At 43.8% G+C, this 287,774-nt stretch overlaps 7 protein-coding genes, 1 long non-coding RNA gene and 1 pseudogene across 24 annotated transcripts; 8 read left to right on the forward strand and 1 right to left on the reverse strand.

Annotated features, from left to right (window-relative positions):
- Positions 1-35,367: 35,367 nt before the first annotated feature.
- On the forward strand, positions 35,368-145,725 carry GCNT2 (glucosaminyl (N-acetyl) transferase 2 (I blood group)). Of its 9 annotated transcripts, XM_055391299.2 has the most exons (5): positions 35,402-35,535; positions 42,815-43,025; positions 43,280-44,020; positions 137,708-137,800; positions 142,772-145,725. In XM_055391299.2, the coding sequence occupies exons 3-5, from the start codon at positions 43,327-43,329 to the stop codon at positions 142,960-142,962; spliced, it is 978 nt and encodes a 325-aa protein (XP_055247274.1). In that variant the 5' UTR covers positions 35,402-35,535; positions 42,815-43,025; positions 43,280-43,326; the 3' UTR covers positions 142,963-145,725. The 9 variants fall into 9 exon arrangements, with proteins under 9 accessions (XP_055247271.1, XP_055247274.1, XP_055247270.1 ...); XM_055391295.2 differs by having other exon boundaries at positions 42,815-44,020; XM_055391296.2 differs by lacking the exons at positions 137,708-137,800; positions 142,772-145,725 and adding an exon at positions 69,434-71,610 and having other exon boundaries at positions 35,368-35,535; positions 42,815-44,020.
- A 3,513-nt stretch (positions 145,726-149,238) lies between these two features.
- Positions 149,239-150,934, forward strand: LOC109027295 (beta-1,3-galactosyl-O-glycosyl-glycoprotein beta-1,6-N-acetylglucosaminyltransferase 6). The gene has a single exon (XM_055391302.1). It carries the CDS (start codon positions 150,228-150,230, stop codon positions 150,864-150,866), a length of 639 nt encoding a protein of 212 aa, XP_055247277.1. The 5' UTR covers positions 149,239-150,227; the 3' UTR covers positions 150,867-150,934.
- A 26,519-nt stretch (positions 150,935-177,453) lies between these two features.
- On the forward strand, positions 177,454-202,769 carry LOC129534405 (uncharacterized). Of its 3 annotated transcripts, XR_010134179.1 has the most exons (5): positions 177,454-177,664; positions 189,177-189,286; positions 200,599-201,142; positions 202,366-202,431; positions 202,527-202,769. It is a non-coding gene; the product is annotated as an uncharacterized lncRNA (long non-coding RNA). The 3 variants fall into 3 exon arrangements; XR_010134178.1 differs by having other exon boundaries at positions 177,454-177,917; positions 200,599-202,431; XR_008681002.1 differs by having other exon boundaries at positions 200,599-202,431.
- Positions 187,877-211,047, reverse strand: C5H6orf52 (chromosome 5 C6orf52 homolog). 2 transcript variants are annotated; one of them, XM_055391308.2, is made up of 6 exons: positions 210,925-211,047; positions 203,929-204,010; positions 203,416-203,614; positions 199,639-199,684; positions 189,002-189,094; positions 187,877-188,053 (listed from the first exon to the last, which is right to left on the reverse strand). In XM_055391308.2, the coding sequence occupies exons 2-6, from the start codon at positions 203,997-203,999 to the stop codon at positions 187,911-187,913; spliced, it is 552 nt and encodes a 183-aa protein (XP_055247283.1). In that variant the 5' UTR covers positions 204,000-204,010; positions 210,925-211,047; the 3' UTR covers positions 187,877-187,910. The 2 variants fall into 2 exon arrangements, with proteins under 2 accessions (XP_055247283.1, XP_063563391.1); XM_063707321.1 differs by lacking the exon at positions 210,925-211,047 and having other exon boundaries at positions 187,894-188,053; positions 203,416-203,596; positions 203,929-203,999.
- A 16-nt stretch (positions 211,048-211,063) lies between these two features.
- PAK1IP1 (PAK1 interacting protein 1) lies at positions 211,064-227,007 on the forward strand. Of its 2 annotated transcripts, none has more exons than XM_019030193.4 (10): positions 211,064-211,495; positions 213,752-213,914; positions 219,613-219,733; positions 219,809-219,883; positions 220,650-220,702; positions 221,767-221,912; positions 222,007-222,104; positions 224,666-224,765; positions 226,201-226,324; positions 226,501-227,007. In XM_019030193.4, exons 1-10 carry the CDS (start codon positions 211,412-211,414, stop codon positions 226,713-226,715), a joined length of 1,179 nt encoding a protein of 392 aa, XP_018885738.1. In that variant the 5' UTR covers positions 211,064-211,411; the 3' UTR covers positions 226,716-227,007. The 2 variants fall into 2 exon arrangements, with proteins under 2 accessions (XP_018885738.1, XP_018885737.1); XM_019030192.4 differs by having other exon boundaries at positions 211,108-211,495; positions 213,749-213,914.
- Positions 227,008-239,102: 12,095 nt separating this feature from the next.
- LOC101134115 (transmembrane protein 14C) lies at positions 239,103-248,544 on the forward strand. Of its 5 annotated transcripts, none has more exons than XM_055391303.2 (6): positions 239,103-239,528; positions 241,986-242,049; positions 242,377-242,453; positions 243,324-243,425; positions 246,053-246,140; positions 248,032-248,544. In XM_055391303.2, the coding sequence occupies exons 2-6, from the start codon at positions 242,030-242,032 to the stop codon at positions 248,081-248,083; spliced, it is 339 nt and encodes a 112-aa protein (XP_055247278.1). In that variant the 5' UTR covers positions 239,103-239,528; positions 241,986-242,029; the 3' UTR covers positions 248,084-248,544. The 5 variants fall into 5 exon arrangements, with proteins under 5 accessions (XP_055247278.1, XP_055247279.1, XP_030868346.1 ...); XM_055391304.2 differs by having other exon boundaries at positions 239,106-241,528; XM_031012486.3 differs by lacking the exon at positions 239,103-239,528 and adding an exon at positions 240,353-240,662.
- A 7,700-nt stretch (positions 248,545-256,244) lies between these two features.
- On the forward strand, positions 256,245-256,836 carry LOC115935008 (prothymosin alpha-like). The gene has a single exon (XM_031012488.3). The coding sequence runs from the start codon at positions 256,283-256,285 to the stop codon at positions 256,613-256,615; it is 333 nt and encodes a 110-aa protein (XP_030868348.2). The 5' UTR covers positions 256,245-256,282; the 3' UTR covers positions 256,616-256,836.
- A 5,446-nt stretch (positions 256,837-262,282) lies between these two features.
- Positions 262,283-265,576, forward strand: LOC101145467 (proline-rich nuclear receptor coactivator 2-like; annotated as a pseudogene).
- A 9,783-nt stretch (positions 265,577-275,359) lies between these two features.
- Positions 275,360-285,884, forward strand: LOC115935007 (NUT family member 2F-like). The gene is made up of 7 exons (XM_055391291.2): positions 275,360-275,476; positions 278,149-278,845; positions 281,744-281,872; positions 282,841-282,980; positions 283,480-283,865; positions 284,344-284,460; positions 284,823-285,884. Exons 1-7 carry the CDS (start codon positions 275,461-275,463, stop codon positions 285,606-285,608), a joined length of 2,271 nt encoding a protein of 756 aa, XP_055247266.1. The 5' UTR covers positions 275,360-275,460; the 3' UTR covers positions 285,609-285,884.
- Positions 285,885-287,774: the final 1,890 nt, after the last annotated feature.

Raw genomic sequence — 287,774 nt, forward strand, 5'->3', positions numbered from 1 at the left:
CCAAAATGCTGGGATTATAGGCATGAGCCACTGTGCCTGGCACCTTAACTTTCTTATTGGGCGTAAAGGGTAATTTTACATGTCAACGGCTCGGCGGACCATGGAGTGCCCAGATATTTGGTCAAACATTATCCTGGGAGTTCTGTGGGGGTGTTTCTGGGTGAGATTCACCTTCGCATTGGTAAACTGAGTAAAGCAGATTATCTTCCTAATGTGGATGGATCTCATCCAATCAACTGAAGACCTGAACAGGTGAAAAAGAGGCTAAGAGAGAATTTTGCCCCTCCTGGCTACTGATCTTGGACATCAACTGTCTGAGTTGCCCTGTTGCCCAGACTGGAATGCAGCAGTGTAATCAGAGCTCACCTGGGATCAAGTGATCCTCCCACCTCAGTCTCCTGAATAGCTGCATCACAGGCATGCCACCATGCCTGGATAGTTTAAAACTTTGTAGGCCAGCTGCAGTGGCTCATGCCTGCAACCCCAGCACTTTAGAAGGCTGAGGCAGGCGGATCATTTGAGGTCAGGAGTTCGAGACCAGCCTCACCAACATGGTGAAACCCTATCTCTACTAAAAATAGAAAATTTACGCATGGTGGCTCCTGCCTGTAATCCCAGCTGCTAGCAGAGCCTGAGGCAGGAGAATCACTTGAACCCAGCAAGCAGAGGTTGCAGTGAGCTGAGATCATACGCAGTCCAACCTGGGAACCAAGACCAAAAACTCCAAAAAAAAAACAAAAAAAAAACCACACACGCACACAGAAAAGACACACTCCAGGGACAGGGGCTCAGACTTTCCAAACAGTCCTTGCAAACTTATGCTTTTCTAGCGCTGCTGGTGTGTCCAGAATTGGTCAGTGCCTGGTTTCACCAACTTCAAAAATGAAGCCATGGGCCCCATGGGCCCTTAACAGTGAGTTACATTTCTTATAGGCGGCACGTCTGGAGCTTGCTCCTTCTAATGTTCTAATGTGTTCAATTTCTTCCTTCTGGTGGGTTATGTAGCCTTCCTTGCTCAGAAGTGAGGCTGCAAACTTTTACAGTGAATGTTATAGCTGGTAAAACTAGCACGTCTGGAGTTGTGTATGTCTCACAGTGAATTTGTGGGCTCACTGGCTTCAGGAGTGAAGCCACAGACCTTCATAGTGAGTGCTACAACTCACAAAAGCAGTACAGACCCAAAAAAAACAAGCAGAAGCAAGACTCATCACAAAGAACAAACCTTCCACACAGTGAAAGTAGACTACAGCTGATTGCTACTATTAGCTCAAGGCAGCCTACTTTTAGTCCCTCATCTGGCCCCCCCCCCCCACATCCTGCTGATTGGTCCATTTTACAGAGAGCTGATTGGTCTGTTTTGACAGGGTGCTGATTGGTGTGTTTACAATCCCTGAGCTAGACACAAAAATTCTCCATGTCCCTGCTAGATTACCTAGACACAGAGTGTTGACTGACGTATTTACAAATCGTGAGCTAGTCACAGAGTGCCGATTGGTGTATTCACAATCCGTTAGGTAGACATAAAGATTCTCCAAGTCACCACCAGATTAACTAGATACAGAGTGCCGATTGGTGCATTCACAAACCCTGAGCTAGACACAGGGTGCTGATTGGTGTGTTTACAAACCTTGAGCTAGAGACAGTGCTGATTGGTGTATTTACAATCCCTTAGCTAGACATAAAGGTACTCCAAGTCCCACACCAGACTCAGGAGCTAAGGGGCTTCACCCAGTGGATCCTGCACCAGGGTTGCAAGTGGAGCTGCCTGCTGGTCCCGCGCTGTGCGCCTGCACTCCTGCACTGCTCAGCCTTTAGGCAGTTGATGGGACTGGGCGCCCTGCAGCACGGAGTGGCGCTCGTCGGGGAGGCTTGGGCTGTTGGAGAGGCTCAGGCTTGGCGGGTTGCAGGTCCTGGAGCCCTGCCTCGCGGGGAGGCAGCTAAGGCCCGGCGAGAAATCGAGCACAGCAGCTCCTAGGCCCAGGTGCTAAGCCCCTTACTGCCCCGGACTTGCGAGCTGACGGCCGCTCTGAGTGCGGGGCCCGCTGAGCCCACAACCCGCCCGGAACTCGCGCTGGCCTGCTAAGCGCCGTACGCAGCCCCGGTTCCCACCCGGCTTGTCTCCCCACGCCTCCGGACAAGTTAAAAGAGCCGGTTCCGGCCTTGGCCAGCCCAGTAAGGGGCTCCCACAGTGCAGCGGCGGGCTGAAGTGCTCCTCAAGCGCTGCCAGAGTGGGCGCCCGGGCCGAGGAGGCGCTGAGAGCGAGCCAGGGCTGAGGGCTGTCAGCATGCTGTCACCTCTCACTAGTACAGCTCCCTCATCTCCAGGCTTTTTCCCTTCTCACCAGTTTCGTGTGCCTTTTAAGATGCGGGATCTTTCTTCTACCTGACTTCAGACTTGGTGACCTCTTTGTTAATCCAAGTCCTTGATCTCAGGAAACCCCCAAGATCTCCATTCACTCTACTCATCCCAGGCTTAGGTACCTGATCCCTCAGTGCCAGCTGTGTGACTGTTTCCTGAATCCTACTTCCAGTCTGTGGTCTCATGTTGCCTCTACCGTGCTTTAAAGGACTGCCAACGTGTGAAGTTTTTTCTATTTGACATGTTAATGAGGTTGAGTTTTTTTCTTTGCTCAGCCAAATGAATTTGTAAAGAGAATTATATATATATTAGAGAATTTGTAAAGAGGATTATGCACATATATATATGAAATCCACATATATATAATCCATGTATATATACATACAATCCATAAATAATCCATATATACATATAAGTTTAATGAGTAACAACTATCTATTGATGAAAATGGTGGAAGTTATGTAAGATGACTTGTAAGGAGCATCCCTTCCCTGGGAGAAATCAGCACTGAATGTCTCCTGGGAGGTAGCACATTTTGATGCTGCTGCTGCTGCTAATGATGATGGAGAAGACGAAGATAAGCATCTCCATTGCTTTCTATGTGCTAGGTACATGGTCTCATTTGCTCTCACGTCAATCCAGGAAACTAGGCACTGTTTTGGTCCCTGTATTAGCTAGCTTGGGCTGCCATAACAAAATACCACAGACCGCATGGCTTAAACAACAGAAATTTATTTTCTCATAGTCTGGAGCTGGAAGTCCAAGATCAAGTTGCCAGCAGGGTTAGTTCCTGGTGAAGGCTCTCTTCCTAGCCTGCAGACGGCCATCTTCTCACTGTGTCCCCACATGACCTTTTTCCTCTGTGCCATGCTTCTGGTGTCTCTTCCTCTTCTTATAAAAACACCAGTCCTATTGGATTAGGGCCATGCCCTTATAACCTCATTTTACCTTAATTACCTCTTTACAGACCCTATCTCCAAGTACAGTAACAGTCTGAGTTACTGGGAGTTGGGACTTCAACAGATGAAATTTGGGAGGACACAGTTCAGTCCGTAACAGTCCATCTCTTAGGAATGATGAAACTAGACTGAGATGAGATATACACCTTGCCTAAGATGATAGTAAAGACCAAAGAACAGGAATTTGAAGCCAAATTTGCTCTCATGGCCTCTTAGCCACCAGACCACCCTGCCACGGGCATCAGAACAGAGCAGCTCCACAAAGTGGGCAGGAATAGCACACACTACCTGCCACTGCCATTCTGACTGGGAAAGAAGGAGTGCTTCCTGGCTTCTCTGGACCTGAGCTCTCACAGCCCAGCCTTACACTCTTGAGATAGGAGCTCTGAGCTTTTGAAATAGTCCTTGCAAACCCATGCTTTGCTAGTGCAGGAAAGATGCTGTTTGCTGATGTCTTAATGAAACTCAATCTAAGCATTGATTACTGTTTACCTGCGGACATGTGTCAGGAAGAAAAGGCATTAAAACTCTTGTGGGGGAAGCCTGTCCAAGGTGGAAATGAGCCCAAGATTCCCAGTATTAATCTGATCCCCCAGGTGTTTGTCAACTTTAGTTTATCAGGAGAGTGGAACATTTGTGTTGGTGTTTCTATCCAAATGTTTCCAGGCCCAAAGGCTCAACCTTTTTTTTTGTGGAGACTTCCCCAACCTCTGGGGTTCTCAACTGCTCTTGAGTTCTTTTAAAGGAGGGGTCCCCAATCCCTGGGCCACAGGCAGGTACCAGTATGTGGCTTGTTAGGAACCAGGTACACAGCGGGAGGTGAGTGGCAGGTTTGCGAGCATTACCACCTAAGCTCCACCGCCTGTCAGATCAGTGGTGGTATTAGATTCTCACAGGACCATTAACCCTATTTTGAACTGCACATGCAAGGGGTCTAGGTTGCACATGCCTTATGAAAACATAATGCCTGATGATCTGAGGTGGAACAGTTTTATCCCAAAACCATCCCTGCCCTCATCCATCCTCATCTGTGGAAGTCCCAACTCCCAGTAACTCATCCATGGAATGTCTTCCACGAAAACCAGTCCCTGGTGCCAAAAAGGCTGCAGACCACTACTTTTAAGACCCTCTGTGTCCAGGCCCCACCTTCAGATGCTGACCACCCAATGCCTTAGACTTCATTTGTTCATCTGTGTTAAATTGAAGGCTTTTTTTTTTTAAACGAGGGGCTCTGGGCTTGCAATGTGTTCTTGTGAAATGAATGAATGAACAAATGGCTTTAGAAATCAGACAATTATATTTCCCTAAAGTTTTTGAAAGATTCCATAAAATAAAAAGACTATTTGGAAGCACAAAACCAGGGAAAATTGCCTTGGTTTCTCATTACCTACTGGCAGGTGTTGCTCAGAGCTGAGCGGTATAGAACAGACAGACCTGGATTTACTATGCTTTATCTTACCTGATATTCAAAACTATCTCACAAGTGGAATACTAGTAACATCTCCCCACCCCCCAACCCTTTTTTTTTTTTTGGAGACAGAGTGTAGCTCTGTTACCTAGGCTGGAGTGCAGTGGCGCAATCTCGGCTCACTGCAACCTCTGCCCCCTGGGTTCAAGAGATTCTCCTGCCTCAGCCTCCCAAGTAGCTGGGACCAGAGGCACGTGCCACCACACCCGGCCAATTTTTGTATTTTTAGTAGAGACGGGGTTTTACCATGTTGGCCACGCTAGTTTCAAACTCCTGACCTCAGGTGAACCACCCGCCTCAGCCTCTCAAAGTGTTGGGATTACAGGCGTGAGCCACCGCACCCAGCCAACATCTCCCTTCAATGGATAAGGAAATCACGGCTTCCGGAAGTTAAGTGAGGTTTGCGGACACTTTGTTGGGCACAAACTCAACAAGTCTGACTCCACCGTAACTGGTAACTCCCATGCCAACATGGAATTCAGAGCCTCTAGTGGTGGGATTTCTTGCAGGCCGTGTCATCCCTGGGCTGAGGTTCCTGTGGAAGGTCAAGGTGGCTGGGTGGAACTTGGCAGTGTGGTCAATCAACAGCACATGGGCATTGAAATTAGGATACTTGGATTCAAAACAGATCTCTCACTTTCTGACTTAGGGCAAGTTACTTAACTTCACCTGCCTCCATTTTCTTATTTGTAACGTGGAAACTGAGAGGTGACAATGTGCCAGCAGCCCTCCCTCGCTCTCGGCGCCTACTCTGGCCGTGCTTGAGGAGCCCTTCAGCCTACCGCTGCGCTGTGGGAACCGCTCTCTGGGGCTGGCCCAGGCCGGAGCCAGCTCCTTTGCTCGCAGGGAATGTGGAGGGAGAGCCGCGGGCGAGAGCCAGGGCTGCGCGCGGCGCTCGTGGCCGGCGCGGTCTCGGCGGTCGCCGCACTTCACTGTCAACTGACGTCTGCTGGGCTTGACTAGGGAAGGAGCTCCTTCTGGGCTGCCGGAGTGCCCGAATTGGGTGCTGTAGAGTGCCCCAGCGCCTGCCGGTAAGAGATGAAGCCGGCTGGGTTTCTGGGAGGGGTGCGGACTTGGAGAACTTTTGTGTCTAGCTAAAGGATTGTAAACGCACCAATCAGCACTCTCTGTGTCTAGCTAAAGGTTTGTAAATGCACCAGTCAACACTCTGTGTCTCGCTAATCTAGTGGGGACTTGGAGAACTTTTGTGTCTAGCTAAAGGATTGTAAACGCACCAGTGAGCACTCTGTGTCTAGCTAAAGGTTTGTAAACACACCAATCAGCACCCTGTCAAAAATGGACCAATCAGCATTCTGTAAAATGGACCAATCAGTTCTCTGTAAAATGGACCAATCAGCAGGATGTGGGTGGGGTCAGATAAGGGAATAAAAGCAGGCTGCCCTGACCCAATAAGGGCAGTTGGTTCATGTTTTTTTTTTTTTTGTATTGTTATGGAGTTGTTTGTTGTTTTGTGATGATTTTTTTTTTTTTTTGCTGTTTGGGTTTGTGCAATCTTTTTGAACTGTAGAATTGGTGGTAGAGATCTGTAGCTTCAGTTATAGGCAAGACTATTGCTCTGCTAGAAATAGTGAATAAAGCATCAACTGAGTGGGATAAATAACTGCAGGTGTTCTGTCTTTAAGAACTGAGGATCACCATCTACGTCTGTAGCTACGTCTGTAGCTTTGCTCCTGAAATCAGCAGGATCCTGAATAAAAGTTGTAGCACTCAGTGGGAAGGTAGGTAGCTTTGCTGTTTTAAGTTAGTGAGATTAGGAAGGCCTGTAATGCTCCCAGTCCACTCAATGTGAAGATCTGTGGTGTCACTCCTGAAGTTACCAAGAGCGCGAACCCACTATAGAGAAGAAGCAAAACAGACAAACCCACCAGAGGGAAGAAACTTCGAGCACATCTGAACAGAAAAAATAAAGTGGGCACACATGATGTTTAACAATTGTAATTCTGTGAGGGTCCAGTTTCATGCTTGTAGTCAGACTGAGAACCCACTAATTCCACACGCAGTTGTGAAAACTACAGAGAATTTTTTTTTTTTCTTTTGATAGTTTCATTCCTGTTGCCCAGGCTGGAGTGCAGTGGCACTATCTTGACACACTGTGGTCTGTCTCGGGTTCAGGCGGTTCTGCTGTCTCAGCCTCCCAAGTAGGGATTACAGGTATGTGCTACTAGGCCCAGCCAATTTATTTACTGATCATTTTTGGTTTTGTTGCCCACGCTGGAGTGCAGTGGTGTGATCTGTATACTGCAATCTTTACTTCCCAGGGTCAAGTGGTTCGCCTGTCTTGGCCTCCTGAGTAGCTGGGACTATAGGCACCCACTACCACGCTTGGCTAATTTTTTTGTATTTTTAGTAGAGATGGGGTTTCTCAATATTGGCCAAGATTCTCTTGATCTCCTGACCTTGTGATCTGCCCACCTCAGCCTCCCAGAGTGCTGGGATTACAGGAGTGAGACACTGTGTCTGGCCTATTTTTCTATTTTTAATAAAGGTTGTTTCACCATGTTGGCCAGGCTGGTCTCGATCTGACATCAGGTGATCCGCCTGCCTTGGCCTCCGAAAGTGCTGGGGTTACAAGTATGAGCCATTGTGCCTGGTAAATAAGTTTATGTACCAGTGCTGCATGCATGTCATGTGAGCCGGTGTCTTCACCTCCATATAAATATGTTTACATACTTTTGGAAAGAATGAAAATCTGGATGACAAGACTAAAAATGAGGAACGGGGGAAAAAAAAGAGTCCTAAAGTTTAAATGGACCATTTTCTCTAGTGGTGCTTGAAACGAACTGGTTACGGGGGTCAAAAACATGATTCATCGCACTAGGGGACAGGGTGGTCTTTGGTAGCTCTGAGTGGCCACCGTGAGTTCAGTCTTAGTCTTGAATGCAATAGATAATCCTGATCGATTCCAATGAGCCAGTTAAACGGATTTCATGGAACTCTGCAATGGATTACTAAAATGTTCACGGCGGGGCGCCGTGGCTGAAGCGTGTAATCCCAGCGTTTTGGGAGGCTGAGGCAGGCAGATAACCTGAGGTCAGGAGTTTGAGACCAGCCTGGGCAACATGGTGAAACTGTTGGTACTAAAAATGCAGACATTAGCCAGGCATGGTGATGCACACCTATAATCCAAGTTACTTGGGTGGCTGAGGCAGGAGAATTGCTTGAACCCAGGAGGCGGGGAGGCGGAGGTTGCAGTCAGCTGAGATCATGCCATTGCACTCCAGCCTGGGAGACAGAGCGAGACTCCATTTCACACACACGCGCGCGCAAACACACACACACACACACACACAAAAGTTCACATTGATCCTGGAGCATTAGGACCTTGGTTTCCTACCGCTGTGTGGATGGATGAGACCTCAGCTGGCATCTGAGAACCCTGGGGAGGGGAAAGAATCAAAACCAGATACACCTGCACCCAACTCCCAGGGCCTCACCTTCCCAAAACATCAACCACTGTCGCCTTATAGTGCAAAAAGCATTGCTGAGTGAAGTGCATGCACAAGTTTGATCATGCCCCAAGTGAAAACTTGCCTTGAGAAAAATGTCATTTCCACGTCCCCCTCTTAAAAATTAAGAGAGCGTCTCCTACCTCTTAGGTCTGAGCAGCCTACCCCAGAATCTTGGCTCTCCCTCTCTGCCCGAATCGAAATCAGAGATTTGAAAAAGTCTGGCAAAAGGTTTTTGAAAGGTCACCAGGCCATTTCTTTGCTACCTTTAGTGGTGGTAGCATTTATCTTACCATAGACGTCAAGTCAAAAAAAAAGTCCCGCAGACATTTGCGTCAGTAAAGCAAAGAGACTGGGCCTGGCTCCGCGGGACTCAGTGGTGCTCGCTGGCCCTGCCAGCTCTGCTGAGTCTGTGAGGACTGGAAGGCTTTGGAGCTGCTGCGCCGACTCCGACGTGGAAAAAGCATGTCGTCAGGGGGCAGCGCCTGTTTCCACAAGGAGCGCAAAAAGGTGGCGTCAAGGATTACGGTCCCCCTTGCAGTCAAGTAACGGCTGGAAGGCAACAAAGGTACTGCGGCTCCAGACCACAGTGGGTAACAAGAGAAACCTGCTCAGACCTGTGTGTGTGCTTCGCCAATGTCGGATTTTGGTTTTGTTTTGTTTTTTTACTTTTAAAAAGATATAAAGTCTTTGGTTCTTTGCATGGAAACATTAGTAGTGGGATGGGAAATTTACTTGGATGAAGTTCAGTAGTGACTCAAGTGATAGTCGCTCCTCCTGGGAGGATCTTAGTGATCATTAAGGTCCGGGCCACCCTTAATAAGTGCCTGTTAACAGCAGCAGTCATTGATTTTTGAAAGTGTGTGGTCGGCAGCAGAAAGCCTGGTACAGCCTTGCTTCTACCATTTTCTCGGTTGTTTTGGAATCGCCTTTGCAAAAGCCATGCACGGCTATAGTTCTGTGATAGCACCCAGGGCTCATGGTCTCTCTCTGCTTTGTACCAAATGCGTCGAACTAGTGCTGAGGACTTCTTGCAGGGGATGTCTGTTTAACAGCGGTCATTTCTACTTCCCTGGCGGTGAAAGCAGGAAACACCTGGAATCCTTAGATTCTGAAAACTTCATGTTACTCTCTGGAATATGTGTGTGTGTGTGTGCATGCGTGTGCATGTGTATGCGTATGATCTGCTCTAGTGCATTCTCTCAAGTGATTTTTTTAAACTGTATGATTTATTGCCTACTTTGTAAATGCAACAGGCTTACACAGCAGTTGGTCCATAACCTGCCCCCAAGCACACAGCCCTCATGACCCTACACTGGCCAAATTCACCATTTTTTTTTTTTTTTTTTTTTTTTTTTTTTTTTTTTTTTTTGAGACAGAGTCTCGCTCTTGTCACCCAGGCTGGAGTGCAGTGGTGTGATTTCGGCTCACTGCAACCTCCGCCTCCCAGGTTCAAGCAATTCTCGTGCCTCAGCCTCCCAAATAGCTGGGATTACAGGTGCCTGCCACCACGCCTGGCTAATTTTTGTATTTTTAGTTGAGACGAGGTTTCACCATGTTGGCCAGGCTGCTCTCGAACTCCTGATCTCAAGTGATCTGCCCACCTTGGCCTTCCGAAGTGCTGGGATTACAGGGTGAGCCACTGCACCCAGCCCCAAAATTGCTCTTATTTGGATCGGGAAAGTCTGTCTACTGTTCTCTGAGGGTCAGCTATTAATATTCATTACCATACAGTAATGTTGTTTGTGAAACAAAACCAAATTTTTAAAAAGCCAAATAAAAGCTCTGTGAAGTTATAATGTGAGGCTGGTAGGATTTTACGGGAAAGGTGTAGTATTCTGGAAAATTCTGAGATTGCACCACTAATGCCTGGCTAGGGAAGGAGTTTGCTGAGAGAAAACTCTTTAAGTTGTGTCGGTCTGTCAATTCATCCATTCATCTATCTAGCTATCACCTCAGCTCCTCTGAGTTCAGAATCTTGCTGAAGTTCATACAGTTAACACTCAGGAACCAGGACTCTGCTTTTCTCACCAGTGGGGCAATCCAATTAGCAGACTTTTGGCCCTGTATCCCAAATTTTTCTGGAGTGTTATTGAATCAGATTGTGAAGAGATGCCACAATTAAAGAACATTGACCCTTATTTTCTGTGTAAGGTCAATTTTCTACTTGGAGGGAGGTTAATGCTTAAGCTTCTCTAACAAAGTATTAAACATAACCCAGCTGGTGCTCTGTGGACTCAGGGCTTGTGCTGGAGACCTGGCTGCAGGGCCACAGGCTCCATAGCGATACAAGGGTGGTCTGAAAGGCAGGCTGTGTCCACCACGCCCGTAAATATCTCTTCCTAAGCAAAAATGGACCACGCTCTGCTTTTGCCTGAGTAAGGGCTGCTGATTAGATTTTTTTTTTTTTAAATTTATTTTGGAATTTTTTTAAATGTACAAGAAATTTGCAGAGGTAGTACAGAATCCCTATATACCCATTGTCCAATTTTAGTTTCTGCTAATATTATCAACTCATATTACATTTGTGGTACATTTGTCAAAACTAAGAAATTAGCACTGATGCATTATACTAACTCAACCCCAGACTTTATTCTGATTTCACTAGTTTTTCCATTCAGGTTGCTTTTTGTTCCAGGATCCAGCCCATATTACACGTTGTGTTTGGTTGTTGTACCTCCTTAGTCTTTTCCGCTCTATGACAGTTTCTGTCTTACCTTGTTTTTCGTGACCTTGACAGTTTGGAGGAATACTAGCCAGGTATTTTTTCAAGTGGTCCTCAATTTGGGTTTGTTTGATGCGTTTTTCTGATGCTTAGACTGCAGTTGTGAGTTCTTGGGGGGAAAGAATACCACAGAGTATGTAAAACGCCCTTCTCATGCCATATCGGGGGTACAGTAGACACAGGATGTCGCTGAGGTGTTATCTTTGATCCCTCGGTCAAGATAATGTTTTCCAGGCTTCTCCACAGTAAAGTGACCCCTTTTCTCTTTCCATACCCCGTTCTTTGGATGTGAGTTATGAAATCAGTGTACCCTCAGGGGTGGGGGGATTAAACTCTACCGCCTGGGGTAAAAGTGTTAGATTGTTTTTTGAGAACTGGGGATCACCTGGCTCCATCCTCCCGTTTATAATTTGCCATTTCATTGTATTGCGAGGGAGAATGTGTCCATCCTTTCATAGCTAACTTAGCAGTTAAATTTTGTCCTGGGCACTGTGGATGTAGGACATAGAGATGAACAGGAAATAGACCAGTGGAAAAGACGTGGAGGGCAAGGCCGATGTAATAACATTTAAATACAGCTCATGCATAAAATCACAGTGGGACCTGGTTTGGATTTAAGCTGTTTCATCTAAAAACTTGGGATAATAATAGCTTCCTCTTGAGTAATTGTGAGAATTAAGTTGGACAGTGAATGCAGAAGGACTAAACATAGTGTTTGATATGTAGTAGCTGCTCAATAAATGTTAGTTGCCTTCCTTCAAGAAGAAAATGATGGACCCGGGCCGGGCACAGTGGCTGACGCCTGTAATCCTAGCACTCTGGGAGGCCGAGACGGGCAGATCACGAGGTCAGGAGTTCGAGACTAGCCTGGCCAACATGGTGAAACCTCGTCTCTACTAAAAATAAATAAGTTGGACGTGGTGGTGGGCACCTGTAATCCCAGCACTCAGGAGGCTGAGGCAGGAGAATCATTTGAACCCGGTGGCAGAGGTTGCAATAAGCCGAGATTGCACCATTGTACTCCAGCCTGGGTGACAGTGAGAGACTACATCTTGAAAAAAAAAAAAAAAAGAAAAGAAAAAATAACATGATGGACGTTTGCTGCTAACAGCATGGATTCTGGCACCAAACTGCCTGCTTTTGAGACCTGGTTCTCTGGCTTCAAGCCTGTGTGACCTTGGGAGAGTTAATCAACTTCTCAGTGCCTCATATTTTTCTTGGGTAAAAGGAGGATAATAATAGTATCCCTCTCATAGGGTTGCTGTGAGTATGATTTATTGTGTGTAAAGAGCACAGAACAGCGCATGGCACATTGTGTGTTACAAGTGTTTGCAAATATTCCATATCATTCCATTCATTCGTATCTTAGGCAGTACAATATGCATTAATTTGATATTTAACCATTCTATTGAATTCAATAGATTAGAATTCAGTTACTCAATAGATTAGATTTTTATTTATTTATTTTTCATTTTTTATTTTTTATTTTTTGAGATGGAGTCTCACCCTGTCGCCCAGGCTGGAGTGCAGTGGCTCGATCTCGGCTCACTGCAAGCTCCACCTCCCGGGTTCACACCATTCTCCTGCTTCAGCCTCCCAAGTAGCTGGGACGACAGGTGCCCGCCACCATGCCCGGCTACTTTTTTGTGTTTTTAGTAGAGATGGGGTTTCACTGTGTTAGCCAGGATGGTCTCGATCTCCTGATCTCATGATCCACCTGCCTTGGCCTCCCAAAGTGCTGGGATTATAGGTGTGAGCCACTGCGCCCAGCTAGATTTTAATTTACTAATGTAATAACCATTCTATAGAATTTTATTTATTTATTGAGACATAGTCTTGCTCTGTTGCCCAGGCTGGAGTGCAGTGGCACAATCTCGACTCACTGCAACCTCCACCTCCTGGGTTCAAGCAATTCCCCTGCCTTGGCCTCCCCAGTAGCTGGGTTTACGGGTGTGCACCACCATGTCTGGCTAATTTTTTTTGCATTTTTAGTAGATACAGGGTTTCACCATGTTGGCCAGGCTGGTCTCCAATTGCTGACCTCAGGTGATCCGCCTGCCTCGACCCCCTCAAAGTGCTGAGATTACAGGCATGAGCCACGGCACCCAGCCCCATTCTATAGAATTTAATGGATATAGATTACTATACCAATTTAATTTTTTCTTTCTCCCACATTCCACCCAACCTAGCAACACTGAGATATAATTGAGATAAAATAAACTTCACATACATGTACAATTGATGAGTTTTAACTTATTAAAATATCTGTGAAATCATCACTTCAATAAAACACAGAACATATTCATCAGCCCAGAAGGTTTCCCCGGGTCCCTTTGAGATGTCTCCCTTCCAGATAACTGCTGATTGACTTTCTGTCGCTATAGAAAGTTTGCACTTTTAGTTTGCATTTTCTAGATTTCTATATTAATGAAATCTTATAGCAGGAACTTTGTTTTCTGGTATGGTTTCTTTCAGCATAAATATTTTGAGGTTTGTCCATGTTGTTGCACGTATTAATAGTTTACTCCTTTTATTACTGGGAAGTATTCCCTTGTATGACTATACCATACTTTTTTTAATCCATTCACCTGCTGATAGACATTAGTATTACTTCCACTTTTTTTTAATTTGTTTGTTTGAGATGGAGTGTTGCTCTGTCACCCAGGCTGGAGTGCAGTGGCGCGATCTCAGCTCACTACAGCCTCTGCCTCCGAGTAGTTGGGATTAAAGGCGCACGCCACCATGCCTGGCTAATATTTGTATTTTTAGTAGAGATGAGGTTTCACCATGTTGACAGGCTGGTCTCGAACTCCTGATCTTGTGATCTGCTGCCCTGGGATTACAGGTGTGAGCCACTGTGCCAGGCTTTTTTTTTTTTTTTTTTAAATAAAGATGTCATGAACAGCTATATACAAGAGTATATACGAACATATGATTTGAATTCCCTGGAATAAATATAGTTGATCCTTATTTGCGGGTTATGTGTTTTAAATTCACCTACTCATTAACATGTTTGTGTAACCCCAAAAGTATTAACCTTACAAGTAGTATTCATGGTCACTTGCCCATATGTGCAGAGCTGCCAAAAGTCTAAGTTTCCAGGCTTGCACATTCGCAGCTAAGGTTGAACAAGGTGACTCTACTTTCTTGTTTCAGCTCATACACAGAGGTGACTAGAAAATAGAGACGGGGCCAGGCATGGTGGCTCATGCCTGTAATCCCAGCACTTTGGGAGGCGGAGGCAGGTGGATCACGTGAGGTCAGGAGTTCGAGACCAGCCTGGCCAACATGGTGAAACCCCATCTCTACTAAAATACAAGAAATTAGCCAGGCGTGGTGGAGGCGCCTGTAATCCCAGCAACCCAGGGGGCTGAGGCAGGAGAATCGCTTTTACCTGAAAAGTGGAGGTTGCAGTGAGCTGAGATTGATCATGCCACTGCACTCCAGCCTGGGCGACAGAGCAAGACTCTATCTCAAAAAAAAAAAAAAAAAAAAAAGAAACGGGAGGGAACATTATACATTATAGGGCAAAAAGTTGTAGCTGTGGGGCCAGCTGGACAGATCTGAATCTCACCTCTGGCGCCTGTAGATCCCGGAGCATTAGGACCTTGGATGTTTTTAAAAGAATGTTCTCTGATCACAGGGAATTAAGTTGGAAATCAGTAGCAGAAAACGCCCCTTGGTGGGGTATCTCAGGCAAGACTCTTAACACTTTGGAACATAGTTTTCTCTTTTATAAAATAAAGAAAAGAAAATCAGGATGAGTTGTCTTGGAGATTTAAGATTATAATCCATGTTAGATATATATCCTCTAGCGACAATATTTCAGAGTTAGCTAATTCAGTTTGTGGCAACTTTATAGAAATAACTACCTTGAATAATGAGAAGCAATTGTACCTAGAGAGGGGATGGATAGGTCTTACGACGGGTATATTTAACAGTTTAGGAAACTACTGAACTGTTGTCCAAAGTGTTTGTGTGATTTTACATTTCCAGCAGGATAGGAAATTTCCAGTTGATTCACATCTCACCAACACACGGTATGGCCAATCTCTTTAATTTTCGCTATTTTAGTGGGATTATAACAATATTTCCTTGTGGTTTTAATTAGCACTAAACTTGCAATGAATAATGATTTTGAATATCTTCTCAGGTATTTATTTACCTTCTGTGTGTCTTCTTTAATAATTTGTTCAAATCTTTTCCTCGTTATTTAAAAAATCAACTTTATTGGTCTTTATTTTTAAGAGCATGCTTCTCACATATTTACCTATGTAACAAACCTGCACGTCCTGCACATGTACCCCAGAACTTAAAAGTTGAAGAAAAAAAATTTTAATCTTAAAAAAAACAACATGCTTCTGTCTTCATTGATTTTTTTCCCATTTTTTTCCTGTTTTTCAGTTTATTGATTTTTGTTCCTATCTTTAGTGTTTCTTTGATTCTGCATGGTTTGGGTTTAATATAGCCTCTTGCTTTATTTTGTTAGAGAGGAAACTGAAGTCGTTGATGAGAGACCTTTCTTCTTTTTTAATGTATGTATTTTATGCTGTAAATTTTTCTCTGCATTGCATTAGCTGAATCCCACAAATTTTGATACATCATGTTTTCATTTTCATTAAGCACAAAGTCCTTTCTAATTTCCTTTTTAATGTCTCTTTTGGACTACGAATTATTTAGAAGTATGGTCTGAAATTCCAAATATTTGGGCATTTTCCAGATATCTTCCTGTTACCGATTTCCAACTTAATTCCACGTGATCAGAGAACATTCTTTAAAAAAAAAAAAAAGAAAGAAAAGGTACTTATCTGGCTCAGGGTTCTGCAGGCTGTACAAGAAGTATGGCACTGGCTTCTGCTTGGCTGCTGGTAAGGGCTCTTGTGCTGTGTCAAAACATGGCAGAGAAGGTCAAAGGGGAAGTGGGCACATGAGAAGCAACGTTCCTTATAGGACCTGAACCCTGGTGTATTTATCAAGACTTGCTTTATGGCCCAGAAGATGATCTATTTGGTAAGTGTGTACATGAAAATAATGTGTATTCTTTGTTGTTGTTGTTGTTTTGAGACGGACTCTTGTTCTGTCACTCAGGCTGGAGTACAGTGGTGTGATCGCAGCTCACTGCAACCTCTGCCTCCTGGGTTCCAGCAATTCTTCTGCCTCAGCCTCCCAAGTAGCTGGGACTACAGGCATGAGCCACCACGCCTGGCTAATTGTTGTATTTTTAGTAGAAACAGGGCTTCACCTTGTTGGCCAGGCTGGTCTTGAACTCCTGACCTCAAGTGATCCACCCGCCTCGGCCTCCCAAAGTGCTGGGATTACAGGCATGAGCCACCACGTCCGGCCAAGAATGTATATTCTCATATTGTTGGGTGAAGGGCTCTCTCTATGTCAAATAGGTCGACCTTCTATATCCTTCGTGGTTTTGTGGCAGCTGTTCATCTAGTTTGACTACTGAGGCAATCCCCTTCTAAGTATACTACCTAATGACTTAGAATTACAAGGTTTTTCTACTCCAGCTGGGAGGAAGACAAACAATTGCTAGCCCCGTGTAAGCTTTGCTGTTTCTTTTCTCTAATCCTTGGGTCATTCTTTCCTTGGCATTGGGTCATTTCTTTGCATATTTCCTGATCGGTCCTTAGCTAAAGACTTGAGGGAGACCCTCTTGCATGTGTCTGGAGTTCTCTCTCTGGACTATCTCCTTCACAGTAACTCCGCCCTAGGAACCTCAGCAGTCTTGACCTCCTCAAACTCTCAAATCTGTCTGCTCCATTCAAGGAGATGGCCAGGCTCCCCCTGGACTCCTCTGCCTGCCCTGTGGCAGAATAACTCTGTACTCAGTAAGCTGGGGCAATCACGGGGCTCACATCATTAGTTTCCCCTCTTTCGGAGTTCACCGTCCCATGCTGTGTGATGTCCTGTGTTTGCAAACTGTTGGCTATAGTAACGATGAAATATGCGTCCTGATTACTGAATTGCTATCTAATTAAGCTTTCATTTTGGTTTAACAACTTATTTGAATTATTCCCGATAATGTATACGCTAGAATGTTCCTTGATTCTGAACTTAAACATCAGTGGCATGAAAGAAGAAGGCTACTGAGAATTGTAAACCTTCATCCTTGGCCCTGCTCTTGCTGATTCAGTATCCTGCAGAGCTGAGCTTCCTTCGGCTTTTTCATTCCTGTGTCAGGCTCTCCTACCGTGCTCTCTTCTGAGGTTCACATTCACCATTATTGGATTCTTCTTGTTGCTGTTATTGTATCTTTATTTTCTAATTGTTATAAAAATTTGTCCCTGAACCCCAATTTGGTGCAACTTATTGTTCCCAGGTTTGTTTGTTTTTCTCCCTGGCCTGAACCTCATCCACTTCTTTGCATTTCTTTTAGCATATGTGTCTTTTTAATGGCATTTTAATCTCTTTTTAAAACCTCAATATTTCAAAGGCATTTGCTTATTAGAACAAATTCAAATGCTATAGGGATGTATAAATTTACAAATTAAACTTTTCTCCAAGTCAAAGTGGGAACTCTGGGTCTGGTCAGAACACCTGATTTTTTTAAACATGGCTTCATTCTATTAACTCAATTATCAAGTTAGCTTCCTCATTATAAATGATATGCAGGGCCAGACACGGTGGCTCACGCCTGTAAATCCCAGCACTTTGGGAGGCCAAAGCAGGTGGATCACTTGGGCTCAGGAGTTCAAGACCAGCCTGGACAACATGGCAAAACCCCATCTCTACAAAAAATACAAAAAATTAGCCAGGCATGGTGGTATGTGCCTGTAGTCCCAGCTACTTAAGGGGCTGAAGCAGGAGTATCTCTTGAGCCCAGGAGGTCAAGGCTGCAGTGAGCTGTGTTCACACCACTGTATTCCAGCCTAGGTAGCAAAGCAAGACCCTGTCTCAAAAGAAACAAAAAAGATATACATATATTTTCAGATATTATATAATTCAATTAGACATTACCCTACCAAAGAGGACTGTATTGTCAAACAAGCTCACATAGGGCCACTCGTGGTGGCTCACACCTGTCATCCCAGCACTTCAACTTTGGGAGGCTGAGGCAGGAGGATTGCTTGAGCCCGGAAGGTTGAGGCTTCACTGAGCCATATTCATGCCACTGCACTCCAGCTTGGCTGACAAAGCAAGACCCCGTCTCAAAATAAAAAAGAAACTTAGCTAAAAAAATGAGTTTGGGCAACACTGGAAGAAATAAAGCCAAGCAAGTTTCTTTACCGCTTCTCAGATCATCTTCTGAGCTAGTTTAAATTGTCAACTTTCAAGGTGGGGGAGGGATTAGCCCTTTTCAAATAGCCTTTTTGTATGAGTAAATCCATAATAAAAGTTGATCAATAACCAGTAGACATTTAAACTTCAAATATAAGGCAATAAAACAAAACAAACACTGATTTTAGACACTGTTTGAATTAATCAAGCCCGGGCTCCACTTTACAAACATCTGTCTCTGAAGGTTATTAAATGTGGCGTTGGCCTGTGCACTTCAGTGGCCAGGAGGTCAGAAGGCAAGGGAAGGCCAGAAATGACTGCTTCCCCCCACCGAACCCTCTCCTGGATCTGGAAAGAATATGTAGAAAAAAGGGTAGTGTTTTAATTTATTCTTGATTAATCTCTTAATTTCATTAAAGTGAATTAAGTTTTTCAGAACACAGAAAAGAACTTCATAAAAATGCCAGATATATTTTTTTCTTTTCATGAACATAAACTGCCCAGAAGTCTCTGGGTATTTCTTTCAGGAATTTCAGATCTCCTGCCATAGTTTGAAACATGGTACTGTCTCAGGAGGTGGTATTTGGTCCACTGTGATACTCCTAGAGCAGATGCAGTTTCCGCTTTGACATTTCTGGATTTCAGAAATTAGCTCTACAAATTGAGACTGAACAAAATCTTTTCCCTGCTTATAAAAGCAGTGCAAGCTCTGGAATAGAGTAAAAGTAATAAAAATAATCCATAATGCTACAACTCAGTGAGAACCACTGTTAACATTCTGGTGTATATATCCCAGTCTTTTTATTCTGTGTATATGCGAATGTATGTGTGTGCATCTGTGTAGCAAGAAATGTGTCTGGGCTGGGCGTGGTGGCTCACACCTGTAATCCCAACACGTTGGGAGGCCTAGGTGGTCAGATCACCTGAGGTCAGGAGTTCAAGACCACCCTGGCCAACATGGTGAAACCCCATCTCTACTAAAAATACAAAAGTTAGCTGGGCGCAGTGGCAGGCACCTGTAGTCCCAGCTACTAGGGAGGCTGAGGCAGGAGAATGGCTTGAACCCGGGAGGCGGAGATTGCAGTGAGCTGAGATCATGCCACTGCACTCCATCCTTAGTGACAGAGTGAGACCCTGTTTCAAAAAAAAAAAAAAAGTATCTGTTTCTCACCCCTGTATTCCAAGTACTTAGCACATATCTACCTCAGTCCTTGGTATAGGAAAGACATTTCTTAAGTAGAGCATGAATAAATATTAAAAATTAGGGGCCAGGCATGGTGGCCCACACCTATAATCCCAGCACTTTGGGAGGCCAAAGTGAAAGGATTGCTTGAGCCCAGGAGTTCAAAACCAGCCTGAAAAAGATGGTGAGACTCTCCCCCCGCCAAAAAAAGGATCACAATGGGTCCGTTCTTAACCACTTTCAAGTATTCCATTGGAGCTGCCTGATCTCCACCTAGCGATGGTCTGGTACAGTGAGAACTCCCAGATGTGCCCCTTCTGGTGAGAGGCAAGCTTCCTGACAACGCCACGCTGAGTGTTTGATTGGCCAGACCTGTTCATAAAGCATTTCACAAACCGTCCTTTCTTACGCAAACTAGCTGGGAATACACAGGCCCCCTATGGGTCTTAGAACTAAAGCAAATATGAACATCAAAGAACAAAGGAAAATCATTACTGGTGGCAGGAATATGAGAGTGCTTCCGCAATACTATTTCACAAGTCTTTTCTACGTGGGCTTCAGTCACAAAGGTGGTTTGACATTCACTGAGCAGCATGGCAATAATTCTAGAACACTTATTCTATCCCTGAGCTATTTCTGTGATAAAAATATTGTTAAAATACGGCTGGGCACCGTGGCTTATGCCTGTAATCCCAGCACTTTGAGAGGCTGAGGCAGGCAGATCACCTGAGGTCAGGAGCTTGAGACCAGCCTGGCCAACATGGCCAGTAGAAACCCCATCTCTACTAAAAATACAAAAGTTAGCCAGGTGTGGTGGTGTGCGTCTGTAAACCCAGCTACTTGGGAGGCTGAGGCAGGAGAATCACTTGAACCCTGAAGGTGGAGGTTGCAGTGGGCTGAGATCGTGCCATTGCACTCCAGCCTGGGTGACAGAGCAAGACTCTGTCTCAAAAAAAAAAAAAAATTATATATATATATATATATATATATATATATATAAACTATATATGTATTTTTATATGCATATATAATATTCTTGACAAAAAACACTATTGTTTATTCTAATAAAACAAACACACCTCTTCTCTTCCAAAAAGAATGTGAGACAGCTTAGACTGTTACAGTACTGTGAAGGGAACTATTAAAATTTATACCATATTCTAGTTGTCAAATGTTCAGAATAGGAAAGACTTTAGAATCAGAAGGTAGATTAGCAGCTCTCAGGGACCCAGGGAGTTGGGGCAGGGATGTAGTGGTTGAATGGTTTCTTTTGGGATAATACAAATATTGTGGAATTAGATAGAGATGATGGTTGCACAACCTTGTGTGAATATACTGAAAACCACTGAACTGTACATTTCAAAAGGGAGAATTGTATGGTGTATGAATTAAGTTTCAATAAAGTCATTACAGAAAATTTGCATCATAACAATGGCTTGCGTGTGTAACAAGTTCCTACTTTCAGAGTATCTTCCTTTTATTATATAACTTTTAATATCATTATAACCTTATAAAATACACAGGGCAAGTTTATGTAATCTCCCTTAACAGTTGGTAGAACTGAGACCCAAAGAGACTCAGTGATTTTGCCAACATCACACATCTAATTAGAGGTAGAGCCAGATTTCGAATAAAAATATTCCAGTTCCTATCCAGTGAACCTCTATTGTTCAATGTCCCATTAATGGGTTATACTCAATATCCAGCTACTCAATTTCATATATTTTATATGATGTTATTAAATAATAACAACTCTTATTTATTAAGTGCCTGTTATGTGCCAGGTAGCATCATACACTGTTTTTTGTTTGTTTTGCTTTTTAGAGAGCAGATCTTGCTATGTTGCCCAGGCTGGAGTACAGTGGCTATTCACAGGCTGGGTCACAATGCACTGCAGCCTTGAACTCCTGGGCTCCAGTAATCCTCTCACCTCAGCCTCCCCAGTAGCTGGTACTACAAGTGCATGTCATCATGCCCTGCTATTACAAGTCATTATACAAACCTCATAAAGTTTTGTTAGCTGCATTTTACTTCTTTGGAAGGTAGCTTATTGGTCCAAGGTTCCCCACAGGGGACATTTAGCAACGCGTGGAGACGTTTTTGGTTGTCACAGTGGGAGGGGAAGGATGCTACTAGCATCTAGTGGGTAGATGCCACGTATGCTGCTAAACGTCCAACAATGAACAGGACAGCCCCCACCACAGACAATTATCTGGTCTAAAATATTGATAGTGCCAAGGGTGAGCAACCCTGCTTTAAATGATGATGACATAGTATGTGTGAAAACCCTCTACAAATCCATACTGCTATTTTTACCATTTTACAAGTAGATTTTTCTAGTATGACAGCTATTCCTGGCAATGTTAGCCAGCACTAGGCCCTCAGCTCATGTTTGTTGGGTAGACCAGTGCATGTCAAAGATGATTAGCAAACATTATGCTAAGTGAAATTAGCCAGTCACAAAAAGAAAAATATTGCATGATTTCACGAACATGGGGTATTTAAAGTAATCAAACTCATGAAAACAAAAAGCAGAATGTGGTTGCCAGAAGTTGGGGGGAGAGGAAATGGAGAGTTGTTCTTTGATGGGTATGAAGTTTCAATTATGCAAAGGTGAGAAAGTTCTAGACATCTGTCATACAACAATATGCAATACAGTTAACGCTATATTGCACACTGAAAGGTGGTTCAGATGGTAAATTTTATGGTAGGTGTTATTTACACAATTTTTAAAACTGTTTAGGTGGGTGCGGTGGCTCATGCCTGTAATCCCAGCGCTTTGGGAGGCCGAGGCAGGAGGATCACTTGAGGTCAGGAGTTTGAGACCAGCCTGGCCAACATGACGAAACCCCATCTCTACTAAAAATACAAGCAATTAGCTGGGCATCGTGGCACATGTCTGTAATCCCAACTACTCGGGAGGCTGAGGCAGGAGAATTGTTTGAACCTAGGAGGCAGAGGTTGCAGTGAGCTGATAATTGCACCACAGCACTCCAGCCTGGGCAACAGAGCTAGACTCTGTCTCAAAAAGCAAAACAAACAAACAAACAAAAAACTGTTTTAGCAAGTCTTCAACATTAGTGATTAGGGGTAGAATTTGAAGTTTCCAGGTTACTGTGGCAGTGTGTACACCTGATTAAACACTACTCTTCCAGCTAACTTGACACAAATGCAACAATATATTAAATCTGGAAGGAGAGGGGCAGGTGATGGGAGAGAGAAGTTGTGAAAAGCCCCACAATGTGTCCTCATCCTGGAGACACTGAGTATGTGCTTGAAAATAGGCTGGTTCCATCGTGTAATGGCTAGCACTCTGGACTCTGAAAATAGGCTGATGTATTAGACTAACCTGTAATTGTGAGAAATAATTTGTTTGCAGAAGATAAAAGATTTAGAGGACATTTATAAATATAAATGTTATTAGAATTAGGTGACCTTCAAAGGAGTACTGAATACGCCTGTTGGTTTTGGTCACAAAGTTTCCCAAATCATTTTTGTTTTGCTTTGATTATATTTACCTAATCCTGATAAGTTTCACCCGAATGAATAAATGTTATCGCTCTGAGCTCCAAAGTGCAAATATTTTACCAGCCTCATTGAAAAGCACAAATATTATCTTTAGCATAGATTGGTTTCTCGGGGTAGAAACTGCATATAAGAACAAATCTCATGAAGTTAAGGTTATCTCATTCCCTATTTAATTTGTCCTTTAGTTGAATAGTGAGTTAGAGCTAGAGACATGCTTATAAAATTTTGTTTTCTGACGTCTTCACTGTAGGACAAATGGAAGGAAAGATTTTTGGAAGCAGCTTCTTGTGTCTGACCCGCTGTGATCAGCTGCTACTCCCAGGTCTGGGGTTAGATGGCTTTGTGACTTTCCTTCTCTGAATGGCATTTTGCTTTCCTCTGTAAAATGGTGTGATGAATGAGATGACCTCTAAGCCTCTTTCCATGTCTGTCACTGGACTGTCTTCTTATGTAGCCATTTAAGTTTTCTAATAAAAAAAAAAGAAATTTAAAATTTGATGTTCAGTTAAGTTACATCAAAATAATTAAAATGAAACTACAGGTTGAGTATCCTATATCCAAAACACTTGGGACCAGAAGTGTTCTGAATTTCAAATTTTTTCTAGGTTGGAATATTTGCATATACATAATGAGATGTCTTGGGGATGGGACCCAAGTCTGAACATGAAATTCATTTATATTTCATATACACCTTATGCACATAGCCTGGAGATGATTTTATACACTATTTTAAATAATTGTGTCCAAGAAGCAAAGTTTTGGCTGCTGTTCGACTGAGACCCATCACATGAAGTCAGGTGTGGAATTTTCCACTGATGGTGCCACATTAACTCTCAAAAAGTTTTGGATTTTGGAGCATTTCAGATCTCAGATTTTCAGACTAGGGATGCCGAACCTCTATGTAATTCTGCTTTGAATGTGTCTGGGACCCACTGGGGAAATTTTGATTTTTAAGATTCATCTCTAATTCTGAAAATAACCTGGTTGGGTGCAGTGGCTCACGCCTGTAATCCCAGCATTTTGGGAGGCTGAGTTGGGCAGATCTCCTGAGGTCAGAAGTTCGAGACCAGCCTGGCCAACATGGTGAAACCCTGTCTCTACTAAAAGTGCAAAAATTAGCTATGCATGGTGGCGCACACCTGTAGTCCCAGCTACTTGGGAGGCTGAGGCAAGAAAATCGCTTGAGCCTGGGAGGCAGAAGTTGCAGTGAGCCAAGATTGCGCCACTGCACTCCAGCCTGGGCGACAGAGGGAGACTTTGTCTCTAAATAAATAAATCTAAGTGATGGCACGTCACCCCGGGGCATCTTTCCACTTCCACGTTCTCTCCTGGCTGCTTTACCCGCCCTGCCAGCACAGTCCAGAGGGCCCCCACTAGCATTCCACATGCCAGGCCTTGCTTAGATGGAAGGCCTTTTCTTCCATCTAATCTAACCTGTCTCTTGTCCCATTTTTCCAGAACCTCTATTGGATGGCATTTTCTAGAACCTCTATTGGTTACTTACGGCGTAATGAGATATATAGAGGTTATTGCTAGGTCATCCTTCTTGACTCAAATCTCATTTAAGCAACTAGCTTCCTTATGAAACTTCTTAAGGGTCATTGTGGATCCCTTGGCTGGCTGATGGGGCTGAGACCTTGGGATAGGCAGGTTTTTCCTTGCGCCTCGAATGCCACGTTGAATACTCCTCATGTCTTTGGAGACATGTCCTTCCCTTCGAGCTGCTCCCAGTCAGGTGAGGAATAAAATGCTATGATGGTGTGAAAATTCTCCCTTGGTCTCATCCATAGATTTGCAATCACCTAAAAAAAGAAGAGTGTGCCAAGCCACCCCATATAGGGCCACTGTGTGGCAGCACTGCCTCTCGCCAAAGCTTGGGCCACCCGGTGTCAGGCAAAGTGCAGTGGGGTGAGTTTCCAGTTCACTGGCGGTACAGGTAGCCCCTAGAAGTGATCGTGTGCAGTGAGAATAGCTAGCATTTCAGAGTGTTCACTATGCGTGAATACTGCTCAGAGTGCATTCTACTTACTAACACATCAACTCACAAAACAGCCCTACTGGTATTATCTTTATTTTACTGACAAAGAAATTAAGACAGACAGGAAAAGTGATTTGCCCAATGTCACACAACTAGGAACTAGCAAAGCCAGGATCTAGACCCACGCAAACCTCTCTTTGAAGCTCATGCTTTGCTACCAAATATCGTGTCATTCTGGCATTCACGAGGAAATCTTGAAAATAAAGCAAAAAGTTGTAAAATGGTATCAAGTCCACAATCGCTGTCTTGATGTAGTGCAAACACAATGGTATACAAGGGACATCCGTAGATACAGAGGAGAGGGTCAGCAAACCTTCTCTGGTAAAGGCCAGATGGAAAAGATTTTAAGCTTCGGTGGCCAGATGTGGCAACAACTCAGCCCTGCCATTGTGACGTGAAAGCAGCCATAGGCCCTGTGTAAACAAATGAGGACGGCTGTGTTCCAATAAAATTGTATTTATGGACACCGAAATTTGAATTTCATATAATTTTCATGTGTCACAAAACATTTTTCTTCTTTGGGTTTTCTCCCAACCATTTTAAAATATAAAACCATTCTAGCTGAGAGATTGTCTAAAAACATGCAGTTAGCCAGACTGGACCCCCCCAGCTGTGGTTTTGCTGATCTCTGGTATAGAGGAAAGAAGGGTAGCTAAACTTAATTCGGTGAGTGCCTACCATAAACAAGGTGTTGAAAGTGCAGTGACCAGCAGACTGAAATAGTTCTCCATGGGACATTATGTTGAGTGAAATAAGCCAGGCACAGAGAGACAAATACTGCATGATCTCACTCACGTGGAATCCACATAGAAGTAGAGAATAGAACAGTGGTTACCAGAGAATGGGAAGGGAAAGGAGCCAAGGGGGTGATGAGAGATGGATCAACAGGTGCCAAGCTATATATAGAGAGGAAGAATAAGCTCTGGAGTTCCACTGCATAGGAGGAGGATTACAGTTAATGATAATGCATTGTATATTTCAAAATACCTGGAAGAGCGGTTTTTGAATGTTCTGGTAACAAAGAAACAATAAATGTCTAAGGTGATGGATATGCTAATTACCATGATTTGATCATTACACAATGTATATATGTATTGGAACATCATGCTGCACCCCATAAATATGTATAATTACCTGTAAATCATACATTTAAAAATAAAATATTAACTTTTTGTTTTAAAAATAAATAGTCCTCCACGGACTAGTGGTAGAGCAAACAAACAAGCAATTGTAGGAGTACAAGGTTTTATTAGGGCAGGTGAAGGGCTTCTAACCCAGACTTGGAAGAGCAAGGAAGGGTCACCAGGGAAGCAGTGTCACATAGGGACCTGAAAGATGAGTAGGAACTCAAGACAAGGCAGGGGGAGAGAATATTCCAGGTAGATGGCCTATGCAGTCAGAAGAGATAAGCTTGAGGCTAGGCACAGTGGCTCATGCCTATAATCCCTTTGGGGGGTCAAGGAAGGAGGGTCCCTTGAGCCCAGGGGTTCAAGATCAGTCTGGGCAACATAGTGATACCCCGTCTCTACAAAAAAACGATTTATTTTATTTTATTTTTTCTTATTTTTTTTGAGACGGAGTTTCACTCTTGTTGCCCAGGCTGGAGTGCAATGGTGTGATCTTGGCTCACCGCAACTTCCACCTCCCGAGTTCAAGCGATTCTCCTGCCTCAGCCTCCCTAGTAGCTGGGATTATAGGCATGCGCCATCATGCCCAGCTAATTTTGTATTTTTAGTAGAGATGGTGTTTCTCCATGTTGGTCAGGCTGGTATCGAACTCCCAATCTCAGGTGATCTGCCTGCCTCGGCCTCCCAAAATGCTGGGATTACAGGCATGAGCCACCTCGCCCAGCCCCCAAAAAAAATTTTTTTAAGGCTGGGTGAGGTGGCTCATTCCTGTAATCCCAGCACTTTGGGAGGCCCAGGCGGGTGGATCACATGAGGTCAGGAGTTCAAGACCAGCCTGGCCAACATGGTGAAACCACTTCTCTACTAAAAATACAAAAATTATCTGGGCGTGGTGGTGGGTGCATGTAATCCCAGCTACTTGGGAGGCTGAGGCAGGAGAATTGCTTGAACCTGGGAAGCAGAGGTTGCAGTGAGCTGAGATCGCACCATTGCACTCCAGCCTGAGCAACAAGAGTGAAACTGTCTCAAAAAAAAAAAAAAAAAAAAAAAATCTTATTTTAATTAGCCAAGCAATGTGGCTGGCACCTGTAGTCCCAGCTACTCAGGAGACTGAGGCAGGAGGATGGGTTGAGTCCAGGAAGTTGATGTGGCAGTGATTGCACTCCAGCCTGGGCACAGACCGAGACCCCAACTCTAAGATAAGAAGAAGAAGAGAGGTTTGAAAACCCCAGGCTGCCATGAACTCATTACTGGATATCAGGCAAGCTAGCATATCTTTGGGCTTAATTTCTTCATGTGCAAAGTGGATATAATGTCAATGCTTACCTCTCAGGCCATCAGTGAGAAAATGGAGACAAAGTGTGATAGAATAGTTGTTATGGGTCATTGTCAGTGTTCTCTACTTGTAACTGAATCAATTGGTGAGAATAATCTGCAAGATTCCTTCCAATCCTGAAATACTATGAATTCTTGATCTTTATTTTTAGGTAAAGAGACCCCACTATCGAGGACTTCTGGGTGCTCTCCACGTAAATGGTGACCTACTTCAGGACAGCTGTGATTGCCTGAAGTTGAAGAAATATAGTGTCCCTTGCATTCAAAGGTGACATCAGTGATGGTGATGGTGGCTCTGTGTGGGAAAAAGAGGTGCCAAATGAACACACATTCCACCTGTACTCCACATGGGAAAAACACCCTGAGCTGGCAGCTGTGGCTGATTTGCTAGGGTCTTAATTTGTGGTTGACCTAGACAGAGGTGCCCAACTGTGCCTGGCTTTTGTGAAGTGGTCAGCTGGCCCCACTGGCTCATGTTCAAAGAGTCACCTGATTTTTTAAATAGAAGAGTTACCGACTTGTGGTTGATCCTCCTTCTTTTAAGTAAATGGTCATATTGCCCTTCTTGCTGAAAATAAGTTGCTAGAGCACATTTCTTAAGTCTGGGCAGGGACCTGCAGACTGACTTCAGCAATGGCATAAAATCAGGTGAGTGATGAATCGAGAAAAGACCATAGGAAAAATAAAGGTAGAGGCATTTGGGTTGATCCTAGGGCTTATGGCCACGTCCATAACTCTTTTATTCCTGTATAGTAACTATTAGGTCCCGCAAAAATATCTTCCATGGGGGAAGATCTCAAACTCTTCAGTCCTTGCAGAAGTGTGTGGCATGATTGTGACAGGCAAGAAAATGTTCTTGGATGAAAATATACCAGTGACGCCATTGAGAAATAATAACCTGCCAGCGATACTTGATCCGAAATCACTGCATGATGGAACCTGTGTCCAAAGACGAAGCCGAGTTCCCTTTGGCCTATGTCATGGTCATCCGCAAAGACTGATACATTTGAAAGACTCTTGAGGGCCATCTACACTCCCCAAAACATCTGCTGTGTTCATGTGGATCAGAAGGCCCCAGTCACTTTCAAAGACGCTGTAAGAAAGCTACTGAGCTGCTTCACAAACGTCTCTGTGGCTTCTGAGAGGGAGTCTGTGTTCTACACAGGGATCTCCAGGCTCCAGGCTGTCCTGCACTGCCTGAAAGACCTTGTGGCCTCTGAGGTTCCCTGGAAGTACGTCATCAACACCTGCGGGCAAGAATTCCCCTGAAAACCAACAGGGAAATAGTTCAGTATCTGAGGTTACTGAAAAGGAAAAATATCACCCCCCGGGTGCTGCCTCCTCCTCATATTATCAGAAGGACCAAATACATGCACTTGGAGCAGAGATAGCTTGTTTTCCTTCATGCTGTGGACTTGCATGAGAAAAATGCCTCCTCCCCACCATCTGACAATTTACTTTGGCTCTGCCTATGTGGCCCTTACAAGGGAATTTGCTAATTTTGTTCTTCAAAACCTGAGGGCCATTGATTTACTTGAGTGGTCAAAAGATACCTACTCTCCTGATGAGCATTTCTGGGTGACACTGAGTAGGATTCCAGGTATGTGGAACTTGATTTCCAATCTACATAAAGTCTAAACTGTGTGAGTGCACACACATGTGTGTTACACATTGAAAATGGTCTTGATGAAGTTATGTATACCCACCTGTGTTTCTAGACTTAATGAATATCCTGTTGACTGCTTTCCATATCTGTTTCAATGAATTAATATAAAATATACTTCTGGCCAGGCGCGGTGGCTCATGCCTGTAATCCCAGCACTTTGGGAGGCCGAGGTAGGCAGATCACTTGAGGTCAGGAGTTTGAGACCAGCCTGGCCAACATGGTGAAACCCTGTCTCTACTAAAAATACAAAAATCAGCCAGGTGTGGTGGCACTGGCCTGTAATCCCAGCTACTCAGGAGGCCAAGACAGGAGAATCACTTGAACTTGGGAGGTGGAGGCTGCAGGGAGCCAAGATTGCAGCACTGCACTCCAGCCTGGGTGGCACAGCAAGACTCCATCTCAATGAATGAATGAATGAATGAATGAATGAATAAATAAATAAAATAAATTATGCTTCTATGTGTCACTAAATAGACTGTTAGCTTATAGAACATCCTTATTAAATTTCTGCTGTCATTGTATGTTATCTTTTTTGAAATTTTTTGTTGGTACACAGTAGGTATACATATTTATGGGTTACATGAGATGTTTTGAATCAGTCATGAAATGTGAAATAATCACTTCAGGGTAAACAGGGTCTCCATGACCTCAAGCATTTATCCTTTGTGTTACAAACCATCCAATTACACTTTTAGTTCTTTTAAAATGTACGATTAAATTATTTTTGACTTATGCTAGCAAATACTAGGTCTTATTCATTCTTTCTGTTTTTGTACCCATTAACCCTCCCCGTTTCCCTCCATACCCCTACTCCCTTTCCCAGCCTCTGCTCATCATCCTTCTACTCTCTAACTCCATGAGTTCAATTATTTTAACTTTTAGCTCCCACAAACGTGAGAATATGTGAAGTTTGTCTTTCTGAGATCTTTGAATCTCTGATATGACACCCAAAACTTTTTTTTTTTTTTTTTTTTTTGAGATGGAGTTTCGCTCTTGTTGCCCAGGCTAGAGTGTAATGGCACAATCTCAGCTCACCACAACCTCCGCCTCCTGGGTTCAAGCGATTCTCCTGCCTCAGCCTCCCGAGTAGCTGGAATTACAGGCATGTGCTACCACGCCCGGCTAATTTTGTATTTGTAGTAGAGACGAGGTTTCTCTATGTTGGTCAGGCTGGTCTCGAACTCCTGTCCTCAGGTGATTCGCCCACCTCAGCCTCCCAAAGTGCTGGGATTACAGGCTTAAGCCACTGCGCCCAGCCCCCAAAACTCTTTTTTAAGCAATGATAATATGTTGTCTAGAAATTCAGTATCTTCAATATGGATTGGATTATTCATTATAATCTCTTTTTCTGTGAATCTATATTATACGCATTTGAAAAGTTTGAGATCTGAGAATGTCAATAAAATTTCTATAAGAACAATATGAAATAATGCAAATTTCTCCAAATGAAAAAAGTTTTAAAAATCCATCAAGAATTTCAAGAATTTGGCCAGGCACGGTGGCTCATGCCTGTAATCCCAGCACTCTGGGAGGCCAAGGCGGGCGGATCACAAGGTCAGGAGATTGAGACCATCCTGGCTAACATGGTGAAACCCCGTCTCTACTAAAAATACAAAAAAAATTAGCCGGGGGTGGTGGCGGGCGCCTGTAGTCCCAGCTACTCGGAAGGCTGAGGCAGGAGAATGGCGTGAACCCAGGAGGCGGAGCTTGCAGTGAGCCGAGATTTCGCCACTGCACTTCAGCCTGGGCGAGAGTGCGAGACTCCATCTCTGAAAAAAAAAAAAAAAAGAATTTCAAGAATTCAGAACCATCTTCCAGGTAAACTGTCTGTCAACTGGTCAGCTGTGTTTGGGCCATGGCCACATGCTGGCCTCATTTGGATTGATGGGTAGAAACCCTCTGCGGGCCAGGCTTCATGAGTCTTCAGGAAGTCATCCTTCGTATAAAATTTTAAAATCCTCTACTAGTTATCGGTGGGCAGAACATTTTAAAACATTCTTTTCTTATTATAAAATTCAATCTTACTGCGGAAACTCTGGGAAAAACAGAAAAGCATAAACAACAAAGTAAAATCTACGCATTATACAAAACTGAGAAGTAATTTCTGTTAGCATTTTAGCATTATTTACCTCTTTCTCTGTGTATTGCTTCATGTAGTTAGGTCATACTGATGATGTAATTTTTTATCTGCTACTTTCATTTAACACGATATCATAATAGTTTCCCTATGTGATTAAAAATATGACATATTGTATTTTTTTCATAGTATGGATGTACCATAGTTTGCTTACCAATTCCTCAATAGTTCGTTTTTTCCTTTCTTCCTTTTTTTTTTTTTTTTTTTTTTTTTTTTTGAGACAGGTTCTTGCTCTATCACCCAGGCTGGAGTGCAGTGGCACAATTTCGGCTCACTGCAACCTCTGCCTCCCGGGTTCAAGCGATTCTCCTGCCTCAGCTTCCTGAGTAGCTGGGATTACAGGCTTGAGCCACTGCGTCCCACCCTAATTTTTAAATGTTTTGTAGAGGTGGGGTCTCGCTAGGTTGCCCAGGATGGTCTCACACTCCTGGGCTCAAACTATCCTACTGGCTCCGCCTCCTTTTTTTTTTTTTCTGAGACGGAGTCTTGCTCTGTCGCCCAGGCTGGAGTGCAGTGGCGTGATCTCGGCTCACTGCAAGCTCCGCCTCCCGGGTTCACGCCATTCTCCTGCCTCAGCCTCCGGAGTAGCTGGGACTACAGGCGCCCGCCACCACGCCTGTCAGATTTTTTTGTATTTTTAGTGGAGACGGGGTTTCACTGTGTTAGCCAGGATGGTCTCGATTTCCTGACCTTGTGATCCGCCTGCCTTAGCCTTCCAAAGTGCTGGGATTACAGGCATGAGCCGCTGGCCCGGCTGGCTCCGCCTCCTGAAGTGAGGGGATTACAGCCTCGTTCCTAGTTTTTTACTGTGTAAAATGTTATTTTAGTCAATACTGAATAACATCAAAAGTAAGTAACATCTTTTCACATAAGCTTTGCCACATTTTAGTATTATTGTCTTTGGAATTAAAATTCACTGGATTGAAAGATAGCCACATTTAAAATTCTTGATACATATTGCAAAATTGCTTTCCAAAATATATTCTAATTTTCCATCAGTCCACCAGTGTATGATCACACGTCTGCTAACAGTGGTATTCTAATGTATTTATTTTATTTATTTTATTTTATTTTTGAGACAGTCTCTCTGTCTCCCTGGCTGGAGTGCAGTGGTGCGATCTCAGCTCACTGCAACCTCTGCCTCTCAGGTTCAAGAGATCCTTCTGCCTCAGCCTCCCAAGTAGCTGGGACTACAGGCATGTGCCATCACACCGGGCTAATTTTTTTTGTATTTTTAGTAGAGAGGGGGTTTCACCATGTTGGCCAGGCTAGTCTCGAACTCCTGGCCTCAAGTGATCTGCCCGCCTCGGCCTCCCAAAGCGCTGGGATTAGAGGCGTGAGCCACCGCACCTGGCCTAATGTATTTCTTTTAAAAAATTACTTGAATTAAACAGAAAAAGAACTGTGCTACTCTTGTTATTTATAATTTGTTAAAGATGAATATATTTTAAAGGTATGTTAGCCATTTTTCTTGTTCTTTGTGGGTTGCCAGTTTTCTGGGTGGCAGGCACAGAATTTCAATGCTCTGTTGTTTGTGATGGAGAAGAACAGGTTGGATGGCCAGGAGGTGAAAGGATAAGGGTATTTCCAGCAAAGAATGGAGGCTGTAAGGAGCTGGCAAGGACTGAGATCATTTGAATAGGCATAATGAAATAGTGAAATAATTAGGTAATTTGCCAAGGAAAAAAATCACCCGCTGCTGCGATGATTTGACTTAACTGGCTCTTTCCCAATAAGTAGACCCCGTCTTGAATCTCCAGGACAGTCATCCTTTTTTCCCTACCTTCATCACTAAAGTCTGGGTTTGTAAAATACTGATGTATACTTGGATATTTGATGATTTTATTCTTTGGTTGGTAAAAGGTATAGAATTGTGGGGAGCATTTTATTTACCTCTCCAGCAAAATTCCCATGGGCTGGTCTCTATTTTTCATACTTTTGCAAACAGTACAGAATGACAGGCCATGAAGAAATGATGAGTCATGCGCTCATGAGGAAGTTGAATTGTAGATCTGGGCCCAACACACACAATGCAGCGTAAGACGAGGGAGAAGATAACCAGTCACGACCATTAAAATTGTTCCTTTCCAATTAGAAAAAAATAATTCATGACCATTTTATAAAATGTGGAAAATAGGAAAAAAATATATAGAAGAAAGTAAAATTTACCATAATCCTAAAACTCTAAAAAAAATGCTGTTAAAACAGTTGGGCTTCTTTTAGTCTTTTCAAAATAGGTCATTTTAAGAATTGTTGATTTGGCCAGGCGGGGTGGCTCACATCTGTAATCCCAGCACTTTGGGAGGCCAAGGTGGGCAGATTACTTGAGGTCAGGAGTTCGAGACCAGCCTGGCCAACATGGTGAAACCCCGTCTCTACTAAAAATACAAAAGATTAGCCGGGCGTGGTGGCAGGCATCTGTAATCCAGCTACTTGGGAGGCTGAGACAGAGAATTGCTTCAACCCAGGAGGCGGAGGTAGCAGTGAGCCTGCATTCCAGCCTGGGTGACAGAGCAAGGCTCCATCGCAAAAAAAAAAAAAAAAAAAAGGAAAAGAAGAAAAAGACGACAGGTGCAGTGACTCACACCTGTAATCCCAGCACTTTGGGAGGCCAAGGTGGGTGGATCACCTGAGGTCGGGAGTTCGAGACCATCCTGACCAACATGGAGAAACCCCGTCTCTAATAAAAATATAAAAAATTAGCAGGGCATTGTGGTGCATGCCTGTAATCCCAGCTACTCGGAGGCTGAGGCAGGAGAATTGCTTGAACCCAGGAGGCAGAGACTGCGGTTAGCCAAGATCGTGCCATTGCCCTCCAGCCTGGGCAACAAGAGCAAAACTCGGTCTCAAAAAAAAAAAAAAAAAAAACGAAAAAGAAAAGAAAAATAATCTTTGATTTGGGCCGGGTGTGGTGGCTCACGCCTGTAATCCTAGCACTTTGGGAGGCCAAGAGGGGTGGATCTCTTGAGTCCAGGAGTTCAAGATCATCCTGGTCAACATGGTGAAACCCTTTCTGTACTAAAAATACAAAAATTACCCGGGCGTAGTGGTGGATGCCTGTAGTCCCAGCTACTCAGGAGGCTGAGGCAGGAGAATTGCTTGAACCTGGGAGGCAGAGGGTGCAGTGAGCTGAGATTGTGACACTGCACTGGGTGACAGAGCAAGGCTCTGTCACAAAAAAAAAAAAAAAAGTTGATTTGCTATTTCTTCAGTTTATCCTGGCTTTATGACTGGAAAAAAAATTTTTTTAACTCAGTTGGATTTTTTCTTTTTTTTTCTTAAGTTGATGTCTCACTATGTTGCCCAGGCTGGTCTCAGAATTCCTGGGCTCAAACAACCCTCCCGCCTCAGCCTCCCTAGTAGCTGAAACTGCAGGTGCACACCACCATGCCCTGCTTTATCCCCACTGAATTTTATAAGCTGCTTCTGACTGCAAAGTGTTTGGCAGAAGAGAGGGACATGGCTAAATGCACGGTATGACTAGCTTGTTTCCTGGGACAGGAATCAGTTCATTCCTGAAAGGGTATGTAAAGAGCCCATTTGCCTGGCCTAGGAAAAGCCAGAGGTTCAGAGAGAGGAAGTGACTTGCTCAAGATATACAGCTTGCATTAGAGAGGAGAGAACTTGCCTTCTGAAAATGCCCAGGGCATTTTCTACTAAATTCTGCTGCCACCTTAGGATTTCCCTTCCCCAGTGTGGGTAGCATTTGAGCAGAACACATATCTAAATCTGTTAGGGGTTACCCTGGGGCAGAGACTATAAGATTTCCTACCAATAACTAAACGTAAGGGTGGAACCTTAAACACGAGGGGTCTGTGAGGGAATCCAAAACTTCCCCTCTTGAAAAAGCAGCCTCTAAGGGGGCAAAATGGAGGGTAGTCTTAGGAAAACACCCAAATACTTATCCTGAGGTCTATCTTAGAGTGTCCTCGTGAAAAACCCAGTTACACCCAGGGCAGTTACCTTTCTGAGCGGTTTCTTCTTATAACATTCCCGGAGTGGAAAGTGATCAACTCAAAGCCCTCCAGGACTCTGGAGGCAGGGGATGAGCTGGTGTCAGGTAGCACCTGGTATCCAGCAGCTTAAGAAATCCAGACTCTAGGCAGGCTCTCTGTAGACGTGTGTTCTCCTGTCTCAGACTCTTAGGGCGGGCCTTGGGGGTGGGACTGAAAGCAAACAGACCTTCCCACTTTCACATTCCAGCCTCTGTTATTCCACTTAAAACGCTAGGGTTAAACTGCGTTTACCTTAAACAGGCTTACTGTGTTCACTGCTGGATGCCTCTGGGCAATCTTACCCTCCTGGGAACTGAGAGAGGTAGGTGGAGGTCAGCGTGCTGGGAAACTGGTGGAGGGAGGAAACTGCGGGGAGCTGGTCTTCTCGTGTTACCTCTGTTAAATCGCTGACAGCAGTTTAAGGTCCAATAGGCTGGTACTCACATGGGCTGCGTGGATGTTTTATATTTCCAGAACCTAGCACAGTGCTGGGCATAAAGTAAGTATACCAAAAAATGTTGAATGAGTCATTTGGTCATGAGATTTCTGTTTCCAAAGGTTTTTTTTTTTTTTTTTTCCAAAGAATAGCATGTTTGTATGTTGTTTCATTACATGATGGGCCTACTGGGCACTAGGATTTTCCATCTGTCTCTAAATCATTAGTATCCTTCTGTATCTCAGTTACAACTTTTAACTTTGTAGGAAAGGACAACATTCACTTCAGACTTAATGGTTTATGTTTCTCAGTTCCCTTCAGGCAAGGGAAAATGTTTCCAGAATTTGATAAGGTACTTGGTACTGTCTGGCATTTAAATTTTTTTTTTTTTTCAGACATAGTCTCACTCTGTCACCCAGGCGAGAGTACGGTGGTGCAATCTCAGCTTACTGCAACCCCCACCTCCTGGGTCCTGCCTCAGCCTCCTGAGTAGCTGGGACTACAGGCATGCACCACCAAGCCCGGCTAATTTTTGTATCTTTAGTAGAGATGGGGTTTCATCATGTTGGCCAGGCTGGTCTCAAACTCCTGACTCCATGTGATCCACCTGCCTGAGCCTCCTGAAGTGCTGGGATCACAGGCGTGAGCCACCGTCCACAGCCTGAAATGTATTTTATTTAATTAGTTGCTGTGAGGTATGAACATTCCTGTGAGGTATGAACCTCATTTGATAATAGGTAAAATTGAAAATGAAGCTCTGGGCCATGTAGGAAAGTAGTAGATCCATATTGCCATTCTATGAAAACCCATCTTCTGATATTAAAGACAGGTCTACTAAGTAAATTCAGGTTTTGCCAAACTCAAAGCTACTTTTCTGTTTTCCTTATTTTTAAATGTAGGCCTTTGAGAGTCGTCACTTGTAAATAGAGTCTTTCTGCACCTGGTAGTAGATTGGCCAAATAGAGGGTAGTTACCTGTAGCCTGTGGTTTTCCAGAAGAAATAGGGAGACTGTAATCCCAGGCCCTGGGGACCCTACAGCATAAAGGATCTGTTTCTTTGCACTCTGTTCTGATTGAACAGCATATTGCAATTATCGGAAGAAGGGAGGCTACATTCTTTCATGTAATTATTCTTAGTGATCAGAAGCTTGAGGTCTCCCTTGTGGAAGTATTCTACCTATGGCAGTAATTTTTGGTTCCTGTAACTTCAAAATCCTATCAAGGACTTTCTGAGCGATAGAGGTCGGGAGGGTAAGAGCAAAACTCCATCCAGAAAGGTGAAAACAACAAACAAAGCCTGGGGCACTGAGATTGGGCTGCTGTTCTAGCTTCTCATAATATCCAATTTATAGAATACACTCAATCCTCAACTCCAGGGTAACTTTCTGCAACAGTAAAATTAGACTTAAAACGAATGAGGTTCTCCAGCTCAGGCTTCTCCCCTAGACCCTGGCTTGGAAAGCCTGGAGTTGTCAGGTATCTTTTCATGTGCAAACGCAGGCGGAAAGTGCCTTTAAGGCCTCGACTCTGCCTAGTAACTGAGCTGCTATTTAACTTTCCTCAGTCTTGCATTGCCTCAAAGTTATTTGACTGAGCTTGAAAAGACCAGCTTTCAGCCAGGCGCGGTGTGGCTCATGACTGTAATCCCAGCACTTTGGGAGGCCGAGTCAGGCGGATCACCTGAGATCAGGAGTTCGAGACCAGCCTACCAGCATGGTGAAACCCCATCTCTACTAAAAAGAAAATACAAAAATTAGCCGGGTGTGGTGGCACATGCCTGTAACCCCAGCTGCTCGGGAGGCTGAGGCTGGAGAATTGCTTAAGCCCGGGAGGCAGAGGCTTCAGTGAGCCAGGATGGCGTCATTACACTCCAGACGGGGCAACAAGAGCGAAACTCCGTCTCAAAAGAAAAAAAAAAAAAGACTAGCTTTCTCTTATAGTTTCCTATTACTTTTTTTCCCAGCTATTTTTTGTTAAACGATCACAACCCAGTTCATTTCCCCCTCGTAGCCTCTTCTTCCCCACAGCTTTCCATCCAGGTCTGGAATTAGCTCTGACTTCTCTACAAGCCCTGAGCTGAGCACGTTAGGTGCCCTACCTCCAGAATCCTCCCAGCATGGCCTGGAGTTTGCTGTTGTCTTGACTCTAGACTTGAAAAACCAAGGCCGGGCGCGGTGGCTCACGCCTGTAATCCCAGCACTTTTGGGAGGCCGAGGTGGGCGGATCACGAGGTCAGGAGATCGAGACCATCCTGGCTAACACGGTGAAACCCCGTCTCTATTAAAAATACAAAAAAATTAGCCAGGCTTGGTGGTGGGCGCCTGTAGTCCCAGCTACTCGGGAGGCTGAGGCAAGAGAATGGCCTGAACCCGGGAGGCGGAGCTTGCAGTGAGCCGAGATGGCGCCACTGCACTCCAGCCTGGGCGAAAGGGCGAGACTCTGTCTCAAAAAAAAAGAAAAACCAAGACTAAGAGGTGTGGTGATCTGGCTAGGAAGGAAGCCACAGTTGGGAGCTGGAGGCTCTAAGTAGCAGCAGAGCCCCTTACAGCCTGCGAGATCCATGCTGGATCTTGGTTTGTTTTTCAACAAACGGGTGTTGTTTTCTCAAATTCACTCCAAGAGGAAGCTGTGATTATAAATCAAATGACTTATTCAAGGGCTCCAAGCCTGTTAAGAGTGGCCTTGGTCCACGGAGACTTTCTGACACATAATCCAGGGCTTTTTTTTTTTTTTTTAGACGGAGTTTCGCTCTTGTTGCCTGGGCTGGAGTGCAATGGCACGATCTCGGCTCACCGCAACCTTCGCCTCCCGGGGTTCAAGCGATTCTCCTGCCTCAGCCTCCCGAGTAGCTGGAATTAACAGGCATGCGCCACCACGCCCGGCTAATTTTGTATTTTCAGTAGAGACAGGGTTTCTCCATGTTGGTCAGGCTGGTCTCTAACTCAATCCGGGGCTCTTTTTAACCATACTATTTAAGCCCTGTTGCTGGAAGCCTGTGGTTATAACCTATGCTTAAAAAGAAATAGTGATGAGGATAAAACAGGGTACTGAACTTGTCAATAGAAAACACATAAATAAGAAAGAGGAGGCAGAGAGGAGGACAGGAAAAGGTTGTCTTTTTGAAAAAGGACAAAATGATACAAAAATTAGCCAGGCATGGTGGTGCATACCTGTAAGCCCAGCTACTTGGGAGGCTGAGGCAGGAGAATCACTTGAACCTGGGAGGCCGAGGTTGCAGTGAGCTGAGATTGTGCCATTGCACTCCAGCCTGAGTCACAAAAGCAAAACTCTGTCCCCCACCCCCCCCCAAAAAAAAGGAAAGAAAGAAAAGAAAAAGGACAAAATGTGTTGCCCTTCAGATTAGAAACCAGTTTAATCCAAGCTGTTCTTCCTCTGAGACCGCATCAGGCTTTCACAGACACTGAGAAAGTTTCCATCGCCCCCTCCCCCCTCCCCGGTTTCTAATTTGGGCACACAGGTGATGTCATGGTAAAATGAATATGTGAAAAGTGCTTTGGGCATCATATGGTCCATGAATAATTAAGGTGAGGATGATGGGATTCTTGTCTGTAGAAAGGAACGCCTGTTTTTCTGCTTCTCTTTCTACAGTCAGTTATTGAGATTAAACTCTAAGTGCAGTGTCTTAGTGAAATGAAAATTAGTTTACATCCTGGAGAGTGAGAATTTATAAGAGTATGTGTTACGGAGAAATAAGCAATTAGTGATTGAACATAATATACACCCTGCCAGTTATTGAGCAACCAAACTATAAGTCTTTGCTGGTTCCCAATTTGCTCAGAACTCTTTATTTATCCCACCTGATCAGTGCCTCCGACTTAGAATTCGGGGGTATTAATTTTGATCTGAAATTCAACCTGGGATGAACAATCTCGCGTCCTTTTGGTCACTCCCTGATTACCATCTCCTCCCATTATATCACACAAACGCAAGAGCCTAGAGCCCGGAATTGAGGAGAGTGATTACTGATAGATTGTGCAAGGGCATCGGGAAAGCTGGAGGGTCTGGAAGACCAGCGTGTCCCATGTGCCTACCAAAATAAAATGCACCAGCTAGCACTGGGTTGATGGAAATAGGTTCATATTAATTCTTTTTTTAAATGTCTAGCATTGTCAAAGATACTATTTTACAGAATCATATATGCTCCAGAGCTCGAAATCAAGGGACCGTCATAGCATTTCAGGTAAGGTACAAGTAAAGACGTATGAACTTTGCTTGTACTTGCAGCAGAGCACAAAATACAAGTGTTCGTTACCCTGCAACTAAATCCAGTGAGTTGTAAATTCGAAGAGCAGGCAAATGATTCAAGATGCTTCTATGCCTGCAATGTCTGGAGGGATAGAACTAGGCCAAGAATGAGGTGAGAGTCAAACAAAGACCTGATGTAATTGTCTGGATAAATTGGAGAAAATATGGTAAAAATTACTTGACTAGTTTAGATAAGCATAATTCAGCATTGACATTTTCATTTAATCATTCCTATAGTCAATTTCATTTGATATGGACAGGGTCTAAAGAGACGTTAAAAGTCAACTAAAAATTAGAGAAATTTTAGTCATTTCAGAAAAGATTGATTTTGTATGCGTACTGTATTGAAGAAGTGATTTGTTCAAAAGAATTCTGGATAGACGCATGAAAGATAGTTAAGAAAATAGATATTTGGGTTGATTAAATTCTATTTTGGGGGCCCTATAGGCACAACTGGGTGTACCTGAGTCACGCTGTAGAATCTGATTCCAGAAGCAACTGAGAACTGACTCACTGAGTTCTAGAGAATTTTCCCTGTGTCCTTTCTTGTCATCATTTCTTGTGTTCCTGACACTGTGAAATGGGGTTGGCTGCCGTCTCAACGTGTTCGCTTTTAGCTGGGTTAGCGGAAAAATCAACAGGAATAACTCCAGGTTCTAAAGTAGTGATTGTGAAGATAATACCCGAGGCACACCAAGAAGCACTATGGAAAATGTTATTGTATAATAGTAAGTGCAGAATGCAGGATTTAAGCTTGCATCTTCCTGCGTTCTTTTTTTTTTATTAGAGATGGGGCCTGGCTGTGTTGCCTAGGCAGGTCTCAAACTCCTGGCCTCAAGAGCTCCTCCCGCCTTGGCCTCCCAAAAGTGCTGAGATTACAGGCGTGAGCCACTGCACCCAGCCTCCCCTGTGTTCTTGATAAAATAAGAATGTGTATTTCCTATAGGCAAGAGGTAAATGAAAGTACACGACGTGGAAACATTGTGTTTAGAAACTATCTACGATATCATGTCGTCTTTGTGATTAAGAAAATGAGCCAGGTGCAGTGGCTCACAGCTGTCATCCTAAAGCTTTGGGACACTGAGGTAGGAGGATAGCTTGAGGAGTTCAAGACCAGCCTGGGCAACACAGTAAGACCCCCATCTCTACAAAAGAGTAAATTAATTAATTAATTACATTTAATAAAAATTAGAAGATATATTGGAAAAATTAGGTTTATTGACTGTACCACATTCACAGATACAAATATATGTCTCCTACAAATCAGTATTACCTGGAATTTCTCACTAATGTGATCAGGGAAGCAGGGAAATGAAAACTTGAGCATTCAATCAATAAATAGTTGATTGATGGCTGGGTGCAGTGGCTCACGCCTGTAATCCCAGCACTTTGGGAGGCCGAGGCGGGTGGATCACCTGAGGTCAGGCGTTTGAAACCAGCCTGCTCAAAAGTGGTGAAACCCCGTCTCTACTAAAAATACAAAAATTAGCCAGGCATGGTGGCAGGTGTCTGTAATCCCAGCTACTTGGGAGGCTGAGGCAGGAGAATCGCTTGAACCTGGGAGGCGGAGGTTTCAGTGAGCTGAGATCGTGCCATTGCACTCCAGCCTGGGCAACGAGAGCGAAACTCCGTTTCAATAAATAAATAAAATAAAATAAAATAAGTTGATTGCCTACTACATACAGACAATGCTAGGAGCTAGAAACATGAGGAATACATGAGCTCGGTGCCAATGGAACATGCTTTCACACCGGGTGCAGCTGACTACCACATCATACAAAACTCGTCGCTGACGTTTTAGGTGTATAATCTGATTGGCATGGGCTCACAGAGGAGGGAGTAAGGGAAGAGTAAGAAGATTTCAAAGGAGAGGTGGTAATTGTGTCATTTATTAGAAGTATGAGTGTGGGGTAAGAGATACGTGTGTATGCATGTATGTGTGCATATGCATGTGTGTGTGTGCATATGTATGTGTGTGTGCGTGTGCGTGTGTGTGAACGGACTTCTTGTTTAGTACCATTTTGCTGCTGCTTTACCACCCCAATCTGTTCCTGGACACGGCGATGGACTCTGTATATGTTATCTCATTTTATTCTCACAATTGACCTCTGGTGGTAAAATTATTCTCATTTTTTACAGATTAAAAAAAAAGCCTCCTTTAAAGCATCTGTAAATCTGGACATAAGAGCCTCTCTCCTAAAATTCAAGACTGAGATGCTCTTCTCTCCTTCCTCTAAGCATCAGGGTTCTCTGTCTGCCTCCTATGCGGACCAGGGCAAAATAAACTTGAAATATTCACTATGTTAGCCTGTATGCAATTTTGGGTGATGATGGGCTATTGGTCGTTTTATTGTTTTAAAAAAAGAAGTTAGCCTTTATTCATCAGAGTGCCACAGTCACTTTGTGCAGTAAGTTAGGTGGTGAGGTAAGCTTGCTAATTAATGGGCATTTTAAAGGACTTTACCCAGCAGCAGACAAAATTAAGCCCTGGAAAGAATTTAGCCCAGTAGCCAGTCATATGCCATGTCGTATAGCATACGCAGCCAATGGGGAGAGCGAGGTGTGGCTGTGGAAGAAGACAGGGTTAAGCAATTTTTTTAAAGCACTACATATTTATTGATAGAATATCTCTCCAGGCAGTATTCACATGCTTTGAACTGAAGCTCGTAGCTTGGCAGTGCAGTTTAAGCAAATAAACTCAGGCTGTTGAACACAATGATTAACAGGAAGCAGGGGAGGGGACATAGTTACTAGACTCTGGCCGGGAGAAGAGGCTGAGGTTAAGGTCTTAGAGCCAATGACTTGCAGAATGGTCACCTCACCCACTTGAAATTTCATGGTGGGAACAGGTGGACCCCCTGGAATCAGAACCTCTCTGAGGACATTTGTTTTTGTGTAGACACAGGTTGCAGGTTAGCAGGAGAACAGGCAAGCCAAATGCAAAGGAGCCACTTCAGAAATGTGTCACAGAAAAGTGAAAATGCAACCTAGTGGTAAGTGAAGAGGGGAAGAAGAAAGAAAAAGGACCAGAACCGTGAACTGAAGGGACGGGGAACAGCCAGACGAGAGCTTCAGCCATCACGAGGATGATTTCGGAACCTGGAGAAAATGTAAGTTAAATATATCTACACTCTGATCCTATCTCAAGAGAGAGATATTTTACTCATTTCCTGGTTGTGAATGATGGGCTCTTGGAAGCACTGTCTTTTTAGCGTGTCTCTTATCTCTGCCCTGATTTTTGTATTTGTTTACAATACTGAGTTATGGGAGAATAAACGTTTTCTGAGGGCAGCTCTGTCCAATGCTTCACTGTTAGCAGAAGCCTGTCATCAGATTTTTGAGGGGAAAGTTTTTTACTCAACAGAAAATGCATTGAAAACTACCCTTGATGAAGCTACCTGCTATGAGTACATGGTTCGAAGCCACTATGTAACAGAAACACTCTCTGAAGAAGAGGCTGGGTTCCCTTTAGCTTACACGGTGACTATCCACAAAGACTTCGGCACTTTTGAGAGGCTCTTCAGGGCGATTTATATGCCCCAAAATGTCTACTGTGTGCACCTGGATCAGAAGGCGACGGATGCCTTTAAAGGTGCAGTGAAACAGTTACTCAGCTGCTTCCCAAATGCTTTTCTGGCTTCCAAGAAGGAGTCCGTCGTCTATGGGGGGATCTCCAGGCTCCAGGCTGACCTGAACTGCCTGGAAGACCTTGTGGCCTCTGAAGTTCCCTGGAAGTATGTCATCAACACCTGTGGGCAAGACTTCCCCCTGAAAACCAACAGGGAAATAGTTCAGTATCTGAAGGGATTTAAAGGGAAAAATATCACCCCTGGAGTGCTGCCTCCTGACCACGCTGTTGGACGGACTAAATACGTCCACCAAGAACTGTTAGACCACAAAAATTCCTACGTGATTAAAACAACAAAATTAAAAACTCCTCCTCCTCATGACATGGTGATTTACTTTGGCACGGCCTACGTGGCTCTCACAAGGGACTTTGCTAACTTCGTCCTCCAAGACCAGCTTGCACTTGACTTACTCTCCTGGTCCAAGGACACCTACAGCCCCGACGAACATTTCTGGGTGACACTCAACAGGATTCCCGGTATGTACGTCTCTTAACTTTTATTTTTACGAATAAACACTGCATGGTCAATACTAAATAAGTTGCTTTGAAAAGAGTGGAAAAAATGGGACAAACTTCTTTACGGTTTTAAATGTCAAATTAAAAAAAAAATCTTTCATCTGTAAAATGGTTAAATGGAGATGTGTTATATCACCCACTCTTGTGAACCGCTCTGTTCACAGGACAAAAGACCGAAGGAACACTGGCCATATAAATAAAAACGTGGCCAAGCACAGTGGCTCAAGCCTGTAATCACAGCACTTTGGGAGGTGGAGGCAGGTGGATCACTTGAGGTCAGGAGTTTGAGAGCAGCCTGACCAACATGGTGAAAACCTGTATCTACTAAAAATACTAAAAAAATTAGCCAGGCGTGGTGGTGCATGCCTGTAATCCCAGCTACTGGAGAGGCTGAGGCAGGAGAATCGCTTGAACCCAAGGGGCGGAGGTTGCAATGAGCCAAGATTGTGCCACTGCACTCCAGCCTGGGTGACAGATCGAGACTCCATGTCTAAATAAATAAATAAATAAAATGTAAACCTTATTCTTTAAGCGCAACGCATTTAAAATCAGGAATATGTATTATAAATAAAATTTGAATGACAATTTGAACATTTCAATAATATTTTTGTCTCTGTTGAAGCTCCCATCCTTTTGAAATGGGAGCAAGATACAACTTTCAAATTTTTTATTTGCAAGCTCTTTTCTGGTCTTGAATCAAAAATCTAAAGCATGGCCAGGCATGGTGGCTCACGCCTGTAATCCCAGCGCTTTGGAAGGCTGAGGCAGGAGGATGTCTTGAAGCCAGGAGTTTGAGACCAGCCTGGGCAACATAGTGAGACACTGTCTCTATTTTTTTTCAAGAAGTTAAAACAAACAAACAAAAAAAACCTATTGCACCTTAAAGATTTCTAGGCTGAGCACAGTGGCTCACACCTGTAATCCCAGCACTTTGGGAGGCTGAAGCGGGCGGATCACAAGGTCAGGAGTTCGAGACCAGCCTGGCCAACATGGTGAAACCCTGTCTCTACTAAAAATACCAAAAATTAGCCAGGCATGGTGGCGTATGCCTGTAATCCCAGCTTCTCAGAAGGCTGAGGCAGTAGAATCGCTTGAACCCAGGAGGCGGAGGTTGCAGTGAGCCAAGATCACATCATCGCACTCCAGCGGAGACTCTGTCTCAAAAAAAAAAAAAAAAAAAAAGATTTCTAGACTAGTACCTCCATTTTATAGACGAAGAAACTTCAGTGTGATTACATGATATGCTCAAATCCCACAGCTAGTAAGCAAATGCACCAATTATAAACCAGGTCTCCTAAGCCTGATGTTCTTTTTAGGTTGAATTTCAATAAGGTCTCAATTGTTGCTAAATCAATTCCATCTCTCCTTTGGTCTAAGTTCCAAATGATTTTTGAATAATCTCAAGTTGTTTATAGTGAACCAATTTAGTCCTGCTAGTTCAATTCAAAATAAGAATTCATATTTGCAGTTCAAAGGAGAAAGTAACTGGAACCTGTATGAAGATCACAGTCCTGGTTTCTTTGGATTGCTGGTTCAACCCTGGATGCACATTACGATCATCTGGGGCTTCTAAAAATACCTAAGCCAGGGCCTGTTTCCCTCCTTGGGGCAAGACCTAACTATTGATATTTGTACAGCTTCCAAGTGATTCTCATGTACAGCCAGGGGTGTAAACCATTGCAGGTGCTTGTTTTAGATATTGGCATACAAAGCTTCATAGGCTTAGAATTCTCTTTAAGTCTGTGATTTTCTCAGAGCCAGAAGGGGAAGTATAGTGATCAAAAGAAATTAGGGCTCAGGAAAGTCTGGTGGGGAAAGCACAGAGCTGTTTAAATAGAATTGTAGTGTCCAGAGTAAGGGAAGTGAAAGCCTCACTTCTCTCCCATGTGCTTGGAGTAGGATGTAGACTCTTCAGGTCTGGCCACCCTACTGTACGGGGAGACATTGACACAGCAGTTCCAAAGAGAGCAGCCAGGGAGGTAAAAAGGCCAATCCCCACTTTTTTTTTTTTTTTTAGAGAAGACCAAGACAAAGAAAAAGGATAATTGATTTGGAAAAGACTTGAAGAGGGATCGGTGTCTTTACCTAATTAAAAGATTTGCTCAGGAAAGAGAAATTAGACCAACTCTGTGGTTTTGGAAGTAGAATCTAGGGCCAGCGGGTGGGAGATGAGAACACATGGAGCTGGGAATAGAACGGGCAGCTTCCTCAATGGTGAGCAAAGCCAAGGGAAGCAGGGCTGGGGAAGTGCTGCCGAGGAAACCTCAAGGATTGGACCGGATGGCCTCCGAGTCCCTTCCCACTCTGAGTCTGTGATCCTAATCAGGGGACTCAACAGAAACTTAAGGGAAACCCCCTGACTTCTCAACTTGATGTATCTATTGGAGCTGGATTTTTACACCCCGTGTTAGCAGTAACAGATTGGCAAAGCAATAGAAAACAAATGCACCAATTCATGTTTTTCAGAAACTTACAAAAGTTAGCCCCTGAAGTCATTTCTGTGTTATGTGTGTGGAGGAACACTGCCGGAGGACCCTGACCAGCCCTGACAACTCTTTTTTTTTCTTTTTTTTTGATCTCACTCTGTCATTCAGGCTGGAGTGCAGTGGCACAATCATGGCTCACGGCCTCAACCTCCCAAAGTGCTGGGATTACAGGTGTGAGCCACACAGCACCCAGCCCATGCTGGTCTTGACCTCCCAGGCTCAAGCCTTCCAAGAAGCTGGGACTACAGGCACGTGCCCCCATGCCTGGCTAATTTTAACTTTTGTAGAGACGAGGTCCTGCTGTGTTGCCAGTGCTGGTCTCGAACTCCTGGGCCCAAGCGATCCTCCTGCCTCAGCCTCGTGAGCCACCACATCGGGCAAGCCCTGCCAACTCTTTCTTGACCTGAGGCAGGGCTGAATGTAGGAGGTTAGGGAATTAGAAACCTAAGGGTTGTCTTGTTTAATTATTACTCCTGCTATGTGGAGATCTGAGCCATTTTCCGTTGTAAGGGTCCTTCTGGTTGATGTGTATATGTTGTGGTTTTTGCTTTTTTTTTTTTTTTTTTTTTTTTTTTTGGCAGGGGTGCGAGGGACATTTTGAGATTGTTCCAATTCATTGTCATGATTGAGGGATTATGATTAGGATTCTGTAAAGTAACTACTCCAGGCCAGGTGTGGTGGCTCACGCCTGTAATCCCAGCACTTTGGGAGGCTGAGCTGGGTGGATCGCCTGAAGTCAGGAGTTCAAGACCAGCCTGGCCAACATGGTGAAACCTATCTCTACTAAAAATACAAAAATTAGCCGGGTGTGGTGGCACGTGCCTGTAATCCCAGCTACTCGGGAGGCTGAAGCAGGAGAATCACTTCAGCCCGGGAGGCGGAGGTTGCAGTGAGCCAAGATCCTGCCACTGCACTCGCGTCTGGGTGACAGAGTGAGACTCCATCTCAGAAATAAAAATTTAAAAAAAAATTAGTCCAGAAAAACATCTTACAGCTGAAGTGGTCTCATGGGAAGGGAGAACAGCACTGCCCAATAGGAATGCTACAATGGGAGCCATAGATCTAAAATCAAATTTTAGATTTTCCAGGAGCCACATTAAAAGAAGTAAAAAGAAGCAGATGATATGAATTTAAAGAATGTATTTTATGCCAGGTGTGGTGGCTCACGCCTGTAATCCCAGCACTTTGGGGAGCCGAGGCGGGCGGATCACTTGAGGTCAGGAGTTTGAGACCAGCCTGGCCAACATGGTGAAACCCCAACTCTACTAAAAATACAAAAAACTAGCCAGGCGTGGTAGCTTGTGCCTGTAACCCCAGCTACTCGGGAGGCTGAAGCAGGAGAATCGCTTCAGCGATTTAGGAGAACCGAGAGGCAGAGGTTGTGGTGAGTTGAGATCATGCCACTGTACTCCAGCCTGGGTGACAGAGCAAGACTCTGTCTCAAAAAAAAAAAAGAATGTATTTTATTTAACTCAGTTTGAAATATCACTTTTACTTGTGGCCTGTGGCTGCGACCACAGGCAGGGGAGGTGGACCACGCATCCTCATTGCTGGTGCAGTGGTCAGGCTCTGCCGCCCTAGCAGCACCGAGACGTTGGCCGTCCTCATGTCGCAGAGTCTCCACCTCTGCTGGTTTTGCTTTGCCTGCTTCTACTTTATTTGAAATTCTTGCCTGTGCTTCAGCACTTCCCCTGGTTTATGGGCTCCTCCACCCTGTGGGTTCTACTTCCTATGTCTTCCCCTGGTATCTGCCAGATTCCATGCTGCTCTTTTTTTTTTTTTTTTTTAAGATGGAGTCTCGCTCTGTCACCCAGGCTGGAGTGCAGTGGTATCATCTTGGCTCACTGCAACCTCCTCCTCCTGGGTTCAAGCAATTCTCCTGTCTCAGCCTCTGAAGTACCAGGGATTACAGGTGCATGACACCACGCTTGGCTAATTTTTGCATTTTTAGTAGAGACGGGGTTTCACCATGTTGGCCAGGCTAGTCTTCTGACCTCAGGTGATCCACCTGCCTTGGCCTCCCAAAATGCTGGGATTACAGGCGTGAGCCACTGTGCCTGGCCCATGCTGCTCTCTTGACAGCAAGTGCTCTCTGTGTCCCATTCAGATGTCCCCAGAGAGTCCTGCCTTGGGTCATGCAGCCATTGTATTAAACAATGAGGATCCCCATTCTCATTCCACACCACCTCTCAGGCTGCGGCTGACCTCTTTGTGGGCAGCTGCCCTTTATGTAGCCCCAAGTTGTCCAATCAGCTGTGCCCAGGGTGGCAGGGTCATGTGGTTTAAAAAAGCAAAGCTTGGGTAACACAGATACCTTGTCTCTACAAAAAAAAAAAAAAAAAAATAGTCAGGCTTGGTGGCATGCACTGTAGTCTCAGCTGCTGGAGAAGTCGAGGCAGGAGGATCGCTTGAGCCCAGGAGGTCAAGGGCACAGTGAGCTGCAATAGCACCACTACCCTCAGACTGGGCAACAGAGTGAGACTCTGTCTCAAAAAATGGATAAATAAATAAGCAAGCAAAACAAAACATGGGTCCGGGCACAGTGGCTCACGCCTGTAATCCCAGCTCTTTGGGAAGCTGAGGTGGGCAGATCACCTGAGGTCAGAAGTTTGAGGCTAGCCTGGCCAACATTGATGAAACCCCGTCTCTACTAAAAATGCAAAAATTAACCGGGTGCGGTGGTGCATGCCTGTAATCCCAGCTACTCAGGAGGCTGAGGCAGGAGAATCGCTTGAACCTGGGAGGCGGAGGTTGCAATGAGCCGAGATCGCGCCACTGCACTTCAGCCTGGGTGACAGAGCGAGACTCCATCTCAGAAACAAAAACAGACAAAAACATGGTCCATCCAGCAGGTCCTCTGGAGGCCTCTCAGAGGATAAGACTCTCTGCATGGCCTGCTCAGGTGAAGGTGCCCATGAGGAGAACAGTGTTACAGAAACGGGGTTCACATATGGCTTTAAAGATGTCCAAGAAGCCTCACTAGCTGTTCTGAAATTAGGGCTTCCTGCCGTCCCTTTTTCCTCTCCCCACTTCCGTCTTTTACCCTTAATCTGGTCCACAACAAGATGGCATGCCTTTTAGTTTTTGTCTGATTCAGCTGTGGATGATTTCCATTTATAAGCCCAAGATGCAAGTTCATCCACCTCCCACTTTCCTCCTGAGTTATTATTGATCCTCTGGGTTGGATGGCTCTGCCTGTGATAGGGACATTCAGTGAGTTTATTCCATTGGTCATGTGTGCCTTGAATTTTACACATTTCAAAACTGACCAGTGATTTCTGTTTCACTTGCTGCAAAGGAGTATTTTGAATATAAGTCCATGGGAGTTTGTTTCAAACTCACATTAAAATAGGAATGAATGCAAAAACAGCCTTTCCTGGGAGCAGGCTTTGTGGGCGGTGGGAGGAAGGAGTGCCAAGGTGTCCAAAGGGGAAGGAATAGAGAAAGGAAGATACCTGGTGGGTGATTGAGGGCCCGAAAGACAGACCCTCCCTGCTTCCAATTTGTTTTTCCCCTGGAGCCAGCCTGCGGACCAGCCCTATTGATATTCCATGGCAGGCATCTTCCCCTGAACCCTAAATGTGGGTGGCTCATTGTATTTCTATTTGCTGTAGAGTCCATACTGGCCTTACTCTTTGTCACTGTTTGAGGCTGGTATATCCTGTTAGTCCCTCTATATGTAAAAATGCAATGCTGAGGTTCCAGGTGCCGAGACCTTGAGAGATGCAACTTTGGGAGCAGAGAAGGGCAGATCCGAATCAAGGTGGTCTTGGGAACTCATCCTTGAGCCCCAGGGATGTGGCTGGGATCTTACTGCGTGCAGAGGGAATTGATATTCCCCAAACCAATCGAGCACACAGAGCTTCTGAGATGCTGGGCGAATGGACAGACTTGAAGGGGAGGAAAATTTGGGGATTTTTACTATTAGCTCCGCTTAAGCAATCTCTGTTTTTTTATATCTGCCAGAAATATCGGTTTTTGTCAACTTCTTCTTTTTGGTTTTTTTTTGAGACAGAGTCTTGCTCTGTCGCCCAGGCTGGAGTGCAGTGGCGCGATCTCAGCTCACTGCAAGTTCTGCCTCCCGGGTTCACACCATTCTCCTGCCTCAGCCTCCCGAGTAGCTGGGACTACAGGCGCCCACCACCGCACCCGGCTAATTTTTTGTATATTTAGTAGAGACGGGGTTTCACCATGTTGGCCAGGATGGTGTTGATCTCTTGACCTCGTGATCCATCCACCTCGGCCTCCAAAAGTGTTGGGATTACAGGCGTGAGCCACCGTGCCTGGTCTCTTGTCAACTTCTAGAAAAGGAAATCAGAGAGTTGGGACACCTGTGAGTTCCTTTTTTTTTTTTTTTTTTTTTTTTTTTGAGATGGAGTCTCACTCTGTCACCCAGGCTGGAGTACAGTGGCGCAATCTCGGCTCACTGCAACCTCCGCTTCCTGGGTTCAAGTAATTCTCCTGCCTCAGCCTCCCGAGTACCTGGGACTACAACCTCTGCTTCCCAGGTTCAGGCGATTCTACTACCTCAGCCTCCTGAGTAGCTGCGACTACAGGCGCCCGCCACCACGCCTGGCTAATTTTTGCCTCTTTAGTAGAGATGGGGTTTCACCATGTTGGCCAGGCTGGTCTCGAACTCCTGACCTGGTGGTCCGCCCACCTCAGCTTCCCAAAGTGCTGGGATTACAGGTGTGAGCCACCACTCTCGGCCACCTGTGAGTTCTTCTCAGGGAAACACAGTTTCTTAGGAAGGTGGTAAATGGCCTGAGAGACTTCATTTTTAAAATAGGAAGATTATCAAGAAAACAATGGCATTAATCACTTCCCTAGAGGAAGAAAGGAAGAGTTTAATCTGCAAGTGATCTTATCTTTGCTAACCATTGTCTTCCCTCTTCACTGATCACTGAGTTTGTTCTTCGGGCATTCTGTGGCTCACACACTATCCTTACTTTCTTCTTCCTCCTTCCCAGCTAAGTTAGACTACAGATGCTCTTTGACTTACAGTGGGGTTACATCCCAAGAAACTCATCGCAAGTGGAAAATACCATAAATCAAAAATGCATTTAATGGCCACGTGGGGTGGCTAACGCCTGTAATCCCAGCACTTTGGGAGGCTGAGGCAGGTGGATCACTAGAGGTCAGGAGTTTGAGACCATCCTGGCCAACATGGTGAAACCCCGTCTCTACTAAAAATACAAAGATTAGCCGGGCGTGGTGGCGGGCGCCTGTAATCCCAGCTATTTGGGAGGCTGAGGCAGGGGAATCGCTTAAACCCGGGAGGCGGAGGTTGCAGTGAGCCGAGATTGTGCCACTGCACTCCAACCTGGGCAAGAGGGAGATTCTGCCACAAAAAAAAAAAAAAAAAAAAACCAAAACAAAACAAAGAAAACGAAAGAAAAGAAAATGCATTTAATGTACCTAATCTACCAAATATCCTAGCTTAGCCTAGCCTCCCTTAAACATGCTCAGAACACTTACATTGTTAGCCTACCGATGGGCAAAATCATCTTACACAAAGCCTATTTTATAATAAAGTGGTGTCTATGTCATGTGATTTCTTGAATACAGTACACTATAGAGTACAGTATCAGTTGTTTACCCTCGTGATCTCATAGCTGACCGGGAGCTGGGGTGGCCTGCCGCTGCCAGCATCATGAGAGAGTATCCTACCACACCTCGTTAGCCTGGGAAAAGACCAACATTCAAAAGTCAAAATATGGTTTCTACTTAAATGCTCATAGCTTTCACACATCATAAGGTAAAAAAAATTATAAGTTGAGGCCAGGCGCGGTGGCTCACGCATGTAATCCTAGCACTTTGGGCAGCTGGGGTGGGCAGATCACCTGAGGTCAGCAGTTCGAGACCAGCCTGGCCAACATGATGAAACCCCGTCTCTACTAAAAAGGCAAAAATTAGCCAGGCATGGTGGTGCACGCCTGTAATCCCAGCTACTCGGGAGGCTGAGGCAGGAGAATCGCTTGAACCTGGGATGCAGAGGTTGCAGTGAGCTGAGATCGCACCATTGCACTCCGGCCTGGGCGACAAGAGCGAAACTCCATCTCAAAAAAAAAAAAAAAAATATATATATATATATATATATATATATATGTATGTATGTGTAAGTTAAACTCTCATAAGTCAGGGACCGTCTGTATTCTTTCCTGAATTTATACCCATGACACCTTAAATATAAACCCTGATAGATCTCATGGCATCTATGTTTTGTTATGGAATAACAGGCTTAGTTGCTGAAAGTCATAAAGTGACACAGCACAACTGAGGACTGCTAATGATTTTGACTTTTTTTTGAGTTTATAAAAAGATTGTAATTTCCCCAGATCAGAAATTGCCCCAATATGTAGTTTAATTGATTTGTATGCATTTTATGTATCCATATATATTACCATCAAAAATGGCTTGCATAATAATGATAATGTATATAAATAGTTTTGCTTTGCCAATTATACCATCTTCTGGGATCTCAGAGGAATAACCAGAGACATGACCCTGTTTTAATATTCTGTTGCTCCTTTAGGTAGCAATTTCCTTTTTAAAACCAAAAAATAATGTTTCTTCCTATGGGGACCTATCTTAATTTTATACTGAGGAAGCTAAAAGTAGTTTGATGAGAAAGAAAAAAATAAGGGTTGGGCCCAGCTGGAGTATAGTCAGATGACATCAATTAGAATGCATTTAAAATTTAAGTGGACTGGTGAATGGGTTGGAAAAATAGTCTAAAGATTTGTTTACTCTCTATTAGAGTTAGAGAGTAGCTCACACTCACTGGTGGGGTTTAGAAACAAACAGGCCTGAGTTTAAAGCCTATCTCTACGGCTCACCGTCTCTCTTTTTTTTTTTTTTTGAGACAGAGTTTCACCCTTGTTGCCCAGGCTGGAGTGCAATGGTGCGATCTTGGCCCACTGCAACCCCCGCCTCCTGGGTTCAAGCGATTCTCCTGCCTCAGCCTCCCGAGTTGCTGGGATTACAGGTATGCACTACCACGCCTGGCTAATTTTGTATTTTTAGTAGAGACGGGGTTTCTCCATGTTGGTCAGGCTGGTCTCGAACTCCTGACCTCAGGCGATCTGCCCACCTCAGCCTCCCAAAGTGCTGGAATTACAGACGTGAGCCACTGCGCCCGGCCCCGCCATCTCTTTAACTTTGGGCAAATGCCTCATTTCACTGAGCCTGATTCTTCATCTATATCCTGGGGATAAAATATCTCTTTGTAGGACTGTTGAAGGATTAGAGAGTACACAAACTATACCTGGCACATCATAGAAACTCATTAAATGGAGAGAGAGAGAAAACAGATGAACTTCTCAGGTGTTGATTTTTGAGGTTTTAATGTTACGATTCTAAAAATTCTATGTGCAACTAAAACAAAAAACCCCTCTAACATTTGGTTTTGAAAGCATAAGGTCTAATTTTTTGTTAGAAATCAGGTATGTGAGGCCGGGCGTGATGGCTCATGCCTGTAATCCCAACACTGGGAGGCCAAGGCAGGAGGATCAGAGGATTGCTTGAGACCAGCCTAGGCAGCATAGTGAAATTCCATCTCTACAAAAAATACAAAAGTTAACCGGGCTTGGAGGCGCGTGCCAGTAGTCCCAGCTACTTGGGAGGCTGAAGCAGGAGGATCGCTTGAGCACGGGAGGTCGAGGCTACAGTGAGGGGTGGTTGTGACATTGCACTCCAGTCTTGGTGACAGAGTGAGACCCCATCTCAAAAAAAAAAAAGAAGAAGGAAGGAAGGAAGGAAAAGGAAGAAAGTAAAGGATGGAAGGAAGGAAGGAAGGAAGAGAGGGAGAGAGGAAGGGAGGAATAAATTAGGTATGTGGCTGAAGAGGTTCCCTCGGGTATAGTTCTTCTTAGCAATGTCAACTGTCTACAGTCTTGTACCAGGAAGCAGCATTCTGTGACTAAAGCCTCCTACCTCTCCAGGCTTCTCACTTTAGACTTGTCTGAAGCCAAATGGCCTCCACAACCTGTTCATGCTGTCTTCTTGTTCTGGAATACTCTTTATCTTTGCTGCTCATTCTCATCTGTTCTCTTCAAGATCCAGTTGAAAAGTCACGGCCTCAGCTGCTTTACACTCCTGCAGAAGCAGCTCCCCTGCCCCACCTTATCCACACTTCTCTTGCAGCGCCTCTTCCATTGCATCTTAACAATTTGTGTAGATCTCAGTCCTCTCTATGCCCGGGCCCTGCCCACCCCCAACCACCAACACACCAAATGTGAGCAGGCAACCGAATGATTGGCCCAGGACCTAGACTTTTATCCAGCTTCATCACTGAGTGGGCTTCCAATATCACTTTGCATGAGGAATGGAGAAATGAAAGAGAAATCGTCTGCATGTCTAATAAAATGTTCTCTACAAGTGGAGAAAATTCCCCTTCAGCATTACAGGAAGTTTATTTTCTGATTTTTCAATTCTAGCTCAGCTTTTAAGCAGTCCACAGGGTGGGATTCCTAAATCTAAACCCCAACTCCCCCATCACTTCCACCAACTTTTTCAAAGGACAAACATCCTTTGCTGCCACCTATGCTAAATCCATTAGAAAACACTCTTGGGAGTGTGGTCTGCCTTTGGGAGTTCTTAGTCATCTGATTGCTAGGGTCAGTATCAATTACCCTCCATCCATTTTGAGGACTGAATTTGTATATTGTTTTTGTTTTCTTTCAATTTTTATTTTAAGTTCAGGGGTACGTGTGCAGGATGTGCAGGTTTGTTACATGGGTAAACGTGTGTCACAGTGGTTTACCGCACAGATCATCCCATCACCTACGTATTAAGCCCAGCGTCTCTATTAGCTCTTCTTCCTGATGCTTTCCCTCCGCCACCGGCCCCAGTATGTGTTGTTCCCCTGCATGTGTCCATAAGTTCTCATCAATCAGCTCCCACGTATGAGAATATGCGGTGTTTGGGTATTCTGTTTCTGCGTTAGTTTGCTGAGAATAATGTCTTCCAACTCTATCCATGTCCCTGCAAAGGACATGATCTCATTCCTTTTTATGGCTGCATAATATTCTATGGCGTATATATACGACATTTTCTTTATCCAGTCTATCATTGATGGGCATTTAGGTTGATTTCATGCCTTTGCTATTGTGAATAGTGCTGCAGTGAACATACGCGTGCATGTATCTTTATGACAGAATGATTTATATCCCTTTGGATCTATGGGATTGCTGAGTCAAATTCCTATATGTTTTAGTTCAGGTCTAGAAAAGTAAAATCATTAATTAAGGGAATTTAGCAGAGTTATTTTGGCCCTGAGAGGCTGTGATTTAAAATATTCAGAAAATGTAGTTGAAGTCGTTGATTTGGCTCCAACTTGAATTCCCTATGTAATTGCAGGGAATTCAAGGGACTCTGAATTCAATTCAGGGAATTCAAACAGACCTCTTTGCCTTCGAGCCAGTTTTCCCCCTAGGCTTTTCTTAGCCTGCAAAAATCCTGGTTATCTTTGAGGACCCAGTTGAGTTGGTCTTGCTCCTAAATCATTGACAAGCCCCTACCCTCAGGCAGAGCAGTTTGTCCTTTGTGCAACAAATACTTTTTGTTGTCACTGTAGTTAGGGTTTGCGGTTTAATCATCTATTGCTGCTGCCAGAAAGCAGAATCTTGGAGGGTAGGGAGCTTTATATCTTTGCGAGCCTCAACCAACACAAAGCTTGGCGTCAGATTGAATTCAAATTCACCTTATGTTGCTAGTATGAAACCAATTGTGTTGTTGCTTTCATACAAATCCAGCAGTTTTCTGCTAATGAGACCTGCAATGTAAAATTTAAAAAGAAAAAAGAAAAAATATCCAACAGGTTTCTACCGTCCAAGTCACTGATAGAATCTACAACAGATTGACAGAGTTACAGCTGTTTCCTGCCCCAGTTTTAGGCACCATAAAGACTTTCTAGAAGGCTCGCCAATCATCATCATCCTGTAAGTTCTTACAATGCTAGGCACTAAACTAATTGCCTTTTCCCCTCTTAAAGGTAACAGGTTTATTGAGGTATAATTTACATAGTGTGAAATTTATGACACATAATTTACATACCATAAAACTCACCCACTTTAAGTGTACAATGTAATGATTTTTAGTGCCTTTACAGTTATGCAACCATGATCCCCGGCTAATGTAGAATCATTTTATTACTACACAAAGAAACCTCATGACCACTTCCCATTTCCACACCCAACCCCTACTTTTCTGGCTCTATGGATTTGCCTTTTCTGGACATTTCATATTAACCAAATCATACTATATGTGTTCTTTCATGCGTAGCTCCTTTTACTTATTGCCAGGTTTTTGAGGTTCATCCGTGTTATCGCGTGAATCAGTACTTCACTTTTTATAGGAATGGACGCTGTTCCATTATATGGATACACCAAGTTTATTTTTTCATCCATTGATGGACATTTGGGTTGCTTCTACTTTTGGCTTGTGTGAAGAATGTTGCTATGAACATTCCTGAACAAGTCACTATGGGGACACATGTTTTCATTTCTCCTGGGTAGATACCAAGAGTGAAACTGCTGGTCCCTATGTTAATTCTTTTTTTTTTTTTTTTTTTTTTTTAATTTTGAGACGGAGTTTCACTCTCGTTGCCCAGGCTGGAGTGCAATGCCATGATCTTGGCTCACTGCAACCTCCACCTCCCGGGTTCAAGCGATTCTTCTACCTCAGCCTCCCAAGTAGCTGGGATTACAGGCATGGGCCACCACACCCGGCTAATTTTTGTATTTTTAGTAGAGACGGGGTTTCACCATGTTGGCTAGGCTGGTCTCAAACGCCTGACCTCAAGTAATACACCAGCCTCAGCCTCCCAAAGTGCTGGGATTACAGGAGTGAGCCACCACACCCGGCCCTTTTTTTTTAAAATTGAGACAGAGTCTCTCTCTGTTGCCCAGGTTGAAGTGCGGTGGCTCCATCTCGGCTCACTGCAACCTCTGCAATTCTCGTGCCTCAGCCTCCCAAGTAGCTGGGACTACAGGAGCACACCACCACACCCAGCTAACTTGTTTGTATTTTTAGTAGAGACAGGGTTTCACCATGTTGTTCAGGTTGGTCTCAAACTCCTTACCTCAAATGATCCACCCGCCTTGGCCTCTCAAAGTTCTGGGATTACAGGCGTGAACCACTGTACCCAGCCCCCAATGTTAATTCTATGTTTAACATTTTGAGGACCTGCCAAACTGGTTTCCAATGGGTTGCAACATCTTGCATGCCCACCATCAGTGTATGAGGGTTCCAATTTTTTCATATCCTTGCCAATACTTGTTATTGTCTATCTTTTTTAGTTTAGCCCTTCTAGTGAGTGTGAAGTGGTATCCTCTTATAGTTCTGATTAGCATGTCCCTAATTAACAATGATGTTGGACATCATGTACTTGTTGGCCTTTGATATATCTTCTTAGAAGAGGACTAAGTGCCCTTTGGACGTTATTTCTTTGAATTAAGATTGTTGCAATCACTGAGGACACTGGGATATGGAGTTTGTATTACTTGCCCAAGGACACCCAGCTAGTAAGTGTCGGTGTCAAGATGATTACATTTGAATTTAAAATGGGGTTGATTAGGAGATGAAATTGTCTGACATTGAATTAAGGACACACTATATGGACAAAATGTTAGTTTAGGTCTGTAACTCCTAAATCCTGTGACCAAGAAAATAGCTAAGACTCATTTAAAAAATAAATAAATGGGCCAGGCCTGGTGGCTCACGCCTGTAATCCCAGAACTTTGGGAGGCCGAGATGGGCGGATCACCTGAGATCAGGAGTTAGAGACCAGCCTGGCCAATATGGCGAAACCCCGTCTCTAGTAAAAATACAAAAATTAGCCGGGCGTGGTGGTGTGCGCCTGTAATCCCAGCTACTTGGGAGGCTGAGACAGGAGAATTGCATGAACCCAGGAGGCGGAGGTTGCAGTGAGCCAAGATCACATCACTGCATTCCAGCCTGGGCGACAGCAAGACTCTATCTCAAAAAGTAAAATAGGCAACATGGTGGCTCACGCCTGTAATCCCAGCACTTTGGGAGGCTGAGGCGGGTGGATCACGAGGTCAGGAGTTCAAGACCAGTCTGGCCAACTTGGTGAAACCCCATCTCTACTAAAAACGCAAAAAAATTAGCAGGGCGTGGTGGCAGGTGCCTATAATCCCAGCTACTCGGGAGGCTGAGGCAGAGAATTGCTTGAACCTGGGAGGCGGAGGTTGCAATGAGCCGAGATCACCACACTGCACTCCAGCCTGGGTGACAGAGCAAGACTCCATCTCAAAAATAAATACATAAAATAAAATAAAATATTAAATAAATAAATAAATAAATAAATAAATAAATGGGGCCGGGCATGATGGCTCATGCCTGTAATAGCAGCATTTTGGGATGTGGAGGTGGGCAGATACCTGAGATCAGGAGTTCGAGACCAGCCTGGCCAACATGGTGAAACCCCATCTCCACTAAAAATACAAAAAATTAGCTGGGCATGGTGGCAGGCACCTGTAATCTGAGCTACTCGGGAGGCTGAAGCAGGAGAATCACTGGAAACCAGGAGGCAGAGGTTGCAGTGAGCTGAGATTGTGCCACAGCACCCCAGCCTTGGCAACAGAGCAAAAACTCCATCTCAAATAAATAAATAAATAAATGAGGTGGCCAGAGAGCTGCTGGGAAAATAAAGCAATTTAATTTAATCCTAATATGTAGTTACTATGATTAGATTCCTTTTCTGCGATTTTATGTAAACCATCATTCCTCTTTTTAAGAATCAAGTGGGTATAGCCCCCCAGCCCCCTCCTTTCTAATAAAACTGTATCTTCTCTTTCTAGTCTATATCCTTTTCCTCCCAGCTCTTGCATGGTCAGCTGAAGGGCTCGTGCTGAAGTCCTAGTTGGTGCTTTTTGCTTTTACTTTTTTGGCTTTTTCCATTTTGCAAGAGCTGTCCCTTGGCTGTGATCTCCATTTTTGTGGGTGCTCATTGGTCTGCGCTATTGATATTTGACCACCTAGAAACTTAGGAGTTTTGTTTAAATCCACATCAAGCCAGCTCAAACTTCCTTAGTGATTTTTGCTGCTTTAAATACTACCTTTTGTGTTCCTGAGCTTGACAAATTTAGGACAGTGTCTGACAGGGTTTCATGTTCTTTTGTTTTTACCTTGAAGGATTCATAACTGTGTCTCTTTCTAGTTTTCTCCTTATTAGGAATAAAGCGAACTTCAAATTCCTATGATCGTTGCAATCCTAACCTCCTTCGTGCCTTGGTGAAAAATCATAACAGTTTTCATGAAGGGTAAATCAGTCACCCTTGTAGAATTTTCCATTCGAATCCTGAGCCATGTGAAGCTGTTTTTAGCTGCTTTCCCGAGTTTAGTCCTGGTCTGGGAGACTCAAGTGTCTTCAGCTTTGTGAATCAGGCAAAAGCCAGCAGTGGAGTAGGGTGTAAGACTTCCTTGCTTTTGAGCTCCCAGGCAATACAAGGGATGGTTAAGATGGCAGGGTAAATGAAATTAAAGAAAAGACAAGGTTAACAAATAAAATCAGTTACAATGGATAGGTCACTGTTGACAAGATGTGGGGCCTGAAAGTAGAAACCTGGAGTTGTTCCAAAGGTTGCAGGGTCTAGTTCCAAGGGCAGCTAGAAACGACTTGATCTTTTCCCCAAGTGTAATCTTTTCCCGATGTGTGTTTTTAGCTTCTTAAACTGATTCCTGTAACAGCAGCCTCTTTTGCTGTTCTTCATGCCTCACTGCTGAGCTTCCCTGCCATGTCTGTGCATGCTGACTTGCTGGGAATGGGTTACAGATGGGCTACACGTTGATCTCAGCAGCATATACGGCAGGCAAAACCCAGGACAGTTGAAGCCTTTTGGCCAGATAGCTCTGGCTGAGAGCAGCTATGTCCATTTTATCTACAGGTGTCAGACAAATGCAGTTGACCAGTGCCAACAGTGTGGCAGTTAGGCCCACTGAACCCCCATGTAGCCAAAAACCTATGTATAGCTTTTGACTCCCCTAAAACTCAACTACTAAAAACCTACTGTTGTCCAGGCACGGTGGCTGATGCCTGTAATCCCAGCACTTTGGGAAGCCGAGGCGGGCGGATCATGAGGTCAGGAGTTCGAGACCAGCCTGTCCAATATGGTGAAACCCCATCTCTACTATAATATACAAAAATTTGCCGGGCGTGGTGGCGGGCATCTGTAGTCCCAGCTACTCGGGAGGCTGAGGCAGGAGATTTGCTTGAACCCGGGAGGTAGAAGTTGCAGTGAGTCGAGATCATGCCACTGCACTCCAGCCTGGGCAATAGAGCGAGACTCCATCTCAAAAAAAAAAACAAAAAAAAAAACCCTACTGTTGACCAGAAGCTTTACCAGTAACAATTATATACTGTGTTATTACAATAAAGTAAGCAATTGTAAATAAATGTTTGCCATTGGTCAACTTTAATTGTTTTCAATATGTGTCATGGTGTGAAAATCATTGAAAAACACTTCCTTAATGAATAACGCATCCCACATTAAACACTAGATTTCCAAATATCAGAAAGGCAGTTTCCATTTGGTCATAAAAGTCAGGGAAGAGGGGAAGAGCCATATCTGTTAATAGAGCATCAATCTTTAGGTGGAACCACATTTTAATAAATATCTATGTTAATTTTATCGAGTCAGACAATTTCTATCAATCAGACAACCTAGGCAGCTCTAACACTAGCACTGTTTCGTTGATGGGAATGTAAGTGTTTTCTAAAGAGGAAATTCTATAGAACCAGTGTTATCTCAAAGTGAGAGCAGAGGGACTAACATTGATGCTTTATTTGGTTAACTCATCTGAACTTCACAGAAAACCTCTGAGGAACGTGGTTATATCTCTCATTTGCAGATGAGGAAGCTGAGACTCCAAAAGGTAAAATTACCTCATCTAAGAGTGTTTAACCCCTAATTCATGATCATTCTAATCTACATACTGCTTCTCTTAAGTTCCTGTAAGTTATACAACTTATTTAATGAAAATATTGGCCGGGCGCAGTGGCTCATGCCTGTAATCCCAGCACTTTGGAAGACCAAGGTGGGCAGATCACCTGAGGTCAGGAGTTTGAGACCAGCCTGGCCAATATGGTGAAACCCTGTCTCTACTAAAAATACAAAAAAATTAGCCAGGCATGGTGGCAGGTGCTTGTAATCCCAGCTACTCAGGAGGCTGAGGCAGAAGAATCATTTGAACCCAGGGGGCGGAGGTTGCAGTGAGCCAAGATCTTGCCATTGTACTCTATCCTGGGTGACAGGGTGAGACTCCGTTTAAAAAAAAAGAAAAGAAAATATTACTCTTTGAAGATCTATAAAATGTTTAAAGATCTCAGTGAGTTTTCAACCTTTTATTTTATTTATTATTTATATTTTAAAGCTGATTTTTATGAAAGCAGTATATCCTTATTTTAAAAATGTAAACAGTACACAAAAGATTAAGAAAAATAAAACATGTCCATACTTCTTCATCCTTCTCTGTATTACATCTTTTTCCAGAGATAATCAACATTAATAATATGTTGGTAATCTATGGCACACCCATCTGTATATAAAAATATACTTTATGGAATCATTACACTTTTTTTCTTTTATGGTTCATGATTTTATGTCCTACCTTAAGAAATTATTGCCATCCTGAGATCACAAAGATTTCCTTCGACCTTTTATTTTAAACTAGTTCAAACTTACTATACTTAACAAGAATAGTATAAAGAGCTCCCGTATACCTTTTATCCATATTTCCCAACCCATAATATTTTGTACACTTGCCTAATCATATCTGCTCTCTCTCTTATTCATATATTTTTCTTAAACTATTTGCAAGTTATCCCTTAATATTTCAAAGCATATTTCCTAGCAACAAAGACACCCACCCCCATGTAATCACAGTACAACTATCAAGTGATAAGTAGCATTACTATTTAATCCACGGACCCTATTCCAGTGTGCATGGTTATACTCATTATGTCCTTCATGAATCTGGGATCTGATCAAGAATCTTGAGCTAAACTTGGCCATCATATCTCTTTAGTCCCTTCCAGTTTGGAACAATTTCTCAGTCTGTCTTTGTCTTCCAAGATCTCATTTTTGAAGAGTGCAGCTCTGATGATTTCTCATGATTAAATTTAGGTTATACCTTTTGGGCAAAGATATGGTGGAAATAATGCTGTAGAGCCTTATAATGATGATGACTTTTTATCACTTGGCTAAGATAGTGCCTGCCACATTTCTCCAGTGAAAAGCTAGGAAGTGTTTTTATTTATTACTAAGTAGATATCCTGTTTATCAAACAATCACTCTCCAGTTTTGCCATTCATTGGATCTTGCCTGACTCAGTTTTTACTGTGATCGTTACCAAATCATGAATTTTAAATAAAATTCATCCTTCTTCTGTGTTTATTAGTTGACATTCAACTATTAGGTACAGCCATCCCTTCTCCTGTGTGTTGGCTTATTTATTTATATCTCTGTGGACTTAGATTTATATTTATTCAATGGGTTATAATCCATTATTCTTTTTACTTACTTTACTGCTCAAATTGTCCCAGACTTGGCCAGTGAAAGCCTTTTCAAGCTGGCTTGTGTGTTCTTTCAACAAGTCCCAGTGATTCTTTTTGGCACAGGAGATGTTCCAAGCTAATCCTGCACTTAACCTGCCCCAGTCTTGCAATCAGCCATTCTTTCCAAGAAGGAAGCCCTGGTTCTATTGAATAGAGAATGGTATTTAAAGATCAAAATCTGGGAGGCTGAAACAGGAGGATCACTTGAGCCCAGGAGTTTGAGGCTGCAATTAGCTAAGATCTTGCCACTGCACTCCATGCACTCCAGCCTGGGCAACAGAATGAGACCCTATCTCTAAAAAAAATTAAAAATAAATAAATGAAAGTGAACACCACAGTTCTCCTTATGTCTCAGGATTTTTCCGTGAAGCAGATCTGGGCACTGACACCAAGATATTCCTGGGCCTCCCAGAAAGGGCACCACAAAAGGCTGCTACAACAAGAGCAAGAGCTTGGGAACAAAGCCATTCACATTCAGGTCTCGGGTCAGCCATTGCTATCTGAGTGATTAGGGGCAAACACCAGTGACCTTCTGAGTGTAGCACCTAATGCTAGCTATCAGCGTCGTCACTCATACTTTCCTGGTACCCTCTTATTACCATCCACTCCACTTGCCAGGGCAGCCCCCTCCCACTCCTGGTATAATCTAGATATATAAAATCTTGTTTTTGTACTTCATATAAGTGGAAATATACAGCATATGTTATTTTTTCTATCTGGCTTGCTTTTGTTCAACATTATGTTTGTGAGATTCACCTTTTTGTTGCAGGCAGTTGTATTTCATTCATTCTCATTGCTGCATAGAGAGAAGAACCCATATTTGAAGCCTTTTTTTTTTTTTTTTGAGACGAAGTCTCGCTCTGTCACCCAGACTGGAGTGCAATGGCGTGATCTCAGTTCACTGCAACCTCCACCTCCTGGGTTCAAGCAATTCTCTGCCTCAGCCTCCCAAGTAGCTCGGATTACAGGAGCATGCCACCACGCCCAGCTAATTTTTGTATTTTTAGGAGAGACGGGGTTTCACCATGTTGGACAGGCTGGTCTTGAACTCCTGACCTCGTGATCCACACACCTTGGCCTTCTAAAGTGCTGGGATTGCAGGAGTGTGCCACCGCGCCCAGCGTGAAGACATTTTTGGTTGTCAGAGGTTGAGGGAGGGAAGCAAAAGGTGCTACTGGCATTAGTGGGTAGAGGCCAGGGGTGCCCCTCAGCATCCTACAATGCACAGGGCAGCACATCCTACAACACACAGCCCTCACAACACGGCATTTTTCAGCCCAAAATGCCAATAGTGCCCAGGCTGAGAAACCCTGCTCTATACTAACTGTTGGTGGGCATTTGAGTAGTCCCCAGTTTGGCTCTATTATGAATATGGGTGCAGCGAATCTTGACTTAGATATCTTTTGATGAATATATTTCATTTCTGTTGAGTAAATACTGGAGAATGGAATTTTGGGTCATAGGATATAGGTATGCTAAACTTTAGTAGACATTGTATTGTTGGTTTTTCAAAGTTGTCATACCAATTCACACTTCTCCATCAGGGCATGAGGGTTGCTTTTGCTCCATATCTTCATGAATTAAATTGGTATTTTCTGCCTTACTTCCTTTCTCTCTCAATCTCGCTCTCTTTTTTTTTTTTTTTTTTTTTTGAGACAGGGTCTCACTCTGTCACCCAGGTTGGAGTGTAGTGGCACAATCTGGGCTCACTGCAACATCCGCCTCTCAGGCTCAAGCAGTTCTCCTGCCTCAGTCTCCCCATAGCTCTCTGTCTCTTTTTTAATCCGTTTCCTACACCATCTTCGAATTCAGCTTATGACCACTACTCAATGCAGCAGTGTTTATTGTTAAATAATTCTGTTCTGTATTTTGTAAAATATGGATTGTGCCCAGATGTGGTTGCTGTGTATCGTAATTAGAGATGGTGTTTGGGAGATGACTTGTAACCAGGGTTTCTCTCATTTAAATATAAGCACCAGGTGTTTGTATATTCATTTTCTCCCACTACTACCACCAATTAGTTTTCCATAGTAAATTTTGCTCTAGTGGTTAGATTATACATCATTTGAGTTCATGTTTACTACGTATTTCCAAATTATACAGTAGTTTACCCCAATTTTTTCTGTTTGTTTGAGACGGAGTTTTGCTCTTGTTGCCTAGGCTGGGGTGCAGTGGCACAATCTGGGCTCACTGAAACCTCTGCTTCCCGGGTTCAAGTAATTCTTCTGCCTCAGCCTCCCGAGTATCTGGGATTACAGGTGCCCACCACCGTGCCTGGCTAATTTTTGTATTTTTAGTAGAGGTGGGGTTTCGCCATGTTAGCCAGGCTGGTCTTGAACCCCTTGCCTTGGCCTACCAAAGTGCTGGGATTATAGGCATGAGCCACCGAGTCCGGCCTAACATTTTTTTTTTTTTCTTACAATATATTAATTATAGGGAAAGTAGAGATAGGGTCATTGAGAAAAAAAAATCGAGTAATTTTGCTCTAGTCCCTTGACTCCCAAACTTTGGTTCTAGGATGAGTGGTTTCAGCTTTATCTGGGACCAAAATGCAAATTATTATTATTATTATTGAGACAGGGTCTTGCTTTGTCACCCAGGCTAGAGTGCAGTGGCACCATCATGGCTTACCGCAGCCTTAACCTGCCAAATTAAAGTGATCTTCCCACCTCAGCCACCCAAGTAGATGGCATGCACCACTGTGCCTGGCTAACTTTTTAATTTTTTTGTAATGACAAGGTCTCACTATGTTGCTCAAGCTGGTCCAAAACTCCTGGGCTCAAGTAATCCTCTCCCTTGGCCTCTCAAAAGTGCTGGGATTGTAGGTGTGAGCCACCACACTTGTCAGAAATGTAAATTATTAAACTCACCTGGAACCTACTGAACTCTTAGGGCAGGGGCCCTGTAACCTGTATTTCTACAGCTCCTCCAGGTGATGAGATGTAAAAGTAAAGTTTGCAAACCACTAATCAGTACTATCCTTATCCTCAAGCTACAGACACACCCAGTTTGGCTGATAGTTGTGGAAACCAATGTTTTGGTAATACAATTAATGAGTCAGTCACCCTCCCAGTGTTAAACAATTTCCACAAGTAAATTCAGTGGTAAGTCTCATCTTGAGATGTTCATTGGCCGTGACCTATTTTTGGCAACTTAGTTTTCATTTTCCAAGGCCCCAAATGTCAGGATTTTCATATTTCCAATTGTTAGATGTATGCTAATAGAAGACTGCCCCTAGCCACATGTGCCTTAACATTTGCCTATTTAAATACTTTGTATACTGTCTTTTGCAAGTATTTGCTTGGCATCATTCAGCATCCAGGAAGTGTTTCCATCATAACTTTGCTGCATCAAAATCAGGTGCAGATTACACCAGCTCACACAGAGATGGCAAGACCACCTCTGGACTTGCCGCCTGGGTCTTTAAAATTCTGCATGTTAAACTTCTTTCCCCGCCTCTGAGATGATAATTTATTTTTTAATTTTTAATTTTTATTATTTATTATTATTATTAATTTATTATTTTTTTTTTGAGATGGAGTCTCGCTCTGTCGCCCAGGCTGGAGTGCAATGGCACGATTTCGGCTCACAGCAACGTTCGCCTCCCCGATTCAAGCAATTCTCTGCCTCAGCCTCCTGAGTAGCTGGTACTACCAGCGCCCACCACCATGCCTGACTAACTTTTGTATTTTTAGTAGAGACAGGGTTTCACCATCTTGGCCAGGCTGATCTTGAACTCCTGACCTCGTGATCCACCCGCCTTGGCCTCCCAAAGTGCTGGGATTACGGGCATGAGCCACTGCGCCTGGCTATTTTTTTTTTATTTTTTATTTATTCATCTTTTGAGACGCAGTTTCGCTCTTGTCACCCAGGCTGGAGTGCAGTGGCGCCACCTCGGCTCACTGCAACCTCTGTCTCCCAGGTTCAAGCGATTCTCCTGCCTCAGCCTCCCAAGTAGCTGAGATTACAGGTGCCCGCCACCATGCCCAGCTAATTTTTGTATTTTTAGTAGAGATGGGGGTTCCACCATGTTGGCCAGGCTGGTCTCAAACTCCTGACCTCAGGTGATCCACCCATCTTGGCCTCCCAAAGTGCTGGGATTACAGGTGTGAGCTACTGCACCTGGCCTGAGATGAGAATTTAAAATAATGCTTTGGGTTCTGTGATCTAGACAACAATTTCTTTCGTTGCTAATTAGATGAAAGGTATAGAAAGTAAAATGATTGGGCCCCCGGAGAAGCAGGATTTTCCCCAGGGAATCCAACAAATCCAGAGAATGTCTTTGTTACGGGAGGATTGTTGTTTTAGTTAAAGATGTGCTTTGGAAATGTCTTCTTTCTTCATGTTAGTATCATGATCACTATCGTGTTAAAAAAAAAAAAACATTTACAAACCACCTGGCCACCCAGAGCAGAATTACAGTCAGCACTCTGTTTCCCCAGGTCCTGAATCCTTGGATTCAACCAGCCTCAGCACTCTGTTTCCCCAGATCCTGAATCCTTGGATTCGACCTTGGGCGGGGAAAAAGAATGGTTGCTTCTGTACTGAATATGTACAGGCTTTTTTTTTTTTTTCTTGGCATTATTCCCTAAGGAATACAGCATAACAACTGTTTACATAGCATTTACATTGTATTCGGTATTATAAGTAATTTAGAGATGATTTAAAGTACAAGAAAGGCTGTGCATAGGTTATATGCAAATACTACATCATGTTATATCAGGGACTTATGCATTTGTGGACTTTGTATCCTCAGAGGTCCTGGAACTCATCCCTGGAACAGGGACGACTGTACTTAATAGGCTGTCCAAAATGAATTCGACTGCCAGCATTCTCTACTTTTTCATGTATTACTCTTAGGTCAGGGGAAAAAACAAATCTCTGTATTTTATAATTAAGAATGAATCCCTGAGTCATTTGACTTCTTCAATGACAGAGCAAGCCACGTAAAAATACCCTTCCAAGGAAAGCCATCAGGGAGCCTCAGAATGGGTACAATTTCACCCCATTTACCTAACCTTTTCTGCCAGTACAGCTGAGCCTCTCAACGCGACTTTAACAAACTCTCTCTGAGCCAGTCTTCTCAGTGCCATCTTTGCTTTCATTTAACTTTACATGTCTAGTGTTGCTGCTCAAACCTGTGTCCCCTCAAGTCCTTTCCCAACTAAAGGATGGTGGTTAATTGACAATAGACAAACAAGTCTCAGAACAATTATGAGGGTGTAATGAAGTGTGCATTCGTACATGCAATTAAATAGAGGAAAGATGCAGGAGGGAATGTGTACACAATCCTCCTCCAGCTGGCACGCCCTGCCTGGAGGTGCTCCTCCACTGGAAGCCCGTTGTGTGCTCCTCTGGCAAGGAGATGAAGTCCCAGATTTTTAGTGCCTTATGCAAGGTCTTTTCCACCTCCCTCACTGGTTGACTTAGCCTGGCATGTAGCAAACTCTCTGTGTCATCTGCCTCCAACACAGTTTTCCCCAGGTCTTTCGTACCTTGGCCTTCAGATGGGAAGCCAAGAGATCCTGAGCACATGGAGGAGGGCAATCTTTTCCCCCTTTGATTATTATTTTTTTAATTCATTGAGATTCTAAGTCCTCTGTCATTTCAAAGAAAGGATACTCTCTTTCCTTTGGAGCTATGTTCTACATATCATCCTAAGTGGAAAAAAATCATTAAATAGGCCGGGCGTGGTGGCTCACGCCTGTAATCCCAGTACTTTGGGAGGCCAAGGTGTGCGGATCGCTTGAGCCCAAGAGTTCAAGACCAGCTTGGCCAACATGGCGAAATCCCGTCTCTTCTAAAAATACAAAAATTAGCTGGGCGTGGTGGCACATGCCTGTAATCCCAGCTACTTGTGAGGCTGAGGCAGGAAGATTGCTTGAGCCCAGGAGGTCAAGGCTGCAGTGAGACATGATGGCGCCACTGCACTCCAGCCTGGGTGACAGAGTCAGACACTGCCTCAAAGGAAAAAAAACCAAACATACCTCAAATAATGTCTGCAAAATAAAAGACTATGAACGGAATATGGAGAAAGCCTCTAAGATGGCCCCAGGGGAGTGTTAACATGTCTAGCCTGATTAATTGGCTAGGTTGGGAATAATTCTATCCAAAGTGAGTGACAAGGCATGACTGGCTAGTGTCAACTTTGTCCTCAGCTATAGTTAAAGGCAGGCCTGGAGGGCTGACTTGTTCAGTCTCAGTAGCAAAAAAGTGCATGGTGTCTGGATAAACAGGTTGTACAGCCTATTAGAAAAGAAAGGTAACAAGTAACAGTCTTCCTCTAATGCAATAAGTGATTTTTTTTAGAGTTCTCCTGTCAAGATTTTTTAATACCAGAATCTGAGAGTGGAGAAAATTGGCCCAAGGACAGACAAAAGAGCTGGGAGGAAAATCGACTATATTTTTCAACACACAAACAATGCCATTTGAAGTATTGGATTGAGTACGGAAGTATTATGAACATTCCTAATTTGGTTAGTGTCTATATTTCTTAATATAGTAATGCTATTAATGTCTGTCTCCTAAGTTTGTATAAATCCAAACCCCCATGTTATTGGCCAGTTGAAAACAATAATGTAAACAGACTCTGTTGCCCAAATTAAGTTATGTGCACCGAATGCTTTGTCAAACTGTAACTATTTTAATATTCATTCTAAGCCACAAGTCTTTGCCAAACAAGATACTGAATTACTCTCTTTTGTTTAGGAGTAGAATACACAATAACCTAATATTTAAAAGTATTATTCAGAAGAAGAAAAGCTTAGGATTGAATTTTTCTTTATCATAAATTTTAGATCATTCTCTTTGCTCGATTCCATAGAAGACACTAAGAATTAGATTGAACTGCTTTCTCATTGTATTGTTTTCTACTTGACCTAAAAATCCAGGGGTGGGTTATATAGAGAGTTTATTTAGGAGACTTTGGTAAGGGAGAGAGAAAAATAATGTACAAGCTGGAAATGCATGAAAAATGTAAACAATGAAAGTTAGAAGAATGGAAGCGACAGTGTGCTCAGGAAATGATGTGTCATTTGGTCGGAGTTCAGGGTGCCCCTGAATCCCAGGAGGGTGGCACTTGCTTTCCTGCCCATTTTGAAGGCAAGGAATCCGCGTGTTGTCCTATCAATTCCATTCATGGCAGGGTAGAGACTTTTCAAATGGAAGAAAATGTGCATTAAAGGACATTCTTTCTGCATGGGGTGGGGTAGTGAACGTGTTGGGGTTGAGGCATGGAGTTGTTTAGGTCAGGTGAATAGTGAGGGGAAATGGGCAGGCAGTCAATGGTTAAGTTGGTGTTTTGCAAGCCATTTTAAGAGGATACCAAATAAAATGCATTAATCTACATTTCATTAAAAATTAGTTGGTGGGAAAGTGGAAAGTTGAAGACGAGAACTTTCCAAGTAAAACAGCTTGATACTCCTTGGCCAGAACACCACTATATTTACAAATAGGGGATAAAAACACCCACTTCCTAGGTGGTCCATAAGCTTAACTGGGCAGGCATATGACACTTCTGAGCATTTGATGCCGTTCTCTGGGGGGGTTAAAGCCTGAATGCCTACCAGATCCCCTGTCTGAGCATCATTTGTGACCAAGATTCAAATTATTTCCCATGAAGCTCTAAGGTCTCATATAACTCAGTGGATGTAGCTCACGACTTCTTCTTTTGACCCCAGTATTCTAAGACAAACACTACAGCCGAAGCTGGAAGTGAGAGGAGAGGGGTTCGTTTCAGAGTCAGGAGCCCAAGGCGCCCCAGCAATTTCAGACCCCCTGGGACAGGAACTCCTCCTCCAGTAAGCTCTTGTTTTGAAAAACAGTGGGGTGGGGCCAAAAAAGCATTACAATGGAGCTGGGATGGATGAGGCTTTCTTTCATTTGAGATGTCACTTGTGTCAGGTTTCCTGAAACAGCACGTTGGAAAACAGAAGCTATTTTCTATCCCGTGGGTTGCGCTGGAAGAGCTGAGAGGCCAGGCTGTGGATCCTTGCCACGAACAACAAGAGAGGGCAAGTCCAGCCGCCTGCTAGGGGACTAGCAGGAAGCGGCACGCCTGCCAGAGCTCATCACTTCAACTCTGGCTTTCACTGCGCTCATTCCCTGAATGGCAGTAACCAGGGGGCGGGGGTGGCATGGGAAATGAAAGAAAGAGATATGGGAAACTAAATCTGCCGGGGGAAAGAGAGTTACCGGAGTTTTAGCAAAACAGCTAGCAGATGCAAACGGGGAGGCAGAGGGAGGAGGGAAGGCTGGGCTTCAGCAACCTGCCACGGGGATTTAAACAAAGGAGGTTTGAGAGAGGCGGGATCTGGCTGTAATATCGGCACAGGGACAGAGACAGCAGCTGGACTCTCGAGATGAAACGGAATCGATTCCCAGCGTCTCCAACAGGGCAGGAGTGAGTGGAGTATGTTGCAAAATAAGAACTCAGAGAAACGAGTGAGTTTGGAAAAAAGACTTACAGATTTTGACGGTCTCTGACATTTCACCCTTCTTTGAGGCATGCCTTTATCAATGCGTTACCTCTTCATAATTTCTGTCTCTAGTGTAATTATTTTTATCGTCTTCTCTGTGTTCAATTTTGGGGGAGATCCAAGCTTCCAAAGGCTAAATATCTCAGACCCTTTGATGCTGACTCAAGTTTGCACATCTTTTATCAATGGAAAAACACGTTTCCTGTGGAAAAACAAATTAATGATCCATGAGAAGTCTTCTTGCAAGGAATACTTGACCCAGAGCCACTACATCACAGCCCCTTTATCTAAGGAAGAAGCTGACTTTCCCTTGGCATATATAATGGTCATCCATCATCACTTTGACACCTTTGCAAGGCTCTTCAGGGCTATTTACATGCCCCAAAATATCTACTGTGTTCATGTGGATGAAAAAGCAACAACTGAATTTAAAGATGCGGTAGAGCAACTATTAAGCTGCTTCCCAAACGCTTTTCTGGCTTCCAAGATGGAACCCGTTGTCTATGGAGGGATCTCCAGGCTCCAGGCTGACCTGAACTGCATCAGAGATCTTTCTGCCTTCGAGGTCTCATGGAAGTACGTTATCAACACCTGTGGGCAAGACTTCCCCCTGAAAACCAACAAGGAAATAGTTCAGTATCTGAAAGGATTTAAAGGTAAAAATATCACCCCAGGGGTGCTGCCCCCAGCTCATGCAATTGGAAGGACTAAATATGTCCACCAAGAGCACCTGGGCAAAGAGCTTTCCTATGTGATAAGAACAACAGCGTTGAAACCGCCTCCCCCCCATAATCTCACGATTTACTTTGGCTCTGCCTATGTGGCTCTATCAAGAGAGTTTGCCAACTTTGTTCTGCATGACCCACGGGCTGTTGATTTGCTCCAGTGGTCCAAGGACACTTTCAGTCCTGATGAGCATTTCTGGGTGACACTCAATAGGATTCCAGGTACGTACAATTCCATATTTCATGCAAAAGAAATGTGTTGTATTTGAAAGGGCTTTAGAATAACCAGCCACTTTTTATTAGGAAGTAGGAGATGAAAACTGGAACATATATAGTTCTCACCCTAGTCCTTTCTAAATGCAGAAAGATGTTCTTTTTTTTTTTTTTTTTTTTTTTTTTTTTTTGAGACTGGATCTCACTCTGTGGCCCAGGCTGGAGTGCAGGGGCAACATCATGGCTCACTGAACCCTGGACCTCCTGGGCTCCAGCAGTCCTCCCACTTCAGTCTCCTGAGTAGCTGGGACTACAGGTGCACACCACCATACTGGGCTAATTTTTTAAAAAAATTTTGTGCAGACAGGGTCTCGCTATGTTGCCCAGGCTGGTCTCCAACTCCACAGCTCAAGCTATCCTCCCCACCTTGGCCTCCCAAAGTGCTGGGATTATAGCCATGAGCCACCATGCCTAGCCCAGAATGATGTTCTTTATGTGATAATTCACATGTTCTAGCACTACTAAGTAATGCCTTTCCATGGTATCACTTGGTGGTCCATCAAGTTCTTTTTCACACATCATCTTATTACATCTTTACCACAATAGCTGTTAGTCCACACTGGTGTTCTTTCTTTCCTCTAAATTTGTCAGGCTTGCTCTTACCCCAGGATCTTTGCCTTGGCCACCCTCCTGCCTACTCCAGGCCTCCACAGGCTCCTTCTCCTTAGCCAGATCTCAGCTCTCAGGTGTCAGCAGCTCTGATACTCCCCCTCATTGGCCAGCACACCACTCTGTTTTTCTTTTAAAGAGTTTATTGCCCTGTGGAATTAGGATATTTACCTATTTGCATGGGTTTGTTCTTGGTCTCCTCTGCATTTGTTCCATGAAGCCAGGGTTATTTTCTATCTCATTAACTGCTCCTCAGTGCTTAGAACAGAGAGTAAATGCTCAATAAGTATATATTAGATGAATAAATCAGTGAGTGAGTGAATGAATGGTAAAGCATGAAGCTTTACTATGGCATCAGAGCTGTCTCCCTAAGACATTGTTGAGCTGAGAAATATTTGGACTCATGCATGTACCATATTATTTGTGTAGGATTTTAAAAAATACATTTTATTTCAAATAAAATAATGAGATTCTAGGAGAAACTCCTTGCTTTCTCCTCCGAATTTTCCTATCTTTACTAATTTACCAGACCGATTGTTTTTTAAAGTGTATAAAACATGATGGGATTTCTTCTGAAGAAAACAGCGTGCTTTGGACTCAATGAAAAATACAAAATGGATCTCTGATGAACTAGACAGCATTATTATAGCAAGAGAAAAGCAATCATTGTTCTGGCTGTTGGGGGATTGCCAAGTTGGAAAGGCTGGTAGGTGCTCTCAGGCTGCAGGGCAGGGCCTGCTGGGCAATAAACACGCCGGCATTCTCTGGAAAATACCATGCCTGGTGTCTGAATCCCAGAGTGACTTTCCTGGTGAATGCGGCTCACTCGTATGCTGCACACACTGTTTCCGCACCTGCCTCTGCCTGGGTTCATCCTCTCTTCACCTTTGATCTGTTGTTTCTACCATTTGCATATCATTGAGGAGCATTAGGTACTTAGGAGCTGATTTTCATATTTAAATATTTATTCCATTTCTATTTTCATTCTTTCCTTAAAATTCATAAAAGTTGGGTCCCAGTCAAGTGGTTCCTTAAGTATTGTGCTGAGATGAGGGCATTTCATAAGTTAACAAAAGTCTAAATTGTTGCTTTTTTTTTAAAGAAAAACATGGGTTTTGGTTTCTATTAAATGTAAATAAATATCTGTGGTTATTTTGCCAGAAGCCTGGTCAGTTTTATCAATGTCAAATAATATAAGAAAATCAAGGGAAAAAGAATTCCCCTTTTTTCCTTACCCCTTTCTGATCTCTTGGGAGACCAAAAGAATGATATCTGGATAGGTGTAGGAGAGAATGCTATCTAGATGGGTATAGGAGAGAACGACATCTACATAGGTAGAGGAGAGAATGCTACCTTTCCTTCTCTTTTTTAGGAGAGAGAACACGTTTTTTGCTGTAGGTTTATGCCATGGCATGCTGGCTTCTGCCTTCTCACTGCAACAGTGTGGCCCCATGTAAATCATAGAACCTCATGGGACCTCAAATCTCTCCAGCTACAAAATGGGGAACCCAGGTAGAAAGACCCCTTTCATTCCTACACATACCTTTCTTTGCAGAAGACACAATGCCTAGAACAATGTAAAGACCTCCCAAGCTGCTAGTGGGAATCTATAGAGAGAAAGGCAGAAGGGCTGGTGAGCCTGGATCATGTACTGCCCATCAACTTTGGCAAGCGCATCCCATTTCCCTTGCAGGAATTAGAGGCGAGAGCTCCTCCAGAGAGCAACTGCCTGGAGAGGAAGGCCATTGCGGCCCATGTCAGTGGTCTGTCCTGTCTCATTCTGCAAGGGATGCCTTTCAGGATAACGTGCCATGTCCTGGGGCTTTGTTTCTTTCCTTTCTTAGGCTCTGGGCAACATCCTGGTTCAGGGAGAAAGGATATCCTGCTTCTAGGTAGTGCCTTCACATATTACAAGTGAATTACAGCAAACAAATCTTCAAATGCTCTAGCCCTAGTAGTGCCTCTCTCTACCTTCAAAGGCAATGGAAAATCTAATCCCACGCTCGAGTAACTCCCATGGCTTTACACTTGAGCATTCTTTGTGATTTAAGATTTGGCATGTGAATCTGGTTCTTATATAACCACATAGCCGTTAATCAATATCAGCTCTTCTATTTTCTTTTTTTTGAGACAGAGTCTCACTCTGTAGCCCAGGCTGGAGTGCAGTGGTGCGATCTCGGCTTACTGCAACCTCTGCCTCCCGGGCTCAAGTGATTCTTGTACCTCAGCCTCCTGAGTACCTAGGATTATAGGCCCCCACCATCACGCCCGGTTAATTTTTTTGTATTTTAGTAGAGACGGGGTTTCACCATGTTGCCCAGGGTAGTCTCGAATTCCTGAGCTCAGGCGATCCGCCCACCTCGGCCTCCCAAAGTGCTGGGATTACAGGCATGAGCCACTGCGCCGGGCTGAGCTCTTCTATTTTCAATGTCATGTTTTAAGAGGAAAAATTCTTCTGTCCGTACAGGGTAAACATCTTTTTGCAAACGTGCAAGTGCAGGTGGTGCTGTTCATTTCTTCCCTCAAAGCGACCGCCTCCCTTTCTCCTAAATACCTTAAATTAAAATGTGTTAGCAAGACCCTGTGCAGGCATTTCAGGTTTCCCAAAACACCCCCAAGAGCAATGTGACCGAGAAAATGAGTAGTACCTTAGAATTAGATGGTTTCAGAAAACAAAGTGAAAATCGGTTCGAATTGGCGAGACTGAATAGAAGGGATATTCATAGAAGTAGCAGTAAATCACAGAGCTTCACACTGCCTTTTTTTTTTTCTTGGTGCCTTTCTACTGAGAGTGACTTCTCTTTTGGTTTTCAACCACTAGGCTCTCTCTACACTGTTAGAGATGGTGATACAACAGGCCAGAAAGAGGTCCTTAGGGGCCCCAGTCTCACACTCCTCTTCAGGGGAACCAGGTAAAGTGGTTGTCCTTCTCTTCTGTGTGGCTCGTGGACAGATGGGGTGTCTAGCCCCCTCCCTTCTGCTTACATTCTCAAAGGAAATTCTCCAGGACCACAGATTGCTCTGACCCACATTACAGAGCATCAGGCTGTGACAGCAGTAACTTCTGACTTCCGGTACACCCTTATATTTTCTAACATCTCTGAGCTTTGTAATGATTGCTCTAAGTCACTTTAAGAAAAGCCCATGTGCTCTAGCTCTCCCGGCTCTTCTTTCAGAATTTTCTTTTCTTTTTATTTTTTTTTTGAGACAGAGTTTCACTCTTGTTGCCCAGGCTAGAGTGCAATGGCACGATCTTGGCTCACCGCAACCTCCGCCTCCTGGGTTCAAGTGATTCTCCTGCCTCAGCCTCCCAAGTAGCTGGGATTACAGGCATGTGCCACCATGCCTGGCTAATTTTGTATTTTTAGTAGAGACGGGGTTTCTCCATGTTGGTCAGGCTGGTCTCGAACTCCCGACCTCAGGCGATATGCACACCTTGGCCTCCCAAAGTGCTGGGATTACAGGTATGAACCACTGTGCCTGGCTCTTGCAGCATTTTCATCTGCCTATCTTCCCCAAGGCAGAGCACCTGAAGCCATTTAATTTTTGCTTTACGCTTTGTGAAATTGTTCAGCATCTACCCAAGTGGCCGCTGGTTGATCTTCTTCCCAGTCCATTCCCATGGCTAGAATATCTTCTTACACTTCAGGGTGGTTTCGTCTCTAAGGAACAGAGCTACCCCACTCTTTGGCTTCAGCTCCTTTTTTTCCCTCGCTGCACTAAGTGTGCTTTTGGAGTCTTTGCTCGTTCATTACTCTGACCTTTCTCATGCCATGATATTTTTCTTCCGTAAGAATGTTTTCATTTATCTCGTTTCCTTTTTCCATTTTGTATACGTTTTCCTTTTTTTTTTTCAGGGCCCTTTTGTCAAATTCTCTCAACCTCAGAAGGGATCACATGATCCCATTTCCTCATTTTTTAATTCTAAAAATATCGTGTTTCCTACTTTGATTTATTTTGCTTTTTAAACTGTGACTTTTATTTATATGTGCACATTCTTTGGGAGGGTGTTAGGACTCTTTCGGTTGCAAGTGTCAGAAACTCAACTCAAAGGAGCTTAAACAAGCACCAGAAGTTACCGGGTCACATATCTGAGATGCCCAAGGGAGCTCCCAATCAAGCTGGATCAGCGAGTCAAACCGTGTGCTCAGGACCCTTTCTTGCTAGGTCATCTCCCTGTGGGGAGACCAACTGTCCCAGTTTGCCCAGGTCTGAGGGGCAGTCCTGGGCATGGGACCTTGATGGGTACAACCAGGTCGCGATGGTCCCCCTGTCTCTCTGCATCTCTGTGCTGGCTTCCATCAGGCAAATTCTCCCCAGAAAGCCAGTAGTAGCTCCAAGTGTACTTGCTTTTCACAGTGGTTACTCCTGGGGGACAAGAAATACTTTTTCCTGAGAGTTCCAGCGGCAGCTTAAGGGAGACCTCAGATTGGCCCTGCTTGGTCCAAATTCCCATCCCTGGTTGGGCACGGTGGCTCACACCGGTACTCCCAGCACTTTTTGAGGCCCAGGCGGGAGGATCCCTTGAGCCCAAGAGTTTGAGACCAGCCTGGGCAACAAAGCAAGACCCTGTCTCTACAAAAAATAAATTATTCACCAGGCATGGTGGTGTGCGCCTGTACTTCCAGCCACTCAGGAGACCAAGGCAGAAGGATCGCTTGACAGAGTCAGACCTTCTCTGAAAAAAAAAAAAAAAAAAAAAAAACCCACAAAAACAAATTCCTATCCATAAACAAATCACAGGGGTGAAGAACGCTCACCAACATTTCTTGGGTCCCTTTTCTACCCTGAAGCCAAGGGCTGGGGCTTTGGTGGAGGAGGCTGCTCAGGGTGACGCTGGGCAGGGCAAAGCACAGGCCCACTGCAGGACACCCCTTGTCCTACACTGGGTGGCAGGGTGGGTTAAGGGTTGTTAACAAGCAGCACTTTGGGAGACTGAGGCGGGTGGATCACCAGAGGTCGGGAGTTCGAGATCAGCCTGGCTAACATGGTGAAACCCTACCTCTACTAAATATACAGAATTAGCTGGGTGTGGTGCACGCCTGTAATCCCAGCTACTCCAGAGGCTGAGGCAGGAATCACTTGAACCTGGGAGGCAGAGGTTGCAGTGAATCGAGATCATGCCACTGAACTCCAGCCTGGGCAACAGAGTGAGACTCGGTCTCCAAGAAAACAAACAAACAAACAAATAAGCACATCCCTCCTGTGATATTAGAGGGGCAAGATTTAGTTTTATACATATGGGTGTGTGAGTGGATACAACATTAACCATTTGTACAATTTTAACTGACCTAACCGTACCCTTTTCTCTCATAAAAACATGTTCAATAATAATGTCATTCTATTATATTTGGACAGTACTTAATTTGCAAGGAAAATTTCTTACACATTATCTCCTTTAATTCTTATACAACCCCATAAGAAAGGGACTGTTCCCATTTTACAGATGAGAAAGTTTAAGATGAAAATATGTGACTTAGCTGGGCGTGGTGGCTCACGCCTATAATCCCAGTAGTTTGGGAGGCTGAGGCCTGTGGGTCACCTGAGGTCAAGAGTTCGAGACCACCCTGGCCAACATGGTGAAATGCCTTCTCTAGTAAAAATATAAAAATTAGCCAGGCGTAGTGGCGGGACCCTGTAATCCCAGCTACTCGGGAGGCTGAGGCAGGAGAATCGCTTGAACCCAGGAGGCGGAGCTTGCAGTGAGCCGAGATTGTACCACTGCATTCCAGCCTGGGTGACAGAGTGAGACTGCATCTCAAAAAAAAAAAAAAAAAAAAAAAAAAAAAAAAAATATATATATATATATATATGTATATGACTTGTCCAAAGACAAATATTGCATATGCTTAACAAGAAATCAAAATAAAAAGAAACATCGAAGGGAAGGAGGTAGCACATGTTATCCGCTTATTTTAAATTGAACCCAGTTTAATGAATTCTTCATTGAATGATTGCAATTACTGCGAGTGTTCCGAAGATGAAACTTAGCTAATTCTAAGTCTTATTCAGCTTGCGGAATGGTTATATAATTAGACCCACTCAAAAACTTTCTCTTTCATCCTGATATTCAGCCCATTTTCCTGGAGATTTTGGCTTTTTCATGTGAGCAGAGGTGCAGGAAGGGTGAAGGCAATTAATGTTTACTGAACATGTGCGTATGGGTTTAGAGTATCTCAGTTGAATCTCCACAAGAATCCCGTCCAGTGGGTACGTAAATCCACATTTTGCAAATATGAAGACGGGACCAGAGGGGCTGAGTAATGTGCCCTGTTCCAAAAGCAGGAAGCAGAGTAGAGAATGTGTGTGGCGGGCCCCTCGAATTCTACATGCTCTGAACTAAACTCAGACTCTCCCCTTTGCAAGTCTCTGAATTTGACACCATTCTCTGTTAGCTCAGACCTGTGGGCTGGATTCTCTGTCTGTCTCTCTTAGCTCTCCCTACCCTCATCCCTGCTGATCTGGCTCTTCCTGGAGTGTAGAAGTTAAGGGCTCAGGCTCCAGAGTCAGAACCAGTTTGGACTCCTGGCTCCTCCATCACCAGCCATGTATCCCCCGACATCTGTCAACCTTGGTCTTAGCATTGCAATATGGCACAGATGGCAGAAGCCTGGACCCTGCAGCCAGACGGCCTGAATGTGAATCCCGGCTCTGTCACTTAGAAGTTGTGTGACCTCGGACAAAGTACCTGACTTTTGTGTCTCAGTGACTTCATCTGTAAAATGGGACAATAATAATAGATATCAAATATGTAAGGTCTAAATGAGTTAGTTATTGTATTTTCATCTATAAGATGGATATTCATTTAATAAATATTTATGGAGCAACCAGACACTTTGCTGGGTACTGAGAAATAGTAGTGAGTGAGACACATAAGGCCCCTACCTCATGGAGGATACATTTTAGAAGGAAGAGACAGCCAATAAATAGTAGAGAGAGAGAAGCCAGATCATTAGAGTTGATGAGAAATGCTATGAGGGAAATACATAGGGAGCAACCTACTGTAGATGAAATGGGACAGGAAGGCTTCTTGGCAATAGTAGCACATGAACTGCCTCCCAAAATGAGAGTGAGCCAGCCACGCACTTGTGAAAGAGGTCCCAGGCAGAGGGAATAGGGATCGCAAAGGTCGTGGGTGAGCCTGGTGTCTGCAGAGCCAGGAAAGCAGCCCGTGTGGCCATAGCCGAGCGAACGAGGATGAGAGCTGGACTGGGCATGAGGCAGGCAGTGCATGAACCACACAGGCCCTTGCAGGAGGCCAGAGAAAAACAGATCTGACAGTGCCCTGCTTGTGGGCAAGTGCTGGGCACAGAATAAACACTCAGCAAAATGGATCTTGCCACAGGCCTGTTTTCTGTGGAGTCCTAATTAGGGAAAAGGAGTCAAGCTGGTGGGATCAAGGGAAAGCAGAGGGAAAGCAGATAAGCTTCAAGTCCGCCTTTCTTCATGGTCCAGGACACAACCTCCTGAGCCAATAATTCACGATTTTCCCACGACCAGCTATCACCAGACACCTGCAAATTAGCTCCCGCAACCTTGGCATTGTCAGTACTGCACAAAGCTCTCTTCAGCATGAACACTACCCTATAAAATCTCCAGCAAGCCTTTGTTTCTTTGCAGTCAGCTTCTGCTGGCCTGCCCGTTGCCTTTTCGCAATGTGTCTTCCTACCTCCTTGAATAAATCTACCTTTCTCTACCTACATTTCTCTAAAGTCTTGGTAAATTCTTCTTGGTAAATTCTTTTCCCCCCACACCACCGGCCAAGATAGTATCACTCCCCCGTGACACTTTCCACTTCTGGCGCCGTCGTCTACCCTTCTTCTTTCTCTTAAAGTTGTATAATTTCTTCCTAACTAGTTTCCCTGTCCCGTGCTTTAATCCGTCCTCCACAGTGACAGGATGGCCTTTGTAACATGCACCCATGATCATGCGATCACATCCCTCTCCTCAGAAGCTGTGTATGGATTCCCTTCCCCTACGGTGTATGGATAGCATCCCAGCACCTCCACCAAACACAGAGAGCTCCTCGAGATCTGGCCCCCTTGGCCTTTCCAGTGACTTCTCTAGCTGCGCCCTTCCCCAGACAACTTGCGGATCCCTGTTCTGCCACTCCCAGCCTTCCTGCCCTGACGCACACAGTCCCTCTCCCGGGAGGCTCCCGGATGCTCTTCCTCCCTATCCTGCATCTGATTGATGTGTGCCTTTTTTTTTTTTTTTAATTCAGCTTAGAGTCACACTCTGTAAAATTCTTTTCCTGATTCTCACTCCTCTGGACTCCTGTACAACGTTGTACTATTATTGGTCTTTTTATTTTTATCTTTAAAAAAATTTTTAGGAGACAAGGCCTGGCTCTGTGGCCCAGGCCGGAGTGCAGTGATACCATCATGGCTCACTGAAGCCTTGACCTCCTAGGCTCAGGCAGTTCTCCTGCCTCTGCCTCCTGAGTAGTTGGGACTTTAGGTGCCACCATGCCTAGCTAATTTTTAAAATCTTTATAGAGATAGAATTTCACTGTGTTGCCTAAGCTGATCTTGAACTCCTGGCCTCAAGTGATCCTCCTGCCTTGGCCTCCCAAAGCGTTGGGATTATAGGCATGAGCCACTGCGCCCAACCATATGAGTTTTGCAGTGTTGTATATTCCTAGTGACCTTTTAGAATAGGCTTCAAGGGCAGCAGCTGCACAGGCCTATTTCTGTTTACACCTAGCATACCTCGGGCACATGAGCAGTACTCAAGATGATGGAGTCCCAACTTATATTTGTTTAACCTACACAGACTTAATTAAATGCATGCACACATGTATGCTTGTGCACGCACACGTTTTATATGGGTTTAAATGGTGTTGGCCATGCTACTCTGCCCTTCATTTCACCCAATGAGTGGGGTCCAGAGTAAGCCAAGGATTCTGCTCATTCTCTTGATGGAGTTTGCTTCCCAAGGCTCACTAATGTTAAAGAACTGTATGTGTCTATCTCATAGCATAGCTCGTCTGCTCAAATGAACTTCTTCATCTAGTGCTCATTAGAAGAAACAACCATCTGGACCAAGATTAAAGAGAAGGCTACACTTATGCCTATAATCCCAGCACTTTGAGAGGCCAAGGCAGGAGGATCACTTGAGCCCAAGAGTTCAAGATAAGCCTGGGCAACATGGTGAGACCACATCTCAACAAAAAAATAATAAAATGAAATTGGCCAAGTCTGGTGACACACACCTGTATTCCCAGCTACTCAGGAGGCTAAGGTGGGAAGATCACTTGGCCCCAGGAGTTGGAGACCAGCCTGGGCAACACAGTGGCTCATCTCTACAAAATATACAAAAATCAGCTGGGCATGGTGGCACATGTCTGTGGTACCAGCTACTTGGGAGGCTGAGGTGGGAGGGTCACTTGAGCCCCAGAGGTGAAGGCTGCAATGAGCTAGGATGGCGCCACTGCATTCCAGCCCTGGCAACAGAGCAAGATGCTATCTCAAAGAAAAAGAAAAAAGATGAAAGGGAAGACTGACCATGTTGGAATGTGGTGCATTCCTAAGGGATATCTCTAGAGGAATATTAACTTTTAGGCTTTTTTCCCTTTACTCATTGACTCTGCAACCTCACCTCTGTGTAAGATGTATAGCTACTGTACATATTTCTTGGATGTATTGAACAGCTAATAATTGCCAGAGCCAGGGCACAAATTGATCTCTTCTTACTTCTAATCCAGTGCTCTGTCTCCTGTCCACAATGCAATGTATAGAATTGATCTTTTCTGGAAGTTGTTGCTGAGAAAGACAGATAGGGTTAAAAGTGCTAGCAAGAGAATTATCAAAGACGGAAGCCAGCAAAATTTATCATGGAATTTTGACTTTGCCCTCGAACTCTCAGCCGAAACCTCAAGATAATGAAAAGGTGATCACGTTGCCAATGATAAATGGATTTTATAATCCCTCGCGAAGAAAGTTGAATGTAAATGAAGAGCTCTGTTCTTTTCATCTTCTTGCTTACTGACTATTGAAATGAGACTTAGCTATCGGTGGAATTTTGGAGCTACTATACTCAGTGAAATTCAGAATTCGAGAAATGTTTTCAGGAAACATCCTCGTCAGTTCTTGCCTCAGTTTACTTCGTGGCTCTTGCAGTTCTTTCCCCCTTGGTGATCTCATTTACATCTGCAGTTTCTCACCACCACCTCAGTACTGACCATTCACTTCCCTATGGTGAGCTCCCAGGCCTTCTGCCACATCTCCTTGTCTTTTGGATATCTCATCTCGAAGCTTCCACGAGTGCATGCTGACATCTCCCTACTCCCCACACACCCAGCTTTCCACTCACAGTCTCTGTGGTATGGCCATCCTTCAAGTCAGCCAACTTACCCACTTCTGGTACCCCAGGATCCAGCCAGCACATTCCGTACGTTTTGTCTGTGAGAGTTTTCTAGCAAGTTCTACCCTTCCTGTTTTCACCATTACTGTTCTTAACTCTGGCCCATCACACCTGTCAAGCAGATTATTGTCAGACCCATTCCAAGTGGTCTCTCTGGCCCGAGTCTCCCTCTTCAAACCATTCTAACACCCTTAACATATTTTGCTTCTTAAGACATAGCTCTAAGAAAAACGTTTTCTCAATTCCAAAAGCTTCAGTGAGTGTCAACAACTTATTGGATTATTCAGTATAGACATCTCAACATGGCAGGTTGGATGTCAAAATCTCACTGTTGGAGATCCCCTCAGTATTACCTGTGTTACCCCGCCGTCAACTCCCGTTGCTGCCTTCCCTGAAAGGAACCCTTCGGAAAAGCCACCATGCCTGTAATCCTGCCATAGGTCCTTTTCTTCATGTCACCCTCTCTGTTTGTGCCATTGCCTTCCATCTCTCCATTTAAATAATGGCCTTATTTAATGGTGTGTCATTCAATGGTAACACATCATGTCATTGGTGTGTCATTGAATGACACACAATGGTGTGTCATTTAGGAAGCTTTTTCTGATCTTATTTTTTTCCCAATTTTATACCTTTATAAACCTCTGTTATAATGCTTTTATGTCATTCTAGAATCTCTGCATTATCATTATTAATGTGAATATCATATTACCCCGACTAGACTATAATGTCTTTGAGGTCTTTTGTATTTTTGGCAGCCCAGCATAGTGAGCATTCAGTGGGCTGACAGGAAACATTTATTGAGTTGAGTCAAATGGAAATAATTTGAGGATGTTGGTGCCCCTCAGCACTGCTGCCTAGTCAACTTCAAATCATCACCACCTGCATCACCCCCTGCCACCCGCTCCCCCCGCCACACACACACACACACACACACCCTAGGTAATTTTGCCAAATCCTGAAGGGTCAACTTCAAACAGTATCTTTCAGCCATGTTTTCTGAGACAGGGTCTCACTCCATCTCCCAGGCTGGATTGCAGTGTGTGATCTTGGCTCACCGCAACCTCAGACTCCTGGGCTCAAGCGGTTCTCCCACCTCAGCCTCCCAAGTAGCTGGGATTATAAGCATGAGCCACTGCACCTGGCCCATGTTCAATTTTTCTTTGACGTTTCCTAAATGCTCCTCTGCTCTTGGGCAACAGCAATGAGACAGTTCTCTTCCATTCAGTTTTTCCAAAGCATCCTGGTTATTTTGGGAATGCTTCTCATGCTGAGCCCAGCCTGGGGGCAGCATCTGCTCCAAACAGGCTGTTCTTCAACCGAAGGTCCAACCACCATCATAGTGGACCATTTGCAGTCTCAGCTATGCCCTAAGCAAAAATATGTTAACTGCTTTTCTAACTAACCATTTCTCAATGTAGTTTTTCCATGCTAGGACTACTCATAAACCTGTCTTTCTCTCACCCTCTGAGCTCATGTGGATTTCTTTCTTCCTTCCTTCCTTCCTTTCTTTCTCTTTCCTTCCTTCCTTCCTTCCTTTCTTTCTTTTTCTTTCTTTCCTTCCTTCCTTTTTCCTTCCTTCCTTTCTCTCTCTCTCTTCCTTCCTTCCTTCTTCCTTCCTTCCTTTCTTCCTTTCTTTCTTTCTCTCTTTCTTTCTTTCTTCCTGACAGGGTTGCACTCTGTCACCCAGGCTGGAGTGCATGGTGTGATCACAGCTCACAGCAGCCTCAACCTACCAGGCTTATGCGTTCCTCCCATGCACCACCATGCCCAGCTAATTTTTGTAATTTTTGTAGATATGGGGTTTTGCCATGTTACTCAGGCTGGTCTTGAACTCCTGGACTCAAGTGATCCACCTGTCTCAGCCTCCCAAAGTGTCGGGATTACAAGCATTAGCCACGGCACCCAGCATGTGGCATTCTTTCTTAAGTGCTTCTAGACAAAGCCATAAGTGGCAGAAGGCTCTCCTCGAATCCATTTACCTTGTGTCTCCTTTTGACACCACATTTCTGGAGAATGGATGGATGGGAGTTGGGCTTTCGAAACTTTGCCCTTCAGCTCTGTACTTTTGTGAAATGTATTCTCCCATAATCTTCCTCCTCAGCCAGGTTTAAAAGATCAGAACTTAACTGTGAAAATATCAGAGGATACAACTTCAGTCTTTCCTGAGTAAGCTGGAGATACTCATGTCATACTGATAAATTTAGCTTCGTGCTACCATCAGCCCTCTCTTCTGGACATTTCCTGGTTCATTTTCTTTCTAGCCATCTCCTTCCTTAGACCCAATCTTCACTTAATTCTTCCTTCACTGAAAATCTAATTCTGCACTTGGTCCAAGTCTGAGCTCCTTCAAGCTCTTTGGGGGGCCTACTGAAAAAGGCCCTCCTGCCTTAGAGTCCAAATCCCCTCTTGTGTCCTATGTGAAAACTACTGTCCCCAAGACCCTGAAGTCCTTGCTAGGTTTTGGGCCATGTCCTAGAGAGGCTGAACTTGTCTCTGTCTGGTTTCTTCTCTCCCAGGATTTTGGTCTGTTGGAGTTAACCGGCTTCCTCCCCACTTCTAAGACTTCTAGATTTATCTCTGGTCCATTACCCTACCACTTTATGGACTTTCTTTGTCAGGTACTCAATCTAAACCAAGCCTCTCAGGTACAGTTTTCCCATAAAAACAGCCTCCTCTTTATTCTTTGCTGAATCTAAAATGATGACAGCATTTAGAACCACAAGCAGCCTTAGAGAACATCCTCTAATCCTAGTTATACAAATTTGGAGATTGTGAGCCAGAGAGATCAAGTGGCTGGCTGATTGTCCTGCCCCTTAAAATGAGTTTACATTTTCTAGCCTCACTGCCTATTTCTTATAAAGCTTAGAATGAGCATTCCATCCCTACAATCCCATATGTTTCTATTAATCCCACCCCATACGGAAAGAAGATCTCTCAAGTTACACGTGGTATAGAGGGAGGGGAGTTTAGAAACTGTAATGCTATAGTAGAAATTATGATGATGATGATGATGATGATGATGATAATTATTATTATTTTTTGAGACAGAGTCCCGCTCTTGTTACCCAGCCTGGAGTGCAATGGTGCAATCTCAGCTCACTGCGACCTCCGCCTCCCAGGTTCAAGCAGTTCTCCCTGCCTCAGCCTCCCGAGTAACTAGGATTACAGGCGCCTACCACTATACCCGGCTAATTTTTGTATTTTTAGTAGAGACGGGGTTTCACCATGTTGGCTGGACTGGTCTTGAACTCCTGACCTCAGGTGACCCACCCACCTCGGCCTCCCAAAGTGCTGGGATTACAGGTGTGTGCCACCACACCAAGCCCTATAGTAGAAATTATTATCTCTTCATGTTCTCCCATTATTGTTTGTTACTAAAACCATCCTATATCCACTGGAAAACATCTGTGTAGTTGGTATAATTTAAATGCATTCTTCTGGGTTCACTGTGAAGCCATCCCATGAATATTAATCACTTGTCCCCATGCCTCAGTGGTTCACGGAAATGTGAAGAAGGATCACGCAGAGATTTTCCGCACTATAGACTTAGTGATGATTTGCACGCCTCCCCCCTCCACACCCCCTGAGATAATGATTTGAATGTTTCTTTTCCTTTCACACTGATAGTTATTGTATGTCCCTAATCAGTAATACTTTCAGTAGTAATTGTCTATCTGGGAGTGGTTAGGACTGATGCTATCTAGAGTGAACAATTCTCCCTGGTCTGCCAAAGCTTCTCTAGCTCTAGTACTGAAATCCCGTGTTCTGGGAAACCCCTCAGCTCTGGGCAAGCCGGGACAGTTGGTCACCCTGAGCACCTCCCACCCCATTCCTGCTCACCTTTCCATGTCAGGATGAAGAATTCAGTGCCCAAAATATTTATGTTCCACAGAACTGCACTGATCAATAACCTGGAAAAAAAATGATCCTTGAAACCACTCATTTATGTAGGTTACAATACATTGAAGGGTAAAAATCAAAGCTACAATATTAGCCGTGAAGACCCCAACCAAAGTGAACCCGGACTGGACCTATTCCATTTATAACGCTTTTCCCATTGTTTTTGAGGAGAGAGTATAGAGTTTAAGGATGTCATCTAAAAGGATAGATGGCAGGCCGGGCGCGGTGGCTCACGCCTGTAATCCCAGCACTTTGGGAGGCCAAGGAGGCCAAGGCAGGCGGATCACGAGGTCACGAGATCGAGACCATCCTGGCCAACACGGTGAAATCCCATCTCTACTAAAAATACAAAAAAAATTAGCCGGACGTAGTGGCGGACGCCTGTAGTCCCAGCTACTCAGTAGGCTGAGTCAGGAGAATGGCGTGAACCCGGGAGGCGGAGCTTGCAGTGAGCTGAGATTGTGCCACTGCGCTCCAGCCTGGACGACAGAGTGAGACTCCGTCTCAAAAAAAATAAAAATAAAAAATAAAAGGATAGATGGCTAAATATAAAATGTGAACTTAAAACTACGTTACCCAGTGAGAGCATCAAATGCAAAAATTGTCTCCAGTTAGGTACAAACACAGGACGTATCTTGGAGGCAAATTTATTCCTGATTTAATTTCTAGGAAAGCAGAAGAAACGTCTGCTTTTTGGGATCTATCCAAGCCCTCTGCCCTAACAAACTGTCTAAACTCAGGCAAATGGCTGGCTCTGTGGGAGAGGAGCTAGTATAAGAGTGGATTGAATAAACTGAAAATGAGTCCAGAATTTAATAAGGCTATTAAAATTAGAAGTTGCAAGAAATCACTGCCTATCTCTATTTTAAGACTTTGTTTCCATTTATTTGAAAGTGTTCGGAAGATATAAAGGATGGGATGTTCTAGATATGGATCTCTGGCAGCAGCTGGATTGTCAAATAGTGTCTCTTGGAATTTCTCAACTTATTTTTCCTTGGATGAGACATTCGGAATCAGAGAAAAGTTGTTGTGCAGAAAGACAAATAGTTACCTATGCTGTTCCTTGAAATTTAACAGAATATAGTCAAAGATAAAGTTTTCATTTGTGGGTTTTATTGTTGTTGTTGTTGTTATCTTTGCTTGGGCATTTAGTGTTAACAGCTGGGCAGTTAACACCAGAAGGGAAAGAAATTTTGTCTCCCAGTGGGGTTGCTAGGGAAGTAGAGAAAAGCAGTGTGTCCCTGGAAGATCAAGGTAAGTTGGGGTGGGGGCAGGTAGTGTCACAGACAGAGAAGCCGTAGAAAGCTTCTTCAATTTACTTTCCACCACTTGGATAGGCTTTCTACTACTGCCTTTTAAAAATTGGAAAGCTAAGGCACAGTAATTTTTAGAAGCTTTCTCAGGGACCCTTAGCAAACAGCAGGGCCAGGTTTAAACGTGGTCTTCAACTGAAAAGCAGTGGTCTTCACCACCATGCCGCATATTGACCCCATCGTTAGCTTTTTGCAGGTGCACCAGCAGGCCAGCTCACTGGAGTAACCAAGTCAGATGCAGTGTCAAAGCCCAGGCTGCAATTGGGAATGAAAGGCAGTTCCCCCACACTGGGCTGAGACTGCCCATGACAATGGTGGCCTTGAGGGCTTCTGCCTGTGCTTAGGGATATTTCAGGTGGCAGAACCACCCCTGCACACACAGCCATGCTGCTTCACTAAACCTACCCTGTAAGGTGGTCAGGGTGCTCAGGGGCCTAGATGAGCCAGGTTTGGCAACAGAGAGAAATGTCTTGAGATTTGTCACGTGCTAATTACATGCAAGGCATTGTTCTAAACTCTTTTTATATACTAGCCTATTTCAATCTCTTAAGAACCCTATGGGGTCAGCGTTCTTAATGTCTCCATTCTGTAGAAGAAGAAAGGAAACGGGGGCATGCAGAGTGGCTCTGCAGCCTGCCATAAATGGTGGCATCTGACTGCCCTGGCATATCTAGGACTGGCCAAGAGAAGCTTGTCCACTCATGGGTTCCTTGTTACCTCCACCAGAAACCAGTTTCGGTGGGCACCAGGACAACATATATGCATGTGCTTGTATACCTACCATCCCCTTTAACTCTCACCGCCTTGTGAGGTAGTTTCTATTACCTTCATTTTACAGAAAAGAAAACTGAGGCTATGAGTGTAAATTACTTGCCTACATTCTCTACAAATCCACCCCTTTGCACTGCAACCCAGATGGCACACATAAAAGGGGTGTGGGTAGAAGGATGCTCAACATTATTATTTTCCCTCATTTCACACTTGCTCATCTGGAAAAACACAGAAATTATAGGTGGTTGTAAAGATCCCAAAATTGCAAATTTAGGATGGGGGGAGCATGATTATAATCTAGAGCAGAGATCAGTGAACTATAGACCATGGGCTAAATCTGCCTATTTTGGTACTGCCCTTGAGCCAAGAATGTTTTTTGTTTGTTTGTTTGTTTTACAGTCCAGAGGTCTTTTATTTTTTTTTTAACACCTATGATGCCATGAACTCGTAGGGAAGAGGTTCCAGCAGCTCAGGCTGCTTCCCACTGGCTCTCATAAAGTGTGCTTCTCTGGGTGGAGCAGGCTGGTGCTTCAGTTGAACCCAGGCACTTTCTCTTTGTCTTCTTTCTTTTTCTGATCATTTTCCTTCAAGCGTTTCAGGAAGCTATTTCGGCTCTTAGAGTGCTTAATGTGCTCAATACACACATTAATTCTCTTGGCAAGAATCTTGCCCTTAACTTGTTTGTTTACAACAATGCCAACGGCATGCTGGGGAACATTGTAGCTCTTCCAGTTTAGCCATGGTAACACTTGGGGGCGTTCCTTTTTGAACAGTACCCATTCCCTTGATGCCTGCAATGTCACCTTTCTTATAGATTCACATATACGTGGCCAAAGGAACAACTCCATGTTTTCTAAAAGGCTTAGAGAACATACATTGGGTGCCTCTCCTCTTTCCCTTTGTGTTCGTCATCTTGGCAAATTAATTTTTATGTGATGAATTAAATCCTCTTTCTTGTCAACTAAATTTTCCGCGATAGTGTATCTCATACAGTGTCTATTTAACTGGAAGATGGTAGTTCTGGCCAAAAGGCTGGGTTGACATTTTTTTTTTTTTTTTTTTTGGAGATGGAATTTCACTCTTGTCCTCCAGGCTGGAGTGCAATGGCGCGTTCTCAGCTCACTGCATCCTCCGACTCTCGGGTTCAAGAGATTCTCCGGCCTCAGCCTCCCAAGTAGCTAGGATCACAGGCGCCTGCCACCACGCCCAGCTAATTTTTTTGTATTTTTAGTGGAGATGGGTGTCAGGCCTCTGAGCCCAAGCCAGGCCATCGCATCCCCTGTGACTTGCACGTATATGCCCAGATGGCCTGAAGTAACTGAAGAATCACAAAAGAAGTGAATATGCCTTGCCCCACCTTAACTGATGACATTCCACCACAAAAGAAGTGTAAATGGCCAGTCCTTGCCTTAACTGATGACATTCCACCACAAAAGAAGTGAAAATGGCCGGTCCTTGCCTTGAGTGATGACATTACCTTGTGAAAGTCCTTTTCGTGGCTCATCCTGGCTGAAAAAGCTCCCCCACTGAGCACCTTGCGACCCCCACTCCTGCCCGCCAGAGAAAAAACCCCCTTTGACTGTAATTTTCCTTTACCTACCCAAATCTTATAAAACGGCCCCACCCCTATCTCCCTTTGCTGACTCTCTTTTCGGACTCAGCCCGCCTGCACCCAGGTGAAATAAACAGCCATGTTGCTCACACAAAGCCTGTTTGGTGGTCTTTTCACATGGACGCGCATGAAAACGGGGTTTCACCATGTTGTCCAGGCTGGTCTTGAACTCCTGACCTCAGGTGATCTGCCTGCCTTGGCCTCCCAAAGTGCTGGAATTACAGGCGTGAGCCACCACGCCCGGCCACATTTTCAAATGATTGAAAAAATATCAAAAGAAACAACTTCGTGACATGAAGAGTTGTTGGAAATTCAGATTTCAGGATCCATAAAGAAAGTTTTATTAGGACACAGCCATGCATTGTTATGGCTATTTTCACACCTCAACAGCAGGGTTGAGTTGTTGCAACAGAGACCTAGTGAATGGCCCACAGCTTTAAATACCTACTACACAGCCCTGTGCAGAAGAAACACTGATGCCTGAAGTAGAATCACATGGCAAACATATTTGCCTCACGTTATCTGAGGAAACAGTTTGGTCGTAATTGTGAGTTTCCTAGATAATTGAAGCCTACCTTTTTGTGCACAGAATAGTTAATTAAAAAAACAAAAATCTATTCAAGGAGGCTGGAATTCAGGATCCAGAGGAAGAAGCATTTGAGAGTGGAATGGAAAGACTTAGGGGGAGGTAGGAGGAATGGGTTGGGGAGCTCCAAGATGAGAGAGGGCCTTTGAATAGGACAGAGACAGAAAGAGATTTGGGGAGAGAGAGACACACACACATAGAAAGAAGAACTGGGATTCAGAGATCATTGCAATCAGAAAAGAGGAAAAAGTGTTGTAAGCAAGAGCTCAGAAGCACTCAGGAAGCCGGATACAGTGGCTCAAGCCTGTAATCCCATCACTTTGGGAGGCCGAGGTTGGAGGATCACTTGAGGCCAAGAGTTCAAGACCAGCCTGGGCAAAATAGCTAGACTCCATGTCTAAAAATAATAATAATATAATAATAATAATAATAATAAAATTAGCCAAGTGCCTGTAGTCTCAGCTACAGGAGGCTGAAGTGGAAGAATCTCTTGAGCTCAGGAGTTCAAGGCTGCAGTGAGCTATGCTCTTACCGTTGCACTCCAGCCTGGGTGATAGAGCGAGATCTCATCTTAAAAAAATTAAATGAAAATGAAAAATAGAAAAGAAGCACTCAGGAGGCTGGTGAGAATTGGGCGTGTGTGACTTTGGCCTAGCAACTTTACCTCCCTGAGGCTTTCTTGCACATCAAATGGAGAGAAATCACACCTCGCCCAAGGGGGCTGCTGTGCAGTGTGAGGGGGGAGGTGACAGCCATGTAGGTCAGGGGGTGGGCTCTGCACTCAGACGCCTCCCCGCGGCTCCTGGAGTTGCCTCCTCTCATCCCAGGCAAGTGACTCCATTCCCTACCTTCGGGAGCTCAGCCACAAAGTGAGCAGAGTGGGATCTGTCGCCCTGGGAAATTGGCAAGATGCTACCTCCTTCCTGACAGGTCACCGAGCAGTCTGCCCAGAGCCCCAGGAGCAGAAGTGCTCATGGGCCAAGTTAAGGGGCTCGAATTCCATGGTTCCATGGTTTGTTGAATGTGTTTATTTTTCATTTTATTTTATTTTTTTGAGATGGAATTTCACTCTTTTTGCCCAGGCTGGAGTGCAATGGCATGATCTCGGCTCCCTGCAACCTTCGCCTCCTGGGTTCAAGTGATTCTTCTACCACAGCCTCCCGAGTAGCTGGGATTACAGGCGTCTGCCACCATGCCCAGTTAATTTTTGCATTTTTAGTAGAGACGGAGTTTCACCATGTTGGCCAGGCTGGTCTTGAACTCCTGTCCTCTGGTGATGCACCTGCCTCAGCCTCCCAAAGTGCTGGAATTACAGGCGTGAGCTGCTGCACCCGGCCTATTGAATCCATTTAAAGCAAACGCCAGGTCATTGTTTTTGAACGTCGTGGTGGTAGGAGGTGCACCTTAAAATTAGCGCTTTGCAAACACTTATTCCTTGATTTAACCCACCACCACTATGACCACCCCTCACTGATTCACCCAAAAGTGGGTTTATTTGTTGTCTTTTTTCTAACTTCTGTAGTTGATTGACCTCATTCAAGAAATATCTGTTGGGTACCTCTGCTCTGCACTGCCATTTTCAGTGGTAAAGAGTAGATGAAACTGGCCAGGCGCATTGGCTCACGCCTGTAATCCCAGCACTTTGGGAGGCCAAGGTAGGTGGATCACTTGAGGTCAGGAGTTCGAGACCAGCCTGGCCAACGTAGTGAAACCCCGTGTCTAATAAAAACACAAAAATTAGCTGGACACATCTATAATCCCAGCTACTCTGGAGTCTGAGGCAGGAGAATCGCTTGAACCCAGGAGGCGAAGGTTGCAGTGAGCCGAGATTGAGCCACTGCACTCCAGCCCCTGGGCAACAGAGTGAGTGAGACTCTGTCTAAAAGTAAAAAAAAAAAAAAAAAAAAAAAAAAAGAGTAGATGAAGTCCCTGTCTTCATGGAGCTTACATTTTTTTTTTTTTTCTTTTTTGAGACGGAGTCTCGCTGTCGCCCAGGCTGGAGTGCAGTGGCATGATCTCGGCTCACTGCAAGCTCCGCCTCCTGGGTTCACACCATTCTCCTGCCTCAGCCTCCCGAGTAGCTGGGACTACAGGCGCCCGCCACCTCGCCCGGCTAATTTTTTGTATTTTTAGTAGAGACGGGGTTTCATCGTGTTAGCCAGGATGGTCTCGATCTCCTGACCTCGTGATCCACCTGCCTTGGCCTCCCAAAGTGCTGGGATAACAGGCGTGAGCCACCACGCCCGGCCCGGAGCTTATATTCTTGTGCAGGAGAGAACATTGAAAAGCATAAGCATACAAAAATGAAGTTAACTTAGATCCATTTTTTTGTTGTTGTTGTTGTTGTTAAGATCATCACTTTTGAGCACTTGTTTAAGGCAGATATCTGGATTAACCACATTGAGGAACTGGGAGGAGGCGGAGAACTGGAAACTGTGTTAAGTAGGGGTTGACTAAACCCTGCTTCTGGTATGAGAAAGTTAAGCTTATCTTCAGAATGGATGCTGAGGCAACATCAAACTATAGGAATTCACCACACTGCATAATTTTGTTTTAATATGAATTTCTCTGATCTCTAGTGTGAAAAGAGTGTGTTTCTATATGTTCATTGGCCATTAGTTTTTTCTGCTTTGTGATTGTCATGTACTCTGCCTGCTTTTCTCTGGTTATTTACCTTTTCTTATTAATTTATAGGCTACCTCTTCACAAGAGGAATATTAACCTCTAGTCTTACAAAACTGTTGTCCCAATCTATTATTTCTGTATTCTGTGCTATTAAAAACAATGACTCAATGAAAAAACCCACTATATTAAATAAATATATTTCAGAAATGCATTTTTAAATAGAATGTGCAGAATATATGTATAACATGTCTATTAATCCATTTCTATTTGTTTCACTAAATGTTTGTATTCCGCTTATATTCAAAGAAAGCTAGGTTGGCCTGTTTTCTTCACAGTTTTCAAGTCCTTTCATAGACATTAACTTGTTTGATCTCTATAAGTACTAGAGATATTGATCTAGTAAAGTAATAAAATGGGGCCAGGCATGGTAGCTCATGCCTATAATCCCAGCACTTTGTGAGGCTGAGGCGGGTGGATCACTTGAGGTCAGGAGCTTGAGACCAGCCTGGCCTACAGAGTGAAATCCCGTCTCTACTAAAAATACAAAAATCAGCTGGCTGTGGTGGCTGGCACCCGTAATCCCAGCTACTCGGGAGGTTGAGGCAAGAGAATCGCTTGAACCCGGGAGGCGGAGGTTGCAGTGAGCTGAGATCGTGCCACTGCACTCCAGCCTGGGCCACAGAGCGAGACTCCATCTCAAAAAACAAACAAACAAACAAAAAAACCAAAAAAAACAAGTAATAAAATGGGCATCGAGCTGTATAAATGCCGTTATCCTTACACCAAATGATCTCACACAGCTCTGCGTTTGTAGTTGAACTTACTTCACCTACTGCTGTCGGCAGGGGACCTGAGCCTGCCAGTTTTGTTTCCCTGTTCTAATTTGTGACTTTGCATCTGCTTAGCTATAAGAACATTTTATGATCATGTCTAAACTAAGAGTTAATAGGCTAAGCCTCAGAGGGATTTAAAGGATGTAAGCTTTGATGCTTAAACCAAAGAAGACAAAACTGGCATCCTGAGGGCCAAATGCCATCCTTAGGGGTAAGTTTGAGAGTTTTTCTGATAAAATTCAGGTTTCTCACTTCTCTGAAAACACTGGAAGAGCTGGCAGCCCTGGGCTCATGATCCCCTGTGGCATTAATTGCCAGGGGTCGGGGGGGTGGGGAGGGATGCAAGCTCTCTCATTCCCAGCAGCCCCCACCCAATCCTCCTCAATGTCTGCTGCCCTCTGTGAACTCACCGGCCCTGCTCGTCTGACCCTTCACCAGCTTCCTGCACTGTGCCTTACCTGCCTGTAGGCATTTGAGTGCCTGAATCCGTCCTACAATGTGTGATGATTATTTTGGTTGCTTGGAGATCTGTTTTTGCTTAATTCCTGCATCTCGCTTGTGGCCAAAGAGTTTGAGGTTGCCAGCCAGGCACAACTAAAGCCTTAGACACAGATGAAGATGGAGTGGTCTTGGTGGAGACGAGAGGACTCATCAAAAAGCATTGCCTTAAAAAAAAAAAAAGATTCAATAGCCACTCATTCTGCAGAGGGTGATGAAGAACGGCAAGGATTTGAGAGTAGGTCAGACTCGGGTTCCAGTCCTGCCCCTCCCCTGACCGGCATCTGCCTCAGCCTTTGTAAACTCACCTGCAGTGGAAGCAGAGCTCATGGAAGATTAATGAGAACTAACTCACTGTGAGGGAAGAGAAATCCCAGCACTGCTCAGAGGGCCCCCCAGGCAGCCCAGCCCTTGGTTTTCATGTTGAGTTGAGATGATGATGTGTTGTTAGCCATAGTCCTTGTGCTGTCTTCTTGTTTGTGACCGTAAAAGTTATCCTGGGGCAGAGAGAGGTGGGACTGATACAGAATGACCACTTAACCGTTTTCAGTCTGTTGAGCCAACTAGAGTGGGCAGAGCAGAAATAATGCCCTGGTTGGAAGTTAATAGCTTTGCCTGCCCAATTATTTACTGGAAGGAAATGCCTGTTCAATATACCATTTGGTATATTCAAAGATACCAAACAAAACAAACCTACTGCTAGGGTCAGCCACTCAGAAGGCATCACATGCTAGTCTCAGTCTGTTCATCTAAACCACTGTAAATAAGTCAGGACAAATGATGTACATGGTTTTGGGGTTCTGTTTTATGTATGTATTTATTTTTTATTTTTTGAGACAGAGTTTTGCTCTTGTTGCCCAGGCTGGAGTGCGATGGCGTGATCTGGGCTCACTGCAACCTCTGCCTCCTAGGTTCAAGCGATTCTCCTGCTTCATCCTCCCTTGTAGCTGGGATTACAGGCATGCGTCACCCCACCTGGCTAATTTTGTATTTTTAGTAGAGACATGGTTTCTCCATGATGGTCAGGCTGGTCTCGAACTCCCAACCTCAGGTGATCTGCCCTCCTTGGCCTCCCAAAGTGCTGGGATTACCGGCATGAACCACTGCACCTGGCCTCATTTATTTATTTTTGGATACTGCTGTTTTGAACTATAAATCACACTGCCACTCCCATCTGCAGACTGCTTTGGCTAAATCATGTTGAAAGATTTCTTGAGTTAGTTTTGCATTGGCATTTATCAGAGCTCCTTATTGTAGGATCAGGGCTTGAGGCAAAGAGAAGGGAAAAAACCGGACTGAACCTGCAATAAAAGCCCTTCGCCTCTTTTCTCACTCCAACTTTCCCCTTCTGTTCTCCACAAGACCTGCCAAGGACAAATTTTACAGAAAAGGGTGCGGTCCTAGTAAGAATGAAGAGACATGAAGGCATCAAAATGGGTTATTGGATTGTTCCCTTCATATGGTCACATTTCTAGAGTGTGTGTGTGAATATACATAATAAAATAATATATATATACACATTTATATGTATATATAAATATATTTATGTGTATATATGTATATATCATATGTATTATATGTATATATATTTAAAAATATTTAAAAATACATGTGTAATATATATTTTAAATATGCATACAAAATATCTCTCTTAAAGTACATATATAAAACATATTTATAAATGCATGTATGATATATGCATATATGTATGTGTATAAAATATTTTATATAAAAACATTTGTATATTTATATATTATATATAAAAATATATTTTATATAATATATAAAATTTATTATATTATATATAAAATTATACATATTTAAATATATAAAATATATTTTATATAATATATACTATATATTTAAATATATAAAATATATATAATATATACTATATATTTAATATATGGTAATATTAAATATAATATATACTATATATTTAATATATGGTAATATTAAATATAATATATACTATATATTTAATATATGGTAATATTAAATATAATATATACTATATATTTAATATATGGTAATATTAAATATAATATATAGTAATATTAAATATAATATATACTTAATATTAAATATAATATATACTTAATATTAAATATATAATATATAATACATAAAATATATGTTATATAAATATATATAATTTATATCATATATATCATATAATATATATTATATATGTTATATATTATATCATTATATCATGTATGTCATATATTATATATATGATATATGATATATATATGATATATGATATATATGATATATATGATATATGATATATATGATATATATGATATATATGATATATATGATATCATATATATGATATATATGATATCATATATATGATATATATGATATCATATATATGATATATATGATATCATATATATGATATATATGATATCATATATATGATATATATGATATCATATATATGATGTATGATATGATATCATATATATGATATATGATATGATATCATATATATGATATATGATATGATATCATATATATGATATATGATATGATATCATATATATGATATATGATATGATATCATATATATGATATATGATATGATATCATATATATGATATATGATATGATATCATATATATGATATATGATATGATATCATATATATGATATATGATATGATATCATATATATGATATATGATATGATATCATATATATGATATATGATATGATATCATATATATGATATATGATATGATATCATATATATGATATATGATATGATATCATATATATGATATATGATATGATATCATATATATGATATATGATATGATATCATATATATGATATATGATATGATATCATATATATGATATATGATATGATATCATATATATGATATATGATATGATATCATATATATGATATATGATATGATATCATATATATGATATATGATATGATATCATATATATGATATATGATATGATATCATATATATGATATATGATATGATATCATATATATGATATGATATGATATCATATATATGATATATGGTATATAGAATATATATGATATATGATATATAGGATATATATGATATATGATATATATTTAAATATATATAAACTATATATAAAATATATATTTATATAAATATATATGTATTTTTTCCCATGGGCTAAAGGGGAGGCAGTGATGGGGAAAAAAAGAGTGGAATTTAACCTCCAGGAATAAAGCATTTGAAAACCTTAAGGTAAATGCTTTTTTTTTCCATTACTAAGAACATAAATCAAAATATCAGTTCATTAGCAGGGTCAGAAGTGTTGGATATTTTCCAAAAGAGAAACAACAACAACAATCATAGCTAATGCTTATGGAACATGTACCAGGTGCCCGGATTCTTGCCAAACCCTCAACAAGAGGTATCTCATTTAGTCTTCTTGACAACCATTTGAAATAAGAGCCACTGTTCTTTATCTTTTCACAGTGGGAGGACCTGGTTGTGTAAAGAGGTGAAGTAACTTTACCCAGGCATTGTGAGCAGCTGGGATTTAGCCAAACAGACTGGCTTCAGCACCTGGAACAAGGAGCTGTGGAATTAAGGCTCTGGTTTCTATCCAGCTGAATGACATTGGGGAGAATATTTTTAAAGGCCCCAATGTGCTCATCTGTAAAAATAACGGGGTTGTGATGGGTGATCTCAAAGATCCCCGCCAACTCTCTAGCAGCTCACCAAATTAATATCCAAATCAATATCCATCGCATCCATGGCACTGTCGCCATTCATTCCTACAGTTCACTGTAGGAAGTTAAGGGGTGAGAGGGGGCAGGGAAATGGCTGCATTGTGAATCAAATGTTTTCCTAACAGGAGCAGCTGTTCCAACTGGCACAAGCCCCGGCAGGTAGGATTGCTAGGTGACTACAGGAGTGAGATGGGAGCAGGGCCCACTCTTAACATGCCTCGTGTAGCTGCCACAGTTGATCCTTTAGTTGACCAGTTAATTTCTCCCTTGGAAGTGTCCTTACCGTCCGCATCAATCCCCAGTGCACTTCACATTGGCTGCGAGATCGCTTGCAGCACTGCAAGCAGGTGAACTCTGAGAACCCTGTGTAATGCGACAAGACCTGTGCTTTTCCTGGTTCCCCTGAATTACACTGGCTGATACTTCCAGGAATTCAGCAGCCCTGGTGGTTTTGTTCTTTCTTCAGAAAAGGAAGTTGGAGAGGGGGTTGGGTGGGAAGGAGAATGAGAATCCTTTAAGTTCTTTGAAATGACCTCAAATCTGAGGTTGTCAGGCTTTTAAAGAGAGCCAGTAGGTAGTCACTCCACATACTGTAGATAATACTGTCAACAGCTCAAGTTATCTGAAGCTCTCTTTGTGAAATGGGACCCAACTTTTGCTCTCTGGGAACACTATCACATTTCTCTCTGGCATGAAAACTTAGGTGTGTTTGATGAAGGGAGCCTGCCTCTCCACTCCTGTGGGTATTTCTTGCAAGGTGGAGATGAGAGACTGAGAAAAGAAATAAGACACAGAGACAAAGTATAGAGGAAGAAAAGTGGGCCCGGGGAACCGGCGCTTAGTAAGTGAGGACCAACACCGGCGCTGGTCTCTGAATTCTCTCAGTATTTATTGATCACTATTTTTCCTATCTTGGCGAGGGGAATGTGGTGGGGCTATAGGGTGAAGGTGGGGAGAGGGTCAGCAGAAAAACATGTGAGTAAACGAATCTGTGTCATAAATAAGTTTAAGGAAAAGTGCTGGGCCTAAATGTACACGTAGGCTAGATTTATGTTTAACTTTACATAAACATCTCAGTGCAGTAAAGAGTAGTATTGCTGCCATGATGTCTCGCCTGTATCCATAAGGCGATTTTCTCTTAGAGTAGAACGTATGGTTGGTTTTACATTGAGTCATTCCATTCCCAGAGACGTGCGGGAGACAGATGCCTTCCTCTTATCTCAACCGCATTGAGGCCTTCTTCTTTCACTAATCCTCCTCAGCACAGACCCTTTACGGATGTCGGGCTCCGGGGCTGTAAGGTCTTTCCCTTCCCACGAGGCCGTATCTCAGGCTGTCTCAGTGGGGGGAAACCTGGACAATACCCAGGCTTTCTTGGGCAGGGGTTCCTGCGGCCTTCCGCAGTGCATTTGTGTCTCTAGTTAATAGAGAATGGAGAATGGTGATGACTTTTACAAAGCATACTGCCTGCAAACACATTTTTACCAAGGCACATCCTGCACAGCCCTAGATCCATTAAACCTTGATTCAATACAGCACATGTTTTTGTGAGCACAAGGTTGGGACAAAAGTTACAGATTAACAGCATCTCAAAGCAGAACAAAATGGAGTTTCTTATGTCTTCTGTTTTCTACATAGACACAGTAACGATCTGATCTCTCTTTCTTTTCCCCACGTTTACTTCATTATATGATATCAACACTGACTCTTTCATGTAAAATGTCACTCCTAGGTTCCTTCCGCCCTCATGTCCTGCCTGTGCCCCCAAGGGTGTAATTCTTTGTTCCCTCTTCCCATAGTCAGTGTGTGTGTGTGTGTGTGTGTACTATATTCTGACACATCATTAGAATCTAAATTAATCTACCTTGTTATATTTTTCTGCCACTGATAATCTTCTACTTAGACATGTTAGAAATGTATTTTTTAAAGTAAGTTTTTGAAGAGACAGGGTCTCACTGTCGCCCAGGCTGGAGTGCAGTGCTGCCATCATAGCTCACTGCAGCCTTGATCTCCTTGGCTCAAGCAATCCTCCCGCCTCAACCTCCTGAGTAGCTGAGACTACACGTGTGTGCCACCATGCCTGGCACACATTCATTTTTCATTATCTGTGTCTGTATGTGCCCAGTGGTACAGATAACACTAAAATGAAAAGAGGTGGCAGAGAACAGGAAGAGAAAGAAACCAGAGGAGCTGATATCCTTAAATGCTGTGGCTCCTAAGGACTGCCAGCAGGTTGTGGGGCTAGCCAGAAAAAATAGAGCCTCTGATTCTAGAAGGCTTGGAGAAAGCGTGAGAAGGGAGATCAGATCGGAATAGATTGATGGAAGGGGAAGGCGGTGAGGGTGAAGCAAGAGAAACTCAGTACAGTGAAAAGGACCCATCATTGCATTCCAGAACGTAATTTGCATTTCATATGTAAATGAGGAGGCTTCCTAGAGGCTGGACTGGGCTGGGCTTAGCTGAGCCTTTGCAAACAGCAGGGATTCAGCCCTGGGGAACTGCAGACCAAAGTGCGAGAGGGACGCACCGCATCTCCAGGCACATCCAGAAAGGATGGACGACACACCGAAGCAGAGGATACAGGAGGATTAAAGGATTCAGGAAAGCAAGCAGCCCTCTAGAGAAGCTGTCAAAATTCAAGACTGGCAAGAGAAGTAAATTCAACCTCTCACACCGATCATTTCTCATTCCCTGAAAAGAAGAGATTGTTTCCCCAGGGAAGTGAAAATAATGAACTTTTGGAGGTACTGCTTTTTTGCTTTCACTCTGCTCAGTGTGGTCATTTTTGTGAGATTTTACAGTAGCCAATTGAGCCCGCCAAAAAGTTATGAGAAGCTGAACAGTTCCAGTGAAAGGTATTTTAGGAAAACTGCCTGTAATCACGTCTTAGAGAAAACGCCAGTCTTTTTGTGGGAAAATATATTACCATCACCTTTGCGAAGTGTCCCTTGCAAGGATTACCTGACCCAGAATCACTACATCACAAGTCCCCTGTCGGAAGAAGAGGCTGCATTCCCTTTGGCCTATGTCATGGTCATCCATAAGGACTTTGATACCTTTGAAAGGCTCTTTAGGGCTATCTATATGCCCCAAAATGTCTACTGTGTTCACGTGGATGAGAAAGCCCCAGCTGAGTATAAGGAATCTGTGAGGCAGTTACTGAGTTGCTTCCAAAATGCTTTCATTGCTTCAAAGACAGAGTCTGTGGTTTATGCAGGCATTTCCAGACTCCAGGCTGACCTGAACTGTCTGAAAGACCTTGTCGCCTCTGAGGTTCCCTGGAAGTACGTCATCAACACCTGTGGACAAGACTTCCCCCTGAAAACCAACCGGGAGATAGTTCAGCATCTGAAAGGATTTAAAGGGAAAAATATCACCCCAGGGGTGCTGCCTCCTGACCATGCAATTAAGCGAACTAAATATGTCCACCAAGAGCATACAGATAAAGGTGGCTTTTTTGTGAAAAATACTAATATTTTGAAAACTTCACCTCCACATCAGCTGACCATCTACTTTGGCACTGCCTATGTGGCGCTTACCAGAGAGTTTGTCGACTTTGTTCTACGTGACCAAAGGGCCATTGATCTACTACAATGGTCAAAAGATACCTATAGTCCTGATGAGCATTTCTGGGTGACACTTAATAGGGTTTCAGGTAGGTACTAATTTCCATTCTGATTGATAGATTGAGTTTGCTAACATTCTGCTCGCCTAGAGAACTGACTCATTTGAAATTATTATGAAATAAATTTAAATACTTAGAAAACTATTAGTTTGGTTGCTTGTAGCAACAGTTTATTGTTGACTGTTGTCTTATCAATATGTGTGATATAGTGATCTAAGAAATGCTGGCTGCAGTCGCCCCACCAAAACTAACTTTGATTACATAGTTGCCGAATTTTAACTGTTGTTTGAATTAATACTTTTCGTAGTCCTTGATAAACACAGCTGTAACATAACAAAATTGACTTTTAAAATAAGCATTCTAGAATTTAGGAGTTGAAATAGGTGATGTTTCTTTCGGACGGATGTTAGACATCGCTTTCATTGATGCAGTCTCATTGCTCAAAGTTCATGGAGCTGTTACAGGGGTACTTACTGGTTTTAGAATCTTGGAAGCTGCTTCGGATATTCACAAATCACCATTCTGGCTGAAATATCTCTGGTTTAAGATCTGAACAAGTAGCCAGGTCTCAGCTCTTCTCGTTTCTACAAATCTAACCTGATATTTTAGCCTGGAGGAGTGGGTAACAAAGAGTTGGAACATACGGAGAGAGAATCTAGCTACAGATGATCCAAAGAGAATTCTCAATTTTTAAGTCATAGGTTTTTATTGGACATTCCAATTTGCAGCTTCTTGTTTTTATATACTGTGCAGTCTTTGGTTGTTTATGATAATTTGGGAAAGCGTCCAAGGTATGCCAGGCAGCTGAGGCAGAAGATAGCACCAACCTCCCTCGTTGGTTCAGGACTGGGTTTCTTTTCTAAACTCTGTTTCCCATAGGTGGTCTGTGACCTGCGTTACGTCTTTCCTGTGTGTCCCCATGTGCTTGTTTTCAACAATGACCCAGCATGGTTCTGGGTGACTGGTGGTTCTCATGAGCACAGTGACCCTGACAAGCCTCACATACTTCCTGTCTACACACACACACACTACACAACCACACCACACATACACACACACCTGCCTGCCATTCTTGAAATAACTCCCAGCTCTTATGTCTAGTGTCATTATCATTGGCATACTTTCAAGTGCTGTTTGAAGCCACCTCTTGCCTGAAAGTAGACTCAATGCAGAAAGGTCCCCAATAACACGGCATTCCTAAGAGCTAAACTAGAGTGGTGGTCACAAAAATCTACTTAGAGAGGGACAGAAAGAGGATGGGCAAGGTGGCTGGAGACGAGAGAATTATGCTGTCTCATGCGCAATTTATTTTCAGAGACGCTAAACTGTCAGGTCACAAAGACTTGTAGGAGGGGCGGTGAACCAACATTTATCACAGTGGTGAGAGGGTTAACCCTTTCTTTACAATCACCTATTTTAAACGCATGTAAATACTGCATGCGTGGCATTTAATCTTATTTTTGTTGGTATAGTTGGTGATAGCCTACATCGTTCCTTTTAATGATAGGAAGTCATCGTGTTAGCCTCACGTACAGATGAAAAACATGAGGCTTAGAGAGACTGAAGCAATAGTATGTTCACGTTGTTCACATAGCTTTTCATAGGCAAAGCTGGAATCTGACCCTGCATTTGTGTGGCCTGAAGTGTGAGCCGTTTCTCTTGTACTAGGAAAAGAAGGAATGAGCATTTCTTTTTTCCTGTATATCTAAAGCAAATTTCCTGCAGAATCCCAAAAAAGGGAAAGGATTGAGGGTGTTTGGAAAAAATGAGGAGGGCTGTGGAAGGAAGTTTCACCTGATCACTTAGAGCTGGAGATGAGATTAGCAGGGATATGGTGTGTGTGTGTGTGTGGTGTCCCAATATGCTTGTGTGGTGTGTGTGTGGTGTGTTTGTAGTGTGTGTGTGTGGTGTGTGTGTGTGCGTGTGGTGTATGTGTGTTTGCAGTGTATGTGTCTGGTGTGTGTGTGGTGTGTATGTGTATGTGTGTGGGGTATGTGTGTTTGTAGTGTGTGTGATGTGGTTGTGTGGTGTGTGTGTAATGTGTGGTGTGTTTGTAGTGCGGTGTGTGTGTTTGTAGTGTGTGTGTGGTGTGTGTGTATGTATGGTGTGGTTGTATGGTGTGGGTGTGGGTGTGTGTGTGGTGTGTATATGTGGTGTATGTGCATGGTATGTGTGTGATGTGTGTGTGTGGTGTGTGTGTGGTGTGTGTGTAGTGTGTGGCGTGTTTGTAGTGTGGTGTGTGTGTTTGTAGTGTGTGTGGTGTGTGTGTATGTGTGGTGTGGTTATGTGGTGTGGGTGTGTGTGTGTGCATGTGGTGTGTGTGGTGTATGTGCGTGATGTGTGTATGGTGTGTGTATGTGTGTGGTGTGTGTGTTTGCAGTGTATGTGTCGTGTGTGTGTGGTGTGTATGTGTACATGTGTGGGGTGTGTGTGTTTCTAGTGTGTGTGGTGTGTAGTGTGTGGTGTGTTTGTAGTGTGGTGTGTTTGTAGTGTGTGTGTAGTGTGTGGTGTGTGTTTGTAGTGTGGTGTGTGTTTGTAGTGTGGTGTGTGTTTGTAGTGTGTGTGTGGTGTGTGTGTATGTGTGGTGTGGGTGTGTGCGTGTCTGTGTAGACAGCAACTATGTGAGGCTTGTCAGGGTCACTGTGCTCATGAGAGTCACCAGGTGTCCTTTCTGGAAAGGATCCACCATCCCTCAAAGGCTTCTGTGCTGTGTCCAGGGTCCATCTGGAGGAGGCTTTGGTCTGGGCCAGTGGCAATGGGAAGTGGCCCTTGGTTCATGTTCTCAGAGAAGCTGGGGAGTAAGAAGCAACCAGGCAGATTTGAAAGGTCCCAAATTTTTAAAGTTTTCACTCCATCAGCTACCAATGTTAATACTTCCTTGTACATCTTTCCAGAGGTACTTTATTATGTGTATAGGTAATAAAACTGATTAAGCATGTGGAGAACATTACATATGGACTTTAAGTTCACTACAGATATACTCAGAAAAGGAAAAATGGTCCTTATTTTAGGTGCCATATTGTCTGTGAGAAACAAAATACAGCAAAATGTGTATTTTATTTAAATACATCATATGCAGACATTTAAGAAGCTCTTTTTTCATTACTTTGTAGTATTTTTAAAGCTAGGTACAAGGAACTTTCTGGACCAAAGTTACCAGGGACCTTTGCCCCACAGCATCCAACCGCGATGAAGTGCAGAACTCTTGCTGATAGAACACCTGCTATTCCCTTGCTCCAGGCTTTATAATGGCTTCTCCTGATCTTAAGGGACCCTTAAGGCTTGGCCGGACAAGGTGGCTCACACCCATAATTCCAATACTTTGGGAGGCCAAGGCAGGAGGATTGCTTGAGGTCAGGAGTTTCAGTCCAGCCTGGGCAACATAGTGAGATCCCTGTCTCTACAAAAAATTTAAAAATTAGCTGGGCATAGTGGTACATGCTTGTAGTCCCAGCTACTCAGGAGGCTGAGGAAGGAGGATTGCTTAAGCCTGAAAAGTCAAGGCTGCAGTGAGCACGACTGCACCACTGCACTCCAGCCTGGGTGACAGAGTGAGACTCTGTCTCAAAAAAAAAAAAAAAAAAAAAAAAAAAGGCTAGGCTTAAGCTGTTCATGTGGCATGACTTCCAGGACCTGGCCCCCCACACCCTCTGTCTCTACCCTCATTTCTTTTTATTTGATGCCTCATACTTTATGTTCCAGCAACTACTTGGCCCCACACTTCTGCAATTTTCACCTATTTTTTTTTTTTTTTTGAGATGGAGTCTTGCTCTGTCGCCAGGCTGAAGTGCAGTGGCGCGATCTCAGCTCACTGAAACCTCCGCCTCTCAGGTTCAAGCGATTCTCCTGCCTCAGCCTCCCGAGTACATGGGATTACAGGTGCCCACCACCAAGCCCGGCTAATTTTTGTATTTTTAGTAGAGACGTGGTTTCACCATGTTGACCAAGATGGTCCCGATCTCCTGACCTCATGATCTGCCCGCCTCGGCCTCCCAAAGTGCTGGGATTACAGGCATGAGCCACCGCACCCGGCCTAATTTTGACCTATGTTTTTATGGCTTTTTAATGACATCCTCTCATAAAGAATGCCCTTCGTGTTTAATGCCCTTCCTGTCTAACTCTTCATCCTTTATGTCTAACTCTGTCTAACTCTTCATCCTATATGGCCCACCTTGGAAGTCACTTCCTCTGGATGCCATGTCTGATCACCTCCCTCCCAGATCGTTGTGTTTCAACTCTGGGTTCTCCTGGACCTAATGCCACTGCTGCCAGCATTGAATTGTAGTCACCTGTTAACTGAATAGCTCTTCTACCAGACCTCCTCAGTATTTGAGCTCCTTAAGCATAAGAAAAGTGACATCTGTCTTTATGTTCTCCACCACTACTCCTACGCTGCATGCATCACTATGCACCTGCCTGATCTGATGATATGCAGGGTGCTAGATGGGTGTGGAAGGGTCGGGAGGGGCAGGAATGTGCTGGAGAGTTCTGAGAAGATGGGCAGAACCTATGAAAGTGTACCCTGTACCTAGGATGGGGGATAATTTTTGGTAGTAGGGATTGGAGAAACAGTAGGTAAAAGTCCACAATGGCCAGGCCAACAAATGATATCAGTAAATATGAGAGAGTCCTGAAAGAATTAGCAAGCCCCACTTTATTCCAGATAAAATGTTAATGGAATAGAGTCTTTCCTTAGAAAATGTGGCTCCCACACAGCAAACCTGGGCCCATGATGCAGTCGGATTCTGATGCCAAGAGTAAGGCGTATGCAGACGCCTCCACTTAGTTTCTGCCTTCCTTGCACCTGGTGTGAGTTTCTTCCACACCTGCCACCCACTCCCTCCTCCTGCTATACCACTCCCGGGCTACTCACATTCATGCACTGGGCTTCTTCTCACTTAATTTAATGTAGACTTCTCCTGAATTGTTGGCTTAGGAAAAAAACCGAGACTATAAGAATATGAGAGGCTAAGAAGAGACAACAATAGAAAGAAACTCAAAACATCTCTCCAGCTCTCAACAACTGTAAACACTGAGCTATTTAGAAGGTATATGTTCTCTGCAGGAAGGTCACTGGGACCTTACGTCTGGGTGTGGCTGGATCAGTCCCAGTCTTTTTCAAAGTATGCATTGTGTTCTCTCTACATCAGCCCAGACTTTGAATTCAGTTTCTAGGACCACAAAGGATTCATTCACTCATGCTGATTGGACCCGTGACTGAGAATTAATTACAAACGTTGAATGATGGGGTAGAATCATGTCTTAACAAACGTCACCAGGACGTTCGAGTCTAAAATAACGCTATTTGGCGGGGCTGGAGGACAATCCACACTGGCATTTGTCTTGTCAATATGGAGATAAATTCTGGCTGAAGGAGAAATTCCACAAAACAGATACTTCCATAGGTTCGTATCCATTGAACAGACTCTTAAAATAATATTTTTGGATAGCCAGATGATATTAAGTATGCATAATAAATGAGAACATGATTTTCAAAATATTGCGTTAGTGATGTGGGCCAGTCTGGCTTATTTAACCTCTTCAGTAAAGGGCTCTAGGCTCTTCCTAGGTCAGTAATTCAGGTAGGATCACAGGGGAAGATTTTAATTTACAATGTATCCCAGCTCTTGTGAGCACCTAGATTGACAGGTCTACATCATAAGATGCTGGGCTCCTGGTAGAGAAACCTTAGGCAGGTTATAAAGTATTTACACAGTAAATTATGCTGACGCTGTAGCCATTTGTAGAATCATTTGTGATGCTTCCAGCCACTGGCTCCGCTGTACTATTTGGGAAGGATCATCTCCTTCATTGGAGAATCTGTACCCTAACATTTCTGCTCGCCACCTCTAAAAAGGAAATAATTGGGAAACACTACTCTTAATGAGCTCTTTTATTTTTATTTGTTTATATTTATTTATTTGAGACAGAGTCTCACTCTGTCGCCAGGATGGAGTGCAGTGGTGTGGTCTCGGCTCACACAACCTCTGCCTCCCAGGTTCAAGCAATTCTCCTGCCTCAGCCTCCCAAGTAGCTGGGACTACAGGTGTGTGCCACCATGCCCAGCTAATTTTTTCATATTTTTAGTAGAGACGGGGTTTCACCATGTTGGCCAAGGTGGTCTCGATCTCTTGACCTCGTGATCCACCCACCTCAGGGTCCCAAAGTGTTGGGATTACAGGCATGAGCCACCACGCCCAGCCTTAATTAGCTCTTAATTCCTAATCTCTAGAACAACATTTTATAAAACAAGACAAATTGGATTAAAATATATATTAGTATAAAGTATATATAAAGTGAATGTTGAATTAAGTATAAGTACAATCATGATTGGTAAACATCTACTAAGCTGAACTGAACATGAATTTAATTCTAGCGGAAAGGATGAACATCCTTTCTACTGCTTTAGAACCGGCAAGATCATTTCTCCAACTCATTCATCCTCCTGTCATTCCTTATCGATTGTATAAGACAGTTTTTTCTAGAAGCAGGAGTTGTTTTTGTCTTTGTTTTGTTTTGAGATAGGGTCTCCCTCTGTCACCTAGGCTGGAGTGCAGTGGCATTAATTTGGCTCACTGCAGCCTCAGCCTTCTGGGCTCAAGTAATCCTCCTGCCTCAGGCTGCCAAGTAGCAAGGACTACAGGTATGCACCACTACACCTGGCTCATTTTTAAATTTTGTGTAGAGATGGGATCTCGACATGTTGCCCAGGCTGGTCTCAAACTCCAGGGCTCAATTGATTCTCTCCTCAGCCTCCCACAAGTGCTGAGATTACAGGTGTGAGCCATCGCACCTAGATAGTTGTCTTTGTTTTAAATGAAGTATTGCATTTCGATGGCTTTTAAAAACAATAAAATATTAGTGGTATATCAAAGGTACATATAATTGATATATGTATATATCAATGTACGTAGTACAATGATCAATATATACTCGACGTCTAAATTATCTCTTGAAAATACATATCTCTTCCCTATTTCTCTTTACACAATACAAAAGCATCTCCTTCCATCCTTCTTTGTTTGAGCCCACATGCTATTAGGTAAACGACTTTGGAGACAGACGTAGTGTAAGTCTGTCCTCCCAATACTTGCCAACTGTGTGACACTGGTGTTAGTTTACACTGAGCCTTAGTTTACTCATCTGTGATGATGGAGATAATAAATAGTACTTAGTTCCCAGAGAAGTTATGAGTATTAAATAAGCTAATGCATATAGTACAGGGGTTCCTAGACTTGGCCATGCCTCAGAATCTTCTGCAGGTCCTGTTAAAGCACAGATTTCTGGGCCCTACCCCGAAGTTTCTGATTCAGCAGGTCTGGAGCAGTCCCCAGAATTTGCATTTCTAACAGTTTCCTGGGTTATCCTGCGGCTTCTCATCTGGGGGCCACACTTTGAGAACTGCTGACACGGACCATCTTTTACAGAGACTGGCACATGTATAGATTTGCAGCAAATGCCGATTCTGTTCATTTCCAACCACCAGTAAAAATAAAAACTAGTTGATATAAGGAAAAGCTTTATGGTGTTGATTGCATATGGCAGACTTCATGAAAGTGGTATGCAAATAACTGATATTTGGGATGTACTCATATTAAGGATATATTATGGGCTCTGGAGTGAGACAAATGCAATATTGAATTTTAGCTTTTTCTCCGTTAGTTTGATGACCTTGTGTACTCTGACCTAAAACTCTTCATTTTGTAGTCACAATAATGATGGCTACTTAGTAAGGCTGTTTTGAGAATTAAATTTTAAAAATGGGGTAAAATGACAGGTTAGGTGTTTATCCACTTATTAATGTGAACATTTATTAAGAAAAACCTACATGTGGTCTTGTGTTCCTACACTAATGAGATCCTCAAGGTGTTGAATAAAAGCAATTTAAATCTCACTATAGAAGGATGTCCATGCCATGGCTCACCAACCAAGTAAAACTAGATGTAGATGGACCCAAAGATGGATAGGAGGAAATGTGTGAAGTAAATTGACACGTTCAGGTGGATATCAGTTCCTTTTTTTTTTTTTTTTTTTTGAGATAAGGTCCCTGCTCTGTTCCCCAGGCTGGAGTGCAGTAGTGTGATCACGGCTCACTGTAGCCTCGACTTCCCAGGCTCAAGCAATTCTCCCACCTCAGCCTCCCCAGTAGCTAGAACTATAAGCCTGCCTCACCATGCCCTGCTAATTTTTAATTCTTGTAGAGTTGGGGTTTTACTATGTTGCCCAGACTGGGATATCTGTTCTTGATCATTTTGATTTCCATTAGTGTTATTGATGTACTTTTTATGACCACCAAAAAGCTTCACTTACCCCTTACATAACACTATGAAATGTGTATTATCCATTAGAAGAGTGTTTCCTTAAAAACATGAAGGATGTCAATGCTATCTATTTTTGAAATCAATCATATCACAGGAAAGGAGCAGGAATTGGGTTGCTTTATTTTCTTTCTTTTTTTTTATTTTTTTGAGACAGAGTCTTGCTCTGTCCCCAGGCTGGAGTGCAGTGGCGCGATCTTGGCTCACTGCAAGCTCTACCTCCTGGGTTCACGCCATTCTCCTGCCTCAGCCTCCCAAGTAGCTGGGACTATAGGTGCCCGCCACCACACCCGGCTAATTTTTTATATTTTTAGTAGAGATGGGGTTTCATCGTGTTGGCCAGGATGGTCTCGATCTCCTGACCTCGTGATCTGCCCATCTCGGCTTCCCAAAGTGCTGGGATTACAGGCGTGAGCCACTGTGCCCGGCCGGTTGGTTGGGTTGCTTTCTTTTCTTAAGCCGTACCATGTTCCAGAAAGGACTTAAGATGTCATAATATAATTTCTTGGGAAAGGAAATCAACATAGCCAAGATCTGAAAAAAAATGAGAGCCTTTTCACAATTATTCTATGTAGGTTTTGACTGGCTTGGCCACATCTTCCCATTTTGAGTGTTCAGCTTCCTCAGTGTTAAAACAAATTTTGCCCATCCTCTTTGCACAGGAGTAATTTTTAAACTCTAATAGAAAAACTTATAAACACACACAATTGTGCAGAGAACAGTACTGTAATCCTCATGTGCCCATCAGCCAGTTTCGACAATCATCAACTTGTTATGCAAACTCAAAGCAAAAAAACCGAAAATGTATGACAAATCTTTGAGTTGAAGCTATAATTCTCATAAATGAGCAGCTTCCTCTTTTCAAAGAAAATGCAAAATTCTGATATTCCAGACTAAGGCTTTCTCCTTATCCCATAATAACAGTTCACTGAAAAGTAAAAACATTTTTATCCAACTTCACCTTTTAGGATATACTACATGAACTGGACTGAGTTTTCTTTTTCTTTGTTTTTCAGCAACAAAGCTGAATCTACAAGCACAAGCTCTTTAGGCATTCAAAGTAGGAGGCAGAATGCGGTTTGTTAAGATTTCCATTCAGCCGGGTGCAGTGACTCACACCTGTAATCCCAGCACTTTGGGAGGCCTAGGCGGGTGGATCACGAGGTCAGGCATTCGAGACCAGCCTGGCCAACGTGGTGAAACCCCGTCTCTACTAAAATACAAAAAGTAGCCGGGCGTGGTGGCACACGCCTGTAATCCCAGCCACTCAGGAGGCTGAGGCAGGAGAATCACTTGAACCCAGGGGGCGGAGGTTGCAGTGAGCTGAGATTGCGCCACTGCACTCCAGGCTGGGCAAGAGAGTGAGACTCCATCTCAAAAAAAAAAAAAGATTTCCATTCTCTTGGCCTCCGTTTTTCTGGAGGAAAAATGGGAAGGAGTATGGTACTAAGAGTAGAAAATTGGTTAGTGGGGTACACTGGTATCCCACTGTATGGTTAGTGGGGTACACTGTTTCCTGTGTATCCCTCTAACCATTAAAGTTCCCTTGTTTTCATCTCTTCTCCAGACTGAATATTCTGTTTCCTCTATTAAAAAAAAAAAGACAATGAGTCCAAAGTATGTTTGAATATAGAATTGACACGATGATATTTTGCCTTCAGCCAAATCTGAATGTATTTTCCATTACTGTGTATTCTCACAGAGGCTTCTCTATGAGATTCATTGTTGTTAATTTTTCACATCTGTAATTTAATTTGAGATGCCTCATTTATTAAGTTATTAAGCCTTGTTATTTTGCATGAGGTCTTTGATCTTGCAGCGTGACGTGGATGAAAGAATACAAACTTTGGAATGGGACAGATCTTTTGAATCCCAGGCCTCACTACTTAACAGCTTGTCAGTCACTGAACAAGTTATTTAACCAAACTGAGCCTCAGTTAATTTTGGTTTTAGGACATTAAAGAAAGTTTTTAAAGTGTTTGAGAATTTATTAGAAAGTAGGAATTGCCTTTTTTTTTTTTTTTTTTTTTTGAGACACGGTCTTACTCTATCACCCAGGCTGGAGTGCAGTGGCATGATCTCGGCTCACTGCAACCTCTGCCTCCTGAGCTCAAGCAATTCTCGTGCCTCAGCCTTCCGAGTAGCTGGGACTACAGGTGTGCCCTACCATGCCAGGCTAATTTTTTGTATTTTTAGTAGAGACGGTTTTGCCATGTTGCCCAGGCTGGTCTCAAACTCCCGAGCTCAAGCAATCTGCTTGCCTCAGCCCCCCAGAGTGCTGGGATTATAGGTACTAGCCACCACGCCCGGCCAGGAATTGTCTTAATTCAACTTCCACCCCATAAAATATATCTGGAATTGGTCTGGAGACAGTCTTATAGCAGTGACTACGACTTGCTAACATTTCTTTTCAAAGATATTTGTAAAAGGGCTAGAAGAATCTCTGGGTGTCTCCAAGGCTATGAGGGTTTTTGTTGTTGTTGTTGTTTTGCTTTTTTTGTTAGAGATGGGGTCTCACTCTGTTGCCCAGGCTGGTCTTGAACTCCTGGGCTCAAGCGATCCTCTCACCTTGGCCTCCCAAAGTGCTGGGATTATAGGCGTGAGCCACCACGCCTGGCCAGGATGTGAGTGTTGATGACCCCAGAAGACACTAAGGATTGGAACAGTAGCTCATGAACTTTGACTTTTTAAACACTTCACACTGCACAGTTAAAAACAGTAGAATACTAAGCAAATGGAAAGTAAGGATTATGAGCCATGCGTGAATGTTTAATTTTCTTTTTTTAAAAAAGTGCTTTCAAGTACTGTGTAAGAGAGGCTAGTGACTTAGATACCCACACTACACAATTCTGTTCTAAATTTTAACCTTTGTCTGTAGATAACTGTTTGGCCTTGGGCATGTCACTTAACCTCTCTGGGCCTCAGTTTCCTCATCTGTAAAATGAGGAAATTGGGCTAGGTCATCTCCGAAGAGATTCCTGTATTATTTTGCTTTAACTCTGGAGCATGCAGTGAAAAAAGCAGAAGTATTTGAGGCAGGCAGACTTAGGTTTTGTTTCCCTGCTGTCAGATCTTGAGCAATTAACCTATCTTAACATGGGCTTCCGGTGACTTATTTGTAAATTGAGGACAATACCGATTTCATGAGATTGTTGTGAGAGTTACAGACCATGGGGGTATATCTCCCCTCTCAGCCATTGTTAATTCAGTTGTCACCTCCATCTCTCCCCCTTCTCCCTCTGCACAGTATATTAATGTCATGACATTCCTATTTATATTACACCGTGGACAGTAGGATTAATGAAACAATGGCCTCTGGGCATTGAATTTCTCTCTTTGTCACGGTCACTGTGTCCACATCTGGATGCCAACCACCACTACTGCCACAATGTAGAATTCAGGCCAGCCACCGTAGGCAGTGCGTGGGGGTGATTTTTGTGCTGTAAAATTCTGACCAAAGGAGGAAACTGAGTACGAAGTACTTACACAATATCTTCACCTCTCTGATTGTTCTTAATGTAGCACATTTCTCCTTGTTTCCAAGAGTATTTTCTCGATGTGCCCAGGGACGCTGAGCTGGACAAGGCTAGTGTAGTGTATTCAGTGTTGGGGAGGGAAGGGGCCCTCTGGAGCCGGATCATTTGGCTTCCAATCCAGCTTTGCAGATTCCTAGTGTGTGTGACGTGAGGTTAATTATGTTCTCTCTCTGATTCTCAGTTTCTGTATATGTAAAATGGAGATACTAACATTACCTACCACTGTGCAAATGAAATGTATGAATACATATCAAGTGCCTGGAATGGCGCATGGTGCCTAGTAAGTGTAAATAACTGTTGTATTTATTCCACCCAATTGCCCGTGTTAAGGGGAAAATTAGCAATGAACAATTTCCCCTTAAGGGGCTAGAAGAAATGCAGTCCCCCAAAGTGCCATTACAAAGGATCTGGAAGATTTTCTGAAACTCAGACAAAAGCAGCTTGAATTCCCTCCGTCCCTCAGCTTCCCATAGTACCAGAGCTCATCCTGCACAAGGAATGAGAGGAGCAGAGTAACTAAGAATCTGGCATTGGTGAGTGGGATCGATTGTACCAGGTGCGCTGTTCACAGGCGCGTCAGTTCATGTACTGCAACGCTAGGAAACACAGGGAGCCAACAACAATCCCAGGCCAGTGTTAACTGACTCTTGAAAAGAGAACACCTACAATTCCCAAATAACCTGAATCTTCTCTGTTTCTGCCTCAGTAAAATATGTGGTGTTGTTTCCACCAGAATGAGGGAGCACCTGAACCAGACTGAAACCGGGTGTTTCAGTGAGAGGCATCTTGCCCATCTCCCTATCAGCTTCCATCCATTGTATCCCAGCGGAGGTAAGAGCAGGAGACAGTGTGCCGTATGAATTAGACATGAGGCCATGTACCTTCAGAGTCCGCCAGTGGTCCCCAGAGAATTGAGAGCTATGGTAGAATGAAGACGGTAGCTTCCCCTCTCTCCAAGAGTAGGGGGCTCACATCATGGCTTCTTGTAGCTTACGATCTTGGACAGATCTTTTCAATTCTCCACACTGGGTTTTCTCAGCCAAGGAATGATAATAACTGCTAATCTCATGGTGGCAAAGGAGGAGAAGGCACATGCTGTGAGCCATGAATTATGAACTCTTTAATAACTTATAACTCATTAATTCTAAAGCCAAGAGCATCACTCCTGGCACATAGAAAGAGGAAGGTTGTGGTGATGAAGTGTTTTTGAGTGGAAGATATGAAAGAAGCAGAAACTCAGGCTCCTTCAGGAATAACAGAATGATTTTGTGAAGTGGAAAAGTGGAATGTGTAATCCTGTGCTAGGGTTGGAAGGGATACTCTCATCGTTTAAAATGGAGAAACCAAGCACAGGGAGACAGAAATGATTTGTTTGTGTTGCATGATTTAGCAGCTGAACCTGGCCACAAAGATAAGACTTTTAAGTCCTTCAAGACAATAATCTTTCTATATTTAGTGCTTCTTATAATTTCTTTCTGAAATGTCATAGATATCTGAGCAAAGGGGCAGTATGAATATTTTGGTGTCTATACTAATACTGAAATTTGGGTTTCAATGACAGGATTCTTAAAAAGTGTTCAGAATTTATGGGAAAAGAGTGCATATCAATATTACATCAAAGTCTTATAGGTATACTATATAATACACTTTTTAAAATGTATACATTTACCATAAAGGAGATCCATTCTGTTTTACATTGTTGTTGATTTTGAAGCAGCTTCTTTGTATTCTTTAATTTATATACATACAGTTCACTCTCTTTAGTGTGCAGTTCCGTGTGTTTTGATAGTGGCATAGAGTCACGCATCCACTACCGCCATCAAGAACAATTCCGCCAGTTCCCAAAATTCCCTCATGCTGCCCCTGGGAGCCAACCCCTACCTCCAGTGTCCCCTTGCCAAATCCTGGCCTGTTCTCCATCCCTGCTGTTTGCCTTTTCCAGAAAGTCATATTTTTATCATAGCGTATGTAGCCATTGGGGGCTGAAAAAGCGCTGCTGCTTCTTCTTTCTTTTCTATTAATGAATGCCTTTTGTATGTTACAAGGTGATCGTGAGGGTCTCTCTTAGATCCTCAGGCAGTTTTATTTTTATTTATTTATTTATTTATTTATGAGACAGCATTTCATTCTGTTGTCCAGGCTGGAGTGCAGTGATGTGATCTTGGCTTATTTCAGTGGTGCAATCTCGGCTTATTGCATCCTCCACCTCCCAGGCTTAAGCAATCCTCCCACCTCAGCCTCTTGAGTAGGTGGGACTGCAGGCGCTTGCCACCACACCCAGCAAATTTTTTGTATTTTTTGTAGAGATGGGGTTTCGCCATTTTGCCCAGGCTGGTCTTGAACTCCTGGACCCAAGCAATTCACCTGCCTTGGCCTCACTAATTGCTGGGATTACAGGCATGAACCACCGCACCCAGCCCTCTGGTAGTTTTAATATCTATTGAGTATTGGTTCCTTTTGCCCAGCTTTTCTTTTTCCATGTTATTTATTTTGCCCATAAATAACAGAAGCAGCTGGGCCCGTTATTTTTTTGAAAAAGTAGGGCTATTCTTAGTAATATTATTCATTTGGGGCAATAAACTAAAAGTAAGTACAGCATTTAATTATGTAATTAAACTTGTACTTTTATTACCTTTGATTTTTCAATATCAGTGATTCAGAATAAATAGTAGAAACACCGTGAACTTAATTGGAAGAACAAGAACAACCAAAAGTGTGTCCCACTTTTATTCTGAAAATACATGTGACAGACTCATAAAACTTGCCATCAATCAATCAGATCATACAAGAGCGTCATGGTGAGCATGCCACAATGCCCCAGTATGGTTTCTTATCAGAATTCATACCGGAAAAACTCTGCTTAGGTTTGCAGATGGTTCAATGGTTTATTTTTTCCTATAAATTGAATATATTAGTCATTGGTCTTGATCTGAAGATGTCCATAATTCTGTTCCTAAAATATTCAAGTATTTAAAAGTAAAGCCCTTGGCCAGGCGCAGTGGCTCACGCCTGTAATCTCAGCACTTTGGAAGGCTGAGGCAGGTGGATCACAAGGTCAGGAGTTCAAGACCAGCCTGGCCAAGATGATGAAACCCCGTCTCTACTAAAAATACAAAAATTAGCTGGGTGTGGTGCCAGGCGCCTGTAGTCCCAGCTACTCAGGAGGCTGAGGCAGGAGAATGGCGTGAACCTGGGAGGCGGAGCTTGCAGTGAGCCGAGATCATGCCACTGCACTCCAGCCTGGGCAACAGAGCGAGACTCCATCTCAAAAAAAAAAAAACAAAAAAAAACTAAAGCCCTTGATGCCGGAAAACTGGATACTGGAAACTGCTACTGCAGTCCCTAAATCAGCCCTAGGCAGAGGAGAGGGTACGAGGGCAAACCACTGAAGAGGCCAACATTTCTTTGCAGTCTCATTGCTTTATTTTACAAAGTTATTTAAATATTACATTTCTGTCTACTCTATAACTTTTGTAAACTTTTTATTGAAATATAATCCTATATACAGAAAATTGCACATACCAGAATTGAACAGATCACTGAATTTTTACATTGCTCTTACCTGTATACACAGCTCAAGAAACCATGTTCCTGGTACTCCTAGGACCCCCCTACCCCCCAAGGGCTCCTTCCCAGACACGTCCAAGATTAACAGTGGTCCTGACTGCATTAATTATGTGTGTGTTTTTGTGTCGCTGTGTAACTTCTAACGGAAGCCCAGGGCTTTTCATCCAAATGTCCAGGTTAAATGGGTATTTCAGGAAGAAGTGCCAGGCCTAGGTTATTTGTAGAATAAGACTGTAAACAGAACTGCCCTGCTGTTCTTTATAAAACATTAGGCTTGCAATAGATAGGGACTTAGTTCCCAGACTTAGCAATCTATATATACCCTAGTACATGCAGCAACAAATGGAATTTACCATTGACCTTAAACAACTTTTGACCTGTCTCGGTTTGTAAATAGGGGTTAAAATTAAACAAGAGTCGTAAGTGAGCATAATTTCTTACTTGGCTGCTCGTACATGGAATTGGAGGGAAGGTTTTACAAGTTGTGAATGAATTCCGCATTTATATCTAGCTGGGTGCAGCCTGGTGCCTTGTTTTGAAGGTGAAGAAGGCACCGTGTGTAGGGCAAGATGAAAATTTTTCTGGTGGAGTCATTAAGAACTTTTCCCCCGGTTACAAACAAAACAGTTCAGGGCAAACTGTGTTCTATTGATTTCAGACAGAGAGACGACCCTGCTGTGAGAGGTAAATCAATGCTGTACTTTTATTTGAAAGAGTCAGTAAAACCTAGGAAATGCCACCTGAAATGCAAAATACCTAGGTCAAGCTGTGAACAAACACATCTGAATAAATAGATGGCAGAAAAAGCTTACTACTTGATGTTCAAGTGCTACAAACAACAGAATCTCTCATTTCTGGAATCCAATAAAACTTAAGTCCTAAGGAGGCAGTTTTTGAACTCAAAAACCCATCAAAGTGATAAACGTGTACATGAGTGACGCCTCACCTCATTTAATGTAAGGAAACCTCATACATCTCAATGGTACAGGTCCCTTGTAAAAGGTTGTTTTCGATCTATGTTCAATGTAGGTTAGTCAGCTATTTAATAGTTACGTTATTGTCATAAGCTCACATGGAAGTATTTATTTGTCCGGAAGATGTTTTATGAAATGGTATTTTCTTCCCTTTTTTTTCTGCCATTGGAAGAAAACTTTAATGTTATTCACAGTTGCCCTAGAAACAAGAGGCACCGCGCACCACACAGCGCCACAGCGGGAAGCACCCGTGTCAGTCCAGATGCAGACAGGGGAGAGAAAGGCATAAGCCACAGTCTTTTTTTATTTTTTTGAGACAGTCTCTCTCTGTTGCCCAGGCTGGAGTGCAGTGGTGCAATCTCAGCTCGCTGCAACCTCCGCCTCCTGGGTTCAAGTGATCGTTGTGCCTCAGCCTCCTGAGTAGCTGGGACTGCAGGCGCCTGCCACCACACCTAGCTAATTTTTGTATTTTTAGTAGAGACGGGGTTTCACCATGTTGGCCAGGCTGGTCTTGAACTCCTGGTGTCAAGTGATCCACCTGCCTCAGCTTCCCAAAGTGCTGGGATTACAGGTGTGAGCCACTGTGCCTAACAGTCTTTTTTTTTTTTTTTTAATAATGCTATCTTAAGGTTTTTGTTTGCTTGTTTGTTTTTTGGTTTGTTTGTTTGTTTGTTTTGAGATGGAGTCTCGCTCTGTCACCAGGCTGGAGTGCAGTGGTGCAATCTCGGCTCACTGCAACCTCCGCCACCCCGGTTCAAGCGATTCTCCTGCCTCAGCCTCCCATGTAGCTGGGATTACAGGCACACGCCACCACGCCCGGCTAATTTTTTTGTATTTTAGTAGAGATGAGGTTTCACAATGTTGGCCAGCATGGTCTCGATCTCCTGACCTCATGTGATCCGCCCGCTTCGGCCTCCCAAAGTGCTGGGATTACAGACATGAGCCACCGCGCCCAGCCTATGCTTTCTTAATGATTGTTACTTGTAGGTATTAGATTTCATAATGTGTTTTTTTATTTGATCTTTGTTTTTTGTACTTTTATGTATTATTTGAAATTATTCTAATAACCACTGTCCTATTTGGCAGAAGTTACAGAATAATAGTTTTAAGAGAAAATAAGTAAAGACTCACAAGGTAAATATGCCAAAATGCTAACACTAGCTAATTTGAGGGAGTTGGAAAATAAACAATTGGCTACTTCTTTGAACTTTTCTGTACTTTGAAAATCTCCAAGACTTAAAGAAAGTTGCTGTATTTGGTGAAAAATAAACTCTCTCCTTACTGAGACATATTACTTGGTGCTTTAGTGCTATAGATAATACTATGAAGTATTATCTCTGGGCCAGGTGTGCTGGCTCACGCTTGTAATTCCAGCACTTTGAGAGGCCAAGGCAGGTGGGTGTCTCAAACCCAGGAGTTTGAGACCAGCCTGGGCAACATGGTGAAACCCCATTTCTACGAAAAATACAAAAATTAGCCAGGCACGGTGGCACATCCAGCTAGTCCCAGCTACTTGGGAGGCTGAGGTGGGATCACTTGAGTCTGGGGAGGTCGAGGCTGTGGTGACCTGTGATTGCACCACTGCAGTTCAGCCTGGGTGACAGAGTGAGACCTTGTCTCAAAAAAAAAGAAAAAAAAAAGAAAAAAAGAAAGAAAGAAAAATGTATTATTTTTATAAAAAGATGTTCAATAAAAGACTTCTATGAAGAACAGGTATTCCTAGCCCAGGCAACATAGCAAGACCCTGTCTCTATAAAAAAAATTTAAAAATTAGCTGGGCATGGTGGTGTATACCTGTGGTCCCAGCTACTTGGGATGCTGAGGTGGGAGGATCACTTGAGCTTAACAGGTGAAGGCTGCAGTGATTCATGATTGTGCCATGTGCTCCAGCCTGGGAGACAGAGTGAGATCCTATCTCTTTAAAACAAAAAACAAAAAAACAAAAAACAGGTGTTCTCAACCTTAACCACATATTGCTTTCATGTAGGATTTTTTTTTTTTTTTTTTTTTTTTTTTGAGACAGAGTCTCACTCTGCCACCCAGGCTGGAGTGCAGTGGCAAAATCTTGGCTCACTGCAACCTCTGCCTCCCAGGCTCAAGCCATCCCCCTACCTCAGCCTCTCAAGTAGCTGGGACGCACAGTACCACGCCTGGCTTTTTTTTTTTTTTCCTTGTAGAGACAGAATTTCATCATGTTGCCCAGGCTGGTCTTGAACTCCTGGGCTCAGGCGATTGATCTGCCTTGGCCTCCCAAAGTGCTGGGATTACAAGCGTGAGCCACTGTACCTGACCATCTAGGACATTTTTAAAAAATACCAATGTCTGGGCCCCACCTCCACCCAGGTATTCAGAATGCCTGGGAGATGGGGCCCTGTCATTGGTACTTTTAAAAAGTTCCATAGATGATTCTAAAATGGCAGCCACAGTGAGGAAACACTGGTACACACGAAAGCTAGCGTCAGGGATAAAAACCGAAGAATGGAATTTATTAATTTGTTGACTTGGCCCTCATTTATTCACTACCATTTGCACCTGCTATCTACTTTCTAAAAGAAAAAAAAATCGGTTAAGATTTTCCTGGGAGAAAAAGAACTTCCTAAACTTGGTGGCTTGAAAAAAAGTTTTTTTGTGATTCTTTGAGTTCTGATCAAGGCCAGCTCCACTAGGGCTAGATGGTCTCAGATGGTATCACTCACCTGACTTGGCCTTCTCCCCAATGATCTCTCCTTCTCTGATGGGCTTGCCTCAGCTGCTTCACTTGATGGCCTCAAGGAGAGGACAAGCCCTGGTCAACAAATGTTTTTTAAGTCTTTGGCCAGGCGCGGTGGCTCACGCCTGTAATCCTAGCACTTTGGGAGGCCAAGGCAAGCAGATCACCTGAGGTCAGGAGTTTGAGACCAGCCTGGCCAACTTGGCGAAACCCTGTCTCTACTAAAAATACAAAAATTAGCCAGGTGTGGTGGTGCATGCCTGTAATCCCGACTACTCGGGAGGCTGAGGCAGGAGAATCGCTTGAACCCAGGAGGCGGAGGTTGCAGTGAGCCAAGATCACGCTATTGCACTCCAGCCTGGGTGACAGAGTGAGGCTCCTTCTCGTCAGGTTTGCTAATGTCCCATTGGCCAAAAGCAAGTCACATGGCCAAAACTAGATCCAAGAGGTAGAGAAACATTTTCCCTCTCTTAATGGAAAAGCTGCAAAGTCATACTGAACAATGACTGCATATAGCAGTGAGACAGACACATTTGTGACCATCTTTTGCAGCCTGCCACAACAAATCAAAATATATCCTTGTTTAGCAGAAACATGTGATAAAGCAAGATATTTATTGGGATCTCTTTTAAAAATAAGTTTTTTCTAGTTAATTTTGAGAATGTACCTTTAACTTCCATTAAAGAAATTTAATGGAAATTTCCATTAAAGAAATTTAATGGAAATTTCCATTAAAGAAATTTAATGGAAATTTCCATTAAAGAAATTTAATGGAAATTTCCATTAAAGAAATTTAATGGAAATTTCCATTAAAGAAATTTAATGGAAATTTCCATTAAAGAAATTTAATAGTGGTTGAGAAATTTTTAAAATCGCCACCTGCCCAGCAATGGTCATAAAAGTGACATTTTAAAAATAAAGAAAATGCAGAAAACTATAAAGACTAAAATAAAAATCATCACTAAACTCAATACTCAGAGATAATAGTTCAGTATATGTTTTTTATATAAAAGCATAGTTTTACATGTCTTTACTGGTTTTTATAACCAGCTCTCCTCATGTATTAGTCCATTCCCATTGCAATAAAGAAATACCTGAGACTAGGTAATTTATTTATTATTTATTTTTATTATTTATTTTTTTGAGACGGAGTCTCACTCTGTCACCCAGGCTGGAGTGCCATGGCGTGACCTCGGCTCATTGCAACCTCCGCCTTCCGGGTTCAAGCGATTCTCCTGCCTCAGCCTCCCAAGTAGCTGGGATTACAGGGGTGCACCACCACACCCAGCTAATTTTTTGTATTTTTAGTAGAGACGGGGTTTTGCCACATTGGCCAGGCTGGTTTTGAACTCTTGACCTCAGGTGATCTGCCGAGACTGAGTATTTTATAAAGAGAAGAGGCTTAATTGCCTCACAGTTCCACAGGCTGTACAGCAAGCAAAATGCTGGCATCTGCTCAGCGTCTGGGGAATCCTCAGGAAACTTTCAAACATTGTGGAAGGCAAAGAGGGAGCAAGCATCTCACATGGCTGGAGCAGGAGGAAGAGCAGAACGGGGAGATGCCACACACTTTTAAACAGCCAGATCTCACGAGAATTCTATCACAAGACAGCACTAGGGGGATGGTGCTAAACCACTGGAAAATGCCCCCACGATCCAATCACCTCCCACCCAGACCCCAACTCCAACGCTGAGGATTACAATTCAACATGAGATTTGTGCAGGGACACAGATCCAAACCATTTCACCTCACCTAACGGTATGTCATGGCTTTCCATGTCATGAAGAATTTGTCACCATAATTTTTAATAGCTCTGTAGAGTGCTATCATTTGAATGCAATATAATTTATTTAGAAAAGCCCTAACTTAACAGACATTTGGGGGGTCTTATTGGTAATCAGTTGTTTTGTTAATAAAATTGATAATTAGTGATGATAGATACTTTAACAGCACTATGTACCAAGCGCCATTCAGAGGGTTTTAAGTATATTATGTACTTCACAATAAGTTCACATGGTAAACATGCTGTTTTTACTCTAATTTTCAGATAGGGAAACTGAGGAACAGAGAGATTAGATAACCTGTCAATGGTCTCACAGTAATTGACAGAGCAGGCACTTGAATCCTGCTTAGGTTCGAGAACTTGCTTAGGTTTCAGAATCTCTCCTCTGCCTCAAATAATAATTTATAAATAACTTCCTTGAGACAGATTCCAATAGATTGAAATGCTGAGTCAAATGGTATGCACTTTTTTTTTTTTTTTTTTTTTGAGATGGAGTGTCACTCTTGTTGCCCAGGTTGGAGTGCAGTGTCACGATCTCGGCTCACTGCAACCTCTGCCTCCCGGGTTCAAGTGATTCTCCTGCCTCAGTCTCCTGAGTAGCTGGGATTACAGGCATGCGCCACTACGCCTGGCTAATTTTGTATTTTTAGTAGAGACAGGGTTTCTCCATGTTGGTCAGGCTGGTCTCGAACTCCCGACCTCAAGTGATCCACCTTGCCTCAGCCTCACAAAGCGCTGGGATTACAGGCGTGAGCCACCACGCATGGCGATATGCACATTTTTAAGGCTTTTACTCCAGAATGTCATATTGCTCTTCCAAAAATTGTACCGATTTATACTCCCACTTGTGGGTTTGAGAGCTCCATTTCACTCTACCTTTTCCACTATGGGGCATTATTATTTTCTAAATCTTTGCCAGCTTGATAAGTATAAAAAGTGGAATTACCAGGTGCAGTGGTACATGTCTGTAATCCTAGCCACTCAGGAGGGTGACATGGGATGATCCCTTGAACCCAGGAGTTCAAATCCAGCCTGCACAATAGAGCAGAGACATTGTCTCTAATAAACAAACACAAAAAGAGAGGCTACCTTAGGGTTTTAACTTTAGTAACTTAGTTCCTAACAAGGTTGAGCATGTTTTCTTATGTTAGACATTTGCATAAGCCAAGGTGCAAAGAGCTATGTGAAAATGGAAGACCAATTCAGGAATTCCCAGATGTGTGGCAGGACATTTGGGTGTGTGTGGACAGTGTTGAAAGATGAGGCCTGGAACCCAGTGTTGCAAACTACATGTCAACAGGGCCAGACAATGTAGGTGAATGAAACACGTTGGGGCCAGGGTAGCCAGAGAGCTCCTGGATGCCTAAAGCCCTGGTGAATTGTTGTCAAGGGACAATAGGAATTCAGACTTCCATAGAAAATCTGGTTTTTCCATGTTGGCTCAATTCCACCCTACTGCAGGGGTCAAACCAAACAGGCCTACCAATCAAATGTGGTTTATGGGCTCCCAGTCTGCTGTTTGTAGTCTGGAGGTGTCTTAGTTTATTTTCTGCTGTGTAACAGAATCCCTGAGACTGGGTAATTTATAAGAAAAGAAATGTATTTGGCTCCTGATTCTGGAGGCTGGGAAGCTCAAGAGCACAGCAGTGGCATCTGGTGAAGGCGTTTGTGCTGCATCATCCCATGGCATAAAGTGGAAGGGCAAGAGAGCACATAAGAGTGAGAACCAAGAGAGGGTCAAGCTTGCTTTTACAATAAATCCACTCCTGTGATAATGAGCCCAATCCTGCAATTATGAACCCATACTCAAAATAATGACATTAGTCCATTCATGATGTCAGAGCCCTCATGACCTGGTCAGTTCTTAAGGTCCCACCTCTCAAAACTGTTGCACTGGGGATCAAGTTTCCAACACATGAATTTTGGGGGACACATTCAAACCATAGCAGAGGGCAAGATTGTAAAAGCTCTTATGTGTTGTGGTCAGCATTTTGGGATCTTCCTGGCCAGAATGTGATCTACAGAACTGAAGTGATGGGTCTGGCCAGGGTTCTAATTCTGAGGAGCTGGCTGGGGCAGCCTGCTTGGTTAGTGACAGTATGAAGCAAAGGAAAGAAATGACAGTTCAGAATCTAGCTCTTGAGGGAGGAGATAAGCATGAAGCTGGGTCCAGGGGGAACAAATGTAGAAATGTAAAATGAGAAATGAAGTGAGGAGTTGGAATTCTGGTAAGGGTGGTAAGAGGCGGCAGAAGAGGTCTAGGATGAGAGCAAGTCTGAGTTTGCTTGTTTGTTGGAGGGTGAGTGGTGGTGGGGCATCTCAAGCTGGCTTGAAAAATCAGACACAGGGTCAACCATTCAAATAGAAGAGTGACAGGATCAGTGCTGATTATAGGAAGAGCCATCTGGTGGTATTGACTGCATCTGGTGGAAATACTGCAGCCAGAGAGACCCACTGGCAGGCAATTACAATCGTCCTGATGAGAGATGTAGAGCACCTGAGTGAGGACTGTGGCATCAAAGGAAAGCAAAAGGTATGTGTTTGAGCAACGCTATTATCAACCAGCTTGGAGAACTGCTGGTAGATTGGAAATCCATTGGCGACTCCTGTACTGTGCAAAATTTCAACAGTCGTAGCTGGAAGGGAATAACTAGTGCATTAGGTTAATCGTGAAGGTGAAAGATTTTGAAGTATGACAGGGTTTAGTGGAGCAAAGAAGGGAACGTTCTCAGGCTACATGTCTGGGAATATGGAAGCTGAAGGCCTTCACCACCTCAGGAAAATCTGCTATAATTAGAAGAGTGTTTGACAAGAGCTAAAAATTATAAACAGCAGAGATGCGTAGGCAGGCGGCCAATGGACCATGTCAGCATTGTAATGAAATCTGAACTGCTCTGAGCCAAGGATTGCCTATGTTTCTCAACTTTCTACTGACATTGCCTAGTCTTCACCAGAAGACTGTCCAAGAATGACTCTGGCTTGAAGGCATTTAGGCTGCTACTGAAGATATTAATAAATATAAATTCTCTAGATACATTAAGCTGAAAACCCCAAGAATATCCCATTCATGGCTTTACCTCCACCATCTACTCTGGAATGTTGGAGGCATGCAAGAAAGTATTTGAATAAGTGAGTAAATTATCTGGAAACAAAATCAACAAGTTCTTTAGCGCATCTGCACTCCTAAATTAGAGCCTAGAAAATTCACTTAAATTTTCTAGGCTCTAGTTCACATAGCTTGGTAACGAGGGGGAGGCATTAGGAGATTTTTGAAATCCATTCGGTTCTAAAATTCAGGGGTTTTCCTCCTTTCTTCATTTCATCTTTTCCTTTTAAACTAAGGAGTGAATTTGTTGGCAGTTATGAGAGACGAGTGCAGAGATGTCATATTAAGAATGCTATACCACTGTCTCAGGGACTACAAAACTAGAAACATCCACATCAAACAAAACAGGGTCTCTTTTAGTAAGTTTCTTGTGTTAAAAATCCTAAATAGGCCAAATGTGATGGCTCATGCCTGTAATCCCAGCACTTTGGGATGCCAAGGTGGGAGGATTGCTTGAGTCCAGGAGTTTGACAGCCTGGGCAACATGGTGAGAGGAGAGCCATGTCTATTTGGAAAAAAAAAAAAAAAAAAAATCCTAAGTGATCAATTGATCAATGAACCAGTACTGGGTGGAAACAAATACATACTTTTAATTTCTTTCTTTTTTTTTTCTTTGAGACGGAGTCTCGCTCTATTGGCAGGCTGGAGTGCAGTGGCGCGATCTCGGCTCACTGAAACCTCCGCCTCCCGGATTCAAGCAATTCTCCTGCCTCAGGCTCCCAAGTAGCTGGGACTACAGGTGTGCGCCACCACGCCCTGCTAATTTTTGTATTTTTAGTAGAGACGGGGTTTCACCATGTTGGCCAGGATGGTCTCGATCTCTTGATCTCGTGGTCTGCCCGCCTCGGCCTCCCAAAGTGCTGGGATTACAGGCGTGAGCCACCATGCCCGGCCTATGTACTTTGAATTTCCAAAAATGACCCAAATTAGCAATCAGAATAAGAGGCTACAAGTTATTTAACACTACAATTCCCTGCCATTGGGTAATTTTCCATTTTTTTTGTTGTTAAAGTTAATTGAATTATTAGAATTAGTCACAAGCACAATTACTAAATTAATGAAGCAAATAAAGCTTAGATGTATATCAATAAACTTTTGTAAAAAATATAAAAGCAATACAACATTAAAGAAAGTTTTATAAGTAAGGAAAACACTGGTATTTCCTCCACTCACATTTCACATGCAAATATATTTGTGCATGGTTTATTAATAGTATACAATTTCATATTCTGGTGTTTTTGTGGGTTTTTTTTTTGTTTGCTTGTTTTTTTGATTCAGAGCCTCACTCTGTTGCCCAGGCTGAAGTGCAGTGGTGCAATCTCGGCTCACTGCAACCTCTGCCTCCTGGGTTGGAGCAGTTCTCCTGCCTCAGCCTCCCAAGGAGCTGGGATTACAGGTGTGTGCCACCACGCCCGGCTAAGTTTTGTATTTTTAGTAGAGACAGGCTTTCACCATGTTGGCCAGGCTGGTCTTGAACTCCTGACCTCAGGTAATCCACTCCTCTCAGCCTCCCAGAGTGCTGAGATTACAGGCGTGAGCCACCGCGCCCGGCCTTTATTTTTGTTTTAACTTTAGATCAATCATTCTTAACCAGGGGTGATTTTGCACCTGAGGGGACATTTGGCAATGTCTGGAGAGATTTTGGTCTGTCACATCTGTGGTTGGGGACCTGCTACTGGCCTCTAGTGGGAAGAGACTGGGAACACTGCTAAACATCCTAAACGACATAGGTCAGCCCCCACGACAAAGAATTACCTGGCCCAAATGTCGATAATGCTGAGGTTGAGAAAACTGCTTTAGATTATAGTTAAAAAAAAGCGGTCTTTTCCACAGATACATTATCCCCATGATTTTATTAAAGGGATTATATTTTCAACCATGTATTTAGTGGTTATGTATGCCAGGCATTGCAGCACTGTACACAGATTTTTCTCATTTAGCCCTCCCAAAACCCTGTGAGGTTTTAAAGACGAGTACACCATGTCTTAAAGAGATTCAGTAGTTGTTCAGAGTCATACAGTTAGTGGTAGCAATGCTTGTCTCTCCGACTTCAAAGCTGGTGCTGTCAGTTATCATGTGTAATGTCATAATGAACATCTTCATATACGGATTTCTGCATTTTAAAAGTTCCTTCCATACCTTATTTTGAAGATATTAAAGGGTCAGAGGGAGTTGGCAGTTATGGTGGCTTTTCCTACATGTTTCTAAATTGATTTTCTACAGCTGAACCAATTTCAGCACTACCATTGAATTGTGAGAAAGCCCTTTCAATATATTCTCATCAGCATTGACTATTTAACATTTAAAAACAAAATTCCTTGTTTTCTTAAGAAATTAAAAAGTATATATGTGAGCTTAAATAATAAGCAATTTCTGGAACTTGTTACCACAGATAGATCTCCCAAATGAAGACCAAACTGTGTAAGAATAATGAGAACGTCAAGTCAATATAAATAAAGCTTGCATTTCAAAGAATCATATTTAAGAAACGCAGTTATTTGACTAAGAAAGGCTGAGCCCCAAGAAAAACATTCCTGGTTACTCTGTAAACTTTGCCTCAAATGCTCTGTTTATATAAGCCTATGAAGAGCAAATGAGAGAATTGGATTTTATAGTTTAAAATGTTTTCTCAGATAACATTGGCTTTTTTTTTTTTGCCCCATCCTAGAAATAATGAAAAATAGGCCTTTGCTAGGATTCTTGTGAATGAAGGGTACGCTCCTACCCATACTCCCCATAACTACCTTCCCAGAGTCCTGACAAAGAATAGTGATAGTGATCCTAACAGCAAATATAATAATAATAGAATTGAGTCCAGTATTTTTCCAACACTAGTTGTATCCCATTAGAGGATACAGAAATCACTTCAGTAGTTTTTGATCAGAATTTTTAAGATGAAACTAGACCAGAAAACAACATAAAATTAACAAGTGCATCGCATGTAATAAGCACAAGTATTGTTTTATGAAACTTGTTTGCTTTATATACGTGTGTGTGTGTGTGATGGTATACAGTGTTTTTTCTGTGGGTTGCAGTCTAAAAGGTTGAAAAGCCACTGATCAGATGTACCTACTTCATTTGAGAGGTGAGGTTTGGAGACGTTAGATGATGTCCAGGGATACCCAGCTGGTTAGTGGCAAAGCTGGAATGAGAACGGAATTTCCCTAATCCCTAGGCCAGTGTCTACTCCATCAGGGTGCTCAGCCTGGGATCAGTCTCTGGCGGCAGGCAGGAAACAGGCTTAATAGAGAGGCTTTTGGGGAGTAGAGAAGGAGCAACTGGACATTGGCAAGAGTGATGGGACTGGTAGCTTTGGGATCTCCATGTATCTTTCAGCCCAAGCCAAATTAAATTACTTACTGAACGGTGAGCACATTGTACATTCAGGGTCTTGAATCTTAAGCTTGCCATTATCTTCTCAAAGTAATAACCAAGTGATGCTTGCTAGGTATTCAAATTGAGCTGTCACCAGAAGTCTTGTTGAATATTTTCTCACTTCCCTAAGCAAGTTGAACCAAGCAGGACAGATATGGAGAATGGATGATTGCTGATCACCCAGGTCATTATAGAAGGGCAAATTGAAACGGGTTGGTGCTCGCTAAGAAGGTAGAAGAGACCGGGCACAGTGGCTCACAGCTGTAATCCCAGCATTTTGGGAGGCCAAGGTGAGTGGAGCACTTGAGGTCAGTTCAAGACTAGCATGGCCAACATGGTGAAACCCCATCTCTACTAAAAATACAAAAAATTAGCTGGACATTAGTGGCACGCCCCTCTAGTCCCAGCTACTTGGAAGGCTGAAGCAAGAGAATCACTTGAGGCTGGGAAGCAGAGGTTGCAGTGAGCTGAGATTATGCCACTGGACTCCAGCCTGGGCAACAGAGCAAGACTCTGTCTCCAAAAAAAAAAAAAAAGAAAAAGAAAAAGAAAAAAGGTAGAAGAAATGCTCTTTGGTACTGAGAAGTAGAGATTATTACACCTTAAGTTGCCATGTCCTATTGGGAAATCAAGACAGCATCTAGGCCTGTCTGATCCTCACACAACTTAACGGTCCTCCCCATCAGCACTAAAGACTGACTGAGTCAATGGGGCCACCCTTGCATTGGGAATGGACACTCGTTCATTCCTTTAACATTGGTTGAGAGTCTCCTGGTGGCCCAAGTGCTATGAAGTCAAAGGCACTGTGAGAACTGGTTCTCTGCTCAGTGCAGCTTTCTCCTATAACAGGTGGGCTGATGCCTTCAAGGAGGTGATGTGAGAGGTCTGTTAAAATGCATATATTCCTAGCAGTGGGAACAAGTTAGTTACAATTAACCCAAGGATACAGGGACCAGATTCACTCACAAGAGTAGATTTTGAGTGAGAATAGAGTTAGTAAGAGACTAACCTAGAAACCTGGTGAAGACTGAGGGAGAGAGGTCAAGGAGGGGAGGAAAAAAGGACAGTGCTGTTGCTCCCCAGGACAAGCTGCATCCTCCTCCCAGTGTTGCTTACAGCTCAGAGCTACTCACACTTGATCACAGACAAGAATCTTCTGGGGATCTTGTGAAGATGCTGACATTGGATGTTGATACAAGAGGCCTGGCGTGGGTCTCAATTTCTTTTTTGAGACAGGATCTCGCTATGTTACCCAGGCTGAAGTGCAGTGGCCTGATTTTGGCTCACTGCAGCCTTGATCTCTCACGCTCGGATGATCCTTCCACCTCAGTCTCCCGAACACCTGGGGCCCCAGGCGCACATCACAACGCCCAGCTAATTATTGTATTTTTCATAGAGATGGGATTTCTGTATGTTGCCCAGGCTGGTCTCAAACTCCTGGATTCAAGAGATGTACCTGCCTGTTACAGGAAAGGGATCCCGATCCAGACCCCAAGAGAGGGTTCTTGGATCTTGCGAAAGAATGAATTCAGGGTGAGTCTGCAGTGCAAAGGGAAAGCAAGTTTATTAAGAAAGTAAAGGAATAAAAGAATGGCTACTCCATAGAGCAACCCCGAGGGCTGCTGGTTGCCCATTTTTATGGCTATTTTTTGAAGATACACTAAAGAACGAGTGGATTATTACCCGTTTAGACCATAGAGGGCAACTTCCTGATATTGCCATGGCAATGGTGGGAGTGTAGCACGATGACCGGAGATCGCTCTCATCGCCACTTTGGTTTTGGTGGGTTTTGGGCGGCTCCTTTACTGTAAACTGTTTAAATCAGCAAGGTCTTTATGACCTGTATTTTGTGCTGACCTCCTGTCTCATCCTGCTGTGTCTGGAATTGGTGGGTTCTTGGTCTCACTGACTTCAAGAATGAAGCCGCAAACCCACGCATTGAGTGTTACAGTTCTTAAAAGCAGCGGGTCTGGAGTTTGTTCCTTCTAACGTTTGGATGTGTTCAGAGTTTTTTCCTTCTGGTGGGTTCCTGGTCTCGCTAGCTCAGGAGTGAAGCTGCAGACCTTTGCAGTGAGCATTACAGCTTTTAATGCGGAGCGTCTGGAATTGTTTGTTTCTCCCAGTGGATTCGTGGTCTTGTTGGTTTCAGAAGTAAAGTTGTAGACCTTCGTGGTGAATGTTATCACTCATATAAGCTGTATGGACCCAAACAGTAAGCAGCAGCAAGATTTATTGCAAAGAACAACACTTCCAGAGTGTGGAAGGCAACCCAAACAGGTTGCCACTGCTAGTTTGGGCAGCCTGCTTTTATTCTCTTATCTGGCCCCACCCACATCCTGCTGATTGGTCTGTTTTACAGAGAGCTGATTGGTCCATTTTGACAGGGTGCTGATTGGTGCATTTACAATCCCTGAGCTAGACACAAAAGTTCTCCACCTCCCCACTAAATTAGCTAGACACAGAGTGCTGACTGGTGCATTTGCAAACCTTGAGCGGGATACAGAGTGCCGATTGGTGCATTCACAATCCCTTAGTTAGACATAAAGGTTCTTCAAGTCCTCACCAGAGTAACTAGATACAGAGTGCCGATTGGTATATTCACAAACCCTGAGCTAGACACAGGGTGCTGACTGGTGTGTTTACAAACCTTGAGGTAGATACAGAGTGCTGATTGCTGTATTTACAATCCCTTAGCTAGACATAAAGTTTGTCCAAGTCCCAACCAGAGTAACTAGACACAGAGTGCCAATTGGTGCATTCACAAAACCTGAGCTAGACACAGGGTGCTGATTGGTGTGTTTACAAACCTTGAGCTAGAGACAGAGTGCTGATTGGTGTATTTACAATCCCTTAGCTAGACATAAAGGTTCTCCACATCCCCACCAGACTCAGGAGCCCAGCTGGCTTTACCTAGTGGACCCTGCACGGAGCCGCAGGTGGAGCTGCCTGCCAGTCCTGCTCCGTGCGCCTGCACTCCTTAGCCTTTGGGCGGTCGATGGGACTGGGCACCATGGAGCAAGGAGGGGTGCTCGTTGGGGAGGCTCTGGCTGCGCAGGAGCCCATGGCGGTTGGGGGGAGGCTCAGACATGGCCGGCTGCAGGTCCTGAGCCCTGCCCCGCTGGGAGGCAGCTAAGGCCCAGCGAGAAATCCAGCACAGCAGCTGCTGGCGCAGGTGCTAAGCCCCTCACTGCCCCGGGTGGCGGGGCCGGCCGGCTTCTCCGAGTGCTGGGCCCCCCCCAGCCCACGCCCACCCGGAACTCACGCTGGCTGGCAAGCGCTGTGCGCAGCCGGGGTTCCCGCCGGCGCCTCTCCCTCCACACCTCCTAGCAAGCTGAGGGAGCTGGCTCTGGCCTTGGCCAGCCCAGAAAGGGGCTCCCACAGTGCAGCCGCAGGCTGAAGGGCTCCTCAAGTGGGGCCAGAGTGGGTGCCAAGGCCGAGGAGGTGCCGAGAGCGAGCGAGGGCTGCTAGCATGCTGTCATCTCTCACCGTGACTTAGAATGCGTAACCATCTGGGAATGCGGTCCAGTAGGTTTCAGCCTTATTTTACCCAGCTCCTATTTAAGATGGAGTTGCTCTGGTTCACACGCCTCTGACACCTCAGCCTCCCAAAGTGCTGGGACCACAGGCATGGGCCACTGCACCTGGCCAGATTCTGCATTTCTTTTTTTTTTTTTTTTTTGAGACAGGGTCTCACTCTGTTGCCCAGGCTGGAGTGCAGTGCTGCAACCTCGGCTCACTGCAACCTCCACCTCCCAGGTTCAAACAATTCTCCTGCCTCAGCCTACTGTGTAGCAGAGACTACAGGCGCGTGCCATCACACCCGGCTAATTTTTGTATCTTTAGTAGAGACGGGGTTTCACCACGTTGGAAAGGCTGGTCTTGAACTCCTGACCTCAGGTGATCCGCCCGCCTCGGCTTCCGAAAGTGCTGGGATTACAGGTGTGAGCCACCACGCCTGGCCAGATTCTGCATTTCTAACAAGCTTCCAGGTGCTGCTGATGCCCCTCCTCTTAAGAGCCACACTCAAAAAGCAAGGCCTTGTGCCCACTCCTGCCAGATATTTCTTCGCCTCAGGATTCTTTGCAAAAAGAGTAGAATTCAACTTGTTCTGTTTGCCCTTCTTTCCCCTTCTGCTTTTAAAAATGTAATGTTTTAATTCACAAACATGCATAATATCTAAGCACATACGTGTTTGACACCTGTCATCAAACAGAAAGTATTGAAGTTGAGGTTTGGAATTTCAGTAACACGAGGTTAGTAGGTGTTATGTGTTCATTTTATAAAGACAGCAGGTAATTAATTATAAATGTCACGATCTTATCTCTGCAATAATGGAATCTGTTTCTGAGTAAGAGTCAATTTGGGATTATCAGTATTAAAGAGAATGAAAAAGGAAGAAAAATGTCTTGTGCTTTCAAAAATAGTCATTTCAACATTAAATGACTTTTTGTCATGGGAATGTACTCTTCATACTTTTATGATGTAGTTATTTAATAGACATTGGCTCATAATAACACGTCAGCTAAGCACACAAATGTAGGTAAATAAGCCAGATTCTCTCTTTGCTTTCCAGACTCTCCTTCCCCATCCCACAGCTTCACCAGACAAGTTTTACTCCAAATTCTTTTAAAATGTGTGTTAAGAACAAAACAAGGTAGCTTCCTTTTAGATAGGCAAGCATCAAAATAATTGTAAAGTATTAAAATGCAAGTTAAAGAAATAGAAATATTGCTTAATAGTGTTTTTCTTGAATACTTGAATACTTTTATTAAATAAATTCAAGTTTAGGTAGCAAGAAGAAAAGACTCTTGCCTTATAGAGAGCCCTTAGGATTTAAGACTTATGCTGTTTACAGGAAAAGCTGTAACAAAATTTAATTTTAGTTAGGAAACCTGGTTACAAATCAGATCATCATATAATTATCATATGACATCAGGGCAAAAAAACAGACCTTTTTTCTTCTGAAAACGCACATTTTTATTAATATTTTTAAAAGCCTAATTCAATTATATTTCTTCAAAATATTGGTCTTGTCCAATTTTTTCTTTATTAAAAACTATTAAAAATATTCATTGTCTTAAGTAGCTTTTTTCTTCTTTTATTTTAGGAATGATCCCTCTCTTGTCACCCAGGCTGGAATACAGTAGTACTCAAACTCACTGCAGCCTTTAGCTCCTAGGCTCAAGCAATCCTCCCACTTCAGCCTCCCCAGTAGCTGGGACTACAAGAGTGCACCACCATGCTTGGCTAATTTAAAAAAAAAAAAATTGTGGAGATGGTGTCTTTCTGTGTTGCCTAGGCTGGAGTGCAGATGTGCAATCATTGTTCACTGCAGTCTCAAACTCCTGGGCTCAAGTGATCCTCCTGCCTCAGCCTCCTGAGTAGCTGGGACCACAGGTGGGAGCCACAACGCCTGCCTAATTTTTTAAAAAATTTTTAGTAGAGATAGGGTCTCACTATGTTGCCCAGGCTGGTCTCGGACTCCAGACCTCAAGCAATCCTCCCACCTCGGCCTCCCAAAGCACTAGGATTACAGGTATGAGCCACTGTACACAGCCCTTGAGTCGTTCTTTTTCTCATTAGCATGTGTATTAGCTTTTTACCTGGTACTGCAACAAATTACCACAAATGCAGCAGCTTCAACAACATAAATATATTGTCTTACAATTCTGTAGGACAAAAGCCTGACCAGGCTGAAATCCAGGCATTGGCTGGGTCAGGTTCCTGTCTGTAGGCTCCGAATACAATCCATTTCCTTGCCTTTTCTAGCTTCTAGAGGCCACTCAACATTCCTGGCTGGTGGCTTCTTCCCCCATCTTCAAACAGCAAAGGCAGAGTCAGAGTGGAGCCTTCTCACATCGCGTCACTCTGTCCAGCTCTTCTGTTTCCCTCTTCCAATGTTGAGGACCCTTGTGATTACATTTGGCTCACCCAGATAATTCAGGATAACCTCCCTATTTTAAGGTCAGCTGATCAGCAACTTTAATCTCCCTTTGCTGTGTAAAATAACATATTCTCAGGTTCCAGGGATTAGGATGTAGGCATGTTTGTCTGTTCTGCATGTGTGTGTTTGAGGGGGTGGGTGGAGGCCATTATTCTGCCTACCACAATATATCTTATCAATAATTAAAAAGAATCTTCTAAGAGAGGACTATTGAAATTTGGGTACACATAGCATTTGCACAGTGCCATTGCATCAAAATTCAGATTGCATTACTCACTGGTGGAAAATGCTGTAACTCTAAAGCAAAGTATTTCTCTTTTAGTTGCATTTATGTTGACTCCCATGTTTTCCTTTTCTTTTTTTAATTTTTTTTTTTTTTTATTTTGAGACAGGGGCCTGCTCTGTGACCCAGGCTGGAGTACAGTGGCACAATCATGGCTCATTGCAGCCTTGACCTTCCTAGGCTCACATGATCCTCCCACCTCAGCCTCCTACGTAGATGGGACTACAAGCACGTGCCACTGCACTCAGCTAATTTTTTATTTTTTGTAGAGACAGGGTTTCATTAGGTTGCCCAGGGATCTTCTTGCCTCGGCCTCCTAAAGTGCTGGGATTACTGGCATGAACCACTATGTCTGGCAACTTCTCTAGTAATGATTTATATATTATAATCTTGGAGTCTAACTATGATTAAATAGACCCTTCAATCTCTATGACCTATCCAAAATTTATTTCATAGACAGGGTTATTGAAAAACACTTAGCACAGTGTTTCTCAAATGGGGTGATTTTGCTCACCCACAGGACATTTGGCAATATCTGCGGACATTTTTGGTTGTCACAATTGAGGAGAGGGTGCTATTGGCATCTATTGGGTAGAGGCCAAGGATGCTGCTAAACATCTTACAAAACATAGGACAGCCCCCACAACAAAGAATCATCCAGCCCAAAGTGTCAATCGCGCTGAAGTGGAGAAACCCTGGCTTAGCAAGATGCCAACCTACAGCACCCCACCCCTCAACCGAATTAGGTATTAGTAAATGGATCAGAATTGTATTAGTATATTGATTTGTATATTGATTGAATTAGATGTTATACTAATTAGATGATGAGTCAACAACTAAAATTCTGGTCAAAAGATCAACTGGAGGAAACAGAAGATGGGTGGATCAGTACATACCAATCTGTGTGAAATGTGAAAGGTAATAAACTGAAAGAAAGTAAGCCTGACTTAGAGGCTTAATTGATGAAATTGATGCCCTTCTCTCATGATTCTCATCTCTACGCTTCTTCTTTATCAACATTGCAGGTGTTCCTGGCTCTATGCCAAATGCATCCTGGACTGGAAACCTCAGAGCTATAAAGTGGAGTGACATGGAAGACAGACACGGAGGCTGCCACGGTGAGGCTCTCGTTCCATGCTTCTAGGCCACTGCCTGTTGGTGTTAGCAGGAAGGTAGCTGTGGAATCCAGGGTTCTCATGGAGAGAGAATTGCTGCTATATTTAGACCAATCTGTTAGTTATTGGAGAAGCCAGAGGCTTCAAGACACAGTCCTTCAAAAATAAGTTTAAACATCTCATTGATGTTCTCCAACTTATAATTACCTAGGGAGATGGAAAAAGGGGTTCAAATCAGGGCGGCATGTTTTTCTCCCTGCTAGTTTTCAGCTTTCTTTCTTTCTTTAGAGGCAGGGTTTCACTCTGTCATTCAAGCTGGAGTGCAGTGGCATGAATGCAGCTCACTGCAGCCTCAACATCCTGGGTTCAGGCCTCACACCTCAGCCTCCCAAGAAGCTGGGACCACAGGTGTGCACCACCACACCTGGCTAATTTTTTTTTTTCTTGTAGAGTCAGCTTTCTTCTTGTTTATTCCTCTTGCTGTGCCTTCTGGGAGTCCAGCTGTTCAGAGGCGAAAGCCATCAGGAGGAGAAGTGATGTCATGTTGGCACCACAGAGAAAGCTGGGCCCCCAACCTCAGGCCAGTCCCTGCTCCCCCTACAGGCAGCCTTCCCAGTGGCTTGGAGAGCTGTCGGGGGTTGCACAGCTCTGGCATGATGGATGGCAGGTTACACTAGCAAGAAGGGTTCCCCTCCAAATGGAAAAGAACTAGAAATCCTAAGTCATTTCCATTTCTATAGAATTTTATGAAGGAGAGTTTTTATCAGTCCTGGCACACACTGCATTCAGAATATTGCCCAGCATATACTGGGCATGAGTATTAGTTTGCGAGGGCTGCCATAACAAAGTGGCACAGACTGGGTGCTTAACAGAAATTTATTTAGTTCTAGAGGCTGGAAGTCCAAGATCCAGGTATCAGCAGGGCTGGTTTATTAAGGCCTCTCTGCTTGGCTTGTAGATAGCATTTTCTCCCTGTGTTCTCACATGGTCTTCCCTCTGTGTGTGTCTGTGTCCTAATCGCCTCTTCTTCTAAGGAGACCAGTCATATTGGATTACAGCCCACCCTAAAGGTCTCATTTTAATTTAATTACCTCTTTAAAGACCCTGTCTCCACTCTGAGACACTCAGTGTTAGGATTCAACATATGAATTTAGAGAGACAAACAATTCAGTCCATAATATGCAATAAATATTTATTTAGTAAGTGACTGTTTGAACAAATGAATCAATGAATGAATGACAATATGGTGGTTTGGCCTTTTCTCTCTATGACAACAAGACTTTGCCTCTACTCATCAGTCCGTTTTTTTTTTTTTTTTTTTTTTGAGATGGATTCTCGCTCTATCACCAGGCTGGAGAGCAGTGGCGCCATCTCAGCTCACTGCTGCAACCTCCGCCACCCAGGTTCAAGTGATTCTTCTGCCTCAGCCTCCCAAGTAGCTGGGATAACAGGTGCATGTCACCACGCTCAGCTAATTTTTGTATTTTTAGTAGAGACGGGGCTTCACCATGTTGGCCAGGATGGTCTCAGTCTCTTGACCTCATGATCTGCCCCCCTTGGTCTCCCAAAGTGCTGGGATTACAGGCGTGAGCCACTGTGCCTGGCCCCATCTTACCTGCACCTAAATGTTAAATGTTTCAGGTGAAAATCTCCAAGTTGCTCCATCTCTACAACTCTCCATTACACCAACCTCTTTCTCATGTGTCTCTTGATGGTCTCATCCCACTGTGGACAGCAACGTTTTCATGCAACTGTAAAGAAATTTTGGTCCATTCTGAAGCATGTTAATATATTTACTTTAATCAGCCCATATTTTCTCCAGGGGACAGTGCATGCCACCTGCCTACATCATTTTTTTTTTTTTGAGATGGAGTTTCACTCTTGTCACCCAGGCTGGAGTACAAGTGGCACAATCTCGGCTCACTGGAACCTCCATCTCCCGGGTTCAAGTGATTCTCATGCCTCAGCCTCCTGAGTAGCTGAGATTACAGGCACCCACCACCACACCCAGCTAATTTTTGTATTTTTAGTAGAGACGGGGTTTCACCATGTTGGCCAGACTGGTCTCAAACTCCTGACCTCATGATCCACCTGCCTCGGCCTCCCAAAGTGCTGGGATTACAAGCATGAGCCACCGCACCCGGCCTGTACTACCTTCATCAGCCCTCTTAGCACTTAGAATGATCTTCAACTTGGAGTGCCCATCTCTGATTACAGTGTCTTTGTCACCTCCACTAGTTTCCTTCACCTACTTACATCCTACTTATTTTACTGTCTTTCTTCCCAGAGCAGAAGCTCCAAGACAGCTAGGATTTTTGACCAGTTTGTTCACTGTTGTATGTCCACACCTAAACCGTGTTGTTTTTGGTTTGAATTGGGATTTCCAGAGGTTCAACATTTCGAGCTTTTTCCTTCTATGAGCTTCCTTCTGAGGACTCCCCGTCTGACCCGTGTATTGTAAGCCACTACAAGATGTCCTCACCAACATTTTTGGTCCTTTTGCCATTTTGACCCTACAAGGCTGATTCCTAACCCTAATCATTACCACCATCTGCCTTTTTTGCCATTTGTACTTCCCTAGGCAGAGTATTTGTGGGGAGTGTTGCGGAACTCTCTTAAGACACACCCACCATTGGGTCCTGTCATCTAACTTCAGCTAGGCCTCCTGGCTACCTACTTATCCTTTTGTTTACCTCATTATTTTCCTAGTGCCCTTCCTAAGGGACACCTTTTCAGCTTTCCTGCTCACCTTTAAGCTCCCAAGGTGTATTAGTCCGTTTTCACACTGCTGATAAAGACATACCCAAGACTGGGTAATTTATAAAGAAAAAGAAGTTTAATGGACTCACAGTTCCACGTGACTGGGGAGGCCTCACAATCCTGGCAGAAGGCAAAAGGCACATCTTATATGGTGGCAGGAAAAACAGAATGAGAGCCAAGAATGAGAGCCAAGCAAAAGAGGAAACCCCTTATAAAACCATCACAACTTGTGAGACTTACTCACTACCACAAGAACAATCATGGGGGAAACTGCCCCCCACGATTCAACTATCTCCCACTTCATCCCTCCCACAACACATGGGAATTATGGGAGCTGCAATTCAAGATGAGATTTGGGTGGGGACACAGCCAAACCATATCACAAGGTTATGCTAAAACAGCCTTTCTATTCTCAAAAGCGACCATTTCAACTTGAAAAAGAACATTCAAGATATGTGATCAAAATTCATCATCTAGTCCCTTGTCATGTCATCCTGCCCCACCATCTTAGAGCTGTGTGGACACCTTCTTTCATTGTTCCCTCCTGTTTCAAGAGGACAAGTCACCTATCCTCCCAACAAAAGCCGCCAGCTATGGTCTCAGCTATCTGTGGGCCCCCTCTCTCAGACCCTTGCCCTTTTGCATTCTCAGCCTCTCCCTTTCTGCTGCCTCTTTGCCTTTTCTCTGAAAGCCTGTACTCATTGCCCCTATCTTGAAGACATCGAGTTGTCTATGAACCTTCTGCTTTCTCCAGGCCGAAATATTCTTTCCTTGTTCACTTCCATTTCTTTAATCGTGTGCTTAAGGCCTGTGTTTTTGGTTCTCGCCGCCTGGTCATTCTTTCACTTCCTACAATTCTGGCTTCTTTCCCCAATGACTTCTACTCTCTATTATGATTCTTCCCAGCCCACTGAATTAATCACCATGTTCTATCTGTCCTTCTGTACTAGTGTCTTCAACATCCTCCCTTTCCCACTCATCACAGACATTAACTTTGAACAAGCTCTCTAGTTTATGTTATTACTGCAGCCTCTTGGTTTCTAATGTACCTTGCAAAACACTTCAAAATTAATCTTGCTAAAATGAGTTTCATCACTTGATTCTTCTATTCAAAAATCTTTGAGGACCGTCCATACTTGTGAGACGCAAGGCCCAACCCTTCAGTCTGTGAAGTCGGTCAACCAGCAATTGTCCTGTGTGCCCAGAAGAATCTCTGGAAAATGGGTGCAACTTCCTACCATTCTTGTTTCTAACCTATTCCCAACAAAACCCCCTCTCCCAGCAGGAAGTCCCCACCCCAAAAGCTATTGAGGTTAAAAAAAAAAATTCAATATTGACGTGTTACATCACTGAGGTTTATCACACATCTAGGCAGAGGTACAAAGTAGGCACTTGGATAGACCAGAGCTCAGGAAAAAGACTTACTCAACGCAACCCATAAAGATCTCTCCCACCTGTACCACTGTAGGACTTCTCATCTGTAACTCTCATTTAGTAATACAGTAGGCCCCCCTTATCCATGGGGGGATACATTTCAAGACCCCCAGTGGATGCCTGAAACCACAGACAGTACCGAACTCTAAATATACTTTGTTTTTCCCTGTACATGCATATCTATGATAAAGTTTAATTTTTGAAGTAGGCATAGTAAGAGGTTAACAATAATAACTAATTATAAAATAGAACAATTATAACAATATGCTGTAATAAAAGTTATGTGAATAAAAGTTCTGTGAATAAAAAAGTTATGTGTAATAAAAGATATATGCTCTCTTTCTTTCTCAAAATATCTTAATATTTTTGGATCATGGTTGACTTCGGGTAGCTGAAACCTCAGAAAGCAAAACTGCAGATAAGGGGGGATTACTGTACATGAATGACCTTGTAACACCTATTATGTTACTAACACAATTTTAATAGTAATTTTGATATAATATACACAATAATTAACATAATTAAAATATTAACACCTGTTATTTTATGCCTTGTATGATTTAACTCTCATTTTTTTCAAATAACATATTTGTACCTCTTGTTCTTCTAAATAGAGTTCCAGTTCTTTGTGGGCTGAGACTGCACAATCATATTTCATTTGAATCCTGTACCATTGGCACAGTTGTAGTTAGTCAGAGAGTACCTCTAGTATTCTGTAAGTTCATCACCCTTTTGAAAGCAAGCATGTTTTGACTCTGTTTCTTGTTCTTTCTTTTGCAGGCCACTATGTACATGGTATTTGTATCTATGGAAACGGAGACTTAAAGTGGCTGGTTAATTCACCAAGCCTGTTTGCTAACAAGTTTGAGCTTAATACCTACCCCCTTACTGTGGAATGCCTAGAACTGAGGCATCGCGAAAGAACCCTCAATCAGAGTGAAACTGCGATACAACCCAGCTGGTATTTTTGAGCTATTCATGAGCTACTCATGTCTGAAGGGAAACTGCAGCTGGGAAGAGGAGCCTGTTTTTGTGAGAGACTTTTGCCTTCGTAATGTTAACGGTTTCAGGACCACGTTTATAGCTTCAGGACCTGGCTACGTAATTATACTTAAAATATCCACTGGACACTGTGAAATACACTAACAGGATGGCTGGGTAGAGCAATCTGGGCACTTTGGCCAATTTTAGTCTTGCTGTTTCTTGATGCTCACCTCTATATTAGTTTATTGTTAGGATCAATGATAAATTTAAATGACCTCAGATCTTTGCACCAGATACTCATCATATACAAATGTTTTAGTAAAAAAGAGAATTGTAGATAATACTGTCTAGGAAAATAAGAATTAGGTTTCTTTGAAGAAGGAATCTTTTATAACACTTTAACAGTCACCACTGTGCTCAACCAGACAGATACTGAAACAGCTTTCTGGATAATTCACCAATTTCCTTTAAAACATAAGCTACCTGAATGGAGAATAGATCTTGTTTCTGAGTTTCAACACTAGCATTTTTGGCTTACTCATGGACAAAGTTCTGTATATAGTATAAAGTCATTAACAAGAAACAGGATATGCTTTAAGACAGAATTCACTGTCTGTTGCTTCAGTAAAAGGACCTCGGGGAATAAAACATTTCTCTCTTATATGCCAGAATGTAGGCTGGTCCCTATGTCATGTCTTCCATTAAGAACACTAAAAAGTCCTTGCAAGAATGGAGATATGCATTCAAGACAGGTGCTATCACATAGATCTAGTCTGAAGTCTGGAACACTTTCCTCTTCTATGACCCCTCTCTCCCCAGTATTATCTTACTTGCAAAATAGAGACCAAATTCTATCCTGTGAGGCTTTTAATTGCACCATAGTATGCTCTGAGTAGCTTTACACTGCCTGGTACTGATAGTAGTGGCTCGATTTTTAAGAGCCTTCAATTGTAGATGAACATCTCGGTTATTTATCCCTCATTCATCCATCCATTCATTCATTCAGCCTTCATTCAATAAACATCTCTTGAGTGTCTATTATGTACAGGACATGTACTGAGACAAAAAGGAAACATAAGAGCTTTTTCACTCTAAAAATCTTGGCAATAATGTCAACACCAGAAAGCCTCCTCTGGAGAATCTTACAGAGTGATTGTAGTTTAATACAGGAACACACAGGGCTGTGTAGCATGATACCAGGCCCAGGAGATCAGTAATTACAAATTAAGGGTTAAATCAGAGATTATTCAACAGAGAGGGAGAAAGGAGGAGACAGAGGGAGGACCTGTTGTGTTCCAGCCATTCTGGTATTCCTTTATGTATCTAGTTTCATTCAAACCTCACAACAGTCTTGTGAGGCCCTTATATAATTACTCCCATTTTGCAGATGAAGTAACTGAGGCTTAGAAAGGTTAATAGCACCGGGGAACAATTTCTCTGGGTGAGAACTGGGACTCTGTTGCTGGTCTTCTCAGTTCATTTCCTGAGGTGGATTTACTGAGAGAAGGTGAAATAAAGCCATATTTAGTATACCAGAGAAGGTAGATTTTAAGAATGGTCTCAGTGTTAATATTGAGAAAAAGTCCTGTCAGCTCAGAAAAAATGTGAAGTCTACTTTAGTATTCCTGTAATACTAAACTGTTGAGTTTCTAAATATTTATTTATTCTAACAAAAAGCAATTACTACAATGGATGACACATTTAATGAATGCAATTTTATTTTTTTTCTGTAACTGTGCTTGTTGAATGTCAATCATATTTAAAGGGAATGACTTTGAAGTAAAACCTTTTTTCTTGCTACTGAAAAAAATGAAGTTGTTTTGGGTGGTAAAGGGTTAAGGAATAGGGACAGCTGGTCACACAAGCAACTCTTGAAGGCCACATGTGAAAACCTGTCACTTGCACAGAGGCCAGCCCCACTAAGGTGACCAGAGTGGGCTCCAAGCACAAACGGCCATTGCTATAGATGGGACTGTGTCCCCCCAAAATTCATGTGTTGGAGCCTTAACCCTCAATGTGATGGTATTTGAGATGGGGACTTTGGTAAGGGAAGTTTAGATGAGGTCACGAGGGTAGGACCCTCATCATGGGATGAGTGCCCTTACAAGACCTCTGGCTTGGGCCGGGCGTGGTGGCTCACGCCTGTAATCCCAACACTTTGGGAGGCCGAGGCAGGTAGATCACTTGATGCCAGGAGTTTCAGACCACGCTGGCCAACATGGTGAAACCCCATCTCTACTAAAAAATATAAAAATTAGCTGGGCTTTGTGGCATGTGCCTGTAATCCCAGCTATTTGGCAGGCTGAGGCATGAGAATCGCTTGAACCCAGGAGGTGGAGGTTACAGTGAGCTGAGAGTGCCCCACTGCACTCCAGCCTGGGTGACAGAGCAAGACTTTGTCTCAAAACAAAATAGGTGAGGGGATAGCCAATGCACTCAGGGTCAGCAGTGGAGTTTAAAAATTGTCTCTTTTCAACTTATTTAAATGACAGCACCTGAGAAGAGGAAACGTTTTACACTGGATGTTTCTCATGTGGAACAAGAAATCTTTCTGGAATTGATGTTTACATGTCTGTTGTTGGTCATCTCTCGTATGTCTTAAGTACTTTAATGTTGGAAGAGCATAGTGTTTGGGCTAGTGGGTTTCTGACAGCCCATGGGAATGCCCTGAAACTACTGTATCTGATGTTTGTTTTCGATGAGGTTCCATGTTTTGTTTTCTTAGGAATAAATTAATATATTGTTTTCCACTTCGGGGATACTGTGTATTTTTATATGACAATTGGTTAAAAATCCACTAAAGGATATGTCTAACAAGGCAATTCTCCTGGTATTAAACAAAATTTACATTCATACATACATGCATACCTGTCTAAGAAACATCCATCCACTGAAAAATCATTAAACTTTCCCATTGTGGGGTGTTGGAGAGAGCAACTCGGACTGATAGAGAGAAGAGGGCTCAATAGAAGATCAGTGTCATTTGAATTGGGTCTAACTTTTTTTTTTTTGGTAAGAGTACAAGTATTTTTAAAATTTGAGACAGGAATAAGTTAACTTATTATTTACCTGCCTTTATTAGTCATTTAAAAAAATCAAGATATACATTAGGAAAAAGTTTTACGTTAATATTACCATAATTACTGATCAAGTGCCAATGTTTTTGAGCAGCATTTCAATTGTAAGTTTGATAAATATTGCCTCTAACAGACACATGGAAAATGATCAATACTAAAAAAAAAAAAAAAAAAATCATTTAAAGGACATCTTATCCATCATATTTTTTCAAATAAAAATATTTTAAAGCTAAAGCGAAAAACATTTTAAACTATAATAAATACATACATGCTCGTAAACATGGAAATAATGAAGAATATAGAATAAAAAGTGCACTACTTTCTCCAGACATAATCACTTATTTGCTTTTTTTGGTTTTTGTTTTTCTGAGACAGAGTCTCACTCTGTTAACCAGGCTGGAGTGCAGTGGCACAGTCATGGTTCACTGCAACCTCAACCTCCTGGGCTCAGGTGATCCTCCCACCTCAGCCTCCCAAGTAGCTGGAACCACAGGCATGTGCCACCGCACATGGCTAATTTTTGTATTTTTTGTAGAGAGGATTTTGCCATGTTATCCTGCCTGGTCTCAAACTCCTGGGCTCAAGCGATCCACCTGCCTCAGCCTCCCAAAGTGCTGGACTACAGGCTTGAGCTACCACACCTGGTCAAGTGCTTTCTCAGTGTACTGATATAATCTATAGCAGTGCTGTCCAGTAGAATTTCTGCAATGATAAAAATGTTCTACATCTGCACTGCCCAATATAATTGTCACTCACATAAGCTAATGAGCTCTTGAAATGCAGCTAGTATGACTGGGAAATATTCTTTGACATTTTATTTAGCTTTAATTTTTTTTTTTTTTTGACACGGAGGGACTCATCCAGGCTGGAGTGCAATGGCACAATCTCGGCTCACTGCAACCTCCACCTTCCAGTTCAAGCGATTTTCCTGCCTCAGTCTCCTGAGTAGCTGGGACTACAGGTGCATGCCACCACGCCCAGCTAATTTTTGTGTTTTTAGTAGAGAGGGGATTTTGCCATGTTGGCCAGGCTGGTCTCGAACTCCTGATCTCAGGTGATCTGCCTGCCTCAGCCTCCCAAAGTGCTGGGATTACAGGTGTGAGCCACCGTGCCTGGCCAGCTTTAATTAATTTAAATAGCCACATATGACTAGTGGCTACCATTGGACAGCACAGTTATAGAGGCAAACATCAGTTATATGTATGTGCTTGTATATACAGTGTATATACAGTGGGCATACTAAAAACACATAGATATACTGGCATATTTGAATTGATTATATAAATAAAAAATAATATATCTTTGCAACTTGCTGTTTTAGTTAGACCTTTCTTTTTTTCTTTTTCTTTTTTTTTTTTTTTTAAGAGAGACTAAGTCTTGCTCTGTCACCCACGATGGAGTGTAGTGGCATGATCATGGCTCACTTCAGCCTCAAACTCCTGGGCTCAAGTGATCCTTGCATATCAGCCTCCCAAGCGTGTACCACCATGCCCGGCTAATTTTTTATTAATTTTTGTAGAGATGGGAGTCTCACGATATTTTCCAGGCTGGTCTCAAACTCCTGGCCTCCAGCGATCCTCCCACCTTGGACTCCTAAAGTGCTGGGATTATAGGCATGCACCTGCCCATAATGCAATTTTAAATAGTAGCAGTGGTAGCAGCTTTCCTTGTGTTGTTTCCAACATTAAAAAGCACGTTGAATTACTGTTGTTGGAGATTTGATATAGCTTTTTAGTAGATACCTTTTATTGAGTTAAGAATTACAATAGCAGAAAATAAATATAAGTGTTATGATTCTGATTTTTTAAATCCCAGTTGCTATGTCTTTTTTGTTGGCTGATATAATTATGGGTGACAATGTGTTGTTGTTGTTAATTTTTTTCCCCACATATTAATTCAAAAGATAAGAAAAAAGGTTTCTACCCCTGCTTTTTTTTTTTTTTTTTTTTTTTTTGAACACCTAGACTTGAGTACAGTGGCGTATGCTATGCAAGAGACTGGAGCAGGGATCCATTTAAACAGAGAGCTACACAGTTGGAGTTTGGGAATACAAATGCCTGAGCTGGAAGGTGTCTATTATAACTCCTCCCTCTACTGGGTGGGTTGGTTTAGGGATTCAGGGGTCAAGCCAATTGGAAAACACATAAGTGGACAACCTCTGAGGGCTGACTTCTGACCTTGGAACAAGAATGTCTTTGACAGGAGGAGGACATGGGCGAAGCTGACTCTGCTCACCTTTCCGTGAGGAACACCTACAAGCTCTGAAAGTGGTGAGAATCTACAGTGGCCGAATGGAAGGTCAACCTCAACAATCCTGTTTGAGCCCGGGAAGCCTAACCTGCATCTTGGGAAGGATCTATCGGAGATAGGCTGGCAGAACAATCCAAAAGGGTTCCTGACAAAGAAATACAGGACTCAGAAACTGACATTCAACATCAAGTATCAGACTGCAGAAATAAGCCTAGGGCATAATGTGATGGAGGACTCAAGATATTAGGAGAAATCACTGAAAAAGTTAACGCCAGGTTAGTTAAAGTGAATTATTTCAAGTTCAGGCCATTGGCTGCAACCTCTACCTCCTGGGTTCAAGCGATTCTCCTGCCTCAGCCTCCCAAGTAGCTGGGATTACAGGTGCCCGCCACCATGCCTGGCTAACTTTTGTATTTTTAGTAGAGACAGGGTTTCGTCATGTTGGCCAGGCTGGTCCCGAACTCCTAACTTCAAGTGATCTGCCCACCTCAACCTTCCAAAGTGCTGGGATTATAGGCGTGAGCCACTGCACCTGGCCTAGAATATTTTTTAATGTATGTAGTAAATCCTACGGCAGCCATTAAAAATTACATCAGTAGATGAAATACAATACAATCATAAAAATGCTCAATTAAAATCAGAGAAGGTGGCGGGGCGCGGAGGCTCACGCCTGTAATCCCAGCACTTTGGGAGGCCAAGGCAGGCAGATCACAAGGTCAGGAGACCGATACCATCATGGCCAACAGGGTGAAACCCTGTCTCTACTAAAATACAAAAAATTAGCTGGGCATGGTGGTGCGCGCCTGTAATCTCAGCTACTAGGGAGGCTGAGGCAGGAGAATCACTTGAACCCAGGAGGCAGAGGTTGCAGTAAGCCAAGATCACGTCACTGCACTCCAGCCTGGGTGACAGAGCGAGACTCTGTCTCAGAAAAAAAAAAAAAAAAAAAGCAATAGTTTGAAATTGTATGAATAATCAAAATTATTAATATATATGAGTAATGGGTCATGTTAAAACTTAGTCCCTAATCCTCCACAGTCTACAGCAGTTTATATGGAAACACTGTCTCCTCTAAAATCCACAGCCAGTTGTGGGGAGATTTTGCCATCCAATGTTGCTGGGACCCTTCAAAACTAAATGAATGAGGGAAATGAGTCACTCATTCAATTATTCATTGGAAAAATCAGCTGAGTGCCCAAATGTGCCAGGCACTATGCTGAGCACTTTGGATAAAAACTCTTAAGACCTGGCCATGCCTAATGAAGTACTCTTACTTGAACGGACAGAAATCTGGAAGGATCCTCCTGCTTAAAAGGTTAGGAATGATAAGCAAGATGGGAAATTACTTGAATATACCCAGATATGCATACCCAGGGAGAAGTTAGCCACAAAAGGAGGGGTAGATACAGAGAGGTATATAACTGGACACAATTACAACAAATTAGATGACTCAACAACAGAAACAGGAAATGGGAACTAACCCTTTACCCCATCTCCCCAGTTACAGCCACACAGGACAGAAAGGAGGGTGAGTCACACTGAGTAGTCTTGGTAGCCCAGCCCAGATGAGGATGCATTGACTAAAAGATCAGAACATTCGCAGAACAAGAAGTAAGAAATACCACAGAATTGACACTCAACTGAGGAATGGCCAGGCATCAAAATAAGCAAATGGGATCTGGAAAAGTGAATGCAACTGATAAAGTGGCCAAATGTAGAGACTTGTAGAGAAGTAAAATGTTTTAGAAATTGATTTATTTCTTTAACTCTTAAAGAAGAATTCTTTCTCTCCACCCTTCTACCCCAAGGTGTCAAAAACTAAAACGAAGTTTTGGAGCTGTTATCTTTGTATCATTACTCTTCAAATTATAATCATAGTCACAGTATTATACAATGTGCATGTAGGTCAACCAGAGAGTGGTCAAATGGATGACGTAGGTGGTGAATATCAAGCCCTTTCCCGACTGCACGTCTGCGACGCAGCCCTAAATGGGAAGACGGTGCAAGTGTTGCCAAGTGCTTTATCCACAACGTTTGGAATAGATTCTTGCCCTTACTATGTGCTAGAGAACCACTATATCACAACTCCTTTGTCCACGGAAGAAGCCGCATTCCCTTTGGCATATGTAATGACCATCAGTCAAGATTTCGATACATTTGAACGGCTTTTCTGGGCTATTTACATGCCTCAAAATGTCTACTGTATTCACGTTGATAAGGCGGCCATGATTGACTTTAAAATTGCTGTGAGTGAATTATTGGAGTGCTTCTCAAATGCATTTATATCCTCACAGTCTGAGTATATTATTTATGGTGGAAAATCCAGGCTCCAGGAGGACCTGGCCTGCATGAGAGATCTTATAGCATCAACTGTTCAGTGGAGATATGTCACTAACACTGGTGATCACGATTTCCCCCTAAAAAGCAACAGGGAGGTAGTTCAGTATTTGAAAACAATGAATTGGACAAACATTACACCTAATTTAGTGTCTGTTCTGAAATCTACTGAAAGGATCAAATATACCCATAGAGAGTACAGAACCAGAGCACACAATTTGTCCTAAAGAAGCATAAAAAGAAGAGCCCACCTCCACGTCAACTCAAAATCCACTTTGGCTCAACTTACATTGCCCTTACAAGGGAATTTGTCCATTTTGCTCTTTATAATAAAATAGCCATTGAGTTACTCCAGTGGTCTCAAGATACCTACAGTCCAGATGAACATTTCTGGATTACACTCAACAATATTCCAGTTGAGTGTGGTTTCCTTTCTCATTTCTTTTTTGTTAATTTTTTTTTTTTTGAGATAAAGTCTCCCTCCATCACCCAGGCTGGAGTGCAGTAGAATGATCTCAGCTCACTGCAACCTCCGCCTCCCGGGTTCAAGTGATTCTTCTGCCTCACCCTACCAAGTAGCTGGCATTACAAGCGTGTGCCATCACATCAGGCTAATTTTTGCAATTTTAGTAGAGATGGGGTTTCTTCACGTTGGCCAGGCTGGTCTCAAAGTCCTGGGCTCACGTGATCCGCCTGCCTCGACCTCCCAGTGCCGGGATTACAGGCATGAGTCTGTGTTTTTATTTTTCAATCAAGATGATGTATAATTATGATTTTTAAAATCAAATATTATTAAAAGCCTTCTTATAATAAAGATTTATGGCCTTATGCCCTGCTCCTCCCCATGTGCAGTCCCAATTCACAAAAAAAACTGTCATATTTTAGCTGTTCCTCCTAATGGTGACTTCTATGCAAAGAACATGCTTATGCTGCCATTTCTTGATACATTAATTTTAATATTAAGTAGCAATATCCTGTTATAGTGGTTAAGAATGTTTATATCCTCTACCCACAAAATTTCCTTCACTTATCTCTTTTAATATTGTGATTTTAAATCAATTGTCAATATTTACATGATCATAACTATGAAGCTATTGTTCATAGCTGCCAAGGACTCTACATTTTGTTTTTCCTGAGGTTTATGATTGCCTCAGGTTTTTTTCTTCTGTTACTTCTTATATATACTTATCACTAATTATTTCAAAATGCTTAATCTCATTGGTAAAGTAACTATGATTATTTTCCAATTGTTCACCTCTTTTTTTTGTTGTTGTTTTTTGAGACAGAGTCTTATTTTGTCACCCAGGCTACAGTGCGGTGGTGCAATCTCCGCTTATTGCAACCTCTGCCTCCCAGGCTCAAGCGATTCTCGTGCCTCAGCCTCCTGAGTAGCTGGGACTACAGGCATGTGCCACCATACCTGGCTGATTTTTGCACTTTTAGTAGAGATAGGGTTTCACCATGTCATCCAGGCTGATCTCGAACTTCTGGGCTCAAGTCATCCACCAGCCTCAGCCTCATGAAGGGCTGGGATTATAGGTGTGAGCCACTGCACCCAGCCATGTTCGACTCCTTATGCCCTCCCAGTCTGGCTTCTTCTGCCCTCCCAATCTGGACATTGTCTCTATGGGCCTGTTGTCTGTGTTTATCTTACCTGGAAACCCTCTTCCTTGTTATGATGTTGAATCTTATATTCCACAGAATCTACATTATCTATCTTTTATATCTATCTTTATCTATCTTTGAATATTTAAGAATTAAATAATATGAACTCACACATGTGCTTCAAAATAATCTGAGAGTAGATGGGGAAGTGAAACATGATTAGTTTATAATTATTGATACTGGATGATGGGTATGTCAGAGTTAATTATTGCTCTACAATTTTCGTGTGTTTAAAATCTTCTATAGTAAAAAGAATTTAAAACCTTAATAGCGGTTTCATTTTTTGAAGTTATTGTAAATAAGATAGTAATTCCTATTATGTTCTTCTGATTATTTTACTTATAGTTTATTTATTTTTGTATATTATTTTTAAATTCAGCCATATTGCTAAATTCTCTTATCCTTTTTTTTTTTTTTTTTTGAGACGGAGTCTAGCTCTGTTGCCCAGGCTGGAGTGCAATGGCACAATCTCGGCTCACTGCAACCTCCGCCTCCCAGGTTCAAGCAATTCTCCTGCCTCAGCCTCCTGAGTAGTTGTGATTACAGGTGCATGCCACCACACCCAGTTAATTTTTGTATTTTTAGTAGAGACGAGATTTTACCATGTTGGTCAGGCTGATCTCAAACTCCTGACCTCAGGTGATCCGCCCACCTTGGCCTCCCAGACTGCTGGGATTATAGCTGTGAGCCCGGCCTGTCTTATCCTTTTTAACAGTTTTCTAGTTGCTTCTCTTGGATTTTTCATGTATTCAATTATATAATGTGCAAATAAATGATAAATTCACCTAACTTCCAAAGGTGAGGTACATTTGTTTATGTAATTTGTTAACAACTACTTTCAGAATAATAGTATGGATAGTGGTAATCCTCTTATTCTTAACTGTAATAAGAAACTTTCTAGGTGTGTGTTTGGTGAGTGCATACTTGTTTGTTGGGGATGGGAAGGGAGCTTTTAGCATCTTTCTCTACTTTTTCCAAGTCAATTGTCTACTTAGAGTTTTCATCCCTTCTGGAGTTGGTTTTTGATGAATTATATTTCCCTGGAAAATTATTCATTTCATGTAGATTTTCACATTTATTTTCAGAGTTGAACATATGCATCTCTTATAAATCCTTTAAATTCTTTATATATCTACTGTTAATTTCCTACTTATCAATTCTTATTTTGTGTAACTGTGATTTTTCTCTTTTTCTTTAAAAAATTAGCTCAGCTAACAGTTTCTTGCTGTTTGTTTCGATTCAAAGACCCAACACTCGGATTTCACTTATTGGTTCTGCCATTTTTTTCTTTGCAAATGTATTAATTTCCAGTTATTATTAATTCTTCATTTTGCTTTTATGAACTTTGTTTTGGTATTCTTTTTCTAACATTTGGTGGTAGATGTTTGTTTCTTTTTCTTTTATTCCTCCTTGTTTATTAATTATTTAAAGCTGTAATTTTCTTCTGGTCACTGCATTAGGTACGAGATTCTCATAAGTTCTAAGTAGGCTTTTCATCACTATTTTCTAAATATTGTACAATTTTAATTTCAGCTTCCTCTTTGACCAAAGAGTTGTGTGAGAAAAAAAGGTGTTTTTTGTTTTGTTTTTTGGTTTTTGGTTTTTTTGAGACAGAGTCTTGCTCTATTGCCCAGGCTGGAGTACAATGGTGCGATCTCAGCTCACTGCAACCTCCACCTCCCAGGTTCAAGCGATTTCCTGCCTCAGTCTCCCAGGTAGCTTGGGATTACAGGCGCCCAGCACCACGCTCGGCTAATTTTTGTATTTTTGGTAGAGATGGGGTTTCACCATGTTGGCCAGGCTGGTCTCAAACTCCTGGCTTCAGGTGATCTGCCTGCTTCAGCCTCCCAAAGTGCTAGGATTATAGGCATGACCCACTGCACCCAGCCAAAAAAAAAAAAAAAAAAGTTTTTTTAAAGTGTCAGGTGGCATTTAAAAAATTTCTGGTGTGTGTGTGTGTGTGTGTTTAAATTAGTATTTAATTTTTCTCTTTTATTCCATTTGATCACAGAATGTTATCTGTATTATTTCTACTTTGCGAAAGTTGTTTGCTCTGTGGCTGCATCTATGATCAGTTTTAGCAAATGTTTTATGGACACTTGAAAAAAATATGTATTCTTGGTTTTCAAGGTATAAAATTCTACTTATATTCATATAAATTAACATGCCTTATTTGGTATGTTTTAGGTATTATAACTTTTTTGTAATCTGTTTATTGGCTCTGTCAATGCTTAATTAAAGGGAAGTTAAGCCTACTAGAACTTTGTTTCCCTTCCTCTTGCAGCATCCTTCCCCTGGGTGATTGTTGTTGTTGTTGTTTTGAGACAGAGTCTCGCTCTGTCACTCAGGCTGGAGAGTGCAGTGGTGCGATCTAGACTCACTGCAACCCCTACCTCCCGAGTTCAAGTGATTCTCCTGCCTCAGCCTCCCGAGTAGCTGGGATACAGGTGCCTACCACCATGCCCAGCTAATTTTTGTATTTTTAGTAGAGACAGGGTTTTGCCATGTTGTCCAGGCTGGTCTCAAACTCCTGACCTCAGGTGATCCACCCACCTCAGCCTCCAAAAGTGCTGGGATTACAGGCGTGATAAGCCACCACGCCTGGCCCTTCTCCTGCCTTTCTAACAACAATTATGAGCTGGCAAAGAAGAATTTCAGGATCCAGCTCCGATCACAAAGGAGGATACATTTACAGCTGAAAGGATTTTTACAGGATCCAGCTCCATGATCACAAAGGAGGATACATTTACAGCTGAAAGGATTTTTACAGGATCCAGCTCCATGATCACAAAGGAGGATACATTTACAGCTGAAAGGCAACAAGTTAGTAACTGGCACAGTCCACCCCTTTGGCTATTGTTTCCATTTGTATCCCTACAGGAATTTGGACTTCCATATAACAACAAAACAACTCTCTTTCCACCTGGGACACATCTACCCTTTGTGCAAGTGGGAAAGTTGTTATACTTTCTCTTAAACTAGGAGACACTCAATCTCAAAAGTCATTCTATCCATTGCTGGCTATATGAATTAATTACTCCTCCAATGTAGTCCAGTCCAACAGAATATTCTGTTACCTAAAGAATAAATAATAGAGTTAACTTCCCATAACCAGTATATAAAATAACAATGGGAAGAAGGAAAATTAGAAATGGTTAACATATATAAATATATACAAGCAAAGCTACTATAGTCCTCACTTTTATAGTTGATCACAAGATCAATTATAAAATCATATCTATGACTTTCTTCCTCCACTTCCCATTCCAGATTTCCCTTGCCTCAGCCAGACCTCAGCTGGTCAAGTTTCTTTACCCGGTAGGGTGACCCAAATTATCTTCGCTGAAGTGTATGAGTCTTTGATAGTCTTGCCTCTTTCTGGTTGCTGTAGTTTTCCATTAACCTTTACTATTAAGCATGGAAGTACTAAGAGATGCCCCCACCAGAGAATTCCATAGTCCACCTTGCCTCCGCTCAGTATGCATTTTCCTCTTGAAGATTTGGATCAATCACTCCAGCCAGTAGAGTGAAACTTATTTCTTCTCCCTGTTGGTTAAGTGGTGCGAGCACTTCAGAATGGCCAAGTGGCAACATCATCTTTGCATTCGATGGCTCCAGTTGTGCCTCCTGGTGACCACACTTCCCTCCTTGGGAACTAAGATCTTCAGATCAGCAGAGCCCAAAGTTGTAAGAATAGGAAGCAAAATTCTGTGCATGGGTTTTATGAGCCACTCCTACTTTCAGTCCTTCATTCCCAGACCCTTGTGTTCTAGCTATAGAGAAGATAGCACCATAGGTGTGGTCTCTGGTTCAAAGCATGTACTGTATCCTTAGACAAAGTATATGTGGCACCCAAGGACAGTGGTGAAGGAAAATCCTCCAATAAGCAGTACTTCAAGTCATATATTTGGTAGTCTACTTTGGAAAGAGAAAGATCCATTCTTTCAGGGAGTTGTCTCCCAACTCGTTCTAGAACTGAGCCTTCAGTAAGCCATTATAGATTTCAACAAGGCCAGACACTTCCAGCTGATGAGATATGTGTGTAGAATTGTTAATTCTATGGACATGAGTCAACTGACATGCTTTCTTTGTATCAAATGAGTTTCCTTGATAAGAAGGATCAGAATGAGTTTTCTTATCATGGTACAGAGTGACTTGATCACAAGTCATTTTGTGAGGCCAGGCATGGTGGCTCAGGCCTGTAATCCCAGCACTTTGGGAGGCTGAGGCAGGCGGATCATCTGAGGTCAGGAGGTCGAGACCAGCCTAGCCTGGCCAATATGGTGAAACCCTGCCTCTACTAAAAATATGAAAATTAGCCAGGCATGGTGGCGGGCACCTGTAATCCCAGCTACTCAGGAGGCTGAGGCAGAAGAATCGCTTGAACCCGGGAGGTGAAGGTTGCAGTGAGCTGAGATCTCACCACTGTGCTCCAGCCTGGGTGACAGAGCGAGACTCTGTCTCAAGAAAAGAAAACAAAAAACAAGTCATTTTGTGAGTCCGTGGATAGTGGTGCTAGCAGGACGACTGTGGGTAGGGAAGCCAGATCCATATTCAGAATGCGTGTCTATTCTAGTGAAGGCAAATCTCTACTCCTTCGATGATGAATGAGGTCCAGCATAATGAACCTGCCACCCGATAGCTGACTGATCCCCTTAGAAAACTGCCATTTCAGTGCTCAGTGTTGGTCTCTGCTGTTAGCAGATTAGGCCTGCAGTGGCATTGGCCCGGTCAGCCTTGGTAATGGAAAGTCCATACTATCAAGCTCATACATAGCTTCCATCTCTGCCACCATAGCCACTTTGTTCACGGGCCCATTGAGGAAGCACTGGGTTTTCTGGGGAAAGTGCCCGGCTGATATACACAGAGTATGTCATTTGTTTCACCTGATAATCAAAAGCTTTCTCTTCTTCCTCTGTAGTGTGTGCTATCTGGTGAGAATTCACATGGGACACAAATATCTTCACCGTTTGTGCTTTTTCTTCCCCAGGTTTCCTGTTCACCAATCTTTCGATCCTGTTTTTTCCAAGTCTAACATTGAGACCAACTATGCAACTGCTCATGTAATGAGTATAGAGCCATATGTCTGGCCAACTGTCTCTCCAAAGTAGACAGACTACCAATGAATTACTCAAAGATCTGACTACTAGAGAATTTTCTTTGTTTTCTTTTTTCTTTTTTTTTTTTTGAGATGGAGTCTCACTCTGTCACCTTGGCTGGAGTGTTGTGTTGTGTTCTTGGATCACTGCAACCTCTGCCTCCTGGGTTCAAGCGATTCTTGTGCCTCAGCCTCCTGAGTAGCTGGGACCACAAGCGTGTGCCACCACGCCCAGCTAATTTTTGTATTTTTAGTAAAGACTGAGTTTTGCCATGTTGGCCAGGCTGGTCTCGAACTCCTGGCCTCAAGTGATCTGCCTGCCTCAGCTTTCCAGGGTGCTTGGATTACAGGCGTGAGCCACCGCACCCAGCTTCAGAATTTTCTTTCACCACTGCCCTTCAGTGTCACCCTGATGGGTTACAACTGATCTTCCCACTTCAGTCTCCCAACTAGCTGGGGCTACAGGTGCACACCACCATGCTTGGCTAATTTTTTTACTTTTGTAAAGATGGGGTCTCACTATGTTGCCCAGGCTGGTCTTGAACTCTGGACCTCAAGTGATCCACCTGCCCTCAGCCTCCCAAAGTGTTGGGATTACAGGAATGAGCCACGCCCAGCCCAGAGGCATTTCTTTCAACTGCCCCCTGAACAGGAAAATTCACTCGTTAGCTCTCAACCTTCTCACCCTCCTCTGTTCATCTGACTTCATTCAAGGCAGAATCTTCTGAAACATCCTGCATTCTTCCCTTTTCAATGACTCCCACATTCCTTTTAGTTTCTAAACCAGGATTTATTGGATCCGATCCTTCCTTTCCATTCATGCTACACTGCCCTGGCTAGGAAGGAGCCATTGAGATATTTGAGTAGGCTTAAAATAAACAGATCTAAGGACAGAGATTCATTTATCTGACTGTCCCAGGCAGAATTAATCCTTCTTCCCCTCTACTCCCTTATCACTTTTATTTCTCCTCTGTGATTGGATTTCTGACATTTTATCTAATGTCTATTTCTCTTCATATCCAGGTTGGGAATCCTTTTAGAAAAGGCTCAGTCATATTCAGTGCCCTTAATTCCTTATACATGGTCGAATTAAATGTTCACTGTTGAGTACTGTATGTAGTACTCCCTTACGGGCAACAGTAAACATTTGAATAACATTATGAATAAGTAATATCTTTTCCAGCTCTTTTTGTTAGTATATTAAATTATATTTAAATGTTTAAAATATTAAATTCAGTTTTGTGCTAGCAATCTTGTTTGTAAGAAAAAATTTACAATCCAATATTTCACAGACTACAGCAACGCTGGTCACAAGGCTTTGGGGCCATGTTTGTAGTAACTATTAACTACAAGATCCATGTGACTCCCATAGAATTCATGTTTATATTCCAAGAGAAATCAGAGTTACTCAGGATCAGCTGGATATGTACAAAAGAGTCACTTTTGAGACCCACGATTGTTGTTAGATTAAAGGACTTGCTTAGCTGGGCATGGACGTGTGTGCCTGCAGTCCCTAGGCTACTCAGGAGGCTACTCAGGTAGCTCAAGGCTACCCTGAGACCTTGAGCCTGGGAGGCAGAGGTTGCAGTGAGCTAAGATCGTGCCCCTGCACTCCAGCCTGGGTGATAGAGTGACTCCTCATCTCACACACACACAAAAAATCTTGAGATAATGATTCAGTTCCATGTATAGGTTGAGCACCCCAAATCCAAAATTCTGAAATCCAAAATGCTCCAAAATCTGAAATTTTTTGAGCACTAACATGAGGTTCAAAGGAAATACTCACTGGAACATTTACGACTTCAGATTTTGGATTTGGAATGCTCAACCAGTAAGCACAATGCAAATATTCCAATATCTGAAAAAATCCAAAATATGAAACACTTCTGGTGCCAAGCATTACAGATTCAACCTGTAATACATCAGCAACATCAATAATTAACATTTATTGAATTCTTAGTATGTGCCAGGCACTGTGCTAAGTGCTTTCTAAAGACTGTCTCAGTTATTCATCCTGACATTCCCATGATACAGGTCCTGTGTTGATTTTTCCTCTTACAGAAGCAGACATTGCCACACAGCTAACAAGTAGTGAAATGAAGATTCAAACCAAACTATTTAATACAAAACAAGTACTTCTCCCCTATCTCATGATGGCATAGACGATTTTTCCATTTCTAAAACAACCTGACATTTCTTTTCTAGTGTAAGGACGTTATCATGTTAAAATAAACTTTTACAAACACCCCCAAACCTGCCCATTGCCCCAATCTGATTTAATCTAACCACTTCCTTCATCCCCTTGCAGCTTGCATAACTAACCACCATCACTTCCCCTTTTTTACACATTTTACTCCCTTGACCTTCCCCTTCTCCATTCATCTCTTCCTAGCTTCTTTTTCTTTGCCATTCATAATACCTACTGTCAATCTGTCTTTTTGCAAACATTCTTTTTGCCTCTTTGTCTTTTGGTTGTACCCACCTGGAAATCCACAGTCCTATAACAAATTCAGATATCCATTATCTCTACGTTTAGACAGCTGAGCATTAGCGCAGAAATTGCACAACCAAGCAGAACATTATCTCTGTATGTTCTCAACCTGCCGCTTCAACTGGGTCCTCAATTCCAGCCAGGCTGTTGCTATGATGATCTGATTGTCACACATTTCCACTACCAGCAATGACTACTTCAGACTTTCTCCTCTCTTCTCAAACTTCATATAATTAATGCATGTCAGAAAATATTATTCTTTTGATTTTTTTCCCGTAACCATTCAAACATATAAAGACAATTCTTAGCTTGTGGGCTCTACAGAAACATATGGCCAGCCCAAGGGTCAGAGTTTATGCCTTGTTCTAGGTGTTCTCGTCACCCTTACAACCTTAATTACTATCTACACATGATAATTCCAAATTTAAACCTGGAGCTCAAATACATTTTTAAAGTTCGAAACACACATGCTCAACTGGTTTCTCAACCTCTCCTCTTGGGTGTCTCACTGGGTCCTTAAAATCAGCATATCCCAAGATGACCCCAACTCCTCCCTCACTCCACAAATCCAAACAAGCACCAGGTTCTGCTGAGTCTACATCCTATTTCTTGTAACCATTCTATTCTTACCATTCACTCTGCAATCATTCCAATCCATGCCATCTTCATCATTTGCTCTATTGCAGCTGCTTCCTGATTGGTCTCCTAATATCTCCCCGTCCCCTTGCAACCCATTGCAGCCAGTCTAATATTTAAAAACACAAATTTGATAGGATTACTTTCCTGCTTCAAGCACTTTTGCCACTTTGCCAAAAAGTCTTTAACTCATTAAAGCCTGCAGGTTGCCACAGGGTCTACCCAACTCTTGTTCCTCCCTCCTCACCTTGGGCCTCTCACCTTCTTTTCTCTTTTTCTTCCTTTCTCTCTCTCTTTTTCTTTCTCTTTCTTTTTTTTCTTTCTCTTTCCTTCCTTCCTTCCGTCTGTCCTTCCTTCCTTCCTGCCTGCCTGCTTGCCTGCCTGCCTTCCTTTCTTTCTTTCTTTGTGGGGCAGCATGGTGGACACCTTCTTACTCTATTGCTCAGGCTGGAGTACAGTGGCACAATCACAGCTCACTGCAGCCTCAACCTCCTGGGCTCAAGCAATTCTCCTGCCTCAGCCACCTGAGTAGCTAAGACCACAGGTGTGTGCCACCACACTTGGCTAATTTTATTTTTATTTTTTGTAAAGACAGGGTCTCCCTATGTACCTCAGGGTGGTCTTGAACTCCTGGCCTGAAGCAATCCTCCTGCCTTGGCCTCCCAAAGTGCTGGGATTATAGGCGTGAGCCACCACACCCAGCTTGCACCTCCTCCCTTGTTACTCCAGCCATCCTGGTACTATAATGGTCTATACATTTTAAGCCTTCTCTAAGAAATCCTTCCCTACCCTGAGACCATAAAAATATTCTCCCATATTTTCTATTAATTGTTTTTCTGGTTTTGATTTACCATTTTAACATATCTGAAAATTATTTGTGGGGGGGCGGCATAAGCAATACATCTAATATTATCTTTATCCATTTGGATAGCTAATGTTTCCAGTACCATTTATTGAATAGTGCTGATTTTTAGTGCTATTTCCTTCTCAGTCTAAGTTCCTTGGGTCAGTTTCTAAGCTATTATTTTCCATTAGTCTATTTTTTTAATAGCAATAGCATCATTTCAGTTATTATGCTCAAAATGTTCTTGGCTATTTTTGGTCCTTGCACTTGCCAATTAGTACTAGGTTTAGCTTGTAAGGTTCTGATAAGAATTCGGCTGTGATTTTTACTGGATGATGTCAATAAAAAGTTAGCAATCCCCTTCAGCGGATAATATCAAAAAGCCATACGCAGAATGAGAACTAGAAACTCTAACTTTATTGAAACTAGAAGAAATAGAAACTGTAAACCACAAAGTATGTGAAGGAGCTTCCAAAGCAGCAAAGATCAAACAGTGTTGCATGTGGGAAGAAGCAGGCAGGGGATATTGATTTCCACAAATCTCAGAAAGAGCCAGCAAAGTCGATTTCTCCAAGGTGAGAGGACACTCTTAGAGGAACAAAAGCACAAGTCCTGGCTTATTTTTATAGCAGTGCGATCAGAATGCCTGAACTGACAGAAAGAATGTCTATGGACCTGGTTTGGTTCCAAAGAAGCAAAGGCAAAGAGGCTAAATAAGGAAACTCACAGATAAGTTGGATGTATAACTCCCTACCAAAAATCTACTGCAAACATGTTATTCTTTTTCTTTTTGAGACGGAGTCTTGCTCTGTTGCCAAGGCTGGAGTGCAGTGGCGTGATCTTGGTTGGCTCACTGCAAGTCCCACCTCCCAGGTTCACGCCGTTCTCCTGCCTCAGCCTCCTGAGTAGCTGGGACTACAGGCACCTGCCACCACGCCCAGCTAATTTTTTTTTCTTTTTTCTTTTTTTTTTTTTTTTTTTTGTATTTTTAGTAGAGATGGGGTTTCACTGTGTTAGCCGGGATGGTCTCGATCTCCTGACCTCGTGATCCGCCCATCTCGGCCTCCCAAAGTGCTGGGATTACAGGCATGAGCCACCGTGCCTGGCCCAAACATGTTATTCTTAAAGATGAAATCTCAGAAGTATTTTATTTAAAGTAATAAGGATGACATTACCACTTTCATATTCAACATTTTAAAGGAAACCGTAGCCAGCTCGATAAGGCAAGAAAAAGAAAAAAGCTATGAGAGTTGAAAGAGACCTTTTCCGTCAAAGTAGAAATTAGGACAGGAGGAGAGGACACACCAGATTTATCAAATCTTTGCCTCTACTTTTTAGGCAGTTCTTAGGCAATTTCTTCACAATTACCATGAGCACCAAAATAATGTTATCAATAACTACTTACACTTAACTATGAGTTTAACTTATTTCTCTGCTTGCTATGTTTTCTTATATTCCATTTATCTCTTTCTTAAATTAATATTTTATAAAATTAGAGTACATATTTGGGTAATTATTAATAAATGTTCTGAAAGTAGTATACACTATTTAAGCTCTTATATTTGTTTTCACTCTTGAATGATACATTTGTTGGGTACATAATTCTGAATTTAAGATAATCTCCCTTGGAACTTTGCTCTGATCACTTTTTGTATCAAATGTCACTAATGAGGACTCTGTTACTAATTAGATCTTTTTCCTTTCTAGATAATCTATTTGCTATATAATCTTTTAGGATTTTTTTTTCTTTGACTTTGAAGACTTGAAATTTTATCAGAAAGTATCTAATGTGTGGATTTCTTCTAAAAATTAACTGTCTGACACTCAATAGTTACTTTAAAAGCCAAGCTCAATGGCACATGCCTATAATACCAGCTGCTCAGGAGGCTGAGGTGGGTGGATAATTTGAGCCCAGAAGTTCAAGATCAGCCTGGGCAACATAGAAAGACTCCACCTCAAGTTAAAAAAAAAAAAAGGCACTTTTAATCAGAAGATTCAAATTTTTCTTTAGCTCTTGAAAATGGTTTTCTAAATTTTTTTGATAGGTCCTCTTTCATTCAAATAGAGGTACTGGGCGTCGGATAGTGGCAGTGAACTCTGGCTCCTGCCTGAATAGACACATCTGTCCACGTGGCCTTGAGTTTCAGCAACAATATCCAGTTAACAGCTTTGGTGGCAACAACTGTAGCATCGCAGCTGGCACTGCAGCACCAAGGGAGGCCCTGGGGCCTTTCCACCTGAAAGTAGCTTGTTCTGCTCATCAGAACAAGTGGGGATTCTGGAACTGCTATTTGCACCTCAAATAGTAAAAGCCAGATCCCCACCCTCTAGCCCACCAAGCTACAGTATATAAAAACCAAAAAACAATACCTAAAATGTTCATTTATCTCAGGATGTGTATTAGTTTCATATGGCTGTTGTAATAGACTACCAAAAACTCGGTGGCTGGTTTTGTTTGTTTGTTTGTTTGTTTATTTTTGAGATGGAGTCTCGCTCTTGTCACCCAGGCTGGAGTGCGATGGTGCGATCTTGGCTCACTGAAATTTCCGCCTCCTGGGTTCAAGCCATTCTCCTGCCTTAGCCTCCAGAGTAGCTGGGATTACAGGTGCACACCACCACACTCAGCTAATTTTTGTACTTTTTTTAGTAGAGACGAAGTTTCATCGCATCGGCCAGGCTGGCCTCGAACTCCTGACCTCAGGTGATCTGCCCGCCTCGGCCTCTGAAAGTGCTAGGATTACAGGCGTGAGCCACGGCACCCGGCCTCAGTGACTGTTTTAACACAAATTTATGATCTTACCGTTCTATGGGTCAGAAGTCTGACGTGGGTCTCACTGGACTAAATTCAAGGCATTGGCAGGGCTGCAGTCCTAACTGGAGGGTCTAGGGAGCATGTTTCCTCATCTTTTCTAGCTTCTAGAGGCTGCCCACATTCTTTGGCACCTGGTCATCTTTCTCCATCTTCAAACCCAACAACATTGCATCTCTCTGACTGTTCTTCCCTCATCCCATCTTCCTCTGACCACGGCAGGAAAGTTTCTGTTTTTAAGGAACGATGCGATAAGACTCGGCCCAACTTTACTTCTTATTCCCAAATTAGTCAACAAAGAATTTGAGAAAGGGATTCTGAAACTCATGTTACCAACATTCATGAATGACTTTTGTTTTTGTTTGTTTGTTTGTTTGTTTTTTGAGATGGCCTCACTCTGTTGCCCAGGCTGGAGTGCAGTGGTGCGATCTCGGCTCACTGAAACCTCTGTCTCCCAGGTTCAAGCAATTCTCCTGCCTTAGCCTCCAGAGTAGCTGGGATTACAGGTGCCCGCCACCATGCCAGGCTAATTTTTTTTTTGTATTTTTAGTATTTTCTAGTAGAGATGTGGTTTTACCATGTTGGCTAGGCTGGTCTCGAACTCCTGGCCTCAGGTGATCCATCCACCTCGGCCTCCCAAAGTGCTGGGATGACAGACGAGAGCCACCACACCCAGCCTTGAATGACTTATTTTTTTATGGCCTTATGTATAGGGATTTTGTAAGGGACCACAGGGTCAAGATTAGGAAGAGACACGTGAAACACCTGGGGTATAAAACTCAAGAAGGTGTTCACGTTCAGGATCAGCACTCACATAACCCTGAGAGTGAATGCCTCATCACTTGACCCTAGTCCTGCCCTGATACACAATAAACCTGCACGTAAATCGTTAATACAGAAATAGTGTTACTCTAAGAGTGTGATGCAAGTTATTCAAATAGATTCAGGCATCACATGTCACCAATGAAGTGGCACTGTACAAGTAAGTTTTAGGAAAATGTGTGCTTTACCTTAAGTGATAGATGCCTTACATTGAAACATTACAGACCCAAATATTGCTAAGCCAAACATACACCTCTGCAGTCTAGGGTTAGCGTTAGCAAAGCAGGCTATAACAAATTAAATTGTAAGACTAATAATAATAATTTAAAAACAAGAAAAGCAATGGAAAACAAAACCAACTCAGCACCACACTGATAACAAAGTGCCCTTATGGAGTTCCAATGAGATCCATTCATGTGTGTATGCAGTAGGAGCTTCATGAGATTGGCAAGTTTAATAAGAAGCCAGACTCAGCAATGGGATATTGAATATAAACCCTAGTAATGCATTGATTTTAATTTTTGAACACGAAATTATACTTTCCTTTACTATTTAGTAATTAGTTACTAAACAATAATTAGTTACTAAATAGTAAAGACTATTACTGTTAGTAATAGTAATAGTAAATAGTGAAGACTCCTCAGTTGCCATAAAAATTAGCCTATTCAGTTCCACATTATATCACCATAAGAAAAGAGGAATATGTGGATTGCTTTGCTGCCAAAAAGGATCCTCAAGGTATACTAGGCTGGGCATAGTGGCTCATGTCTGTAATCCCAGCACTTTGGGAGGCCGAGGAGGGCGGATCACCTGAGGTGAGGAGTTCAAGACCAGCCTGGCCAACATGGCAAAAACCCATCTCTACTAAAAAATACACAAATTAGCTGGGCATGGTGGCAGGCACCTGTAATTCCAGCTACTCAGGAGGCTGAGGCAGGAGAATCACTGGAACCCAGGAGGCAGAGGTTGCATTGAGCCGAGATTGTGCCACTGCATTCCAGCCTGGGTGACAAGACGAAACTCCGTCTCAAAAAAAAAAAAAAAAGGTATACTAGTTGACTACTGACCACCCTTTGACAAGATGAGGTAAAGGTGAAAATGGAAAAGGTGAATACTGTTTGGAGTGCTCAGTTCAGTGGTGTCTGGCATATTCACACATAAGGGCAACCATCAGCACAATGGGTTTAGAACATTTTCATCACCTCAAAAAGAAACTCGTGCCCCTTAGCTATCATTCTATTCTTCTCTCCCCTCTCCTCTTTCCCCATTCCCATCCCTACCACCCAGCCCTGAATAGGCACTAGATTAATTTCTGTTCCAGAGAGTTCTCTATTCTGAATTTTCATATAAATAGGATTATATAATATGTGACCCTTTAAAAACTGGCTTCTTTCACTTAGCATAATATTTTCAAGGTACATCCATGTTGTAACATGTATCAGTACTACTTTTTTTTTTTTGAGACGGAGTCTCGCTCTGTCCCCCAAGCTGGAGTGCAGTGGTGCGATCTCTGCTCACTGCAAGCTCCGCTTCCCGGGTTCACGCCATTCTCCTGCCTCAGCCTCCCGAGTAGCTGGGACTACAGGTGCCCGCCACTGCGCCCGGCTAATTTTTGTATTTTTAGTAGAGATGGGGTTTCACCGTGTTAGCCAAGATGGTCTCGATCTCCTGACCTTGTGATCCGCCCGCCTCAGCCTCCCAAAGTGCTGGGATTACAGGCGCGAGCCACCGCGCCCGGCCTATCAGTACTACATTTTTAATGGCTAAAGAATATTTCATTGTATATCACGTTTTGTTTGTCCATTCAATAGTTGATAGACATTTGAATTGTTTCCACCTTTAAGCTAGTATGAATAATGCTACTTTTAAGCTAGTATGAATAATGCTAATATAAACATTCATGTAAAAATGTTTGTGTGGACATTTGCTTTCATTTCTTTTAGGTATACAACTAGGAACAGAATTTCTGGGTCATGTTCTTGCTTAATTGAGGAACTGCCAGACTGTTTTCCAAAGGGGCTGTACCATTTTACATTCCCACCAGCAATGCATGAGGATTTCAATTTCTCTACATCCCTGTCAGCACTTGTTATTATCAAACTTTTTAATTCTAGCCATCCTAGTGGATGTAAATTGATATCTCACTGTGGCTTTGATTTAAATTTCCCTGAAAACTAATTATGTCAAACATCTATTTATGTGTTTATTTGCAATTTGTGTATCTACTCAGCAGAAATGCTTTGCCCACTTTTCAATTGGGTTACTTGTCTCATTATTGAATTGTAAGAGTTCTTTATATATTCTGGATACAAGCCCCTTATTAGATATATGATACTATGATATGCAAATACTTTCTTTCATTCTGTGGGTTGTCTTCTTTTCATTTTTTTTTTTTTTGGAGACAGAGTCTTGCTCTGTGTCCCAGGCTGGAGTACAGCGGCACGATCTCGGCTCACTGCAACCTCTGCCTCCTGGGTTCAAGCAATTCTCCTGCCTCAACCTCCCAAGTAGCTGGGACTATAGGCATGCACCACCACACCGGGCTAATTTTTGTATTTTTTGGTAGAGACAGAGTTTCACCATGTTGGCCAGGCTGGTCTCAAACTCCTGACCTCAAGTAATCTGCCCACCTCAGCCTCCCAAAGTGCTGGGATTACAGTCATGAGCCACCGCACCTGGTTTGCCTTTTCTTAATTGTATCTTTTGAAGCACAACAGTTGTTAATTTTGATGAAGTCAAATCTTTTATTTTGTCACTTGCATTTTTGGTGTCCTATCTAAGAAACTATTGCTTAACCCAAGGTCATGAAGATTTATTGACTCCTATGTTTTCTTCTGTAAGTTTTACTGTTAGCTCTCGTATTTAGATCTTTGATCCATTTTGACTTAATTTTTGTTAAAGATATGAGGTAGAGATCCCAATTCATTCTTTTTTATGTGGATATTCCATTATTTCTGTGTTATTTGTTGAAAAGACTATTCTTTCCTGCATCAAATTGTCATGGAAACTTTGTTGAAAATCAATTGACCATCGTTATCTGTATCGGGGTGTCTAATCTTTTGGCTTCCTGGGCCACATTGGAAGAAGAATTGTCTTGGGCCACACAGAAAATACACTAACACTAATGATAGCTGATGACCTAAAAAAAAAAAAAAATTGCAAAAAAACTCATGATGTTTTAAGAAAGTTTACAAATTTGTGTTGGGCTGCATTCCAAGTCACCATGGGCCACGGGTTGGACGGGCTTGATCTATGTCATTGGTACTGACCCATAGAACGGTAAGATCATAAATTTGTGTTAAAACAGTCACTGAGGCCGGGTGCCGTGGCTCACGCTTGTAATCCTAGCACTTTCAGAGGCCGAGGCGGGCAGATCACCTGAGGTCAGGAGTTCGAGGCCAGCCTGGCCGATGCGGTGAAACTTCGTCTCTACTAAAAAAAGTACAAAAATTAGCTGAGTGTGGTGGTGTGCACCTGTAATCCCAGCTACTCTGGAGGCTAAGGCAGGAGAATGGCTTGAACCCAGGAGGCAGAAATTTCAGTGAGCCAAGATCGCACCATCGCACTCCAGCCTGGGTGACAAGAGCGAGACTCCATCTCAAAACAAGTAATCAATACCACATTGTCTTGATTACTGTAGCTTTATGGTAGGTTTTAAGATCAATAAGTGTGAGTTCTTCATTTTTGTCCTTTTTAAAGATTGTTTGGCTATTTTGGAGTCACTGGCTTTTTAAACTTTATCTATTGCTTTCTCTCTTTCTATTAAACATAACTGAAGCGCCCTTTCTGTTTTCCTTTCAATTTCCACAAGCCTTAGTTCATTTAGGACCATAATTTGCTCCCAATACTTACATGGGTTCATGCTATTTATTTTTATTTTTATGCCATCTGTCTCTACCATTTTGGAACAGAGATGATCAAATAGCCCCTGTGTCTAATTTCTTTTTGGAGTCATTGGTCTCGATGTTGTTTGATTCTTGTTCTTTAGAACCTCCCATTCCTCTTGGGCCATCTTTCTTAAAATCATGCCCTAGGCTTTTTGTCTTCATTGTTACGGGCACTTGTTTGCTAATGGACCCCGACTCTGCATGCACCTGTTGAGGGAAGAGGTGCCAGGACCACATGCTTAAGAGCACTCTCTCTCTCATATAACCTGTGGCCTGGAAAAGAGACACGGTGTGGTTAGCTACAAAGACCAGATTATGTGATCTATCTAGGCTCCTCCATTCTGAAAATGTTGGCCAGAAGCTGTAAGAGAATCCTATAAAAACGAACTGCATTTTCCCTAAATCTGTGGGCTATCTATTCTAGACAGAATCCATTCACTTATAGTGCAAAGAAGTACAAAGATGCCCTCCAAGCAGCCTTCCTTCTAGTTGTAATTATGGCAAGACACCAGAATATTATGATACAAATTCCCTCTCTTCTTCAAGGTCTGGGGCTCCTTTGCACACAGTCTGCTGAATACTCACATTTTTAGCAGAGTCCGAGACTGACCAAAGTGTTGTCTGAGAGCTGGTCAGAGGTCTGGGCAATCTCTGAGTCACCTGGGACCCCAGTGACTTCTTATTTCTTCCCATCCTTCTGTGACTTCCTAAAAAGATAGGAAGGGACTAAAACATAAGACATTCAACAGCTTTCTTATAATAATCTCCAAGAAATATAATAAGAAAAGATCCCACTAACATAAAATACATCTAAACAATTTAAACAAGAAATGTTCAAGATAAAAGTCAAGGTGGAGAAAAGATGTTCAGCTTATGTAACTGATAAAGGTTTAATCACCTTTTTATATAAAGTGGCCAATTACGAATCAATAAGAGAGGACTGTCTTTATAAAAAATTGTGGGATGAGGAGGAGTTGGATGCTAGTCCAGACTATTTCACAGTTGCCAAGGGAAACTCGAGGAAAGAAGAAGGAGACGGTGAAGTGGCAGATTTAGTATTTATGTGAAACTATACAGTCGTCCTTCAGTATATGGGGGGATTGTTTCCAGGACCCCCACATATACCAAAATCCATGCACACTCAAGTCCTTCCCTAAGGAACTCAGCATAGGAAAAGTCAGCCCTTCCTATATGTGGATTTCACATCCCACAAATACTGTATTTTCCATCGACCTTTGGTTGAAAAAATTTCCGATATAAGTGGATCCACTCAATTCAAATCCACACTATCGAAGGGTGAATTATAATTAAAAGAAAAACCTATAGGACCAATCTCCTCAACTCCACCTATGTTTTGGGAAGAAGTGGAAGAATGTTGGGATCTCTTCTCTTCCTCTACAAAATAAGTATAAAACATGCTTTTTTTTTTTGAGACGGAGTTTTGCTCCTGTTGCCCAGGCTGGAGCGCAATGGCACAATCTGGGCTCACTGCAACCTCCACCTCCCAGGCTTAAGTGATTCTCCTGCCTCAGCCTCCCAGGTAGCTGGGATTATATGCATGCGCCACCATGCCCAGCTAATTTTTTGTATTTAGTGGAGACGGGGTTTCTCCATGTTGGCCAGGCTGTTATTGAACACCAGCGAACACCAAAACAAACCACTGGGGAACCACTTATTCCTTGATCCACCTCCATGAATCTTTTACTTAATGAGGCATGGAAATTGAATGCATTAAAGACACAATTTTTAAAATGTAACGTATTAGCCTTTAAATATGATTTAATATCCATAATAAGAATTCAAACACACAAACCACTCAGCTGAATTTCTAAAACACATTACAGGAAAATTATTGGCTACCCCTCCCTGCAGAGTACACGCCTATAATCCCAGCTACTCAAGGGCTGAGACAGAATTGCTTGAACCTGGGAGGTGGAGGTTGCAGTGAGCTGAGATTGCATCACTGCACTCCAGACTGGGCGACAGAGTGAGACTCTGTCTTAAAAAATAAAATAAAATAAAATAAAAATAGAGATGGGATCTTGCTATATTACCCAGGCTGATCTCCTACTCCTAGGCTCAAATGATCCTCCCACCTAGGTCTCCCAAAATGCTGGGATTACAGGTGTGAGCCACCCTGCTCAGCCCAAAACGTGTGTTCTAAGATCATCATCAAAAGGTATAGTTTCTTGTACCTCTGCAGTTCTCAGAGTATGGTTCCTAGAGCAGTCAGCACTGGGAACTTGGAAATGAAATTATCTGGCCCCTCCCCAGACCCGCAGAATCAGAAACTCTGCAGGGAGGGGTAGCCATCTGCGTTCTCAAGCCTAGGTGATTCTGAGGTATGCTAGCCTTTGAGAACACGTGTCATAGGCAAATAATTTTCCTGTAATGTGTTTTAGAAATTCAGCTAAGTAGTTTGTGTGTTTGAATCCTTATTATAGATATTAAATCATATTTAAAGGCTAATATATTACATTCTAAAAATTAAGTCTTTAATGCATTCGATTTCCATGACTCATTAAGTAAAAGATTCACAGAGGTGGATCAAGGAATAGGTGGTTCCCTAATGGTTTGTTTTGTTGGTTCGTTGGTGTCTAAAGAAAAAGAGTCCATGGAAGGGACAACAGCAAAGAGAACAAATACACAAATTCCCATGTCCTGCAGGAAGAACTCGGCTTGTTTAGGGACCCTCCACAATTCCCCGACTGATTCCAACCACTCTATCTCTCTCCTCATGAACCCTGTAGATGCCCCTGGATCCACAAACCAAGAAATCTCAGTTAGGAGTCTTAGAGCTGTGAAGTGGATTTTTCAGGAAAATATTCACAAAGGCTGCCACGGTAACACTTTCTCCTTTTTTTTTTTTCTCTCCATTGGAACTTCCATTTTCACCATTAGAATAAAGAGAGGGAATGAAAGAATGACAGTATCTGTCTGGAATGATCACGGAAATGATTGCGCCTGGGTCATAAAGCAAATGATCAAGAATTAATAGCTCTGAATACATGCCAGTAGATTTGCAGTAATTATTTCATCTTATAGATTTAGAGCTTTAGAATCCTCCTCATTTTATAGATAGGGAAACTGAGGCTCTGAGAAAGAAAATGACAAGCCCGTGAGGTGCTAGTGAGAGGCAGGACCAGGAACAGAACATGGCCATCTGACTCGGAGCCCAGGGCTTTGTCACTGCAACCTGCCTCCCTTAAGTCTCTGCCTCCTGCAGTAATAGCTAGATGGAACGCAGAAAGCCCTCCAAGTCCTAGGAACACACTATACATGGTAGCATTTGACTAGCCTTCCCTGCTCACACACACACACACACAAACATATTTGCTTGATGTGGAACAAGTTACAAAATTCTTTGGTGTACTTCTCAGTTCATGCGTCATCTTAATGTATAGACGGGCGTGAAAATAACCTCTTGTTTGTGAACCACAGGAGAGATTTCCTCTGGTTTTGCCCTCGGTGCCTTCAGAGAAAGAGTCTATGGGAAAGCCCCTCCTCGCTTCCCCTCTCTCTTCCTTTTGGACCTAGAAGCTGAGAACTCATTTTTCTTAGTCAGTCATTTTCACAGCCCAGTCTATGAAGAATGCTACTGCGTGATAAAATCCTCACTGAACTTCAGCAAAATGAGAAAAAGGGACAATGTAGCAAGTTTTTCATAAAGCCATGTTTCCGAAGTTTAAAGGACTGTCCTTTGTTTGAAATGAAGTCCTTCCTCTTTTGTCTGTATGTTAAAATACGATATTTAGAAATGAAATGATAGAAATAGATGATGGAAGTCACTTAATTAAATGGAAAAACCAAAAAGTTGGCCATTATATATTTGTTAATCTTCTTAATATTTCTAATCCATGAGATTCAAATGTCTATGAGAACAGGGCCAGGTACAGTGGCTCATGCCTGTAATGCCAGCACTTTGGGAGGCTGAGGAGGGTGAACCATCTGAGGTTGGGAGTTTGAGACCAGCCTGGCCAACACGGTAAAACCTCATCTCTACTAAAAATACAAAAATTAGCTGGGCATAGTGGCATATGTCTGTAATCCCAGCCACTCGGGAGGCTGAGGCAGGAGAATCGCTTGAACCTGGGAGGCAGAGGTTGCAGTGAGCCGAGATCATGCCACTGCACTCCAGCCTGGCCAACGGAGCGAGACTCTGTCTCCAAAAAAAAAAAAAAGTCTATGAGAAATGTCTTTAAGCCATTGCTTTTTTAAAAAGTGCTTCTTACCCATATGTGAAGAGCAAGTTTTTTCTTTCCAATCAGTTGTACAGTAACATTATTATAAAATATAATGAAAAGGATTAATTTTAAAAAAACCAAAATGCTGCCTGGATGTTGCAGTAATGTCAGATTGTTATAAAAGTTCCCCAATCTGCCCAATTTCTTCATTTTCTTACTGCAGACTATCGGTTAAATAGTTGGGAAAACAGCCCCCATCTGTAGGACACACCTGCAGTACATGAAGTTAGAACATCACACTCTTTGTAACACCAGACTCTGCAAGGATGTGATGAGAAAAGGTATGGCCCAATCCATTTGGGAAATGCTGAGAAAATAATGCAGAAATTTCAGAGCCATTCATCTGGTGATACAGGGAGCAACATGCAATCTTTTTTGAACTTATTTGAACATAGAACAACCACCCCTATTTTTAGTAGTTCATCTCGTTCATGTCTTTCTCTTAACTCTCGTGTTTCATAGATCGCAGTTTGGGAAACCATGCTCTGAAACATAGCAGCTGCCTGTTTTCTAGGAGAGAACATTGATGGCACACCCCCTAAGCCAGCTTTGCATTTAGAACACTGGGATGGGCCACACTGCAGTATGTGGATGTGTCTGTGTGCCCACATCTCTTCCTATAACTTTACTTCATCAAGAAGCAAAACTGGCAGGTGCGGTGACTCACGCCTGTAATCCCAGCACTTTGGGAGGCCGAGGCGGGTGGATCACGAGGTCAGGAGATCAAGACCATCCTGGCCACCATAGTAAACCTCGTTTCTACTAAAAATACAAAAATTAGCTGGACGTGGTGGCACGTGCCTGTAATCCCAGCTACTTGGGAGGCTGAGACAGGAGAATCACTTGAACCAGGGAGTCAGAGGTTGCACTGAGCTGAGATCGCACCACTGCACTCCAGCCTGGTGACAGAGCAGGACTCCATCTCAATAAATAAATAAATAAATAAATAAATAAATAAATTTGAAGGGTTTTTTTAGACCAAGGATTTGCAAACTATAGCTCATGGTCCAAATCCAACCTGCCACCTGTTCTTGTAAATAAAGTTTAATTGGGAGGCAGCCAAGCTCACTGGTTTCCTTTTTTGGCTGCTTCTGCAGGATGGCCTTCAGAGTCAGAAATATTTATCCGGTCAACCCCTGCTCTTGCTTCATTTAGACACATTTTTAAAAAATCATACTTTACTTTTTATTTACACACAAGATTGATATAAATGAAATAAATTGGTCATTTCTTTACAACAAATATGCAAGAAAACATGTATTTGTGGTCATTTCTCTAAAAACAAATATTTGCTCTACTAAATTCAAATTTTGGCCCTGCTGATTTGTTTTCTGTGCCCTTTTCATTTCACTGCCAAATCACAGTGTCATCTTTTTGAAAATATTTTAAATAGGCTCAGCAATAAAGACCGGCTTCTCACATGGGACCACTGCTAGGGCTGGAGTCCTCTGACAATTCTATAGGGGAGGAAAGACATTTTTTTCCTATACCCTTCATAATTTTTAGGTGCCCTCCCCAGCATAATGAAAGACGGATTAACAACAGAAGAGCTGACATTTATTAACATGTATACATACCCACACCCAGAAGATACCCAGGGAAAAATGAATGACTCTCAGAGAGATGGCTTAGAACTCAGGCTTTAACACCATCTTCATCTCAAAGGAAATTGAGGGAGGCAAGTTATGGAGAGGTTGAGCAGGAAAAGCACAGTAAGCAATGGTAAATTTCATCATGCAAATTTAAAAGTCAGCGCCTTCCCCATTGATGGGCATCTTTATTGATTTAATCCTCCTCTTTCTGGTGCAGAGGGAAACATCCTTATAAATGGAGATTTCCTTACGTGTAAAATTCTCTTACAAAAAGGTAACTTCAGCAGGGCGCGGTGGCTCATGCCTATAATCTCAGCACTTTGGGAGACCGAGGCTGGTGGATCATGAGGTCAGGAATTCGAGACCAGCCAGACCAACATGGTGAAATCCCGTCTCTACTAAAAATACGAAAATTAGCCGGGCGTGGTGGCGGGCGCCTGTAATCCCAGCTACTCAGGAGGCTGAGGCAGAAGAATCGCTTGAACTAGGGAGGCGGAGGTTGCAGTGAGCTGAGATTGTGCCACTGCACTCCAGCCCGGGTGACAGAGCAAGACTCCATCTCAAAAAAAAAAAAAAAGGGGGGGTAACTTCTACTCTGTTTTCAGAGCTTGTCCTGTGTCTCCTGTTTCTCACTCAATCCTTATGCCAAGGAGGCATATTTTGGGGTGGCATATTCTGGTCTCCTGTGGTCACAAGATGGCCTCGTGACAGTCTGTCAGTTGGCACTGGCTGTCTACTGGGGCCTGTCAGTTCTCCACAAGGCCTCTCATCCTCTAGGCTTGAGTGGGCTTCCTCACACCAATGTTCCAAAAGAGCAGGCACCACGTGTAAGAAAGGGCTTACCAAGCCTCTGCTTGCAACCTATTTGCCGATGGCTCATTGGCTAAAGCGAGTCACGCAGTCAAGGCCAGCAGTGATGCAAGAGGGATCTCCTCAGGATATAGCTACTTGGAGGCGATTCACCTGTTCACCATGATATTGGAGGTGTTCACTATGATAATGTTACCATCTATCATAAGAAGGGAAGGAGGGGCCGGGCGAGGTGGCTAATGACTGTAATCCCAGCACTTCGGGAGGCCGAAGTGGGCGGATCACGGGGTCAGGAAATCGAGACTATCCTGGCGAACACGGTGAAACCCCGTGTCTACTAAAAATACAAAAAAAGTAGCCGGACGTGGTGGTAGGAGCCTGTAATCCCAGCTACTCCGCAGGCTGAGGCAGGAGAATTGCTTGAATCTGGGAGGCGGAGCTTGCAGTAAGCAAAGATCGCACCACTGCACTCCAGCCTAGGCGACAGAGCTAGACTGCAGAAGAAAAAGAGAAAGAGAGGGGAGAAGGTGAGGAGAGGGAGAGAGGGAGAGAGGGGGAGAGGAAGAGAGAGAGGGGAAGAGGGGGAGACGCGGAGAGGGGGAGAGGGGGAGGTGGCTCATGCCTGTAATCCCAGTGAGAGGTGACAGCTGCTGGCAGCCCTCGCTTGCTCTTGGTGCCTCCTCGGCCTCGGCGTCCACTCTGGCCATGCTCAGGGAGCCCTTCAGCCCGCCTCTGCGCTGTGGGGGCCCCTCTCTGGGCTGGTTGAGGCCGGAGCCGGCTCCCTCAGCCTGCTAGGAGGTGTGGAGGGAGAGGCACGGGAAGGAACTGGAGCTGCGCGCGGCGCTTGTCGGCCAGCTAGAGTTCCGGGTGGGCGTGGGCTTGGCGGGCCCCGCACTCGGAGCGGCCGGGCGACCCCGCCGGCCTCGGGCAGTGAGGGGCTTAGCCCCCAGGCCAGTAGATGTGGAGGGTGCACGGGGTCCCCCAGCAGTGCCGGCCCACCGAGGCTGCGCTCGATTTCTCGCCGGGCCTTAGCTGCCTCCCCGCGGGGCAGGGCTCAGGACCTGCAGCCCGCCATGCGTGATCCTCCCCTGCCCCACGCTGTTGGCTCCTGCAAGGCCCGAGCCTCCCACGACGAGCGCGGCTCTCTGCTCCGAGGCACCCGGTCCCATTGAGGACCCAAGAGCAGAGGAGTGCGGGCGCAGGGAGCGAGACTGGCAGGCAGCTCCACCTGCGGCCCCAGTGCGGGATCCACTGGGTGAAGCTAGCTGGGCTACCCAGTCTAGTGGGGACTTGGAGAACCTATATGTCTAGTCAAGGGAGGGTAAACACACCAATCAGCACTCTGCGTCTAGCTCGGGGTTTGTGGATGCACCAGTGGGCACTCTGTATTTAGCTAATCTGGTGGGGACTTGGAGAATCTTTATGGCTAGCTAAGGGATTGTGAATACACCAATCGGCACTCTGTATCTAGCTCAAGGTTTGTAAATGCACCAATCAGCACCCTGTGTCTATTTCAAGGTTTGTAAATGCACCAATCTGCACTCTGTGTCTAGCTGATCTGGTGGGGACTTGGAGAACCTTTATGCCTAGCTAAGGGATTGTGAATGCACCAATCAGCACTCTGTGTCTAGCTCGGGGTTTGTAAATGCACCACTCAGCACCCTGTGTCTAGCTCAAGGTTTGTAAATGCACCAGTCAGTGCTCTGTGTCTAGCTAATCTAGTGGGGCCTTAGAGAACTTTTGTGTCTAGCTCAAGGTTTGTAAACGCACCAATCAGCACCCTGTCAAAACGGACCAATCAGCTGTCTGTAAAACAGACCAATTGGCTCTCTGTAAAATGGACCAATCAGTAGGATGTGGGTGGGGGGGGGCAGATAAGAGAATAAAAGCAGGCCGCCGGAGCAGGTGGTGGTCGTTTGGTGAGGTTGTGTTATGTGGTGTGGGTGGTTTGTTCTTATTTTGTAATGAATTTTGCTGTTGCTGAACGTTTGGATCAACAGTGCCTTTGTGAGCAGTAACACTCACTGCGAAGGTTTGCAGTTTCATTAATGAAACCAGTGAGATTGTAAACCGACTGGGAGCAACTAATAATGTGTCGCCCTAACAGCTGGGACGCCCACTACAAAGGTCTGTAGCTTCAGTCGTGAGCTAGTAAACCACGAACCCACTAGAAGCGAAACACTGAACGCAGCTGGGCATGAGAAGGGAGAAACGCTGGTGGAAACGCTGCCTCTAAGAACTGTAACACCGTGAGGTTCCGTAGCTTCATTTTTGAAGTCTAGACCAAGAACCCGCTAATTCTGGTCACACTAGCACTTTGGGAGGCCAAGGTGTGTGGATTACTTGAGGCCGGGAGTTCAAGACCAGCTTGGCCAGCATGGTAAAATCCCGTCTCTACCAAATATACAAAAATTAGCCTGGTGCATGACAGCACGTTCCTGTAATCCTAACTAGTGGGGAGACTGGCAGGAGAATCATTTGAACCGGGGAGGTAGAGACTACAGTGAGGCAAGATTATGCCACTGCACTCCAGCCTGGGAGACAGTAAGACTCCATTTCAAAGAAAAAAAACCCAACGTTTTTTTTGTCACAGTAATCTCAGGGGAGCTTAGATTCCCCCATAAGATAACAAAAACCTTTTTTATAGGAACAGCATATAGTTCTGATATAACAATCTTGGTGCGTCCACTAGTTCTTTGTCTAGTATTAAAATCCATTTTTAAAGTTTCTTTGAGCTTCAAGAATAAAGGTGCAAAGCCCATCCTGTTCCTTTTTCAACTTCTCCAGAACTTTTCCCTTTTGCCTATTTCTTGCTATTAGAGAAGATTCTGGTTAAGACGATTCTGGTTAAACAAAGCATTCATGTAACAAGTTTCCCTTTAGGTTGGTTTAACAATGCAGGCATCTCCATCATGGTCCACATTCTGAGAAGGTAGCAAGGGGTGAATCCTTACCCCTTTTGGCAGGGGTGGGATCAAGAATAGTGGTGGAGTAGATATATTTCAGGAAGCTCAAGCAGTCTATGCCTAAGGTCTGGCAGGCATCTTGATTCTGCCAGACCCATGACCTAACCACACACAATGATGCTATCCCAGTTTCTTCCTTTTCAGTGAATAGAACCACTAACCATGCTATTACTCAAGCCCAAAAATCCTAGGGGTAACTCTGGATTGTGCCTATCTCCCTCATCACAATAAAAAAGCTGTCATTTTGTCAAGAGTCATTTGAACCAGAGCGACTCCATCTTGAATAGGGGCTGGGTAAAACAAGACAAGACTACTGGGCTGCATTCCTAGGAGGTCAGGCATTCTTAGTTACAGGATAAGACAGGAGGTCCGCGGGACTGATATCACAAGATACGGGTCATAAACACTGGTGATAAAACAGGAGGTGGTGGTTGGGCGCGGTGGCTCGCTTGCTAGTGATCCCAGTACTTTGGGAGGCCGAGGTGGGCCGATCACTTTAGGTCAGAAGTTTGAGACCAGCCAGACCAACATGGTGAAACCCTTACCTCTACTGAAAATACAAAAAAGTAGCCGGGCATGGTAGCACGCATTTGCAGTCCCAGCTACTCGGAAGGCTGAGGAAGGAGAATTGCTTGAACCTGGGAGGCGGAGGTTGCAGTGAGCTGAGATTGCACCACTGCACTCCAATTTGGGCAAGAGTGAGACAGTGTCTCAAAAAAAAAAAAAAAAAAACCAGGAGGTGCTAAAGAAGCCAACCAAAACCAATATGGCAAGAAAGTGACCTCTGGTCATCCTCATTACTCATTATGCACTAATTATAATGCGTTAGCATGATAAGAAACTCCCACCAGCACCATGACAGTTTACAAATGCCATGGCAACATCAGGAAGTTACCCTATATGGTCTAAAAGGAGGAGGAACCCTTAGTTCCAGGAAATCCCTACCCCTTTTCTGGAAAACTCATTAATAATCCATCCTTGTTGAGCATATATTCAAGAAATAAGCACAAAAATAGCTTATCTCTATGCTATTTTTATGTCTATGGTGTAGCTATTCTTTTGTTCCTTTCTTAATAAACCTGCTTCCACTTTACTGTATGGGCTTGCCCCAAATTCTTTTCTTGCGTTAAGATCCAAGAACTCTCTCTTGGGGTCTACTCTGGGACCCCTTTTTAGTAATAATTTTATCTCTAAAATGCACCTTAAAGTTCTCCACCTCTCTCCGTATACACCACATCCACCCTGGAATTAAACTCCAGTCTCTAGGCCAGGACAGCTGCAGTAGTTTCCTAACGGCTCTCTGTCTCTCCTCCCATCTCCCTCCACACTATGTTCCATAGAACAGCTGGAGTGAGTTTTCCTTCAAGTTCAGGGGTACATATGCAGGATATGCAGGTTTGTTACAGAGCTAAATGAGTGCCGTGGTGGTTTGCTGCAAAGATCATCCCATCACCTAGGTATTAAGCTATTCTTCCTGATGCACCCCCCAACCCCTCCAACAGGCCCCAGTGTGTGTGTTGTTCCCCATGTGTTCTCATTTTTCATTTCCCACTTATAAGCAAGAACACGTGGTATTTGGTTTTCTGTTCTTGCATTAGTTTGCTGTGGATAATGGCTTCCAACCCCATCCATGTCCCTGCAAAGGACAGGATCTCCTTCCTTTTTATGGCTGCAGAGTATTCCATGGTGTATATGTACTACATTTTCTTTATCCAGTCTATCATGGATGAGCATTTAGGTTAATTCCATGTCTTTGCTATTGTGAATAGTGCTGCAATGACATGTGCATATGTCTTTTCAATAGGATGATTTGTATTCCTTTAGGTACATACCCAGTAATGGGATTTCTGGGTCAAATGGTATTTCTGCCTCTAAGTCTTTTTTTTTTTTTTTGAGACAGAGTGTGGGCTCTGTCGCCCAGGCTGGAGTGCAGTGGTGCGATCTCAGCTCACTGCAAGCTCCGCCTCCCAGGTTCATGTCATTCTCCTGCCTCAGCCTCCCAAGTACTGGGACTACAGGCGCCCGCCACCACACCCGGCTAATTTAAGTCTTTGAGGAATCACCACACTGTCTTCCACAATGGTTGAACTAATTTACACTGCCACCAACAGTGTAAAAGCGTTCCTTTTTCTCCGCAACCTTGCCAGCATCTGTTGTTTATTGACTTTCTAATAATAGCCACTCTGACTGGTGTGAGATGGCATCTCGTTGTGGGTTTGATTTGCATTTCTCTAATGATCAGTGATGTTGAGCTTTTTTGCATATGTTTGTTGGCCACGTGTATGTCTTCTTTTCAGAAGTGTCTGTTCATGTCCTTTGCCCACTTTTTATGGGTTGTGTGTGTGTGTGTGTGTGTGTGTATTTGTTTAAGTTCCTTGTAGACTCTGGATATTAGACCTTTGTGAGATGGATAGATTGCAAAACTTTTCTCCCATTCTGTAGGTTGTCTGTTTATTCTGACGATAGTTTCTTCTGCTGTTTCTTTTGCATTTTAGTTTAATTAGATCCCATCTGTCAGTTTTTGCTTTTGTTGCAATTGCTTTTGGCATTTTTGTTATGAAATCATTGCCTGTGCCTATGTACTGAACGATATTGCCTAGATTTTCTAGGGTGTTTATAGTTTTGGGTTTTATGTTTAAGTATTTAATCCATCCTAAGTTAATCTTTGTATACGGCGTAAGGAAGGGGACCAGTTTCAATTTTCTGCATATGGCTAGCTAGTTCTTCCAGCACCTTTTATTGAATAGGGAATCCTTTCCCCATTGCTTGTTTTTGTCAAGTTTGTTGAAGATCAGATGGTTGTAGATGTGTGGTCTTATTTCTGAGTTATCTATTCAGTTCCATTGGTCTATGTGTCTTTTCTTGTACAAGCCATGCTGTTTTGGTTAGTGTAGCCTTGCAGTATAGTTTGAAGTCAGGTAGTATGATGCCTCCAACTTTGTTCTTTTTGCTTAGGATTGTCTTGGCTATACGTGCTCTTTTTTGGTTCTATATGAACTTTAAAATAGTTTTTCTAATTCTATGAAGAATGTCAATGGCAGTTTAAGCGAAATAGCATTGAATCTATAAATTACTTTGGGCAGTATGGCCATTTGCATGATATTAATTCTTCCTATTCATGAGCATGGAATGTTTTTCCATTTGTTTGTGTCCTGATTTCTTTTCTTTCTTTTTTTTTTTTTTTTTTTTTTTTTTTTTGAGACAGAGTTTCACTTTTGTCACCCAGGCTGAAGTGCAGTGGCGTGATCTTGGCTCACTGCAACCTCCACCTCCCAGGTTCAAGTGATTCTCCTGCCTCAGCCTCCCGAGTAGCTGGGATTACAGGCACCCGCCACCACACCTGCCTAATTTTTTGTATTTTTAGTAAAGACGGGGTTTTGCCGTGTTGGGCAGGCTGGTCTCAAACTCCTGACCTCAGGTGATCCACCCACCTCAGCCTCCAAAGTGTGGGATTACAAGCCTGAGGCATTGCGCCCAGCCCCTCTCTGATTTCTTTGAGCAGTGGTTTGTAGTTCTAGAAAAGCTCCTTCACTTCCCTTGTAAGTTGTATTCCTAGGTATTTTATCCTTTCTGCAGCAATTGTGAATGGGAGTTGATTCATGATTTGACTCTCTGCTTGGATGTTGTTGGTATATAGGAATGCTAGCAATTTTTGTACATTGATTTTGTATCCTGAGACTTTGCTGAAGTTGCTGATCAGCTTAAGTAACTTTTGGTCCGAGATGATGGGATTTTCTTGATATAGAATCATGTCATCTGCAAACAAAGATAATTTGACTTCCTCTTTTCCTATTTGAATACCCTTTATTTCTTTCTCTTGCCTGATTGTCCTGGACAGAACTTCCAATATTATGTTGAATAGGAGTGAGAGAGGGTATTCTTGTCTTGTGCCAGTTTTCAAGAGGAATGCTTCCAGCTTTTGCCCATTCAGTATTATATTGGCTGTGGGTTTGTCATATATGGCTATTCTTATTTTGAGGTACGTTCCTTCAATGCTTAGTTTATTGAGAGTTTTTAGCATGAAGGGATGTTGAATTTTATCAAAAGCCTTTTTTGTATCTATTGAGATAATCATGTGGTTTTCATCTTTAGTTCTGTTTATGTGATGAATCACATTAATTGATTTGTGTATGTTGAACCAACCTTGCATCCCAGGGATGAAACCAATTTGATTGTCATGGATAAGTTTTTTGATGTGCTGCTGGAATTGGTTTGCTAGTATTTTATTGAGGATATTTGCATCAATGTTCATTAAGGATATTGGCCTGAAGTTTTCTTTTTTTGTTGTATCTCTGCCACGTTTTGGTATCAGGATGCTAGCCTCATGGAATGAGTTAGGGAGGAGTCCCTGTCCCTCCTTTTCAATTTTTGGAAATAATTTCAGTAGAAATGATACCAGCTCTTCTTTGTACCTCTGGGAGAATTCAGCTGTGAATCCATTTGATCCTGGGCTTTTTTTTTTGCTTTTGGTTGGTTGGTAGGCTATTATTAATTGCTGCTTCAATTTCAAAACTAATTATTGTTCTATTCAGGGATTCAATTTCTTCCTGGTTTGGTCTTGGGAGGGTGTATGTGTCCAGTAATTTATCCATTTCTTCTAGATTTTCTAGTATATATGCATAGAGGCATTTATAATATTCTCTGATGATTGTATTCCTGTGGGGTCAGTGGTGATATCCCCCTTATTATTTCTGACTTTATTTCATTCTTCTTTTATTCTTTATTAGTCCAGCTAACAGTCTATTTTTTCAAAAAACCAACCCCTGGATTTGTTGATTTTTGAAGGGTTTTTCATGTTTCTATCTACTTCAGTTCAGCTCTGATCTTGGTTATTTCTTGTTTTCTGCTACCTTTGGGGTTTGTTTGCTGTTGGTTCTCTAGTTCTTTTAGTTGAGATGTTAGATTGTTAACTTGAGATGTTTCTAGCTTTTTGATGTGGTCATTTAGTGCTATAAATTTCTCTCTTAATACTGCTCTAGCTGTGTCCCAGGGATTCTGGTACATTTTCTCTTTGTTCTCATTAGTTTCAAAGAACTTCTTGATTTCTGTCTTAATTTCATTATTTACCCAATAGTTGTTGAGAAGCAGATTGTTCAATTTCCATGTAGTTGTGTGGTTTTGAGTGGAAATTCTTAATCTTGAGTTCTAATTTGATAGCACTATGGTCAGAGAGACTGTTATGATTTCAGTTCTTTTTCATTTGCTGAGGAGTGTTTTACTTCTAATTATGTGGTCAATTTTAGAGTAAGTGCTGCGTGGTGATGAGAAGAATGTAAATTCTGTTGTTTTGGGGTGGAGAGTTCTGTAGTTATCTCCCAGGTCCACTTGATCCAGAGCTGAGTTCAGGTCCTGAATATCTTTATTTTCTGTATCAATTATCTAATATTATCAATGGGGTGTTGAAGTCTCCCACTATTATTGTGTAGGAGTCCAAGTCTCTTCGTAGGTCTCCAAGAACTTGCTTTATTAATCTAGGTGCTCCTGTATTGGGTGAATATATATTTAGGATAATTAGCTCTTGTTGTTGAACTGAACCCTCAGCTCCATGAGGTTGGTTATGTTCCTCTCTAAACTGGCTATTCTAGTTATCAGCTCCTGTATTGTTTAGATTCCTAGCTTCTTTGCATTGAGTTACAGCATGCTCCTTTAGCTCAGTGAAGTTTAATATTACCCACCTTCTGAAGCCTACTTCTGTCAATTCAGCCATCTCAGTCTCAGCCCAGTTCTGTGCCCTTGCTGGGGAGGTGTTGTAGTCATTTGGAGGAGATGAGGCACTCTGGCTTTTTGAGTTTTCAGCGTTTTTGCATTGATTCTCTCCCATATTTGTGGGTTTTTCTACCGCTGATCTTTGAAGTTGCTGACCTTTGAATGGGGTTTTTGTGGGGTTTTTGTTGATGTTGTTTTAACAGTCAGGAGATTCTTCCATAGGGCTTCTGCGGTTTGCTGGGGGTCCACTCCAGACCCTTAGTTGCCTCAGTTTTTCCCATACCTGGAGGTATCACCAGTGAAGACTGCAAAACAGCAAAGATGACAGCCTGCTCCTTCCTATAGAAGCTTTGTCCTGGGGGGGTACTGACCTGTTGCCGGCCCAAATGCACCTGTAGGAGATGGCTGGAAACCCCTATTGGGGGGCCTTATTACCCAGTGAGGAGGAATGGGATCAGGGACCCACTTATAGAAGCACTCTGGCTGCTTTTTGGTAGAGCAGGTGTGCTTCACTAGGGAGAACCCTTCCTTGTCTAGACTGTATTCTCCAAAGCTGACAGGCTGGAACAGCTGAGTCTACCAAACCACAGAGATGGCAGCCATTGCTCCCCTTAGGAACTCAGTCCCATCTCTGGCAGACTGTTGCCATTGGCTGGCTGGAATTCTAAGCCAGTGTGTCTTAATCTGTGAGGTGCCATGGATATGGGGCCCACAGAACAACACTGCTTGGCTCCCTGGATTCAGCCCCCTTCCTAGGATTATTTACAGATGGATATCCTGCCTTGCCAGGGATCCGAGGGTCAGAGAATGTAAAACTCCTGGGTCTCTTTGTGTCTGAGAAGCTGCTCTGCCAAGACTGCGTGTAGCTTTGTGTATCGGACTCAAGGCCCTGGTGGCACAGGCTCACAAAGGGATCTCCTGATCTGCAGGTTGCAAAGATCCATGGGGGAATTGTGGTTTCCTGAGTGGGGTTGCACAATCACTCACCACTTTCCTTGGCTAGGGGCAGGGGTTCCTTTGGCTCCATGCTGTTCCCAGTTGGGCCATCACCCCACCCTTCTTTTCTTTGTTCTCTTCGGGTCAAGTTGTTTGCCTAGTCAGCCCCAATGCAAGAACCTGGATATTTCAGTTGAAGGTGCTAAATTCACTCCCCACTTTCATTCCTCTCCATGAGTACTGCAGCTGCTTCTAATAGGCTATCTTGGCCCCTCTTCCTTTGGAGTCACTTTCTAAAGGCAAATTAGTTCATCCTTAAAATTAGTTCATTGCCTCCTAAATACAATTTTAATAAAATCCAAATTCTTTACAGTGACCTAAAATCCCTGCCTGAGCTTACTCACGATTACCACACGAGCCATGTATCTGCAACAGGGGACAATATCAACCTCCAGGGAGGTGAATATTGGTTCTGGAGGGGAAGAGAGGGGATAAAGTAAATCTTTCTTTTTCCAACGTATAAAGAACAGGTATAGATAGAGCATATATAATACCTATGAAATTAAAATCTTATGGAAGGGGAACAATTAGAAAAAGAGTTTAAAGAAAAATTGAGAGATCCGCCTAACCTAATCTCAGGTTTCTCTTCCCCTTACCTGTAAGACCAGCGCTACACAATATAGTAGCCCCTAGTGACATGTGGCTACTGAACACTTGAAACATACCTAGTACAAAAGGAAAAGCCAAGTTTTAATTTTGCTTAAATAAAATTTCAATAGCCATATGTGGCTAGTGGCTACCATAGCAGACAACACGGCTCTAGACACTCTGACAGACCTCGTTTTGGTTCAAGGATATCAAGCCCTTTGCACATGCTGTCTGTATCTATCCATGCTAGAGTCAGGATACTTTTGCTACAAATAAGAAAAATTCAGAGTGGATTAAACATAAGTCCAGACAAGAGAGAATCCAGGGTTGGCTAATTCAACAGCTTCAATGCCATTATCATGGATCCAGGTTCCTTCCATCTTCCTTCACTGCCATCCCTGGTGCATGAGCACTACCCTAAGATTGTTCCCCTAAGAGTCACAGTATGTCTGCCACAGCACCAGGCATCACATCTAAACCTAATGCTCAGTACGAGACTGTAGCTGTCTCTTTTTTGTTCCTTTTAAAAATGAGATAAAACATCACCTCACATCTCGTTAGCCAGAATTTTATCATATGTCTCTTATCAATCACTGGCAAGAGGAATGGGATCACTACACATGGCTCAGATGCTACAAGAGCCATTCCCTGGAGCTGAATATAGTGCTGGTCCCCAAAACATATGGCTAGAGGAGGATGATGGATACTTGATCAAGCCAGGGCCCTGTAGGAAAGTAGGGACTTGCACACCTTGTATTAAGGAGGTGAGTGTGGAAGTAGAACTTCACCCTCTGTTCTAGGTAGAACTAAGTTGAGCTAGTGGAGAATATCCCTGTGCCACTGGTTTTCAGAGTGTTGTTATCCATAAACTTTTTAGAGAACTGAAAATTGTCAGGTCCCACCCCAAACCTATTGAATCAAACTCAGGATGGTGCCCAAGAATCTGTGTTTCAGAAAGTCTTCTAGGAGATTCTGACACACCCTAGAGTTTGAAAACATTGCCTTATTCCAGTGGTTTTCAGTTGGGTGGTGGTGGTGGGGATTTTGCCTGTAGGGGACATTTGACAATGTCTAGAGACATTTCGGTTGTCACAACTGGAGTGCAGGGTGCTACTGGCATCTAGCAGTAGAGGTCAGGACAACGTGCAAGACAGTCTCCCACAGCAAAGAAGTGTCCAGCCCCAAATGGCAATAGTGCCAAGGCTGAGAAACCATGGGGCGGAGGAAGCTCCTTTACAATGGCTGCAGCCCGCCTGGCTCTCCATGTAGGATTCGGTCTTTGAACCTGTTTAGCGCAAGGATTAGCATCTGTCAAGCACCTTCAGAGCAAAAGAGATGTCAGACTGCCTTTGCCCACAGTCTAATCGACTTGTTTCTAAGCAATCAGTCTTCTAGCAGTCAACTCACATCAGTCCCAGGGGTCACTAAAGTATCCATCCATAGCAAAGCAATAAAACAGGACACAATGATCATCTTCGGGACAAAAAAAAAAGACATTTTATAAGGAGCACAGTCAATATACACATTGGCTGGCTTTTATGAGGGCCTAATTCCTCTATCTTAGAAAGTTGACAGGCTGTTTGGATCAAGCAAATTTTTTTCCCTGCTTAGGAATCTTTCTGTTCAATTGAGTCTCTACTGCCACATCTAGCTCTCTTATGGGGCCAGGAAATGGAGATCAAACATCCAGTTCTAACTAACATTTTCTAGACAAGACACAAGCAAGAAACCATGCATTGTCTGTGGATACAGTTTCTCTCCATGAGAGTTTGAAGTTAGAGAAAGCAGCAAATCCTATCAGAGTAGCCAATGCCACAATCAGTTTAGCTCAAGCTCACCTCATATTAAACCTATTTCCAAGGGTTTTATGGCACAGCTTGTTCTACCATGATCATCACGTGAGCTCTTCTGGCACTTACTTAATGTAACACTTCCAGGAACACATGTGCTGGTAAAGTTTATTTGCGTTAATATTCTCTCATATCAATCACATGTAAGCCCTGGAAGTTGGTTTTTATATACAGAATCCAGTGCCTTCCTGGGAGAACTACTTTTTTCCCAAAACAAAAGACGACACAATTAGTATGATAATTGCGGAGTTTAATGAACACCTTGCTTCACTTCGGGGTCTCATCTGGAATTTCGGAGTGAACTGTGTCCAGAGGCTGCCAGTGGCAATTCATGAGGGAGTCGTAGAGTTCTTCACTTTTCACCATAAACTCTTGGTTTGATTCCTCAATATTCAAATGAAGATGTGGATCTGCAGAAGCCAATAATGGATATGAAAAAAATAGAGTTTTACAGGACACATATTAGAAATAGTTTAAAATTAGAAAGCTTTTAGAAAGCATTTGCAGGAAGTACTGCAGATAGTAAAGGTTAAAATTCTTAAATTGCATATTTCCTTTCAATAAGACTTGAAAATAGAAATTTAAGCTATAAAAGTAGTAGTGTCATCAAACTCAATGAACATCCAGCTGACAGAAGAGATGGAGAAAAAAAATGGACAGATTTGAGATGCTTGGGGGATGGATTCAATTTGGGAGGAAAGGGGAAAAGGAAGGTCAAGAATGACTGCCATGTTTCTGGCATGAGCCAGGTAGATACAATACCAAACAATGAACCAAGCCAAGGGCCCCTTGGACAGGGCTTTGTAAAAATACACATGCTACTTTAACTGCTCAGTTAACAGATTAAGTGAATTAATTTTATACAGCAACTAATTCAGAAAGACAGGAGGACTTGGCCTTCCATCTCCGAAACCTGGAACCCTGTGATGAGATGGTGTTATGTTATTGCGAACGTATTAAACGTGGATTTTCTGCCCAAGTTGTCAGGTTTCCAGAGCTTTCCAAGGCTTACAAGGTCATTAATTTTTTTAATCTATTTTTTTCCTCTCCTTGTACTGAATGTAATGGAAGAAGCCTTTTATGTTTTCCTTTGTAATTTTTGCAAGGCTTAATTCCTTGAGGATCATAATTTGCTTCCTAATACTCATATGGGTTCATGCTATTCATCTGTATGCCTATTAGGGACTAAATCTTTGCCCCACAAAATTCTTCTGTTAAAAGCCTAACCCCCACAATGTGAAGGCATTTGGAGATGGGGCCTCTGGGAGGTTAGATGAGGTCATAAGAGTTGGGTGCTGCTCTGATAGAAGTAGTGCCCTTATAAAAAGCGACAGCAGGCAGGACACAGCAACTCACACCTGTAACCCCAACACTTTGGGAAGCTGAGACCAGTGAATTGCTTAAATCTGGGAGTTTGAGATCAGCCTGGGCAACATACTGAGACCACATCACTACAAAATATAAAAATAATTTTTTTTAAAAAAAGAGCAGAGAACTTGCTCACATTCTCTCTTACAATGCATGCATAAAGAGGTCAAGTGTGGAAACAGCAAGAAGGCTGCTGTCTGCAAGCCAAGAAGAGAGCCCTCGCCAGAAACCAATTTATCCAGATGCTGGATATTGGATTTCCAGCCTCCAGAATGGTAAGAAAATAAATTCTTGTTTAAACCACCCAGTCTGTGGTACTATGTTACAGTAGCCCTAGAAGACTAATGCAGTACTCTTCTGTATTTATCATTTTAGAACCAAAATGGTCAAATAGGCTTTAGTCATCATATAAATTCCATGAGCTACTTCTCACTTTTCTTCATTGGAGTCATTCGTGATTGTGTTGTCTGATTCTTATTCTTTAGAGCTTCCCATCCCTTTTGAGTTTCCTTTGAGCGTTTCTGGTCATAAAAGTAGATGTTTCCCTTTTTTCCCACTAAACATTCTGAAATTTTCTTACACTTCTGTCCCGGGTTCCCTTCCTTTACCGTTATGGGCAGTTGTCTGCTAATGGGTCCCTGACTGCATGCCCCTGGTGGGGAAAGAGGAGTTAGGATCATATGCTTATGAGCATGCTCTCCACTTAACCTGTGGCCAAGAAAACAGATACAGTGTGGTCAGCTCCAAACCCCAGATTACATGATCTCTGCCCTTCCAGTGATGTTGATCAAAACTATAATAGAAACCTATTCAAGACAAACTAATTATATCATCCCTAAACCTGTGCATCTTCTAGACCCATGTTGTCCAACACAGTAGCCACTAGCCACATGCAGCTATTGAGCATTGCTGGCCCTCACTGAGATGTGATGTAAGGATAAAATATACACCACATTGAAAGCAGAATGGTGGTTGCCAGGGGATGAGGGAAGGGAGAGTGAAGAGTTGTTATTTAATGGGTATGGAGTTTCAGGTTATAAAATGAAGAGTTCTGGAGATGAATGGTGATGGTTACACAACATTATGAATGTACTTAATACCACTGATACATTTAAAAGTCTATTGCTTCTCGGCCTTTTGGCTAAAATCAAGTGTGATACATTTAAAAGTCAAGATGGTAAATTTTATGTTATGCATATTTCACCACAATAGGAACAATTTAAAAATCTGCTTGAAGGTAATGTCTGAATAGCCCTCAAAATAAGGGTCCCCTCAATCTGCAGGTGAGGGGGCAGCCATTAAAAGAAAAGAATAGAAAAAATATTTGCTGCATTTCAAAGACTTGATGTAAAAAAAGCCGTTAATTTTTATATTGATTGCATGTTGGAATAATATCTTGGATATTGCCTTAGTTTGGGCTGCTAACAACATATCAGAGACTGACTAGTTTGTAAACAACACACAGTTATTTCTCACAGTTCTGGAAACCGGAAGTCCAAGATCAGGGTGTCAGCGTGGTTGGGTTCTGGTGAGGACCCTCTTCTGGGTTGCACACTGCCCAGAAGTCATGTCTTCACATGGCAGAGGGCAGAGAGAGGAATCAAATTCCCTCGTGATTCTTATAAGGTCACCAGTTCCATTCATGAGGGCTCTACCCTCATGACCTCACCTAATCCTAATCATCTCCCTAAAGACCCATGTCCTAAAACTATCACATTGGGAGTGAGGGTTTCAACATATGAATTTGGCGAGGGGGAGGAACACAAATTCAGTCCATAACAGATATTAGGTTAAGTAAGAAACATTAATTTCACCTATCTCTTGAGTTGGTTCTTTAATTTGGTTACTAAAAAATTTAAAATTACCCACATGGATGGCTTTGTGTTTCACATTGTCTATTTTTAAATTTCTATATGTTTCAAACTGACAGAGAAAACTGTATGTATTTATCATGTACAACATAGTGTTTTAAGTATATATTCATTGTGGAATGATCAAAGGATCAAATAACTACCTCACATAGTTATCATTTTTCATTTTTGTGGTGGAAACACTGAATATCCACTAAGTATTTTTCTTTATTTTTCCTTTTTTTTTTTTTTTTAAAGACTAGTCAAATGCAGCAGTAAGAAGCAAGGAAAGAGTAGAACAAAAAGTTCAATCCATAACTGACTGAACAACCAATTGCGATAACTCACTACCTTCGAATTAGCCTGTATTTCTTCATTAACTATAGTCACCATGCTATACAATAAATCTTTTTTTTTTTTTTTTTTTTTTTGAGACGGAGTTTTGCTCTTGTTGCCCAGGCTGGAGTGCAATGGTGTGATCTCAGCTCACTGCAACCTCCACCTCCTGGGTTCAAGTGGATTCCCCTGCCTCAGCCTCCCAAGTAGCTGAGATTACAGGCGCACACCACCACACCCGGCTAATTTTTTGTATCTTTAATGGAGATGAGGTTTCACCATGTTGGTCAGGCTGGTCTCAAACTCTTGACCTCGTGATCCACCCACCTCGGCCTCCCAAAGTGCTGGGATTACAGGTGTGAGCCACTGCGCCCAGCCTACAATAAATCTCTTGAACGGTATTCCTCCTAGCTAACTGAAATTCTATCTTTTGACCAACATCTCCCTATCACTCTCTCCCTGCAACTACCCCAGCCTCTAGTAACCACCATTCTATGCTCTACTGCTATGAAATAAGCTTTTTAAGATTCCACATGAGTGAGATCATATGGCATTTGTTCTTCTGTGCCTGGTTTATTTCACTTGACATAATGTTCTCCATGTTCATCCATGTTGCCACAAATGACAAGATTTCATCCTTTTTACAGTTGAATACTATTCTATTGTGTATATACGCATTTTCTTTATCCATTCATCCACTTATGGGCATTTAGTTTGATTCTGTATCTTGGCTATTGTGAATAGTGCTGCAATAGACACGGAGGTACAGATGTCTCTTTGACATACTGATTTCATTTCCTTTGGATATATGCCCAATAGTGGGATTGCTGGATCATATAGTAGTTCTACTGTTAATATTTTGAGGAAACGCCATACTTTTTATAACTGCTGTACCAATTTACATTCCCACCAACAGTATGCAAGGGCTCTTTTCTCCACATCCTACCCAACATTTGTTATCTTTCGTCTTTTTGATAACAGCCATTCTATCAGGAGTGAGACGATATCTCACTACTGTGGTTTTAATTTACAGTTCTCTGATGATTAGTGAAGTTGAACATTTTCTCATGCATCTATTGGTCATTTGTACATCATCTCTTGAGAAATGTCTTAAAAAATGGCCGGGCACGGTGGCTCACGCCTGTAATCCCAGCACTTTGGGAGGCCAAGGTGGGTGGATCACCTCAGGTCAGGAGTTCGAGACCAGTCTGGCCAACATGGTGAAACCCCGTCTCTACTAAAAATACAAAAAATAGCTGGGCGTGGTGGCGAGTGCCTGTAATCCCAGCTACTCAGGAGTCTGAGACTGGGTTCGTTTGAACGGGGGAGGCGGAGGCTGCAGTGAGCCGAGATCACGCCACTGCATTCCAGCCTAGACAACAGAGTGAGACTCACTCTCAAAAAAACAAAACAAAACAAAAAACTTATCCATGTAACCAAAAACCATCTGTACCCCCAAAAACTATTGAAATAAAAGGTTTTTTAAATGTGCAAAAGACCTGAATAATAAGGTTATTTTCTTGCTAATGAGTCATTTGATTTCCTTATATATTTAGGATATTAACCCCTTATTGATATAGGAGTTAAAAAGAAATTATTTAGGGTAAGAAAGTCCTCGGTAAGGTTTTGCTTTTCATGAACAGCTGCCCCAAATCATTTTCTTTTCTAACAAACAGCAACCTGTAACACTGAACTGCAGACATAGACAAGCAAGCTAGAAGCTTGCACATGCAAATGCCAGCAGTTGTGCCAATAGGAAAAAGCTACCTAGGGAATAGGCATGTTCAAAATGGCGGCTCCATCTTCTCTTTGCCAGCCACTTGTGCAGCAAGGAGCAGACAAGATGGCGGACAAGTGGAAAGTCTATTTGCCTAATAAGATCAGGGCAGGGCAACCAGCCTTCGCCTGGCATCATGTAGACGTCACACCTGGTCCAGCCAATCTGGGCCCTACATAAATCAGACACTGCCTCCTCAAGCCTGCCTGTAAAATTGCCTGCTGTCTGCTACAGGCCTACTTTTCCCTTTCGGAGGCCTGTTTCCTGTCACACAGAGCTGCTCTCCTCTCTCCTTTCTTCTACCTATTAAGCCTTGCACTCCTTAACCCATCCACATGTGTCCATGTCCTTATTCCTCCTGGTGCAAGACGACGAACCCTGGGTATTTACCCCAGAAGATGCCTCTTCATAATCACTTGCATAGCGTGCAAATATTTTCTCCCACTCCGTTGTCTCTCTTCACTCTGTTACTGTTTCCTTTGCTGTACAGAAGCTTTTTAGTTCACTGTGATACTATTTTTCTATTTTTGCCTTTGCTGCCTGTCCTTTTGAGGTTATATCCAAAAAAATCATTGCCCAGACCAATGCCGTGGAGCTTTTCCCTTATGTTTTCTTCTAGTAGTTTCACAGTTTTGGGTCTTACATTTAAGTCTTGAGTCTATTTTGAGTTGTTTTTGTATACAGTGAGAGATAACAGTCTAATTTCATTCTTTTGCATGTGGACATTGTTTTCTGAGCACCATTTATTGAAGAGACTGCCTTTTCCCCATTGTGTGTTCTTGGCACCTTTGCTGAAAATCAGTGGGCTATAAATGTGTGGATTTATTTCTGGGCTCTCTATTCTGTTCCATTGGTTTATGTGTCTGTTATTATGCCAGTATCATGCTGCTTTGGTTACCACAACTTTGTAGTACAAAGTCAGATAGTGTGATGCCTTCACCCTTTTTTTTTTTTTTTTTGGCTCAGATTGCTTTGGCTATTTAGGTTTTTTTGTGATTCCATACAAATTATAGTATCATTTTTTTCTCTTTTTTTTCCCAAGACAGGGTCTCACTTTGTCACCCAGGCTGGAGTGCAGTGGCGCCACCTTGGCTCACTCTAACCTCCGCCTCCCGGGTTCCAGCAATTCTCCCACCTCAGCCTCCCGAGTAGCTGGGACTACAGGCACACATGCCACTATGCCTGGCTAATTTTTGTATTGTTAGTAGAGACGGGGTTTCACCATGTTGACCAGGCTGCTCTTGAACTCCTGACCTCATGTGATCCTCCCACCTGAGCCTCCCAATGTGCCAGGATTACAGGCATGAGACACTGTGCACTCGGTCATTTTTTTCTATTTCTATGAAGAATGCCATTGGTATTTTGATAGAGAGTACATTGAATCTGGCAGGGCATAGTGGCTCATGCCTGTAATCCCAGAACTTTGGGAGGCCAAAGCAGGTGGATCACCTGAGGTCAGGAGTTCAAGACCAGCCTGGCCAACATGGAGAAGCCCCGGCTCTACTAAAAATACAAAAATTAGCTGGGTGTGGTAATTCCAATCCTACTGTAATTCCAATCCTACTTGGGAGGCTGAGGCAGGAGAATTGCTTGAACCCTGGAGGAGGCGGTTGCAGTGAGCTGAGCTCAAACACCACTGCCCTCCAGCCTGGGCAACAGAGTGAGACTGTCTTAAAAAAAAAAAAAAGAGAGAGAGAGATTGCATTGATTCTGTAGATCACTTTGGGTAGTATGAACATTTTAATAATATTCATTCTTTTAATCCATGAGCATGAGGTATCTTTTGTGTCTTCAGTTTCTTCCATCAACACTTTATAGTGTTCAATATAGACATCTTTCAACTCAGTTAAATTTACTCTTAAGTTTTTTTTACAGCTATTGTACATGGGATTATTTTCTTGTTATCTTTTTCAAATAGTATTAGTGTATAGAAACAATTTTGTGTAGTAAAGTTACAGGATACAAAATTAATAAGTTTATTAGACCTAACAGTTTTTTGGCAGAGTCTGTAGGGTTTTCTCTACAGGCATACCTCAGAGATATTGCAGGTTTAGTTCCTAACCACTGCAATAAAATGAATATTGCAATGAAGCAAGTCACATGAATTTTTTGTTTCCCAGTGCATATAAAAGTTGTTTACATTGGCTGGGCATGGTGGCTTATGCCTGTAATCCCAGTACTTTGGGAGGCCATGGCTGGAGAATCACTTGAGCTCAGGAGTTCGACACCAGCCTGGGCAACATAGTAAGACCTTGTCTCTATTTTTAAAAAAAATTTTTTGAAAGAACAAATTTGGCCAGGCACAGTGGCTCACGCCTGTAATCCCCGCACTTTGGGAGGCTGAGGCAGGCAGATCATGAGGTCAGGAGATCGAGACCATCCTGGCCGACATGGTGAAGCCCCACCTCTACTAAAATACAAAAAATTAGCCAGGTGTGGTGGTGCATGCCTATAGTCCCAGCTACTTGGGAGGCTGAGGCAGGGGAATCACTTGAACCCAGGAGGTGGAGATTGCAGTGAGCCGAGATCGCACCACTGCACTCCAGCCTGGCAACAGAGTGAGACTCCATCTCAAAAAAAATAAAAGAAAAGAACAAATTTGTTTACAATGTAAATACCTTAAGAAATAGTTTATTGCGTCTGGGCACGGTGGCTTACGTCTGCAATCCCAGCACTTTGGGAGGCTGACGTGGGTGGATCACCTGAGGCCAGGAGTTCGAGACCAGCCTGGCCAACATGGCAAAACCCCATCTCTACTAAAAATACAAAAGTTAGCCGGGCGTAGTGGCAGGTGCCTCTAGTCCCAGCTACTCAAGAGGCTGAGGCAGAAGAATCGCTTGAACCTGGAGACGGAGGTTGCAGTGAGCCGAGATCACGCCACTTTACTCCAGCCTGGGTGACAAAGCAAGACTGTCTCCAAAAAAAAAAAAAAGAAAAAGAAAAAAAATAGCTCATTGCTAAACAGTGCTAACAAGTAAGCACATACTGTTGCGAAAATGGCACAGATACACTTGCTCAATGCAGGGCTGCCATAAACTTCTAACTTGTAAAAAAAAAAAAAAAAACCATAGTCTCCGTGGAACATAATAAAGTGAAGTGCAATAAAATGAGGTATGCCTGTATATCACATCATGTCATCTTCAAAAGTTCTTTTCCAACCTAGGAACCTTTAGTTTCTCCCTCTTGCCTAACTGCTCTGGCTAGACTTCTAATATTGTGTTGAATAGAAGTAGTGAAAGTGGGCATCCTTATCTGGTTTCAGATCTTAGAGGAAAAGCTTTCAGCTTTTCCCCATTCAGTGCAATATTAGCTGTGAGTTTGTTATATGGCCTCTATTGTATTGAGGTACACTCCTTTTATACCTAATTTCTTGAAAGTTTTTATCATGAAGAGAGAACTGAATTTTGTCAAATGATTTTTCTGCATCTACTGAAATGATTGCCAAGCGCAGTTGCTCATGCCCGTAATCCCAGAACTCTGGGAGGCTGAGGCAGGCAGATCACCTGAGCTCAGGAGTTCAAGACCAGCTTGGGCAACATGGCAAAACCCCATCTCTACCAAAAATACAAAAAATTAGCTGGGCATGGTGTCATGCACCTGTGGTCCTAGCTACTTGGGAGGCTGAGATGGGAGGATTGCTTGAGCCCAGGATGCAGAGGTTGCAGCCGAGATCACGCCACTGCACTCCAACCTGGGTGACAGAGTGAGACCCTATCTCCAGGAAAAAAAAAAAAAAAAAGAAAAAGAATGTTTTTTGTCCTTCATTCTGTTGATGGGATAATGGGATGTATCATGTTTATTAATTTGTGTATATTAAACTATCCTTGCATCCCTGGGATGAATACCACTTGTTCATGACAGATGATTTTGTTATTGTGCTGTTGAATTCAGTTTGCTAGTATTTTGTTGGGGACCTTTGCATCTATGTTCATCAGGAATATTGGCTGTAGTTTTTTCTTGTTGTGTCCTTTTCTGGTTGTGATATCAGAGTAATGCTGGCTTCATAAAATAAGTTTCAAAGTATTTCGTCTTCGATTTTTTGGAGTGTTTAAGACATGGCATTAGTTCTTCTTTAAATATCTGGGGGCTGGGCATGGTGACTCATGCCTGTAATTCCAGCCCTTGGGGAGGCAGAGCTGGGAGGATCGCTTGAGCCTAAGAGTTTGAGACCAACCTGAGCAACAAAGTGAGACTCCACCTCTACAAAAAATAAAATAAAATGAAAAATAAATGTTTGGTGGAATTAAACAGGCCATCAGGACCTGGGCTTTTCTTTGATGGGAGACTTTTTTTTGAGACAGGGTCTCACCCTGTCACCCAGGCTGACATGCAGTGGCACATTCATAGCTCACTTAAGCTTCAGTCTTCTGGGCACAAGCAATCATCCTATCTCAGCCTCTCAAATATTTGGGACTATAGGTACATGCTACCATACCCAGTTATTTTTTAAATTTTTTGTAGAGACAAGATCTCACTGTATTGCCAAGTCTGGTCTCAAGCCCCTGGGCTCAAATGATCCTCCCCTATCAGCCTCCCGAAGTGCTTGGGATTATAGGCATTATCCACCAGGCCTGGCCTGATGGGAGACTTCTTATTACTGTTTCAATTACTTATTATTGGTCTGTTCAGGTTTTCTATTTCTTCATAATTTAATCTTGGTAGGTGGTAGATTGTATGTGTCCAGGAATTTACTCATTTCTTCTATGTTATCCAATTTATTGATGTATAATTGTTCATAATTGTCTTTTATGTTCCTTTGTATTTCTGTGATATCAGTTGTAATGTCTCCTTTTTCATCTGATTTTGAGTTTCTTTTGTTCTTAAAGGTTTGTTGACTATCTTTTAAAGAAACCAACCCTTCATTTTGTTGATCTTTTGTATTGTTTTTCTAGTTTCTATTTATTTTTGCTATAGTCTTTATTATTTCTTTTCTTCTACTAATTTTGGGTTTACTTTGTTCTTGTTCTTCTAGCTCCTTGAGGTGCAATTGCATTACATTTCTACTGACCAGTACTGTGCCAGATTGATGACCAGCCAATACTTGAGTGTTTATGATACGGCAGCAGCTGTTTAACCACCTAAAAGTACTTTACACCTAGCATACCCACACTTCCTATAAGGAAGGTATCAATGTCCCCACTTTACAGAAACTGAAGCAGACACCCTAGAGATTAATTTGTCTGGAATTACAGAGCTAGTAGGTAGAATCTGAACCCCGTGGCAATCTGTATCCAAAAAGCAGACTTTTACCTCTATTATTTTGATAGAGGCACGGGACAGCCAAATGCCTAGGCAAATAGGGTAAGGTCCCTGGAGAATCTCCAACCTGCCCAAGTCATTGTGCACAGGGGGCTTGGCTAAACATGCCCACGGTGAAAAATTCCATCTTTTAACACATGTGCAGTAAGGGAAATAAATCAATGTGGAGTGGCTCAGACTAAGGGCCCACGTGCACACTGGAAGAATGAGGAGGAGTCACCAGGAATTCACACCTTATGCAGGGGAGGAGCCTGGCCTTTTCAACTCGTATGTGATGGCCTGGTATTCAATTTGTGAGGTGGAAACCTGTGTTTGGGATCCCTCTTTTTGTTAAGAGCTTTCCTTTCACTTAATAAATTCCATCCTCCTCACCCTTCAATGTGTCCACATGCCTAATTTTTCCTGGTTGTGAGACAAGGACCCAGATTTAGCTGAACTAAGGAGCAAGAAATCCTGCATCAATTTTAATAAATTGCATAACTGATAAAAGGCAGGAAGAAAGACTCACACTTAACCTGAAAGAAATCCCAGAAAGTTGAAATAAGCACCCTTTACTCATGTTTAAATCAAAGTACTAAAAACTACAACTGCTCAACAGCATATAAAGATTTCTTTTCAACACCAATTTGATTTAATTTAAACACTGAGTACCTACTGACATGTGAACTCTGAATTAGTAACAGGAGCTACAAAGACTGATAACAACATGCTCCCTTCTTTGATAAAGTCATAAAGGCAGTGGGTGGGTTTGTCTGGTAGGGGCAGGGGTTTGGGCAAGAGAGAGATTAGACAAACATGTGATAAGACAGACATGTGATAAGAAAAAGGCAATAGTGTTCTCTGCATTTCTCCTCTATTTTTCTTTCCCATTACTTAAAATAAAAGAAGCAAAACATTTTTTCCCCTTCCTCAAATAAGACACATTCAGAGTGTTTGTCTCTAGGCAGGCAAACTTTGTTCTTTCCAAAACAAATTGAGAAGTACAGGAAGCACCACCAGACTGACACTACAGTGCTGCTGTGTCAGGTACCCCAGGATCCAATAACCCTGAGGCCACAGCAATCACCTCATGCTCTTCCCCCTTGAAAAAGAGAATTAAAGCATAATTCTCCTCAAAGTCTAAACTTACAGAGGAAATGGAGCTTAAGAACAATGTATTGTCTTCTAACTGTTTGGGAATGTACCCCTTTCTCAGTCCTTCAGAAAGGCCCAAAGAGGTGGCTTAGCTAAAGTTGTTCCCATAGAACCAGTTTCTAAAAACAGGAGAAATTACTGAAGCATATGGCTTAGGCAACCTACATTGGAATTTTCCAATAGAACCTTCCAGTTTCTAGCAAGCTGAGTGAATGAGAAACCAGGAAATGGGGTTTTGTTTCCAACCACTTCAGCACAAGGTTTATGTTACCTTCTAGTGGGTCTTCATCTTGGTTTTCAGCTAGAGGTGTGGTTTCCTGCAACAAAAAATTATCTCATGAGAAAATAATTTTACTTAAAGGTTTAATATCAATACATACTTTATTGGGAAAAACTCTAGCTCTCAAAAAAACTACCTAAAATAAAAATAATATTGACAATTAATCTCTTTAAATCAACTTTTGAATTTGATGAAAAGAATCTTTAGGTGGCATAGTACAATTATGAAAGAAGTAAACTGAATCACAGAAGAACTGTCACAAAGAGGAACAAGCCTAATGAGGGCCCCTGGCCCCTGGATTTTCTGGGACCTAACTAGCATCCTAGAGCCTGAGCTAGGAACCAGACACCAGCGACCCTGGTAACCAGGCTCCTTATTTCTTGTACTACATGCCTGACTCTACCTAGAGTTCTGCTCCTCCTTCCAGAAGACAATCTGTTAAGTCTCCATGAGCACGTTTTTCTCATGGCCTTCTAATCACATCCTCAAACCCGTGACTCAGCTAAGAACCAGGATATTAGGTGCTCAAGAAAATGCAGAGGCTACAGCAAAGCAAACCAATCATATCCTTACATAATGAGAGAAGTAAACTGCAGAGGTACTCCCAAAGTAAATCTTGGTTGGTTAACCCAGACCCTGTTGGCTCTACTGGGGCAGCATACGTTTTTATGATTCTTCTATGTAGACCTGTTGGGAACCTGTCTTTTTAAGTATGGCCAGCTATTCCAAGGAATCACTATCAAGAAAGGGCTGATGTAGCTCCTGGCACTTAATTAAGCTTCCCTTGCTTATAAGAATGAGAAGATACTGAGAGCCAAAGATCTACTATCTTTTCTTTTCAGTCTATCTGAAAGTATGCCTCCCCTTCACTCTGAAATATACTGAGGTTTGGAAAATAGGTTATATAGTTACCATAAATTTCAAAAGACAATCTGTCTTTTTTCTATTTAGATATGGCTAAGACCGCAGGCATGGTGGCATGCAGCCGGTAGTCTCAGCTACTTGGAAGGCTGGAGCAGGAGGACCACTTGAACCCAGGAGATCAAGACTGCAGTGAGTTATGATGGCACCACTGCACTCCAGCCTGGGCAAAAAAGCAAGACATCATCTCTAAAAGCTAATTATATAAAAAGAAAAGAAAGAAATGGCAAAGACACCCAGAAGCCACACTTCCATAAGTTCCTTTCCCATAATACAAGACTTGAGTAACCTCACATTTCCTCCTTTCAGTGTGTGTTCTGGTAAATGTGGATGCTAAATAACCAGGATGAGGGAAGCAGGAAGTATCTGGAGACAGAGCATTCTCTCTGGTCTGAGGGCCACCTGTGCTGTGTATGCAGCTGGCTGCCTTTAAAGAAAAGCACATTTATAAAAGGCTTTCCTCAGCTAGAGATAGTCTGGGAAGGTGTGCTGATGGACCACAAAGACCCGAGAATCATTTTGGAGACACCCACCTCCACAATGTCAAAATGTAAAGGAGAGGGCTGGAGAGGAGGTAACCCTTTAACTTGGGGAGATAAAGGTTATGGACAGAGGCACAGCACATTGGGGGAAGCAGGGAATAACTAGGACATCTTAGCAAGGACACGCATTATTGGAGAAGACCAAAATGGGGATGTGTGAGTAAAAGAGCGCCACCACAGAGGCTTATCATCTTTAATTTCACTCAGCAGCTTCCCAACAGGGAACACCCAGCAGGATGGCAGGCAGATGGCACAGGGGGTCACTACAGCCACAAAGAATAACATATTTATATAATTCTCGTATGAAAAATGCATGTTATAGTAATAATTCGGCTAGAGAGTGAGATAAAAATCCCAGACAGTGCCAACAAAAATGGACAGAGGAATGGAGAGAAGGGGTAGCCAGGTGAGAAAAAAAGATGTTCATTTCTTAATTTTCTCAAGAGTGATGAAAAAAATCAAGAAATACTTTTGTTTCTGAAGTTGATAATATACTAATTCCTATACTTCTCTATTTAAAGATATAAGGGTAACCACCAAAAGACAGACCGTCTCCCAAAAAAGAGCAAAAAGAGAAGGGGCAAAAGAAAAAAAAAAAAAAAAGAGTGCCAAAACCACAGGCAATGTAGTGAAAGATTTTTTTTTTAAGTGCTGCAATATCAAACATCTGTTAAAAGGGAAAAACCCAAATTGGGCCAAAAGGGGGAAAAAAATGACAAGAAATCTAACAAGATATTTTATATAAGAGGCATACCTAAAACAGACTTGAGAAAAATTGAAAATGAAAGTTTGGGCAGTGAAATATCATAATGTAAAGCAAATGTAAGTTTTAAAAGCCAAGGGACTAGATATAAAATTCAATTTTCATGTTAAGGTAAAGATCATCACACAAATGGTGTCACTCCGCATATTAGGAGACAAGCTGGGGTGGGGGAAGTCCGTGACATTTAGACTCCAAAGTGTTAATTTCTCTAACATGTGAATATCTTATGCAGTCAAGCAAGAGGGACACAACTCAACAGAAAAATTAGAAAGAGGATATCAAAGTCACAGAACACAGATAGCAATAAACATTTCAAGAGGTATTTGCCCTCAATAATAGATAAATGCCTCCCTGCCCTATTAGATTGGCTAATCATACACAGACAAATGTAGAGTAGCAAGAACACCCACCACAATAACGAAAAGTGTAAATTCATGCAGACTTTAGGTAACTTGCTATTAACATTTTTTAGTGTTATATCCTTTAATCCAGCCCTTCCACATCCAGAATTATATTCTTGGGGAAAAAAGCAACACTCAGACAAATGCTTGAAGATAGGTAAGTTTGTTAAAGCCCTGAAAATATTTAAAATGTCAGATAAGGGATGAGTTAAAAATCGCAATGTATCTAACTGCGCTCGCTCTGTTGCTCAGGCTGGAGTACAATGGCACAATCATGGCTCATTGCAGCCTCAAACTCCCGGACTCAAGTGATCGTCCCGCCTCAGTCTCCCAAGTAGCTGGGACTACACGTGTGAGCCATCTTGCCCAGACCGTAAGTGGACAATTTTTTAAACAAAGGTCTCCTTATGCAGAAGCAAGCAAACAGCAAACCAGTATGTACTACATAGTTCATTCTTGCCCAAATCATCCCCTAACCACCAAAACAGAAAGATGAACCACATTGATTTAGCAAGAGTACAGGAGAAAGATCTAGAAGACATAGATCCACTCCACAGTACTTTCTTCTAAGTGGGAAGGGAATGGGGAAGGAGGAGGGGTGTGTTGGGGGGGATCTTTTCCCTTACTTCAGTACATCTTTGTGTGATTTGAGAAATATGTCACTTTAGTAATTCAAAGTATTAAAATATATTTTTTAAGTGTGTTTATGTCCAACTACTATAAAACAAACCCCAAAACTACCTTTTGTCCTATATTGTGTTAAAGAGTAAAATTTATCGAATTATGATAATCTAAAATTTAGCAGCAAGAATTTAGAAAAAGACTTCATCAGCTTTTTATGTTGTTTCTAGAAGAGAATGGGAAATTATCTGCAAGTGAACACTTCTAGTTTATACACGTCCAAACTCAGCAAATCATATAAATTAAACATGTACGGGGACTTTTTGTGTATTATACCTCAAGAAAGCTATACAAACATTTTTCTTAGGCTATCAGCTTTACTCTCTAGTATTAAAACAGGTAGCAAAAGCCATGGCTGTGGGAATTTGGATGATAGGACACAGATGTGTGAAGATAGGAACGTGATGTTTACTATTATTGGGCACACGAATGACACAAGATTCATTCTAGCAAGGGATACCTTAGGCATAACCAGAGTTCCAGCTGTGTGTTCAGGGGTCTCATGCGCAGAAAAACAGTCCTGTCCATTTCCGTCCACTGCACAGCCATAGCTGTAGCCAGAAAGAAGGTAAGAGCCGTGCTGTCGCGCATACCAGTTGCCATAGCGGTAACTCTGGCTGGGCTGGAACTCCTGCTTCACTCTAATAGCAGAGGGGAGACTACAGGAATGACAATCATCACAACCAACGCAGAATCATCCACAAACCCCCAAACCCTTTCTTCTTTCCAGGAAGTTTGCAGTAAGCTGAACACCTATGTTCAAAGCCATAGTTTGATACCTAATGTAGATGACGGGTTGATGGGTGCAGCAAACCACCATGGCACGTGTATACCTACGTAAAAAACCTGCACGTTCTGCACATGTACCCCAGAACTTTAAAAAAAAAAAGCCGTAGTTTGTAAATTACCAACAGTTATGTAGCAAATAGAACAGTAACAGCTTTCCTTTTCAAAGTAGGAGAAAACCACTCACCTTTGCCAGTAGCAGTAATAGTTATTTTGTTGAGCTATGCGAAAATCTGCAGAACTCTCTGGTTGGGCCATTTACCCAGAAACTTTACAAAAAGAGAGCAGAATCCAGTTTTTATTCCTGCGTCAAAAATCCAGCTTGTGGGCTGAAACCTCTCAATCCTGACAAATAAGTCTCGCAACTACATCTGAGATAATTACATTTAGTGGCAATTCCTGCTAGGCAATTAATTGCTTGACTCTCCTGACAACGGGGCAAAGGTGTGGGTGGGGGAGGGGTGTACTGAGGCACCTGGGGGAACTTCTGCAATCTGTTCCTTGGGCTTCCACTTGCCAGCCTCTCTCTCCCAACTGTCAGGCAGCGGGAGCCAGCAGAACCCCAGGGAGGGACAGAAGGGGTAGGTATGTTGGTTGACAATGAAGGATAGTCTCCACTCCACCCCTTACCATAACAGGTAAAAGAGGAAACTCTAATAACTAAAACCTTAAGACAAATACATTTCTCTCCTCTGTTACCTGCTGAGAATAACTATTGGAACTAGCACCTGCTGGCTTTTTCTTTTTTTAATTCCACGCAGGTTGAAAGCATCATCCAACTACCTGCAAAATTAAGAGGCAGAGAAGAATGCGCTCCCTCGCCCCCTTCCCTCCTCTCCTCCTTTTCTCTTACACTCTACATTAATGAGAGTACAGGATACAATTTTAAAGAAATATTTCTCTGGTTCAGTATTTTTTTTAAAAAAAAAAAAGCATAAGACTTCCCAAACTTTGATGTGCATTCAAATGATCTGGACTTGTTTAAAATGTAGGTTCTCTAACTTGACAGATTTGGAGTGGAGCCTCAGATTCTGCCTTTATTAGCCAGCTCCCACCACTTTAAGTAGCAAGGTTACACTGTGTCAAAATTCAGGATAACTTTTAAGTCCATATGGGGCACTTAGGGTTTGGCCATTTCCCTGCAGCTTGCTAATAACTAAGTTCTTAATGTATTTACTATTTACCTGTAATGTGAAAAATAGCAAACATGATTAATTCAAAACATTTGGATCATTCAATCATTCACCAGTTATTAAGCCATTACTATACTCATCCCTGAGTATCCATGGGAGATTGTTTACAGGATCCCCCTCAGATACCAAAATCCTTGGATGCCCAACTATAAAATGGTGTAGTATTTGCAAAGAACCTACACACACCCTCCCATAAACCTTAAATTCTGTCTGGATTACTTATAATACCTAATACAATGGCTATGTATTACTTCATGTGGGTTCACCAGTAGTATCCAGCATGTGGCAAATTCAAGTTTTACTTTTTGAAACTTTTTGGAGTTTTGGGGTTTTTTGTTTTGTTTTTGAGGTGGAGTCTCCCTCTGTCACCCAGGCTGGAGTACAGTGGCATGATCTTGGCTCACTGCAACCTCCACCTCCCAGGTTCAAGTGATTCTGCTGCCTCAACCTCCCCAGTAGCTGGGATTACAGGCATCTGGCACCACGCCTGGCTAATGTTGGTATTTTTAGTAGAGACAGGGTTTCACCACGTTGCCCAGGCTGGAGGGCAGTGGCATGATCTCGCCTCACTACAACCTGTGCCTTCCAGGTGCAAGTGATTCTCCTGCCTCAGCCTCCCCAGTAGCTGGGATTACAGGTGCCCACCACCACGCCTGGCTAATTTTTAGTAGAGACGGAGTTTCACCATGTTGGCCAGGCTGGTCTCAAACTTCTGACCTCAGGAGATCCGCTCGCCTTAGCCTCCCAAAGTTCTGGGATTACAGGCGTGAGCCACCGTGCCCGGCCTCCTAAGTATTTTCAGTCCATGACTGGTTGCATCCAGGGATGCAGAACCCACAGAGGCTGAGGGCCGATGGTATCCGCAGGCAGGGCAACTGGCATTGGTGATGTACTGGAGTTTATAGAGAGTGGATTTCCTCATGTCTTCAAGGGAGATTTTATTGATTAGCAGCTGTGGCAGACATTGTTAAGTGCCACCCAATATTGGTTTATTTTCTTCCTTAATAACAATTCTGATTTCACTTGGGCTAGCAATAGGCCCAAGCTAAAAGACTACATTTCCTAGCTTCTCCCTTGCAGCAAGATGTGGCCAGGTGGTCAGTCTGGCTAAGAAGATGTAAACAGAACTAGCAGAAGGGGACAGGGGAAAGCTGTGTGGGAAAAGGGTATTTGCTTAGCTGGAAGGGTCTGGTGCTGGGATTACAAATACGACGGCTGGTGTCAGAATAACTCTGCAGCTATCTTGGACTATGAGGTGACATCAGGGAAGGCATCATGCAGAAGAATACTGGGATCCAAGACAGAATGAGTCTAGGTCACCGATGACTAAGGACTCCTTCCACTAGCACTAGACTGGCCTACCGCTGGTTTACTTAATGTCTTGTTTAGACCACTGTTGTTATGTCAGGTAAAACACAATTCCCAACTACTGTAGTTTAGACAGCCAATAAAACATGTCAGTTAAAGATTCTTTTCCTGTAAAATTTTTTTTTACTTCTCTCATTTTAGGACTGACTTTATTTTACACAAAGAAAATCACAATTATGGCTATAACCAGGTAAGCATTGAGGCTGCAGTTGGAAAGCAACGTGGAAGTTGAACATTGAGGAGGTGCTAAGGAGGCTGAGGAAGAGAGAGGTCAATGCAATCATGTTGCAACCACCTAGGAAGATGGCAGCAGCTGTGGAACAGAAGGTTGTAAGCAAGATCCCAGGGTAAAGATGGGCACTTAGGCCTTGGAGATGACAGTGACAAGGGCTCACAAGCGCTGTTTTGCTCACTAAAAGCCCCAAATGCAAACCTTCTGTTTCAACTAGATTACTCCTATGAATCAGGTGAAGCAAATTTCTATTGGGGCACACTACTGGACAGGTTCAGGGCAAGTACAGCATTATCTCCACTTCCCTTCGTGCTGGAAATACAAAGGAGACCAAAACCCCCAGGAATACATTCACGTGCAACCTCCATAGTCCTTGAATTTAACAAGAGTTGCTACCTGTCACATTGAGAAAGAGGAGAATTCAGCAGGAATATGAGACTCTCATGATATTTCTAACAGGGCTGATTTTTCTCTACTGTGTCCTGCTTGTACCCCAGGATATCCACTTTACCACCCTCAACCACCCAAGAAGAAAAACTAGCTTTTACTTTAACAAACCGAAGCTAGGCACTCAACAAATATTTGTTGAATGAATGAATAAATCAGAGCATAGCTCAAGTGCAAAAACCTTTTCAATCAATAATTTAAAAGCAAAGCTACAAAACAATATCCTCTCGTGCTTTAGTGTTTAACGAACTCTCAACATTGGTTGTTTCTTGGCGGCTGCAGATTTCACAAGAATGAGATTAAATGGCTTTTTACATCCTGTATCTGGAAAGAGAATAGAAGGATTTACAGGAAGTTATGCTCAGTTCCAATCCAGTTAAACAGGTATATAATTCTCTTTTGTCTTTCTTCAGACAATGAAAATCCGCAATCTAAGACCTGAAACTACTGCCACAGCCATGCATAAAATGAAATGCTGCTGCTTTCCTCTCTGTTAAAGAAAATGTTCAAGGCCGAGGACACATAAAAAAGAGCAGCATTGCTGGCTCTGTTATTTAGCTGTGTGTTCTTGAAAAAGTCACTTCTCCAGACATATCTCAGCATTTATAACCTAAGACTGAATCACTGCATTTTACCCTTAATGAGGTACGCTTACACTAATCTTTTTGAAACAGTACTTAAATTGTAGCAGGACAAGCCACAGACAAAACCCCTCAGACACCGAGTTTAAGAAAGAAGGGCTTTATTCGGCCGAGATCTTCGGCAAGACTCACGTCTCCAACAACCGAGCTCCCCGAGTAATTCCTGTCCCTTTTAAGGGCTTACAACTCTAAGGAGGTCCGCGTGAGAGGGTCGTGACTGACTGAGGAAGCAGGGGGTACATGACTCGGGGGCTGCATGCACCGGTAATTAGAACGGAACAGAACAGGACAGGGATTTTCACAGTGCTTTTGTATACAATGTCTGTAATCTACAGATAACATAACCGATTAGGTCAGGGGTCGATCTTTACCAGGCCCAGGGTGTGGTGCCGAGCTGTCTGCTTGTGGATTTCATTTCTGCCTTTTAGTTTTTACTTCTTCTTTGGAGGCAGAAATTGGGCATAAGACAATATGAGGGGTGGTCTCCTCCCTTAAAATCCTAATGCTCTCCTCCAAAAATGTATATCCACATATTTGCATATAATTTCATGGGATTCAAAACCCCTGAAATTTATCCAGGAACCCCCAGATTAGTAACACCTGAACTAGATGTTGTCTAAGTCCTCTGAGCTCTATAATTGGTTCCACTGATTTCTAAGTTTTGGGTTTTTTTTTTCTTTTTAAAGTAAAACCACTTTGAGTTATGTTCATGGTGCTTACACCATGGTTTCCATTCTAGAACCAACTATATTCTAAAATTCCTCGTTGGAACAAAAGTTACTTAAGCAAGTAAAAGTGTGACAGTCTGGTAACAGAGTCTAAATAATCACCTTTTTATGGTGATAAGCTAAAATTTATTTTAAAAAATGTATTAAACAAGTATTAATACTTCTCAAACAGCAGTTGAGATGTCCCTGGGGTAAGGAGACAGGGCACCAGGGATCTTCCAGAAGTAACAGAATATACAAAGCATGATTTTGAAAGTTTTAGCGGTTTTTGTGGATGAGGGTGTAACACTTTTGCATTAAAATGAACAGATATGTTGTGGAGTAAAATGCACAAAGGCACATTTTTAAAGATAAAATGTGAAACTTAAAATGTCCTGCTTACTAATATCTTGTCTCACGTCCAGAGGACACTTACTTCACACTCCTCTAATCTTAGTGGTTCTCTGGTGGAAACTTACACATTACAAAAAAAAGTAATCTATTCTAAATCCTAAAATAATTTGACTTTTTGGAACACAATGAAGATAACTAGCACAAAGTAAAGAAAGAATGACTTTTTTTTGAGACAGAGTCTCACTCTTGCCCACGCTGGAGTGCAGTGGCGGGATCTCGGCTCACTGCAATCTCCACCTCCCTAATTCAAGCGATTCTCCCGCCTCACCCTCCCGAGTAGCTGGGACTATAGGCGCCCACCACCACACCCAGCTAATTTTTGTATTTTTAGTAGAGACGGGGTTTCACCATGTTGGCCAGGATGGTCTCGATCTCTTGATCTCGTCAAAGTGCTGGGATTACAGGCATCCGTGAGCCACTGCGTCCGGCCATTTTATTTTTTGAGACAGAGTCCTGACCTCAAGCAATCCGCCTGCCTAGGCCTCGCAAAGTGCTGGGATTACAGGAGTGAGCCACCGCGCCCAGCCAAGAAAGATTTTGGAAGAGTGAATGAATACAAGGATTTCCACTAGACTGAGAATTAGTTTGTCAACAGCATTTCAGTGTCTTGAGAAGTGTTTACATTTGGCGTGGACAAAGCTGGCAGATGACATAGAAAGTAAAAAGTTGCCTCTTCAAAGTTTCCCTTCTTGTTAAAGAATAAATCATAAATGTTAGAAACAATAGTTTCTCTTAAAGACTAACTTACTTCAAGCCTCCTTGCTTTGTGCTAATAACTCTGTTAAGCCCTATTGTATGTAACTGCGGGACATGCTCACAGGCACGTTCCAGCTCACAGCCTATTTAGCAAATTGGGTATCAGTTTAAGATTATAAGGTCCAGCCCCAGCCAACGGATGCAGGACACAGCAGTAAGGACAACCCAAAGGCGTAAGGGACAAATATGTCTGCTTTTCCTTTGTTCAGGTGTGCTCTCACCATTGTTCCATCTGCAGTTGAGCACTCTTTCTGCATAAAGTAAAAATTGCCTTGCTGAGAGATCTTTTGCCTCCATGCTGACTTTTCTTGTGTCACCAATTATCTATTTCTAACAATAACAAGGCCTTTTCTGCACTGCAATGACAACCAAAGCATCCCAAATGAAATCATTTCTGCAAGACCCAAACTAGCCTCTATTAACACGTACTAACAATTCAGAACACCAGAGAAAAGTTATTGGAAACAAAAGGGTCTAAGCGCTGAAGCACTGTATCGCACTTGAAATGGAGGCTGAAGATTTGACAAGGATGGACTATGCATCTTGTTTACCAAATGACCTACTACGGTGTTTATGAGAACTATACGAACCAAGATTTACTCTATTGGGAGCTTGTAGGAAAGCTGTAATGTCTAAGACATACCTGAATCTCTAAACCTTATTAAATAAAACTTTTTTTTTCTTTGAAAGGGGGCCTGGCTCGTCCCCCAGACTGGAATGCAGTGGAGCGATCTCGGCTCACTGCAGCCTCGACCTCCTGGGCTCAAGCAATCCTCCCACCTCAGCCTTCCGAGTTGCTGAGGCCACAGGCGGGCGTCGCCATGCTGGGCTAATTTATAACATTTTTGTAGAGACGGCATCAAAATATGTTGCTCAGGCTCACTTTGTTTTCCCAACTCTCAAATGAAGGCTCTGGCCGGGCGCGGTGGCTCACGCCTGTAATCCCAGCAACTTTGGGAGGTCGAGGCAAGCGGATCACCTGCGGTCGGGAGTTCAAAACCAGCCTAGCCAACATGGAGAAACCCTGTCTCTACTAAAAAAATACAAAATTAGCCAGGCGTGGTGGCGTATGTCTGTAATCCCAGCTACTCGGGAGGCTGAGGCAAGAGAATTGCTTGAACCCGGGAGGCAGAGGTTGCGGTGAGCCGAAATCGCGCCACCGGACTCCAGCCTGGGCAAAAAGAGCGAAACTCCGTCTCAAAAAAAAAATGAAGGCTCACTGCTCCCTCCCCAGGAGGTGCCGCAACCTTGGCCAATACAGCCCCAGAGTTAGACAAGCAGACAGAGAAAGTGTGCAGGGCTGGGGTTCTGGCCCGGGCAGACGGGAACCCGCGGACACATCTAGCACTCCGGGTCCGTCAAGGCAGCGCGAGCGCTGCGCCGCTGGAACAAGTCACCGCGAACCCTAATCTCACCCCTCCTGGCCCTATTAACGACAGAAAGCCTCGTTCCGCTGGTCCCTGAACAAAAACCCCTACCCTACTAGTACACAGCCCACAACAATGGGCGCTGCCGGCGCTACAGCCCCTACGCAACCGGCCGGAAGTCGACCCCGCCTCCTCCTGATGTCACGGAAATGAAGGGCTTCGCAGAGGATGTCCCGCCCGCTCCCCTTAGACGGGCGTAGCTGGCACCTTCCTGAGATATGCCTGCTTGCCCCCGATTTTTTTCTCCTTGCAGTGAGAACGTCCTCATGTGGCATCTTTACTTATTCTCTTCTTGGAAAATCCATGTGACCTCCCCGCGCTGAAAGTGTTTCCACGTTTACAGGCGACTTAAAGGCAGCCCTGGAGCCTGACGTATAATTCGAGCGCCGATGCAGAAAGGAGTCAGGGTTTTTTTTTTTTTTGGCTTCCGGTTCTGTCACCTCCAGGCTGAGCCGGGCTGGCGGAAGAGGCACGTGCGCTGCTGAATGGAGCTGGTCGCTGGTTGCTACGAGCAGGTCCTCTTTGGGTTCGCTGTACACCTGGAGCCCGAGGCTTGCGGCGACCACGAGGTGAGATACCGCGTAGGTAGAGACAGTCGGAGGCGGAGCCGGGAAGGTCGGGTTTGGTTCCTACACAGCAGAGGTAAACATTGGAGCGCCTGCTGTTCACTGGATGATTTGATGAATCAAACCTAAGAGACTTAAGAGAAAAGCTAACCTTTTAAAACGTAGAATGGACATTTTATCAAAATGAGACAATATCTGCCTTTTCTAGTAGACAAAAGGTCCACGGGACACAAAGGAAACCGGCATTTCTGCATACGGACAAATGAGTCGTAGATTGTGGATTTAAGGATCGATCCCATAAGTTGACAGTATTCAGAATTTAACGAAAGAAGATCTCGGTCTTTTGCTGAATTTCTGTCCTGAAATTTTACAAATTACTAGAACTAGATTAGGATAAATCCCTTATAGATAAAGCGATACCAATTCATTATTTGTTGGGAACTTATGGCGAGCTGGGCGGTGGAGATGCAAAGATGCTGGAGGTATGGATCTTGCCTTAGAGACGTTGCCTACATAAGGGGTGGAGGACTGAGGAGACACATAGATGGAGAGAAATTACAGCAGAATATGGTATTACTAGATGTGTGAATAAATAAAAAGGTCAAATAAGTTGCCAGTAGTCAAATAGGTAGATAGGACTATACTCACGACTAGAAATCCGACCTCCTAACATCTAGCTCACTTTTATTCTTGAAGCAATTCTAAGCATTTTCTAGAAAATTCAGTACAGTACTTCTTTATGAAGTCAAGGCGTCGGTCTTTAATTATCCAGAAAATTTGGAAGTATATCACTTGGCCTATTGCTTTCGTTTATTTTGTTTCCTACTCCAGTTATTTGCTCTTTGTCTTTGGCTGAAAAGTGATGTGTTTTGAATAGTCAAAGATGATGCTATTTAATGTTTTTTTTTTTTTGTAGTGAAATTACTTAACTATGTTCCAGACACACAGTAGGCCTCACAGCAACCCTCTGAGGAGGATGCAGTTATTCTCGTTTTGCAGATGAAGAACCAAAATGTTGGTCCTAGATAGGTTAAGTGACTGCTGAAGGCCACACAGATAATAATTGACACAGCTGACCCCAAAATGTCAGGAGCCCCCGAGGGTCTCTGACATTTGAAACTCTTAACCATTACCCTATACTTCTACTAAATCTAAGCAATAGCCTAGATAACCTACATTATGTGAATTTTAAAAGGTTATTATTTGATTTAAGGCCATAGCAGACCCGCAAAAATGCTTGATTCAAAGGAGGCCCCCTTGGTCTTAAATGATGGAAGGAGTATCTTGCTGTAATTAAGGACCTGATTTGCAGTAACACATGTTCAAAGAAGTTTGATGGGTTTTTTTCTTTTTCGATTTCTTTTGCAAATACTTTTTGATGCAGTTCCTTCAGTTTAAGGAGTGAGTGAGTGTGTGTGTGTCTGTGTATTTTGCTGTCATGCTTCGCACTCATCCAGTCAGACTTCCTAATGCTATTGTCACATGGCAATAAGCACAGAGTTCCTGAGATTTCATTATTGGTGATTCTCTAGGGCTTACGTTGGTACTCATGGAAACATACTTTTACTCTGTTGGTTTTTCTTTATAAGACTTGTCCACTGGGCGCGGTGGCTCATGCCTGCAATCCCAGCACTTTGGGAGAGCGAGGCAGGTGGATCACCTGAGGTCAGGAGTTCAAGACCAGCCTGGCCAATGTGGTGAAACCCTGTCTCTACCAAAATTAGCTGGGCATGATGGCAAGTGCTTGTAATCCCAGCTACTCAGGAGGCTTAGGTGGGAGAATTGCAGTTCATTGCTGTGTATCAACTGCTTGGAATAGTGCCAGACACATGGTAGGCACTCATCATTTGAAAGAATAAATTCAAATAAAAATGTGAATATCTGAAAAAATAAATTAAGTCTCACATATAAAGTAAATACACTAAAGAGTTAAAGATTTGTGTAGGATCTAAAAGTCTTCCTTCGTCCAGTCTCCATTACCGTGTTCTAGAGTGATGATACCCAGTGTTGCCTGCCCACCTCCTTGCTTTGCCTTCCTTATCAAGTCTCAAGTCCTTTGTGTTAAACTACATGTCATTTTGTAGTTTAACATATCATTTTTCCATTTATAGGATCCATTGATAGTTTTCATGAATCGTGGAACAATTTATCTTTTCAGAAACAGATAAATGGTTCCGTGATTCATGAAAACTACCAGTGGATAGAGTTGGTAGAACTGTGATGTGACCGGCATTAATTGTATGTTTTCATCTTCAGCAGCAGTGGACTCTTGTGGCTGACTTCACTCACCATGCTCACACTGCCTCCTTGTCAGCAGTAGCTGTAAATAGTCGTTTTGTGGTCACTGGGAGCAAAGATGAAACAATTCACATTTATGACATGAAAAAGAAGATTGAGCATGGGGCTCTAGTGCATCACAGTGGTAAGAAAATTGTATCCCTTAAGATGAGAACATGGAGGTTTTCTTTACAATTTGACTTCAGTTGAACAATTTGTTGTATCTATTTTATAGCAGATTCTGTGCTAGAAGATAGAGGAATTTTTAAAAAAAGGGTTTCTTAGCCTGGCGCAGTGGCTCACACCTGTAATCCCAGCACTTTGGGAGGCTGAGGTGGGTGGATCACCTGAGGTCAGTAGCTGGAGACCAGACCTGTCTCTACTAAAATACAAAAAAAAATTAGCCAGGTGTGGTGGCACACACCTGTAGTCACAGCTACTCGGGAGGATGAGGCAGGGGAATCGTTTGAACCCGGGAGGCAGAGATTGCAGTAAGCTGAGATCATGCCACTGCATGCCAGCCTGGGCAACAGAGTGAGACTCTGTCTCAAAAAAAAAAAAAAAAAAAAAGGTTTCTTGCTCTGGGTTGGCTTATGGTCTGTATTGGGAGACAGAAAGGAGGCATTTAACCCAGTCAGAGTGAGGTTTTCACTGAAACCTTCCTTAAAATGACATCTGAATTATCTTAAAAGAGAAATGTCAGTTGTTGGGCAGGTAAAGTTTGCAAGGAGGAAGAAAGGACATTCCAGGCAGAGCCGGCAGTGTGAGGAGCACAGGTAGTAGCATCATAGCAATATCTGACTTTATTGAGGGCATATTATGTACCCCTCTGTGTGCCAAGAAAGTAGAAGAGAACACCTAGTTTCAAAGATGTAGCGTCACAGCAGTATCTGACTTTATTGAGGGCATATTATGTACTCCTCTGTGTGCCAAGAAAGTAGAAGAGAACACCTAGTTTCAAAGATGTAGCGTCATAGCAGTATCTGACTTTATTGAGGGCATATTATGTACCCCTCTGTGTGCCAAGAAAGTAGAAGAGAACACCTAGTTTCAAAGATGTAGCGTCATAGCAGTATCTGACTTTATTGAGGGCATATGTACCCTTCTGTGTGCCAAGAAAGTAGAAGAGAACACCTAGTTTCAAAGATGTAGCGTCACAGCAGTATCTGACTTTATTGAGGGCATATTATGTACTCCTCTGTGTGCCAAGAAAGTAGAAGAGAACACCTAGTTTCAAAGATGTAGCGTCATAGCAGTATCTGACTTTATTGAGGGCATATTATGTACCCCTCTGTGTGCCAAGAAAGTAGAAGAGAACACCTAGTTTCAAAGATGTAGCGTCATAGCAGTATCTGACTTTATTGAGGGCATATGTACCCTTCTGTGTGCCAAGAAAGTAGAAGAGAACACCTAGTTTCAAAGATGTAGCGTCATAGCAATATCTGACTTTATTGAGGGCATATTATGTACCCTTCTGTGTGCCAAGAAAGTAGAAGAGAACACCTAGTTTCAAAGATGTGGCGTCATAGCAATATCTGACTTTATTGAGGGCATATTATGTACCCCTCTGTGTGCCAAGAAAGTAGAAGAGAACACCTAGTTTCAAAGATGTGGCGTCATAGCAATATCTGACTTTATTGAGGGCATATTATGTACCCCTCTGTGTGCCAAGAAAGTAGAAGAGAACACCTAGTTTCAAAGATGTGGCGTCATAGCAATATCTGACTTTATTGAGGGCATATTACGTACCCCTCTGTGTGCCAAGAAAGTAGAAGAGAACACCTAGTTTCAAAGATGTAGCGTCATAGCAATATCTGACTTTACTGAGGGCATGTTATGTACCCCTCTGTGTGCCAAGAAAGTAGAAGAGAACACCTAGTTTCAAAGATGTTACTTGACTTGCCGAAGGTCTCAAACACTGGAACTGGAACTTGAACCTAGGTCTAGAGCCCATGCTTTTGACCACTGGTGTTCATAGGGAACTGTAAGCAGTTCCGGATTATGAGAAGGTTAAATTGGGAGCTTGAGGGGCTAGAGAAGTAGATGGGACCAGATCCTGGAGTCCTTGAGAGAGCCAGGTAGAGACTGAATTGGGAGGGAGGGAGGGAGGGAGCAAGCTAGCAAATGAATGATGTGGGCTTGAGGAAAGTACTGCCAGTTTGTATCGGAGGGGTGCTGACTGAGAACCCCAACAGAAGGACTGATGAAGGCCTGCCCCATTGGAATTGGCAGCTACGGATTGAGTAACATCAGTTTGCAAGATTTTCTGAGTTTCTTCAGTAATAAGCCACAGACATTTCCCTAGAGAGAGGAAGGTTACTTGGTGTGTGCGGTAGAAGGATTGAGTTACAAGAGAATTAAGAATTTTGGTGAAGGAGTGGATTAGGTTGTCAGCATAGAGAAAATGTGTCGTCAAAGCCGGGCGCAGTGGCTCGCGCCTGTAATCCCAGCACTTTGGGAGGCCGAGGTAGGCCGAGCGTGAGGTCAGGCGATTGAGACCATCCTGGCTAACACGGAGAAACCCCGTCTCTACGAAAAATACATAACCTTAGCTGGGCATGGTGGCACGCACCTGTAGTCCCAGCTACTTAGGAGGCTGAGGCAGGAGAATCGCTTGAACCCGGGGAGGCAGAGTGTGCAGTGAGCTGAGACTGTGCCACTGCACTCTAGCCTAGGCGACAGAGCGAGACTCTGTCTCAAAAAAAAAAAAGAGGAAAAGAAAAGAAAATGTGTTGTCAAGGGCCTGGAGATCTCTGAAATACAAAAGCAGGTGGAGTGTGAGTGCAGGGAGGCATGAAAGGGATGGGAAGATGTGAGCTTGTCAGCAAATAGGTTCCTAGAGGTCAAGAGTTCTAACGTGGAACAGCTCTTATGTGGTAACGATGCCCAGGCTGTGGGTGTAGGGGACTGAAATGCAGGGGAGGCAAAGGTCACTGGAGTTGAAGTCAAGAAGTAGTACTACAGTTCCCGGCTTGTGGTTTGGTTTTCCACCCTGGTGGTCAAGGTGCCCAGGATAGTGGCAGAATCAAGGGAGAGAAAGACTGAACAGGTAAATTTTCTTCTTCAGTACCAAACATTTTATGCTGTTTTTGTTGCATTTTCCCAGGGGACAGAGAATGAGGAGTGACTCAGCCAAGAAAGCTGGTTTTCTGCAAAGAAAGGCAGATAAAATGGTGCCCTTTTTCCTACCCAATTTTACATGTATTTCAAGAGGATCCATACCAGGCATTGGTTTCCAGCAGTAAATTTGCAGCCATAAATGGCTTCCTTCTATTAGGTGTTCCCTTAGTTTATTCAGACTGCTATAACAAAATACCTTAGACTGAATAATTTATCAATAATAGAGATTTATTTCTCACAGTTGTAGAGGCTGGGAAGTCTAAGATTAAGGCACCAGCAGATTTTCTTGTCTCGTAAGGACTGGCTCTCTGTTGCTGTGTCCTCATATGGTAGAAGGGCAAAGCAGATCCCTGCACAATTCTGTAAGGTCAAGCTTGAGAGTTGGAGCCAGTTTAAAAAAAGCAAACAAACAAACAAAAAAAACAACTTTTTTTTTGGCGGGGGCGGGGGGGCTTCTCGCTCTGTCACCCAGGCTGGAGTGCAGTGGCGCGATCTCGGCTCACTGCAGCTTCTGCCTCCTGGGTTTAAGCGATTCTCATGCCTCAGCCTCCCAGGTAGCTTGGATTATAGGTGCCTGCCACCACGCCCAGCTAATTTTTGTATTTTTAGTAGAGACAGGGGTCTAACCATGTTGGCCAGGCTGGTCTTGAACTCTTGACCTCAAGTGATCCGCCTGCCTCAGCCTCCGAAAGTGCTGGGATTACAGGCGTAAGCCACCGCGCCCTGCCAAAAAAAACAACTTTTATAATGTCGCCAGTCCTCTAATCCTGTTCATGAGGGTTTGCCCTCATGACTTAGTCACCATCACCTCCTAAAGGTCTCACCTTTTAAACTATCACATTGGCAACTAAGTTTCAGCAAATGAATTTTGGGGGACACTTTCACACGTGGCAGACTGTCCATTGCTGCTTTAACAGCTGTCTTGCTCTTCATCAGAAGCTGAGCTTTGAGTGATTCAAATATACATTCTTTTTTTCTCTATCTCCTAGTCCTAGTTCGTTATAAAGAAGCCTTCTCTCTCAGGTTTGGAAGAAATAAGTTAAATTTGATCTGCCCAAACCCATTAGTACAAGTGTTCAACAATAAGAAAAGGAATTACATAGAAGGAGTTTAGACTGGGGGGTGAATGAAGTAGGGCTCTTGGTTTCTTGGTTTCCTTTATTTCTTGTATAAATCCTTTTTTTCTTTTTTCTTTTTTTCCTTCAACTTTTAAGTTCAGGGGTACACATGCAGGATGTGCAGGTTTGTTACATAGGTAAACGTCCCATGGTGGTTTGCTGTACAGATCATCCCATCACCTAGGTATTAAGCCCAGCATCCATTAGCTGTTCTTTCTAATGCTCTCCTTCCCGCAACCCTTCCCCTCCCACAGGCCCCAGTGTGTGTTGTTCTTCCCCTGTGTGAGAACATGCGGTGTTTGGTTTTCTTTTTCTTTTCTATTTCTTTCTTTCCTTCTTTTTTGAGATGCAGTCTTTCTCTGTCACCCAGGCTGGAGTGCAGTGGCAGATCTCGGCTCACTGCAACCTCCATCTTCCGGGTTCAAGCGATTCTTGTGCCTCAGACTCCTGAGTAGCTGGGACTACAGGCACACACCACCACATCCAGCTAATTTTTGTATTTTCAGTAGAGATGGGTTTCGCCATGTTGGCCAGGCTGGTCTTGAACTCCTGACCTCAAGTGATCTGCCTGCCTCGGTCTCCCAAAGTGCTGGGATTACAGGCATGAGCCACCTCGCCTAGCCAGTGTTTAATTTTCTCTTCCTGCATTAGTTTGCTGGGGATAATGGCTTCCAACTCCATCCACATCCCTGCAAAGGACATGATCTCATTCCTTTTTATGGGTGCATAAATCCTATTTTTCTAAGAGTTGCTAATAGATAAGCTTTTTTCTAGGGAAGCAAATGTGGGAAACCAAACTTTCCAAAGTGAGAAATAGGATAATAGGGAGAGGAAAATATGAACAAATGAATGAGAAGTGTGTGGAAATGGATCAAAACAGGTCTGAGTGATAAGGATTGGATTGTGGCTGATTGGGTAGCTAATTCACTGTTTAGAAAGTGGAAGTCATGTGGCAGTACACCTGGTTTGTTCCCCAGATTAGCTTGTTAGCTGATTAGTTTTGTTTACTTCTGCTTAAACTATCCTAGCCAGCCACCTCCTAAATTTGTAATTTGAAGACATAAAGCAAGGACGTGAACTGATTTGTTCAGATCTGTATCTAAACCAGAGATACTCTGCTGAAAATATTTGCATAGATTTGAACAACTGTACTTACGTGAAAAAATTTAAGGTATATTTTAGTAATTATTAAGACATTGAGGCCAGGCACAGTGGCTCACGCCTGTAATCCCAGCACTTTGGGAGGCTGAGGTGAGCAGATCACTTGGGCCCAGGAGTTCAAGACCAGCCTGGGCAACATGGCATGGTGAAACCATGTATCTACAAAAAATACAAAAATTAGCTAGGTATATTGATGTGCACCTGTAGTCCCAGTTACTCAGGAGGCTGAGGTGGGAAGATTGCTTGAACCCAGGAGGCAGAGGTTGCAGTGGGATAAGATCGTGCCATAGCACTTCAGCCTGGGTAACAAGAGTGAAACCCTGCCTCAAAAAAAGAAAAAAAAAGGTATTGAGTGTTTTACTTAGCATAGCATAGCCTTCAAATCAGAAATGGAGTTTGCATTTAAAATGAATATTATTTTTGCCTATTTTGGTTTTTCCATAGGTACAATAACTTGCCTGAAATTCTATGGCAACAGGCATTTAATCAGTGGAGCAGAAGATGGACTCATCTGTATCTGGGATGCAAAGAAATGGGAATGCCTGAAGTCAATTAAAGCTCACAAGTGAGTCGGGCTCTTTCCCTTTGGCATTCTCGATGTGCCAGTCAAGTTGGGGACTAACTGTTGGTTTCATTATAGAGGACAGGTGACCTTCCTTTCTATTCATCCATCTGGCAAGTTGGCCCTGTCGGTTGGTACAGATAAAACTTTAAGGTAAGTCATTAATGCTCAAGAGCATTTATCTAAGGTGTATCTTTTACTACAGCTCTCCACCATTTAAAAATACTGTTATACAAGGGAAAGGTCAAAAGCTGGTGAACCTTTTCATAGTGGTTCATAGTGGTAGGATAAAAATGACAAGCTCTGTTTTCTTTCTTTTTTTTTTGAGACGGAGTCTCGCTCTGTCGCCCTGCTCTGTCGCCCAGGCTGGAGTGCGGTGGCGTGATCTTGGCTCACTGCAAGCTCCGCCTCCCAGGTTCATGCCATTCTCCTGCCTCAGCCTCCCGAGTAGCTGAAACTACAGGCGCCTGGCACCACGCCCGGCTAATTTTTGTATTTTTAGTAGAGACGGGGTTTCACCGTGTTAGCCAGGATGGTCTCGATCTCCTGACCTCGTGATCCGCCCGCCTCGGCCTCCGAAAGTGCTGGGATTACAGGCGTGAGCCGCGCCCAGCCAACGAGCTCCGTTTTCAAACATGCAATTATGCTGCAGTCATCATAGCTGTGAACTGAAGATTTTAGAAAGGGAAACATTTTGAAAATACAATGGATACGAGATGTTAAAGGGATATGGGAATGAAGCAAGTCTTAATCCTGCCTCATAATATTTCAAAATGTTGCTGTAAGGAAGATAGCAGGTCTTTTAAATAGTCAATATTTAGTAAAATGTCACTTGAGTAAGTCTTCATTATGCTTGTTCTTTTACGCTTAGTAAAAGTTAGTTGGTGATCACACCGTAAGTGAGCTTCCTGTTTTGCAGAACGTGGAATCTTGTAGAAGGAAGATCAGCATTCATAAAAAATATAAAACAAAGTGAGTATTTTTGTTTGAAATGCAGGTTGAGCATTCCTAATCTGGAAATCTGAAATGCTCCAAAATCTGAAACTTTTTGAGCACTGATGTGGTGCCTCAAGTAGAAAATTCAACACCTTACCTCATGATGGGTCACAGTCAGAACTTTGTTTCATACACAAAATTATTTAAAATATTGTGTAAAATTACCTTCCGGCTAGGTGTATATGAAACATAGATGAATTTCATGTTTAGACTTGAAACATGAGTTGCATGGGTTTTATCCTCGAGATATTTCATTGTATATATGCAGATATTCCAAAATCCAAAATCGTTCTGGTCCCAAGCATTTTGGATAAGGGATACTCAACCTGTATATTTTACAGTGACTTAATGGAATATGAATATAGATATACATTTTTACATGTGTGTATGTTACACATTTATTTCCCTGCATGGTGGTGGTTACCTCTGAGCAAATGCCTTGGGTTACTTTCTTTTCCCATTTTAGACTAGATTCTTTTTGTGGCTCTGCCACCTGCCTTTGATTTTTATTTTGTTTCATTTTATTTTATTTTATATTTTATTTTATATTTTTTATTTTATTTTATTTTTTGAGATGGAGTCTCGCTCTATCACCCAGGCTGGAGTGCCGTGGCGCTATCTCAGCTCACTACAACCTCTGCCTTCTGAGTTAGTTATTCTCCTGCCTCACCCTCCCAAGCAGCTGGGATTACAGGCGCGTGCCACCATGCTTGGCTAATTTTTTGTATTTTTTGGTAGAGAGATGGGGTTTCACCGTGTTTGCCAGGCTGGTCTCAAACTCCTGGCCTTAAGTGATCCACCCACCTTGGCCTCCCAAAGTGCTGGCATTACAGGTGTGAGCCACTGCACCTGGCCCACCTTTGACTTTTTGAACCTAGATTATTTTCTAAAAAACTTGACTTGTAAAATGTGTTACGAAGATGAAATAGGATAATGAATTTGAAAATGCACAGTATAAATATTTGCTATTTTTATTATTACTATGATCATTTGATGTTTTATTTACAAAATAAATAAACTTCGTTTTTTTCCACTTACAGATGCTCACATAGTAGAATGGTCCCCAAGAGGAGAGCAGTATGTAGTTATCATACAGAATAAAATAGACATCTATCAGCTTGACACTGCATCCATTAGTGGCACCATCACAAATGAAAAGAGAATTTCCTCTGTTAAATTTCTTTCAGTAAGTAATCAGAAATCAGTGACCAAAGTTTGTGGTGATGGTTGGAACTGTTGATGACATTCTGGATGTTATTACTCTTTTTCCTGTCTCCTAGGAGTCTGTCCTTGCAGTGGCTGGAGATGAAGAAGTTATAAGGTTTTTTGACTGTGATTCACTAGTGTGCCTCTGCGAATTTAAAGCTCATGAAAACAGGTATTTTTACCAATCTTTGGTGTATATGTCTAGTCTTAATAAATGGTATATATGCAGTAGTTTCATAAGCCAGGTTATATGTTTTTATTAACAACTGCAGAAATAATCAGACATATCTACATGTACAGTATATGGTATCTGGAGTCTAATAAGGTGGTGGAAGATGTTATCTTCCTGGCCTTTAATAATGCAAAAGTGGGCCGGGAGCAGTAGCTCACGCCTGTAATCCCAACACTTTGGGAGGCTGAGGCGGGTGGATCAGGAGGTCAAGAGATCAAGACCATCCTGGCCAACATGGTGAAACCCTGTCTCTACTAAAAATAAAAAAAATTGGTGTGGTGGTGCACGCTGGTAGTCCCAGTTACTGGAGAGGGTGAGGCAGGAGAATCACTTGAACCCTGGAGGCGGAGGTTGCAGTGAGCCAAGATCGCACCACTGCACTCCAACCTGGCGACAGAGTGAGACTCTGTCTAAAAAAAAATAATAATAATAATGCAAAAGTGGTGAAATTGTTTTCTGGACTGTCATTTACACAAGATATTTTTTAAATGTCTGTTAGACATGGAGCCTGAAATCAAGCATATTTAAACAAACAAAAGACTAAACAATCTTGAGCTTTGTTCCCATCTACTTTTGTCCTTTTACATAAGTCCCCTTGCCTACTTCTTCCCCCTTTCCATGTGATTTTTTTTCCTGCAGAAGTGAATTGACGTTATTGAGTTCCTATTTTGTGCCAGCTTTTATTACCTTTTAATGCTTTCTCTATTTCTAAGGGGTAGATAGTCTCAGAGTAAGTAGTTAAGTGGTTGGCCAATATTACCCCAATAATGGAGCTGAGAGCTGAACCCGGTTTTATCTGACTCTTATATCCCTGCTTTCTCCAGTAATTTTGAAAAAGGTGATCTAATATACAGAGTTAGATTTTGATGTGATCCATTTGCATGTTCTATGTCTCAAATGAGTCTTAATTCTTATTTCTTAAACAGTGGTTAAGTTTTAAGAAATCCATACTTAGAGTACTGCAGTCAGTAGTATAAAGGCCTTACTCTTCTCCTATATTGGGAAGTGAACATATTTTTCAAGGTCGCCCATTCCAGATGTACTAATAACACTTAAGATATTTGGCCATTCATTCATTTAACAAATATTCATTGAGCATCATTATGAAATACTACACGAAGTATTTAATGATGAACAGAAAAGACAGGAGCTTGTGCTCTCATGGCTCTTACATTATAAGGAGGCAATAGATTATAAGCAAGCAGATCATTATAACAGGATGGAAATAGAAAAGTAGAGTGATTAAAGATTAACAAGGGTAATTGGTTTAGATAGGATGATGAGGGAAGAAGATGTGAGACCTTAAGAATGAAAAAGGAGCTAGTTTTAAAAAGAGAGAGGCACAGGTGCAAAGACCCTGAGGGAGAACAGAGCTTGGTGTATCTTAGGAGCAGATAGAAGACCTGTGTGACTAGGTGAGAATGAGCAAGGAGAGGACGGTGGAAGCCAATTGGTGCCTATAATCATCATAATTTTTCTTACTATGGAAAAATTTAAAAGCATTTAGACTGGTTTAAGGTGCTAACTCTTTAAGACCCACCACCAGCTTTAGCAACTGTCACTGTGTGGCCAGTTTTGCTTCACCTATATGCCCAGCCACTTCCTCCTCTCCCATCTTATTTTAAAGTAGATCCCAGTTTTGTAGGGTTTTAAGCCTGCAAGTTGCATGATTTGATTTACATTTTTAAAAATTTTTGGCCAGGCGCAGTGGCTCATGCCTGTAATCCTGGCACTTCGGGAGGCCGAGGCAGGCAGATCACAAGGTCAGGAGTTTGAGACCAGCCTGACCAACATGGTGAAACCCCATCTCTACTAAAAATACAAAAATTAGCCAGGTGTGGTGGCGCACGCCTGTAATCCCAGCTACTCGGGAGGCTGAGGCAGGAGAATCGTTTGAACTCAGGAGGCGGAGGTTGTGGTTAGCTGAGATAGCCGAGATCCCACCACTGCACTCCAGCCTGGGTGATAGAGCAAGGCTCCGTCTCAAAAAAAAAAAAAAAAAGAAAAGAAAATTGTTAAGGGGCAAAATAGAAGCAGAAAGGCCAATCAGGCTACTTCTGTGATCCAGAGGAAAAATGAGAGTGGCTTAGACTAACAGTGGTGGGACTGGAGATGAGGGAAATGGATGTGTGGGAGAGGCCTGGATTCATCGTTTCTGTTGTCTTTTCTCTCCTTACTGAACTTGGAGTTTCTTGAGGTGATGGGCTTTGTTTTACTCATCTTTAGTTCCTTTGTAATAACCTGATTATTTATAGTTATCTGTTATCTTTTCAACTTTTCCTTCAGATATGGTTGGCAGTGGATTTTATCTTGTTTTTTGGGCCTGGATATATCTCATTAATGGGAATGCGAAGCATAGTTATATTTTAAGGCACCATTCATTGAGCAGTTTGGAAATACTTGAAACATTGAGAAAGCACTAGTCTTTGTGTGTGATTTTATAACAATATTAGACTATTTGGAGGAAAAGATCTTTTATGGTGTTAATATTTCTATCCTAGGGTAAAGGACATGTTCAGTTTTGAAATTCCAGAGCATCATGTTATTGTTTCAGCATCGAGTGATGGTTTCATCAAAATGTGGAAGCTTAAGCAGGATAAGGTCAGTGCTTCAACACAATCTAAATGTACTTTAATACAAGTCTTGCTCATAAGTGAGGTGGAATTTTTTTAAGGGTCATAAGACATAGGGCTTTAAACTTTTTAAATCTCTTCCAGGCATGATTGATATTAATGGTTTTAAAATTAGGGTTCCCAGGGAGCTGCCTTGATGGTTGTCATTTCCGATTGTGAGCTGGCGGGATCCCAGAACTCGCGCTGCTCTTTTTAGTCAGAGAAGCTCTACTTTCCTCGCTTGAATATTGGAGTTCTCTGGAAGCTCTTAGGTAAAAATACTGCCATTGCTAAAAGTAATTTGGAAGCTCCTGATCAATTACAAAATTGACAAACCATTTAAACCAGACACTTTGGAAAATTGAATTCCCTCCTGTAGTCTCCTTACAGTCTCTCTTGGTTTATTCTTTGTTCTCTCATAAACACATTCTGTGAATATGGTTTGTTGAATGTCTCTTTCCAAGGTTCTTTGTTCAGCCCTGGAAATAAGACCTGATTCCTTTCTTTAGAATTTTCTTTTTTTTTTTTTAAAGTATACAATTCAGTGATTTAATTTAGCATATTCATGGAGTTGTACAATCATAATCATAATTAATTTTAGAATATTTTCATCACACCAAAGAGAAACTCCATACCCATTAGCAGTCACCCCCCATCCTCTCCTTTCCCCCCACTGCCAGTCCCTGGTAACTGGTAATCTGTTTTTTGTTTTTATGGATTTGCCTATTCTGGACATTTCATATATGGAATCACACAACGTTTGGCCTTTTGTGACGGGCGTTTTTCACTTAGTGTAATGTTTCTAAGGTTCATCATGTTATAGCATATGTTAGTACTTCACTACTTTTTATGACTCAATACTATGCTGTTGTGTGGATATACCACTTTTTATGTATCCATTCATCAGGTGATAGACATTTGGACTGTTTCCACCTTTTGGTTGTTATGAATAGTGCTTCTGTGAACATTCATATGCAAATTTTTGTGTGGATATGTGTTTTTTTTTCTTTTTTTTTATACTTTAAGTTTTAGGGTGCATGTGCACAACGTGCAGGTTAGTTACATATGTATACATGTGCCATGTTGGTGTGCTGCACCCATTAACCCGTCATTTAACATTAGGTATATCTCCTAATGCTATCCCTCCCCCTGCCCCCCACCCCACAACAGGCCCTGGTGTGTGATGTTCCCCTTCCTGTGTCTGTGTGTTCTCATTGTTCAATTCCCACCTATGAGTGAGAACATGCAAAATTGGCTCTGTGAATAACATAGTCAAACTAATCATGAGTGAAGATTATATGTTACTTCTGAATATCATATTTTGTACTCAAGAAAATACAGGAAGTTTTAAATTAAGGTAACTTGATTATGGAAAAAGAAATTATTGAAAATGCACATTATGAATGTTTGTTTCTTCTGTTTAGAAAGTTCCCCCATCTTTACTCTGTGAAGTAAACACTAATGCCAGGCTGACATGTCTTGGAGTGTGGCTAGACAAAGTGGCAGACATGAAAGAAAGCCTTCCTCCAGCTGCAGAGCCTTCTCCTGGTAATCGAATTTGATTGTTTTGAAATTTTGAATAATCTATTATCTCTTAAATTGTAGAAGTGGAGGAGATCCAGATAATTTCACCTTATTGACAGCTTGTGTTTATTGACAGCTTGTGTTTATTTCATTCAAAGGGGAAAAGTCTTTTTTTAAAAGCACTCTCTTTTGTGTTTTAGTAAGTAAAGAACAGTCCAAAATTGGCAAAAAGGAGCCTGGTGACACAGTGCACAAAGAAGAAAAGCGGTCAAAACCTAACACAAAGAAACGCGGTTTAACAGGTGACAGTAAGAAAGCAACAAAAGAAAGTGGCCTGGTATCAACCAAGAAGAGGAAAATGGTAGAAATGTTGGAAAAGAAGAGGAAAAAGAAGAAAATAAAAACAATGCAGTGAATCCCAGATGTCTCCTGAAAGAACTCTTTTAGATGAAATCATTCTACTCAAATGTACCTTAATTTTTTTTTTTTTTTTCCCCTGAGTAAAAGCAAGAAATTTCTTCCTTTGGAGAAAATATATATATTAAAAAACCACTTTTAGATGGTTTTTTTTTAAAAAAAAAAAAAAAAGTGATAAATTACTTTTGGCAGACAGTGTTTTATGAATTATGTATCATGTTGATATATAATATGTTAATGTGTCATGTAATTTTTACTTTGTACAAAGCAAATAAAGATCTTTCTCAAAATATACTGTAAAATAATATAAAATATTGAACACATTCTTTATCAGATTTGGATGAAGGAGTCATTATTCAAAATTTTCTCTTAAATGGGAAAGAATTTAAGAACTGCCTTTGGCTTCTTCAAATGGTAAGTAGTAATTTTAGATTTTCATACCAACAGGACAAACTTAAAAGATTATGCATATATAATTATACATATCTATGAAACAAACATATGCTTAAGTGTAGGACGTACCTAAGATTATAGAGAGATTGCCAGACTTTAAACTACTTTGCTTCCAAGTAGTAGATGTACAAAATAATTTAAGGACGGGAAAATGATCTTTTGTTTTCTTCTTTTTTTTTTGAGACAGAGTCTTGCTCTGTTGCTCAGGCTGGAGTGCAGTGGCGCGATCTTAGCTCACTGCAACCTCCGTCTCTTGGTTTCAGGCTATTGTCCTGCCTCAGCCTCCCGAGTAGCTGGTAGCTTGAGCCAAGGAGTTTGAGACCAGCATGGGCAACATAGGGAGACTGTCTCTCCCAAAAAATTAGCTAGATGTGGTGACATGCTCCCAGCTCCTCAAGAGGCGGAGGTGGGAAGGATGGCTTGAGCCCAGGATGTGGAAATTGCGGTGAGCTGTGACTGCACCACTATACTCCACCCTGGACAACAGAGCCAGACCCTGTCTTAAAAAAAGAAAAAGAAAGACATTATTGGGGATCCATAGGTTTGAATTAGCCAGGCAGATACTAGATACCTGAGACCATCAGGAGAATCACTTCTGATTAGGCAGAATAAGAACGGGCACTGGAATTGCCACTCCATAGGAATAAATTGTCTAGGAAATGAACCAAATTGTGTGCTTAATATCAGTCTACTCCTTTGTTAGCTTATTTCATAAGCTATTAGCATAAATGTAGGTTGTTGGCTTTTTTTTTTCTCAATTCAACTCAAAAATTTTGAGATCATTGTGAGAAATACACACTTGTAAGAAATAATACAGAGATTCCACCCGGTTTTCCCAATGATAACATCTTGCAAAACAAGGGCAATATCACAACCAAGCCAAGATAGGATAGAAATGATATAATCAAGATACAGAACATTTCTATCACAATGATCCCATCTGTTGTCATAAGCCATATTCAGTTTCCTCTTGTGCTCGTATAGCTATGCCCACCTTCATAACCTCTGGCACCAGTGGTCTGTTCTCCATCTCTAATTTTGCCAAAATTGATTGGATTATACTTTCTTTTGGGATTGGCTTTTCACTCAGCATAATCTCTGGGCATTGATCCAGCTTGTTGCATCAATAGTTCTGTTTTTAGTACTGAGTGGGATGTCACTATAGATGTACCATAGTAAACACCTGTGGAAGGACGTCAGGAATGTTTCCTGTTATTAGGTATCTAAATAAAGTTGCTGTAAACATTTGTGTACAGGTTTTTATGTGAACTAGAGTCTTCATTTCTTTTGGATAAATGCCCAGGAATTCCAAAGTTTTCCAGAATAGCTGTATGGTTTTACATTTCTACCAGTAATGTTTGAGTGATACAGTTTCTCTGCATCTTTCCAGCATTTGATGTTAGTCTTAGCCATTCTGGTAAGAGTAGTGATACCTTACTGTGGTTATAACTTACATTACTCTGATAGCTAATGATGTTAATCATCTTTCCATGTGCTTATTTGCCATCTGTGTATCATAGTTGGTGAAATGTCTTTTGCCCATGTTCACATTATATATTTTTTCTTTTTTGCTGTTGAATTTTGAGAGTTTTTTTTTTTTTTTTTTTTGAAATGGAGTCTTACTCTGTCACCCACCCAGGCTGGAGTGCAGTGGCGTGATCTTGGCTCACTGCAACCTCCACCTCCCAGGTTCAAGCGATTCTGCCCCAGCCTCTTGAGTAACTGGGATTACAGGTGCGTGCCACCATACCCAGCTAATTTTTGTATTTTTAGTAGAGGTGGGGTTTTACCATGTTACCCAGCCTGGTCTCGAACTCCTGATCTTTAGTGATCCACCCGCCTCGGCCTCCCAAAGTACAGGGATTACAGGCGTGAGCCACCGCACCTGGCCAAGAGTTCTTTTACATATTGTAGAAACTCAACCTTTCTCAGATATGTGGTTTGCAAATATTTTTGCCTAGTCTGTAGCTTGTGTTTTTGTCCTAACAGCGTTTTGCAGAGCTCAAGTTTTTTACTTTGTTGAAATCCAGTTCATCAATTTTTCCTTCCATGGATCATGCTTTTGGTGTGAAGTCCAAGAGACCTTTGTCTAGCCTTAGATCCTGAAGAGGTTCCATATATTTTTTAAAGGTTTTGTAGAGTTTTACATTTTACATTTAGTATGTGATCCATTTTGAGTGTATAAAGTGTGAGGTTTAATTCCAAGTTTATTTTCTTGCCTATGGATATCAACTTGCTCTAGCGCCTTGTTGAAAAGACTTTTCTTCCTCTATTGAAATACTTTTGCATCTTTGCCAGAATTCAATTGAGCATATTAGTGTGGGTCTATTACTGGGCTCTCTATTGTGTTCTATTGATCTCTGTTGATCTTTTTGCCGGAACCACATGGTCTTGATTACTGCAGCTATATAATTAGCCTTGAATTTGAGTAGAATGATTCTCCCCCTTTTCTGTTTTTCAAAATTATTTTCACTATTCTAGTTCCTTTGCCTTTCCATATAGAATTTAGGATAATTCTATCCTTCTCTACAAAAAAAAAAAAAAATGTACAGTCGTGTCACTTAACGACAGGAATACATTCTGAGAAATTCCTCATTAGGTGATTTCATTTTGTGTGAATATCATAGGGTGTACTTACACAAACTGGATGGTAGAGCCTGCTGCACACCTAGGCCATATGGTATAGTCATAATCTTATGGGACCACCATTGTATATGTGATCCATTATTGACCAAACCGTTATTGACCAAAATGTCGTTATGCAGCACATGGCTGTATAGATCTTTGATTTTTTTATTTTTTTATTTTTTTATTTTTATTTTTTTAGACAGTTTTGCTCTTGTCACCCAGGCTGGAGTGCAATTTTGCGACCTCAGCTCACTGCAACCACTGCCTCCTGGATTCACGCAATTCTCCTGCCTCAGCCTCCCGAGTAGCTGGGATTACAGGCACACACCACCATGCCCGGCTAATTTTTTTATTTATAGAAGAGACAGGGTTTCGCCATGTTGGCCAGGCTGGTCTCAAACTCCTGACCTCAGGTGATCCGCCCACCTTGGCCTCCCAAAGTGCTGGGATTACAGGCCTTAGCTACCGCGCCCAGCCAGATCTTTGATTTCTTTTATCAGTGTTGTGTAGTTTTCAGCATACAAATCTTGCACATGTTAGATTTATTTCTAAGTATTTGGGGCGGGGGAATTACAAGTGATTTTTTTTTTTTTTTTTTTTTTGAGATGGAGTCTTGCACTGGTGCCTGGGCTGGAGTGCAGTGGCGCCATCTCGGCTGACCGCAACCTCTGCCTCCTTGGGTTCAAGCGATTCTCCTGTCTCAGCCTCCCAAGTAGCTGGGATTACAGGTGCCTGCCACCATGCCCGGCAATTTTTTTTGTACTTTTAGTAGAGATGGGGTTTCACTATGTTGGCTAGGCTGGTCTCAAACTCCTGACCTCGTGATCTGCCCACCTTGGCCTCCCAAAGTGCTGGGATTACAGGCATGAGCCACTGCACCTGGCCTACAGGTGATATTTTTAATTTTGGTGCTCATATTCATTGCTAATATATAGAAATACAGTTGATTTTTGTGTGATCTTACACCCTGCTATCTTGCTGAATTCATTTATTCTAGGAGTTGTTTTGTTGGGGTTTTCTATGTAGACAATTATGTTATCTGCAAATATAAATAGTGTTATTTCTATCTGTATTTTCCCCCATTTTCTTGCCTTATTAACTGACTAGAAGATGCAGCACTGTGTTGAATAACAATAGTGAGAACAGACATCTTTGCCTTGTTATGATCTTAGGGGAAAAATATTCAGTCTTTCACTGTTAAGTATAATGCCAGCTGTAGGGTTTTCGTAGATATTCTTTGTCAAGTTGAAGAAAGGTCAACTTGACATCCCCTGTTTCATTCCTGATATTGGTAATTTGTGTCCTCTCTGTTTTCTTTGTCAGTCTTCCTAGAGCTTTGTCAGTTTTATTATCTTTTCAAAGAACCAGTTCTGCCAGGCACGGTGGCTCATGCCTGTAATCCCAGCACTTTGGGAGGCCGAGGTGGGCAGATCACCTAAGGTCAGACGTTCAAGACCAACCTGGCAAACCTGGTGAAATCCTGTCTCTACTAAAAATATAAAAATTAGCCGGGCATTGTGGCAGGCGCCTGTAATCCCAGCTACTAGGGGGGCTGAGCCAGGAGAATCGCTCGAACCCGAGAGGCGGAGGTTGCAGTGAGCCGAGACTGTGCCACTGCACTCCAGCCTGGGCAACAGAGAGAAACTCTGTCTCAAAAACAAAACAAAACAAAGAATCAGTTATTTGTTTCATTGACTCCTTCTGTTTTCAATTTCATTTTCTGCTCTCATCCTTATTTCCTTCTTTCCTTCTGCTTGCTTTGGGGTTTCTTTTGCTCTTCTTTTTCTGTTTTCTTTTTGGTTTGTTTTAGGATTTTTTAGAGACATGGTCTTGCTATGTTGCTCAGGCTGGCCTTTAACTCCTGGGCTCAAGCCATCCTCCCACCTTGGCCTCCTGAGTTGCTGGGACTACAGGTGTGAGCCACCACACCTGGCTTTTTTACTAGGTTCTTGAGGCAGGAGCTTATATTATGTGAGTTTTTCCCTCATTTCAAATGTGTGCTGTTAAGGTTTTTAGCACTGCTTTTGCTACATGCCACTGTTTTTGTATGTAGTAATGTATCTATCTATCTATTTAAAAGAGACAGGGTTGTGTTATGGTTGCCGAGGCTGGTCTCAAACTTCTGGCCTCAAACAATCTTCTGGCCCCAGCCTCCCAAGTAGCAAACACAGTTTGGTTTTTTGTAATACTTTGAGACATAATTCACACAACATACTATTCACCCATCGAAAGCATACAATTCAATGTTTTTCAGTCTATTCACAGAGTGCAGCTATCACAAAAATCAATATTAGGACATTTTAATCACTCCAAGAAGAAATCTTGGACCCCTTAGCTGTCATTCCCCATTTCTCCCTCCCAAACACCCCTAGGCGTATGCAACCACTGATCTATCTTCCGTATGTGTAGGATTTGCCTAGTCTAGACATTTCATAGAAATGGAATCATTCCATTTGGGGTCTTTTGTGATTTCACTTCACATATTGTTCCAGGGTTCATCCATATTGGTTTTTTGTTGTTGTTGTTGTTGTTTTAGATGGAGTTTCACTCTTGTTGCCCAGGCTGGAGTGCAATGGTGCGATCTCGGCTCACTGCAACCTCCACCTCCTGGGTTCAAGCGATTCTCCTGCCTCAGCCTCCCAAGTAGCTGGGATTACAGACACCCGCCACCATGCCCAGCTAATTTTTGTAGTTTTAGTAGAGACGGGGTTTCACCATGTTGGCCAGGCTGGTCTCAAACTCCTGACCTCAGGTAATCCGCCTGCCTCGGCCTCCCAAAGTGCTGGGATTACAGGTGTGAGCCACCGTGCCTGGCAAGGGTTTATTCATATTGTAACATATATCAGTATTTCATTTCTTCTTATTGCCAAATAATATTTCATTGCATGGATATAACACAATTTGTTTATTCTATAGCTGATGCATATTTGTTTCTTCTTGGCTAGTATGAATAATGTTGCTTTGAACATTCATTTACAAGTTTTTGCATGAACATATGTTTTCATTTTTCTTGGGTACATATATACCTAGAAGTAAAATTGTGGAATCAGATGGTTACTCTTATGTTCAACCTTTTGAGGGACTGCCATACTGTCCTAAAGCGATCACACCCTTTATATTTCCACCACCAGTGTATGAGTGTTCCAATTTTGCCACACCTTTGCTGACACCTGGTTTTTTGTTTTTATTATAGCCATTCCAGTGGGTGGGGCTTAGTAGCTCATTGTGATTTTGATTTGCATTTCCTGATGGCTAATGATGGTGAGCCTCTTTTATCTTTTTTGAAAAAATGTTTATTACTCCTGACCTCCGGTGATCCACCCGCCTCAGCCTCCCAAAGTGCTAGGATTACAGGCGTGAGCCACCGCGCCCGGCCCTGGATTCACGATTCTAATCCACTGATTTATATGCCCATCCTTATAATAGTACAATACAGTCTTGATTACTATAGGTTTGTAGTAAGTTTTGAAATAAGGAAAGGTGAGTCTTGCAACTTTATTCTTTTTGAAAATTATTTTGGCTGTACTGTGTCCCTTGAATTTTTAATGAATTTTAATATCAGTTTATCAATTTCTGCAGAGTCCAGCTTGAATTTGACAGGAGTTGCATTGAATCTATAGATCAATTTGAGGAATATTATAACCTGAAAAATTTGAAATCCTCCAATCCACAAACAAAGGATATCCTTTTATTTATTTAGGTATTCTTTCATTTCTTTCCACAGTGTTTTTTAGTTTTCAGTTTATAAATTTTGTATTTATTAAATTTATTTCTGAGGGTTTTATTCCTTTTGATGCTATTGTAAATTGAATTGTTAATTTCACTTTAGGTTTATTCATTGCTACTAATGCTATATATTTTAATGTGTTGTATTTTCATGTTATTCAGGATAATGCACTTTTCTTGGCAGCGGAGGAGGGGGCAAGGTCACCCAGGCTGGAGTGCAATGGCGTGATCTTGGCTCGCTGCAGCCTTGGCCTCCTAGAGACAGGCAATTCTCCCACCTCATCCTCCTGAATGGCTGGTACTAGAGGCACATACCAACACGCCTGGCTTTTTTGTGTCTTATAAAGACATGGTTTTACCACGTTGGCCAGGCTGGTCTTAAACTCCCGGACTCAAGCGATCCTACCACCTTGGCCTCCCAAAGTGCTGGGATTACAGGCATGAGCCACCATGCCTAGCCTTAATTTAATTTCTAGATTTTTAATTTTTAGAGCCACCATGCCTAGCCTTAATTTAATTTCTGGATTTTTCTCTTTGACCGACAGATTATTTTAAAATGTTTAGTTTCCAAGTGTTTGGAGATTTTCTTATCTTTCTGTTACTGATTTCTAATTTGATTCCATTGTTGTTGGAGAACACATTCTGTATGATTTCAATTCTTTTAAATTAGTTGAGATTTGTTTTATGGCCCAGAATATGATCTCTCCTGATAGATGTTCTGTGGACACTTGAATATGTACCTTGCAGTTGTTGGGTGGAGCACTCTATACATGTATATTAGATCCTGTTAGTTGATGATGTTATTGGGGTTTTTCTGTATCCTTCCTGACTTCCGGTCTACTGCTTTTATCATCATTTAGAGGGATTGAAGCATCCAACTATAACTCTGGATTTGTCCATTTCTTATTTCAATTCCTTCAGTTTTTGTTTCACATCTTTTGCAGCTCTATTGTTAGGTACGTATACATTTAGGATTTCTGTTTTCTTGGATTGACTCTTAAATCTTTATACAATGTCACTGTCTCTGGTAATTTTCTTTGCTCTGAAGTCTATCTGATAGTAATGTAGCTACTTCTGATTTCTTTTGTTTGCATGATATATTTTTTCCGTCTGTTATTGCAACTTGCCTGTATCCTTATGTTTGAAGTGAATTTTTTGTATGCAGCATATAGTTGTGTCATATTTCTTAATCCATTCTAATCTGTCTTTTAATTGATGTATTTAGACTGTTTACATTTAATGTCATTAATGTTTTAAGACTTAAGTCGGCCATTTTTTTGTTTTGCTGTTTGTGCTGTTTTTGTTTTCTTTTTCCTACTTTCCTGTGAGTTATAGAAACATTATTTAAAATGCTGCTTTTCTTTCTTTACATTGTTTGTTCGTTTCTTTGTTTTTGAGAGAGAGTCTTGCTCTGTTGCCCAGGCTGGAGTGCAATGGCACAATCTTGGCTCATGGCAACCTCCGCCTCCTGGGTTCAAGCAATTCTCCTGCCTCAGCCTCCAGAGTACCTTGGATTACAGGGGTGTGCCACCACGCCTGGCTAATTTTTGTATTTCAGACCTTACTTTAAATCATAGCTGTACCACTGACAAAGACTGTAGATAATACAATTCTCTGAGGTTGAGTTTCTTCAAGTATAAGGTGAGGGGGAGAGTGCAGGAATCATGGTGGATGATCCTAATTAAGGTTTGAGGCTTGCGCCTGCATAGGGAAGAATGAGCCCCTAAAGCCGTTCCTGCAGGTTAAGACAAGTCTCCCTATTAATTGTTCAGGAAGGTCTTCAATTAAATTGAAGGTCTGGCATACTGCAATTCCTGCAAGTTCTTAGTCATTATCAGCGTTGGCTGGTTAGAATCAGCTGTGATAAACAACGGTTTCAATTTTGCTATCTGCAAGGTAGGTGCTGCCACAAGTGGAAAGTTTGTCTTTAAGAATATACGCCGCGACTGGGCGTGGTGGCTCACACCTGTAATCCCAACACTTGTGGGAGGCCCAGGCAGGCAGATTGCTTGAGGCTGGGAGAGTGGGACCCACCTGGCCAACATGGTGAACCACCGTCTCTACTAAAAACACAAAAAATAGCCAGGCATGGTGCCACACATCTGTAATCTCAGCCGCTCAGGAGTCTGAGCAGGAAAATCACTTGAACCTGAGAGGCAAAGGTTGCAGTGAGCTGAGATCGTGCCACTGCACTCCAGCCTGGGCAACTGTTAGAAATGCTTGTTCCCCAGCACCACAAAATAGCACTCAAAACATAAATTTAATTCTCTCAGCAAGGCCATTTTCACTTCCTGCAGAAAGGGTGCCTTTCACAGATGGAACAACAGCAAGAGCACACTTGAACAAAGGAAAAGCAGAGGGTTTACACATTTGGGTCTACACATTTGGGTCCTCCTTACTGCTGTGTCCTGCATCCATTGACTGGTGCTGGACCTCGGTCTTAAATATCCGATTTGCTAACAACCTGAAACTTTCCTAAATAGTTAAGTGCAAGGGAGGATAAAGGAGACAAAGTTGCTTATGAAAGGTTTAAGGAAGCAATAACATTTCCAAATAAGGAAGGGGCATAAAATATGAGCTGAGACTTGCTTGGGCCTGTCCAGACATGCCTGAATAAGCCAAAGCAACTAACTGGGCTAAATCGTAAGAACTAACAGTTGATAGCAGGCTTTGGAGTAAGATCTGATTATTCCTGGTGTCTATTTTTAAACCAAGACAAGGCTTGAAGAGAAGCTTTTCTACTTTCTACAACAGCAAAACTCCATCTCAAAAAAAAAAAAAAACAAATAAAAAAAAGCAAAAACTATGCTACAAAGGCCAGCACAGCAGCTCATGCCTCTAATCCCAGCATTTTGGGAGACTGAGGTGGGCCAATGAGATCAAGAGTTTGAGACCAGCTGGGCCAACATGGTGAAACCCCATTGTGTCTGGACTTTGTGGGTTCGTCTTGCTGACTTCAAGAATAAAGCCACAGACCCTCATGATTGAATGTTACAACTGTTAAAGATGGTGGGTCCAGAGTTTGTTCCTTCTGACATTCAGACATTATCTAGTTTCTTCCTACTGGTGGGTTCACAGTCTCACTGATTTCAGGAATGAAGCCGCAGGCCTTTGCGGTGAGTGTTACACCTCTTAGAGGTGGCACATCTGCAGTTGTTTGTTCTTTCTAGTGGGTTTGTACTCTCTGCTAGCCTCAGCAATAAAACCACCAACGTCTGCAGTCAGTGTTACAGTTCATAAAGGTGGCACATCCAGTTATTCATCTCTTCCAGTGGGTTTGTGGTCTCACTAACTTCAGAAGCAAAACTGTAGCCCTTCACAGTAAGTGTTAAAACTCATAAACATGGTATGAACCTAAAGAACTACCAGCACCCACATGTATTACAAAAAGCAAAAGAACAAAACTCCCTCAGCACAAGAAAACACCCAAGCACGTTTCCCCTACCGACTGCGGGTGGCCAGTTTTTATTCTCTTATCTGGCCCCACCCACATCCAGCTGATTGGTCCATTTTACAGAGTGCTGATTGGTGCATTTGCAAACCTTTAGCTAGACACAGAGTGCTGATTGGTGCGTTTACAATCCTTTGGCTAGATACAAAAGTTCTCCAAGTCGTGACCAGATTAGCTAAACACAGAGCACTGAATTGGTGTGTTTACAAACCTTTAGCTAGACAAAAAAAGTGGACTGGTGCATTTACAATCCTTTAGCTAGACACAAAAGTTTTCCAAGTCCCCACCCGTCCCAGAAGCTGAGCGGGCTTCACCTTCTCGCTGGGAGTTGTGTGGGACTTTTTGGCAACTAGCCTGGGCACTCCGGGAGCTCCTCCCACACAACCAAGAGGAAAAGAGGGGGAGAGATAGAGACCCGCCATCGTGGCCAACGACCCCGCCAAGAGGGAACGGCAGTCCACGCACTGGACCCAGCCTCCGATCAAGCCCAGCAGGAGCCTGCCGAACCTGCGCCCACCTGGAACCCGGGGCAGCGCAGCCCCGGTCCCCGCCTGCGCCCCTCCCTCCACGCCTCCCCACGAGCAGAGGGAGCCGGCTCCGGTCTCGGCCAGCCCCAGGGAGGGCCCCCCACAGCGCAGCGGCCGGCTGAAGGGCTCCTCGAGCCTGGCTGAGGCCAAGGAGGCACCGAAAGCAAGCGAGGGCTGCTAGTGAGAAGTGACGGCGTGCTGGCAGTCCTCAGAGCCCTCGCTCTCGGCGCCTCCTCTTCCTGGGCTCCCACTTTAGAGGCACTTGAGCCCTTTAGCCCACCGCCGCACTGTGGGAATCCCTTTCTGGGCTGGCCAAGGCTAGAGCTGGCTCCCTCAGCTTGCAGGGAGGTGTGGAGGGAAAGGCGCGAGAGGAAACCAGGGCTGCGCGCGGCGCTTCCGCGCCAGTTGGAGTTCCGGGTGGGCGTGGGCTTGGCGGGCCCCGCACTAGGAGCAGCGGGCCGGCCCTGCCGGCCCCGGGCAATGAGGGGCTTAGCACCTAGGCCAGCAGCTGCAGAGGGTGTACTGGGTCCCCCAGCAGTACCAGCCCACCGGTGCTGCGTTGGATTTCTCGTGGGGCCTTAGCTGTCTTCTGACGGGGCAGGGCTCGGGACCTGCAGCCCGCCATGCCTGAGCCTCCCACCCCCTCCGTGGGCTCCTGTGCAGCCCGAGCCTCCCCAATGAGCACCACCCCCTGCTCCACAGCGCCCAGTCCCATTCGACCACCCAAGAGGTTGAGGAGTGCGGGCGCACAGGCGCGGGACTGGAAGGCAGCTCCACCTGCAGCCCTGGTGTGGGATCCACCAGGTGAAGCCAGCTGGGTTGAGTCTGGTGGGGAGGTGGAGAACCTTTATGTCTAGCTCAGGGATTGTAAATACACCAATTGGCACTCTATATCTAGCTCAAGGTTTGTAAACACACCAATCAGCACCCTGTGTTTGGCTCAGGGTTTGTGAATGCACCAGTGGACACTCTTATTTAGCTACTCCGGTAGGGACCTTGGAGAACCTTTATGTTTAGCTCAGGGATCGTAAATACACCAATTGGCACTCTGTATCTAGCTCAAGGTTTGGTAAATACACCAATTGGCACTCTGTATCTAGCTCAAGGTTTGTAAACACACCAATCAGCACCCTGTGTTTGGCTCAGGGTTTGTGAATGCACCAGTGGACACTCTTATTTAGCTACTCCGGTAGAGACCTTGGAGAACCTTTATGTTTAGCTCAGGGATCGTAAATACACCAATTGGCATTCTGTATCTAGCTCAAGGTTTGGTAAATACACCAATTGGCACTCTGTATCTAGCTCAAGGTTTGGTAAACACACCAATCAGCACTCTGTGTCTAGCTTAGTGTTTGTGAATGTGAGTGTATGAATCCACACTCTGTATCTAGCTACTCTGGCAGGACCTTGGAGAACTTTTGTGTAGACACTCTATAGCTAATCTGGTGGGGACGTGGAGAACTTTTGTATCTAGCTCAGGGATTGTAAACGCACCAATCAGCGCCCTGTCAAAACAGACCACTCGGCTCTACCAATCAGCAGGATGTGGGTGGGGCCAGATAAGAGAATAAAAGCAGGCTGCCCGAGCTAGCACTGGTAACACACTTGGTTTCTTTTCCACGTGGAGGGAGCTTTGTTCTTTTCCTTTTTTGCAATAAATGTTACTGCTGCTCAGTGTTTAGGTCCGCTGCTGTCTTTACGAGTAATAACGCTCACTATGAAGGTCTGTGGTTTCGTTCCCAAAGCTAGGGAGATCTAGGATCCCACCGGGAGGATCAAACAATTCCAGACGCACTGCCTTTAGGAACTTTCACATTCACCACAAAGATCTGCAGCTTCGCTCCTTGAGCCAGTGGGACCGCAAACCCACCAGAAGAAAAACTCCCTGAATACTTCCAAACATCGGAAGAAAAACTCCAGATACACTGCTTTTAAGAACTGTAACACTCATCGCGACGGTTTGTGGGTCTGTGGCTTCATTCCCGAAGTCAGTAAGACCAAGAACCCACCAGTTTTGGACACACTGGCACGTTGTGACCTCTCACCATCTCTACTAAAAATAACGAAAATTAGCCAGGCAGCCGGGGGTGGTTTTACAAGCCTATAATCCCAGCTACTCAGGCAGCTGAGGCAGGAGAATAAATTGAACATGGGAGTCAGAGGTAGTGGTGAGACAAGATTATACGCTGCACTCCAGCGTGGGCAATAGAGTGAGACCACATCAAAAAAAAAAACTTCGCTGGAATTCGCTTTATTCAGTGACAATTATATTGGTCAGATTTGTGTATGTTGATACTTGGGGATGGAGAGGGAGAAGTCAGCGATGACAGCAAATTTTAGTGTAGAGCAACTAAGAGAATGGTGGTGCAGGAAACGGAATACGAGTGACTCCAAGTGGGAATGGAGATAACATGCTGTGGATATTTTGGGTCCACAGAGCTGGGTAAAAATCAGGTTTAACTTACTCCCCATCCCCCTTTAAGATGCTTCTCAAGCAGCCTCACTCCCTAAAACAAACGGATACTTGGTTTTGAGCCACATTATTCTGCAGCCCCCGTATTTTCTTCCAGGCAGGCCCTTCCTGGTGTAGACAAACAAGATCGGGCTTGAGTGACACTCCTCCCTGATGGCCTGCATCTGGTTTATACCCTGTAACTTGTTCCTCTATTAATGGGGTCTTTCAAAATCCAGCCTCAGATGCCCTGGTCCCGCAGCGGTGGCCTCACCTCTGGCGTGGCCGAGCTCACGTGGTCCAGCTTGTGCAAGTCCCAGGTCCTACTCCGGGTTTCCTGCTTTTGGCCACTCAGGATTGGACCTGGGACTGATACTGGTCGGCCCTGCAGGCGCTGCGGACAGCGGAAGCACAGAGATTCCCCGCCCCGTTCCCTGACTCGGGAGCTCGCCGCGATGCCCCGCCCCACTCCCCACCCGCTGAATGCAGGGCGCGTGCTGCTACTCGGCGGCTCAAGCCCCGCCCGCACCGTCCCCATTCTCTGACCGCTCCTCTCCCGGTACACTGCGCAGGCACCACAGAGCCGCGCCCCTCTCCTCTCCCCGCCACCGGGACGGAGAGCGCGCGCCGCTGCATTTCCGGCGACACCTCGCTGTCATTCCTGCGGCTTGCGCGCCCTTGTAGACAGCCGGGGCCTTCGTGAGACCGGTGCGAGTATTTGGGGATTATTCTTATTATTTTCTGCCACTTTTAACTTTTAGGGATTATTTAGGAGTTTCACGGCCGTCTGCTTTTCGTCACCCCGATTCAGCGGGCCTTCAGGCCGTGTGGTCGGTGCTTTTCTCGTTGGGTATTTTCTGCTTTTCTTAAAAGAAGTTGTGGATGCGCGGAGCCCCTGAGCTCCTGAGGCAAAGGCTTACCCTTGTAGCATAGTGTTGCCTCGTTTCTTGGTGATTTTCTTGCTCCATCTCTTTAAAAGCCTCCCTTACTCGGTGCCGCCTCGAGTTAAGAACTGTGGGCAAGATCCCAAGCCCGCTGCCCATCCCTGTTTTATGGAAACTTAATTCTTTCTTTGTCCTTGAGGAAGGGACTCTCTCTGTCGCCCATGCTTGAGTGCAGTTGCCTGAATATGTCTCATTGCAGCCTCTGCCTCTTGGGCTCAAGCTATCCTCCCACTTCAGCCTCCCAAGTAGCTGGGATTTACAGGCGCATATCACCATGCGCGATTAATTTTTTTATATTTTTTAGTAGACAATGGGTTTCACTATGTTGGCCATGCTAGTCTTGAACTCCTAACCCCAGGTGATCCGCCCGCCTCGGCCTCCTAAAGTACTGGGATGACAGGCGTGAGCCACTGCGCTTGGCCTAATTCTTTAAACAGAATAAACGGGGTATGCATTGCTTTCATCTTGTTAGGCTCACTGGATACAGGATACTTTCTGTAAGAAAATAGAAGCTGTTTTTCCAAGGGTGCAGTGTCACATGTGAATATGACCAGTGTTTCCGTATATTTTATCCTCCCCTTCTGCCCTCCTAACAAGAACTGTGAGTTGGACGCAGAAGTTTCTAAAAAAGTTGAGTATTGAAATTGGCTGTTGCAGCAGGGATGAAAAGCAACACCCCTACCTCCCCTCAAAAGAGACATTAAAGTAGTTGGATAAAGGGCACAGGAGTATTTGCTTTTGAATTTAGTGATAACATGGGTAGCTGATGAAATGACTAACACATTCCCTGATTTTAGAGCTGGTCAGTGGATCTTGCTGAGTTTCCCGTGGGCCTGTGTGATTAGAACTGAGGTTTTTATGACAATGGTCGGCATCTGTTCAGGGTTTACTAGGTGCTAAGCACCTTTACATGTGACATCCATTGAACGCTCACTACAGCCCCAGGAAATTGGTACCAGTGTTATCCTCACGGTACAGTGAAGAATACTGAGACTTAGGTTGCGTAGCTTGCAGGTTGGACACACTTCTTTCTGATTGCTGGAGAGCTGTGCTTTTAACCACCTCTGATCCAGCTTGTTTTCTGCAGGTGCAGGCCTGGGGTAGTCTCCTGTCTGGACAGAGAAGAGAAAAATGCAGGACACGGGCTCAGTGTGAGTGTAGTAAATGGGTATGGAGTAGCCAGGAGCTTCTGGAAACCAGAGTTCCTTTCCTTAGCTGAAAAGAACCCTAAGAGTAGACTGCCTGGGATGGCGTGGGGGATGGGAGGATCACTGGACCTGTGGGCCAGAAACTTGGGTTTGAGTCCCACCTCTGGCTTTGCTGAGTTGTGTGACTCTCAGTAAGTCATCCAACCTCTGTGGTCCTTATTTTCAGTGATAGGACCTGTGGGGAATGATTACCTTTTAGTCCCATCCTATGACAGTATGGTTTGTTTTCAAAGCCAGGTTAGCACTGACTTCTCACTCTTGTGTTTTCAGAGTGCCTTTGCATTGGTTTGGCTTTGGCTACGCAGCACTGGTTGCTTCTGGTGGGATCATTGGCTATGTAAAAGCAGGTATGGTTTTGTTGTTACTTAGCCTCTTAACATCTTCCCGTTGTCCCAGTGAAATGTGAGTGCCCGTGTCCCTGAGAAGCAATCTCATTTGAGTCAGGTTTGCTGTGGGTCCCCAAGCTGGAGTGCAGGCTTCCTTGTCAGTCTTGCAGCTCCTGCCCTTGCCTTTTGGTTATCTGGTGAAGCTGAGCCAGGCCTCTTTTGGAATTACTTGTTTTTGCCTCTTTATCTACAGATAGGCAGGGGCAGTTGTAGTTTGTTATTATCGTTGACTGCCATTCATCAGCCACGACCCCCAAGTGCCATCTCTGGGCTCAAGTAGGAGGAAACCTCTGGCCTACACAGACTGGTATTTTGAACTCTCCTCATTAGGCCAGGCAGGGGTGTGTCAGTAGCTGTGCTTGCGTTTGCCCCCTAGTCCTTGCCTGCATTCCCACCCCAACCCCTGCACCAGAATTCTTCTTCTCCAGGTCTTTGTATTTTTGTAATTGACTGGCCTTATCTCCTTCTCCTTTTGTGATTTGCTGGAGGTCCTGCCTGTACACAATTCCAGTCCTTCATGGTTGATCAGGTCTGATTAGAAAGAAGGCCTAGCCCCAGTTCCATCTAAGGAGGGAAGATGGCCCTCTTTCCTTTCCTTAGATGGAAGTGCCCTGCCTATTAGAGGAGAGAAAAATGGGGTGGGAAGACCCTGACTTCTCTGAGAAGATAGCACACTCTCCGTAACGTCTTCCTGCTTGAGTCCACCTTGGCTGTGAGCTGTGTTGAGAGTTCTCTGTGCTGTCCTCCTTTGTAAGGCAGGGGGTCTGGGGGATTCCGTTAGTGAAATAAGTGCCTGACATTACAATGCAAGCTGTGTTTGCTTCCCTCTAGGCAGCGTGCCGTCCCTGGCTGCAGGGCTGCTCTTTGGCAGTCTAGCCGGCCTGGGTGCTTACCAGCTGTCTCAGGATCCAAGGAACATTTGGGTTTTCCTAGGTATGTCTGCTTTGGTGTCTCCTTAGGGCAGCTATGTATCCAGAATACTCTTTTCCAAAAGACCCTGGTTTGGTGGGTTGGGGTGAGTTCTTCACACTTCACTTATGACAATGTCACTGCTTCTACCAAGTCCTCAGAAAGTTTTAAAATGAGGGTGCAGATGCAGGAATTATGCTGGTTTCTGTTTATCTTTTACATACAGAACATGGAAGGATTTTCATAGCTCGTGACTGTATTTACCCAGTAGCATTAAAATTCTATCAGGCAAATGTATCAACCGTTGAGGTTGCCCACTGAAGACCTTTGGCTTCAGCATCACTAAACTATCACACGTCTGGGTTAGGTTTGCATCTGAATTGCGATTTCCCCATTTGAAAATCACCTCTTTAGCAATTAGCTAAATGTGACTGCAGTGGCTCACACCTGTAATCCCAGCACTTTGGGAGGCCGAGGCAAGTGGATTACAAGGTGAGAAGTTCGAGACCAGCCTGACCAACATGGTGAAACCCCATCTCTACTAAAAATACAAAAATTAGCTGGGGGTGGTGGCGGGCGCCTGTAGTCCCAGCTACTTGGGAGGCTGAGGCAGGAGAATCACTTGAACCTGGGAGGCAGAGATTGCAGTTGAGCTGAGATCACACCACTGCACTCCAGCCTGGGTGACAGAGCAAGACTCCATGTCAAAAACCAAAAAACATAGGCATAGAAGCAGGACTGGAAAGGTACCCTGTGAGCAGCACGGACAGTGAGTGGTGTGGGGACCGAAGAGTCCTCCTTACCAGAGTGGCTTTCAGTACATTTCTGTGGGGCTTCACCCATGTGTCAGACACTGCTAGGAGTGTGGGTTCCTTGCCGTCTCCACAAACCCCGTGTGAGAATGAGTGCCACATGGGAGGGAGAAGCCGTGTGATCTGTACACAGCCGGGGTTGGGAAGGGAGGTCCGTGATGGCTAATGGGGTGTGCTGGGGAAGGAGGTGCGTCCAGGTCCCAGCTCTGCCTAACAGCTCCCTCCCTCATGCTCCAGAATGACTTGAGCCTGCATTTTCCCTTTCTCTGATCCTACTCCACTCAGCAAATGACCTCACGCCTATTGTAGAGAAAAAACAGCAGCCATCAGGTGGGGACTCCTGGAGCCTTTAATCTCCAAGCCTCCCCTCGTCCTGTTTCCCTCCTCTCCAACACCAGTGTCTTCCTCTGGGCTTTGGGTGTCTTCTCCCTGACCTTCTCCAGACCTTTACACTGGCCAGGATCCTGTCTTGTATTTGTATTCCTCCTTTTAGGTGGATCCACCCATTGATATTCAGATATGCTTGTCTCCTTCCCCTTCATAAACTTCCCTTTTTTTGAGACAGAGTCTCACATATTGCCCAGGCCAGAGTGTAGTGGCACAACCTTGGCTCACTGCAACCTCCACCTCTCAGATTCAAGCAATTCTCCTGTCTCAGCCTTCTAGGTAGCTGGGATTCAGGCATCCACCAACATGCCCGGCTAATTTTTCTATTTTTAGTAGAGACAGGAGTTTCGCCATGTTGTCCAGGCTGGTCTGTAACTCCTGACCTCAGGTTTGGGAGGCCAAGGAAGGTGGATTGCCTGAGCTCAGGAGTTCGAGACCACCGTAGGCAAGGTGGTGAAACCTGGTCTCTAATTAAAAAAAAAAAATTAGCGAGGCGTGGTGGCGGACGCCTGTAGTCCGAGCTACTCAGGAGGCTGAGACTTGAGAATTGCTTGATCCCAGGAGGTGGAGGTTGCAGTGAGCCAAGATCACGCCACTGCACTCTAGCCTGGGTGACAGATCAAGACTCTGTCTCAAAAATTAAAGAAAAAAAGTGACTCTGTTCGTGTGTCCTTCTGCTTAGCATCCTTTAATGGCTTCTCATTGTTCTTACGATGAAAACCCAAACCCCAGTATGGCCTTCAAGGCTCCATGTGGTCTAGCACCTCTTACTCACAAACTGCATCTTGACTTCTGTGCCATGCTGCCCTTTTAGGGTGAATGTGCCATGCTCCTTGTCACCACAGGGCCTCTGCATATACTGTCCCCTCTGCCTGGAATGGGCCTTCCCATCCTTCAGCTCATTAATTCCTGCGTAATTTCAGATCTCAGCCAATCTTCACTTTTTTGTCTAAGCCTTTTTATTCGTGTGAGTCTTTAAAGTCTGTCCCATCAGACCTGAAGCACTGTAAAAGGGCAAAGACAGTTACGATTACCTTTGTATTCCCCAGCTCCTAGCACAGCGCTTGACATGTACTAGGTGCTTTGACAGATACCCAGTGGGAATTGCGTGCAGGGTAGAGGAAATAGCGTCTGCAGGGCGTGAGAAACAGTAGCATTTTGGAGAAAACTAACACATTGATGGCTAAAGTGTGGGTTTTGCAGAAGACAAGTGGTGAGAGATGAGGCTGGAAGGGCAGGCAGGACCCAGGCTGTGAAGGGCCCTATTTGGCCAATATTGGTACTAGGACCCATAGGATGTGGGCAGTCAGTAATCTCCCCCACTTGGGGAAAGAGGAATAAGCATAGGATGAGGCATGAGCCTTGAGAGATGGGTGGGGCTTGCCCCACTTCTGATTCCCCTGTGTAGAAGATGTAATGAGTTTTAACACTTCTTTATATGTTTTTCATCAGCTACTTCTGGTACCTTGGCTGGCATTATGGGAATGAGGTTCTACCACTCTGGAAAATTCATGCCTGCAGGTTTAATTGCAGGTGCCAGGTACTTTCATTCTATTACTCTTCTTTACCATGTAGAGTTCAGTTTATTCCCCAGGATACTTTATGCATTCAAAACCTTACTTGTTTCAGGATATCTGATGCTATGTATCAACTGACATTTGATATATACACTAATAGGAAATGTTCCAAAAACAATAGCTAGTTTAATGTCAAAATGGCATGAGTATATCCATTTACCGTGGAAATGGGTTTGTTCTCATATTTGCTTTCCAGTCTATCCAAGCTCCTCCCTATATGGTGGCAGAAGTTTTAGTGCAAAGCCATGACTGCAGCCTTTAGTGTGACTTGCATGGAAGATTTGGGGGCCCCATATTTCTTAGATGTGTAGATATCTTTTACAGAAAATTTTGCTAAAAGGGAATTTTGATTGAATCCTGTTTTCTAATTTTCTTTTTTGTTGTTGAGACGGAGTATCACTCTGTCACCCAGGATGGAGTGCAATGGCGTGATCTCCACTCACTGCAATCACTATCCGCCTCCCGGGTTCAAGCGATTCTCATGCCTCAGCCTCCGGAGTAGCTGGGATTACAGGCGTGCGCTACCACACCCAGCAATTTTTGTTGTTTTGGTAGAGATGGTGTTTCACCACGTTGGCCAGGCTGGTCTTGAACTCCTGATCTTGTGATCCGCCCACCTCGGCCTCCCAAAGTGCTGGGATTGCAGGCGTGACCCACTGCGGCTGGCCCTGTTTTCTAATTTTGGTTATAAAACCTAAACCAAATTGTGGTTTTTTAAAAAATTTAGTTGTGGCAGGGCATGGTGGTTCACACCTGTAATCCCAGCAATTTGGGAGGCAGAGGCAGGCGGATCACCTGATGTCAGGGGTTCAAGACCATCCTGGCCAACGTGGCGAAACCCCGTCTCTATGAAAAATACAAAAACTAGCTGGTTGTGGTAGTGGGCACTTGTAATCCCAGCTACTCGGAAGGCTGAGGCAGGGAGAATTGCTTCAACCTGGGAAGCGGAGATTACAGTGAGCTGAGATCATGCCACTGCACTCCAGCCTGGGGGACAGAGCAAGACTCCATCTCAAAAAACAAACAAACAAAAGAAACTTTAGTTGTAGGCCAGGTGTGGTGGCTCATGCCTACAATCTCAGCACTTTGGGAGGCCAGAGCGGGCGGATCACTTGAGGTCAGGAGTTCAAGACCAGTCTGCCCAACATGGTGAAACCCCATCTCTATGAAAAATACAAAAATTAGCTGAGCATGGTGGTGCATACCTGTAATCCCAGCTACTTGGGACACTGAGTCAGGAAAATCTCTTGAACCTGGGAGGCAGAGGTTGCAGTGAGCCGAAATTGTGCTGCTGAACTCCAGCCTGGGCAACAGAGGTGAGTGAGACTCCATCTCAAAAAAAAAAAAAAAAAAAAACCTTCTCAAAAACAAAAAATTTAGTTGTTAAGTATCATGAAGACATCCTGAAGGTAGGGGAATTTTTAAAAATCTGTTTTGGAGAAAGATTACATACTCTGATCATAGTTGTGATGCTACCAGTATAATGTTTTATACCTGAAGACAGGAAGTCAGTGTGGAGCAAGGTCTAGAGCAGTAAACTGAGACGCTGGAGAGTCTACCATTAATCAGATCTGTGATGGTGGGGAGGCCTTGCTCTCTCTTGCCTCCATTTCTTCATCTCTTCAAATTATTGGCAGTTGGGTTAGGATCCAGCTCATGTGTGCTATTTTAAGACTGTGCCTTGGCTTGCTTTTTCTCTGGTTCCTCCAGGGATGGAAATTTACCCCTGACCACTCTTGCCTTAGTACCTCCTCCCCCACGCAGTTGTGAGGAACCAGCAGTTTAGTTCCTTAAAAACATAGTTGCCTGTTCTGTCCTTTACCTGACATTTTCTATCTTGTTTCTTTTAAACAGTTTGCTGATGGTCGCCAAAGTTGGAGTTAGTATGTTCAACAGACCCCATTAGCAGAAGTCATGTTCCAGCTTAGACTGATGAAGAATTAAAAATCTGCATCTTCCACTATTTTCAATGTATTAAGAGAAATAAGTGCAGCATTTTTGCATCTGACATTTTACCTAAAAAAAAAGACACCAAACTTGGCAGAGAGGTGGAAAATCAGTCATGATTACAACCCTACAGAGGTGGCAAGTATGTAACACAAGAGCTTAATAAGACCCTCATAGAGCTCGATTCTTGTATATTGATGTTATCTTTTCTTTCTGTGTCTGTAGGTAAATCTCAAGGGTAAAATGTTAGGTGTCAGCTTTCAGGGCTCTGAAACCCCATTCCCTACTCTGAGGAACAGTGTGAAAAAAAATCTCTTAGGAGATTTAGAATATCTGTTCTTTTGCTCATCTTAGACCACAGACTGACTTTGAAATTATGTTAAGTGAAATATCAATGAAAATAAAGTTTACTATAAATAATATTTCCTACGGGGTCTTCATTGCCAAAGCTGTCTAGTTCATAGAATGAGATGTTGCTAGCAGCAAGATACAGAAACATGAAAGTATTTTGTTAATATTTAGAAATTACCTATTTTGAATAACTTAAGGACCAAGGAAAGTTATTTGATTGTACATTGCATTGAAGCTTGTTTCAAAAATGACCTCTGAGGATTTTTTTTGTTTTTCAAGAGACAAGGTCTTTCTCTGTTGCCTAGGCTGGAGGGCAGTGGTGCAATCATATGTCACTGTAGCCTCAAACTCTTGGGTTCAGTCATCCCACCTCAGCCTCCTGAATAGCTGGTACTACTGGTGCATACCACCACACCCAGCTAATGTACTCTTTTTTTTTTGGAGATGCGGTCTTGCTCTGTTGCCCAGGCTGGTCTCAAACTCCTGGTCTCAAGTGATCCTCTTGCTTTGGCCTCCCAAAATGTACTGGAGTAATAAGTATGACCTACTGTACCTGGCCACTGAGGTTTTCTTCTTTTTTTTTTTTTTTTTGAGACGGAGTTTCGCTCTTGTTGCCCAGGCAACCTCTGCCTCCCGGGTTCAAGCCATTCTCCTGCCTCAGCCTCCCAAGTACCTGGGATTACAGGCATGCGCCACCATGCCCGGCTAATTTTGTATTTTTAGTAGAGACGGGGTTTTCCATGTTGGTCAACCTGATCTCAAACTCCCGACCTCAGGTGATCCGCCTGCCTCGGCCTCCCAAAGTCCTGGGATTACAGGCATAAGCCACCGTGACTGGCCAGTTCCTGAAGTTTTAAAAAACACAGATTCATATAGCCACTGCTTCAATGCAGATACAAAAGAGCTCTATCACCCTAAGAAACTCCCTCGTGCTGCTCCCTTAAGGCCACATTCTCCCACTAACTCCTGGCAACCACCGATTTGTTCCCTAGCATTTATAGTTGCATCTTTTTGAGGTTGTCATAAATGAAATAATACAATATGTAAACCTTTGAGACGGGCTTCTTTCACTCAAAATGTTACCTTTAAGATCAATCAAGTTGCTGGGTCCCTTTTTTTGCCGGGTAGTCTTCCATTCACTGTATGGATGTACCAAAGATTACTTACTCATTTACCAGTGGGAGAAGTTTTCAGTGTTTCCAGTTTGGGGGTATTACAAACAAAGCTTTATGAAACACCGCTATACAAGTTTTCATGTGACCATAACTTTTCTTTTTTTTAATTTTATGTTTATTTTTTTTTTTTGAGACAGGGTCTAGCTCTGTCACCCAGGCTGGAGTGCAGTGGCGCAATCTCGGCTCACTGCAAGCTCCGCCTCCTGGGTTCATACCATTCTCCTGCCTCAGCCTCCCGAGTAGCTGGGACTACAGGCGCCCGCCACCACACCCGGCTAATTTTTTGTATTTTTAGTAGAGAGGGAGTTTCACGATGTTCGCCAGGATGGTCTCGATCTCCTAACCTTGTGATCCACCTGCCTCGGCCTCCCAAAGTGCTGGGATTACAGGCATGAGCCTCCACACCTGGCCATAACTTTTCATTTGCTAAGGTAAATACCTAGGAGTGGGACTGGTGGGTCATATAGTAAGTATATGTTTAACTTTCTAAAAGGCTGCCAAGTGTTCTTCCAGAGTGACTTCATCATTCTGCATTCCCACCAGAAATGTGTGCAAGTTCTAGTTACTCCACATTCTCTACATCACTTGGTCAGGTCAGTTTTTCTATTTTAGCTAGTGGTGTGGTGTCTCACTCTGGTTTTTTTGTTTTGTTTTTTGGGAGGCAAGGTCTCACTCTGTCACCCAGGCAGGGGTGCAGTGGTGCTATCATAGTTCACTACAACTTCAATCTCCAGGGCTCAAGTAATCCTCTCACTTCAGCCTCCCAAGTAGCTGGGACTACAGCGGTGTGCCACCTATTTTTTATTTTTAGTAGAGACATGCCCAGCTATTTTTTATTTTTAGTAGAGACAGGGTCTCACTATGTTGGCCAGGCTGGTCTGGAACTCCTGAGCTCAAGCAATCCTCCTGCCTCAGCTTCCCAAAATGCTGGCATTACAGGCATGAGCCACTGTCCCCAGCCTCACTATGGTCTTAATTTGCACTTCCTGATAACTAATGATGTTGAAAATATTTTCTTGTGCTTATTTTCCATCGATATAACTTCTCTGATGAAGTATCTGCTCAAGTCTTTTACCCATTTTTTACTTAAACTCTATTTTCCTTCTGTTGAGTTTTGAGAGGTCTTTATATACTCTGAATACTAGTCTTTGTCAGATAAGTGATTTCTCAACATTTTCTCCAAGTCTGTGGTGTGTATTTTTATTCTCTTCACAGTGTATTTTGCAGAGCATGGGTTTTAAATTTTATGAATCCAATTTGTCATGTTTTTTAGTGGATCAGGCTTTTGACATCATATCTAAGAACTTTTTGTCTAACTTCAGTTCATGGAAATTTTCTTCTGTTTTCTTTTTTAAATATTATGCTTTGAATTTTTACATTTACGTGTACAATCAATTTTTAGTTAGTCTGTGTATAAGGTGAAATTTAGGTCAAGGTTCATTTTTTTGCAGGATGACTAATTATCCCAACACTGGTTTTGGAAAGACTGTCCTTTCTCCTTTGAATTACTTTTGCACCTCTGTCAAAAATCAATTGGCCATCACCTCATACCCATCAGAATGACTACTGTAAAACAAAACAAAAAACAGAAAATAATGAGTGTTGGTGTCAGAGGCATTTGAGCCAGAGCAACTCCGTCTTGAATAGGAGCTGGGTAAAATAAGGCTGAGACCTGCTGGGCTGCATTGCCAGGAGGTTAAGGCATTCTAAGTCACAGGATGAGATACAAGGTCAGCACAAGATACAAGTCACAAAGACCTTCCTGATAAAACAAGTTGCAGTAAAGAAGCCGGCCAAAACCCACCAAAACCAAGATGGTGATGACAGTGACCTCTGGTGGTCCTCACTGCTCATTTTACACTAATTATAATGCGTTAGCATCCTAAGAGACACTCCCACCAGCACCATGACCATTTACAAATGCCATGGCAATGTCAGGAAGTTACTCTATATGGTCTAAAAGGGGGAGGAACTCTCATTTCTGGGAATTGCCCACCCCTTTCCCAGAAAACTCATGAATAATCCACCCCTTGTTTAGCATATCATCAAGAAATAACTATAAGTATACTTCAGTCAAGCAGCCCATGCCACTGCTCTGCCTATGGAATAGCCACTCTTTATTCCCTTACTTTTTTTTTTCTTTTTTGAGACTGAGTCTTGCTCTGTCACCTAGGCTGGAGTGCTGGAGTACAGTGGTGCGATCTTGGCTCACTGCAACCTCTGCCTCCTGGGTTCAAGCAATTCTCCTGCTTCAGCCTCCCAAGCAGCTGGGACTACAGACATGCGCCACTATGCCCAGCTAATTTTTGTATTTTTATGAGAGACAGGGTTTCACCATGTTGGCCAGGCTGGTCTCGAACTCCTGACCTCATGATCCACCCGCCTCGGCCTCCCAAAGTGCTGGGATGACAGGCATGAGCCACCGTGCCCGGCCTATTCCTTTACTTTCTTAATAAACTTGCTTTCACTTTACTGTATGGACTTGTGTGAATTCTTTCTTGGGAGAGGTCCAAGAACCCTCTCTTGGGCTCTGGGTCAGGACCCCTTTTTGGTAACATTGCTGAGAATATGGAGAAACTGAAACTCTTGAGCACTGTTGTCATGAGAATGTAAAATGGTGTAGCCACTAAGGTAAACAGTATGGTGGCGCCTCAAAAAATTAAACAGAGAATTACACTATGATCCAGCAATTCTACTTCTGGGTGTATATTAATAATAATGTATGCTAAATAACATATACTACTAATAATAACCAAACTTGATTTATCCTACTATACTCACCAACACAGAGTACTTCAGACACCAGATGTGTATGGGGTTCTCCCCACACACCAAGTAAGTAACCAGCTCTGCAGCATGGACACCAACTGGGTGTCCTCTAATTCAATTCAATTCTGACACTATCTACCTGGAGAGAGCATCAGATCCCACAGGTTGAGTGCTCAGTCCACAAGACTGCCCCCCACTTCCTATGCCAATTGCAAGCCCCAGGTTGCTTTACCTGCACTTCTTACTGACTGGCTATAAATGGGGGATCCCCACCTCTGGTCCGATTAATTTGCTAGAGTGGCTCACAGAACTCAGGAAGACACTTAACTTTTAACTTACATTTACCAGTTTATTATAAAGAATATTACAAAGGGTATTGATGAAAAGATGCCTAGGGTAAGAGATGAAAATAGACGTGGAGCTTTTATACCCTCCCAGGCATGCCACCCTCCAGGAACTTTCATGAGTTCAACTATTCAGAAACTTCCCACACCCTGTCATTTGCAGTTTTTATAGAAGCTTTGTTAGGTAGGCATAATTGATTAAACCATTGACCGCTGGTGATCAACTTAACCTTGAGCCCCTTTTTCCTCTCTGAAGGATGGGGCTAGGGCCAAAAGTCCCAAACTTCTAATCATTTCTGGTGACCAGCCCCCATCCTGAAGCTACCTAAGAGCTGCCAGCCATCTGGCAACTCATTAGCACACAAAAAGACATCACTTTGGAGATTCCAAGGATCTTAGGAGTTGTATGCCAGGAAATTGGAACAAAGACCAAATATATATTTCACAGTACAACAATACCCAAAAGAATTGAAAGCATGGAAATCGAACAGATATTTGTATACCCATGTTCATAGCAGCATTATTCACAATAGCCAAAGGGTAGAAGGAACCCAAGTGTCCATGCATGAATGAATGGATAAACAAGATGTTGTATACACATACGAGAGAATATTATTCAGTGTTAAAAAGGAAAGAATTTCTGACAAATGGATGAACCTTGAGGACATTACATTAAGTGAAATAAGCCAGTCACAAATACTATATGATTACTTATATGAGGTACCTAAAATAGTCAAGCTTATAGAAAGAGAAAGTAGAATGCGGGTTGCCAGGAGCTGGGGAAAGGAGAAAGGGGCAGTTGTTGTTTAACGGAAATAGAGTTTGTTTTGCAAGACGAAAAAGTTCTGGAAATTAGTTGCACAACAATATGAATATATTAAACCATACTGAACTGTATGCTTAAAAATGGTTACGATGGTAAATTTATGTTACATGTATTTTACCGCAATTTAAAACAATCAATTGGCCATATTTGTGAGGATCTATGTGTGGGTCCCATTCTGTTCCATTGATCTATATGTCTAAGTCTTCTCCAATACCACACTGCCTTGATTTCTGTAACTTGATAGTGTCTTTTTGTGTGTGTGTGTGTGAGACAGAGTTTCACTCTTTGTCGCCCAGGCTAGAGTGCAATGGCATAATCTCAGCTCCCTGCAACCTCCATCTCCCGGGTTCAAGTGATTCTCCTGTCTCAGCCTCCCGACTAGCTGGGATTACAGGAGACTGCCACCACACCTGGCTAATTTTTGTATTTTTAGTAGAGATGGGGTTTCACCATGTTGGCCAGGCTGGTCTCGAACTCTTGACCTCAGGTGATCTGCCCACCTTGGTCTCCCAAAGTGCTGGGATTACAGGTGTGAGCCACCGTGCCAGGCCTTGATAGTGTCTTAAAATTGAACATTGCTTATTTTTTATCTGGGGGAATGGGGTGAGATAAGATGGATAGCTATAAACAGAACTACTAGTATTGTAAATATATTCTTAAATAAACACAATGGACACAGTCTGATAAGCTTTATGCTGAGAAAGATGGGGACATGTTATATTTCTCTGTTTTCCAGTGCCCAGGCCAGTGCCTAACTACCATTGAGTAAGCACTCAATAAATGTTTGTTTTTTTTTTTGTTTTTGAGACAGGGTATTGCTGCGTTGCCCATGCTGGAGTGCAGTGGTGCAATCATGGCTCGCTGTAGCCTCCAGTTCCTGGGCTCAAGTGATCCTCCTGTCCAGGCTGGTCTTGAACTCCTGAGTTCAAGCTATCCTCCTGCTTCGGCCTCCCAAAGTGCTGGGATTACAGCACTTGAGTGCCCAGGCACTCAATAAATTTTTGACAAAGGAATGAAGATATAACTTTCTTTACCCATTGCAGCCTAAAATGCAAGAGAAGCTCTGGGATATTAAAATGAGAAACAGTCTTGGAAAAAAATTAATTTGAGCACACAGAATATTTTCCAGTGTGCACTACAAAAAACATGTAGTCAAAAATATCCATAGAAGTGTTGCTTAGAATGGGGCAAAAGCCCAAGGGAAAACCCACCCTCACAGGGTTAATGAGAATTACAAGCCAGGCTTTAGGCTTGTATTGTAGTCAGGCATCAACCAGCATGCACTGGTGTGCTCTGACTCATTTCCCTGCAGCTGCTAACTAATCGAGGGTCATGCAGCACACTGACCACCTGCTCCCCCATTGCTCCCATAGATAGAATCTGACACTGGACCTTTTTACCCAAGAATTGCTTAAGGTGTTTTTCAGATCCTGAATTCCAGCAGAATGGCTGATGCCAACCGTCTGAAAACCCCTACCAAGAAAACGACTCAGCATCTCCTGGTCCCATGACTTCACTCCCCACTTCTCAACCAGTCAGCAATCCCCATACTTTAGCCCATCACCTGTCCAGACCCCTTAAAATCCCCATCCCCAAACCTCTCAGGGAGGCAGATTTGAAGTTTCCTCTCGTCTTGTCTTCTCGTTCGGCTGCCCTACAATTATTCAACTCTTTCTCTGCTGCAATCCCCACTGTTCTGGTGCATTGGTTTGTTACCATGCAACAGGCAATCGAACCTGGTGGTCCTATAACCATATTAAAGTGAAACTGAGAAATAAATAAATAAATGTGAAACAGAGAGGTGTGACTTAGAAATTGTACACATTGGGTGTCACAACTTCCCTATACTTTGTGTTTTCATACTGACCTTGTTCACACTAATAAAGTGCCAACCTTGACTGACTGATTGTGATTCTGATGATGAGGAGGAAGAGGAGGAGAATAGGGATATGGTAAGAAGATTTTAAACCATTCTCTTTTCTCATCTTCCAAGTATTTACAAGTGGCTCAATTTTTCCAAGTATTCCTTTCTTTCTACAGAACTTCCATTAAAATAAAAAACAATTCTAAATCAAGCCTTATGGACAAGAATTAATGGTTCTCCCTAATATATCCCAAATTAGTGTGTCACTTGGGCAAGTCACCTTTCTCCCAGATTCTTATTTGTCCTACACGTAACTGGGGTTTTGCAACAGATGTTACTCTTCCTTCTCCTTTCCAGGTCTGTTAGAAACTTTATTAGGAAAGCCTGAAAGTAAAATCTGTACTGTTTAAATCCGGAGAAATGTTTATACTGACTAAATAATTTCCTCAAATCTGGTCACCTTTCTATGGGAAAATTCCTCATCTTAACAATGTTTCATGCATAAAGTCATTTGGCCTCTTAACTGCATTGTTGGATATTTTTAAGACCAAAAGCTTGCTAAACCCAAAACAGCGAAAGCATTCAGTTGAAAATAAAGTGAAAAGCCACATATGTCTTAGAGGGAGAAAACAGTGCTAATGATGTTAGGCCTTAATAGTTTCAAGATCCCGATTGGCTGCTCTGAAAAGCCATCTTTGCATTGTTCCTTGTCCAGCTCCTTGCTCGCCGCGGCTGCCTCCGCCGCAGACTCTGGCAGCTTTATCGCCGGAGTCCCTGAACTCTCGTTTTCTTTTTAATCCCCTGCATCAGATCACCGGCGTGCCCCACCATGTCAGATGCAGCTGTAGACACCAGCTCTGAAATCATTGCCAAGGACTTAAAGGAGAAGAAGGAAGTTGTGAAAGAGGCGGAAAATGGAAGAGACGCCCCTGCTAACGGGAATGCTAATGAGGAAAATGGGGAGCAGGAGGCTGACAATGAGGTAGATGAAGAAGGGGAAGAAAGTGGGGAGGAAGAGGAGGAGGAAAAAGAAGGTGGTGGTGAGGAAGAGGATGGAGATGAAGACGAGGAAGCTGAGTCTGCTACAGGCAAGCGGGCAGCTGAAGATGATGAGGATGATGATGTCGATACCAAGAAGCAGAAGACCGACAAGGATGACTAGACAGCAAAAAAGGAAAAGTTAAACTAAAAAAAAAAAAGGCCGCCATGACCTATTCACCCTCCATTTCCTGTCTCAGAATCTAAACGTAGTCACCTTCAAGTATTGAGGCCCGCCCGTCCACCATGGGCAGTGCCACCCACAGATGACACACACTCTCCACCACCCAATCTAAACCGTAAGAATTTGCAACAGGGGAGGAAAAAAGAACCAAAACTTCCAAGGCCCTGCTTTTTTTCTTTTTTCTTTTTTTTGAGGCAGAGTCTTGCTCTGTCGCCCAGGCTGGAGTGCAGTGGTGCGATCTCGGCTCACTGCAAGTTCCTCCTCCCGGGTTCACGCCATTCTCCTGCCTCAGCCTCCCGAGTAGCTGGGACTACAGGCGCCCGCCACGACACCCGGCTAATTTTTTGTATTTTTAGCAGAGACGGGGTTTCACAGTGTTAGCCAGTATGGTCTCGATCTCCTGACTTCGTGATCCACCCACCTCGGCCTCCCAAAGTGCTGGGATTACAGGCGTAAGCCATCGCGCCCGGCCTGCTTTTTTTCTTAAAAGTACTTTAAAAAAAGAAATTTGCTTGCATTTTTAATTTACATTTTATATTTTTGTACATATTGTTAGGGTCAGCCACCTTTAATGATCTCGGATGACCAAACCAGCCTTCGGACCGTTCTCCGTCCTACTTCTGACTTTACTTGTGGTGTGACCATGTTCATTATAATCTCAAAGGAGGAAAAAAAAAATCTTGTAAAAAAAGGGCCAGGCGCGGTGGCTCACGCCTGTAATCCCAGCACTTTGGGAGGCCGAGGCGGGCGGATCACGAGGTCAGGAGATGGAGACCATCCTGGCTAACACGGTGAAACCCCATCTCTACTAAAAATACAAAAAAATTAGCTGGGCGCGGTGGCGGGCGCCTGTAGTCCCAGCTACTCGGGAGGCTGAGGCAGGAGAATGGCGTGAACCCGGGAGGCGGAGCTTGCAGTGAGCCGAGATCGCACCACTGCACTCCGGCCTGGGAAACAGAGCAAGACTCTGTCTCAGAAAAAAAAAAAAAAAAAAAAAAAAAAGATTGTTTTTCTGTTGTCGTTTTTGCTTTTCTTACAAGTTTTTTTTTTTTTTTTTTTTTTTTTTTTTTTTTTGAGAGTTAGTCTCGCTCTTTCTCCCAGGCGGGAGTGCAGTGGCGCGATCTCGGCTCACTGCAAGCTCTGCCTCCCGGGTTCAAGCCATTATCCTGCCTCAGCCTCCCCAGTAGCTGGGACTACAGGCGCCCACCACCACTCCCGGCTAATTTTTTGTATTTTTAGTAGAGACGGGGTTTCACCGTGTTAGCGAGGATGGTCTCGATCTCCTGACCTCGTGATCCGCCCACCTCAGCCTCCCAAAGTGCTGGGATTACAGGTGTGACCCACCACGCCCAGCCCTGAAAAACAATCTTATTCCCACAATTTGCAGTAACTTTTTTGTGTATGTACTTAGCTGTACTATAAGTAGTTGGTTTATATGATTTGGTTAAAAAGGCCGGCTGGCATGGTGGCTCACGCCTTGTAATCCCAGCACTTTGGGAGGCCGATGCGGGCAGATCATCTGAGGTTGGGAGTTCAAGACCAGCCTGACCAACATGGAGAAACCCTATCACTACTAAAAATACAAAAAACCAGCCAGGCGTGGTGGCTCATGCCTGTAATCCCAGCTACTGGAGAGGCTGAGGCAGGAGAATCGCTTGAACCTGGGAGTCGGAGGTTGTGGTGAGCCAAGATCCGCCATCGCACTGCAGCTTGGGCAAGAGTGAAACTCCGTCTTGAAAAAAAAAAAAAAAAAAAACTAACTAAAAAACAGGCCCGGCGCAGTGGCTCACACCTGTAATCTCAGGCCTTTTTTTTTTCTGGGAGGCTGAGGCGGACAGATCATGAGGTCAGGAGTTCGAGACCAGCCTGGCCAACATGGTGAAACCCCGTCTCTACTAAAAATACAAAAAATTGGCTGGGCGTAGTGGCGGGCGCCTGTAATCCCAGCTACTCGGGAGGCGGATATTGCAGTGAGCCGAGATCATGCCACTGCACTCCAGCCCGGGCGACAGAGTGAGTTTCCATCTCAAAAACAAAAAGGCCAGAGATAAAATGCTTCTTTTTTTCCTTTTATTTTTTTGAGACGGAGTCTCGCTCTGTTGCCCAGGCTGGAGTGCAGTGGCACGATCTTGGCTCACTGCAACCTCCACTTCCCGGGTTCAAGTGATTCTCCTGCCTCAGCCTCCGGAGTAGCTGGAATTACAGGCGTATGCCATCACGCCCGGCTAATTTTTGTATTTTTAGTAGAGACGGGGTTTCACCATGTTGGCCAGGCTGGTCTCGAACTCCTGACCTCATGATCTGCCCACCTCAGCCTCCCAATGTGCTGGGGTTACAGGCGTGAGCCACTGCGCCTGGCCTTTTTTTCCCCTTTTTTTGTTTATAAAGTTGCTGGGGGTTTTTTTGGCCTGTTTGATATATGTGTGAAACAATGTTGTCCAACAATAAACAGGAATTTTATTTTGCTGAGTTGTTCTTAAAAAAATAGTTGCAATATACCAGAGAGAAAAGTAATAAACAAGTAGGCTTTCAAAAATATCAAGGTTATTGGTATTTAAAATCAAACTATGGCTAGGCACGGTGGCTCACACCTGTAATCCCAGCACTCTTGGGAGGCTGAGGAGGGAGGATCACTTCAGGCCAGAAGTTCAACACCAGCCTGGCCAACATGGTGAAACCCCGTCTCTACTAAAAATACAAAAACTAGCCAGGTGTGGTGGTGCACATCTGTAATCCCAGCTACTTGGGAGGCTGAGGCAGGAGAACCACTTGAACCTGGGAGGCGGAGGTTGCAGTGAGCCGAGATCACACCACTCTAGCACTACAGTCTGGGTGACAGAGTGAGACTCCATTTCAAAAAATTTTTAAAATAAAATCAAACCATTAGAGTAGTTCAGACCTTCCCCTAACACTTGCAGGGCCCAGACTAAGAATGCAAAAGAAGGCCCAAATATCCTATATCCAGGTATTTAAGTTGCAAATCGAATTAAACTGTCAGAGAAAACATGCTCTATCTTCCTAGCTTGACAAATGCGCCCTTCTAAAACATTAAACTTTTTTTTTTGGCAGGGGGTTGGAGGGGACGGAGACTTGCTCTGATGATGCCCAAGCTGGAGTGCAGTGGCATGATCTTGGCTTGCTGCAACCTCCACCCCCCCAATTCAAGCAATTCTCCTGCCTCAGCCTCCCAAGTAGCAGGATTACAGGCATGGGCCACCACACCTAGCTAATTTTTGTAATTTTTTAGTAGAGACAGGGTTTCACCATTTTGACCAGGCTGGTGTCAGACTCGCAACCTCAGGTGATCTGCCCACCTCAGCTTCCCAAAGTGCGGGGATTACAGAACATTAAACTTTTAAAATTGGTTTAAAGCTCTATTTCTCCTAAGGTAAAAAAATGGAGCTAGTGCAATGGTGTGCACCTATAAACTCAGCTACCCAAGAGGCTGAGGCAGAAGCATTGCTTGGCTCAAGAGTTTGAGACCAGCCTGGGCAACACAGCGAGACCTTGTCTCAAAAAAAAAAAAAAGGCAAAATGTCAAGATAATTGAGTGTGATTATGGTTGAATGTGTCTGGATGCTCTGATGATAAGCTGGTGATTAGGGGATGAGTAATAAAATAAAATACATATTGCATTATTATTATTTTTTTGGGCCTTCACTTATGTTATTTTATTTTCCAAGACGGGGTCTCACGCTGTCACCCAGGCTGGAGTGCAGTGGCGCGATCTCGGCTCACTGCAACCTCCGCCTCCTGGGTTCAAACAATTCTCCTGCCTCAGTCTCCTGAGTATCTGGGATTACAGGCATGCACCACCATGCCAGGCTAATTTTTGTACTTTTAGTAGAGACAGGGTTTCACCATGTTGGCCAGGCTGGTGTCCAACTCCTGACCTCATGATCTGCCCGCCTTGGCCTCCCAAGGTGCTGGGATTATAGGCGTGAGCCACCGCGCCCGGCCCACTTATGTTATTATAATTGAAATCTGCACATAATTTATGCTCTACTGACGGTATAGATGCTTGTTACATCTAGTCCTACATACATACAAATGTAAGAATAGCATGCATCATTCAGTGTTAGAAAATGTTTCTCAGGTGCTATACGCAACTGTGGTGAATACCAGAGTAATTTAAGTACCTCAGGAATCAGAATTGGAATGTGAAAAGAACATGAATGCTCAGCATACCAATATTTCAATTAGGCAAGAGCTAATTGCTTTCATGCTAACCACGTGTAAGGATTTGGCAGGCAATTATGTTTTTTTCTTTCTTAAGTGCTTCCTCCTCTGGAATCCTTCCTCTAATTGGAACAGTATCTGCTTTGACATCAGTGGCATACAACCCACAAACTCTCATGACCTTTGTATGCAGGTGCCTTGTGTGTTGGGAGCATAGGTCAAGAGGTATCCCTTGGTGAGCAGTGTTGCACGTAAGCGTTGGTGTTTAGGGCTTTAGGTCATGCTGTGCCAGCACAGGGCATGGGGTCCTGAGAGACAAAAGCACCATTTGCCTGTAACAAAGCAACATAGGTATTGGGGTGCATAAAATGTGTTGGGGTGCCAGGGTTCACAGCAGGGTCCCTCTTGCCTGGGTCTAAAGGAGATATTGCTGCACTTCATAAACAAAACATTTGTACTAATTATGCCAAGAAAATTCTTTGTTCAACCTGATTCTACCCCTTTTAGGTATCCAATATAATAAATTACAACTCCATAGTATTAAATTAATGCCTTCTTAAAGTAGAATCATAAGAACAATAGAGAAATATAGTAATAAGGGAAACAATAAATTGGGGTCCTGTTCACTAGCAAATCGTGCCTGTTCTTTGTTGAAAATGTGAAAATTAAGGTAAATAGCATTATTTTCTAAAGCATGTACACAGGGTAGAGCTGTTGTAATTGTGTTTTTGTTTTTTTGCATTTCAAAAAGTTTCCTAGGCCGGGCGCGGTGGCTCATACCTGTAATCCCAGCACTCTGGGAGGCCAAGGCGGGCAGATCACCTGAGGTCAAGAGTTCGAGACCAGCCTGGCCAACATGGTGAAACCCCCGTCTCTACTAAAAATCACCCATTTTCCCTAGTTCATTCAACAGTGGGATTCCTGTGGACTTATGTTTTCTAGTTTTGTGGGGGAAAATCAGAACTACTTTCCCAGAGGAAGTGAAAGTTAAGCTGAGACTTAAGGAGGTGGCATTCAGCCAGGTGAAGGGCAGTAATCCAGGTAAAGTATCGAACCATATATCCCCCCAGTTCTCAGTAGTGCTCAGGGGACATTCCCATTAGTGATTATTCATGTAGCAGTGAGCAGGAGAAGCAGCTGACTGCCACGTAGGACAACTGTTGTTTTACTCCTAGCTATCTCTCTTGCCCAAGCAGTAGTATACAAGTGGGCATGTCATATATTAAAATATATATATTCAATATATACAAATATGTATCATATATTATTTATATTATATATATCTATAGGTATCCATCTATCTATCTAGGAAACAACATAAGAAATGTAAGAGCTGGTCCCTTGCATTGGAGAAGTTTATACAGCAGTGAAGGATATAAACAGGAGAATCAGACTTAGGGAAAGTGAATAAGGAAAAAACATCACGAAATGCCAGGTGAGTGAGTGACCTGCATCATACTTGCACTTAAAGCTTCATCTCTTCACTCCCTGAACAACCAGTGAAACAGAAAGCAAGGATAGGGGAACTGGCTAACAGCTGGTTTTGATGTCTTGTCCCAAGAACTCCTTTCTGGCCTGGCGCAATGGCTCACGCCTATAATCCCAGCACTTTGGAGGCTAAGGCGGGCGGATCACTTGAGGCCAGGAGTTTGAGACCAGTCTGGCCAACATGGTGAACCCTGTCTCCACAAAAAATACAAAAATTAGCCAGGCATGATGGCGCACACCTGTAGTCCCAACTACTCAGGAGGCTAAGGCATAAGAATCGCTTGAACCCGGAAGGCGGATTTGCAGTGAGCTGAGATTGTGCCACTGTACTCCAGCCTGGATGACAGAGTAAGACTCTGTCTCTCGGAAAAAAAAAAGAAGTTCTTTCTGATATCCGGAACCCCTTCCGTCAAAAAGAAAAACACCACCAAAAGAAACCAGTCACCCCATTACAGTGTGCAGGTAAAGAGCACTGAGTTAGACTTCTTCCTCCAAGGGCTGGTCCCAAGCTGCAACCTGGACACTCCTATAGCTAGATGCCTGCGGTGTGCAGCGGCTCCCCAGCCCGAGGCCTTTGCGGAGTCTGGGCTCATCCCACTCACCTAGACCTGGTGAAGGGGGAAGGGAGGAGGGCCAAAGGTGTGGGGCAAGGGAGGGTGAGGAGAAAGAAGGAAGACAGAGACTACAGCACTCCATGGTCAATGGCATAAAAGAGGGCCGGCTACCTGTTGTCAGGGCCACTATCACAACCTCCTGCTACTCCCATGCATGGGAGGGGCAGGGCTGGGCCTGGGTGCTACCTGGGAAGGGCATCCATCCATAATCTGGATCCAGGCCCCACCTGTGCCCCTTCCCTTCTGGAACTCCCACCCTCACCCGCTTCTCTCTGCTGGGTTCAGTCTTTCCGTCGGGGAAACCTCTGGCACTGTTTGTCTAGGTAAAATCAGGGCCCCGGCTTTATTCTGGGAAGCTCTGAATAATAATTACTGGGGAGAAGAGGGAGGAAGCAACGCGGTAAATCAAGAAAGGACTGGGCGCTGATGAGGTCCCCGCCACTGTGTTGTCACTGAGCTGTTGTGGTGCTGCTGTCAGCGCACCCGGGCCCACCCAAACCTTGCCATTTCTTACCTACATTTGGTCTCATTCATTCGCATCTAGAAATGTATTCAAATGAAAAACAATCCAGGATATATGCATACGTTAATTTTCAGGGATGTTTAGCAAGGCTATTTGTGGTAGAAAAATTGGAAGCTACATAAATAACTAACAATAGGCGACTGATTCTAAATCATGGAAATTCGTTTAGTAAAACTTTTTTTTTTTTTTTTTTTTTTGAGACAGAGTCTAGCTCTGTGACCTGGGCTGGAGTGCAGTGGTGCAATCTCGGCTCACTGCAACCTCTGCCTCCCGGGTTCAAGTGATTCTCCTACCTTAGCCTCCCAAGTAGCTGGGATTACAGGCGCCCACCACCACACCCAGCTATTTTTTGTATTTTTAGTAGAGACAGAGTTTCACTGTGTTGGCCAGGCTGGTCTCAAACTCCTGACCTCATGATCCGCCCGCCTCAGCCTCCCAAAGTGCTGGGATCACAAGCATGAGCCACCGTGCCCGACCAGAATTTTTTTTTTAGACAGGGTCTCACTCTTTGCCCAGAATGTAGCACAGTGGCATGATCATGACTCACTACAGTCTCCAGTTCCTGGAATCAACCAATCCTCCTGCCTCAGCTTCCTGAGTAGCTGGGATTACAGATTCATACCACCACCCTTGGCTAATTTGTGTGTGTGTGTGTGTGTGTGTGTGTGTGTGTGTGTGTGTGTGTGTGTAGATGGGGGTCTCTCTGTGTTGCCCAGGCTGGTCTTGAACTCCTGGGCTGAAGCCACCCTTGCGCCTCAGTCTCCTGAAGTGCTGGGATTGTAGGTATGGGCCACCACACCCAGCCTTTTGGTAGAATTTATTGCACACATTTAAAGTCATTTTATGGGAGAATATTTATGATTGACAGAAAATGCTCACTATAGGCCAGGTGCGGTGGCTCACGCTTATAATCCCAGCACTTTGGGAGGCCAAGGCAGGTGGATCACTTGAGTCAGGAGTTCAACGCCAGCCTGGCCAACATGGTGAAAGCCTGTCTGTACTAAAGATACAAAAATTAGCTGGGCGAGGTGGCCTGTGCCTGTAGTCCTAGCTACTTGGGAAGCTTGGGAAGCTGAGAGGGGAGAATTGCTTCAACTCCGAAGGCGGAGGTTGCAGTCAGCTGGGATCATACCACTGCACTCTAGCTGGGCAACAGAGGGAGGCTCCATCTCAAAAAAAAAAAAAAAGCCCACTATATATTGAGTAAGGAGAAAGCAGTTTACAAAACAGGTTTTGGCGGGCTTCAGAAGAAAACAGGAAGACATAATATGGATGGGCAGAGACAGGAAAGTGGTATCTCTAGGTAGCTGGCTGCTAGGAATAAATTTTATGCCGTGTTATTTTTGCAAAGATAAGAGAAAAAAGGATATTTTTTAAATTGCGGGGGTGGTCAGCAGTTCACTCACTGGTGCTTGTGGGCTTTGTTCCCTCCCCGGAAAGGGACGGAGAATTCCACATCCAGAGGGAGCCATGGTTCTGAGCTTGAAGTCACTAGGACTTCTTTCAAACTTGTGTGCCGAGGAGACTCTGATGTTGGCCTCAGTTCCCAGGCTGAACTCAGCAGCTCAGCCCATGAAAACTTCTGTATTGAGACAAAGGAAAGGATCTGTCAGAAAGCAACACCTATTGTCCTGAACTTGACACTAAGAAAGAGGACAAGTGATAAAGAAACTGAAGACAAGTGGTAGAGAGAGGTGTAACATTCCAGCCCCTCAACCTAGAAATGTTAGTAGAATCAACAACAGCTTAATAGACCAAGAGTCAGAATCCCCCGATGAAGATTCTTCATAAGAAAAAAGAAAGAAGACAGGGATATAACTCATCAGCAGCTGCAGGGCAGGCCATGCAAGACGGGGGAAAGAACAAAAATTTTCCAAAAAATCAGAATTGGAACTCTGAACTTTTCAGGTCCCAGCTTACTTTTTAAATCTCAAGCTAATCAGAACTTTGCCAGGGCCAAATGTAGTGAACCTCCATCACCAAGTGTTCTTCCCAAACCACCAAGCTGTTTCCTTTAATTCTTCCGATAAGGCAATAATGACATTTTAACTTAAAACCTTACTTAAAGTACAGGTACAAAATAAGATACAGTACTAATGTTTACATTTAGCTATGTTTACAGATAGTTGTCAACTGGTCTAAAACAAATACACCAAGGGATTAATGTATTAGTGTAGAACTGTTAATTAGTATAAAAAATAAAATTGACTTCATCTCATTTGTTTTATGTGTTGGGTGCACTGTGATGTAATGATAGCATCAGTGCAACTTAAAGTAACTAAATTAATAATTGTACTAACTATTAAGGGTTCTCAAATGAGTTTTTTTTTTTTTTTTTTTTTTTTTTGAGACAGAGTCTTGCTCTTTCACCCAGGCAGAAGTGCAGTGGTGCAATCTTGGCTCACTGCAACCTCTGCCTCCTGGGTTCAGGCGATTCTCCTGCCTCAGGCTCCTGAGTCGCTGGGATTAAAGGCGTGCACCACTACGCCCAGCTAATTTTTATATTTTTTGTAGAGACGGGGTTTCACCATGTTGGTCAGACTGGTCTCAAACTCCTGACCTCAAGTGATCCGCCTGCCTTGGCCTCCCAGAGTGCTGAGATCACAGGCATGCGCCACTACACCCAGCCTCAAATGAGTAACTTTTAAGTGAAACCATTCAAGTTTAGATTTGGGGACTAGCAAGGGCATCAACTTTTTCTATTGAATGTTGGGGGAAAATAGTAATATAAGATTATTATTCATGGATAATAGATTGCCGAAAGTGAATCAGATTGTAAACATCTAGCTAAGACACAGGATTAAGAAGTAGGTAAACTTCTGAAAGTTCAGTATACTAGAAGCACTCAAACCAGTAATATGCCAACAACCTGATGCACTGCCAAAAGAAAATGTGAAGTTTTCCTAATAGTTGCATTTTAGTAAATTGTACAGTGGTGAAACTGGAAAGGGCACTTGGGGTTTATCAGAACGAGGCAGAGTATATACCCCAATGTCCCTTTCTCTAAATGCAGTGGATAGGTGTCTGCCAACAAATACACCAAAACCCTTTTGATTTTGTTTTTGTTTTTTTTTTTTGAGATGGAGTCTCCCTCTGTCACCCAGGCTGGAGTACAGGGGCACGATCTCTGCTCTCTGCAAGCTCTGCCTCCCGGGTTCATGCCATTCTCCTGCCTCAGCCTCCCGAGTAGCTGGGACTACAGGCGCCCGCCACCATGCCCGGCTAATTTTTTGTATTTTTAGTAGAGACGGGGTTTCACCATGTTAGCCAGGATGGTTTCGATCTCCTGACCTCATGATCCGCCCGCCTCGGCCTCCCAAAATGCTGGGATTACAGGCGTGAGCCACCGCGCCCAGCCCAAAACCATTTAAAAAAAAATAAAACATCATTTAACGGTCACTCAATAGCTTTCAAAATACATTTTTATGGCTGGGCACGGTGGCTCATGCCTGTAATCCCAGCACTTTGGGAGGCTGAGGCAGGCGGATCCAAGGTCAGGAGTTCAAGACCAGCCTGACCAACATGACGAAACCCCATCTCTACTAAAAATACAAAAATTAGCCAGGCACAGTGGCACATGCCTGTAATCCCAGCTTACTCAGGAGGCTGAGGGAGGAGAATCGCTTCAACCCAGGAGGCAGAGATTGCAGTGAGCCAAGATCTCGCTACTGCACTCCAGCCCAGGCAACAGAGCAAGACTCCATCTCAAAAACAAAACAAAACATTTTTATATTATGGCACTGCCTAAGCTATTCTGATAGTAATACGACCTCATCATTTCTGCAAAGCTCACCTTGGGGAGAGGAAGCTTGCTTTGGAGAGTTGTATAATGTGAAAGTTTTAAGTAATTAGGGAAGAAAGAGCCATGTAAATACATGTAATAAACTTGTAGCATATGTAAAGTTTTCTTGGCCTTTATCCTACAAAAATGGAATATTTTAGTATGAATTTGCTGAACATAAAAGAGTGTGGACTTTTTTTTTTTATAGTATGGTCTAATTTTAAAGGTCCAAAATAATTTTTTTTTTAAAAAATCACTTTATTCTGGCCGGGTGCGGTGGCTCACGCCTGTATGTAATCCCAGCACTTTGGGAGGCTGAGGCGGGCAGATCACGAGGTCAGGAGATCGAGACCATCCTGGCTAACACGGTGAAACCCTGTCTCTACTAAAAATACAAAAATTAGCCAGACATGGTGGCACATGCCTATAGTCCCAGCTACTCGGGAGGCTGAGGCAGGAGAATTGCTTGAACCCGGGAGGCAGAGGTTGCAGAGAGCCGAGATCACACCACTACACTCTAGCATGGGCAACAGAGCCAGACTCCGTCTCAAAAACACAAACAAAAAAAAGAACTTTATCTTAAACTAAAGTCTGTTGCCAGGCACAGTGGCTCACACCTCTAATCCCAGCACTTTGGGAGGCCAAGGCGGGCAGATCACTTGAGGTCAGGAGTTCGAGACCAGCCTTGCCAACATAGTGAAACCCCATCTCTATTTTTTTTTTTTTAGATGGAGTCTCGCTCTGTCACCCAGGCTGGATTGGAGTGCAGTGGCACAATCTCGGCTCACTGCAACCTCTGCCTCCCAGGTTCAAGCAATTCTCCTGCCTCAGCCTCCCAACTAGCTGGGATTACAGGCGCCCACCACCACACCCAGCTAATTTTCGTATTTTTAGTAGAGACGGGGTTTCACCATGTTGGCTAGGCTGGTCTCAAACTCCTGACCTCATGATCCACCCGCCTCGGCCTCCCAAAGTGCTGGGATTACAGGTGTGAGCCACTGCACCCGGCTGATAATTTGCATTTTTAACTGCTTCCCAGGTGATGCTGATGCTGATGGTCCAGGAACCACACTTCCAAGAATCACGGAAACAAAGCCTATATTCAACAACAAAATTTGCATAATTCTGTCTCCCTTTTATCTCAAATAACAGCTTAAAGGAAAGAAAATCGATTAAGTATCATCCAGAATACACATTATGTCATTTTATTTAATTCTCACAACACTCTACAACATAATTGTTACATCATTTTGTGGAGGAGGATGTTACATCTCAGAAATTAAGCAACTTGCTCAACATTATACAGTAAGGAAGGGGTGAACAAATGTGTTTGACTTCAAAATCTACATTCTCTGTTATACCTTGTTGCTTCTAAAGATGTTTAGCCAGCATAATTGTATTAGCCCAGAATTTTAACTTCATTCTACTTTCTATGTCGTGGTCTGTCTTCTACTTTGTTGTAGTCTATTTTAAAATTTTTGTTATAAACTGGTTCAAATTATCTAAAGAAGGCCAGGCACGGTGGCTCACGCCTGTAATCCCAGCACTTTGGGAGTCTGAGGCAGGCAGATCACTTGAGATCAGGAGCTGAAGACCAGCCTGGCCAACATGGTGTATTACAATACACAATAAAAGATGGCTATTAAAATTATAACTTGGGGCCAGGCGCGGTGGCTCACGCCTGTAATCCCAGCACTTTGGGAGGCCGAGGCAGGAGGATCACGAGGTCAGGAGATCGAGACCATCCTGGATAACACGGTGAAACCTCGTCTCTACTAAAAAAATCCAAAAAAATAGCCGGGCCTGGTGGCAGGTGCCTGTAGTCCCAGCTACTCAGGAGGCTGAAGCAGGAGAATGGCGTGAACCCGGGAGGCGGAGTTTGCAGTGAGCTGAGATCGCGCCACTGCACTCCAGCCTGGGCGACAGAGCAAGACTCCGTCTCAAAAAAAAAAAAAAAAAAAAAAAAAAATTATAACTTGGGGGAAGTGTAAACCACACTAACCACATGACAAAAGACATTATGAAGAAACACATCTTACCGCTCACCGGTAGCACAGGTCATTGTTCCTTAGGAACTGGTCCACCATATTCTCCACTCGCACAAACCAGCTGGGCACTGCTTTGTAAACGAGGGGAGTGTCTCTCACATCGCCAAGTACTAACCAATAACCGTATCACATACCTCTAATACATATAAATTCAATTCTCTCACTCTCATGTATAAACACAGAACCCCATCTCTCTATCAGAGACACATATACTACATTCCCAGAATATATAACCCTAATAACCACTTACTGAAAAATACAAGCACAAAGCTCCACAAAACATTCATCCAAACTGCCATGCCCTTGAACACACACACACACTCAATACTCATGGAGTTCCCTACATGCCCTAAATATACCTGCAATTAACTAACACGCCACAAATATGCAAACATGCCACCTCATATCCCCAAATACACATACAGTCCCACAATACCTGCACATATGTAATCACACCTCTAAATGCTCACACAGAAATAACTCCTCCATTTTCCAAGACACGGAATCATACAAAGTCCACCTCACAACTGCACACATTCATTCTACCAGTCCCCCAATAGTCATGGATCTGCCCTCACACATTGAAATGGCCATACACAACCCCTGAAAATCGTGAAAAGAAACACACACAATGATGCAACATATCCTAAGCACACAAATGGTCTTCCTACATTCCCCAAATATGTAAACCACAGTGTACATCCACAAAAATAGACACAAGCACTTTCTCTATTATTGCCCACATGCACAACAAGATAATTCTTCCAGATCTGCCAAACATTAGACAAATACAAATCCCTAACATTCATTTCAGAAAACTTATGGAAAATACATCTTCACAACCCAAATCACAAATATCAAACCCCAATTCTTCTTGTATACACATATTACACCTCATACCCTCCAAATATAAACACTCACACCTACACACTCTCACAAAAGCAGTTATGAATAGTTATGAATGACCTTCTTTACTTTTCTTTTTTCTTTTTTTTTTTTGAGATGGAGTCTCGCTCCTACCTTGAAGTGCAGTGGCGTGATCTCCTCTCACTGCAGCCTCCGCCTCCCGGGTTCAAGCAATTCTCCTGCCTCAGCCTCCCGAGTAGCTGGGACTACAAGTGCATGCCATCACGCCTGGCTAATTTTTGTATTTTTAGTACAGATGGCGTTTCGCCAAGTTGGCCAGGCTGGTCTTGAACTCCTGACCTGAAGTGATCTGCCCACCTCAGCCTCCCAAAGTGCTGGGATTACAGGCATAAGCCACCATGCCCAGCCCAATTATGACCTTCTTTAATCTGCAATCTCCACACGGACACCACCAACCCACACAGGTGAATACATATTAGATTCTCACCAATTAAATACGTAACAAATTCCAAACTAAGCATTCATATAAACACATTTTCACATACACACAGCCACCCCCACAAATCTCACACCCCCCAAAATGCAAAACAAATCTTTCTCACATTCTCAAGTACACACACTGACCAACTGACCAAGACGCACACATGTGTGCAGTAAATTTTAGATATAATACATGTGTAGTCTACAATTTACAAATAATAATATACACTACTTTTTATTTAAATTCCACATAAGTAAGCGATTCTCATAGAAGCTTTTCTTCACTTTGGCCACACTCTTGCTTCCACAACCAACTTGTGCTACCAAGTGAACAGACTATGAGTAAAGGCCTGTTCTTCCACTTTGCAGCTGCTCATATCATTGACAAACGAGCGTATTAGAGCATGCATGCTGGCTGATCATTCTGATTAAGGCAACAAGCTTCACAACTCACTCAATGAGGTCGTCCGTGAGAACTTCACTGATTTTACGAGGACAGGAGCTACTTCTTTGCCGAAATGCATCACGGTTTCAACTGCTGAGGTTTTCCTCAACCTTTTGCATTGTTTGGAATGTGAGCAGCACGGCCGAGACAAACTTTGGGGTTCCCACTGCATTGTTAAACCTCCCCCTTCACTTCAAGGCCAGGTGAGCAAGGGAAAGGAGCGCGGCCTGGGCGTCCCGCAGGGCCCCGCTAAGGACAGCTCCCGCCTTGAGCACAGCCACAGGCCCTCTCTGGCCACAAGGATGGGGTCGCCCCGCAGACACTGGTGACCAGCAGAAGCATGACCAGGAGGCGATTACCTTCTAATCACAAATAACTTTATTTTTAGGTAACACCACGGAGGACGCCATGAGAGCTAAGGCCGTTGGGTAACCACCCTTTCCGCTCGCGCTGCGTCGTCTCCCTGCCCCGAACCACCGGCAACCGATGCTGGGAGCAGTTGAGGGCGGCCGGCTGCGCGCTGGAACCCCGCCCGCCTCGAGGCTCCTGCGCAGGCGCACGGGGCAGGCCTGGAGCCCGCCCTGAGAGGGCCCCGCAGGAGATGGGGAAATGGAGGGACGCTGCACCTGGGCGCTTCCTGGGGTCAGGCGACGCCTTCTCCTTGGAGCCTCCGAGACCGTCCCTCCTAGAAACGAGAGAGTCTGACCGGGCGCGGTGGCTCACGCCTGTAATCCCAGCACTTTTGGAGGCCGAGGCGGGTGGATCACCTGAGGTCAGGGGTTTGAGACCAGCTTGGCCAATATGGTGCAATCCCGTCTCTACCAAAAATACAAAAATTAGCCAGGCATGGTGGCACGCACTTGTAGTCCCAGTTACTCGGGAGGCTGAGGCAGGAGAATTGCTTGAACCCAGGAGGCGGAGGCTGCAGTGAGAGGAGATCACACCACTGCACTTCAAGGTGGGAGGAAGACTCCATCTCAAAAAAAAAAAAAAAAACTAGTACAGAAGCAACTCACTGACTTGAGTTTGTAGTAGCTTCGGAAGAAACTTTCATCATCAGATCCTTTCTGCTCATTGGCAGCATTCCTATCGTCTGTCTCCATGTGATGACACTGAAGAGCCGTCATGTCTATGACGGCCTAGGGCCTCAAGTGCAGAGACTGAGAGCTCTGCCAGACACAGCATGGAGCCGCCATTCCTCTACTGTTCAGTGATTGGGTGGAAGAGCATCTGTCCTCTGAACAGGGGATCCAAGCCCTGAGATGATGTTTCTCAGCAGTCAGTGTGGCCCAGGACTTTCTGTGGGCATGCTCAGAGAGCAGGGGCCAGAGGACTTTTAGCCACCACCTTCTATGGCCAGTCTTCACAAATTACCTTTGGCTAATTTGATTGTCTCTCCTCCTGGGGTCTAGGACTTCAAACACATACAGAAGCGATTGCAGAATTGAAACAAGACACTTCCACATTATACTTTTTGTATCAGTGGCTCAGAAAAAGACTCATTCAAATCCTGTATCAAAGCCATGTGTGAGCATCTTGAGAAAGCATTGACTGACTAACTTGACAAAGGAGGAAGCAAACAAGAATTCTGCCCTTTTTCAGTGCCTGAGTGTGATATTTTGCCTCAACATCCCTCTTAGATGAAGTTACTGATTGAAAATCATTTAAGTTTTTGCCCCGTGATAAAAGATCGAGTCCTCAGAAAGATCTCCAAAGCATTTACCGTTTGTTTGGTCTGGTTTTGGTAAGTTTACCATGATTTTGCTTGAATTGCTCTCCGTTGATCTTCTCAGCTAAGATCGAGGTAGAGTTGCACAGCAGAAGAGGGCTGCATGTAAGGAGGCAGCTGTGTCTCGGAGGACAAAAGGCCTGGGAGCATCCGGACAGGCAGTCACTGTGTGGAGGTCACTCCCCTCCCAGTGGCCACTGTGGAGGCATTTCATAGAAATGCTCGCTGGACCATTCAGTTTTAGAGTTGGGACAAAACCGAGAACTCATGAGGATATTGGACAGGAGTTAGGAAATGACTTTTTCACACAACCCAGGCAAGGAGGGGAGAACCCTGGGCTTGAGACTTGCAATCCACTGCCTGCCCCTGCAGTGTGGCCCCTGTTACGTTTTCTGCAACTCTGCCTTCTTGAGTCCAAATGTCTTCGAAAGGGGCAAATGCTTTTTAAGTGGCAACAGGGTGTGTTTCAGTGAATGTTCACAGTGTGCACTGGTCCGGCTGAAGGCCTCTTCCCTTCCCCAACACCCACCCATCAGTGCAAAAGACTGCTGCCCAGCAGGGAGTGACATCTGTGTCTCAGATTTTCTTGCTGTGCTCTGAGTACTCACTCCTCATCTCCTTTGACCAGTTTCCTAACACTCCCCTTGTTCACAACACAGAACATGAGTGCTCTTTCCTGTCATTTCGACGCTGATAAACAGCAATTCTCTGTGTGAAAATGAGAATGAAGATTTTTTTAAAGACAGGCTACAATAATTCCCATGCTGAGAACCACATGTGATGACACTTGTGATGAAGATGAGGACAGCAATGAGCTGAGAGACTCCAGCCAGGATTCACACATGCGAGGGGATGCATGAGAATGGGGATGGGACATTGGTGGTTAGCATCCTTGCTTGTCTCAGAATGGACGTGGGTTGTGGATTTCTAACTCCTGGAGAAACCAGAGTTCTAGGAATTGTAAGCCACTTTATGTTAGGAAAGAAAAAGACGGTGTTCTGCTCTCCTGTCCCTTAAAACTGTGCGTACTGCCACTAAACCTGGAAGCTGAGAACGGTATAATGGCTACTCCTGACTTCCTTTCATCAAATCAGCCTGCTATTGTTTTCTGCAATGGTTGTGGTGCAGAATCTTTTTGTGGTGCAGCCAAGATTCACACTTGAGTCTCCTTACTGCAAGTTCGCATTCTCACAGTGGAGAGTTAACAATAATTGCCTAATATGTTACACTTTTTTGGGAAGAGTTACCAGATAAAGTGCAAGATCCCAGTGAAATGTGAATAGCACAGATAAAGGACAGATTTTTTTTTTTGTAAAAGTGTACTCTAAATGTCATATGGATCATAATTATAGTAAAACCTAATTCACTGTTTATCTTTAATTCAAATTCCACTTGGTATTCTTTATTCATACTTGCTAAATCTGGCCACTATGTTCTTTCATGTATTTTTAATTTTAAAAAACAGTCCAACATCTCATTCTAGCAATTTACCTACAGAAATAAAGAGAGGAACCACATTACTGGGACAAATACAGTCACTGCAAATATCAGAAGAATACTAGAACATATTAATATACTAATTTTTACCCCCAAAAAACTGAAAATATTTTTAGACAGCAAAAATAGCTTCATTATGCTTTTGATTGCATAATATATCTCTGGAAAGATGAAAAAGAATCAGATAACACCTATTTCCTCCAGGAAAGAAAATGTGGTGGCCAGAGAAAAGAGGTGGGAGGAAGGCTGGTCATTGCCTATTCCACTGTGCACAATTTGAATTTGGAACCATGCAAAAGTATTGCTTAGTTAAGTTAAAATCATGTAAAGGATACAAAATAAACATTTAACACCAGCACAATATGCTGGGAAACAAAATGAAAGGATTTCTGGTCTCGGTGCTGTAGGTCACATAGCCACTCTTTCCTGGACTGAGTCTTCCTAAGAAAGGGGACAGGAAGTAAGGCTGGCCTACTGGTGTGGACAGATTCCAGCAACATACATGACCTGGGGGCACAAGGACTGCTTCCTAAACAATGATGAGCACACAGCCACCTAATAGCCTGGATCAGCTGAGGCCATTCTGATTTCAAACACTCAGTCCCCTTGCCTTCCTAAGAACCCCTGTGTTTCTCAGACTGAAAACGTGTTCTGAATTTTGTTAAGTGAGTGTGGCCCCTGTTGAAATTCATCAAGAGTGGGAAAGAGCCAAAGTGGGAAGGAGCATGGGTTGATTGGCACAAAAATAGGTCTGTTGATAAAGAATGGAAGTAAAGGGGACATCAGGTAGAAGCTTTTGCTGTGAGTCAGAAGGACAATTTAAAAGTTGCCTAAAGAGGCGCACACTGTCTGTGTTGCTGCCATCCGGTTGGAAGGGAACCTCAGGTTCTTGCCTACTGGCCAGAGCCCTTCACAGAATGTCCCCCACCCCCGCCAAGCCCGGCTGCCCACTGCCCCTCCCCCTCTGCAGAATGTCTGGGGTCCTGTGTTCCAAACCTGTTTATATGCAAATTTTCCCTGCTCCACTTGGACTCAGGAGGATCTGCTGAGTCAGGTCACTCTCTGGGTCCTGCCCTTGACTTTTTTCATTGCGGAAGCTGCCAGACAGTGGTGGTCAGTGCCCAGCCTGAGGGGATGGCTTCAAATGGAGGTGAGCCTGTAGGGATGGGGCATTATCCGAGTCTGCCTTGCCTCAACTCCTTGGGAATTCAAATTTGAACTGTCCCTGGGGACAGCTTATAGGGCTGATGTTGAGGGAGGGAGCACTGGATGTCCCCAAGGACATCACAACTGGGGATGGCCATGGCACCCTGAGTCTGTGGTTAGGGAGGAGGGCTCCTTAGAGGTGGACCAAGATGCCTGGGGGAATACACCGTGTAGTGGAAAGGATGGAGAGGATGGGTTGATCCTTTCTAGAGGGGGACAGGTCACGTCATTGTGTTTGTAGGGAGTGGTGGGATCGTGTTGTGCTGGTGGCCCAGGGAGAATGACGGGCAAGCCTGAGCCCTGTGCCGTGTCTTCAGGCACCTGGAAGGTGCCCTTCCATAGTGTTTACAGGGATTTGGACTGGAGTTTTCTAGTTCTTAGAGAGGAGTGGGGAGAAGTGGTCTCAGCCAGAAAACTGTTGGGTGGGTTGGCTGTGACAGAGCATGTAGTGACAGCCTCTGGGTGGGCAAGGCTGGGGGCCACTGTAACTGCCACAGCCCAGAGCCTCTCAGCTTCCTCCCCAGAGATGGCTTCTCCGTCAGTTCAGGTAGCTGTTGGCTTTGATTTAACAGGGGTGGGGGCAGAATGGGGAAGTTCAGGCAACACAGGGCCTGGGTTTCCTGAGTTGTTCTGAATTGTTTGCCCTTTGGTGGAAGCTCAGGTCTTCAGACCCACTTCCTCTCATCAGCTAGCTCATGGCCCATCCTCTGTACTTTGTGTTACTGTGGAGGTGAAGAATTTGCTCCTGTTCCATTTATACTACCTCATGAACGGGCGACAGGTGTGGATTCTTGCTGGTTCTCAGTGGAAGGGTCTGAAAAGGCTGGTTTCCTTTTCAGTAGAGGAAGGAGAGTAGCGCACAAATAGGAAGACAGTCCTATTATTATTATTATTCAAATTAGGATGTGTGTCCTGACTGATGAGGTGCATGTGCTGTATCCCTTATTCCCCTTGACTAGAGACTGCATGAGGTCCTAGTGAACAGGGATGAGTTCCAGACAACTTTGCCTCACCTGGCCTGTGGCCCAAGAACCCCTGGTTCTTCGTTGGTCCCTATGTTCAGTTACTGGGAGCTCAAAGGAGAAGGACCAGAGATGGGCTCCCTGTCCCACTATTCAGTGTAACACGACTAGCAGCTGTGAAAATCCCTGGCCGGGCGCGGTGGCTCACGCCTGTAATCCCAGCACTTTGGGAGACCAAGGCATGTGGATCACGAGGTCAGGAGTTCAAGACCAGCCTGACCAATATGGTGAAACCCCGTCTCTACTAAAAATACAAAAATTAGCTGGGCATGGTGGCGGGCGCCTGTAATCTCAGCTACTCAGGAGGCTGAGGCAGGAGAAGTGCTTGAACCTGGGAGGCAGAGGTTGCAGTGAGCTGAGGTCGCACCACTGCGCTCCAGCCTGGGTGACAGAGCGAGACTCCGTCTCAAAAAAAAAAAAAAAAAAGAAAAAGAAAATCCCTAGACATCTCCCCTGATAGCCCTGCTGCTCACCATTTGCTGGCTGTGTTCTAGTCATGTGCAGTTGTTGCTGGCTACACAATGACAATATCTCAGGGGACTCCACCACTGCTTCTCAGATCTGCTCCCTGGGAACTGAGCTTCCTGAGTGGCAGCTGGGACCACTGAGCACTGAGGAATGGGTGGCCTGAATCTGACCCCTATTTAACACTTGTGTGGGTGGTGCCAGGACAATCACTTGCATGCTGGGCGTGATGTGTTATGGGTTATCTTCAGGGTTCCTAGGGCGCTGGCTTGGGTTGAGTTTCCATCCAGTGGTTTTCTTTCTTTTTTTTTTTTTTTTTTGAGACGGAGTCTCGCTCTGTCACCCGGGCTGGAATGAAGTGGCACGATCTCGGCTCACTGCAGCCTCTGCCTCCTCGGTTCAAGCAATTCTCCTGTCTCAGCCTCCTGAGTAGCTGGGATTACAGGCACGCACCATCAGCTAATTTTTGTATTTTAGTAGAGACGGGGTTTCACCACGTTGGCCAGACTGGTCTTCAACTCCTGACCTCAGGTGATCCACCCGCCTGGGCCTCCCAAAGTGCTGGGATGACAGGCATGAACCAGCACGCCTGGCCTATCCAGTGGTTTTCTTTTGTTGTGTTGAGCTAGGAAAGAAAGGGGTTTACAAGAGCTTCAGGGAAAGGAAGACTGAAGAGGAGATGGGGCCATAATATTCGGAAACTTCTGGTTTCCTGTCGGCCTTCTGAATGCTGAGCACTGCCCTGGGGTAGGCCTCTCACCTGCTGCTGAGCACACTGAGAGCCACCAAGCCACCGGGAGACTCATCCCTGACCCATGGCTTGGGAGATGCCTGTGAAGCTGGTGCAGTCTGCCAGGGACACCCGAGGGAGACCCTCAGAGACAGCAAAGGCTTGGCTGCTTCTTCTTGGCAGACAAGGGTCAGGGAGTCTTGGTGACTGGCGCCAGGCTCTCTAGTGGAGCAACTCTGCTGTGAAGGAACAGAGCATCTGATGCACACTCAGGGACACTTGCAAGCTGCAGAGTTTCCCTGTCACATGCCCTCAGCTGTTGGGACTCCCCTGATTCCCCAGTGACTAGTGTGGACCTGGAGACCCCAGCTCATTCACCTCTTTCCTTTCTCTCTACAGCATACCCAGTGCTGGGACCCGGCATGACCGTGAACCCTGGCACCTCCCTGTCTGTATTCACGGCTCTGCCCTTTGCCACACCCGCTCCCGGCCCAGCACACAGGCCGCCCCTCGTGACTGCAGTGGTTCCTCCAGCCGGCCCTCTGGTGCCCTCTGCCTTCCCCAGCACCCCTCTAGTGGCAGGACAGGATGGCCGCGGCCCGAGTAGGGCCGGGGCTTCCAATGTCTTTGTCCAGATGAGGACAGAAGTGGGGCCTGTGAAGCCCCCTCAGGCACAGACCTTGATCCTAACTCAGGCCCCCCTCGTCTGGCAGGCTCCAGGCACCCTCTGTGGAGGTGTCATGTGTCCACCTCCCCTATTCCTGGCAGCTGCTCCTGGGGTGCCCGTTACCTCTGCCCAGGTGGTTGGGGGCACCCAGGCCTGTGAGGGAGGCTGGTCCCATGGCCTTCCTCTTCCACCACCACCACCGGCTGCCCAGGTGGCCCCCATCGTGTCCCCAGGGAACGCTGGGCCATGGCCACAAGGGGCTCATGGAGAGGGCAGCCTGGCTCCCTCCCAGGCCAAGGCCCCGCCGGACGACTCCTGTAAACCCAAGAGCGTCTATGAGAACTTCCGACTCTGGCAGCACTACAAGCCCCTGGCCCGGAGGCACCTTCCCCAGAGTCCTGACACTGAAGCGCTTTCCTGCTTCCTCATGTGAGTGTCCTCGGGGCGCCAGAGCTTGTCCTGCAGCTCACTCATAAAGAGGCTGCTGGATGGACAGGAGGTCACACTGTTCAGGGGAGCTTGAAGGGCGGTTGTGAGGGTGATGGGTTGTGCTATGGGAAGGTACGTTTTCAGCAACATTAATCTGGCTGCGGCTCAGGACAGACTGTCAGGGGCCTCATGTCAACTGCCTGTCACTGTCCCGTGAGTCCAGCCAATCCTTAATTTTTTTTTTTTTTTTTGAGATGGACTTTCACTCTTGTTGCCCAGGCTGGAGTGCAATGGCGCGATCTCAGCTCATTACAACCTCCGCCTCCCGGGTTCAAGTGATTCTGCTGCCTCAGCTTCCTGAGTAGTTGGGATTATAGGCATGTGCCACCATGCCTGGCTAATTTTGTATTCGTAGAGATGGGGTTTCTCCATGTTGGTCAGGCTGGTCTTGAACTCCCGACCTCAGGTGATCTGCCCGCCTTAGCCTCTCAAAGTGCGGAGATTACAGGCATGAGCCATCATGCCCCGCCCCAATACTTACTTTCTTTTCTTTTCTTTTTTTTTTTGAGATGGAGTCTCACTCTGTCGCCCAGGCTGGAGTGCAGTGGCGCGATCTTGGCTCACTGCAAGCTCTACCTCCCAGGTTCACGTCATTCTCCTGCCTCAGGCTCCCGAGTAGCTGGGACTACAGGTGCCCGCCACCATGCCCGGCTAATTTTTTTGTATTTTTAGTAGAGACTGGGTTTCACCATGTTAGCCAGGATGCTCTCAATCTCCTGCCCTGGTGATTCGCCCGCCTCGGCCTCCCAAAGTGCTGGGATTGCAGGCATGAGCCACCGTGCCTGTCTTTCACTTTCAATAATTTTCACAACAATGTTTACAGAAGACCCAGGTCAGAGAGCGTTCTTGGTGTGACATGAGCCACGGTTAGGGTTTAGGTCTTTTTTGTTTGTTTGTTTGAGATGGAGTCTCGCACTGTCACCCAGGCTGGAGTGCAATGGTGCGATCTTGGCTCACCGCAACCTCTGCCTCCTGGGTTCAAGTGATTCTCCTGCCTCAGCCTCCCAAGTACCTGGGATTACAGGCGCCCGCCACCATGCCCGGCTAATTTTTTGTATTTTTTAGTAGAGACGGGGTTTCGCTATGTTGAGCAGGCTGGTCTTGAACTCCTGACCTTGTGATCCACCGGACTCAGCCTCCCAAAGTGCTGGGATTGCAGGCGTGAGCCACCGCACCCACCCTGGGTTTAGGTCTTTGAGTGTACACCCCAGTGCCTTCCCTCGAACTGAGTGTCAATGGCCAGGGGCACATCACATGGGGCTGGGGGGAGGAGCTGCAGGGCCCAGCAGGAACCTGGCACACACCCACACTGTTCTGCCGTGGTCCAGTTAGCACAGCGGTGGTGGAGCCTGCACAGGGGGATGGTCTTGGGACCCGCACTAGGGTCGATGCTGGGCACGTATTTGCATCTTCACCGTCAATCCCCCTAGAAAAAAGGACAATGGTGCTTCATTCAGAGGATGGCAAAGAGATGACTTGAGCTCACATATGACATACGTAGCACAGTGCCTGGCACATACTATGACACATTACATGACAGCAATTATGATTACTGTCCCCATTACTACCATTATCAGGACTAGGCCATCTAGGAGAGTGCTCCCCAAAGCCACGGGCTCCAGTGATAGCTCTGAGTGCACCACGAGCCCAGCAGCCCAGAGCCGTGGACTGTGGTGACTGTGAGGCAGCAACATCAGCATCTGGGAGAGTTTGTGGTTTCATTCCCAGTCCCTGCCTCTCTCCACCCCGCCGCACCTCTGTGACCCTGTGTTTCCCGCTGATGAGCAAACAGGAGCTTGAGCATATCCACCGTGCAACACACTGGCCGTTCCCCTAGGGGAGTCCCCTGCCTGGGGTGTAGGTGAAGGCGGCCCCATCTTCCTCCCCAACAGTCTCGCTGCCCCCACACCCTGGAACTGGTTGCATCACCCCTTGGAGCGGAGTCCCGGTGCACTGGGGACCCTGATTCTTGGAGTGTAGGCGCCCCGGGCTCACAGCCCTTTGCCTTGGCTCCTGTGGGAATGTGGGAAGCTGTGCCTGGCTGCTTGCAGTGGCTTGGACACTGCTCTGCTTTGGTTCTGGACGTGTGCTCCTGCTCCTCAAGCTCCAGGACCCTGAGGCTGTGTCCCCAGGGGCTGCCTTGCTCCAGAGTCCCCAGGAAGCTGGTTAAATGCTCAGTCCTGTGGCCCAGGAACCTGCACTTTAACCCTCGCTCCCAGGTCATTCTGTGTGCATGGTGTCTCAGTCAGCTCAGGCTCTGCCGTAACAAATCCCATAGACTGGGTGCTTTATCAAGACACATTCATGTCTCCCAGTTCCAGAGGCCAGAAGTCCCAGATCAAGGTGACAGCGGATTGGGTGTCTGGTCAGGGCCCTCTTCCTGGCTGGAGAGAGCTGCCTCTGGCTGTGTGCTCTTGTGGCTGAGAGCAAGAGCCCTGGTGTCTCCTCCTGCCCTTATCAGAGCTCGGATTCCATGACTGGGACCCACGCTCATGACCTGCTCTAACCCTGATTGCCTCCAAATACTGACACGCTGGCACTGAGGGCTTCAGCACAGGAATGTTGGGGACACACATGTTCCACCCATAGCACTGAGTTCACTTGTCAACATCATAACACCGAGGACTTGAGGGGCAGTCGGAGAGGCCACTCAGTGGCTTCTGTTGATGTTGGATCTTGGGGGTGTGTCCTGGAGGCTGAGGAGCCCACATGGGGGAGAAAAGGACAGGGACAGATGGCAGGACAGGTGTGGGGAGGACAGGAGCCAGGTGTTGGGACCAGGTGGGCTCGGGATGGAGGGTGGGCTTACAGACTGGGACTGACTGCACTGGTTTACAGCCCAGTTCTCCGATCCCTGGCCCGGCGGAAGCCCACCATGACGCTGGAGGAGGGACTGTGGCGGGCCATGCGGGAATGGCAGCACACGAGCAGCTTTGACCGGATGATCTTCTATGAGATGGCGGAAAAGTGAGTCTGGGGTCCTGGGGGCAGGGCCCGTGTGGCGGGGTGAGAGTGAATGACAGAGGCCCGGTGGCCGTGGTGGCTTCTCAGCGTGGAGCATGAGGAGGGTGTGGACAAACACAGGACGCCCTGGGCCCCTGGCTCCCTCAGGAAGCTGCTCCTGCCACCTAGAGTGCTCTGGGGTCTCTGTCCCGCCCTCTTGGGAAGCACCCCCTGCCTGGCCTGGGGCCAACCGCTGCCTTGACACTGGGGGTCATGGCGGGAGCAGCCAGCATCGCAGCCCAAAGGGGGTCTCCTCCAGCTGTGGGGATGGGGAGAAGGGGTGCTAGTGACTAAAGACAGAGTGGGGGGCAGGCTCCTCACAGCAGTGGCTGGAAGTCGGTTTTCTCCCATCCCAGCCTGGCCAGGGAGTTGGGTCAGGGGAGACCTGTACCTGGGACACCATGAGACCCCTCTCTGGCCTGACTGCCTTTGCTCCTGAACAGAACCGTCCGTGAAGACAGACAGACAGCAGCCTCAGGGGAAACGGGCCCTGTCCTCTGGGCTCAGCTTTTGCTTCCTCCTGACCAGGGGTCTCCCGGGCCTCGTGTCCCTGTGTTATCCTTCAGGGGCCCACAGTCCCAGCCTCAGGACTCCTGCATCTGGGCATCATCCCTGACGCCTTCTGCCATCAACCCCACCCCCAGCCAGCTGATACCTGGAGGAGGGGTTCCCGGGACCCTCCTGGACCTCGTGGCCCTGACTTGAGTCAGGAAGCCCCATTGATGCCATGGGCTCTGCAGGGGCCGGGTGAGGGAGGGTGAGCCCAGAACTCTGGGAGCAGCTCCCTCCCGGGACTGGGGGATGGGTCCCAGTGAGGGCCTGGACAGCCCGCCGGAGGCACTCCCTCCCATCTCTGCCCTCGGCTGCTGCCTTGTCCTGGGGGGAGGGGGCCTGGACCCTCTCAGCACAGCCTGGGCCTCCTTCACCCCCAGATTCCTGGAGTTTGAGGCTGAGGAGGAGTTGCAGATTCAGAAATCGCAGTGGATGAAGGGGCCCCAGACCCTGCCTCCTCCAGCCCCGCCGAGGCTTGAACCTCGAGGATCCCCTGCCCCTGAGGTGGTCAAGCAGCCAGGTACAGCTTCCCACATTCCCACAGGAGCCATGGCAAAGGCCAAAGGGGCCAAGGGAGGCCACTGTCCCCACACCCCACGCTTCCCTTCAAGAGGAGGATTTGCTCCCTCCAACAGGACAGCTTCCGGGAGTGTATGTTGGGTATTGACCAGGTCAATACCTACTTCATGGGTGGCCTGTGATCACGAAGCAGGGTATTGACCGGGTCAAGTTTCCTACTTACTGTCTCCCCTTGCCTGTCCAAAACTCCACATATGCTCTGCCTAGGAAGCAGGGATGAGCGGGGAGAGTACACGGCATATCGGTGGCTCCAAACTTCCTCCCAAGCGATGCTGTCTCAGATGTGCCCCTCCTGCGGCGTGTCCTCCGGGGCGCTGTAGTTCAGGTGGTCCTGACCCAGCTGGGACCCACTTCACATCCCCAAGCCCTGACCTCCCCTGTGTGGTGCAGGCAGGAGGAGCGGCCCTCACCACACCCATCCTCCTCCCTCTCTGCCTCAGTGTACCTTCCCAGCAAGGATGGCCCCAAGGCCCCGACTGCCTGCCTGCCACCACCCAGGCCCCAGAGGCCAGCGGAGACCAAGGCCCACCTGCCACCACCCAGGCCCCAGAGGCCAGCGGAGACCAAGGCCCACCTGCCACCACCCAGGCCCCAGAGGCCAGCAGAGACCAAGGTCCCTGAGGAGATCCCCCCTGAAGTGGTGCAGGAGTATGTGGACATCATGGAGGAGCTGCTGGGGTCTCACCTTGGGAACACAGGGGAGCCTGAGGGACAATGGGAAAAGGGCAAAGTGGAGCAGCCGCAGGAAGAGGACGGGATGACCTCAGACCCGGGCCTCCTGAGCTACATTGACAAGCTGTGTTCCCAGGAAGACTTTGTCACCAAGGTGGGCTTGCCTGGAGTGCTGTGGTCTGTAGGATTCCAGGGGGTGGCACTTCCAGGTCCTTGGAATTAAGCTCTGTTCCTTAGCTACTCAGTAGTATGTGTATTTCCATGGATTTGAGTGTCTGTGTATGGGACTGTGTGTGTCTGTGTGTTGCTGTGTGTTTGTGTCTGTGATTTGTTACTGTGTCTTTGTGTGTCTGTGTGGGTGTGAGTGTGGAGTGTGTATGTTACCTGTGTCTGTCTTTTCCTGTGTTGTACATGGGTCTGTGTGTCTGTGTGTGGTTTGTGTGTCTCTGTCTGTATGTGTGTATGCTATGAGGTCTGTGGTCTGTGCGTGTAGCTGGTGGTCGCCATGATATGAAACAGCCCCAGGAGGGTGGGAATGGGGCCCTCCCCGTTTTCTGCATCTCCTCTGGGTGTCCTTGGCTTCAGGTTACTCCCTCCCCAGGAAGTTCACACCTTCTTCCTTCTGTTTCCAGGTGGAGGCCGTCATTCACCCCCGATTCCTGGAAGAATTGCTTTCCCCAGATCCACAGATGGATTTATTGGCCCTAAGCCAGGAGCTGGAGCAGGAGGAAGGACTCACCCTTGCCCAGGTAGAGCAGCGGAGGGAGGGGAACCCAGGTACTCCAGGGGCAGGAGGGACCCGGCACACAAGGCCCACCTGATTGTCTAAGCCCACCCTGCTGGGGATGCTCAGCTTCTTGGGGAGCCACTCCGGGGTGGGAAGATGCAGGTTCAGAGGGAGTAGGATGGAGAGGAGCCAGGGAGGGCAGTCAAGATGCAAGCTGCAGTGAGGCCCAACGGGATGCCCGGCAGAGCCGCACCCTCTCTCTTTGACACGAAGCCCAGCTGCCTCAGGCTTCCCTGCCTCCCACCCAAGTGCCCTGGTCTCCACCATTCTGGGCCCTGCTCACACCTGGGGCAGCACCAGTAAGTGCCCCCTTTCCTTCCGCAGCTAGTGGAGAAGCGCCTCCTGTCCTTGAAAGAGAAACGGTGCGGGAGGGCAGCCCCTCGACATGGCACGGCCCGGTTGGACTCAAGTCCTTCTAAGTTTGCAGCTGGCCAAGAAGCAGCGAGAGAGGTCCCTGACCCCCAACAAAGGGTCAGCGTGGAAACCTCCCCACCCCAGACGGCTGCCCAGGACCCTCAGGGACAGGGCAGAGTGCGCACTGGCATGGCCAGGTCCGAAGACCCTGCTGTGCTTTTGGGATGTCAGGATTCCCCCAGGCTGAAGGCTGTCCGGCCAACCTCTCCTCCCCAGGACCACAGACCCACCTGCCCCGGCCTGGGGACCAAGGATGCCTTGGGTCTCCCTGGAGAGTCTCCTGTCAAGGAGTCACACGGGCTGGCTAAGGGGTCAAGTGAGGAGACAGAACTCCCTGGCATGGTCTGTGTCGTGGGTTCCTACCACAGGCTGAGGCCCTGGAGGCTGTCCCAGAGCCCTGTCCCTTCCTTGGGCCTTCTCAGCCCAGGAGGGCGAGGACCCCAGGGAGCTCTTCAGTCTCCATCTGCTCAGAAAAGAGGCCTCAGCCCAGCTCCCTCTCCTACCAGCAAGCCCAAGAAGCGACCTCTCTTTGGAAGCCCATCCCCTGCTGAAAAGACACCGCACCCAGGGCCTGGGCTCAGGGTCTCTGGGGAGCAATCTCTGGCTTGGGGGCTGGGTGGCCCCTCACAGTCTGAAAAGAGAAAGGGTGACCCCTTGGCCTCCAGGAGGAAGAAGAAGCGGCATTGTAGCCAGTAGGGGCCGCCATGGGGCAGACTCTCTGATGCCAGTCCCCAAAGGTGGGGCTCTGAACTCTCGGACCCTCATGGCACCCGGTGCCCCAAAGCAAAGGCTGCTTCTCCTCCAGTGCTGATCTTGCTGGGCCTTAGCTTTGGAGGGTAGGGGAAGGAGGGGAGGGAGGGGAGGGAGAAGGTGGCTGAACAGGGAGGGCGAGAAGGGAGGGCCTGGGGGGTGGGAAGCAGTGCCTTGGGGGCCTTGTGTGTAAATGTGAATAAATGTAGTTGTTTTGGAAAATGCTCTCAGGGCTGCTGCCTCTGCCCTTGGCGTTGTGCTGCTTTGTGGAGGGTGTCTGTGAGGCCTCAGGGCTGAGGAACTGGGAGAGGCCAGGCACTGGGAACCCACAGGGGCTGGCCCCACTCTTTCCTCCTGTTATAGGGGGCCCCTTCAGATGCTCCGGGGACTGACAGATGCTGAGGAAGCCCTGATCCCTCCCACCACCCACTCACAAGGCCCCGCCTGCTTTAGGGAGGCTTCTCGGGGCCTCCCATCATTATCAGTATCCCTGGAAAATCCTGGGATGGAGAGAGCTGGCTGGCTTTTGTTCTGCTCGGTGGGAGCTGAGGAGAAGGCAGCTGCCTGCAACATGGACATGGGGAGAGGCGGCCGCTCCTGCTTAACCCTCATCAGGAAGAGCACGGGCACTGGGCTGAGGGGAGACGTTGAGGTGACCGTCCACATGGGTGTGTTTGGGATATGACGAGGGGCGCAGAGCAGGGGAAGTCCCTCTGCCTGTTTCTGGGCAGGAGAGAGTCTTGTCCAACTGGCTGAAGCAGATGCTCCTTGCTGTGGCCACATGGAATGGCCTCAGGGGCCCTCAGGGTCTTGCATGGAGCCCCCCTCACAGCTATGATTCCCTTCCCATATGATGACTGAACTCGTGTGGAATTGATGTAGACACAGATTTACATTGGCATCTAAAACAGTTCCCTCCCAACACACCATCACCAATGGGAACAAGCATGACCAGCCTGCCAGGCGCAAGGTGGGTGTGTCTGCTGGTCCCAGGGCCAGGGGAAGCTGGGGCCCAGGCCGAGAGGGGCCGAGGGTCAGTCACCCTTCTGCCAGGCACAGACCCCAAGGGCAGAGCAGGGGCTGCCTGGGATGTGGCACTGGCTGTCTGGGAAGTGCCCTGAGAGTCGGGGACCAGGTGTTCACTGAAGGGAGACTTCTGGAGTCTATGAGTGAGATGAGGACTGCATCAGGAGAGGGACTGAGGCTGGGGAGGATACTCTGCTTTTTCCCAGGTTGTCCTGTCCTCCCCATCTCTGCTGAACTCCCCTCACCCCATGTGGCCGACCTCTGCCCCCCTTACCCCTAACCCACCTCTCAGAATCTCAGATCCCAGCATGGACAGGACCCAGCACCTGCCCTGGTTCCCTCCTGGCCAACACCTTCTTCTCCACAGTCTGAGTTCTGATTCCTCCCCAGGGCCCTTGTTGGCTCAGGACCGCTGTGACTGCCAGAGCACTGGTCCCAGCACTGCCTGCATGCAGAGGTGTGGTCATGGTGCTGGGAGTTGGCCCAGCAGCAGAAGCTGATGGGGCAAAGCTCTCTGGTATATGGCGGCCTGGTCCCTCTGCCAAGTGACAAAGGGAGCCATGTTTGGGTTCTCTCTGGCCCCATCTGCCCACAGAACACAGCAGTCAGCCAGACAGATGCCTCTCTGCCCCATCCCTTCTGCTCCATGTGGGCAGTGTCGGAGGCCTGCCACCCGCTTTCGCCTTTGGGAAGGAGAGTTTATCTTGGCAGGGTTTCCCCAGCTGAGGGCACAACAGGCCCTTGGGGAAAATGTCGGGAGTGAAGAGTCACTGGTGGGTGATGTGGGCAGCTCCCGTGACTCCTCTACATTCAGGGCCATCCTCAGGAGACAAGGTAACACCTCCCCTTTGCAGGGTTTAGGAATGTTAAGTGAGCCGTGTTTGAAGGGAATGTGGTCTGTACTCTGGCATGTGTGGGTGCTCAGCCAACTTCCTCACCTAAGGGTGAAAGTGATACCTTGGTTTAGTGACACCTCGGGGCTTCTGCTGGTTTACCCCACTAGCTGTTTTCTGCCCCACTGTCCCTGTCCTTGTTTTGGCTGAGCCATTTCCAAGAGGCAGAACCTATGCTTCCTTCACCTCTGTG

Source organism: Gorilla gorilla, chromosome 5, assembly GCF_029281585.2.
Source record: "Gorilla gorilla gorilla isolate KB3781 chromosome 5, NHGRI_mGorGor1-v2.1_pri, whole genome shotgun sequence".
Classification (NCBI taxonomy): domain Eukaryota; kingdom Metazoa; phylum Chordata; class Mammalia; order Primates; family Hominidae; genus Gorilla; species Gorilla gorilla.

Excerpts from the sequence above, each read along its gene's own strand:
- GCNT2 (XM_055391295.2), top strand. The coding sequence starts at position 43,096 with ATGATGGGCTCTTGGAAGCACTGTCTTTTTAGCGTGTCTCTTATCTCT. Across the intron at positions 44,021-137,707 it reads GACACTCAACAGGATTCCCG|GTGTTCCTGGCTCTATGCCA; the intron begins GTATGTACGTCT and ends TCAACATTGCAG. Across the intron at positions 137,801-142,771 it reads CAGACACGGAGGCTGCCACG|GCCACTATGTACATGGTATT; the intron begins GTGAGGCTCTCG and ends TTTCTTTTGCAG.
- LOC109027295 (XM_055391302.1), top strand. The coding sequence starts at position 150,228 with ATGGATGACGTAGGTGGTGAATATCAAGCCCTTTCCCGACTGCACGTC.
- C5H6orf52 (XM_055391308.2), bottom strand. The coding sequence starts at position 203,999 with ATGGCCCAACCAGAGAGTTCTGCAGATTTTCGCATAGCTCAACAAAAT. Across the intron at positions 199,685-203,415 it reads GAACTCTGGTTATGCCTAAG|GAAACCACACCTCTAGCTGA; the intron begins GTATCCCTTGCT and ends TTTTTGTTGCAG. Across the intron at positions 188,054-189,001 it reads CCAAAGTGTTGGGGTTACAG|ATCCACATCTTCATTTGAAT; the intron begins GTGTGAGTTGCT and ends TGGCTTCTGCAG.
- PAK1IP1 (XM_019030192.4), top strand. The coding sequence starts at position 211,412 with ATGGAGCTGGTCGCTGGTTGCTACGAGCAGGTCCTCTTTGGGTTCGCT. Across the intron at positions 213,915-219,612 it reads GGCTCTAGTGCATCACAGTG|GTACAATAACTTGCCTGAAA; the intron begins GTAAGAAAATTG and ends GTTTTTCCATAG. Across the intron at positions 224,766-226,200 it reads GGAAGCTTAAGCAGGATAAG|AAAGTTCCCCCATCTTTACT; the intron begins GTCAGTGCTTCA and ends TCTTCTGTTTAG.
- LOC101134115 (XM_055391303.2), top strand. The coding sequence starts at position 242,030 with ATGCAGGACACGGGCTCAGT. Across the intron at positions 242,050-242,376 it reads ATGCAGGACACGGGCTCAGT|AGTGCCTTTGCATTGGTTTG; the intron begins GTGAGTGTAGTA and ends TTGTGTTTTCAG. Across the intron at positions 243,426-246,052 it reads GAACATTTGGGTTTTCCTAG|CTACTTCTGGTACCTTGGCT; the intron begins GTATGTCTGCTT and ends GTTTTTCATCAG.
- LOC115935008 (XM_031012488.3), top strand. The coding sequence starts at position 256,283 with ATGTCAGATGCAGCTGTAGACACCAGCTCTGAAATCATTGCCAAGGAC.
- LOC115935007 (XM_055391291.2), top strand. Across the intron at positions 278,846-281,743 it reads GCGCTTTCCTGCTTCCTCAT|CCCAGTTCTCCGATCCCTGG; the intron begins GTGAGTGTCCTC and ends ACTGGTTTACAG. Across the intron at positions 281,873-282,840 it reads TTCTATGAGATGGCGGAAAA|ATTCCTGGAGTTTGAGGCTG; the intron begins GTGAGTCTGGGG and ends CTTCACCCCCAG.